At 36.1% G+C, this 288,358-nt stretch overlaps 1 long non-coding RNA gene across 1 annotated transcript; it reads left to right on the top strand.

Annotated features, from left to right (window-relative positions):
• The first annotated feature begins 64,706 nt into the window (after positions 1-64,706).
• Positions 64,707-271,964, top strand: LOC129397248 (uncharacterized). Its single transcript, XR_008624471.1, has 3 exons — positions 64,707-65,245; positions 251,883-252,002; positions 267,767-271,964. It is a non-coding gene; the product is annotated as an uncharacterized LOC129397248 (long non-coding RNA).
• The last annotated feature ends 16,394 nt before the right edge of the window (positions 271,965-288,358 follow it).

Below are 288,358 nucleotides of genomic sequence, written 5' to 3'. Positions count from 1 at the left end.
GCAGTATGGCCATTTCCACAAAACTGATTCTTCTTATCCATGAGTATGTAATATTTTTCCATTTGTTTGTGTCATCTCTGATTTATTTCAGTGTTTGGTAATTTTCATTATAGAGATCTTTCACCTCCCTGGTTAGCTAGATTCCTAGGTACTTTATTCTTTCTGTGGCTATTGTGAATGGGATTGCATTCTGGATTTGGCTCTCATCTTGGATGTTATTGTTGTATAGAAATGCTACCAATTTTTATACAGTCATTTTGTATCCTTATACTTTGCTGAAATTGTTTATCAGATTTAGGAGGTTTTAGGCAGTGACTATGGTGTTTTCTAGGTACAGAATTATATAATCTATATGCAGAGATAGTCTGACTTCATATCTTTCTATTTGGATGCCTTGTATTTCTTTCTATTCCCTGATTGCTCTGGCTGGGACTTCCATTACTATGCTGTATAGGAGTGGTGGGATTGGGCATCCTTGTCTTCTTCTGGTACTCAAGGGGAATGCTTCTAGCTTCTGCATATTCAGTATGATGTTGCCTGTGTGTTGGTCATAGATGGCTGTTATTACTTTGAGGTATGTTCTTTAAAAGCCTGGTTTGTTGAAGGTTTTTAATATGAAGGGATGTTGGATTATATCAAAAGCCTTTTCTGCATTTATTGAGAGGATCATGTAGTTTTTTAAAATTCTTTTTATATGATGAATCATATTTATTCATTTTTGTATGTTGAACCATCCTTGCATCCCAGGGATAAAGCCTACATGACAGTGGTGGATTAGCTTTTTGATGTGGTACTGGATTTGGCTTGCAAGTATTTTGTTTAGGATTTTTGTAACTATGTTCATCAAGAATATTGCCAGAAGTTTTAAGTTTTGCTTTTTTTTGCTGTGTCTCTGCCAGGTTTTGGTATCAGAATGATGCTGGGCTCATAGAATGAGTGAGGGAGAAGTACCTCCTCCTGAATTATTTGGAATAGTTTCAGTAGGAATGATATCAGCTCTTCCTTATACATTTGGAAGAATTTGTCTGTGAATCCATCTGGTCCTGGTCTTTTTTCTGGTTGGCAGGTTTTTTATTACTCATTCACTTTTGGAGCTCATTATTTTTCTCTTCAGGGATTTAATTTCTTCCTGGCTCAATTCTAGGATACTGTATATTTCCAGGAATTTATTCATTTCTTCAAGGTTTTCTAGTTCGTGTGCATACAGTTTTTTCTAATAGTGTCTGAGGGTTTTTCATATTTCTGTGGGATCAGTTCTAAAGTCCCTTTTGTCATTTATTATTGCATGTATGTCTTCTCTTTTTTTTTAGTAGTCTAACTAGAAGTCTATCCATCTCATTTACTCTTTCAAACAACCAATTAATAAGTGTGTTAATCTTTTGTATGGTTTTTCACCTCCCAATTTTATTCTGTCCAACTCTGTTTTGCATTATTTCTTGTTTTCTGCTTGCTTTGGGGTTGGTTTACTCTTATTTCTCTAGTTCCTCTAGTTGTGAAAATGGGTTCTTAGTTTGAGATGTTTAACTTTTTGATGTGAGTGTTTTACACTGTAAACTTTCTTCTTATCAATGTTTTCGCTGTGTCCCAGAGATTCTCATATGTTATATCCTTGTTCTCCTTAGCTTCAAAGGATTTTTTGATTTCTTTCTCTATTTCATTTTTTACCCAATTTATTCAGTAAGAAGGTTGTTTAATTTCCGTGTAATTGTGTGGTTTTAAGTGATTTTTTTTTGGTATTAATTTCTACTTGTATTACACTGTGGTCTATGAGTGTGGTTGATATAATTTCAGTTTTTGTGAATTTGCTGAGGATTATTTTATGGCCGATTGTGTGGTTGATTTTAGAGTATGTGCCATGTGCAGATGAGAAGAGGGACTATTCTCTTGTTCTGGGGTGAAGAGTTCTGTAGATGTCTGTTAGATCCATTTGGTCAAGTGTCAAAGTTCCAGTCCCAAATATTTTTGTTAGTTTTCTGCCTTAATGATCTAATACCATGAGTGGGATGTTGAAGTTTCTCATCGTTATTGTGTGGCTAGCCGCATTTCTTCAATGATCTCTAAGAACTTGGTTTTATGAATATAGGTGCTCTTTTTCTGTGTGAATACATACTTAGGATATTTAGGTTTTCTTGTTGAATTGACCTCTTTACTATTGTATAATGACCTTCTTTGTCTTTTTTTTTCATCTTTATTGTTTTAAAGTCTTTTTTTTTTCCTGAAATTCCAATAGCAATATGTGCTCCTTTTTGTTTTTCACTTTCTTGGTAGATTTTTCTCCATCACTTTATTTGAGTCTATGTGTGTCATTGACTGTGAGATGGATATCTTGAAGACAGCATAGACTTGGGTCCTGTTTCTTTATCCAACTTGCACTCTGTGCCTTTTAAATGTGTGTTTCACCCATTTACATACAAGGCTGATGTTGATATATGTGGATTTTATTCTGTCATAGTGTTGTTAGCTGTTTATTACACATACGTGATTATGTGCTTGCTTTATGATATCAATGGTCCATGTACTTACGTGTGTTTTTTTGTGGCAGCTGCTAATGGTCTTTCTTTTCCATATTTATCACACCCTTCAGGACCTCTTGTAAGGCAAATCTTGTAGGTGTAGTAGATCCTTTTATTCCCTTAGCATTTACTTGTCTGAAAAGGATCTTATATCTCTTTGGCTTATGGGACTTAATTTGGTTGAATATGAGATTCTTGGTTGAAGAGTACTGAATATAGGCTCCCAGTCTCTTCTGGCTTGTACGGTTTCTGCTGAATGATCTGCTGTTTGTTAGCCTGATGGATGGGGTGCTCTTTATAGGTGACCTGCCCCTTCTCTGTCTTTTTCTGTCATTTTGATATTGGAGAATCTGATGACTATTTATCTTAGGAATGGTCATCTTGTACAGCATCTCAAAGAGGTTCCCTTCATTCCCTGAATTTGAATGTTGGCCTCTGTAGCAAGGTAGGGGAAATTTTCATGAATAATTTCCTTAAATATGTTCTTAACATTGCTTGGTTTCTCTCCCTCTCTTTTGGAATGCCAGTGAGTCATAAATTTGATTTATTTACATAATTCCATATCTTTTGGAGGTTTTGTTCATTCTTTTTTTTTTTTAATTTGTTTGATGGAGTTATTTTGAAGAACCAGGCTTTGAGCTCTGAGTTTCTTTCCAGAGTTTGGTTGATTACTCTGTTAATACTTGCCTTTTTATTCTGAAATTCTTGAAGTGATTTTTTTCCTCCATCAGATCAGTTTGGTTCTTTCTCAAAATGACAACTTCATCTTTCAGCTCGTGTATCATTTTAATGTATTCTTTAGATTCCTTGGATTGCATTTCAACTTTCTTCTGAGTCTTGACGATCTTTGTTTCTATCCATATTCTGAATTCTATTTTTGTCATTTCAGCCATTTTAGGCTGGTTGATAACCACATAGTCCTTTAGAGGTAAGAAGACAATCTTTCTTTTTGAGCTGCCAGAGTTCTTGTGTTATTTTTTTTCCTCATCTATGTGCTGATGTTTCTTCAGCCTTTGAAGTTGCTGTCCTTTGGATAGGATTTTTGCTTTGATCTCCTTTGATGCCCTTGTGGGTTTGATTGTGGTATAAGGTGGGTTCAGTTTACTGGCCTTGTTTCTGAAAGATTTCAGGAGGCTGACGCTCAGCTCAGCACTCCTGGTCTATGTGGTTTAACTCTGCGGGGGCTGGTACTCTGCCTTTCAGCTTTGTTCTGTGGCAACTTGAGGTTAGAAACATGCTGTACCAGAGGGGCTGAGGTGTTCCCAGTCTCCTGGCCACAACACTCCAGTGGGTGGTGCTGGCCAAAATGCTTTACAGGGGTGGTGGCAGTGGGATCCATGCTTGCTTATGCATGCCAGGAGTCATGGTAGCATGGCGGAGTGCATATGCATCAGCTGGGGTAGGGTACTGAAAGGAGTGGGCTTTGGCATTCCTGTGTGTGCTCGTGCTGGCAGCAGCAATGATAGAATCCTGGTGGGGGCAGGGCTGCCACTGTCCCTGTGCACATTTACACTGGCAGTGGCAGGTGCACGAGGGGCAGGGAATAGGGGTGAGGTTGCTGGAATCTGAGTGAGTGTTCACATCGGTAATGATGGCACGGCGGGGTGCCTGCACATCATCAGGGGATGGATGGGGCAGTAGTTGTCCTTCCACCTGCAGCAGTGTTTGGTGGGGTCTGTGCATATGTGCAGGCTGGCAGGGTGTGGGGAGTAAGCCCCCTTGTGTGCCAGCAAAGCAGTGTGGAAATGGCTGTGGGCAAGTGTGTACTGGCAAAGTGGTGGGGGAAGGCTGCAGAGGGAGAAGTGTAGCATGCAGGGAGGCTGCAGGGAGGTTGGCACATGTTGGCGGTTGCTGGTCTACTGGAGCTCTCTGATGGTCAGGTGTGGTCTTCTGGTAAAACAACTATAATGAGGGCACAGACAGGCACCCTCGTTGGGCATCGAAAACTGTGCTGCAAGTGGGCACAGCCAGGCTGGGGCCCCAGGAGAGGCAAGTGGACAGGAGAACACTCAGATCAGACTGGCCCTATCTCACAGGCAAGACCAACCTGCTCTGCCTAGGTCCAACGGTCACCTTATGGCTAAAGTCTCCTAAAGGATCATGTCAAGCCTTAGGGGATGGGCATCCTTGGCTGGACTGCACGCCTGACATTTCCCTCATCAAGCTCTCTGGACTACATACAGGCTGGACTCCCACCCCTATAACCTCTTTAAGCAGCTCTCCCTGCCAGCTTATGTGTCTGTGAGGGTCATCAGGTCTCCTGCAGCTAAGATCCTGGAGGTCCATGGTGAGAATGTGCCATTCCTTGCCTTTTCAGCTTACTCCTTCACTAGGAGTTGCTGGAGGCCAGGAAGCAGTCCTGGTGCTCGCTAGCCCCATCCGGGGTTTCCAGCTTTCTCCCTTTGCAGCTCAGCATCCGTGTCCCCACTCCATCCACTCTCAATGCCTTCCCTTAAAAAATCTGCTCAGAGTGTGCCAAACTTCCCAGTGTTTCTCCTTGCTTTGTCTAATCGGCCATCTTGGCTCCCTACCCTTCTCCTTTAAATCTGGACTGACCTGTGACTGCTTAACCAATAAAATGCAGTGGAAGTAATGTTGTGCAACTTCTAGGCAACTCTTGGAAAGGACTGGCAAAATTGGCTTCGTCTCTATTGGAAAGCTGCTTCTTGTGATACTTGCTCTCAGAATTCAGGTGCTATTCCGTGAGAAGCACAAGGCACAGGCAGAGGCCATGAAGACAGCCAAGCTAAGATCATGGTCTGGTCATAGCTACGTGCTCAGTGATTGCCAGCACAAATTGACAGTCATGTGAATGAGTCATTTTGGTTGTCCAGCTCGTCAAGGACTCAGATGACTCCAGCCTTCTCTGGCATGTAATTCCAACTACACGAGGGGCCCTAAGCAAATACTTATTAGTTGATCCTATCCAACTCCAGAGATGTAAAACATAATAGGAAGAGTTAATTTGTAAATTTGGGGAATGATTTAATTTGCAGCAAAACGTAACTAGGATGGGCATCTTTAGAGCTACTTACTTTCATGGGTGTCTTCTCAGGGCTCCAATATTTAATTTTATATTCATAATTTTATATTGTTTCCATGAGAAAGTCCCCTCCAATTGTATAAGCTTCAGGTACCCAGGATTTGCCCACGCTCTACTTCCTCTAATCTCTTTTCTCTCCTACTTCCTAGTTTGCTTTTCCCATTCTCTCTTTACCCAGCCCTCTACCCACCTTTTGAGTAGAACTTGCCAATTTAGAAAATGCCAGTACTGTGCAGTTTTAAAATATGCATGCCAATAAAGTTATATACTTTAACCTTGTGATCTCTTTGTTGCTTACTTACTATGAGTTCCAGTTCGCCATCGTTAGAGACAACAACATGTCCCCATATGGTTGTGGAGCAGGTTATAGAAGAAATACCATGTATATTATTTAACACATTGTCTTGTTTGTAGTTTACAGTATATACCCAGTAAACATTTACTTCTATTTTCTCAGCTCTAGCTTCAATATTGCCTCTATTGATGTCTGCCTTGCAGAGTGGCATTGATGGCTGAAGTTTACCCCGTTCTCCGCCCTAACTTACCTCAACCACATTGGCCCCAGTTAATGAAAAAAAAAAAATCTTCACTTGATTATAGTTCCTGGAGCTCATTAAGCTTAAGCCTTCCAAGCACCAGAATTTGATTACTGCATTAAAAATGAATTCTCTGGTGGTTGTTTTTAGATGTTGCTTCTAAACAATGGCATGTTTAATTAACACAATTTATATCAAGTCACACAGAGATACACATTCTCACACTGTAGCATATTTACCCAAAATAGACAACCTAATTACTTTAAAAAATTGGCTGTATTTGCAGAACTAGAGCATTATACGAAAAATGAACTGCAATTATGAAACAGAGAAGGATGGGAAAATGCCAAATTCTTGCTATTTTTACTTTGTTTTAAAAAATGTTAATTAAGTTACAGAGTTCACAAGTACTGTGGAGTTTAGCACAAGTGAATGAATAAGTATCTTCAACATGGATAAAGGGAGAGATTCATCTTTTCTGGCTTACTTATCTTGACTTCATAAATCCTAAGAAATTGCTGCTGAGTCAGAACACAGTAACAAAGGCAGCACTTTGTCTCATTCACCCAGAGAAGCTGGGTGCTCAATAAAGACAGTAAAGTTGTTGGGAAGTCGTTTAATAAAATTTGGAAGATACATGATTAATTTAATTATTATCAGCACAGATTTCTTAGAATTAAATAAGAGAATGGTGTTAAAGTTAACTTTTCTCTCTGGTGGTCTTTGTGTTTCTCCTTTTCTAAAGCAAGGTCCTTAGGGAAAAAAAGAAGTAAAGGGAAGGAAGAAAAGGCTTTATAAACGTAAAGATAACCGTATTTTCCCATAGAGGTCATCCAATGAAATGATAATTTTAAAATTCTTTTTTTTTTCTTTTACTTGAGGCTTTTGTGCCTGATAGAGATATTTTATTAATTTTAACTAAGTAGTGACCACAGGGCAAGTAAGAACAATATAAGAAGCAAAGATAAAAATCTTTTATATTCCCACAAATATTTATCATTTTCTTTTGCAGTGCACTATACTTGTTATTAAGAAAGTTATAATGAAGAAATGAGAATTAGTTTCTTTTTTTATAGACTTTTTCTGGGGACTAGGACACAGATATATTAACAAATGATATGAATATAGAGTAAATATCACATCAAAATAGACATATGCTCAGAATGCCATAAGAACATAGGAGAAAAACATAAAATCTAATCTCGCAAGGAGGCCATGATGAGTGAATCGACATTTGACTGAATCTGGCCATTTCTATATATGGTGCCCAGCCCCATTATTGAAAAATAATGAGTACTCAGTAAGTTTAGATTAAATCAATAAATGCAATGATAAGAAGTTTTTAAAGAGGAGAATACCATGGAAGGATGATACAATAACACAAAAGTTTGCGTTGTCAGTTCAGACGCATATAAATCAGAGATCACATTCAGTATCAAGTTTTAGTAATAACTTCAAGGACAAAGCTAAGCACACGATATTATGGAGCAGCCACGTTTCTTCCCAAGTATTTCTTCACCATATTAGAATGTGCCCTGAACTAAATTCAACATGCAAGTGGAAAATCACCATGCAATTTAGGTTACAAAAATCCCTAGTTTATAATCTAATAATTGCATAGTTTAAATGATACTTTTTGACTTATAAAACTGTACATTTCAGTTTAATTTATTTGACTTAAGCAATCAGAATGGTCCTGGTACATCATGTAAAAGCATTTCGTAGATAAGCTTACTCATGCTAGTGAAGGCTAACACAGGATATGGAGGCTTCCTTTGTATAGAGGTCTGTTACTAGCATGTTAACGAGGGAATTTGGCAAAGTTATCTTACTTTCCTAGTTAGATTAGGGATGAAATAAACTGCAGGTTGCTATTAACACTCTCTTTTTTAAATGGGAAAATCAAAGAGATAGATTAAGATGGTTTATTAACGACTTTATTACTTGGTTGCCATATTTTATGTTAGGAATTGGCTTTTAAATGAGAGCCACATGAATGCAAATCCTGAATCCCCAAACTTGGATGAGTTATTTAAACTTTCTCAGTAACCATTTTCCAATTTCTAAATTGTGAGAAACAAAAAAACATCAAACTCACAGCATTGCGATGATGAATAAATAAGGTAGCAAAAACTGAGCATGATGCTGAGCATATATTAGATGCTCAATAAATACATTTCTCATTTCACATTTACCCCCAGATTTCTAGTTATCTTATCCAGATGTACTGGATGAACCATGAGGCTGCTCATTCAATAAATCCACTGTTTCATAGTGTGGTCCTTTCAAGGTATGTTTTCTTTCCCACACCTCAGTATTCCACATATCACCCAACTGAGTCATATTTATATTTGATAGTTTTGATTCTCAAACCAGATTAAAAGCTTTATGAATACTAAGCCATGTCCAAGGTATCTTTTATTTCTTCAAATTTCTGTGCATAATACCATAAGCACAAATATTGCCAATTCAACACTGGCTGATTAATTGTTGATGGGGTAAGTTATAACTCAATAATTAAAGTTAATATATAGTTCAACCCAGCTATGGTAAAATGGACATTTATTAATGCTAAAGAAAATTAGTCTTTATTTTCTCTATACCATACATTGTAACCTTTTATATTACATAATTTGAAACTTACTGAGAAGTTGAAAAGATAGTACAAAAACCTTTGAACATTTTGAGGGTAGAGGTACCATCTCTTAAGAACAAGGGGCTTCTCTAACAAAACTACAAGAGCATAATCAAAACCAGGAATTTATCATTGATACAATACTGTTATATAATTCTGGTCCATACTCAATATTTTAAAAATGTCTCAATATTTTCAGTACTATCTCCCATCACCCACCACTGTCATCTTGGCCATAGCTCAATCTGAGGATTTTCTGAAATTAGCATCAAAAGCCACTTTAGTTGAGTGGAGCATACCCTCAGCCCTTCTCTAGCTTGTGTAGCTTTGGCAATTTTGAAAAACATAATCCAAATATTTTATAGAATATCCATTAATCTAGATGTGTCTGATGTTTCCTAATGATTATATTTAGGTTAGAGAGTTTTGGAAGAAATACCATAGAGACATTAAATGTTCCTTAGTGGATCATCAGTAGAAATAGAATGTCAGTCTGTATTTGTCCATTTTCATGCTGCTAATAAAGGCATACCTAAGACTGGGCAATTAACAGAGAGAGGTTTAATGAACTTACAGTTCCACATGGCTGGGGAGACCTCACATTCATGGTGAAAGGCAAGGAGGAGCAAGTCACATCTTACATGGATGACAGCAGGCAAAGAGAGAGAGCTTGTGCAGGAAAACTCCACCTTACAAAACCATCAGATTTGGAGAGACGTATTCACTATCATGAGAACAGCATGGAAAAGACCTGCCCCCATGATTCAATTACCTCCCACTGGGTCCCTTCCACAATACATGGGAATTCAAAATGAGATTTGGATGGGGACACAGCCAAAACATATCATTCCACTCCTGGACCCTCACAAGTCTCATGTCCTCACATTTTAAAACCAATCATTTGTTCCCAACAGTCCCCCAAAGTCTTAACTCGTTTCAGCATTAACTCAAAAGTCCACAGTCTGGTCTTATCTGAGACAAGGCAAGTCCCTCCTGCATATGAGCCTATAAAATCAAAAGCAAGTTAGTTACTTCCTAGATACAATGGAGGTACAGGCATTGGGTAAATACAGCCCTTCCAAATGGGAGAAATTGACCAAAACAAAGGGGCTATAGGACCCATGCAAGTCCAAGATCCAGCAGGGCAGTCAAATCTTAAAGCTCCAAAATGATCTCCTTTGATTCCATGTCTCACATCCTGGTCACAGTGATGCAAGAAGTAGGTTGCCATAGTCTTGAGCAGCTCCACCCCTGTGGCTTTGCAGGTTACAGCCTCCCTCCTGCTGCTTTCCTGGGCTGGCATTGAGTTTCTGCAGCTTTTCCAGGTGCACGGCGCAGGCTGTCAGTGGACCTATCATTCTAGGGTCTTGGGGACAGTGGCCCTCTTCTCACAGCTCCACTAGGCAGCACTCCAGTGGGTACTCTGTGCTAGGGTTTCAACCCCACATTTCCCTTCCACACTGCCCTAGCAGAGGTTCTCCATGAGAGCCCTGTTTCTGCAGCAAACTTCTGCCTGGACATCCAGGTGTTTCCATTCATATTTTGAAATCTAGAAAGAGGTTCCCAAACCCCAATTCTTGACTTCTGTGTACTCATAGACTTGACAACACGTGGAAGCTGCCAAGGCTTGGGGTTTACACCCTCTGAAGCCATGGGCTAAGCTCTACATTGGCCCCGTTCAACCATGGCTGGAGTGACTGGGATGCAGGGCACCGAGTCCCTAGGCTGCATGCAGCAGAGGGACCCTGAGCCGAGCTCATGAAACCACTTTTTCCTACTAGGCCTTTGGGCCTGTGATGGGAGGGGCTGCCATGAAGACCTTTGGTATGCCTTGGAGACATTTTCTTCATTGTCTTGGGGATTAACATTGGGTTCCTCATTTCTTATGCAAATTTCTGCAGCCAGCTTGAATTTCTCCTCAGAGAATGGGATTGTCTTTTCTATCACATTGTCAAGCTGCAAATTTTCTGATCTTCTATGCTCTGCTTCCCTTATATAACTGAATATATAAGCCTATAACCTTTATATAACCTTTAACAGCACCCAAGTCACTTCCTGAATGTTTTACTCCTTAGAAGTTTTTTCTGCCAGTTACACTAAATCATCTCTCTCAAGTTCAAAGTTCCACAAATCTCTAGGGCAGGGGCAAAATGCTGCCAGCCTCTTTGCTAAAACATAACAAGGGTCACATTTGCTGCAATTCCCAACAAGTTCCTCATGTCCATCTGAGACCACCTTAGCCTGGATTTCATTCTCTAGATCATTACCAGCATTTTTGTCAAAGCCATTCCACAAGTCTCTAGGGAGTGCTAAACTTTCCCACATTTTCCTATCTTCTTCTGAGCCCTCCAAACTGTTCCAACCTCTGCCTGTTACCCAGTTCCACAGTCAGTTCCACATTTTCTGGTATCTTTTCAGCAACACCCCACTCTAATGGTACCAATTTACTGTATTAGCTTGTTTTTACACTGCTAATAAATACATACCCGATACTGGGCAATTTATAAAAGGAAAAGGTTTAATGGACTTACAGTTCCACATGGCTAGGGAGGCCTCACATTCATGGTGAAAGGCAAGGAGGAGCAAGTCACATCTTACATGGATGTCAGCAGGAAAAGAGAGAGAGCTTGTGCAGGGAAATTCCCCATTGTAAAACCATCAGATCTCATGAGACTTATTCACTATCATGAGAACAGTATGGGAAAGACCTGCCTCCATGATTCAATTACCTCCTGCTGGGTCCCTCCTACAACACGTGGGAATTCAAGATGAGATTTGGGTAGGGACACAGCCAAACCATATCACAGTCTTTGTCCAATATTGATGTTATTGATATTGATAACTTAGTTAACATAGTGTCTACCAGAATTTCCAACATAAAGTTACTATACTACGTTTTAAAATGAACACATAATGTTGTGAAAACATTCCTGTTCTTCATCTATGTAAAGTTTCTATTATTCATCAAACCCTCATTAGGTTTAGTGTTCATTAATGACTTTATAATTCTATAATTCCTTCTGTATTTAATGACATACTGTAAAGATGAACTTTTCTTTATCATTTTTCCTTTTATCAGCATAGACATGCATTTTTTCTTAAATTTAGTGGGTGATAATACTTCACTATCACTGTTAATTATTATTAATTTTTATTTTTCAGTGGAAATCTATTCATTTTGATTATTGTCTTCCTTTGATAAGTCTCTTTTATTCTCTGAGAACTTCTTTGCTGTCTTGCATATCAAGCTCTTCCAGGGCCATGTTACGTTTTCCCTTTTTTAGCCCTGGAATTAACTATTTCTGCAAAATGGGTGCTAGGTATAATCCATTCCTGCTGGTGTGTCATTTTTTATACCCTGTCAGTACTCAAAGCTAAGAACCTAAATTATCTAATTCCTTTATACTTAAGTACTTATTTACCCAAACTTAGAATATGCAAAGAAATGGTTTCAGAATTACTAACCCATAGTACTATGAAAAGCACACCAATTAACTGAAATTCAATATGTGCTTCATATTTTTGTTTTTCACATGGAGGGAGGTGTAAAATATGCACAGAGCAAACTACACAAAACTTAAGTAAACTTCATCTACAACAATCTCCCTCATTCTGGGGACTGGGTGTGCCTTAGAAATGGCTTGGCTGCAGCCGGCACGGTGGCTGATGCCTGTAATCTCAGCACTTTGGAAGGCCGAGGTGGGCGGATCATGAGGTCAGGAGATTGAGACCATCCTGGCTAATACAGTGAAGCCCCATCTCTACTAAAAATACAATAAATTAGCCGGGCGTGGTGGTGGGCACCTGTAGTCCCAGCTACTCGGGAGGCTGAGCCAGAAGAATGGCATGAACCCAGGAAGCAGAGCTTGCAGTGAGCCAAGATTGTGCCACTGCACTCCAGCCTGGGCGACAGACTGAGACTACACCTCAAAAAAAAAAAAAAAAAAAAAAAGAAAAAGAAAAAGAAAGAAATGGCTTGGCTGCATGGTTTCTCCAACTGCTACTCTCCTCTATTATTCATCTAGGTTTATAGAAACATCTCCTAGTCTTCTTCTAGCACCATGTGGCTAATCCACGGGCCTAACATTTTAGCTATAATAATGGGTTATTAGTCAAGACAGGGAAACTTCGAAATAAACTACATCAAACTTGGCGTTTAAGAAGGCGTGGGCTGATTCCCAGCATGCACCTATCTTACTTGCAAGTATCTTCATATTTCACTGTCCAAGCTTAAGTAATTTCCTTGCATATTTGAGGGTGTATTTTCTCATGTAGTTTACAGTAAATTTTGAGAGAGAACATCAAAGCAAACATACTTTCCCTTGGTCATCATTATTTGTACATCAAGTAGGTAATAATTAGGTACTACAACTTACTGATACTCTTAATTACCAAGATTTGCATTTTATTTAAATTATTTATTTATTGAATTTTAAATCTATATTGCTTATATTTGAGACACTTGTTAATATTAGATATATATCAACATTCACAAACATTTATTTATGTCTTCATGTTACCATAGATAATACTAAGGTAAAAAATTATAGCCATTAACTAAGGTTGCCCTGCTAAATTTAGGAAAAACAGGGTCTGGGAACCAGATTCTCCTGATTTTTAGTGCAGTCAGTTTTCACTAGTTAATACCTTACTCTACTTAGTTACCTAGCCAGGCAGAGGTTTCAGGTGAGGAAGACGGGAGAATGTTGAAAAAGATGCTATTCATCTTATTGCTAGTGACAAATATATCCTCTTTAATTATTGCCATAGACATTAAAGAAAGAATTGTATGATCTCTCATTTTCCCTTTATATAAATATAATACTCTATTGGCAATATAGAAACAAAAATAATGGAAGTTTATAAACCTATTCTTTTCTTTTATGACCAGATTCAGTGGCATCAGAAAAACATACCAGAAAAAAATTATTTTATTTTTCAGTGTTTTAGAGTATCTCGGGGGACAGGAAGATTGTCAGGATTGTTAGTAGTGCCATGATAATTTTTAAATACTAGTTTCTCTTTAATTCAAAAGATGGTTGAGACATAAAATTCAATTATTTTGTTTAGATGCAAATGGTTATAATAAAATGCTCTTTTATCTCTTTGAAGATAATTAACACTTTATCTCAGTTAGATTGCCTTTTGCTGCAGTGATGTTGTCTAATTTATCCTAAATGCTTAAACCTTATAGCACAACCAATTGCCATTAATTTCTAGTGTTGTAAAATATTTTTTAAAATTGAGAGTATAGTCTTTAAAGTATGCTAATTAGTTTCAATATAAATGAATTTAATTTTATTTTTACTTAAATTAATTTAATAATTGAAATTGATATGGTGTTCCAGACTGTTGGGGGAACATTTATGATCTAAATCTTCATGAACAGTCTAGACTTGTCATTATAAAAATAGCAATCAAAAAGTCAATGATCTCATAAAGTATCAGTAAAAATTAAAATACAAAATCTAACAGTCAGAAAATAGTATCATAAAGTAAAAATTGAGATCACTAAGTAAACCCACTATTCAAAAATGATATGAAATATTTATAAAGGAGAGCAAATGTGTATATGGATAAAATTAGAATGAATAAATACCAGAAGAGTAATCAGTTGACAGGAAAATTAACATATATGTGACAAAAATCCAACGAATGGAACAGAATGAGGATCTCCTCAACAAATGATGTTGGAATAATTGGATATTCACTTAGAAAAAAGTTACATTTAGTCTTTCCTTTACACGATCATATAAACCAACTTTGCCTAAAAAAAATTTTTTTTTTTTTTAAGACGGACTCTGGCTCTTTCGCCCAGGCTGGAGTGCAATGGCACAATCTCGGCTTACGGCAAGCTCCCCCTCCCGGGTTCATGCCATTCTCCTGCCTCAGCCTCCCGAGTAGCTGGGACTACAGGTGCCCGCCACCACACCCAGCTAATTTTTTCTCTGTATTTTTTAGTAGAGACGGGGTTTCACCATGTTAGCCAGGATGGTCTTGATCTCCTGACCTCGTGATACCCCTGCCTCAGCCTCCCAAAGTGCTGGGATTACAGGCGTGAGCCACAGCACCTAGCCTCATCTAAAAATTCTTTTTTAAAGAAGATGCAAAATCCACAAACCATAAAATAACTGATTGATATATTTAATTTCATTACAATTGAAAGCAAAAAATATGCATAAGCAAATAACAAAAAGCTATTAACCTGAAACCACCTTGAAGAAAATGAAGAAAATTTATAGTCTGAATGAAAAATCTGTTTATATAATAAATGATTAATATTGGTAATATATTTGTAAACTATTTCTACAACAATAGTTTTAAGTGCCTATATTAAAAATGTCAAAAATATGAATAGACAATTGAGATGAAGACATACATGTATGGCTAATAAACATATACAAAGATATAGGGACCCATTATTAAATAGTACAAGTTAAAATCATAATTAAATCTTGTCTTAGATCATTCAAATTGACAAAGAAATCTGTTAAAGGTGGTATAAGGCCAGTGCGGTGGCTCATGCCTGGAATCCCAGCACTTTAGGAGGCCGAGGCTGGTAGATCACCTGAAGTCAGGTGTTTGAGACCAGCCTGGTTAACATGGTGAAACCTGGTCTCTACTAAAAATACAAAAATTAGCTGGGTTTGGTGGCAGGTGCCTGTAATCCCAGGGGAAGCTGAGGAAGGAGAATTGTTTGAACCTGGGAGGCGAGGTTGCTGTGAGCCGAGATCTCGCCATTGCACTCCAGCCTGGGCGACAAGAGCAAAACTCCGCCTTAAAAAAAAAAAAGAAAGAAAGAAAGAAAGAAAGAAAGAAAGGAAAAAGGAGATATAGTTGAGGGTGTGGTGCATAGGCACTCTTAGACACTGTGATGAGACGATATGTTTAGTAGAAATAATTTGGACAATTTTTATAGATTGCACTGAGACACATGACATAAAGGTATACATTGATACATGAAAATAATGATCAAATTCAGGACAGAATTTTTATCTGGATAGAAAGAAAAAAAATGTATATATACATATATATGATAGGAGAGAAATACACAGGACTACTTTAAACTATACTGGGAATGTTATATTTTTAACCAAGTTGGTAATTTAAGTGTTTGGTTTATCTTTTTAGGCATTTTTAAATATCTTTTGTATATTAAAAATTTTACATACTGATTATTTTCAGAGAAAACAACAGAAGTGGTAAATAGAATGTGGTTTTTGAAAATCTTTTTTCCATGGTAAGGAAATATGAACATTTTCGGACAGCTCAGCAAATCCTGAAGGGGAACTGATGGTGTCCTTAGTTAATTCAGGATACGTAAAATTATATTTGTATGACACTAAATTAATAACTTGATAAAATATGTTTTAGATTCTATTCTCTATGTGACAATCTCTCCACCTCTAAACATACAGACATTTATGAAAAATGTCTGTATGGGAAAATGTCTATTTAGGAAAACTGAAGGGAAAGAAAACACAAAACCAATCACGTAAAGACAACTGATCAATCAGTGTCTAGAAAGAAATCAAAGTAAGCTAAATCAGGAAAAAAACATTAATCAGCTTTGGTTGGGCATTTCTTTTAATTGCTCATAATACATGTCCTTTAACATCAGTTAACTTCTTAAGATCAACTGCAAAATGGCTGAGCAGGTATTTGCAAATTATTTCTCATTCTAACATTGATTTTCATTTCTAACAAAATTTTCCTGATCAAGGTAAAGTCAGATTCTGTTTTCTAGATAGTTACAGTAAGAAAAACATCACATATCTATAACTCCTAGATTCGAATCTACTTTCAACTCTCCTATGGCAGTTACCGTCATCTGATCAAAGCATTGAACTTGGCTTTGCCACTTACTCTGAGAAAGGGATTTAACATTCTGGGCCCAAGGTGACTTCTCTCAAAAATGAGGAAGCTAAAGAGGAAAGTGCAGGTGCAAATTACTGTCCTACTGCCCATCAACTGCGTGATACTAAGCAAATCACTTAGCTTCTCTTTATTCATTTCCTTACTTGTAAGTCAGAATTACTAATTTCTCACTGTCAAGGTCATTTTCAGGATTATATGGCAATGTTTGTGTCAATATATATAATGGCTGACATATGACAGATGACCTCTTCTTCAAAGCACATTCTATCTCTGCATCTGCACAATAGGCTTGTCCTACTTTTGAAGATATTTCTGTCTTTTGAAGGCAGAATTATCCATCAATTATGAATCCATCACTTTTGTGTGAGAAAGCTTTCTGAAACTGAATGTTTGAGGTTGCATCTTGTCTAACAATGGACAAGCTTTTGTAACACGTGTGGAAACAACAAAACAAGAGAAGCCAATTAGAGGAATGGTCATCCTTTCATGTTTTTTTGTTTCTTTAGCATTGGCTTCACAACTAGTAGAAGTTAAAGGAATAAAAATAAACCAGGACTTTAGCAATCTATCAAAAAGTATTACCCAATCTAACTTTAATTCATTGGAATAATTTCATATTTGTATACCAGAGATAAGAAACCTCAACAATTCTAGTTAGATATGAGTATGTATTTCTTACCTTTCAGATAGTGGAATTTAAGATCTCACACAGCCGTTTCAGTATGTCAAGGTAAGCTGATTCAATCTTCTACTATTCAGCTTTTGCTTAATCAAGCACAGTGAGCTAAAACAGAGTGGCTTTGATAGACATCATTCTTTAAAAGGAGGTGAATTTTTTTTCAGTTTATGGTGCATAAGGATTTATACTCCCATTTATGCAGTTGTTTCTGCCCTGTTAAAAAATAAATACTTCCTTACTTGTGCTTCCCATTAACATTTATTGTGCCCTTGGCAGAAATGCCTGCCTCCCTCTTCAGCCAGATGAATCCTACTCACTTGTCAAGATGCTCCTCCTGAAATCCTCCCTAGAGTTTCTCTAAAATAATTGGGCCATTGCTTCCTTTTTCCACTGTCGTGTTTACTTTATGCCTCTATCTTAGATTTTAATAGTTATTATACCCCATACAGTATTACAAACATTTTTGAGCATATGTTTTTCATATAGGTATATATGTTCTTCATGTATATATATATAAAATGCTGGATTAAATATCTTTTAAAAATAGGATAAATTAGACAACTAACAAGTATAAAGAGGGTAGGTGAAGGCATGACTGAAGCTTGTAATAAAATGGAAACTATGGAGTTGCACATATTTGCTAGATTTGAAATGTATAAATTTGACTTCGACCTTCATAGTAATGAAAGCCAGGTGGGAAAGGTAGTCAGTTACATTAGGTTCTGAATAAATATGATGAAAACAAACCAAATTTTTGAAAAGCACAAAATTTCCTGATCCAAATAATTTGTCAGACGGTCCTCAAGGAGAGGATATTATGCAATGTCATGATCTTTCTCAACAGCATCATTTTAGGGCCCATAGCAATGACATACGTGGCATCATTTCTTGAAATAGCCCTCAGTGCAGTTAAGGACATCTCAGCAAAATGTAATTCAGTGAAAGAAGTTCTACTGGATATCTATCTGCTATTGTTTAGCTATTGTTTAGCTATTATCCTCATCTTAGCTTGTGTTAAGGGATCAATTTTAGATTGTTGGGAGAAGGTATGAATGACAGATTTTAGAAAATCCTTCATAAATTTCCTTTCTCATAGCTGAACTTTTATACAGTGGATTGGTGGAATGTTCAAGACAAAGTAAAGCTACAACCTTTCAATTCAGAGCTGTATTTATCAATTGATCCTGCTGAGAATAAGCGTGATATTCTTTTATAACATTAGAAAGTGAGTATATGGTAGGATCTATAAAATAATCATGCCTAGACCAGGTACATAGTTCTCATGACAACCACTACAATAGCAAAAAACAGTAACAATGTTATGAGGTTATAAATAAGGAGTGGAATAGAAGGTAAGGAGCCAACACAGAATAAATATTTTTGTTGTTATTTATTACTAAATTTATTTATAAATTTAATTTTAAAATTAAAATATTTATCAAAATATGGTTATTTCCAGGATGCAGCTTTAGGTTTGCCCTAATGAACAGACAAATGAGTTTCTGGGAATAAGCCTTAAAACATGGCCACTTGTATCTGATTGTAATTAATTACTAGACCACTTACCCATTAAGATCACTGATTATTCATTATAATTAAGTTGAATTATCTATTTGTAGGGACAGACATTTCTTTCCCTTGTTTATATTGAGAATATATATGTATATACACACACACACACATATATATATATTGCATTCAGTTTTTACAAACATGGTATTAGATAATTAACAAACAGATTAAAATTGAATAGGGGGAGCTTTGACATGTAAAGAGCTTTGAAGTTGTCATTCCCATTCTTACTGAGCAGAGATCACACAATAAATCACTACTGGGAAATCTAGAGATATAGGCTATTTCAGACTAATAGTTGAGATCTGCTTACCTGAAGCCATAAACTAGTAAGAACATATAAATCGTAACTGGAATGAATTATTGGAGGCTGTTTTGAGTGTAGACAAGCATAAGAGTGAGAAACTCCTGGGAGCCTCAGTCATGGAGGTGGGGGCAGGTCCCAAATTCATGAATTTTTGCCATTGGGAACTTCATCAGATACCAATGATAGAGTCAAGAAAGGTCTCCTTATGGACTGGCATAGGAAATAGAAAGGTAACCATATAAAATATGCCCAGAGCATTGTCCGTAACAAAGGCCTATTCTCCATTAAAATATTGAATTCATGTATTAGAAAAAAGGAAAGATCTAAAATCAATAATCCAAGTTTCTACCTTAGGAAACTAGGGAGAGAGAACAATTTAAGCCTAAAGCAAGCAGAATAAAGTATATAATTATAATTACAGCAGAAAGCAATGAAATTGAAAAACAGGAAAACAATAGAGACAATCAGCCTGAAGTTTTCTTTTCTTTTTTTTTTTTAATATCTATGCCAAGTTTTGGAATCAGGATGATGCTGGCCTCATAAAATGAGTTAGGGAGGAGTTTCTTCTTTTCAATTGTTTGGAATAGTTTCAGTAAAAATGGTACCAGCTCTTCTTTGTACCTCTGGTAGAATTCAGCAGTAAATTCATCTGGTCCTGGGCTTTTTTTGATTGGTAGGCTATTTATTACTGCCTCAATTTCAGAACTTGTTATTGGTCTATTCAGGGATTCTGTTTCTTCCTGATTCAGTCGTGGGAGGGTGTATGTGTTCGGGAATTTATCTATTTCTTCTAGATTTTCTATTATAGTTTATGTGCATAGAGGTGTTTATAGTATTCTCTCATGGTTGGTTGTATTTCTGTGGGGTCAGTGGTGATAGCTCCCTTATCATTTTTGATTGTGTCTGTTTGATTCTTCTCTCTTTTGATCTTTGTCTAGCTGGTAGTAATCTATTTTATTTATTTTTATTTTTCTCTCAAAAACACAGTTCCTGGATTTGTTGGTTTTCTGAAGGGCTTTTTGTGTCTCCCTTTCCTTTAGTTCTGCTTTGATCTTGGTTATTTCTTGTCTTGTGCAAGCTTTGGGATTTGTTTACTCTTGGTTCTCTAGTTCTTACGGTTTTGATGTTAGGTTGTTGATTTGAGATCTTTCCAGTTTTTTGATGAGGGCATAAATTTCCCTCTTAACATTGCTTTAGCTGCATCCCAGAGATTCAGGTATGTTGTCTCTTTGTTCTCTTTAATTTCAAATAACTTCTTGATTTGTGCCTTAATTTCATTATTTACCCACAAGTCATTCAGGAGCAGGTTGTTTAATTTCCTTGTAGTTGTGTGGTTTTGAGTGAGTTTCTTAACATTGAATTCTAATTTAATTATGCTCTGGTCTGAGAGACTGTTATGATTTCAGCTGTTTTGCATTTGCTGAGAGTGTTTTGCTTCAGATTATGTGATCAATTTTTGAGTAAGTACTGTGTGTCGATGAGAATGTATATTCTGTTGTTTTTGGGTGGAGAGTTCTCCATATATCTATCAAGTCCACTTGATCCCTAGCTGAGTTCAGGTCCTGAATATCTTTGTTAATTTTCTGTCTTAATGTTCTGTCTAACATTGTTAGTGGGGTGTTCAAGTCTCCGTCTCCCATTATTATTGTGTAAGAGTCTAAGTCTCTTTGGAGGTCTCTATGAATCTGGGTGCTCCTGTATTGGGTGCATATATACTTAGGATAGTTAGCGCTTCTTGTTGAATTGAACCCTTTATCATTATGTAATGCCCTTCTTTGTATTTTTGATCTTTGTTGGTTTAAAGTCTATTTCGTCAGAAACTAGGATTGCAACCCCAGCTTTTTTTGTCTTTTCCATTTACTTGGTAAATCTTCCTCCATCCCTTTATTTTGAGCCTGTGTTTCTCTTTGCACATGAGATGGGGCTCTTGAAGACAGCATACCAATGGAGTTTCTATCCAGCTTGCCATGTTGTCTGTGTCTTTTAATTGGGGCATTTAGCCCATTTACATTAAAGGTTAGTATTGTTATGCATGAATTTGATCCTGTCATCATGATGTAGCTAGCTATTTTGCAGAGTTGTTTATGTGGTTGCTTCATGATGTCACTGGTCATGTACTTCAGTGTGTTTTTGTAGTGGCTGGTAATGGTTTTTCCTTTCCATATTTAGTGCTTCCTTCAGGAGTTCTTGCAAGGCAGGCCTGGTGGTGACTTATTCCCTCAGCAGTTGCTTGTCTGAAAAGGATCTTATTTCTTCTTTGCTTATGAAGCTTAGTTTGGCCAGATACAAAATTCTGGGTTGGAAATTCTTTAAGAATGTTGAATATTGGCCCCCAATTGCTTCTGGCTTGTAGGGTTTCTGCTGAGAGGCCCACTGTTAGTCTGATGGGCTTGCCTTTTTAGGTAACCTAGCCTTTCTGTCTGGTCAAAAGATGGTTTATTGAAAGGATTAGTAAAATAAATCCCTAGCCCTGTTAACCCCAAATAAAAGAGGGAAGATATAATGATCAATTTCAAAAATAAATAAATAAATAAACAAACAAATAAATAAATAACACATACAAAAGGACGAAAGGGAGCCCATCACTACTGGCAATATTAAAATGCTAATAAAGGAATACTATAAACAATTCTAGGCCCACAAATTTGTATTTGATATCTTAGATGAAATAGAATGACTGCTTAAAAGATAAAAACTACCAAAACTAAATGTCAAAGACACGTAAGTACACACACACAGATACATATATACTTCCAATGCCTATCTCAGTGCTCATGTAATAATTGGGACTGGTTAAAAATTATTAAAAATGAATAATCCAATTATAGTGGCTACGCTTAAAACCTTTGGACTTTTGCGTTGCATTTCAGAAGACTTAGCAGTCTGAACATCTAAAAAAAAAGAACATACTCTAACTCTTTCACTTGTTCTCCAGTCTCCAAACATGTAGAAAAATGCTCCCACTATTTTTATATATGCAACCTCACTTATGATAACAAATTCTCTTCTAAAAGAAAGAATAGATAAAGTTAATGTCTTCTTTAGATTAAGAAAATGTATGTTACTTTTTACCCGTTTTAAGGGAGTGATAACTTAAGCCAGGAAGTATATTAAGATAAATGATTACTATTTGAGGTGACAGGGGGTAGTAGAGTGAGGTATGAATTATGAACACTATAATTCATTCACTAACTCATCACTTCCCAAAATCTACTAGCAAACAAAACAGAGAAGGAGGAATAATTTGTACTTTTCAAAGGTTACGGTCCATTTAGTTTAGTGATATTCATGGATTTTTTAACTTCTCTTTTTTTTCAGGAAAACATGTTAGTGGTGAAATAATAAGCATGATGATATAAATTCAACACTAATTATGGGTTGCTATGTATGTTAAATGAATTAAAATATGAAAACATTTTTGAGCAAACTCTAAGAATGGCACAGTAATCTCATGTCCTTTTGCTATAAGTGCATAGCCTTTGAAATTAAGAGATTTTTCCCACATTTACTTCAGGTTGTGACATGCCAGTGAAAACGCCATCTGTAAAGGGCATATTGGGTGTGCTAATATATCATGGAATGGTTTCAGTATGCAGGCAGATCCCTAATTTAAAATGCTATGTTCCTATTAGTTCTGTTTTTCCACCAGGATATATTCTATTCACAGTAGACAAAAGTGTGTAACAAATCTTTAAGGTCTATACTTTTCTGATGAAAATATTCTGATCAACTTCATTCACTTATAATTATCATCAGTTTTGAAGTGAACATTTCATCTCCTTTCATTTTTCATTGCTATTCCTGCTGATGAAGATAAAGTGAATGCATGAAGAACTTACACTGAATTGTTGCCATTTGTGCACATCAGTAGTCTGATTTCAGTTAGAAGCTTTATTTATCTAAAATAATATTTAAAGAGACATATATTGGTAGAGTAGTAGAAATCAAAAAAAATTTTTTATGCAGTACATCTTAATGAAAGTTTTGATATAGATGACAGAATGCATGGTGGAGTATGAGAAGGGAGAAGTAGATAGTACAAGCTCAACATGAAATCTGTGAGTGATAATAATTATTATTTTCCCAAAGTGCTTTTAGGTGAAAAATATCAACAGGAGATAGAAACATCCTGCAAATGTTACATATATTATTACGTAAGTGAAGATATGAGGAATCTAAGATCTTTTTGAAGATTAAGTTAATAAACACAATTTATACTCTGTGAGTTTCAGAGAGACCATCTGTGTGGATTCATTTAGTATTTCTTTATACTATGTGTGCCTATAATTCAGCCTAGGGTTGCTTTATAATTAATATTTTTCATTAAAAATTTGTTAATATTAAACTCAAGGAGCTCCTGTATTCACCACTTTTCTCTATTTAAAATAAGCTGACAGGCTTTTTTTTCCCCCAGAGCATTTAAGAAGTAGGATAATAGAACTTATTAATCTAACAGAATTGTTATGATTGTGACAAAAATAACTGGAGTCCTTCAGGTACTGAGAAATGAAAAATTGTAGAATTTAGGTATTATAGAAAGAAGGAACTTAAACATCTAACTTCTGCTACCAGCATCACGTATGGCTGTATGTTCTAAAAGACACTGATCATGTAGAACAATTATACCATGCATATGATAGTCTTTCTGTGAGGCCAGTTATTTTAAATGATATTGATAAATATTGCCAGGGCTGTCCTCCAACGAATATGTTCAGCACACACATTAGGTCATCTGTAAAAAAGGAGATTAGACTGAAAATATTGCTATTGGCATTACTGATTCTTGAGCAACAATGAGGTAAGAAACTCCTACAGCAGAACTGAAATTGTTTAAGAGGGCTGATGCAGTCGCAGATCACTGTCACTCCCTTTGTTACCTCTTAAAAATGGTAAAAGCGGCGAGTTGTGGTGGCTCACGCCTGTAATCTCAGCACTTTGGGAGGCCAAGGCAGGTAGATCACAAGATCAGTAGATTGAGACCATCCTGCTAACATGGTGAAACCCCGTCTCTACTAAAAATACAAAAAACTAGCCGGGCGTGATGACACACACCTGTAGTCCCAGCTACTCAGGAGGCTGAGGCAGGAGAATCACTTGAACCCGGGAGGCGGAGGTTGCAGTGAGTGAGATCACGCCACTACACTCCAGCCTGGGAAACAGAGGGAGACTCCGTCTCGGGGAAAAAAAAAAAAAAAAAAAAAAAAAAAAAAGTAAAAGGAAGTCCTGTAAGCAGGAACCCTATTGAAATTCCCCATTTAAGTCTTAGAAGTTCCACAGTTAAAAGCAAACAATGTTAAAAAATGAAGGCACAATCGAAGGTGAGGAATATACAAAACTGCAAGCCACTTTGATGAATTTACATAAATGATAAAAAACTGATTTAGACTACCCAATGCTAAAAGTGTTAGAATTATTGCATAAATAATATTTTTAAAAACTGCTTGTGAAAGTGTTTAAGAACATAAGGGATCAAATCACAAAAATTGTCATTTTTAAGATATTTTTATAAATGAATACATCAGAAAGATAAGAGAAAATGAAACTAAAAGTAACTAAAATTACTAAAACTAATAAACTTATACATTTAAATAAACTTATCCAAAAATTTAAACAGTAGATTAAACACTGCTCCAGAGAAAGATAACACGCAGGAAAATAAATAAGAATAAAATATATAGAATGAAGTAGAAAGTAAAAGAGACTGAAAAGAGGAAGGGGATATTAAGAGATAAGAAAGATAGAATTAGAAAGTCTAATGTATATAATTGGAGTACAAGAAGGAGTGAACTGAAAAGTGTGATTTTTTTTCATTTTCAAACATTAGAGAAAAGCACACATTCATATATTTTGCTCTTACTTTTTTTGCAGAGGCTCTAATTAAATGTATCTACAATGCTAAAGTATCCCTGGTCTCCACATACAAAATGTCAGGAGTTCTCTTAAGTCACTATAACATCCAAAAACTTTTGGATACATTTCCAAATGTGTTCTATACACAAGATGAGAACATGAGAATTTGACATATCATGATCAGGAATCCATATTTCAGAAGTAGTTATGTGAGCACTTAACATAACTGAAACTTAATATTTGAATTAAGAAATTTAATTTAAATTATTGACATTCATGATATTTAAGAAATATAGTTGTTAGAAATAGTGCATACTGCTTCAGCATAAATAGGGTATGAAATTCCATCAACTTCAGAAGATTCAATTCAGTGCTATAATTCTTTAGTTTTGTATCACCCCATTTCATGTGGCACTCTGTTGCCTAAGAATCCTAGAAGATTGGCTTATTATGCTGTAAAAATATTGTTGTACATACCATAGATGAACATTTCTGTCAACAGGCCTATTGGAATGCCCAAGGACAGAGCATAGAGTGAGGCTTCCCTGAACTTTTAGAACAGATTCTGTAGTTATTTTTGTGCCTGCTTGTCAATAAATATTTGTAAATTTGGAAAAACCTAGTACAAAACTTTTAAAATTATAATATTTACTTGGTAGTAGAGCTGTGTGTGAGGAATTACAAAGGTTCTCTCTATAATGATCAGAGCCTACAGATATTTACTAAAATAACCCAATAATTGCCTAATGAACAAATTGGTTCAGGTCAGTTTACACACACACACACGTAAATATATATATAATCATGCATATATGAAAGGTAGGGTATTAATACTGTAATCTCATGTTTTTACATATGGAAAAGCACTGGGATTGCCACAGAGAAGAATTGGTAGCAAATAGTCATTTTCCAAATAAAAAGTAATGAAATGCCAATGAATATGTCCTGTTACTCTGCATTAGAAAATGTAGGTTTTTATTTTCAAGTTAGAAGAATGACTTTTTAAACATCCATATAGTAGTGTTGCAACAGAATTGCTGCCGTTGACATGACTACTTGATAAAGTTCAATACTTAGTGACTAAACTTTTTGGAAAATCATTTTGCCTTATTATAATACACGTACAAAAGGCTTGAAATGATAGTGCAAAAATCAGTCTTATGTTTTTTATTAAAAAACATTTCTCAAACTCCAACAATGTTATCCATTACTTGCATTTTTGATTACTTGCATTTTTCATTGAAATGCCATCAGATGTGTTTTATATTTATCTTCTCAGGACAGAAATCAGTCATGACCAGAAACTATTAAATCAATATTATCCAGATACCTATCTATACACCCACCTATGTGCACAACCATATGCACATAGTTTCTAAATCCATACATGGAAACACTGTTGGAATAATTAGCTGCTTGAAAAGGTCATACTCTATTGGATATATAAATGGAGAATAAATAGAATTGTATATTTAATAGCACATAGCATATTTTTTGTTTACATAAATACAGTTTTTGCCTTTCTGTTGACTATGCAAGTATAGATCTACCATCTGTTCTTTTTTTTTTTTTGAGATGGAGTCTCACTCTGTCCCCTGGCTGGAGTGCAGTGGCACGACCTTGGCTCACTGCAACCTCTGCCTCCTGGGTTCAAGCAATTCTCCTGCTTCAGCATCCTCAGTAGCTGGAACTACAGGCACGTGCCACCACGCCCAGCTAATTTTTTTGTATTTTTAGCAGAGACAGGGTTTCACCATGTTGGCCAGGATGGTCTCGATCTCCTGACCTGGTGATCTGCCCGCCTTGGCCTCCCAAAGTGCTGGGATTACAGACATGAGACATGCCATCTCTTCTTAAAACACTTGGAACAAGTTATAGTTCAGATTTCAAATTTTCTCAAAGGAAGATACACAATATATGATAAACAGTTCACAGGAGGGTCGGGGCCATTGATATTTCTTCAGCAGAACATGTGAAAACCCACACTGATTGATATACATAAAGATTCTAGGTTGCCTTAGATTAGGTCGTGCTAATCTGCCAAGTGGGTTATGCAAAAAAAAAAAAAATCTCAGATATTGGAATTCAAAATTATAAACAAATAATTGTGAACGTGTGTTCGTTTCTATAAGCTTTCTTTCACTTTACAATGAAGCCTCGTTGTGAAGGTTCACATTCCACCCACATGTAGCTTCAAGGGAAGACTCTGATCCTGAAGAGTTTCTAATGTCACTTTATTTGCTATTTATTTTTATATATTTTCATCTTTGATGACAGTCAATACCACAGGAATACTTTGTAATTTCACTTTTGCCCCTTTGATACAGGAACTAATTCTCTTGCTGTGTGACGTCTTCAACCATGTCTTGTATTCTCAAGCCCATAAGCTTCTTTCTACAAATTGTTACCTCAAATAGAATACAATTGAATTTGTATTTCATAAATAATAGTGAATCTCAATACTCAATAATATTTTCAATGACTTTGAGTTCAAAGATAAGGTCATTGCTATCTAAAGTTGAAAACAGATTTTCTTAACTCTCTTTTTATTTTATAAGAAATACTAAAAAAAAAATCATAATACTTCCTAGAATGGAAATTGCAATACTTCTATAAGGCTACCTTGGGTAATTTTTTTTTGTCTTTCTGTTATAGCCCATTTAAAATTTTTCACAATTTTTCTTTTCTTAACTTGGGATTGATTAGTTCAACCATTAGTTTTAAATTAGCTATTGAGATTGTGTCTAGCCATTTTGTAGGCATGAAATAATTATCGCACATTCAATATCTCTGACTGTGGGGACTCTAAGTTCTTCTTGCATGTAAATCCTTAATTATTGCAATACAAATGAGTGAATGTAGGTAATTTAATTATCATTTGTGGGTCTAGTATCTCTTTGACATTCTGGAACTGTCACCATCAAAATGAAGCGTTGATTCTAGGTTGTCTTCATTTGAAATTATTACTCATTATCTGGTACTAATTGTTTAGTTCACAATGGCTGCTTCAGTGATATAAATTGCTACACACATTATAATTTGTATAGGAATTTCTATTACTAAGTCATGTGCTATCTAGATAAGGCAAGGTTTTGTTTAACACAAATAAAAGTAATTATATAACAAAAAAGTTTCCTTGGCGACCTTAATCTCTATGATTTCTCCCAGGATGATGATTCTGACTTGTGTTGTGACCCTTTGTTATTTCTGGGAAATATTATTTCAGCCAATGTGTGACTGGCAGTGAACATTAAATCCTATTTGAACAAATGAGACCTTGAATTTATTAAACCCTATTTCTTGCACTGCAGTATATTTGTAATCAATTAACCCGATTCTTCCAGTACCCAAATTACCTGAATGACATTGGAAAACCGATACTAAACCAAACAAGACAGAGCTCCAGATATGCAGAATGAATTTAAAAAAGGAAAAATATAAGAGATATAAAAATCATATGAAGTTAAAAAATACTTATAACATGATGGGATAAGTTGGATATTATAAATGAAATGGAGAATAAGACAAAACAGTGTGCAATCACTTTGTATTTTCCAAAACATATGTGGGCAGACTTTAAAATATTATGAAAATATTAATGCAATTATGGGTATAAAAATCTAAATTCACATCACTGAAGTGAGAAATATGAAAGTTGATAAATAAAAATCAAAAGTATATTGGGTGGTGCATCAGTAGATGAGGTTAAAAGAACCCAGCTAAATTCAGTCAGTTAGTGAGCTGCGATATTGGTCAATGAATTCTACAATACATCACACAAGTGTGTGTCAGTATGTGTGTGTATGTGTATAAGACAGAGGAGGGACAGGGAAGGGGAGAGGAAGGCAAGGAGAGAAAATAAAATTTAATACACAAAAGAATACATCAAATTCCATCATCCATCAGTACTTGTTATATATAAAAGTGACAACAGAGTGGGGAGAGTAGGTAGGAAGATAGTTAAAACATATTTTTTAAAAGTTATTTTAAAAGTTCTGAAAAGGAAACACAAGTCCTTAGATTTTTATTGTCTACCTAAAATAAGAAAGCAAATTTAAAATGACCAATACACTGTCATATCAGAAAGAAATTTCAGAACACCAAGGATAACTCCATTGGAAGTTCTATGGGATGGGATGGAAGTAGAGGCTGCTATGAAATGAATAACAGCAGAAAGACTTCTGAATTCTCATTAGTAATAGTAAGCGCAAGACTGAAGGATTATCTGTCTACATGTGAAGTATGACTATTTTACTAGAACTCTTTATTCAACCAAACTAACATTCGACTATGAGTGCAAAATAAAAACACTGAAAGCATGCCTCAACACATAATGTTTCCCAACCGTCCACTCCTGTCTGGAAGAATTACTAGAGGATACATTTTGAGAAAAGGAGCAATAAGTCTGAGAGAGAGATTGTATAAGAAATAGTGAAGAACAATAAAACCAGTATAATTTATGCTTAGGCATAAATAAGGATAGCTTTTGAAGAAAACAATGGGAATTTTTATTTTAGAATTAATTTATTGATTATCTTAATGTAGAGTAGGCTTTTCAATGTGCTGATATAGAAGATGGCAGGAGGTGGGAGGAAGAGCAAAATAATTGCTAAGATTCTTGATTTATATGAGGAAAATATAAAGAAAATGATTAACCAAGGCATTGCATAGAAGTAGCAAAGCTTAAATACACATGTTAAAATTTCAAGGGCAACCATTTGAAAAACATTAATGAGATGTCAATCTTTCAAACCATTAGAGAAAAATAAATATAAGATAAGTGCATGAATTCATCAAAAGACAAGAATAATATTTTTTAAAGTAGAGAAAGAAAACATAAAAGAAGTTGTTAAAAATGATTTAAACATCACAGTAATCACAAATCAAATCAATATCTAAAAACAATTTAAATGCTTAGTTTCAAACTGGGTTTAAAATAGTTCTTTTGTTTAAAAGAGCGTAAAACATTTAATCTTAAAAAATAAAATGACTCATAAATAGATGTAGCAAAGAAATAATATCAGACATATGTCCAAAATACAAGTGTGTTAATATTGATGTTAGGACAAAGAAAATGTTAATTACATACATTTAAGAGGACATCTTAAATATCCTTTTAAAGAAGATATCTTTAGAATCTATCACACTAAGAATATATTTTGTGCCGAGCCTATTTTGGCCTCTACAAAGACGCAGGTAACAGATACAATTTCACAGGATTATAAAATAAAAATCGCAGTTGCCTTAAACTGAGATGGCAAAGATTGTAAGAAGAAGTGGTGGTATTGATGACATGTTAGAGTCTGAGAGCTAAGTTTGGGGTAGGATTGTTTTGAGTTGCATATTAGAAAACCAAGTATACATATCAAGTAGAAAGTTGACTATAAAAGTCTTTGAATCAGTGTTAAATCTAGTTACAAGATATACATTTTAAAATCTCTAGTATAAAAACTTCATTTAAAAATATATGACTGAATGATATTGGGTAAGTGTACACACATCAATTTTTTTAAAACTTAAGCAATCCAAGTACTAAGCTTTTGGGAATTCCAATATTTTTAGAGCAGGAAATGAGAGAACACAGTGAAGCAAATGCAAAGTAAGAGTATAGAAGGAAATCCAGGAGAGCCCTGACAGTCCGGAAAAAGTTAAAAATGGTGTTGTAAAGATGAGAATGGCAAATACTGCAGATAGATGAAGCAAGATGAAGACTAAGAATTGACTATTGTATTCAGTGATTAAGAAGTCACTGCTGACCTTGTATTAGAAGTTCTGTTACAGTGACAAGAGCAATAGGCTTGTTTGGAATGGGCTCAAGGGGTAATATGAAAAGAAGCATTAAAATAAATGAGGGAAGTGAAGTGTTGTAAGGAGTGTTGTTGTAAAGAAAAAAAACAGGTTTTTATATAAAGCAGAGGGAGAGGCAGGATCGGCAGTTTTTTATTTGTTTTAAGATAAGAGAAAAAGCTACATCTTTCACACAGATGTGAAAGATCATGCACATACCTAAAAATAAATAAAACAGAGGCAAAAACTGAAGAAATGATGTACTTCAGGAAAATGGTGATAGTAGAATCTATTGTACAACTGAAGGTGTTGCCTTTGGATAGAAGCATGAATAATTTATTTCTAATGAAACAGGAAAAATGTATACATTGTCATAGAAACTATTACGAGGCTGTAATAGTGGTGGAAGCATCTAGAAGATATTTTGGCGGCTACAATTCTTTTCATAAAGCAAGAGCTGACCTCATCAGATAAGAGTGTAGATTTTGGAGGTTTGTGAAGAAAGGACAGTGCCTGAAATGGTCGTCTTGGAAAATGGCAGATTGAATGGAGAATGGAAACACCTAATACAGTTGTTGAGCAGCAGTAGGAGTATGTAAGAAGCTGGTAAACATGCTTTTCTATGTGAACAATCAGCATGATAGTGTGTTTTACACCACTAAGCTCAAGTAGGTATATATAGGTTCAGGGTATGCAGAGAATGTGAACCAGGGTTATGGTGTTACCAAGGGAGTTGAAGACACAGGCAAGGGATTGATTATAATGTTTTACCATGAAATTTAAGCTGGGTAAAGATATAAAAGAAGATAAGAAATAAGAGAGGAATGATGTAATACAAGAGGGGCAGTAAATCTTAGGTTCTGGTTATCGGTGTTGGGATGTTAGAGCATGTAAGTTAGGGATAGGGTGGAATTAGAGAGCAATGTTCTTGAAATTGACATTATGGAAAGTTTGTGCTTATTAGTAATGGTAAGTTCTAGGGTACAAATATGATTGCTGGGTGAGTTATCCATGTCAATATTTAAAGCTTCAAGAGTTATGAGGGTAGTCATGTTGGACAGACAGCCAGTAAACTGGGAGGTAAAATTCTATGGGATGTGAGACGAAGCCTAAGTGTCTACGATATTTGTTAGAAGCAGGATGACATCAAATTTAAATCTGTTGTTCCTAGGGATGAAGAAGGAACATCACTGAAGCTAGGAGTTTTGAAAGAAAAGGGAAGAAAAGAGATTGGATGTGACATGGAGGGTATCTTTCGCATCTCCATGATATCAGGAGTAAGGAAAAAGTGAAACAGCTACCAGTTGAGACTCTTACAGGAGAAGCAGTATTCTTGAGGGTACAGAGTTTAATAAAAGCAAAATAATAAAATAAATACAATGTTTTAAAAAGTGATTCAGGTGATTTTATCAATTATTTGTTTCTGTTTAACAAACCACTTAAATCTGAGGATTTAAAGTAGCAGCCTTTCTTTTTTTTTTCCTCATAAATCTACACACCAGCCAAGAGGTTCCATTGATTTGGGCCAGAATTACTGATCAGAATTCGGCTTGCTCAGGTGTTTGCCTTCAGTTAGTGAATTGGCCAGGGCTGGCTGGTTACTGTGTTTTGCCTGGAAAGCCTGAGCTCTGCTCCATATGTTTCTCATATCACTCCAGCTGCCATTCCCTCTACCCATGGTAATGGCAGAAGATTTGAATTAACAATTTAGAAAGAAAGCACCAATGGCTAATAAACATATTACAAGAAGGTCATTTCTCATTACTAATCAGTGAACACACATTAAAACAATTAAAAGGTAACATTTTATACATTTTAAGAAAGGTTTATAAAATTCACTGTTGGTGAGGGGGATGGAAAAATATATGCTTTCATTTAGTTTCAGAGAGAGAATAAATTGTTCCTCCATCTTTAGAAGGACTTTCAGCCATGTGTATCAATTTTTAAATTGAAGCTACTTTTTAACCCCAAAACTATTCTTCCAGGTATCAACCATAAAAGAATATTCATTATAAAATACTCACAGTACTTATAGAGAAAGATGTTTAAGGATGTTCAATGTAGCATTGTATAAAATATCAAACATTGTAGGCAGTTATAAATGTGTAAGTAAAGATTAAATATAGCAATTCTTCATGCATCAGTCAAAGACTTAGGTGAAAACAAGTGCCACACTCAAATTAAGTAACTGAACATATTTTAATAAAGGCATTGTTTACGATGATATGGGTACAAGTTTAGGAAAGTCAGAAAGGGAAACACAGTATCCTGGGGTTTATAACAATGGAAAACTCCCAGTATCTCTTGGCCTAATGGGAAACTCGTGACAGCTGTGTGTAGAAGCCCACCTGATAAAAGGTATGACCCTTGGTAGGGGAAGATGGCAAATAGAAAGCAAGTATGCAAGAAGATGGGAAATAAGTGCCTCAACTTTGCTTGTTTTTCTTCTTTCTGTGTCTCCTGCCAGTGGCTTTCACTGCACTGACAGATGCAATCAGAAGCCGTAGAGCAAGGAAGGTACTGGAGATCAAGAGTTCTTCCAGGCAGTCGTTTTAATTCGGTTTCCCAGGACACAGAGCAGGGTGGAGAAGAGTGGAGACTGGATCTGGAGAGACAAATGGAAGTTATCCAGCATAACACACAAGATAGTATTAAACAGCAGAAAAGAGGTCCAGGTAAGTTCATACCTGTTTATATAGAATGATTTCTCCAAAATGGGAAAATGAAAAGAAATTTTAATTTTGCAATCTAATATTTTTAATATAAAATATACAATGTGACCATATACTTCTAAATCTACATATGTAATTATTTCAGTGAAAATAGATACCTTAAATTGTTAACAATAGTCATCATTCCTGTAGATAGTAGTTAGTTGATATGGGTAGAAAGTTAAGAGGGATTTTATTCAACTGGATTTTAAAGTTTACAATGAGCATGCATTTATGTAATAAATTTATTTCACTGAAATTTTAATTTTTTACATCAATAAAATTATTACTAAAATTCTATAGAGCAGTTGGGCAAGGGGCAGGAGCAAAATTTATATTATGATAAACAATTTATCTTCTAATATATACAATACAGAGAATCAGAATGAGGAAATCACAGTGGAAGCCTGCTTATTGAATAATTATTGAATTATGAATTAAATTATGAATTGGATTTAATTATGAATTGAATTATAAATTGAATTCAACTATGAATTAAATTATGAATTATGAGTTATGAATTCAATAACAAGAAACAGGAAATGAGGATGGCTGCCACCAGTCTGATTCTGAGGTTTGAAAAGTTTTACAGTGGAAAACAGGTCCATACATACTTTCAGTAAATAATGGTGTTTAATTGTGTTTCATTTCTCCTTTTTTTTTAAGTGACTGCTAATTTTTTAGGAAATACGTAAGTTATTTGTACCTAAGTCCTCAGTAAACAGGATTTCTTTCTTTCGGCTTAGGGGTACTATGAAAAAATTACTGAGATACTAAGGGCACGGTGAACAGAGAAAGTTTGAAAACCTCAGATCTGAAGTGTTAAAAATTATATTCAGGCAAATTACAAAAGTTCTACGTACATATTTCTAAAGATATAAGCATGTTAACTGTAAACTTCTCCTATCTCTACTGTAGATTATCAAATGGCACTTCACTCTTTTACGGTTTTTTTTTTTTAATTTTTTCAGGCGGGCAATTCATTTACATGGACTCCTTTTTCATGTAATTTGTATCTAGATGAAATATTTTGGGACTTATCATTGAGTGTAAATAGAAAGAACTCATGAGAACTAATGCCTCTCTCCCTTCATCCACTCAGTTTATTTCCCTAACGTTTGCTAATCACTTGTGACTCGTTTGGCAAAGAAAATACACTAATATGCATAGTCTAGCAGAAAGCAGGTGTTAAGCATTGTACTGTGAAATTATACTAGTTGGTACCACGCACAGGAACATGAACAGAAATATAAAAAGGGGAAATTGCATCAGGTTGTAATGTAGTGCTCAAAACTAGGAAACAGAACATAATCTGTGCCCCCATCTAGCTACATTACCATGGGCAATCACTTACTGTTCTGAGCCTCAGTTTTGTTTTCACAAAGAAACGAATCAATCTAACAGTAATTGACCAGTTTCTTGAGAAACTTAAGGATGAGGATAAAATAATACCTAATTGCAATTACTACATAATCTATTAGGTCAAATTAGACATACTGTTACTTTGACATATACATAGCTACTTATTTTAGAAACGCTTGAGGATTCCAGAAAAATTTCAAACTCCTTAATTTGGCGCACTTGGCCTGGCCTAGCATTTTGTGAATTAGCCATGACTTGTTTTTGCAATTCTGACTTCTACCACAAACCATACCAGATTATTACTAATTTCTATTATAATGTTATGTGGTTTCATTTTTCCATGCTTTGACTTTAATAAGTGATTTTAAATATATTAATGAGTGAAGAATATCTACATAAAATCTAATAATGACTAATGGAATATATTAGAAATGTGTGGGAATCAAAATGTGCTATAGGAATTCGGAAAAAGTGGAGATTAATTTCTATGAGAAATTAGTTTTATTTAAAAAATGGTATCTGAACTAAACCACAGAGATGGGTAAAAGCTACAGCAGCAGAGACTATATGAGGGCTTTATAACGAGAGGAATACCCTACGTATGGAATAACTCAGGCATATGCCTGCTTTCAGGAGTCTGTTTTATTAAATTTTTTCTTGCTAACTATGCCTTTTCTAATCTAGCTTGTAATCTATTCAATTCAAAACTATGAACATTTGCTAGACATAAATGAGGTAGTCTTCAGCTCACAGGAATTCTTCTGTTCTGGGAATTTCCCCATAGTAGCCAGGTTTCTCTTCCGTGATATTATTCTCATTATCCTCCCATGACCCTGGCTGATTGTTGCTATTATTACCAACAAGTGTTGGTAGTAACAATTGCAGCTGTGCTGGACACGTTTTATTTACCAGATTCAACCTTTGCCCTTCTCCAGCCTGCTATTTGCCAATAAGATGGTCAAGGGGGAATCGTAGTAGATCAGTCAGAAGAAATGATTGATATTGGAGGGTATTTTTTTTTCCCTGAGATGGACTCTTGTTTTGTAGCCCAGCCTGGTGTGCAGTGGTGTGATGTCGACAACCTCTGCCTCCTGAGTAGCTGGGATTACAGGCACCCGCCACCATGCCCAGCTAATTCTTGTATTTTTAGTAGAGACAGGGTTTCGCTTTGTTGGCCAGGCTGGTCTTTAACTCCTGATCTCAACTTATCCTCCCACCTTGGCCTCCCAATGGCTGGGATTAAAGATGTGAGCCAGCAAGCCCAGCACTGGAGTTTTTATTTACTTAACTTCCTTACTGTGTGGTATCACACAGTAACTTTGCTCTCCTAGAAAAAAACAGCTCTTGTCAAGACTAAATTCACTATATAACTTTCTCTTCTTGGAATCTTTGCTTCCTTTCATCCCTTTAAGTAGATGGGTGGTAATAGCTCTGTTCTTACTACTGTTAAGTCTTTATATTTTTCCTTATGGTACCATTCAATTACTTATGTTAAAAGAAAATTAAATGACTCACAGTTTTAGTTTTCACCTGTGGAGAGGTTAGGAGTTTTTACTCTTATTTTTGCAAGAAGAAAACAGCATTCAAAAAATTGAAAATGTATGACTTTTCTTGGACAAGAGAACTGAGGTTTTAGAGCAATTCAAAATGTGGAGAGACAGGTGAATCCAGAGTGATAGCCAACACCTGCTTACCTGAAACGGGAATCACTGGAGTAGAAAACTGGTAGGACAACTTACATGGTAATGTTGATCAATTGTTGGAGCTGAGCGTGGACTAATGAGAAACTATAGGAGCTGCAGACTTACTGCTCTCCATACTTTTGTGAGCCCCACTATGAGCCCCACTGAGTTCTCATGGTGAGGATCTGAGAAACCTACCGTCTTGCCTCTGGCAGGGGAAAAGGAAGAGCGGTTTTATTTTTTTAATGCCCGGAGCATTTTCCAGAACGAACACCCACCCTCCTGAGAAAAAGACTGTGTCAGAGATTTTCCCAAACAGGGAAAGTCGTTTCCTCCCATGCCAGCCCCCTGCTGCTTTTCTGTCTCACCAAATGAGGGCCAAGGGGGAAGGTGGGGTGTTTTGTTTGTTTTTGTTTTGTTTTGTTTTTTTACAGGGGATGTTAAGGAGGACTATAGCACTGGTGAAGATCACAGTCCTAAAATACGGGCCCACTGAAAGACTAAGATTTAATAATGAGATTATAGAATGCTTCTCCCCCTCACCCATACACATACTACCTTCACATCATTAGAGGTCTAGTGTAGAAATAGTGGATTACAGTTAAATGTGCCGCAAGACATAGACTTGGAAATTTTTCCGCAGTGAGCGGGTCTATGCAAACCTACCCCCAAAGACCTAGGAAGCTAAGGGACAGAATAAAGAGGCTGACAAATCCAGTTTCACAGAAAGAAACATTCATTAATAGTAGGGACTTACAAACAGAAGCCATGTCTTGGGCAGCCAAGGGACAAGATGGTGAATCCCTGCTCCCAGACTCAGGGTTTATATACCATATGGAATTTGCCTAAGGGCAGGATTTATGGTAAGTAAATGTTTACAATAATATCAAAGTTGTTTCGACCTAAGGGCAGAATTTATGGTATGTGAAAGTAGAAATCTTAGATGCATTCCCAGAGCTGGTGTTAATCAGAAGTCAACATGATGGATGTGCATCCAAGATGAAGTTGCTTCAGCCTCCACAAAGGTGAAGTTCTTAGGGAAGCCAAAGTGAGTGGCAAAGATTAAAAAAAAAAAAAAACAGTCAGAAGAGTTTGAGGTTCTGGCAACTAGGGCTACATAAAATATTAAACATTTAAATTTTTAATTAAAAATTAAATTTATGCCAACTCCTAGCCAGATTAGCACAAATAATCATACAAAATGCTTACTTACCTCAGTTCTTATTACTATGTACATTGTGTTTGACTTGCAACAACAAAAAATTACAAAGCATGTTAAACAGTGGAAAAAAAATGTAAAAGCAAAACTAAATGATGCTATGAAGAGATAAAGTTCTCATGAGAATTAAACTCTAATATTATACAAGTTTTCAAATTATCAGGCAGGGAATTTAACTATAATCAATATGTTAAGAGTTCTAATAAAAAAGTAAACAGGTAAAATTATGTGGGTAATATGAGCAGAGAGATAGAAATTACACAAATCAAACTGATAGACAGTTTTTTAAAAACCTAAGATATAAATGAAGTTCTTTTGAGCTCAAAGGTAGACTGGATACACCAGAGACACAAATTAGAAACTTCGTAGATAGTTCAACAGGAACATCTCAAGAGCTGTGGAATTTCAAAAGGTGTAACATACACATAATTAAAACACCAGGGGAGAAGAAAATAAGTAGAAGAAATATTTGAAGTAATAATGGCCAATAACTTTTCAAAGTTAATTACAGACACCAAGCCACAGATCCAGGATGCACAGAAAACAAGCCGTATAAATACTTTAAAAACCACAGAAAAAACTAGACCTCTATATTCAGCGAAGTTATAAGTGAAGGAAAGATAAAGTCATTATCTGACACTTGTGCACATCTGGAGGATTCACCACCAGAACTTCCCTGCAACGAAATATAAAAAGTTCTTTAGGCAGAAGAAAAATGATAGAGGGCAGAAATTGAGATCTACAAAAAGAAAGGAAAAGTGTCAGAGGGAGAATAAAGATTAAATAATTATTTTTTCATTTCCATATTTGACCCAAAAGATAACTATTTAAAGTAGTAATAGTATTGATGTATGTGTTGTGGTAATTACAGCATCTACTTAAGTAAAATGAATGGCAGCAGGTCATAAGAAGGGAGAGATTGGAACTTCTTGTCATAAAGTACCTACATTACATATGAAGCAACATTGTGTCATTTGAAGGTTGATTTAGGTTACTGGAAAATGTATGCTGGGAAATCTAGGGCAACCAATAGAAAACTTTCTAACAAGAAACATAATGGATATGCTAAAGAGATGAAACCATATAAAATGACCAATTATAACACAACAAGACATAAAGTGATGGAGGGAGAGGGGAAGAAGAAACAAACATGTAGCAAATAAATAGGTACTAGGATGGTAGATATTAACCCAATTATATCAATAATTAACCTCAAAACTCAAAGAGAAATAGATAATCTGAAAAGGCCTATACCAAATAATTTGAATCAATAATTTAAAACCTTCCAAAGGAAAAGTTACCACTCCCATATTGTTCCACTGGTAAGTTCTACCAAACATTTAAGGAAGAAATAATGTTAATTCTCTATAGTCTCTTGCAGAATATAGAAACGAGAGAATACTTACTTACTAATTCATTCTATGTGGCCAGGATTACCTAATTATCAAAACTCGATAAAGACATTATATAAAGAAGCCTTTAGCACAATATTTGTCATAAATATAGATGCAAAAATCTTCAACAAAATATTAAATTGAATTCAACAATGTATAAAATATATTATACACCAAAATCATATGGGATTTATTTCAGGTATGCAAGGCTGGTTCAATATTCAAAGATGAAATTCATCACATTAACAGGCTAAAAAGAAAAATGATCTATCAATTGATGCAGAAAATATATTGGGAAACTCCAAACCTCATTTATATTTAAAACAACAAAATCTCAGAACTACAAATCCAGGGCAACTTTCTTAACTTGATAAAGAACGCCTTCAGAAAACCTACAGTTAATGTTACACTTAGTGATTAGAAACTGGACACTTTCTCCTAAGATCTGGAACAAGTAAGGATATTCCCTTTTACAACTTCTATTCACTATTGTCCTAGAAATCCTAGATAATGCATTAAGACATGAAAATGAAACAAAGTTATGCACATTGAGATCCTGTCATTTGCAACAACGTGGATGGAACTGGAGGTCATCATGCTTAGTGAAATGAGCTAGAAACAGAAAAATATCACATGTTCTCACTCACTTGTAGGATTTAAAAATCAAAACAACTGAGCTCATGGAAATAGAGAGAGTAGAAGGATGGTTACCGGGTGCTTGGAATGGTAGTGGGGTGAGGTGGGGATGGTTAATAGGTACAAAAAAATAGAAGGAATAAAACCTAGTATTTGATAATACAACAGGATGACTATATTCAATAACTAATTATACATTTTAAAATAAAAGTATAAGAATTGTTCATAACACAGAAGATAAATGCTTGAGGGGATGCATACCCCATTTTCCATGACGTGATTATTACACATTGCACAACTGTATCAAAACATCTCCTGAAAAAAAATCTCCTGTATCCCATAAGTATATATATACCTACTATGTATCCACAAACATTAAAAATGGTATAAAATTATCTTCATAATTAACATGATTATAGAAATCCTAAAGAATAACAGAAACCCCTTTTGGAACTAATGGATAATATAATTAGGTCACATAAAGTGACAGCAATATCATACAATATAAAGTTAATATAGAAAAATAAATTGCTTGCCTATATAGCAACAATTAACAATTCAATTAAAAAATACCTCAAACCAAAGAATCAAAATAAAATGCAATGCTCAGGTATAAATTAACAAAATGTAATACGTGGAAAAATACAAATGTCTGATGAAAGAAATCAAAGATGATCTAGAGAGAGTTATACTGTAAAAATGTCAATTCTCCCCAAATTGATACACAGCCTTTAGCAAAATTCCTATCAAAAGCTCAGTAAGATTTTTGTATTTCCATAAAAGATTATTCTGAAATGTATATGGAAAGGCAAACTAGAAATAGCTAAAGCATTTTTTTAAAAAGAGTAAAACAGGAGGATCGAGACTTTATTTTACAGCCAAAATAATAAAGACTGTTGAAACAGTGAATGGATAGCCAGATAAGTCATTGGAACAGATAGATATCTTTGCCAATTTTGCCTATCTGGAGAGGTATATCCATACACATCCTTGCAAGACCCACTTGTCACCAATTTTCCAAATATTTGCCTTCAAGAACCTGATCATTTGACCAAATCATTGTCCACAGCCCCTGAATCTGTGTGCATGCACACGTACGGCCTTTTTCCAAGCAAGGTGAACGTCCATGTGTCTTACTCCAGCTGTCCACTGGGCCTATACATTGTGCAGAAACATCAGTAAAGCAGGGCTGACCTTTTCCTCCCTCAACTGATTGTAGGTGTTAACCACGTCTACAATATACCTTCACAGAAACACCTAGATTTAATTAAATAATTGAGTGCTATAGTCTAGCCAATTTGATTCATAAAAGCAATGATTACACCACCTTAAAAAGTACTTAAAGGTATGTGAAGGATTCTATGGAAAAACCAATTGACAAATAGGAGGTATATAATAGGATGGATAACAAAGCTGACAAGTATTTTACCCTATTTTTCACTTTAAGAGTCACTTCTAACCTAGGGCTAGAGGAAAGTTGTCATCATGTCTCACGTAATTAAAACACCTATCTGTTATTGTCTTTGCTATGTGTCAGGTAGTGTTGTAAGTTTATTTAATTTTCACACCGTCATAAAGTATATTATTTTTGTCCCATTTTGGGCACAGAGACATAATTATAGAGGTGGGATGCAAACCCAGTCTTACTCTGTAGTCTGATTTCTTAACCATAAGCAACATTGCCTCTCAGATAAGAAGTTTTATGAATTTTCAGTATATAGGCTTGCAGCCTCCAATTTTAATTGCTTTGCTTTATTTACCTCACACTTTCTAGTTCTACTAGCTCAGTTTTAACTCTCTTGGCTAGTCTACAGTATTGGTGATCACAGCAGAGGAGTGTGTTACAGCATTTCACCTCAGTGATAGTTACATGATCAATTAACAATGCCTTCTGTGAATAAGAGAGGGCAAGATAAAGACTTACGGAATGCCATGCTTTAATTTCTGTTCTAGATCCTTCATTTTAAAAGACCAGTTAACTGCTTAATAAGTGGCTTTCAACCTCAGTTTCATTTCCAAGCTTATGGATACCTTGATTTATTTATCCATACAACCTGGGGATGTTTATATCACAGCCTCCTGAAGATTGCTCTAAAACCTCTGTCCTGTGCTTAGCCTCCGCTCTGGAGAAAGAAAAATAAGTACTTATTGAAGCTGTGCTTCACTCTTAACACTTCTAACTTCCTCTTGTCCAGTAGCTAGTCCTAGCCTTTCACCTAGGAGGGTGCAAACCCCACGAGAAGCAAGTTACATTTGAGTAATAGAGAAACCTTAATAGCAGTTTAGGGGAAGTGTACAATTTTTCCTGCAGGCAACGTAGAAAAATTAAATGCTTCTGTGCAATGAGGTCCTATGTCTTTCTTCTGTTTCTTAATGGAACAGATCATCCAACGTATATCAAAGACCTGACCACTGGAATATTTAGCTACATTTTAATTATATTTTTATTCTGTTATAGATTGAATACAAGCACGTCTCCTAGGTAACCCAATCCATTGCTGATGGAAGCTAAGCAGGAGTGATTTCAGCAGTGGCTATCTGAGAGAAAAATAATTATAGTAAATGCACTATGCATTACAAATGAGATAGAGCTATTGAAATTACTCCAAACATCTTTACAAAGAAAATCTCTGAAGAGGTTTTATTTTCTTTTCTCTATTGCTTTTGTTTTACCCTCTCAAAACTGTTTTTATAATGGCATTATTTTCTGGGCAGGAGAAACAGGAGTGTATATATAGGAGGTAGCGTGTGCTAAAAATTGAAACTTCCAAATGATAAAAAAAGACCAACTTAAACTTCAGAAACAGAATTTTAAAGCTGTGTTTATGGCTTAAACTCCAAAATGAGATGTTATTTTTTATTTTGAACTGACTTAAGGCCAATGAGATTGAATTCTTTAATTTCCCATTTCAGCATCAAATGTGAAATTGTGCATACAATGTAGTCTAATTAAAAGCAGTAACATTTGTTTTACAGAAAAACTTCCCAGAGAATAACTTTATAGGTTACTGTGACTAGCATTTACTTCAAATGTAAAATTAAATTATATAGATTTTATTGTTTTTCTGTTGGAAGAAAAGATAATGACATCAAGTACTTTTATGCAGCTACTGTTAAATTTTCAATAAACACAATAGCTGAAAATGTGAAATTGTTCTACTTTAATATTTATTTTTCTAATTATTCTTGTATTTTTAAGAATTAGTTGCAAGAATATTAAGGCATACCACCCTGTTTCATACAGTCATATACAATAGAAAGCAGAAGTGGAAAAGTTAACCCCATAGAACATCCTTTATGTAGGGCTCATCTTGTTTTTAATTCTGTGAAATTGGAAAAGATACTTACTTTTTTGAGCCTGAGTTTTACCTTACGTGAAATGGGTGGAAAGAGCCTACCTCTAAATTTGTCTCGAGAGCAAAATGCCCATCTTTATGTGATGTGTTTCATACGGAACCCAGAATATAATAGGAATCAATCTTTTTACTTTCCACATAGAATGAAAATCTCTTGGTTCAGTGTTTATCAATAGATTAGGAAAAAATTTGGTGTTGCTAGGACTTAAAAGCATTGTAATAAAATCTGTGCCTTTATTAATGAAGATACTAAAGCATTCCACTGATTATTCCAGTTTCCTAATGTTCAGAGACAGGTTTACATTTTGTTACCCCAAAACCTCAACTCTCCTATCCCTGGGAATTAGGCAGTTAATTAATTCCACCTCCTTTCCAGGAAGATGTGTCAGGGCCAACGTACATCCGCAGATGAATTTCAGGACTACTTTACATACCTTCAAACCCCAGTGCTTCAGCTTTGTATGACAATATTTGAAAAATATTCCCTACGTGAAAAAGCACTGAGGTGCCACCTTGGGATAGAAAGCAATTTCTGCATCAGCCTGTGTTGGGACATAGAATAGGCAGCCAATAACTATTACTATGATTGAATCATTCTGGCTTTAAGCAGTAAGTATTTATCTTCACAGTAGGTGATTGCCACTGTGCTACGGGTGTGAAAAAAGAACTATGAAATCATCTCTGCCCTCAGGAAGCTTATAGCCACATGAGAGAAGTGTTTCACAAACATAAGATAGTTAGAAGAGATCCTACTTGACTTCACATACCTTTTACAAGTACTGTTGCTATTTGGAGAGAGGGTACAATCTCTGCTGGCTGTGATACACAAAAGGTCTTCTTAAAGACACAGAATGGCTAGAACAATGATGGTTAGAGAGGAAAACAAAAATTTATATATATGAGGAACAGCACCTGTATAAACTTTTCCAATGCTTTCCCAGCACTTTTCCATTTATTCAGGATAACTTACTCATGTTCTTTTTGTCACTTCTAACAAGTCTTCATATCTTTTCTTTATTCTGTTATTAATTATTTCACAAAGGGGGGAAATACTATGAAATATTCCTGACTGCTTTATTGAAAACTTATGGCTCATTTCCACAGTAAAGAATCCACAGAGTATGTGGATATCTTTGATCCACTCCAAACATGTTAAATGTTCTTTTTGCACTCTACAATTTTCCTACTTTTTTTTTCAGCAGCTGTGTTTTCAATTAAGCCGTAACACTTTGGCACATATTTCCCCACATCTTGACATATAGTTTCATGTCTTGACACAATATCTCAGAGATCCAGTATGGGGAAATAAAGTCTGCAATTTACAAGGCTCAACTAATTACCAATGTGTATAAATTCCCAAGTTCAACTTGAATTGTATCTCCTTGCAAAATGGAATGTCAAAGAATGCTAAAATATTAAGACATAATTCTGATTTGATATGTGACTTAAAAAAAACTAGGTAAGTAATAAGAAAATATGTAAACAAGGAAGTATAACTCTCATTAAAATTTAAATGTACTCTGGTGGCCCATTTTTAAATTTACTTTTTTGGAAGTGGAAGAACTGAATAAATTGGCAACAATTCAGCAGATGTCTAGACAGTATTTCTGTATGGAAAGGTCCTGAGGCCAGGGGAACTCATAGAGGATGTAACATCCATTTAACCTAATCTCTGGATTTAATAGATGAAGACTATTACAGAAAGTCTAAGATATTTGCCATGTACCTAGAAAGTGGCTGAGGGTGGTTATAGTCCATTTATCTTACAATTTAACCACTTTTATGAGTCATTTAATTATGAAAACATCAAAAGTAAAAGTAATTTACTTTGTTGCTGTAACTTAGGTCATTCAAAAATATGGCTATGTGTGGTACTTGAAATAGATGGAAACTGATTTTATATTAATAACATTGATGTTAAAGAATAAAATCTTTGAACATTAAGTTAACTAAAATATATTGAAGGGCATATTATTTTATATAAGAAATCTTTTTCATTTAGTAATCTGAGACTCAGATGACATTTCCAGAGTTTATCCACAAAACATTTGCTGGAGTCCTAGATGGGTCAGGTAGAGTCAGAATTCTTCACATAAGTGTCGGGAGTGACTTTATTCAGAACATCTGTTGAAATGTCACCTTCAAATATAGACCAGTGAGAGGCATGCATTCATAATATTCTTTCTGATAAATATTTCTTAAGCACTATGTGCCAGATACTATTGAAAGTAGATGAAGTAGGCATAGTCTCCACTCTCATGGAGCTTATACCCTAGTGGGGGAAAGACAGATGTTAAATGGATAACTGGTAATGAGATGATGATGGAGCAAACTGAATGGATGTGAGTGCAGGAGGCAGGACTTGAGGGTGATTTGTATAGGGTGCAGAGGGATCTGTCTACAGGGATGAGGTTCAAAGTGAAAGTTAGAGAAAGAATTATACTGCCATGGAGGAGAATCCGGATGAATAATGTCCCAGGCAGAGAGAGAATGGAAAGCATAGAGGGCTCAAGGTAAGGAAGATGCAGTGTGTTACAGAAACTAAAAGGAGATTAAAAAGGGTGTGAGGTTAGTTAACCTGAGAAGAATGGCTCCAAATGAGAATGATGGATCAAAAGGAGTGAGATTATTCAAGATGAGAAGTTTGGGATTTTGTAAAAGTAAATGAGAATTAGATGACGGGCCTTTAAAAAAAAGCTTTATTGACACATAAATAACGTATTATAAAATTCACACTTTTAAAGTGCAAAGCTCAATGATTTTAGCAGAGTTGTGCAACCGTCAGTATAATCTAATTTTTATTGTAGTAAAATATATATAAAATCTAGTATTTTAACTAATTTAAAGTGTTTCATTTTATGCCATTAACTACAATCACAGTGTCGTTCAACCATCTCCATTATCTAATTTCTGAACTTTTGTTACCCTGAATGGAAATCTCATACTCATTAACCAGTGACTCTTATTATTCTTCTTCCATGCGCCTGTAAACCACAAAACTGCTTTTTCTTGCTACAGATTTTTCTACTCTGGATATTTTGTATAAATGGTGTCCTATAATATGTGGCCTTCTGTGTCTGGCTTCTTTCATTTAGCATAACATACACTAATGTTCACAGAAGCTCTATTTACAATAGCCAAAGGGCGAGAATAACACAAATGTGTATCAAAAAAATGAAATGATAAGCAAAATGTGTCATATCTATACAATGGAATGCTATTTAACCATAAAAGAATAATGTTATGATACATACTAAAGAATGAAACTTAAAACATTAGAATTATAGAACAATTTGTAGGAAGGATTTCTAAACAAGATGGCAAATAATACAATTTACTTCTTAACACATCTCAGAACACCCCATTGATTGCTGTATGAAGACTGGATTGAAGGGAGGAAAAAAAGGAAATACTTGTTGAAAAGCGACTGCAGTTGACCAAGTGAGATACTGCGTTTGTTTAGAGTGGGACATTTGCAACAGAGGCGGGGAAACCGATACATTAGAAATATATTTAGAAATAGAATAATCATGCTTTGCGCTTCATTGAATTCAGGGAATGAAACAGAAATCAGTGCAGACACACAAGTGTGGAATGCAGCTACGTCACTTACTACGATGTAGAAGAAACAGATTTGGGGGAGAAAGGATAAGATGTGATTAAGTTCAGCATTGTGTGTTGCTGAGGATGTGGGCGAACTAGAACTCTCTTCATGGAAGCACATATCTCTATAAATGCTATTTTACATGGAAATAGGTAGAATTTATACCACTACTTTGGAAAACTGTTGAGCATTATCTTCAAAAAACAAATATGCACATGAAATATACTCCAGTAATTTTATAATACATACCCAATAGGAATAAGCACATATATTTACAAAAATGGGTGAGTTTTATTAAAGCAAGATTATTCATAAATTCCAAAACCAGAATCTACCAAAATTCCCACTGAGAGTGGAATGATTGAATAAATTGTGACACTGTCATACAAAAGAACACTGTAAAACAAGAAACAAGCTCCAGCTGCACGCAACAACATAGATAGATCTTGAAAATATGCGGATTAACAGCAGCCTGACACAAATAAGCACACATGGTATGATTGCAACCATTATAAAGTTTTAAAAGAAGCAATTCAGGCTCTAAGAATTCAGGGTAAGGTATCCTGGGATGGAGGGAAGAGGCTTTAACAGGAAGATGGCATGAGGATTTCTGGGGTTCTACCCTCCCTGACTGCTCCTGTCTTAGTGGCTCTACAACTCTTACATATTGTAAACAATTTTTTCATGTGTTTATCTTTGCACAAGTGTGTGTTCTGGGTATGTCTGTATGTCTGTTTCCCCTAGTAGACTTTGAGCTCCTTGTAGTAATAGAGACTGTATTTTATTCAGCTTGGAGCCTGACACATAGTTGAATCACAGTAAATGTTGAATGAATGAATGAATGAATAGCAGGGTGTTAGGAGACAAGCGGATATGGATCATTGTATCAAAGCCGGTACCTAAAAGAAGCATAGGCAATGCTTTGGTATCAGATGTACTACGGCAGCGGGCAAAACTCAAAGGTCCATATGAAAATAAATTTGGCAACTTTCAGTCATATTAGAGTGCATTTGAAATGATGGTTACTCAATTTTTTTGGATGACTTAAAAAAAACCTTATTCTTTGTAATAGGACTTTTTTTTAACTGGGATGCAATGTATCCAGAAAAGGATGGTCTTTTCTAATTTCTATGACTACTAGGAAGGTAAATGAGAAGCAAAATACTATTTGATAGTACTGTTAGAGAATTTCCTGAAGAGAAGTGCAAATATTTGGCATGTCCCCTTCTTATCCTCTTCCCTACCAATGCACACATTTTTAACACATGCCTGGAGTGTGGATGTGATAACTGGAGCCACCATGAATCTGAGGTAGCCTTGAGGACAGAAGATATCTACTAAAGAAAGCAGAGATAAGGACCCAAGTTTTCTATGACTTTTTGGAGTTTTCATACCAACCCTGGACTGTCTCCTCATGCTTACTTTAGAGGCAAGAATAAACCCATTTGTGTTCAGCCATCAAAGTTTAGTTTCTGTTTCTGGCAGCAGTTTATAGTTTCTAACTGACAGAGAAACTGATCTCTGTGCAGGTAAGAAATGTCTCCCACATTACACAGCAAGTAAGTGGTCAAGCTGACTTTAAATCTGTCAGTGTGCCAAAATATTTTATGCACTACGTATCACTGAATGTTCCCTCCCCTTTTAATGCTTTCTGCTGTCTTTTTAACTTACAGGTAGAAAACTGTAGCCATAGGGGCAATCAGAGGACTGTGCCTGAAACCTTCTATGAATCAGGGCAGAGGTTTCAGGATTTCTAGAAAATTAGGAAGATCTAAATGATCCCAGTGCATCCCCATGACTTCCCCATGGCACCTGTGCCTTACAAGGGCAATGAAATTGTTGTTATCAAATGGAAGAATATTTTGCACAGCACAATCTTTCTGATACGCCATAGTGGATGTCAACTGTTAAATCATGCTGAACACTGTGAAAAGAATTAAAAGTACAGGGTCTTAGCATTTATCCCTGTCAGCCAAGCAGTTGAAATAAATACACAACTATCTAGGAAAATTGAAACCAGCGTGCCGCCTCACAGACTTCTACATCCTTCCCAAAACAAAACAAAGCAAACAAAAACTCAGAGCCCTAGAGTTCATTAAGGGTTCTGAAACAGGTGGCATTAAGAAACAAAAAATGGTGCAGTCCACATATTCCATCAGGTCCTCAAGAATCACTCCAAAAGTTTTCTGTGTCCCATGCCATCTTAATGGGGAGCAACAGGCTGTTTATATTGCAGGGGGACTTAATAGTAGATGGTTTATCCATGTTGCCTACAACCAGAGATTTCCCAGAATTTGCTTTTCCCTTTTTCTGGTCTCTCCCAGAAATCCATCCTGTTTTCTGCCAGGAAACTACTTTTTTCACTTAAGTCTGTCTGGCTTTCACTGTACATGCCCTTTCACCCTATTGGGTTTCATGGATGGCAAAATTTTCATAAACCAAAGCAGAGATTGTCATTCTCATTAGATATTTTGCTTAGTAGATGTAGAGAGGATTTATGTCCACGTGGGTTATTCCCACCTGGAACTTCTTTCCATCTTGCCGGAGCCAGGCTTCTAAGATGTCAGCAAGTTTAGCCCATATGTCTTTCCAGTAGTTTTAGGTAGTTAAATAAATGGGGATATCTATCTTTTATTTTTCCCTATAAGTGACTTTCTTGGTATATTTTAATTTACCATTAAATATACCATTTAATATACCATTTGGTATATTTTTATTTACCATTTTACTTTGAGGATAATACGGTGCATTAGTTTCCTAGAGCTGCTGTAACAAATTACTACAAACTGTGTGGCTTAAAGTAATATAAATATATTTGCTCACAATCCTAAAAGCCAGAAGTTTGAAATCAAGATGTCAGCAGGGCTACACTCCCTCCCAAGGCTCCAGAGAGAATCCATTCTATGCTCTTCTTTTGGTGGCTGCTGGTAATCCTTAGGATTCCTTGGCTTGTAGCTCCTTTTGTCTTCACATTGCTGCTTCCTGTGACGTCTGTGCCTTCTTTTTTCTATTAGAAGAACATTTGTCATTAGATTTAGGGCCTGCCTGGGTAATCCAGGGTAATCATATCTCAAGATTTGAATTTTATTACATCTGCAAAAACCCATTTCCCGAATAGGCTAATATTCACAGATGATAGGGATTTGGGCATATCTTTCTAGGTTCTACCTTTCAACTTACTACATATATGGTAAGATCAAAATGGGATATGTGGCACAGACTGTAACACGTGCTTTCCCAAACTAGTTTCTAGTGTTTTTTAGTTCTGGTTGCCTAGTTACTGTCTGTTTTACCTGGGCCAAGACATTATACAATATTTTCCGCTCTTTTCAGCAAAAGTCCAAGTCTATCTATAGCTCAACTCAGTCCTGAACTATACTGGTGTCCTCCAAGACTGGCTTATACAGAAACATGTATAATTAATATTGTCGCTTTTTAAAATATTGTTTAATATTCTTTAGAAATATAAAGAATACTAATGAGATGCAATCTGGTTTCATTGTTCTAGATTTCTCTTCTAGCTATGTTGCCTGATAATCAGCAATATTGGAAGATCAGATTTCTAGCCTCATCTACCTATGTAGGCAATATTATTTATCATCTAATTCAGAAAAGATATTTACTCTTAATCAGATGACAAGGATAGAGAATACATAAAAACTTTTGAGTTCTGACCTCTCCTGCATTGTAACCCTAGATCTTTGGTTATGCCGTTGACTGATAAATATTTATACCTTTCATTTAATTATCTTTTTCCCTATGGAAAGCTTAATGACTTCTAGAAATATTTATTTCCCTTACTGTGGAAAACTTGACGTAATCAGAACAGTATGGTTTATAATTTTAGCCACAATAATAATTATTTATCACAGTTACTTTAATTTCCTTCTCAGAGCAGGTGACTGCCGAGCACAGCCCCATAAAGCTAATTAATTATGGCAATTGTATAATACGGTGCTGGAAAATGGGTGTTTACAGAAATTGCTGGGAGAAATGCTTCTATATGTAGTTTGGCAGGATAAATTTGTACTTTCAATTTGTATTCTTCCATATTCCACCAGATGAATAATTTTCCTTCTGGAGAAAGAAACCAATATAGAATATGACATTCTCCAAAGTCCCGTGGTAGTCCAGCCTAAGCCTGTCATACAAATGGATTAATGGTCCATAATATTCTGTGCATTAAAATATTTGTCACAAAAATGAATGTACACTCTCTCCCCCTTCACACTCTGCCCTCATTATAGACCTTCTCAAAGGAAATGATTATCTATTATTATTTTTTTGGAAAAATGTTCTGTTCTTGGAAGTATAATCTCTGCCATTAGAATGATAAAGAAAAATATAACAATACTTTTAGATATAAGTCTCTGAAAAATAGTTCTCATGACAGAATATAATAGGACACACAATAATACAAAAATAGTCCTTATTACCATGGAACATGTTAGAGTGTATTAGTTTAGGAAAAAAAAGTAAGCCCACTGTTGAAATTACATTGTGTTTTTATTCTTTAGATTTCTGCTTTATTTTTCTTTAAATTCTTTAGATTGAGATAGGCTGCTAAGCCTGTCACACATCATGCCTATTCTGTGAATGCAACTGGGGAGGGCTCAGCTGGAAAATTCTCTGCATCTAGATAGCTCCAGAAAGCACTTTCACTGGCCTGGTTTCTTTGATGGCAAAATATAGAAGGAAGAGCTTTTACCATTTACTTCCTTTGTTTCTTGTGTTCACACAATTTCTAACATTGATTCTGAGAACAGAATTAATCTATTTAATTAAAAGAGAACTAGAATTGGACATAAATTAAGATTTCTTATTCATATGCTAAATTGTAGGTATTTTTGCCTCACGCAGCAGTCCTAGCTTGTGATATTAGCAAAATGATTCTTGTGGCCCCAAATCAAAGTGGAATCCATATTTAGTAACATAAAAAAGAGGTAGAAACTATTTTTATATATTTTATAAATAGTTCTGTATCTTTGTTCTTTTTATACTTTTTTTGTAAAAACTGGCATTAATATTATTTACATATCATTAAAATATCTTTAAATCCCTGTAAGGGCCCTAACAGATCTATCTACATTCTTTACTTACATAACACCAATCTAGCCAGCTAAAATATTAAATGCATATTCTAAGTTTTATTCAACATTTCAACTACATTTTAAGTTCCTTGACAGCAGGAGTTATGCCTTTTCTCATATATTTTCAGCATATTTCTGAGAAGGGTATGATACCAAAAGTCAGATGCCCAGTGAGCATCAGTTGTAGCAGTCTATCCTTGCAGCAGTACTTGGCATTTCTCCACATTCTTAAAAAAAAAAAACAAAAAACAAAAAACAAACAAAAAACACCTCTTCAAAATAAAATGCAATCTGAGATTTACTGTAGATTGTGCACAAAAAAAAATTGAGGCACCACCATCAATTCCAGGAGACAATCAGACTTTCCTTAAAGTCTCCGTTCATTCTTTCTAGCAACTAGGGACCATCCACTCCCCTTACCCTACCCGCTGACATTGCTCAGCTTTTTAGCTTCCTCCCTCTTTTCTTTATTGAGCTAGATGTCTTTCTCTTTCTGCTTTAACATGCTTGCAGAGTTCTGCCCCTCAACAGACTTTTCAAAGCTATTTTCTCTACAAAGTCATTTGCTCTACAAAGAAGCTTTCAGACCAATTGCCTGGAAGATTACATTTGCTTGGAAGAGAGTGCTGCAACTATGTAGTGGGTACTTTAATCAAAGGAGAAACATGACGTTCCAACAGGGGTTCTAAGACTCAAGGCTTCCTTAAGTTCTGGTTTTATCACTTGTATAATGTGTGATAAATTATCCTCTCCAAAACTTAGTTTCCTGGTTTTTAAAACTGTCTAGCCATATGCAGAAGACTGAAACTGGTTCCCTTCCTTACACCTTATACAAAAATTAACTCAAGATGGATTAAAGACTTAAACGTTAAGATGAAATCCATAAAAACCCTAGAAGAAAACCTTGGCAATACCATTCAGGACATAGGCATGGGCAAAGACCTCATGACTAAAACACCAAACGCAATGGCAACAAAAGCCAAAATTGATAAATGGGATCTAATTAAAGAGCTTCTGCACAGCAAAAGAAACTATCATCAGAGTGAACAGGCAACCTACAGAATGGGAGAACATTTTTGCAATCTACCCATCTGACAAAGAGGTAATATCCAGACTCTACGAAGAATTTAAACAAATTACAGGAAAAAAAAAAACCCATTAAAAAGTGAGCAAAGAATATGAACAGACACTTCTCAAAATAAGACATTTATGCAGCCAACAAACATATGAAAAAAAGCTCATCATCACTGGTCATTAGAGAAATGCAAATCAAAACCACAATGAGATACCATCTCATGCCAGTTAGAATGGCGATCATTAAAAAGTCAGGGAACAACAGATGCTAGAGAGGATGTGGAGAAATAGGAATGCTTTTACACTGTTGGTGGGAGAGTAAATTAGTTCAACCATTGTGGAAGACAGTGTGGGCATTCCTCAAGGATCTAGAACCAGATATACCATTTGACCCAGCAATCCCATTACTGGGTATATACTCAAAGGATTATAAATCATTCTGCTATAAAGACACATGCACACATATATTTATTGCATCACTATTCAGAATAGCAAAGACTTGGAGCCAACCCAAATGCCCATCAATGATAGACTGGATAAAGAAAATGTGGCACGTATACACCATGGAATAATACGCAACCACAGAAAAGGATGAATTCGTGTCCTTTGCAGGGACATGGATGAAGCTGGAAAGCATCATTCTCAGAAAACTAACATAGGAACAGAAAACCAAACACCTCATTTTCTCACTCATAAGTGGGAGTTGAACAATGAGAACACATGGACCCGGTGAGGAGAGCATCACACACCAGGGCCTGTCAGGGGGTGGGGAGGATAGGGGAGGGGTAGCATTAGGTGAAATACCTAACGTAGATGATGGTGATGGGTGTAGCAAACTACCATGGCATGTGTATATCTGTGTAACAAACCTGCACATTCCACACATGTATCCCAGAACTTAAAGTATAATTTAAAAAGTGCTAGTATTACACATATCATATTATGCTTGTTGGATTATTTAGCAATATTATTTGGGAAGCATTATTTGGGATGCGTTTTATCTTATGGAAAGTAAGACTACAGACTCAGAATGTTTAAAAAGCCCTTGTCCTTTATTTTAGGAAAAAAGGAGATGAATTAATACTAGCCAGTAGCTGGGTGACTACAACATCTGTGTTTCTTAATATAGCAAAATTATGATTTATACATGAGCAAAACCTAAGACCTTCAAGAAACTGTCTCCTAGTGAGCAAGGAAAGAGAAGTTTTTGGACACTAGGAGGGGAGAGGAGACCATGCTCTACTTAACAACAAAGAGAAAGATGTACCTTGCAGACAAAAGTAGGAAACAACAGCTATTTAATGAGATATTGATACCATGCAGTTGAAAAAAAAACTTACGGTGATAGACTTAGGATCTATGAAGGAGTCTCAGAATTTGTCCAACAGGGTAGAACACTGAAGATACATAATGGGGTCGCGGTATTTGTTCTGCATCACAAAATGTGAAGTTGTGCTTGTTTTTTGAGATTTTAGCCCCCCAATAAGACATAAAGTTCTGTTTATTGCAGAGACTGATTTCTTCTTCATTGGCACAGTGTAGTAAATAGAATAAATGTGCATTCTGTATTGAATTTTAATCTGCATGAAAATTATTGGTTTGCCTAAGTATTTAATAGATTTGACACCTTGTTTTCATGTTATAAAAACCTTTTAGACTATGTTTCAATAGATATCTTTATTAATAAAAGAAAATATAAAGAAGGTTCATTTCAATTCTAGGAATACATCGTCACACCTGTCAAATAAAAATGGGAAAACAAGAAGCTTTTTATTAAAATGAAATTACTGACATCAGATAAACATCTCTGCACATGTTATTCTCATTCTTACACCGCCTGTTGAGAAAAAAGAAACTCAAGAGAGTCCCTCATGGCTTCAGAGAATGGAATTGAGATCAGAGTAATGAGATATTGGTTAAAGGAAACTATGTTAAACAAGCATTTAATTAGCTTTGGATGATGTCAGCTTTCTGACTGTGGTGAATTCGAATGTGTTTTTTGTTTCATTTTCTTGTTTTGTTTTGTTTTGTTTCTCTTAGACCGGTTTTCTTACAGCAAAAAGGGAACAATATCATTGATAATGCCATCCACATTTGACTCTATAAGCTTCCGGGTCGCTGTGTGATGATATGTGTGGCTATCTAAGGTTAAACACATGAGGAGCTCTTTTTCTCATGATATTTCAAAAATTCCCAATCTGAAGAGTCATCATCCAATTAGTAATGGGAAAGGCAAAAAGGTTCAATAGCTGGCATTTGAAATCAGACCTAGCTAAAAATGTAACTTTATATTTTCCTTTACCTCCTGATCAAAACTGCAATTTTAGCTTCTATTGATTGAACATCAATCTATGCCTATGTCACGTTTAAGTGCATATGTGTCTGTGTATAAGGAGACAGCATTATACATTACGTACATAGAGAACATTTGTTATATGTGGGTATTTTATTAATCATTCTATTAAATCAATGATGTATGTGTATATATATTTAATATCTACGTATCATTTTACAGTTACTGAAATTGAGTCTCAAAGATGTTAAATATTTTCAACCTTATATATTAAGGAAACAACATAAATAGTTCTGACTTATTTCAACTATTTCTCAACGCTGTTGAAAAAGGAAGTAGACCCCCCCAAAAAATTTGCCACATATTTGGTGGTTAACTTTTTTTTTAATTAATTTTTTTTAAAGATGGGACTTGCTATGTTGCTCAGGCTTGGCCCAAATTTCTGGGCACAAGTTATACTCCTGCCTCAGCCTCCTCAGTAGTTGTGGCTACAGGTGTGCACCACTGCACCAAACTAGTTAACATTTTAAATATCACTATTAAATAAATCTTACCTCAGTCCCACTTATCTTGATAAATCAGGCTCATGTATTCACATCCATGAACTCTGCATCTTACTTCTTACAGCCCCTTTGGCAAGCTGGCTATCAGTTATTACTTACTGCTATTGTCAATGTTTGCCCTCTTTGTTCTAATTTTGTCTCCAGGACTGGAAACTAAATGGCTATGGTAGAACTGAGAATCAAGTAGTAATGTACAGGGTCTGAGCATGCCTCAATATAAACATTGGCAGAAGCAGTACCAGTCACACTTAAAGTAAAGCCCTTCTAAAGCTATCCACGTTGGATTTATATGTACAAAATATTTACCTCATTAGAAATTTATAACTGCAGGATACTCCAAGCCTTTACTCCTCTTCTCATGATATTTTGATCACATAATTAAAAAGAAACTCAATCTTCTCACTATTGGTTGGTTTACATTTAGGCTTCCTTTTTTATCTGACACTTCTTATCCACTGTGTAATTCATTTTTTTCACTGGGTTCTGCTCTGATCTCACCCATTAATCTCAACAAAGTATCACTTCTGTAAGTCTTGGTAAATCCCTTCGTCACAATCCGGCCTTACTATTTTTTTCTCTAGTCTCGCTAATCAACTCTTTACCCAGTTGAGCTGTAAGTGACTAATAACTCTAATTGAAAGTCTGGTAACTCCTAAGAGTAAAAAGCAGAAGAAGCTCTCCTAACCTCAAAGTCGTTGATTTAGAGGTTTATTTACTAGCATATCTGTATTTATTGAGAGTGGCTGGGTTTATTATAACCTCAGAAGAAAGGGATGCCCTGTTTCTTTTTCCATCAACCTCTAATCTTAGGAAAATACCTTCTTCACAAAGCCCAGTTGCCAACATGCCAATATATGTAATATCTCTGAATTTCAAAAGACAATGGTGATATTTTCCCATCTCAAATAATTCATATTGTCTATGACATGCCTTTTTCATTTATTTAATCATATTCTGAATAAAATTTAATCCTATTCTGAATTTTGTGTAGATATTTATAGTCTAAATTTTCTACCCAATAGATTTTTTGTGTTTTTTTTTCTTTAACACTGTTTTTTAGAGGAGTTTTAGGTTCACAACTACATTGATAGGAAGGTATGACTATTTTTCTACATAATCCCTGAACCCACACAAGCATAGCTTACTCCATTATCAGCATTCTTTACCAAAATGGTACATTAGTTACAATTGAAAAGCCTAAATTTTCATATCATTATAATCCAAAGTCCATGTAATATGAAGTTTTTTTCATCTGCTCATTTTTCATCTATATATCTTCTTCAGTGAGATTCTCATTAATATGTTTAGCCTACTTTTAATTGGTTATTTTCTTGTTTTAAGAGTTCTTTGTATATTTTGGATAACAGTTCCTTAACAAGTATATATTTCGTAAATATTTTCTCTTATTCTGTGGCTCATGTTTTCATTCCCTCTGCAGTCTTTTTGCAGAGTAGAAATTTTTAATTTTAATAAAGTCAAGCTTATCCATTTTTTATTATACTTTAAGTTCTAGGATACATGCGCAGAACATCTAGGTTTGTTACATAGGTATATATGTGCTATGGTGGTTTGCTGCATCCATCAACTTGTCATCTACATTAGGTATTTCTCCTAATGCTATCCCTCCCCTAGCCTCCCCACCCCCTGACAGGCCCCAGTGTGTGATGTTCCCCTCCCTGTGTCCATGTGTTCTCCTTGTTCAACTCCCACCTATGAGTGAGAACATGCAGTGTTTGGTTTTCTGTTGCTGTATTAGTTTGCTGAGAATGATGGTTTCCAGCTTCATCCATGTCATGAACTCATGAATTCATCCTTTTCTACGGCTGCATAGTATTGCATAGTGTATATGTGCCACATTTTCTTTATCCATTCTATCATTGATGGGCTTATATGTTGGTTCCAAGTCTTTGCTATTCTGAAAAGTGCTGCAATAAACATATGTGTGCATGTGTCTTTATAGTAGAGTGATTTATAATACTTTGGGTATATCCCCAGTAACGGGACTGCTGAATCTAATGGTATTGCTGGTTCTAGATCCTTGAGGAATAGCCACACTGTCTTCCACGATGGTTGAATTAATTTACACACCCACCAACAGTGTAAAAGTGTTCCTATTTCTCCACATCCTCTCTAGCATCTATTGTTTCCTGACTTTTTAATGATTGCCATTCTAACCGGCATGAGATTGTATTTCATCGTGGTTTTGATTTGCATTTCTCTAATGACCAGTGATGATGAGCTTTTTTCATAAATGTCTTCTTTTGAGAAGTGTCTGTTTATATCCTTTGCCCACTTTTTGAATGGGTTTTTCTTGTAAATTTGTTTAAGTTCTTGTAGATTCTCGATATTAGCCCTTTGTCAGATGGATAGACAGCAAAAATTTTCTCCCATTCTGTAGGTTGCCTGTTCACTCTGATGGTAGTTTCTTTTGCTGTGCAGAAGCTCTTTAGTTTAATTAGATCCCATTTGTCAATTTTGGCTTTTGTTGCCATTGCTTTTGGTGTTTGTCATGAAGTCTTTGCCATGCCTCTGTCCTGAATGGTACTGCCTAGGTTTTCTTCTAGGGTTTTTATGGTTTTAGGTCTTACACTTAAGTCTTTAATCCATCTTGAGTTAATTTTTGCTTAAGGTTTAAGGGAGGGGTCCAGTTTTAGTTTTCTGCATGTGGCTAGCTAGTTTTCCTAACACCATTTATTAAATAGGGTATCCTTTCCCCATTGCTTATTTTTGTCAGGTTTGTCAAAGATCAGATGGTTGTAGATGTGTGGCATTATTTCTGAGGCCTCTGTTCTGTTCCATTGGTCTACATATGTGTTTTGGTACCAGTACCATGCTGTTTTGGTTACTGTAGACTTGTAGTATAGTTTGAAGTCAGGTAGCGGGATGCCTCCAGCTTTGTTTTTTTTTTTTGCTTAGGATTGTCTTGGCTATATGGTCTCTTTTTTGGTTCCATTTGAAATTTACAGTAGTTTTTTTCTAATTCTGTGAAGAAAGTCAATGGTAGCTTGATGGGGATAGCATTAAGTCTATAAATTACTTTGGGCAGTATGGCCATTTTGATGATATTGATTCTTCCTATCCATGGGCATGGAATGTTTTCCCATTTGTTTCTATCTTATTTCCTTGAGCAGTGGTTTGTAGTTCTCCTTGAAAAAGTCCTTCACACCCCTTCTAAGTTGTATTCCTGGGTATTTTATTCTCTTTGTAGCAATTGTGAATGGGAGTTCACTCATGATTTGGCTCTCTGTTTGTCTATTATTGGTGTATAGGAATGCTTGTGATTTTTACACATTGCTTTTGTATCCTGAGACTTTGGGGAAGTTGCTTACCAGCTTAAGTAGATTTTGGGCTGAGACGATGTGGTTTTCTAACTGTACAATCATGTCATCTGCAAACAGAGACAATTTGACTTCCTCTTTTCCTATTTGAATACCTTTTATTTCTTTCTCTTGCCTGATTGCCCTGGCCAGAACTTCCAATGCTGTGTTGAATAGGAGTGGTGAGAGAGGGAATCCTTGTTTTGTGCCGCTTTTCAAAGGGAATGCTTCCAGCTTTTGCCCATTCAGTGTGATATTGGCTGTGGGTTTGTCATAAATAGCTTTTATTATTTTGAGATAATGTTCCATCAATACCTAGTTTATTAAGAGTTTTTAGCATGAAGACATGTTGAATTTTGTTGAAGGCCTTTTCTGCGCCTATTGAGATAATCATGTGTTTTTTTGTCATTGGTTCTGTTTATGCGATGGATTATATTTATTGATTTGAGTATGATGAGCCAACCTTGCATGCCAGGGACAGAGTCAACTTGATTGTGGTGGATAAGCTTTTTGATGTGCTGCTGGATTCAGTTTGTCAGTATTTTATTGAGGATTTTCACATCGATGTTCACCAGGGATATTGGCCTGAAATTTTCTTTCTTTGTTGCTTCTCTGCCAGGTTTCAGTATCAGGATGATGCTGACCTCATAAAGTGTGTTAGGAAGGAGTCCCTCTTTTTCTATTGTTTGGAATAGTTTCAGAAGCAATGGTACCAGCTCCTCTTTGTACATCTGGTAGAATTCGGCTGTGGATCTGTCTGGTCCTGGGCTTTTTTTGGTTGGTAGGCTATTAATTACTGCCTCAATTTCAGAACTTATTATTGGTCTACTCAGGGATTCTACTTCTTCCTGGTTTAGTCTTGGGAGGGTGTATATGTCCAGGAATTTATCTATTTCTTCTAGATTTTCTAGTTTACTTGCATAGAGGTGTTTACAGTATTTTCTGATGGTAGTTTGTATTTCTGTGGGATTAGTGGTGATATCCACTTTATCATTTTTTGTGTGTCTATTTGATTCTTGTCTCTTTTCTTCTTTATTAGTCTGGCCAGCAGTCTATTTTGTTGATCTTTTCAAAAAACCAGCTCCTGGATTATTAATTTTTTGAAGGTTTTTTTGTGTCTCTATCCCCTTCAGTTCTGCTGTGATCTTAGTTTTTTCTTGTCTTTTGCTAGCTTTTGAATTGTTTTGCTCTTGCTTCTCTAGTTCTTTTAATTGTGATGTTAGAGAGTCAATTTTAGATCCTTTCTGCTTTCTCTTGTGGGTATTTAGTGCTATAAATTTCTCTCTACACATTGCTTTGTCTGTGTCTCAGAGATTGTGGTATGTTGTGTCTTTGTTCTTATTGTTTTCAAGTAACTTACCTATTTCTGCCTTCATTTCATTATTTACCCAGTAGTCGTTCAGGAGCAGGTTGTTCAGTTTCCATGTATTTGGGTGATTTAGAGTGAGTTTCTTAATCCTGAGTTCTAATTTTATTGCACTGTGTTCTGAGAGACTGCTTGTTATGATTTCCATTCTTTTGCATTTGCTGAGGAGTGTTTTACTTCCAATTATGTGGTCAATGTTAGAATAAGTGTTATGTGGTGCTGAGAAGAATGTATATTCTGTTGATTTGGGGTGGAGAGTTCTGTAGATGTCTATTAGGTCTGTTTGGTCCAGAGCTGAGTTCAAGTCTTGAATATCCTTGTTAACCTTCTGTCTCATTTATTGGTCTAATATTGACAGTGGGGTGTTAAAGTCTCCCATTATTATTGTGTGTGAGTCTTGTCTTTATAGGTCTCTAAGAACTTGCTTTATGAATCTGGGTGCTCCTGTATTGGGTGCATATATATTTAGGATAGTTAGCTCTTCTTGTTGTATTGATCCCTTTACCATTATGTAATGCCCTTGTCTTTTTTGATCTTTGTTGGTTTAAAGTCTGTTTTATCAGAGACTAGGATTACAACCCCTGCTTCTTTTTGTTTTCCATTTGCTTGGTAAATATTCTTCTATCCCTTTATTTTGAGCCTATATTTGTCTTTGCATGTGAGATGGGTCTCCTGAATACAGCACACCGATGGGCCTTGACTCTTTATCCAATTTGCCAGTCTGTGTCTTTTAATTGGGGCATTTAGCACATTTACATTTAAGGTTAATATTGTTGTGTGTGAATTTCATCCTGTCATTATGATGCTAGCTGGTTATTTTGCCTGTTAGTTGATGCAGCTTCTTCATAGTGTTGATGGTCTTTACAATTTGGTATGTTTTTGCAGTGGCTGGTACCATTTTTTTCTTTCCATATTTAGTGTTTCTTTTGGGAGCTCTTGTAAGGCAGGCCTGGTGGTTACAAAATCTCTCAGCATTTGCTTGTCTGTAAAGGATTTTATTTCTCCTTGACTTATGAAACTTAATTTGGCTGGATATGAAATTCTGGGTTGAAAATTCTTTTCTTTAAGAAGGTTGAATATTGGCCTTCACTCTCTCCTGGCTTGTAGGGTTTCTGCAGAGAGAGATGCTGTTAGTCTGATGGGCTTCCCTTTATGTGTAACCCGACCTTTCTCTCTGGCTGCCCTTAACATTTTTTCTTTCATTTCAACCTTGGTGAATCTAATGATTATGTGTCTTGAGGTTGCTCTTCTCAACGAGTATCTTTGTGATGTTCTCTGTATTTCCTGAATTTGAATGTTGGCCTATCTTGCTACATTGAGGATGTTCTCCTGGATAATATCTTGAAGAGTGTTTTCCAACTTGGTTCCATTCTCTCTGTCACTTTCAGGTACACCAATCAAATGTAGGTTTGGTCTTTTCACATAGTCCCATATTTCTTAGAGGCTTTTTTTTTTTCATTTGTTTTCATTCTTTTTTCTCTAATATTGTCTTCATGCTTTATTTTATTAAGTCGATCTTCAATCTCTGATATCCTTTCTTCTGCTTGATTGACTTGGCTATTGATACTTGTTTATGCTTCATGAAGTTCTCGTGCTGTATTTTTCAGCTCCATCAAGTCATTTATATTCTTCTGTAAAGTGGTTATTCTAGTTAGCAATTCCTCTAACGTTTTTTCAAGGTTCTTAGCTTCCTTGCATTGGGTTAGAACATGCTCCTTTAACTTGGATGAGTTTGTTATTACCCACCTTCTGAAGCCTACTTTTGTCAATTTGTCAAACTCATTTCCTGTCCAGTTTTGTTCCCTTGCTGGTGAGGAGTTGTGATCCCTTGGAGGAGAAGAGGCATTCTGGTTTTGGGAATTTTCAGCCTTTTTGCACTGGTTCTCCTTGTCTTCATGGATTTATCTACCATAGATCTTTAATGTTGGTGACCTTTCGGTGGGGTTTCTGTGTGGATGTCCTTTTTGTTGATGTTGACACTATTCCTTTCTATTTGTTAGTTTTCCTTCTAACAGTAAGGCCTCTCTGCTGCAGGTCTGCTGGATTTTGCTGGAGGTCTACTCCAGACTCTGTTGCCTGGGTATCATGAGTGGAATATGCAGAACAGCCAAGATTGCACAGTCCCCCAGGGCTTCTCTTGGCTAGGGGAGGGAGTTCCCCAACCCCTTGAGCTTCCCGGCTGAGGCAATGCCCCACCCTGCTTCGACTTGCCTTCTGTGGGCTCCACTCACTAACCAGTCCCAGTGAGATGAGCCAGGTACCTCAGTTGGAAATGCAGAAATCACCCACCTTCTGCATTGATCTTGCTGGGAGCTGCAGACTGGAGCTGTTCCTATTCTGCCATCTTGCCAGCTCCTACCCTATCAATTCTTTCAGGGATTGTGCCTTTGATTTCATGTTTAAAATGTAATCATCAAACACAAGATTACCTACATTTTCTCTTGTGTTATCTTCTAGTAGTTTTATGGTTTTGCATTTTACATTTAGGCCTGTGATCATTTTGAGTTACTTTTTATGCACAGCTTATAGTCTCTGTCTAGATTTATTTTCTGGTATGTGTATATACAGTTGTTCCAGTATTATTTGTTGAAAGTACTACCTTTGTTCCATGGTCTTGGCTCTGCTGATTTATAAAAGATCAGTTGATTATTAGACCTTTGTCAGATGGGTAGATTGCAAAATTTATCTCCCGCTCTGTGGGTTGCCTGTTTCCTCTGATGATAGTTTCTTTTGCTGTCCAGAAGCTCTTTAATTTAATTAGATCCCATTGATCAAATTTTGCTTTTATTGCAATTGATTTTGGTGATTTCATTATAAAATCTGTGCCCATTCCTAAGTCCTGAATGGTATTGTCTAGATTTTCTTCTAGGGATTTATTTTATAGTTTTGCATTTTACATTTAAGTCTTTAATCTATCTTGAGTTAATTTTAAGGAACTTAAACAAATTTACAAGAAAAAAGAAAGCAACTTCATTAAAAAGTGGGCAAAGGACATGAACAGACACTTCTCAAAAGAAGACATTCATAAGGCCAACAAACTTGAAAAACAGCTCAACATCACTGATCATTAGAGAAATGCAAATTAAAACCACAATAAGACACCACCTCATAGCAGTCATAATGGTGATTATTAAAAATTCAAGAAACAACAGATTCTGGTGAGGTTTTACAGTGTTGGTGGGAATGTAAATTAGTTCAGCCATTCTGGAAGACAGTGTGGTGATTCTTCAAAGATCTAGGACGAGAGATACCATTTGACCCAGCAATTCCATTTCACTGCAGCACTATTCACAACAGCAAAGACATAGAATCAATCCAAATGCCCATCACTGATAGACTGGATAAAGAAAACGTGGTACATATAAACATGGAAGACTACGCGCCCATAAAAAGGAAGGAGATTATGTCCCTCATGAGAACATGGATGGAGCTAGAACACATTATCCTCAGCAAACTAATGTAGAAACAGAATACCAAATACTACATGTTCTCACTTATAAGTAAGAGCTGAACAATGAGAACACATGGACGTATGGAGGGGAACAACACACACTGGGGCTTGTCAGTGGTGGGAGGGAGAGCATTAGGAAAAATAGCTAATGCATGCTGGGCTTAATACTGAGGTGATGGGTTGAAAGGTGCAGCAAATCACCATGGCACACGTTTACCTATGTAACAAGACTGCATATCCTGCACATGTACCCTGGAGCTTAAAATTCTTAAATAAAAATAAAAAGATCAGTGGGTTATATTTATATGGTTCTATTTCTTGGCTCTTTATTCTGTTCCATTAATCTGTTTAGCTAATCTTTCACCAGTATCACAATCTCTCAATTACTGCAGTTTCATAGTAAATCTTAAAGTCAAGATTTTCATTCCTTCAATTCTATATTTTCAATATGGATTGAAATACTGGGTTTTTTGCCTCTACAAATAAATTTTGGAATCAGTTTGATATGCACAAAATAACTTGCTAGGATTTTAATTAAAATTGAATTGAATTTATTGCCCAATTTTGGAAAAGCTGACCTTGACAACATTGAATCTTCCTATCCATGAACATGAAATATCTCTTCATTTATTTAGTTATTCTTTGATTTCTTTGATCAGAATTTTATAGTTTTCCTCATATAGATTTTAAACATATTTTATTATATTTATGATTAAGTATTTCATTTTTTAATGTTAATATAAATAGTATTGTTTTCAGTTTTAAATTCCACTTCGTCATTGCTGGTGTATAGGAAAGAAGTTGATTTTCATATTTTAACCTTTCTATAAAGCGTATTAGTTCCAGGAGATTTTTGCTGATTGTTTCAGATTTTTGACATTGTTTAGACCCATCTGCAATCAAAGTTTTATTTCTTTCTTCCCAATCAATGCGCTTTATTTTTTTTTCTCTTATCATACTAGCCAGGACTGCTAGTACAATATTGAAAAGGAGTAATGAGAGGACTCATACTTGTCTTGTGTCTCATTTTAGTGGAAATGCTTCTAGTTTCTCTCCATTTAGTGTGGTGTGAGCTGTGGGTTTTCTGTAGGTATACCTTATCAAGTGGAGGAAGTCCCCCTCCTTCATAGTTCACTGAGAGTTTTTGTTTGTTTGTTTGTTTGTTTTAACACAGATAGTTGTTGGAGTTCGTCAAAGGCTTTTTCTGCATCTATTGATGTGATTATGTTATTTTTCTTTTTTAGTCTATTCTGACGATGGATTCTGCTAATTGATTTTTGAATGCTGAATAAGTCTTGCATTACGTGGGATGCCCCTCTTGGTCGTGGTATGTAATACTTTTTATACATTGTTGGATTCAACTTGCTAAGATTTTGCTGAGGATTTTTGCATCTGTGTTCATGAGAGTTATTGGTTTGTGGTTTTACTTTTTTGTAAGGCTTTTGTCTGATTTTGGTATTAGCATGATGCTGGCCTCATAGAATGAGTTATAAAATATTACCTCTGCCTCTATATTCTAAAATAAATTTTAGAGAACTTGGTATAATCTCTTCCTTAAATCTTTGGTAGAATTTACTAGTGAACAAAACTGGGCTTAGCACTTTCTGTTTGGAAGGTAATTAATTTTTTATTCAATTTTTAATAGATATAAGACAATCCAAATTGTCTATTTCTTCTTGTGTGAATTTTGGCATATTCCCCTCCCCCCTGCCCCCCCACCACACACAAGGAACTGACCCGTTTCATCTAGGTTATCAAATACGTGGGCCTATGGGCATGGTGGCTCACCCCTGTAATCCCAGCACTTTGGGAGGCCGAGGCGGGTGGACTACTTGAAGTCAGGAGTTCAAGATCAGCCTGGCCAGCATGGTGAAACCCCATCTCTACTAAAAATACAAAATAATTAGCTGAGTGTGGTGGCACATGCCTGTAATCCCAGCTACTCAGGAGACTGAGGTGGGAAAATCGCTTGAACCCGGGAGGCAGAGGCTGCAGTGAGCCGAGATCACACCACTGCACTCTAGCCTAGGCAACAGATTGAGCCTCCGTCTCAAAAAACAAACAAAGAAACAAACAAAACCTAAAGTTGTCCATACTATTCTTTTTTATCCTTTCGATGTCCATGAGATATGTAATGATGTTCCATCTTTCATTTCTGACAATAGTAACTTTTGTTTTTTCTCCATTTTACTTAGCCTGGCCAAAAGCTTATCATTTTTTTCAGTCTTCTAAAAGAACAAGCTTGTGATTTTGTGGGTTTTTTCTTCTATGGATTTCCTATTTTCAATTTTATTGGTTACTGTTCTAATTCTTATTGCTTCTCTCTGTTACACATGGATTTAATCCACTTTACTTTTCCTAGTTTCCTAACGTGGAAGCTTAAATGATTGATTTTAGATATTTCTTCTTTTCTAATATATGAATTCAATGCTATAAATTTCCTCTAAGCACTGCTTTTGCTGAATCCTAACATTTTATTGATTTACAATAGTTGCACATATTTTGCTATGTGTGGGGGTATGTGTGATCTTTTGATAAATGTATACAGTGTGTACGAATCCTAATATTTTTATTGATTTACAATAGTTGCACGTATTTTGGGGGTATGTGTGATATTTTTATACATGTATACAATGTGTAATAATCAAATCAGGATAATTTTGATAAATTGTGTTTCCATTTTTATTTAGTCAAAAGCGTTTTTTAATTTTTGTTGACATTTCTTCACCTCATATTTTATTTACAAGTGTATTGTTTAATTTCTATGTGTGTTGAAATTTTTCAGTTATCTTACTATTATTGATTCCTAGTTGAACTCCATGTGGTCTGAAAGAAGACATTTTATGATTTCTATTCTTTTAAATGTGTTCAAGTATGTTTTATGGCCCAGAATGTGGCCTATCTTGATAAATGTTCCTTCCATGTTAGCTTGAGAAGAGTTTATATTCTGCTGCTATTGGATGAAATTGTCTATAGGTGTCAATTTATATTCATTTAATTGATAGTTTCACTGAGTTCACCTGTGTGCTTACTGATGTTCTGTCTGCTGGATCTATTTCTGATATAGGGTTGTTGATGTCTCCAACTATAATATTGGATTTATCCAATTCTCACAGTTTTAATAGTTTTCGCTTCGCATATTCTGACGCTTTATTTAAACACACGTTAAGGATGGCCATTTCTTCTTGGAGAATTCACCCCTTTATCATCATGTAATATGACTTTTTACCTATTTTAACTTTTAGATTTGCTTGGAATTATGCTTGGTCTGAAATTAATATACATATGCTGATTTTCCAAAATTAGTGTTAGCATGATATATCTTTCCTCATCCATTTGTTTTTAATCTCTATGCATCTTTATATTTTAAGTGGGTTTTTTATAGACAATATATCGTTTGGTCTTATTTTTTGTCTATTCTGACAATTTTTGTCTTTTCATTGGAACATCTAGACCATTGACATTCAAAGTGATTACTCATATAGCTGAATTATTTGTTACTGTTTTATTTTTTGCCTTCGTTCTTTGTTTCTATTTTGTCTTCTTTTTTTTAACTTTTGTGATTTTAATTAAGTAGTTTGTATAATTGTATTTTCTCTCATTTCTTAGTATACAAAGTATCCTTTTTTATACATTTTTTGGTAGATTGCTACAGTTTGCAATATACATTCATTACTAATCCAAGCCCCCTTTCACATAACACTATACTGACCAATAGATAGTGTGTACTTTCAAATAACAAAATAATCCTAGTTCCTCCCTCCCATGACTTGTATCATTGTTGTCCTCCATTTTACTTACATATAAGCATATGTAAGCAAACCTATATACTTCATATATATATACACACACATATACATATATACACACACATATACACACAAACACATATATATACACACACACACATAAGAATATTTAATTGAATATATTGTTTTATTTAGCTCTCAGGCTTTCCCACATTAAGCCTCCAGCTATAAATCATTTACGTTTGGATTTTTTTCTTACCCTGACACTAATTTGCCCCCTACTTCCCAAAGAAGATGTAGCTGTTAGTTTTTTCTTCAGTGAGTTATGACTTAATACATTTTGATTTAAGTATTCTACCTACATTCACCAAGACTTAGTTTTCTTATCTGTAACGTTTGGACAATAACAGACTGGGTGTTTTTGTGGGAGTAAATTAAAAATATATGTGGAAAGCTTAAGCTTCATAATGGCTACAGTAAAGCCATATCTCATCTTGGGGTAAATTATAAATTCAGCACTGAGTCAGTAAAACAGCCTTCTTTGATACTTTTATGTTTCTCTATACTTTTAAAATTAATATTTATTTCTTATTCATTTCTGTATTTCTTCTTGATACCAATGACAGAATTACCACCAGGTCATCTAGCCAGGTTTTCAGTTATTAATCAATGAATGGTAAATCTTAGAATCTCCTATATATTTCTTCCTTACGTTTTACCAGTATGAAAGGTTACATCATGTTTCATTACTTCATTTACTTCTTAATTTCAATTCATTTTCTAGCATGAATAAACAGGCATTTATACATACACACATACACACACTCTCCTTGATAATAGAGCAAACAGAAATATATGTATATGTACATATGTGTCAAAAAATATGGATAAAAATGTGTATGACAGTGCTTTTTATAATAGGCCAAAATTGGAAACAAATGAAATAGTCATAAACAATATAATTATGTACATATATTGTGGAATATTCAATTACTAAGATATTTTACAGCCATGATAATAAACTACTCCCACATATAACGTAGAACAATATGGATGCATCTCATACACAATAAAAAAGATAAAATAATACATAATGTGCAATTTCAAACCTGTTATCTGCAAATAAACACATAAAATACAACGTAAATATACTCCCACATATACATTTTGCCCATAAAGGAAATATGAATCCTATGTCAGGATAGGAGTTTTTTGAGGGGGAGAAATAAGTAAAGATTGAGGAGGGTCACCAGGGAAGTTTCTGGGATGGTGATAATTTCCTACTCATTTACAAGTGCATATTGTGGATGGCATGTAGATATGAATGCTTATGGTTTGTATGCTACTCTATATGCTATACATCAGTAAAAATGAGAAGTTATTTTTTGTCTTCTTTAAAGTATAGAAATATGGATTCCTATAAGTTAAATGAACTAATAAGGTATATTTAATAAATGATAGCTTACCTGTTGTTAGAAACACAGCAGGTTCTTAATAGAAGTTAGCTTTTCTTTATTGATAATACTGAATCTACTGTACCTGGTGCTGGGGTGTAATGATGAACCCATTTTACTAGGTAATTGACAGCATGCACCCACACATAAGAGACTCCAGGCTGCTAAAGAAATTTTACAGCATAAACCTAAGGAAGTGTTTCTTTAAAATAAAAATATAATTTTAGCTACAACTATTAGGTAAATAATAAATTGATATTAAAATGCATCTATTAATAAAAACATGCTTAGTGTTAAATTAACTATTAGCAGTAGTTTACAACTTTCATTATAATTCCTTGCATTCATCAATTTATATACATTTTTGTTCACACTTCTGGGTTTAATTGAAAGATCCTTTTTATGTGTTTCTTCCTTTTGCAATTATGTTTTGAGCTTTTATTTGCCACATTCTGTGGTAGATTCAAAGACACAAAAGTAAAAGATACTGGTCCTATCTTTAAAAACCTTTCATTTGGAATATTACAGACAAATTAGGCAATGATTATAACACATTGCAATTTGTTCTGATAGTTATTCTCACGATGCTACGGAAGTAAGAAACAGTGGTTTATGACTCCAAAGGGAGTGGATCAGAACAAGGCAGAGGCTTTCTGACTAGAAGGTGACAAATTGTAGTTGGACAGTGAATGAAGAAGAGCATGCTCAAAGGCACTTTCATCATTCAGTTTATTCTATTAAATATTAATTATTATTTATTTAGTGGCCATCCTTCAGTAAAAGACTTGAAGGGACGGAGTTGGACTCATCTTTAGTCACTAATAGCTGTCATTTTTTGAGAGACAAAATACGACAGATCCTTAAATAATGGGACAATCAAATTTAATGTAGCCATTAAAATAGAGTACTCCTAACAAACAAGGTCTCCACAAAGCCAGCAAATCATTGCTAAAATGGCTTCGAGACAATAACATTATCTAGATATGAGAACAGCTTAACTCCAGCAGAAAAAGACTTGACCTTGTGTTGATCCCAGCGGCCTTTACATTTTTATTGTTAATAGAACCCATGTTCTGTTTGGTGGGGTCTTTAAATAATTTACTAAGAGATCAGGTAACTCAGCCACAAATGAAAGATCAAAAGAGACACGACACTTAAAATATGGAACAGGAGGGCATGAGTAGAGAGAGTTATTATTGTTCTGGAGAACATATTTTCATTTGTTTATGTATTTTTATGACTGTGGGAAATTTTCATGTCCTCAATTACTGTTCTAATCTGCAAAATTAATATTTTTATCTTTGTGACTTCACTGCCATTACCCAAGAAGCCATGGCTTTTACAAATCCTGTGTAGTCACTAAAACTATTCTACATGCATTTGGCTTTAATAATCTCCAAGATAAATTAAAAGCAAAATAAATTTATATTTGCATGTTTTCAGGAAGAATCCTCAATTATATATTATTTATGGAGAAAAAATCTTTTGTTAAGTTTTAAAATTTCTAAAGATAATTGCTTATCCTAAATAAAAGAACCAGTGTAAAACTGACCCAAATGGGAATAGTCAGATATTAGAAAGTGTCTATCCAAAGTGCAGATGGTAACCAGGAGTTAAACAGAAATTAAGAGGCAGGTATATCAAGGAAAATATATAGCAGTGCAAAATAGACTATGAAATGATGTTTGCTTCATTTATTCCACTCACTTAAACCATATTTGTTGTCTACTTTGTATAAGACAATGTTCTAGGTGCTCGAAACACAATGATAATAATTCCGTAAGGATCTCTCCCCTTGAGGAACTCATATTCCACTGGGAGTAGACAATTCCCAATAATACCTAGCTTTCAATCTAAATGCAGCTATAAGTGATAGAGTGACAAAAATAGCTTTATTGCTAATGCACTTTGTTCTTCCATCTGTTATTCATCAGCAAACAATAGTTGGACACCTATTTGAAAAGATCTCCTGCCAAATGCTAAAAAGATACAATGAGACATGGTTTGTCTACAAACTGCTGAATATCCTGGAGGTCAGAGATAGCTACATGTTCAAAGTATTAGGCTTCTCTAGAACTGCTGCCCTCTTGGACAGCTGGTTTTTGAGGACATGCTCTTCATAGTGAAATAAAGCCAAAGTTGTTTCTTTTCTATTGATTAGAAAACATGAATGTGTAATACAACTCTTCCATTATTGGGCAGGTTTAATTATATAATGTCATATATATGAAAATATTTGTATAGAGCCAAATACAGGAATTAGAATTACTGGGTTAAAAGGCACTTTGAATTTATACATCTAAGAGAGTTAGTCAAATTTTCCTTTTTGATAATTTTATAAATTTATATTCCCAATGGCAAATATTGCTACACAACCTTAATAACATGGTGTTACTGGACTTACATATTTTGGTCATGTGGATTGATGAAAAATAAATATCATTATATTACTTTTATTTTCTTAATAAATTGAGACTGAGCATGCTGTAATATTTAAGAGGTATTTACATTTCCATTTATTTGAATTACCTGTTCATACCCTGTGTTCATTTTTCTATTGATGTGTTAATATTTTTCTTAGTTATTTCTGGCAGTTCTTAATCCTTCACAATACACATTGCAAATGTTTTTCTCAGATTTTCATTTGTTCTTGGGCTTAGGTTATGGTATTTCTTCATATATGGGATTTTTTAATGTCGTTGACTTTATTCTTTAAAAAATACCTTTCATAGCCTCTATATTTTGAATCATAGAAAGGCCTCAGCACCTGGGAAGGATACAAAGTAATTCTTCTCTGTTTTTCTCATGTATTTTTATGATTTTTATTTTTTTAATGTTCAAATATGTGATGCATTTGGAATCATTGTGATATTATGTACAAAGAAGAATGGCTCCACCTTCAAATTTTTCAAAGTAACTCCCAGTGTTCCTAAAACCACTGACCTAATGATTCAGTTAATTATCCACAGGACTTGAGACAGCCCTATAAAATATATTCAATCCTTATATACATTTGGGCTTATTTTTGGACTTCTTATTCTGCTTATGAGTCTGTCTAGAAAAAGACAATATTATTTCATGTCAATAACATTTATGTCCATCCTGCATAGTTACTGGGAAATATGTTTTAATATCTATTATGGCTGGGTATTGCTATTCTTTGTTTAACATTTCTTGGGTGTTTGCATCTCTTTGTATGATTTTTTAAGTAAACTAACAAATTATTTTATCCAGCCCTTTTTCTACCTCAAAGAATGTGAGAAAAACTATTGGTGTTATTACTTGTATCATGCTAAATTTAACAACTTCAAGAGAGTTGGCATCATTTCGTTATTTAGCCTTCCTCTCAAGAACATTGTTCAATTCTTCCTTTGAACCCTTTAAAAGGATTTTAAAGTTTTCTTTACATAGATAATGTGTATTTCTAGTTAGGTTTATTCCTAGCTATTTTATCTCTGTAAATCAATGTTATTTTTGCCTTCGTCCCTTTGTAGGCCTGTCTGGATTTGGTCTTTTTTCTGACTTTGAATGCAACTGCAGGCATGTCTCATATCTCTGTTCCTTGCTGTCCCAAGCACATTCTTACTTCATAGGTTAATATCTATGTCCATTGTTAAATTTTTTAAAAAAGCAGTTCTCTGAGCATCAATTAATTTTTAACAGTTTTAACCATCACACCCCCCACCTACCTTGGACACGCCTCAGTCTTAGAATGCTGAAGTGTAGGATGGGTGTGGTCTGTTTTATCCTATTACCTAGTTATCCTCTCCCCAGGAGAAGGAGCGTGTTATGTGCCTGCCTTTATAATCTGGCAATTATTTATTCTGCAGAAAGTGGAAGACGTAATTGTTCTTTCTTTCTCTCCGGAGTTTTTATTTTGTCTTTTGGTTTTGTTTATTTGTTTTCAGAGATTATTCTCATGCTTGTTCTCTTCTTCTCTGGCTAAGCATTTAAGACTCCCCTCCCTCAGCCAGCCCCTAGTCTTCCAGCAGTTATCATCTCTTCCCACCTCACACCTCCATGCTCTCTCAATGTTTGTCTCTTCTTCTTTCCTGGCTATCTTTTTTTTTTTTTTTTGGCAGGGTCTCTATTAGAAAGTCCAGGCTGACTCTCTCCCACTGATAATGCTGATCTTTGGAGTACTACTTCCTTTCCTCACCTTTACTTAAGTGTAGTAGGAAATTCAGTTCAATCTTCTTTCTCTGTAGTGCTATTTAGGTGCAGCTCCAGGATGATTTTCATCTTTAGACAGTTTGTAGTGAGAGGTAAACACTATTAGAACTCTAAAGGGTGAACAGGTGTCCAGTTTTATTGTTGTTGTTTGCTGGCTTGTTTGTTTCGAGTGGGAAAGGCCCTCCTCACTTCCCCCATGGAGAGGATGGCAAGTTAGAGTGCTTGGAAAATGCATAGAATTCCGATTTTGCTATCCAAAGGGACTCTCTCTATGAACTATTCACACCCCACCATTTCACAGATGGGGTGAACGACCCCTAATGCTAGTAGAAGCAGGTTTTATAGCCTCACCTTGCACTACATGTGTTGTCCAGCAGCTTGCTTTAGGATGCAGGGGTTCTAAGTACCCATTCTCTCGACTTTTTGTAGTCTCAGCTGAACTAAGACAGAATGAGTTCCATTTTAACAATCAAATACATTAAAAATACAGCATTGCAGACACTTGAAGATGAAAGTACATGGAGGTCACTATAATAAAGCACCTTTTGATTTAGACTGTGGTCCCCTTTTATTTTAGAATACACTGACATTTCTCAGAGCAATAAGCTATTTGTAAATCTTTATTCACTTAGGTTCACTGGAACTTGAGTGAAAAAAATAAAAATATAGGTGGATCAAATCTAATAAGATAAATTTATATTTTCCCTCTTATGTTCATCTGCATGATAAAGCTCTGCCATTTTTCTTCAGGTCATTTTTCCAGTTTCTTTCACATTTTACCTTTGTTTTTCTCTCTTTGATTTCTAGAGAATGTCACTCTCATTTGGATAGAGCAGTCTCCAGCCTCCTAAGAACATCTCAGAGTTGACATTTCTACATACTTGTTTATTCCTTTCAAGGAGTAAACATATTGTTCAGAACCAAGAAGCTGAAAATATTGTTGTAGAATTATAATGCTAACATAAAATCATTTCCCACATCATCATTTGATTAATACAAAATGGCTGTGGTTTCTCAAAGCCTCTTGCTTTTTCATGTTTTTGTTCATGCTATGATACTACCACTAAATAGACAACTTTCTTCTCACTCTCCTTTGACCATCATCTACTCACCCTTCAGGATTTAGTCAGGCATATGTTGAAAAATATGCTTAAAAACAAAGCTGTCCTGAGAATGTCATTGTCAAGGATATACAAAATAGCAAATATTAAATTTGTTGACTTTCTTTGTCATAGATTAGATGTAGAATATTTTGTTTGAATGCTGTTTAATTCAGATTAATATACATGCATATATATATATGCATCCGTATATATTAATATACATATATGTGCATATATATATATATACACACACACACACACAAACACACATGTATGTACATACATATACTATACCACTATTAGTTTTTAGGATAAAAAAGTCAAAATATGAAATTTTTTTATTTTGATATTTTTTCTTTGTGTGATTGGCACATAAAAGAACTAAGGTTCCTATACTCTATGTATGTCTCAGAAAATAAGTACCATGGAGTCTCAGTGTTTGAAAAACTTTTAAAGCTTATCTAGATGAAACTTCTACTGAATCTGAGAATTTGCTCCACTACGTAACAGTACAATCCATACTATATTGAGAGATTGTCACCAGCTATTTGCTTGAATATTTAGGATGAAGAGCTGTGGACTTTCAAAGACGAGCCCTTTGGGGTAATTTCTGTACCATAGGTGCTTTGTAACTCTAAAGGGTGGAACTAAAACCGGTTTCTGAATGTCACTGGGTAACACATTTCAGTTCATAATTCAAAAGTCATCTTTATTGACTCTTTCTCAATATAGAAAAGACTGCTTCACCTAAAATAAAAGTAGGATATCAAATAAGACTGAATATTTGTTTTGAGAGAATAAAAGGAATTTTTCATGCTGTGTGTAGTCTTCAAAAGGAGGCAGGTAGAGAAGATGAAAGGAAGATGAAATGAGACTAGATTCTAAATTAGCCATACGGTGACTATGGCAATGACAAAATCATGTCAGTCTGTAAAAATACAAAATAAACAATTACTCCCTCTCAAGAAAATACTAATTTGTACATGTGTTCGGAAAAAAAGATTAATATATGAAGAAAATACTTTATAGAGGAGGCCTTTTTTTGAAATAAAATCCATTGTAAAGGGATTTCTTCTTTAGACTACCATGGAGCAACACAGATTAAAAATACCCACCTTTATGAAATAAAACATTGTACAAGATATACAAAACAATGGTTTTCAAGGTAGTGGACATCAAAATGTGAATGACAGTGATCCCTGCAAGGTGGGAAACAAATGAAGTGAGCCTTATGATTACCTAACTTAGCTACCTGAGAAATTCTTAGACCATGACACATGATGAGGAACCCAGGTGGAGGCCGGTGGTCTCCCTAAGAAGATGAGATGAAGCCGAGAGCCCAGGAAGGCCAAGATGAAAAGAGTAAGCAGGGCAGAGTAACAGAGAGGAGAGAGCTACACGTAGAATTCTGGAAAAATGCACAGTGAGTCTTAAGGCAAAGACTTACCAGTGCAGAAGTGAAGAAACTAACTAAGGGAGAGGAAATAACCATCTAAAAGAATTAGAAGCAAAAAATCTACTGCTGACATAAAGTTATGAATAATTCTGTTTTTATTAGCCATAATAAAATATCTCATAATTCAAGAAGCATTGGGTAAAGCAGTGATAAGGATTATGCCTTCGTATTGAGTGAAAAATTAGTTTTAGGCAACATGCTGCTCTGGTTCCACCTAACAAATTTTAGCACCAAGACAAAGAAGATCAAACTGTTACCCAGCAATTAACCATATCATAGAATGGAGCTCAAAATTATGTATAGAAATGCAAAAATGTCCAGAAGCCAGTAAGATAAAGTTCAAAATGCCCGGCATCCGGTCAAAAAGTATGAGTCGAAATGAGAAAAAACCAGAATCATAAAAACAACAACAACAACAACAACAACAACAAATGACTTGGACAAGTCCAGTGTGGCGAGAACATGAGTTTCTTAAGACTTAAATATGAGGCACTCCTAGATGTCAACAGGACAGCTGTAGAGATTTGTGCTGCCTCTTGTCTCTAAGCTACTTTTAAGCTGATTTTTTTGCTCTTTGCCTACTATGTTTAAACAATGAGACTGTTTTTCTCAGCAGGTTCTCAGACACTTTTTGGGATCTGAACAATTCTTGAGTTAAAATCTAAATTACATGAAATTTTAAAAAGTACTGATTGTGATTAACAGCATATTAGATATTACAGAAGAAAAGTTTTGGGAACTTGAATACATAGCAAGAGAAAATATCCAAAATAAAACACAAAAAGGAAAAAGACTGGGAAAAATAGTAAACACAACTTCTGGAGCCAATGAAAAACTTGTAGCTGGTAAATATGTAATTAAAGTCCAAGGAGAAAAAGGGGGCAGAATAATATTTAAGGAAATACAGTCATCCTTTCTTCAAATTTGATGAAGGCTCTAAATCTATAGATCTAAGAATGTCAATTAACCCAAAGCACATGAAATATGAAGATACTTCTCCGTAGTGCATTATAATCTAGAGAAGAGACAAATATTTACAACATGCAGAAAATGCAAATTAAGGACTGAGAAGTAAAGAAGATAGTTTCTTTTTGGACACAATTCAAAAAACAGGAAGAAAACAGTACAGCAATATCTTTAAAGAATTCAAATGTCAACCTAAAATTTTTTAAAGAAAAAATATTTTTTCCAAAAATGAGGGAATAATAAAGATTCTTTGAGACCTAAAAAACTGAAAGAACTCATCAATAGTAGGCCTAGACTACAGTATTTAAAGAAGTCCATGTGGCAGCAGGAAAATTAAGTAGAACAGAAATCTGGATCAACAAAATGGAAAGCAGAGCCCTGGAAATGGTAGCTACAAAGATAAATATAAATGCATGATTTTATCATTTAACATGCTTTAAAGCAAAATGACTTTTAAAGCAAAAATAGAAAAATGTATTGTGAAATTGATGACATAGGTAGAGATTCAATTAAAAAAAGGGATCAAAGCATATGTTGCCTATAAAAAGCCCAGTTAAATATAGATAGGTGAAAAATAAAAACATGAGAAAATACATGTGATCTTAACTCTAACCAAAAGAGTAGCTATAGTAATATTAGATAAGGTAGACTTGAGATTAAAGAGGATTACCAGGGATACAGAGAATCATTTCATAATATAAAGTTAAATGTACATACTTAACAAAAGATATAACTTCTGGTAGTTACCCACAAGACATGAAAGCACATGGTCACAATAAGATATTGGTCTGTATCTTTTCATGCAATTTTTTTTCCTGGCTTTGGTGACAGAGTACTGTTGGCTTCAGAGAATATATTAAGTATTTATTTCTCTTTAATTTTCTGGAAGAATTTGTATAGAATTGTTATCAATTCTTATTTAGGTGTTTAAAGTGATTTACCAGTCAAGCTATTTGAGCCAGGATTTGTTGATTTTTTTGTTTTTAAGAATTTTAAGTGAAAAATTCAATTTGTAAAAGAACAATGTTCAGTAGGAAAGTACAGCTATTTAAATAGACTTGGAACCTTTGAGTTTTACAAAAGTCTACTGATTCTCTTTCCAATTTTTCCTACATGTTCAAGCAGAATGTTGCTGTATTTAAAATGCTGACTTACACATTAAATGACAGTAAAATATCCGGTACTTATATTTCCATTAATCTAGTTGAGATAGGCTATTAAATTAAAATTTTTACAAAAACATAAAAAGGAACTTATAGAAAAAATAAGCTACCTGTAAAAACATTTTCCTAAGTAATGTCTTAGGTTTTAATAATTATTATAGAGATGACAAAGATTAAAACTTCACACCAGACAGATATAAGATGTGAAGAATGCTCTGCTGATGATATTTAATTGTAGGAAGGCTAGGGAATCCAGAAGTTCTCAGATTCTTCCCCGCCAATGACTCATGCTCTGTAGGGGTTTTATGGAACAATATAATCAAGGAACACCAGCAGAGGGGACTCAGAATTTGTTGTCATTAATAGTTGGCCTAGTTTGCAATTTGCTATTGCCAACCTAAAAAAACATTGCCTTGGATCAATGACAGAAGAAGTGAGCCTCTTATTTCCCTATTCTATTTAAATATAACTGAAACCAGTTCAAATGACTATAGACATAGTGCTAACAACAGCCCTGAATCCACTTATTCATCCAATCCACATGGAACAAGGAAAGAGATAAATTACTTGGCTTATGAATGCTCCTTCTTGGCACAGAAAAATATCTACAGCTAAAGGTATTACTGGGGTATTGATTGTTCAAATTGTTCACCTTTTACTAGATTGTGCTATAGTAACAAAAAGCCTCAAAAATCTCAATGATTTACCACAGTAGAGATGTATTTCTCATTCATGATATGTGTTAATTGCTGATCATCTATGGCTCTATTACAGGCTGAAGTAGCATCTATCAATCTTAAATTTGAAACTGAGGGCAATGATCCAAAATCCAGGGCAAATGAAAGAGACTCAGGGTTTGGAATCTCAATGGTTTAGAAGAGGTGCTCAGAGAACAAAGCAAGATAAGGAGAGCATAAAAATGTGTTATAATAGTTGAAAAGATAGGATTGGCACTCAGAATTTACAGGGATCCAGCAGATAGCAGAAATGTGACCACATCCATACCTTAATATCAAAAGAAATAGAAATATTCATGTGAGGAATTAGGGGAAAAAAAGCCTGATTAAAATGAAAATGGACCCAGGAGAGCATCTCAGAAACTTGCATATGAATGTAATTCTAATTCTAACATTTTTGTACATTTAGGGTTGTATTGCTCTCAAGAAACTGTGCCTTTATTACAAGAAGGTTCATGGCATAGTCTAATAAGAACTAGACAGGGAAGAAGGGCTGCTCCCAGAAACAAGATAGGATTCTCTGAATGTAGAAAATTATGATATCATATGAAACTCAAAAATAGAAAATGTTTACATTCCCTCTGAAGAACTGCCAACACAATAGTCTTTTACTTCAACTGAAAGAGGATATAGTGTTATAATAATAAAGATATTTTTATAGAATTCTATATTATATACATAGACAACTAAAGCTCTCATCAACCATTCTGGAGAGCAAATTAAAATGTGCCCATCAACTTCAGCATGTTAGCAAAAAGCAATTAATATATCATAGCCATGGGCCTTTGCCAAAATTAAATTTGTATGTGTTTAGAATTTTATCATCCTGACAGTTTAATAGCACGAACAAGACGGGTAAAATATGGACTTTGTCCACGAACAGTGTTACACATTTTGTTTACATTAAAATATGTGACTTTTTTTCAGCTTAGTGGCAAAATAAGCAGAGAATGTCTTACCCATTTCTTGAATTTGCCCTTTTTTAACCTACTTAAACTAATTTTTAAAGTCACTTCTTTATTGTCTCTGATTCAAAATAGATAGGGTTCCAATGCAACAGGATTTATATTAGAAAAAAATCTAACACAAAGAAAGTCAGGCTGTATGTAACCCCACCTAAAAGGTTTTAGTTACTAATGGATCAAAGAATCTCTCATTGTAAGGTAACGTTTCACATATGGTCCCCCAAAATATCCTGCATGTTAATTGCTTCTGCTTTTTTTATGCCACTACTTTTCCTTGAACTGCGTCTCACAACACCTATCATGATGAAAATTAATTTACCTCTCCTTATCTCTATTAACCTGGGGAGTCTTTCCGTCCATGACTGATATGTTGTTTATTCTTGTATCCCCTGTATGTTGCACATTGCTGGGCACCTCTTAATCATCCGGTTTCATTTTCTGAAACTGAATTGATGGAATAAGAGTGATATCCAAGAATAAACCATTTAAGTGACCTCTATCTAGGTAGAAATGACTGCCCATTGACCCTTTGACTGATTGGGCCTTTTGCATCCATTTCACATTTGAAAGGGTAATGGCAAATCTATAATTACTCTGATCAATATCACACAGTTCCTGAAACCCTGAGAAGTAGCAAGAGATATCCTTATTGACATACTGTTTCTGTGAGCAATTATGCTTCCTTTTCAGTTTTTACTGGCTGCAGTGAGAAGACAGTGAGTAAAAATCACATGGTGCTAGAAAGAGGGTTTGAATACCTGATTGTCTTGTTAATAAATAAGCTGTCTCCTGTAGAATCGTAACATTTTGTTGGCTATTTTATTGTTCATTTAAAGTGAATACATGGGTTACAGGAGAATAATGCTGAAATAGTGAATTGAAATGGAGAAATGTTAGCCTACTTTGTGGATGGGACACCTCAGGTTTGGAATTTATAAAATATTGCAAATAATTGAATTTTGGAAGTCACTTAGTAATTTCTTGATAATTTCTCCCCTTCTCTAACTAAAAAAAAAAAGCTATTAGATAGCTTATCTCTACACTTATTTTGATAAATTTTTCACTTTATTCAACTACAAATGGTCTTCATTTAAAGAAATAGTATATTGATTATGTAGATAGATACTGTTTGTGCTACATAATAGACATTTCCATGAACACTATATGTAATATTAATAACAAATCTGAAAATTAATGTCTCCATTTAGATGTACAAGTGGAGGTACAAATATTCTAAATAAATAACTCAGAATTACATAATTACAAGTCTAAGATACAAAACGAGTTCAGTTGACTTACTTTCCTTTTTCCTCTATACTATATTATCTCTTTGAGAAGGGACTATTAGGGAGATCAGGCAAATATCATATATAAATGTGATTATTTAATTGATAAAGCAATTCATTACCAGCTTAGAACAGGTCCCTCTTTCTTCACACTCAGAAAAAGGGACTGTTACTTATGCTTGTCAGAATTTAATAAGCAAAGACCATACTAAAATCATTTTCTCCAAGAAAATACACTACAGGCCTTGGCAAATCTATAATAGGGTAGATTTATATACGTGTTTTATCTTGCTTTCTAAAATAAGCACAATAAATGGGCCAGATACACATAGCTGTGTTTCTATCTGAATAAAAGTGTGTGGCAAATGGGATAAAAGAGAGTTCCAGGCATTCCTTTAATTTAAATTGAATTAAAAATTATTCAATTTGCCAGACATTGTCAAAAGTCTACATTGAATATGCCACTGAGAAAAAATGATTTTTCCATTTCCCTTTCAACCCAAAATTTGGACATTGTCCTTTGGGGTGGCGTGATAAAACAAAAATAGTCTGTGTAGGATCATTTTTAAAATTCTCTATTTTTCATTGAGGATTCTGATTGCCAGTTGCATTGAAAAGTATTGGGCTTCTTTTTCTACCAAAAAAGGAAACAACATGTGTGTGTGTATATATATGTGTGTGTGTGTGTGTGTGTGTGTAAATGAGCTTACACATTACACATAAAATCATGCAGCATATTATATATAATCTGTTTCTGAATGAGCTAAACAAAACCTCAAATAGTTAGATTATAAACATTTGCTGACTATCCCTTTATCTTCATCTTTTAAAAAGGAAGAATTTTTTGATCATTGAGCAAACTCTCCAGCTTTGTTTGTAATGCAAGGAAGGAAGAAAAGCAGAGGATGAAAGTTAACTGAGTTGTTCCTTGTGAGAATATATATTAGGGGAATAGATGTTGGCTGCTTATGAGTGATTTTGATAAATAACAGAAGAGTGGGGAAGAAGAGAATTTGGGGCACAAGACAGGGAAGATTATATGAGCCATTATATGAAGATGGAAACTTTTAGGAGGAACATTTATATGAAAAATTTTAAGAAAGCATTCAGTATATTTTGTTAATAACTTTTTCATATATACTTTTAATGACTTTGAATAGTTTATATATCTTTTCAAATTTAATTTCTGAGTCTGTGGGTTTTTTTTTTTGTTGTTGTTACTAGGCTGGTCAGTAACCTAAAAGTCACCCACTTATGTTTCCTTTAACTTTGGAGGTCCAACAAATAGGATATTGGATTTGATGTGCATTATCTAGCTGTATGGCACCAAAAATACCCTTTCAACATAACCATGAGATTATTGTGTTTAAGGTGCAAGGGAATTGACATCAACTAAAAGTAATCCATAACATATCTTTTATTCTACCTCAACATGAGTAGAAATGGCACAAACCACTCTAACAATTAAAATTTAGAATGATATAAACAAGCATAAGTAGTTGTATGTGTAGAATGTTGTACTAGATGTACACAGCATTGCGTTAGGCTTTCTGGGTAAAAAATTCTAAAATATTTCTTGGCATTTCAGCATTAGTTCCAGGTTCCATGAAGAGATTATTTATTAAGACATTAAAATCATTCCACGAGGTGAAGAAGGGAAAACTGTGATAGACCTGGTTGGATTCAGACCAGATTGAGTTCAGGGCCATTATAGGGCTTCATCAGATGTAAGCGGCTTTATTGAATATTAACTTCATCAGATGTAAGCGGCTTTGTTGAATATTAAGCTTCTGTGATAGGTAAATGATCCAGCCAGCTCTGCAGCCATAGGTAAAGCCCACCCAAATGTGGAGAAAATAATCCCAGATTTGGAGAAAATCACAGGGTTCTTCCCTCAGTCAGACAAGAAATAAAGGAAGCCTAGTGTAAACCAACCTATGGGAAAACAGAAAAGAAAATGAGACAGAATCTACAGGGGTAGAATGTGAAAAACAGGATAGAGGGAGTGGCAACATTTACTGTCCATTTTTTGACTTGAGAGGCAAGGTGGATTTTGGCACATATACCAAGATAGAAAATACAAGGATTAAAACCAATTTAAGGTAGTGCTACTAGAACTAGGATAAAGGTAACGATAGTGGACTCTGCTTTGTGCATTTAGTATTTGATACGTCTATAAGCTTTTTACAGGGGTTTTCTACTAGGCAGAGTATATTATGTGAATCTGAAATCTTGCAGCTGATGGCATGATTTATAAAGGATAAGGGTAGAAACAATCCACTAAGAAAGATGCAGTGCAGTAAGAAATTGAAGAAGCTAAATGGATTTAAAGAATCTTTTCAGTTTTATATGGAAAAAGACCTTCTTAGCTGAGAAATACCTGAGATACTATCATGAAGTAGAAGGTCTTTAATGTACATCTAAATGTTAGATTCCTAACATTTTAGGAGTCTCAGTATGGAGTATAAGTCTCTCATAGTTACTCATACCTTTTGCTAGGTTCAAATCCTGGGTCAGCAAAGCATCGTGTGACCTTGTATTAGAAACTTAACCTCTGAACTACAATTTCTTCACTGATAAAGGAGGATATAAATATGTGACCTTTAAAATTACAGTATTATGATGATTCTATTATAAAGTCTGTAAAACAACTACAACAGTGCCTGGAACCAATAATGAGTTGCTGTTTCTACTTCTTCAACTTCCCCTCCTCATTATTTTTATGATTGTTTATTTGGTTGCTTTGGACATTACCTCTACGTGTATAGTTAAATGTTATCTACCTACTGATTCTATAAAATTTACTGTACTTCGGTGGAGCCCACTGCAGCTCCCGCTCAATCTAGATGCGGAATCGGGCAGCAGCAGGAGGCGGCCTGGAGAGCTGAGCTTTGAAGAGAGCAGTGACTCTCCCAGCACAGAGTTTGAGATCTGAGAACGGACAGACTGCCTCCTCAAGTGGGTCCCTGACTCCCAAGTAGCCTAACTGGGAGATACCTCCCAGTAGGGGCCGACTGACACCTCATACAGGTGGGTGCCCCTCTGAGACGAAGCTTTCAGAGGAAGGATCAGGCAGCAATATTTGCTGTTCTGCAATATTTGCTGTTCTGCAGCCTCTGCTGGTAATACCCAGACAAACAGGATATGGAGTGGACCTCCAGCAAACTCCAACAGACTTGAAACTCGGGGTCCTGACTGTTAGAAGGAAAACTAACAAACAGAAAGGAATAGCATCAACAACAACAGAGAGGACATCCACATCAAAACCCCATGTGTAGGTCACCATCATCAAAGACCAAAGGTAGATAAAACCACAAAGATGGGGAGAAACCAGAGCAGAAAAGCTGAAAATTCTAAAAACCAGAGTGCCTCTTTTCCTCCAAAGGAATGCAGCTCCTCGCCAGCAATGGAGCAAAGCTGGACAGGGAATGACTTTGACAAGTTGACAGAAGTAGGCTTCAGAAGATCAGTAATAACAGACTTCTCCGAGCTAAAGGAGGATGTTCGAACCCATTGCAAGGAAGCTTTAAAACTTTGAAAAAAGATTAGATGAATGGCTAACTAGAGTAAACAGCATAGAGAAGACCTTAAAGGACCTGATGGAGCTGAAAACCATGGCACGAGAACTATGCGACAGATGCACCAGCTTCAGTAGCCCATTCGATCAACTGGAAGAAAGGGTATCAGTGATTGAAGATCAAATTAATGAAATGAAATGAGAATAAAAGTTTAGAGAAAAAAAGAGTAAAAAGAAACAAACAAAGCCTCCAAGAAATATGGGACTTTGTGAAAAGAACAAATCTACGTCTGATTGGTGTTCCTGAGAGTCACAGGGAGAATGGAACCAAGTTGGAAAACACTCTGCAGGATATTATCCAGGAGAACTTCCCCAACCTAGCAAAGCAGGCCAACATTAAAGTTCCGGAAATACAGAGAACACCACAAAGATACTCATTGAGAAGAGCAACCCCAAAACACGTAACTGTCAGATTCACCAAGGTTGAAATGAAGGAAACAACGTTAAGGGCAGCCAGAGAGAAAGGTCGGGTTACCTACAAAGGGGAAGCCCATCACACTAACAGCAGATCTCTCAGCAGAAACTCTACAAGCCAGAAGAGAGTGGGGGGCCAATATTCAACATTCTTAAAGAAAAGAATTTTCAACCCAGAACTTCATATCCAGCCAAACTAAGCTTCATAAGTGTAGGAGAAATAATATCCTTTACAGAAAAACAAATGCTGAGAGATTTTGTCACCACCAGGCCTGCCTTAGAAGCGCTCCTGAAGGAAGCACTAAACATGGAAAGGGACAAATGGTACCAGCCACTGCAAAAACATGTCAAATTGTAAAGACCATCGATGCTAGGAAGAAACTGCATCAACTAACGAGCAAAATAACCAGCTAACATCATAATGACAGGATCAAATTCACATACAACAATATTAACCTTAAATGTAAATAGGCTAAATGCTCCAATTAAAAGACATAGACTGGCAAGCTGGATAAAGAGTCAAGACCCATCAGAGTACTGTATTCAAGAGACCCATCTCATGTGCACAGACACACATAGGCTCAAAAGAAAGGGATGGAGGAAGATCTGCCAAGCAAATGGAAAACAAAAAAAAAGCAGGGGTTGCAATCCTAGTCTCTGATGAAACAGGCTTTAAACCAACAAAGATCAAAAGAGACAAAGAAGGCCAATACATAATAGTAAAGGGATCAATTCAACAAGAAGAGTTAACTATCCTAAATATATATGCACCCAATACAGGAGCACCCAGATTGATAAAGCAAGTCCTTAGATACCTAGAAAGAGACTTAGACTCCCACACAATAATAACAGGAGACTTTAACACCCCACTGTCAACATTAGACAGATCAACGACACAGAAAGTTAACAAGGATTCCAGGACTTGAACTTAACTCTGCACCAAGCAGACCTAATAGACATCTACAGAACTCTCTACCCCAGATCAACAGAATATACATTCTTCTCAGCACCACATCGCACTTATTCCAAAGTCGACCACCTAGTTGGAAGTAAAGCACACCTCAGCAAATGTAAAAAAAAAAAAAAAACACAGATATCTTAACAAACTGTCTCTCAGACCACAGTGCAATCAAACTAGAACTCAGGATTAAGAAACTCACTCAAAACCGCACAACTACATGGAAACTGAACAACCTGCTCTTGAATGACTACTGGGTAAACAACAAAATGAAGGAAGAAATAAAGATGTTCTTTGAAACCAATGAGAATAAAGACACAACATACCAGAATCTCTGTGACACCTTTAAAGCAGTGTGTAGAGGGAAATTTATAGCACTAAATACCCACAAGAGAAAGCAGGAAAGATCTAAAATCGACACCCTAGCATCACAATTAAAGGAACTAGAGAAGCAAGAGCAAACATATTCAAAAGCTAGCCGAAGGCAAGAAATAACTAAGATCAGAGCAGAATTGAAGGAGATAGAGACACAAAAAACCCTTCAAAAAATCAATGAATCCAGGAGCTGATACTTGAAAAGAGGAACAAAATAGACCACCAGCAAGACTACTAAAGAAGAAAGGAGAGAAGAATCAAATAGACGCAATAAAAAATGATAAAGGGGATATCAACACTGATCCCACAAAAATACAAATTACCTGCAGAGAATACTATAAACACCTCTATGCAAATACTAGAAAATCTAGGAGAAATTAAACTCCTGGACACATACACCCTCCCAAGACTAAACCAGGAAGAAGTTGAATCTCTGAATAGATCAATAACAGGCTCTGAAATTGAGGCAGTAATTAATAGCTTACCAACCAAAAAAAGTCCAGGACCCAGATGGATTCACCACCAAATTCTACCAGAGGTACAAAGAGGAGCTGATACCAATCCTTCTGAAACTATTTCAACCAATAGAAAAAGAGGGAATCCTCCCTAACTCATTTTATGAGGCCAGCATCATCCTGATGCCAAAGCATGGCAGAAACACAACAAAAAAAGAGAATTTTAGACCAATATCCCTGATGAACATCTATGCAAAAATCCTCAGTAAAATACTGGCAAACCGAATCCAGCAGCACAACAAAAAGCTTATCCACCATGACCAAGTTGGCTTCATCCCTGTGATGCAAGGCTGGTTCAACATATGCAAATCAATAAATGTAATCCAGCATATAAACAGAACCAAAGACAAAAACCACATAATTATCTCAAGAGATGCAGAAAAGGCCTTCGACAAAATTCAGCAGCCTTCATGCTAAAAACTCTTAGTAAGCTAGGTATTGATAGGCCATATCTCAAAATAATAAGAGCTATTTATGACAAACCCACAGCCAATATCATACTGAATGACCAAAAACTGGAAGCATTCCCTTTGAAAACTGGCACAAGACAGGGATGCCCTCTCTCACCACTCCTATTCAACATAGTGTTGGAAGTTTTGGCCAGGTTAATCAGGCAGGAGAAAGAAGGAAAGGGTATTCAATTAGGAAAAGAGGAAGTCAAATTGTCTCTGTTTGCAGATGACATGATTGTATATTTAGAAAACCCCATCGTCTCCACCCAAAATCTCCTTGTCTCTACCTAAAATCTCCAAAAACTTCAGCAAAGTCTCAGGATACAAAATCAATGTGCAAAAATCACAAGCATTCCTATGCACCAATAACAGACAAACAGAGAGCCAAATCATGAGTGAACTCCCATTCACAATTGCTTCAAAGAGAATAAAATACCTAGGAATCCAACTTACAAGGGATGTGAAGGACCTCTTCAAGGAGAACTACAAACCACTGCTCTACAAAATAAGAGGACACAAACAAATGGAAGAACATTCCATGCTCATGGATAGGAAGAATCAGTATCGTGAAAAATAGCCATACTGCCCAAGGTAATTTATAGATTCAATGCCATCCCCATCAAGCTACCAATGACTTTCTTCACAATATTGGAAAAAACGAAAGTTCATATTGAACCAAAAAAGAGCCTGCATTGCCAAGAAAATCCTAAGCAAAAAGAACAAAGCTGGAGACATCATGCTACCTGACTTCAAACTATACTACAAGGCTACAGTAACCAAAACAGCATGGTACTCATGGCAAAACAGAGACATAGACCAATGGAACAGAACAGAGGCCTCAGAAAAAATACCAGACATCTACAACCATCTGATCTTTGACAAACCTGACCAAGAAATGGGGAAAGGATACCCTGTTTAATAAATGTTGCTGGGGAAACTGGCTAGCCATATGCAGAAAGCTGAAACTGGATCCCTTCCTTACACCTTGTACAAAAATTAATTCAAGATAGATTAAAGACTTAAATGTTAGACCTAAAACCATAAAACCCTAGAAGAAAACCTAGGCAATACCATTCAGGCCATAGGCATGGGTAAGGACTTCATGACTAAAACACCAAAAGCAATGGCAAAAAAAGCCAAATGAGATCTAATTAAAGAGCTTCTGCACAGCAAAAGAAACTACCATCAGAGTGAACAGGCAACCTACATAATGGGAGAGAATCTTTGCAATCTACCCATCTGACAAAGGGCTAGTATCCAGAATCTACAAAGAACTCAAACAAATTTACAAGAAAAAATCAAACAACCCCATCAAAAAGTGGGCAAAGGATATGAACAGACACTTCTCAAAAGAAGACATTTATGCAGCCAACAGACACATTAAAAAATGCTTATCATCAGTAGCCATCAGAGAAATGTAAATCAAAATCACAATGAGATACCATCTCACAACAGTTAGAATGGCGATCATTGAAAAGTCAGGAAACAGCAGGTGCTGGAGAGGATGTGGAGAAATAGGAACACTTTTACACTGTTGGTGGGAGTGTAAACTAGTTCAACCATTGTTGAAGACAGTGTGGCGATTCCTCAGGGATCTAGAACTAGAAATACCATTTGACCTAGCCATCCCATTAATGGGTATATAGCCAAAGGATTATAAATCATGCTATTATAAAGACACATACACCCGTATGTTTGTTGCAGCACTATTCACAATAGCAAAGACTTGGAACCAACCCAAATGTCCATCAATGATAGACTGCATTAAGAAAATGTGGCACATAGACACCATGGAATGCTATGCAGCCATAGGAAGGGATGAGTTCATGTCCTTTGTAGGGATGGGGTGAAGCTGGAAACCATCATTCTGAGCAAACTATCGCAGGGACAGTGGGCCAAGCACCACATGTTCTCACTCATGGGTGGGAGTAGAACAGGGGGAACACTTGGACACAGGGCAGGGAGCATCACACACCGGGGCCTGTCGTGGGGTCGGGGGAGTGGGGAGGGATAGCATTCAGAGAAATGCCTGGTGTAGGTGACGAGTTGGTAGGTGCAGGACACCAACATGGCACATGTATACATATGTAACAAGCCTGTACATTGTGCACATGTACCCTAGAACTTAAAGTATAATAAAAAATAAATAAAATTTACTATACTTTATCTCCAGTAAATTAAAGTCACCAGTGTGGTTCAGACTAACCTAGGTATGAGTTCTATTTTGGAGCAGCAGCTGTCCCATCTTCAGTAAGTAATTTAATATTTATTAGCTTCAATTTCTGTAACTCAGCCTAGTATTTACTTCAGTGAAACACAGCTGCTAAGATGGAATCATGACTCATGGATTAGTAGGCACTCCCCTTCCTGTAGTTAGGGTTACCTTGGTTTATTTGTAATAACTTTATTTGTGTCAGAAAACACTTGCATATCTGCACCGACCAATGCGTAGTGATATATGACATTGGCTCCACACAACATACTCCATCAGAGCATAGCAAACCCAAACAATCCCTTTAATTAATTTTTTTCTTAATCATATACCAACCAACTTCAGTCAACAGATTATTTTTAATAGGATGTTTGGAGAACAGACTCCAATATTGACATATAGAAAATATTTTTCAATGGTTTGCTAGTTTTTTTATTGTTGTTGTGGCCGTTGATGTTTATTACTCTAAAAGAAGAAACAATATACTACTTGGGTCACATGTTTTAATGGTTTGGAAATAAATAATAAGTTTAGTTATATAAATATAAAGAGATTATCTCTAGGAATTGATAAATTATAAAAAAATTACTAAACATTTGTAATGTTGTGCAACTTTCAGTTTATGGAGAGAGGAGTTATATTCTTGGAAATCATGTTATTGAGAAGTTTATTTGACTGAGACAATGAGGAAATAGTATTTTTTATACCCTAATCTCAGAGAAGCAAGTGTGTACTCTGGATGGGAAGAGCACGATTAGGTTATTTCTAATGTATAAGCCTAGGGTGGGTTCTGGAGAACAGAAAATGATTATGGTATCAGTACAGACAAAACAGTTGGCCATAGACTGGTAGAGCCTATAGACATTGGAATAATAGTATCAGTTATTGAAAACACTGATTTTAACATGGCAAGAATGGAAAGCGAAATGCTAGCCCAGAGCAACAGAGCAGAAAATACAATTCCCTAAGTGATTTCTACAGACATAATGATGTCAGTTCTCTATCCCTCCTCAACTTCCAGTTCCAGCAAGGATAATTCATTGCAACCACCTCCCTCTAACACTGTCTTTTCACGTGCAAAGCCCATCCTGCATCTTCTGTGAATTAAGGACAGTCAAGAATTCACCAGAAGTTCTATGTCAATAAGAATATCTTTTTATAGTTTTTCAGGGATTTTGGAGCAATGTGTTCAACAGTCAGTATAGATTTTTTTTTCTTCTCAATATGAGATAGATTAAAGAAAAAGGAGTATACACATTATGCAGTCAAAAATGTTTAATTTTCTATGGATTAGCTGAAGAATTTCTGCTCTGCCTGTGTGTGCAAGTACACACACACACATCTCAGTCATCTTCTGAGATAGTAAATTAGCCAGATAAGTAACTTCAGGATACAACAGTTGTTACAGAGTTTAATTTTTTGGAGGTTGGAAACCATTTTGTCTAGAGAACATAAAACAGTAGGACTAGTGTTCGTACTGCAGGTTATAAGAAAGACGAACAGGGAAATAGAATTTCCAGGATTCTAATTTGTCAGTATGACCATTCTAGAATCTATAAGGGATGTTTTTGCCCTTGACCAAGTCATTATGCAGTCACACAGTGCTGGAATCCATGGGCTTAAGACCTTGAAAAGATACTTGCTAAGCTAATAACCAGAATTCATGATAAAGTGACCATGGGCATGATAATATTAATAGGGCTCATCTTCTAAAACAGCATATTCTATTTTTAATAAAGGCCTTCCTAGGGTACCATGCCTAACAAATCCAAGTGGCTTAATTTCAGGTCCGAACCAAGAAAATAATTCTTGATAGGCAATCGCTTTTTCTGCCTGAGTTTGGTAATGGCAGAAGCCATACGAAAGCATAAAGTTTCCAAAAGTACCCCGGCATGGAATCAAAGGACAGGGAGGGAGAAACGGGACTGAAACAAACAGCAAGTGAAAGAAACGATTTCCAAAGGTCTGTGCTATATACTTCCAAATGAATATTCTGACTTCATGTGGCTTCATGCCACATCATCCTGCAAATATTCAGAGATTGAAATGTTTTAATTATGTAGTTCCATACCAAAAGCAGTATAAACAAAGTGTTTTAATATGTCGGGATGTTAATGTTATCTTTCTATTGCAGGAGAAAAAAGTCTACATGAATAGATATTGATTTCCTGACTGCGTGTTACTTAGCATTTTACCTGGTGTTAGTAACTGATAAGCCTTTCAAGGGATTTCATTATGGAGATTCTGTTTCTCCCAAGCCTTGCGCAGACTCTGATGCCAGGTCTTTTTATTGATGCATGTAATCTGATGGACTTCAAATTAAAAGCAATGAAAATCACATTAGTCTGTCTACCAGATGAGATGTTATTAAGAGTAATGGGGTAATGCTATCAGAGCTTCATGTCTTAATGTTTGGTTCTTAAAACCCAAAATTTCAGACAAATAAAGCCTGTCATGAGTTATTACTCACTGTCCTACACAAATACTGATATATTTATCACTGTTGGCTAAAGGAGTGGCATCTTTAAGATAATTATTTTCTAGGAGAGTGGTTGTAGAGAAGAAGAAAGATAATAAATAAAATTGGGAGGCCCACACAAAGGGAGCGTGGGAGTGAGTACACTGAAGAAAAGTGTAGTGCCTCAAAGGATGACGATAATGTCATATTAACAATGTGTCTATATAAATATGTTGTATCATATTTGCTGAAATATAGTTGTAATTTATTACACCACTATGTATCCTGTGATAAAACTATAAAACACCATAAAATCAGATATTATAGGTAAGAGTATAAAATTGGAACCATATATTCAAGAGTAGCCTTATATAGAAAGTATTACAAAAAATAAATATGTGTATATAAATAAAGTATTACAATAGAAAATGTAATATGTGAAATTATTATTCCATACTCACATATTAGCAAACCTTGGAGAAGACTTGGGTCTCCTGATTTCTGATTGAGTTTTCTTTCTACCGCAAGATACTGGCTTCTCATGCAATTTCTCCCTGAGAACTCTGAAGTGTCTTTTTATTCATTTAAGTGTACATAGTGTCATTATATCATTTGATTACTTACCTTGTACCTTGTACTTACCTCTGACTGCATATGAATAATTTGCAGCGAGAAGACTGATAAATTCATCTCCATTTACAAATGTCTATCAGTTTCATGTTTATGATCCTAAACTTATTAAGCCATTAGCACAAAAGAAAGTGATGTAAGGGAATATTCCAAACTACCAGAGTCAGATTAAACGTGGATACCTAGCTCAGAATTATTCTGACCATGGATATATAGTCACAATTTTTCTTTCTCTCTTAAAAACCATAATACTTGTCCAGTGTGTTTTGTGAAAGGAGGCACTGTGGGCCATTTGTACATTAATAGGTCTAATTGCTTAAGATTTCTTTGCAGACTAATGAATTGTATTTTGTGGGGGGCATGGCAATAAGAGGACTGAGAGCACAGCAGCATTGTTTAACTTTATTTTAAACTGTGAGGACCCTGTAAAATCATATACTTTTTATGTTGACTTATCTTTTCCAGTGTCTCTTCATTTTGAGAAAGGACAAAACAGAAAAATATTGGGAAAATTTACACACGGTTCTCCATGAAAGAAATAGCACATTCCCAAATTTGGTTACCTTCTTTCCTCTTCATTGAAAATGAGCATCACCAAAATCATTTGCAGCTCTCTGTACTCACCATAGGAAGGGATCTTGTAATGTTGTATTTTGCGCACACTTACTAACATTACCCTTTACAAGGACCTGTGTGCATTTCCCTCTTCTTTATCATTTCTATGAGTTAAAAATAGATAAAATAACTTGCTGAAGCAGCTAACATTGAAGAAGTATATGCAACCTATATAAAAAGTTGAGAAGAATAATCAAATGAGATTTATGAGAGACACATGATTCAAGGCAGGGCATGAATATAGGAAAGTCAGAATAAAAAAGCAAAAGAGTATGATAGTCCTAGCTAAGAAGTCAGTATACACAAGCAGTTCTCAGACTGATGGGTGTGACTCATTAGGTCTAAAATTCGGGGTGAGAATTTCACTCCTGACAAATTCCCAGGCAATGCAGATGCTATCGGTCCATGGACCATACCTTGAACAGCACAGGTATATACGCATTGACCTTGTTAGCCCTGAAGACTGGTATGAAGGTACAAGATGAAATTAACATTGCTAAATGAAAAATTGCAGGGAGGGACAAAGAATGGCTGTAAAGTAATTAAACTGTGCAGCTGTAAGAGCAAAAATGTTATTTCCAAGAACCCTGAACCCGATCATCATTTAAAATTTTTGTGCCATTAGGCAACATTGGCATGAATATGCATCTATAACTAGATATCCTTATTTATCATTTTAGCACAGCACATTTATTCCATGCCTGGGATTGTGCTGTATGGAAATACAGAAGCAAAAGTTCTTGTTCCCTTGTTTTGTGCCTCCCAGAGTTTCAGGTTTATAGATAGAAAAGATATAGATGCATAAATACAAACATAAATGATTATATGCAATTAATATGTTCTATTCCTTTACAATGTGGTTCCAAATCTCACGTTCCATTTCAATCCTGTTGGAAAAATTTTATTTTTTTTATTCTAACTCCCTATATTAAAGGGCCCTAAAGTTTTACTAAATCCAAGATTGTTTAGCAAGAAATGGGATATTTGAATCCGTCCAGCAGAGAGCCGCTTCACGGTGGCACTGGTGTGGGAAAGCCACCACCTTGGGCACATGATGCCACTGCTGACCTAGCAGCTGTTTCTAGAAGTTGAAGGGTAGAGGAGGAGCCTCTTTCAAGTGTTACTGCTTCGCCATGTAGCTGTGAGCTTTAAATGTCATAATACTTTAAATACTTCAGAGACACAGCTCTTTGGTTTAAATACTTTTGAGGCACAGCTCAAAGTTTTCTCAAGGATTCACAAATATGGCAAGTCTGGTGGGTGTAGCCCTTTAATACCTGACTTGTATAGTTTGAAATCATCTGTGGTATTTTTTTTGTATTCTCTCCACAATGTTAACTTTCAAATGAAGCGCTAAACAATTCCGCTCCCACTCTTGAGTCTCATCCCCATCTGCTCTGCTCTTCAGCTTCCTGCACATGGCTTTTGCTGTCTCCCCAAAATAGCACACCTCTGCTTTGCACTTTCTGTTTTCTTCCTGCAGTGTTGTTCGCCCAGATAACCAGCTGCAGGGCCCACACTCTCATGTTACTCAGGCCTTCATTTAAAACTCACTTTCTCTGGGAACATTACCTCATTACCTTATTTAAAGTGAAAACAACTTTTCCAACTCTCTCTGAACTCTGAGTTTTATTTTTCTTCATAGACTTTACTGTCAACTAATTATCTATCAGGTCTCATTTTTTCTACTGGGATGTAATTCTTAGACAACATGAATTATTTAATCTGCTTTGTTAAGTATCTCTAATACCTAGAACTTTGCTTCAATGATGCAGTAAGTGAATGAATAAAAAAATGAAGCATATCTACAAATTTCCAAATAAAAGGTTTTTAAGAGTTTTCTTTAAAACCCACCAAGAAATTTCAGAAATAAATGTGACAATAGCAACATAACATGAAGTCAAACATTGTAGCTGTTTATCTCTTTTGAATATATATATACACACACACATATATACACATATATGTATATTAATCATGACTTTAATATGCACTTATTCCCCTGTTGATATATAATTGTCTTACCTAGAAAAAAATCATGATACGAAACACATTGCTTGATGTAATTGACAAGAAGAGTAATTTGTCTCTTTACAATTCTTCCCATTAGAATGTTAGTGATGTTTGTTTTCATTAGTAAATGTAATTAATATTTTACCCCATTATCCACTGTGAAAACAATTATTTAAAAACTGTAAATTATACACAAATTTTGTAAGAAAACTGCAAAATATGAATGGCAGTACTGTGAAAAGCAACTAGAGATTAGTGTCTCATCAGTTATAAGTCCATATGAGAGAACATGAACAAATATGAAGCAAATAATCTTTATCAATTATTACATTCAAATAAGAAATGAGGTAATAGTATGTTTTGCTGTACAGATGGGAGAATGTTTGATGTCAATTACTTTCCAAAAAAAAAAACACACACACAGAAATAAACCTACTAAGATAGGATTTAGTAATTCATCCCCTTCCCACACACCCAAACACATACATTTCTCCAATTCAAATTTCTATCCTTGATGAAATAGATGCTTTAATAATTACCCCTACTGCTATCTTTTGAATAAATTACCATATTGTTTGTTTTCCCCCAGGTTTTTTTCCCTGTAAAATTATATTTGGGTATACGAAAGATTCTAGTCCCTGTGTTAAAGGGAACCCATTAAAGTCATTTGCCGAGGATATCAAGTGATACAAACTTGACTTACATTTCAGAATAATGACAGGATAACCAACCACTTGAGTTTTAATTTCCTGTTAATAGTGTAGGGTTATGACTATTAAGACAATTTATCAGGCACTTAATAGAAACAGTAAATGTTACTGTTGGAAGAAAACAATGTTAATTTAAATGCTGCATAATTGAAAGGGTAAAGCATGGGGAATGAAGAGATTTAAATGAAGCTCTGGTTTCAGCCCCATTTTAATTGGGTGTCTGTGGAGAAGCCATTTAATGATGGTTAAATCGTTAGCAGAAAGGTATAATAATTTCGGGTCTACCTAACTCCCAGAGGTGTTTATAGGATCAAATCAATTGCTCTGAGTAAACAAGTTTAGGTAAAACACTGAAGAGATAAGGAACCTTCATCTTACATAGATTGAGAGCAAATATATAATTAGTGGCATGTCTGTTGATTCCCAATCTAGAGTGCTTGAGTTGCTTGAGTATGAAAAGCACTGTCATGGTGAAGAGAATCAAGAACATGTCACCAATTATGCATTTATCCTTTCATGATACAAGTATACAAAATAGAAATGTTGGCTTAGTCAGATTACCTAAGAGTGACACCAAGTGTGAGCCCTGGACCAGCAACATCAGCGTACTCTAGGATCTTGTTAGCAATGCAAATTATGGGGCCCCAACCCAAACCTACTGAATCAAAAACTCTGCATATATGGACCAGAAATTTGTGTTTCTAAATTTGTACTTTAATTCCTGCAGATGGTTCTGATGCAACTTAAGGGTTGAGAACTACAGCCACTTTTGATAATGGTTTAACGTCTCTACTGTGGAAAGAGATGGCACAGAGTTCGCTTGGGTAACTTTGCCCATAACAAAAGTTACATAGCCCTGAAGGGTTTAGTCACTTCTTAATTCTCAGCCTCATCTCACCCAGAGCCTCCTTGCTTTCAGAAACTCTCTCACACTGTCTTTCCTTCAGTTCCTTGCATGTCATATAGCCTCAAGGCCCTTCTGGGAATATTTTTCTCCTTGCTCTTAAGCTTTCTTCTTTTTTTCCTAAATATCCTTCAACTCTTTAATTCAAGCATTGTTTCATCATGAAAATATTTTCTAATCTCCAGATTTGGCTATATCTCACTATAACTCTTATGACACTCTATTTTTCCTTTATAGTATGTATCACAGTTTATAAAGATATATTTTTGTTATTATCTGATTAATGTGTTTCTCACCTATAAGAATGCATGCTGCATGTGATCAGAGCCTGTATTAGTCCATTCTCACACTGCTATAAAGAACCACCCAAGATTGGGTAATTTATAAAGGAAAGAGGTTTAGTTGATTCACAGTTCCATGTAGCTCAGGAGGCCTCAGGAAGCTGACATATCCTTCTTCACAAGGCAGCGGGAGAGAGAAGTGCCAAGTGAAGGGGAAAGAGCCCCTTATAAAACCATCAGATCTGGTGAGAACTCACTATTATGAGAACAGCATGGGGGAAACTACCCCTGTGATTCAATTACCTCCACCTGGTCCTGCCCTTGACACATGGGGATTATGGAGATTACAATTCAAGGTGAGATTTTGGTAGGGACATGGAGCCAAACCATATCAGAGTCCATGTCTGCTTTACTTGTCATAAAATCCCAGTAGCAAGCTGAGAACATGAATACCTCATGTTCTCACTTACGTTTGTGAGATTTAGAACAATCAATCAAACTCGAGGAAGTAGACAGTAGAATGGTGGTTACCAGAGGCTGGGCTCAGGGGAGTAGAAGGGATGAGGAGATGATGGTAAAAGAAAACAAAGTCTCAATTAGACAACAAGAATAAGGGTTTTTTTTTTTCTTTTAGATATATTGCACAGCATGGTGAATATAGAAAATAACATATATTTCAAAATTGCTAAGAAAAAAATTTGTTTTTACTACAAAAAAAGTATTTGAGGTGACGGAAATGTTAATTAGCTTGATTAATTATTTCCACATTGTATTCATAAGTTATAACATCACTTTGACCCCATAAAAACATAAAACGATGATTATCAATTTACAAGTTATAAACTTTTTTTAACACTGAAGGCAGACCATGAAGGAGGAATGTATGGCACTCAATAACTCTTAAGGAGTTAGAGGATATGAATGATTCTATCTTTGTGTATATCATGTGTATTTATTTCCCCTGGTATTTATCATCAGTGGTTCAGACCTTGGGGAGAAGCTGAAGTGTGTACAAATTAAGCAGTGCTTCAAGACAGAAGATTCTGAAAAGCAGCCCTTTTTTTTCATGTGTTTACCATCATAATATAAAAACTCTACTGTTCTTTTCCCCCACTGAATAGTAAGTATTGTATTACCAGGAATAATGGACAAATTAAGTATGGACAAAATATATGCTTATTTAGTGTCGTTAAGTGTTGTCTTCACTTTAAAATCTGCATGAAAACTGTAACATAAAGTCAATTGTTTGGATGTCTGGACTAAACTATTGCAGGATACTTATAATCATTTAGATGACTGAACATCTAAATGTTTAGACTATAAATAGCCACATTTACTCTTATAACAACTCTTTATAGAATTTCATTTCTTTGTCAAATAATAATTTCATATATACTTTTCTTTTCTTTTCTTTTCTTTTGAGATGGAGTCTCGCTCCGTCGCCCAGGCTGGAGCGCAGTGGCATGACCTTGGCTCACTGCAACCTCCGACTCCTGAATTCAAGTGATTCTCCTGCCTCAGCCTCCTGAGTAGCTGGGATTACAGGCACATGCCACCAGGCCCGGATGATTTTTTTGTATTTTTAGTAAAGACAGGGTTTCACCACGTTGGCCAGGCTGGTCTCAAACTCCTGACCTCAGGTGATCCATCAGCCTCAGTCTCCCAAAGTGCTTGGATTACAGGTGTAAGCCACTGCACCCGGCCCATATATGCTTTTTAAATTTCTTTTACCCACAGCACTACACAGGTAAAGACCCTGAAGCTGAAAATTGTAAAGCTAATGAGGTTTGTCATGGAGAGTCTAACAAATCATCTACATGTAATATCTGCACTGTTTTACCTTATTCAGTTGCTTATGAGTGGATTTCTTATACCATCATCATCCATGGGGTATTGGTGTCAGCACCTCCCACAGATATGAAAATCCAAGGATGCCTAAGTATCTTATATAAAATGACAAGGTGTTTGCATCCAACCCACACACATCCTCTCGTACAGCTTAAATCATCTCTAGATTACTTATAATACTTAACACAATTGCTGTGTAAAGTTGTTATATTGTATTTTTAAAATTTGTATTATTTTTGTTATATTTTTATTTTGTAGTTTTTTCCAAATATTTTTGATCCATGATTGTTGAACTCATAGATGCAGAGCCCACAGATGTGGAGTGCTGAATGTTCTCCTTAAGTTTAAAATCTGAATTGCACATATACACACACACACATACATATCTACTTGTTGCTTTCTGAGCAGGAACACTTTTTTATTCACTTTTTTAAAAGTTCACAATTGAGGCATAGTGCTGAGTGCTTAATTACTTAATAAGAAGTGTTTTTCTCATGACTTGGTGTATTTATTCAACAAACATTCATCCAAGTCTGAATCTCAACTATGTTTCAATAACTCACAAATACCTGTTTTCACCCAGGCTTCTTCCATGAATGAGTTGAACACTCATATCTACAATTGTACGTTAAACAGCATAATATAAACATTTTACAGAATACTAACTGTAATGTGTTTTAAACCAAACTCATACTTTCCCTCTGAATTTGTCTAGTTCTCCTGTCTTCTCTACTGCAGTAGACAGCTTTCTATGCCATGACCCTATGAGGCCTCTTCACTTTATCACATTTGTTAATTTGGTCATTTTGTTGTTTCTCAATCATATTTCATAGTTTTACTCCAATTATCAAGTTTTAAGTCATTTTCTATCATTTCTCACTTAAATATTCTGAAATTGGTATTTAGTTGCAATTTCTGTTGCCAGTCTTGTACTCTGAGTCCCTCATTGCTGCCTATTACTGGTTGATTAAAGGACACATTTAACCACATTATTCTCTCATAAACTACACCCATTGCCTTTAAGCCTTTTATTCCTGCCTTTCCAGACTCCTCTCCATTCATTCCTCATGTACCCTGAACTGCAGTTATCTTCAATGACTATAGTTCTTGGTATATGCCACATGTTCCCATCCATATGTGCCTTTGCTTAAGCTCTGCCTTCTCCACCCTCCTTTCCCAGCCTTCATATCATTGCATTCGCTGCTTGAATATATTTTTATTTTTCCTTAAGAGTCTTCTCAAATATCATCTTTTCTGTTATCAGTTTCCTGATCTTCCAAGGACATGTTATATCCTTTCCTATGTAGGAACACTCACTGAATACTTATATTTTCTGGATTGACACTTGGTAAGTTAGCATCTGAAGGATTTCCTCTTTTGATGTGTTTCACCATTGCAAGAGAGGAGCCAGGAATTTATTTCCCCGACTCTCCTCCCTGTAATGGCTCTGGCTTTGAGTTATTCCAGTAAGCGACACTCAAGAAATTTAGAAGGTAGAAGAGAAGGAATAGCCATTATTCTCTTAGCACAGGTATAGTTTGATGTCTGGGGCAGACAGAAGATTCAGTGGCTTCCCAGTGAGCTTCTGAGAACCACTCACTTTGCTTCTGCAGAGTTTTGATAGGAGTTTCTCAGAGAGTCCTGAGAATTATAGCAGCTTTGCTGTGAACTTTTGAGAATGACCTGCTTCAGTGCTTCAAGGTGAGGTCTTTAGTGACATTTATACAGTTTCCCTTTGATGACTTGATTCTGTGTCAGCTAATCTGGAACTATGTTTCACAAAATTTTCTCTCTTATTTGCTTCTGGGATGAGATTGACCTCAAGAGAAATTCAGGGAGATTTGTAGGTGAAAGTGAAGCAGCTTCCACAGTAATGGATACTATATCAATGTTGGTTTAGGCACTGTTTAAACTTGCATTGTGATGGATCCTTCTTTCTACTTTGTGGGCATGAAGCAGAACACAGTCTATACCTCCTCCATCTTCTTCAGTATCTCCTTCTTTAGCTTTTCTGACTCTCAAGACAGATGCACGTTTAGGTGACCACCTTTGATTTCAGGTTGGTCATATCACAGAAGGTGAGGTTAGACATCATGAGATGCTCAAATGTGTTTCAGCTCATTCTCATAGGTTACGGTTTGTCCTCATGGATTTTAATTTGTCCTTGCTTTCTTCCACTCTGCATTTACCTTTCCTTCTTGACTGCCTGCCCTTCTGACTTCAGGCTAGCACCTGACAGAGAAACAATAGTTGGACATAAACTTGTTAACCAATTCCCACACTGTGTAAGGCCAAAATCCTATAATAGGGATATTAAATTCCATATCATTTCTAGTGATTCTGCTTCTTTGACCAAACCCTGACTCATGAATTCCCTGATCTTCATTGGAGATGTCTTTCACATCAGTCCTCTCAGCTCTTCCAGCAGTCACACATGCCCAGAATTCCTGGAATCCATGGAATGCCTGTCTTTTGACTTTTGTTTTTCTCTAAGTAGGATTAACATATTAGGTTCATAAATATATGAATTAGTGGATCCTTGAGCCTCGATGAGATTAGAATTTTGGTCACATGCAATTCAAAAGGACTTGACTAATCCAAATACTTTCTGGTTATACTCCCGTGTTGTCAAAATTGGAGCTAAAACTTGTTTACATTTGTATCTTTAGTGTCTAATGTAATGCAGTAAACATGCTTTAAAAATGAAATAATAAACTGCTAGCCTATAAACAACAAAAAACAATTGCTCATAATGAATAGAGAATATTTTTTAAAAAACAAAGCTCTTTCTGCTCACAAATAAATGTTAGAGTCTGAGGAGAACAAGTCCACAGATTGAAGAGGGCACACTAATTGCAATTAGTTAAACATATACAATTAGGTAAAAAATATGTATGACACCTATCAAACCTGCTACAGGGGAGATTACAGAATTAGGTTTGGATAAAAGTAGAAACAATAAACATTACAAATTATATGAAAATAGAATCTTGTTATTCAAATTTGGCAAACCTCCAATGAATAACTAGCTCAACCTATGTCCATGTGGAATTCTAGTGTTCATTTTATTGAATTTTAAAGATGAAGTAAAAATCAATAGAGACAGAATCTGGTAGATTATAAATAAAGAGAAACAACTCTAATGCACTAGTAAGTAATGTAGAGGTTAAGTGAAAAAATATTGGGTTGACACAGGAGAGGTACAAAGAATACACCCAAATCCATCTTAAATGTATATGTCTAATTCATTTTCTATTTGGACTCAAATCCCTCCTCATAAGTCAGTCCCTTCCCCTCTTCCAACCTCTCCACTTCATTGGTTCTACAGCTGTGTTTGTACCTGTGCTGACCACAGTTATTCACAGCTACTCAGGCTATGCATGTCACATCCGGCATTCCAAATACTAGTTATTAGGAAGCAGCAGAGTGAGTAAAAACGGAGCTTACCCCTCAGGGCTTCCCCCAAGCTGGTTATCAAATTAATCATCTCAGCAAAGCAAGTATTTACCTCAAAGCATTACATATATTGCTATTTCTGTTAAACTGCATGAATTATGGAAAAAATAGGACATAATTAGAATATATTCTACTTGGGTCAATAAACTACATCAATTTTAGTCCATTATCAACTCATAATTTTGATCGGATAGATCAAATGGATGAGGAAGATTAACGTTCTTATCTGATCCTCAGCTATATTGCAGCCGGATAATTAAGATATCAGAGAGACCGAGCACCGACCCAGTTGGATTAACATACAAAGAACTTAGCCCCGAACAAAGAGTCAAGCTACTTTTTAAGCATTTTGTGGGGCAGGGGGAGATTTGTGCAGGGGGAAGCGTATTACAGAAGTGAGAAACAAAGACAGTTATTCAATGAAGACATGCATTACATTCTTTCTTACTTTTCCAGGAACAGCATGTTTTATATCTTGAGTTTATCTGTCTAGTGACCTTGCAGCTGCACAGCGAGAGAGAGATGAGGCTCACTAGCCACAGAAAAACAGGCAGTCAATTTTTAAAGGACTTCAGCTCTTTCTCTTCCTCAGGGGAATTGGTTTTTCTTACATACAATTGAGTTTTTGCTTACACATTCTTTAATTTCTTTTAATTCCTGTTCCAATATAATATTTATTTATTTATTTATTTATTTATTTATTTATTTATTTATTTTTGAGACAGAGTCCCACTCTGTCACCCAGGCTGGAGTGCAGTGGCACAATCTCGGCTCACTGCAATCTCCACCTCCCGGCTTCAAGCAATTCTCCTGCCTCAGCCTCAGTACCCATTTTCAAAGATCATAGCACATATACACACAAATCAGACATATGTGACATTTCCTTCTCTTGTTAATATGCATGCTAATTGATATGAAAAGGGGAAACAACTCATCTCATACCCAAAGGTTATTTGTGTATATGTAATTACATAAATGATTCCATTAGAAATCAGTAATATAATCCACTCAATTCCCCAAATTATGAATTTGTTCCAAGAACCCACAATTGTTGATATTTTATATACAACACAAAATAGCTACAACAGAGAAAAAACATTTAAACAAGTGTGCCATTTCCTTAGGAACCATTTAGTTGTAAATATTCCTCTAAAGTTTATAGCCATTTATCTGCTACCACAGCAGCCTGAAAACCAAGTGAGAATTTTCAATATTCTGTCCATATTTTTGCATCCTGAAGGGAATATATGCAAATCTAACTGATGTTTTTCTGATTCCACTGAGATATTTAATGCATAAAAACATATAATTTATGTGTATGTATTTTCTTAGATGTGTACATAAAGTCCCATGAGAAAGTTTCAATAAGTTTAGTTGTAGCAAACATTTATTCCTTAGACTTTAGTCATCACTATTTAAAATACATAAGACTTTACAAGTTAAACTTTAACAATAATCTATATTTCATTCCCTATAACATATTCACTAAACCTCATGTTTAGTAACCCAACTTTTTCTCCCCAATGTACACATAGTCTTGTTGATTTTTAAACCAATTCTCTTGAAAGAGTGTGCTGATTTTAGCTTTTGTCATGAAACTACTTTGTCTTCTAAAGCATTGTGGTTATTGTTCTCAAGCCATTCTCAGCCATGTGACAATGTTATAGTTTATTTTTGTCTTGATACGATAAAATCAGCATCATGTCACTGGACGCTATGCCATTTCAACAGAGTACATTAGCTTGATGGCTTAAATAAGGAACAAAACCTCAATCATTTATTATTTAACATTCTGAAGCTTTAAGCTTGCTAAATTTTAAAGCAAATTTTGTAGAGACTTCTAGCACAAGCTCAATGAATTTGACAGGTGTTAGCTCATGATAGCCAATCAACTTTGTGTTTACAGATGGGAAAATTATATCTAGCTCCATAAATCTATCACAGTCACTCTCCTTAAAGCACTCCTACTATATTTTTTCTTTTCCTTCTCCTAAACCAAACACCTTTCTAATCCTATTTTTTGTGTAGTGACAATAGATTACGTTCTCATAGTCCTATTCAACAGTGTTAATTTCTCCCCCAGGGTTTATGCTTATGCTATTTTTCCCACCACTCTATATTAGAATATATTTTACTCTCCTCTTCTTAAAGTTCACATGTCTTTCAATACTTAGGTTCAAACTCATTTGCCTTAAAAATGTGGCTCTGCTAGAAAGAAACATACAAGTCACATTGCCTTAGAAAAGAGAAAAAAAATGTTCCCATTAGTTAAGCCTATGTATGCATACTTTCTTCCACATTCGGCTACTACGAAGTATATAGGACTATAGTTAATGATAGCAAGCAGCTTGCAATAGGTGTTATTTATATGGTTGCTGGAAACTGAGATTTGTCTTTTTACTCAAGTATATTGATTTCTTCTTGGATTGTCTTTTTATGTACAATATTGTATGGGCGGTGAAACTGGTTTTTAAATTATTTTCACTGGCATTTTATTTAAATGATAACATAATCAATTACCTTGCTTTCCTCCAGGAAACTGAATGCGCCATAATCAAGGGTAGCTAGACCTATAAATATGGAACATGTTGACCTAGCCTGCATCTGTTTAAAGCATATTATACAATTGTTTGTATGCATTTTTCTACATTTTTTAAACGAAGATCAAGAATATAGATTTAGCAACCACATAAAGGATGTTATATTAAATTTATGTATAAATATTAAAATATGCTGTTAAATGTCACTTAAATTTTAAAATGTGAAGTTAAAATTAACTGAAAAGGAAATAAAGATCTTAGGTATTGTGAATGTGGAAACCTCTCTAGTCACTTTTATCAAATTCTTCCTCTTTTTTCTTTTACTGAAAATACCAAGAATAATACCTACCACAAGGTAGCTACTTCTCTACAATAATTTTACATCATTTCCATCTATTGTTGCCTATTTCACCCTTGAAGTCTGAAATGAGTTGCAGCTGTTGGATTAATAGTGATGGGGGTGGGTGGGTTCTGTTCCCTCTTTCCTCTATTGTTTCATCATAGCATGAGCTACCTTTATCAGTATTTATTTACCTAAATATTCTTGTCTTCTGTCTCTACAAATGATCACTATTCTTTGTCTTTTTGTGTTCATGTTGTACAATTTTGTCCTTTCTATGCTTTCATATCTAATCTTAATCAAATGTGACTTTCCCTCTTAATTTATTTCCTTTATTCCTCTTCTTTCCCTTTTGCATAGTACATAGAAAAAAAGTGTCTAGGCTATGAGTCTCATGTTAATAAATGAGTGAAAGATTTGGGATGGTGATTAAAATTAAAGGAGAAATATGGTCATGTGGGGTTCTGTGAGTCATTTCTAGTGAAACACATGTTATAAATAATGTGTATGAGTATATGTTACATATAATGTATTTGTATATGTTATATAAAGCATGTGTGCATGTGTATATATTATATAAAACATATAAACTCTCCTGTGGGGAAAGATATATATATCTGGCATTTTATTAAACAATGTATATATATATATGCATATATATACACATATACATACATATACACATACACATATACATACATATGTGCACATATGTATGTATATGTGTGTGTAGGTAGGTAGGTATATAGGTACGTAGGTAGGTAGGTAGGTAGATAGATCTCCCTACAGAAGACCTTATTTCTTCAAAGTAGCTTGAACAATAGTGTGTGAACAGTGCTTATGTTAAGAAAATCTATAGAGAAATGAAGGGAAAAGTAGTCAACATTTGTTTCTTTTATTTATCAGGTACTTTCCAAGAAACTAGAGGATACAGATATATACAATGTAAGATTCTACAACTCAAAATCTATGCTCACTTTTATTCTGTCACCAATACTTTATCTATACAACATCACTCTAATAACCCTAGGTATTTTCTTTCTCAGCTTCTCTCTCTATATATTGATCTCTCTTTTCAGCTCTCTCTTAATATACACCTTGACTCATGTTATTTATACACACACACACACACACACCATTAATCATACATTCTCTTAAACTCTTGCTACCAAAACTCATTTCGATCCATAATAATCCTCTTTCTCATTTCTCCTCTTCAGTTAAGTAAATAAGCTTGTCGTTCTCTTATCTATAGATGTCTCTATGTGATTTGGCTCCTATACCCTATCATCTTTTTAAAAACTTGGTAATATCAATTATGCTTGCTTTCTTCTTAATATTTACCATTTCTTAAAAAACATATTAAAATTACCATAAAAACATCATGCTCTCTGATATTAAATTTTAAAAAGTCTAAACTTCCCTGGACCTCATATTCCTGTAAAATTCTCTCTCTTTCACAGCCAAGCTATTATAAGGGTTATTAATGCCTGTCATCCCCACTTCCTCATTTGAAAGACTCTCCTCACTCCACTCCTATCTGGCTTCTGCGCTATGTCTCATTCCAAATATCTCCTATTCAGAACTCAATGCCTTCACTGTCCTTGAAGCCAATGATTATTTCTTACCCCCTATAGGACCTCTGCCCTAAATCTCTTCTTTGAGATTCAGAAGCACACTCTCAGAGGCTTACTTGATGTTTTCTTTTAAATATCTAAGACAACTCTTTAATATTATGTCCAAAAAGAAACTCATAATCTTTCTGCTCCAAATCTTCCTGCTCCTAGAAGAGATACAAATGAATAAGCTTGGGTATTCAAGGAGTAGACAGTCCAGTGTTGGAAACCAACAAGAAAATAAATGCCAAATTACTATGTAATATGTGCTATTATAATGATGATCAGGACAGAAATATATACATAATTCAAAAGAGAAAAAAATGCCACAACTATAATAAAACTAAGATGACAATGTCTTTTTATACCTAGAAGATTGACAACAATTCAGCAGTGTGACTGTATCAATCATTAAGTGTTACGAGAATTTAGAGGAAAATACCAAAAGCAGGATACTTAATAAATGATACAGGAATAGTGATTTTAGGACCTCCTGACAAGAAAAGACAGCACTTTAACTAAGTTTTGCTTAATAAAGCAGGTCTAATTGACATGATTAAGAAGGGAGAATAAATATTATTAGGAAAGGCAAAGGGACATAAAAGGGATACATGGAAGTGTTCAGAAAAATTGAAAGTGGAAGAGACTAAAAGAAAAACCACAAAGGCATAAAAAAAATTTAATTTCAGTCCTGCTCAAGAAACTGAAGAGGTATTATTTCATTTAACATTGCATTACATATAATCTGAGTTCGAAAAATAACGCAATTTTATTCAAATTGACTCCCACCACACTTCAAATTCAGTTCATGCTTGTTTGCACATTTTGTTAGATATTCAACACATTCAAGAGATCCAAATGATAGGTAATATTTTTTCTATATTTTTATGTTTATAAGTCCAAAGTTAAATTTATTTAATTTTTCATAATTTGAATTATGGTAGCCCTCTGACCATACTGGTCTGAAAGGAAGGATTTTTACTTTCTGTTTAATTCACAGTTTATGATTTTTTTCTAATTTCTAATTCACACAAACTATTATTTTCTTTCCCTTAAATATCTGAAGTCAGGAAGTGAGAAAAAGAATAAAAATGAGACATGATTGGCTATGGGTTGGTAGCTGTTGAAGTTAGGTGATATATGCATGGAAGTTCATTATCCTATTCTGTCTCCTATTATACATGTTTGAAATTCACCATAATAAAATGTTAAAAAAATAGACAAATCTCAGGCTCGGTAGTCAGACAGATATAGTTGAATTCTAACCCTTTCATCTTAGCTCTTTCAAAGTGTGGCTCTTTGATTTGTGCTTTCCAAGTCTCTAATGCAGACCTATCATTGAAGTTTCACTTCCAAAAGGCAAGTCAGGAATCGCTATTACTGCTTAGTTAAGTCTACCACAAGAAGCTTGTGTTGGCATTGATGACATTGGCAAATTTATCAGAGTTCTGATCCTCAGACTCAAAGGTTTAGAAATCTAATCTTATTTTTCCTTGTAAAAGTGATATGTCTTTCAGGGAAAAAGTTATATTACACAAGCCACATATTCTTCCCTTGTAGGTGGCTTTAAGTTAAAAGCCAAATCATTATTACTGTTATTATTTTCAAACATGTATAGAGTTCTTGCTATGTGTCAATCACTCTTCTAAGCACTTTATAAATATTATCCCATTTGTCCTTGTAACAATATCTTTATAGATGAGGAATAGCTGAAACAGAGATGTCAGATTACTTTCTGAAATTCATATATCTCAGAGTACAAGAGCTTGGATTTTGAATCCAGCCAATCTGGATTTAAATCTGTGCTCTTAACCATGTAACATTTGGTATTCATCAAGAAAGAACTAAATGGGTCAACACAATTACAATAAGAGTTCTCGATCTCTTGTTGAAGATGCCCAGAACAATAACACTCAAAATTTAACAGCAGTAGGTTCTATCCTGTCTGCAAAAGATGAGATGAATGCTTCCGAAAGAAGCCTCTCTGACATTTGTCTGTTTCTCAGAAGCTGCCCAACTCTTACTGTGATCTATGTATTATTAAAAGACACTTCAGTGTCTTCATTCTAAACTTTCTCTGACTCAGGGGCCATTTTACTTTTTGATGACAAATTTTTGTAGCTTTGAATTTGTCTCTTAGTTTGTGTTTTATAGGAAATTTCAAGTTACTATAATTCCTAATTTCAACTAAAAACACTGAGGTCCAAATAGGTTAAATAACTCACTTTATGGCAAAGCTGGTAGAGCTAATGATTCAGTTCCTAATGGAGACCAATTTACATGTTATTGCTAAATTAAACAGAATGTCAATGTCAAATAAGGCGGTATAGGAGAAGTTTTTAGAGATACCACACTTCACCAACTTTTAAACTTATACCAGATATGTTGTATTTTTTTTTCCTGTCAGTATTGAACAGTCATTTCCAATTCCATTTTATTTATGTAAGTCATGACCCTGATTGAATTCAATTGTATTAAATGGAATTTTGAAAGACTGTCCTTTTCTCAATGTGCCTTCTTGAGGTCTTTGTTGAAAATCACTTGGCTGTAAATACATAGATTTATTTCTCAGTTGTCTATTCTGTTACGTTATTCTACATGCTTGTTTTTATGCAAGTAACATCCTGTTTTGGTTGCTATAGCTTTGTAGAATATTTTGGAGTGAGGTAGTGTGATACCTCCAGGTTTGCTATTATTGCACAAGATTTTTTTTAACTATCCATTTTCTTTTTCCTTTCCATATAAACTTTAGAATTTTTTTCTATCTCTGAAAAATGTAATTGGCATTTTGATGGAAATTGCATTGCATCTGTAGATTGTTTTGAGTAATACAGACATTTTCATATTAATTTTTCTAATTTGTGAACAGATTATCTCTTTTCATTTATTTGTGTCCTCTTCAATTTCCTTCATTATTACTTTATAGTTTTCACTGTAGAAACCTGTTATGTTCTTAGTTAAGTTTATTCCTAGGTATACATTTTTTGTAGCTATTATAAATGAAATTGCTTTCTTGATTTCTTTTTTATATAATTCACTATTGGTGTGTAGAAATGCTACTGATTTAACATGTTGGTTTTGTATCCTGCAACTTAACTAAATTTGTTAATTCTAATAGTTTTTTTTTTTTTTTGCTGAAATTTTTAGGGTGTTCTATATGTACAATCGTGTCATAGGCAAACAGGGACAACTTCCTCCTTTACAATTTCTATGCACTCTTTTTCTTTATTTTGCCAGTTTACTCTGGTTAAGGCTTCTAGTACTGCGTTGAATAAAGGTAATGAAAATGGGCATCATTGCCCTGTACTAGAACTCAGATAAAAATTTTTCTCTGAATTTTACCCATTCAGTGAGCTGTGGCTTGTCATATATAGCCTTTATTGTGCTGACATGTTCCTTCTGTACCCACTTTGTTGAGGGTTTTTATCATAAAGAGATATGAAATATTATCAAATGTGTTTCCAGCATCCATTGAAATAATCATTTAATTTTTTACCTTGATTCCGTTAATGTAGTAAATGGCATTGGGAAAACTGGATATCCACATGCAGAAAAATAAAACTAGATCCCTATATCTCATTATATAAAAAATCAACTTTAAATAGACTAACAACTTAAATGTAAGACTAAAAAGTATAAAATGATTTTAAAAATCCGAGGAAATTTTTCACGAATTGGAGTGGGTGAAGAATTTTTGAGTAAGACTCAAAGAACAGACAACCAAAGCAAAAATAGACAAATGAGATTATATCAAACAGAAAAGTTTCTGCACAGCAAAGAAACAATAAAGTGAAGAGACAACCTACAGAATGGGAGAAAGTATTTGCAAATTACACATCTGACAAGTAGCTAATGTCCAGAAGATATAAGGAACTCAACTCAATAGCATACAAACAACAATAACAAAAAAAAATCCAATTTAAAAATGGGCCAAGGACCCAAATTGACTTTTCTCAAAAGAAGACATACAAATAGCCAACAGGTATATGAAAAAATGTTCATCACCACTAATCATCAGAGAAATGCAAATAAAAACTAAAATGAGATATCACCTAACCCTCATTAGAATAGCTATTATCAAAAAGACAAAAATGTGACAAATGCTGATGAGGATGTGGAGAAAAGGGACTTTTATACACTGATGGTGGGAACGTAAATTAGTACAACCATTGTGGAAACCAGTGTAGTTTCTTCAAAAAATTAAAAATAGAACTACCATATGATCCAGCAATCCCATAACTGGGTATCTATCCAAAAGAAAAGCAATAAGTAGCAAAGACATGTGCATGCCCATGTTTATTGCAGAGCTGGTCACAAAAGCCAAGGTACAGAATCAACCTAAATGCCCATCCAATGAAGAATGGGTAAAGAAAATATGGCTATATACATAATGGAATACTATGTAGCCATAAAACAGAATAAAATTCTGTCATTTGCAGCAACATGAATGAACCTGGAGAATGTTATGTTAAGTGAAATAAGCCAGACACAAAAAGAAAAATACCATATGATCTCATTCATACATGAAATCTAAAAAAAGTTGATTTCATGGAAGTAGAGTGTGTAGAATATTGGTTACCAGAGACTGGGGATATGAGGGAGAATAAGGGAAATGGGAGAAGTTGGTCAATGGGTACAAAGTTGCAGATAGTAAGAATACGCTTTAGTGTTCTTTACACACTAGGATGACTGTAGCAAATAACAACGTGTAGTTAAAGATCACTGGAAGAGATTTTGAATGTTGTCACTACAAATAAATAATGCTAAAAGTGATGTATATGATGGTTACCCTGATTTAATCATTACACTGTACATACATTGAGACATTATATTACATATCAGAAATATGTACAATTATTATGTGTCAATTATAAGTAAAAAATAAATTTAAAATGAAATATCAGCAGACCTCTAGGATTTGCTATTTTCTCAATGACAAAATATTTACCTTTGAATTTTCTACCAACATCCAGGCATTGTCTCTATAATGTCTTCTATTATATTTCTATTTTGCTTCAGTCTGTATATTTGTTCAAAATTCAGGAGTCCTTGAACCCAATATTAATAATCTACAGGGATAAAATAAATATTCTGAAGGGCATGAATCTAGTTTCTCTATATTACACAGAGATATTTTGCAACAACATTTTACTGGAGTTTGTTTTAAACAGTATTTTATTTTGCATTTCTAAGAGTTTTGCTATAAATTAAATTCATAGTCAACTCAAATGTTAAGAAAATAATCAATTATGTAACTTCATTAACAAAATCATCAATCTGCTCAAATACAAACAAGTTGTTCTGATACTCAATATTCTCTTACGTTAAAATGTTAAATTGTAGACTCTTCATACAATTTCAGTCACTTCAGTAGATATGTTTGTATTTCAAGTATTAAGGAGTAATATGTAATTTATGAGAGAGAGTGTGTGTATTAACTGACACTCCATCATAAAGTATTCTCTCACTGTTGATTTAGCTCTATTGATAAATAAATTATAAGGAACGGCATTATCTCTTTTTATATTCCATGTTGAAATGCAAATTGGCTTTTTCTTCTAAATAATTATCAATTTTGGTAAATATAAATATACTAAAAACTGAGACAGGACAAAATATTCAGTATTTTAAAATTATTTTGAAGTCATACTATTGCTATAATCAGAAACTATATTTTAGTTTCATTTTTAAATAAAATATAAACTTTTCTGAATTACTTTCAGGAGATGCTAGCAAAATTTTTTTCTGTGTTATAAAAGCTGTTATATTAATATAATCATAATAAATTTTAGCATATATTAATACTAATACTTCTAAGTATGATAATATGAGAATATAATTGAGACAAACACAAAATCTATAATGTAAAAAAGCAAAAATTGTAATTGAATATTAATGATCAATAACAATTACATCCGAAGCAATATTTTTACAAAAGTAGCAGTGATTGATAGAAAAGATTCAGATTGGCACAAATAGAATAAAATATTTTTGAATCAGTAGAAACTTCTTTATTTTATGCAGTTTACTCTGAGAAGTATCTTGTGGAATAATGCAAGAATGCATCTTTCCTTAGAAGTTTGAAAGAAGGACACTCAGTAATTTGAGTGACCTATTCTTGTTATATTTCCCTTCACCATCTGCTGTCTTTCATTTTTATTTATTTATTTACTTATTTATTTTTGAGACGGAGTCTTGCTCTGTCGCCCAGGCTGGAGTGCAGTGGCACTATCTTGGCTCACTGCAAACTCTGCCTCCCTGGTTCAACCCATTCTCTTGCCTCAGCCTCCCGAGTAGCTGGGATCATAGGTGTGCTCCACCATGCTTGACTAATCTTTGTATTTTTAGTAGAGACGGGGTTTTGCCATGTTGGCCATGCTGGTCTTGAACTCCTGACCTCAGGTGATCCTCCCACCTCGGCCTCCCAAAGTGCTAGGATTACAGGCATGAGCCACTGTGCCCGGCCTTGTCTTTTAGTTATAAACTTTAAGGTGAGAATATTTCACAGTAATAAGAGAGAAAGGGAAGATGCAAATTCCCATTATGAATACATATGTGCTTGTAAGCCTGCATCTATCATGTTTCATCCATAAATATCTTTGCAATCCTCAAAAATCATTTGTATTTACTATACATTCTGCCTTGATTTATTACATTTCTACTCTTTGAGTGCCCTCACAAAAATATGGACTCATAGTTTATACCAGTAAAAGATAATTTTAAAATATGCAACACATGTTCATTGTCAAAACTACAGAAAAGTAAGAATATATTTAGTTTCACATTTCACAAATAGTTATTATTATTTTTCCAACTGTATGTATGTGTTTTGCAGGCTGGGGTAAGGTGGTTATGTCTGTGTATGTGAAGAGAAAGTTGAGTTTACTTGAACAGTGCTTAACTGTACTCGCCTCTACGTTTTATTGGGGGAGAGGGATTGACAAATGCTTCAGACAATTATTGAAGAATAAAAGTAGATTTTCTACACTGATATTAGTTTGGCATTGCAGTGGGCAAAAAGTGTTCAGTAAGTCAATCAATGGAAGTGGGAAAAGTAATTCTAACTTGTGAGGAATTCAGATGAAGCTACATGACAGTGAGAATCCAAAAGAATGGAAGGAATGAAGTGAAGGAATAAAAGGCAGTATACAATTATCAAAGCCGTAAATTTTCTAAGCTTAAAAATAGAAACATTAAAATATTTCATCTATCCCTGTCAGACCATCAAGATTCGTTCCTCTAGGCCATATAAGAATTTCTGTTTGGTAGATGTTTTTGGATATTATTGTCCATCTGTTGAAGCATCTGTAATACTGACACCTAAATACCTTTTACCCCAAAACTTCTTTAAATTAAATCTGTGATTTCAGTGTTTTCTGAGTGCCATTACTAAGACAGCCTAGAATTCTTATATGTGTGTATATATATGTTATGTGTGTATATATGTACACATATATGTTATATGTATACATACAGACACATTTTAGCTATAAAAATATAGAAATAATACTTATATAAATGCTAGCTTTGGTAAACTTGTGGTATCTTTTGTTTTATATTCTATTGCCTAAGATGGAACTCTCCCAAGCCTCTTTATGCCAAGAATTTTACCTGCAATATCTTATCTATGTCCAAACATAATCCTGTCAATTACATGTTGTTATTCTCATTTTGCAGATCAGAGAGGTTAGGTAATTGTCTGAATCCACACAGTGAACAAGTAGCAGAAATAGGATTAAAAAAACTATTTCTGTCTTCTTTTAGAATGTTGGGCTTAATACTCAGACATGTCTCTATTGAGAATTTCAAACTCCAGAGTATTCATTAGTGTTTATAATTTGAATCCTATGTGTCCTAAGCTTGACCGAATCATTCCCATCACATAAGTAATGAAAAACTTCTCTTTCTGCATTTGGTTGGAGATGTATGACAAGCACTGCAGAACTGTGCTTGAAACAAAAATAAATATACATTTTTATATTTCACAAAATCACTCTGTTCTCCTTATTCACTATTTTTTTGTTCATTTGTTTCCATACACAAATAGAACAACCTAATACATTACTGCAGCACTGAAATGTAGAATATAAATTGCAGAGATTTTTACATTTTTGTCTGTCTTTCTTGTTACTCTATCAGAATCAGAGAGGGCTATGCTGAATTTCAAACTTGTTAGACCCAAGGTAAAAAAAAAAGTGCCTTTCCTCCCCAAAAAATGTGTTTCTGAAAAAATAATTATAACTATTTCTATAATCAGAAACTATATTTTCTGATTATCCAGTACAATTAGTACAAATACAAATCTATAAGCAACACGTGAAATGCCCAATAGAAATTTTTTATATAAAGAAGGAAGTGGCATATAAGGGGCAAATTATTCTATAAAGATTTACCAATCATTTTTAAGCTTGGATTTATGTTTGAAGAGACTTTCATTAAAATATTGCAAACTGGTTTTGGCCAATTGTAATGTGAGCATCCTTTGGAAGGAGTGATAACGATTTTGGGGCTAGAAAGCTAAATGAACACATGAGCCTTCCTTCCTTTTCCCAATATTACACATTTTGCCCCTGAGGCATGACATTTTTGCCCTTCTTCATACAAATTAAATGTGTTACTTTGCAAATAAGGTATTGTGGCTCATTTTCACAAAAATAAAATGACCTATGCTATATCTGTTCAACGTATTCTATCTACAATACCCTCCAGTGGTCTCTCATTTGTATTGTGATAAAATCCACTGGAGGATTTTATCATCTAGTGATATGACCAGATGCTTATTTTGTCAAATATAGCACCTTATTATTTAAATAGTAACATTTTAATATTCAGATTTCAAGTTACGTATTGTTGTCCCAATGAAAATTTCCCTTAACTCTTAGTCATGAGACCATTATATACACTCACATAATACTATTTATTTTTCCCTTATGACACATTACATTATTTATAATTATAAATATATTTTTAGATTGTTTGATTAATGCCTTGATTAACTTAGTTTCACAAAGACAGAGACCTTGTCTAATTGTTTTCTCCATTGAATTTCTAAAGGTCTGCCATGGAATATATTAAGTAGTTAATAAACTATGTATTTAAAAAGCACACTGACAGGTGTGTGAATATAGAAAGATTCACCACAAAGTTAACATTAGACATCCTATGTAGTGTGAGTATAAATTATTTGATTTAGTCTTAATTTTACATTTTCTAACATATATTAATTTTATAATGACAGTATTTTAAAAGGAAAGCAGTATAAATCTTTATATCAATTAGCACCACATAGACAAAATTCCAATTGCAATTCCTTGTTTACGATATCACTTCTGCTTTCTTGTTTTTAAGATACAATTTCATTCCCTTGGAATGTGCTCCATCCATAAATTGATGTTTTTTAATCAAAATTTGTTTCTTGTCTTAAAAGCAAGACATTCATAATTTGTCTTCTTTATTGATGACTTGATTGTAGTTATTTCACAAAAGCTGCATCAATCCATTTATATTGGTTTATTTAAGACCTATAATGTTATTCAACTGGGTTCTAGAGCCATAAAGGTGATAAAGACTTATTTCTTGCCGTAGATAAGTGTTTAGAAAAGAAGTAATTGTAAAAGTCACATTGAAGTAACTGCTTATAGAGCCTAATATTTGGTGTGATTTGAAGCCTGAGGCAAAAGTTGTGAGCTATTCTAATGAGTATGTAAGGTATGGGATTAGTCTAATCAGCTTCCAGAAAGATTTAAAATTGAGCAGAGCCCTGGAGGAAGAGTAACCACTCATCAAGAATGAAGTGAGAGAAGAATGGATTCCTGGCAAAGGAAACAGCACAGGCAGTGAAGTGGGGACGTGAAAGTGAATGCTGTCTTCCGGGAATAGTAACAAGGAGGGCATGGCCAGTCTATATGGCATTCAGGGGAAGTGTTAGGAGACAAAACTATGAAGAGTATTAGGAGCTAGATAATGAAGCAAATCTTAGGCCTTGCTAAGAAACTTAGCTGGCTAAGAAACAAGACATTTTACTGTGTTAGAAAGCAGAATGGATTCCAAATATTGAAACCATGAACTTCTCTAGGTGGTTACGTCAATAATATAATGGTATTATAAAGATACAGAATAAAGTCGTCATCTTTAGGGCCCGTTATTCTCTCTGAGTCATTAATTTTGATGTAAAAACAAAAATTCAGTAGTAAAAACTGCTTTAGTAGCAATGATAATATGAATAGACATTTTCCATATCATTCCTTGTGGAAAAATAGATGGCTTTTAATTTCCCCTTTTTAAAAATATGTTCGTATTAATGCATGTTAGCCTATGTTGTCTCTCAGAAAATAAATTTGGATGTTTATTCAATGAACTTTCTAATAAAAAGCTTCAGATTTGGTGGGTGATATTTTACTATTTATTTTCTGTTTCTTATTTGTGAGCATTTATTATTAGAGAACCTTGGAATCAGATAAACAATGATTTGAATTCCAGCTCTGGAGCCCATATTTTGTACTGTCTGTGTAATGTCCATTACTCTGAATTCCTCTCAGTCTCTATTCCCACCTGAGTAAAATGGCAATAATAATATTTGCATGGCAACATGGAATATTGCTTCAGTAAATGTATTTCATGAGTCATCAGTCTTGTTCTCTTGATCAACCTTTATGCATACCTTGGCCTACAAAGAGTTGAGATGTAGACTATGTCTCTGGAGTGAGCAGGCTCTGGGTTACTCAGAAACTGAACCATACCTTTGAAGCACCATGTACTCTATCAGTGTTTATTTGATTTGCATAAGTTCAGAACACTTTTAAGGGAAATAAAACAAATATTGCCTTGAATTATTTTTATATTACTTGAACATACAAATGTAAACTTCTCATTATAACCTTTATACAACTAAAAATACAAGTAAAATTCTTAAATTTTAAATCACAAAGGATAATTCAATATAACTGATGGTACTGAAATTTCTGCCTAAAAGGAGCTCCATAAAATATTTTATAAATACATACAAGAACATCAAATTGACTGCTGATATTCAGATTTTGTTGTGTTTGGCATTCCTGAACAGTCATTGGCCACCAAGTTACGGTTCAATTTTCCCCCTATTTTTCTCCCTACGATCCTATAGTTAAATATTTTTATAGTGCGCCTACATGTTGTTCTGCATTAAACCAACTTAAGTATATTATATCTACGTTAAATCTGTCTCTATTTATTTTTATTAGTCAGTGATGAAGTAATACTTTATGCATCAATATAACCTGAAATATAAGTGTAAATACCAATATTGGAAATTGCCTAGAAGTGCTTATCAATATAGGTGATAGCGTAATAATTGCATTATGCTTTTATTCATATTCCATTTTAGTATAACAGTATACAATTAAACATATGGATTATCCATGGACACTAAAAATATTTCAGATAGTCATGAAGGTTGCAGAGAAATCCAGCGTAAGAAAGAGTGGTCTAAAATAACTAAGGTAGTATGACATTTAGGAATGAAAGGATTTTTAAGCAATATTTGATAGCTTCAAATAGTATTTTGCTCTTAACAGCATCTTCATATTTTTAAATTTTTTATTTCAATTTTTATTATGCATTATTTTTTAGATAGAGTCTCGTTCTTTCACCCAGACTGGAGTGCAATTTTTAAAATTTTAACTGATACATAACAGATGCACATATTTTGAGGGTAATTTGATACATTCACATAATGTGTAATGATCAAATTAGCTTAATCAGGATATTCATCACCTTAAATATTTCTGTTTATGCTAGGAACACTTAAATTAGTCTCTTCTAGCTATTTTGAAAAATACAGTAGATTAATGCTAACTATAGTCGCCCTACTGAACTATTGAACACTGGGTCTTATATCTTCTAACTGTATATTTGCACCCATTAATCAAACGCCCTTCATCTTTGCCTACCTCTTTTGGCCTCTGGTAACTACAAATCTGCTACCTTCATGGGCTCCACCATTTTACCTCCCACTTACGAATGAGGACACACAATATTTTTCTTTGCTTGGCTTATTTTACCTAATTTCAGTTCTATTCATGTTGCTGTAAATGACAGGATTTTATTATTTTTATGTTGAATTATATATAATTGTGTAGTATATATCAATTTTCTTCATCCGTTTAACCATTGATGGGCACTTAAGTTGATTCCATAGTTTGTCTTATTAATAGTTCTGCAAAACACAGGGGAGTGTAGACAGCTCTTTGATATATTAATTTCCTTTTTTGGATATATGCCCAGCAGTAGAATTGCTAGATCATTTGAAAGTTACAATAAAAAACCCTCAATAAACTGTGTATAGAAGGAACATACCTCAAAAAAATAAAGTCACTTCAGTAATGTTTCCTATAGTGCCTGTACTAATTTTCACTCCCACCAAGAGAGTACAAGAGTTCCTTTCCTCCACATCCTCACCAGCATTTATTATTCCCTGTCTTTTCAATAAAAGCCATATTCACTAGGGTGAGATAATATCTCATTGTGGTTTTGATTTGGATTCATCTGATGATTAATGATGTTGAGCATTTTTTCATATACCTATTGGCCATTTGTATGTCTTATTCTGAGAAATGTCTTTTTAGACTTTAGCTCATGTTTAAATAAAATTATTTGGTGTTTTTTGCTATTGAGTTGTTTGAGCTCCTTTTATATTCTGGTTATTAATCCCTTGATGGAGAGTTTGCAAATAGGTTATTTTATTCTGTAGGTTGTCTCTTTACTTTATATATTTTGCTGTGCAGAAACTTTTTCTTTTGATGTAATCTGATTTGTCTATTTTTTTCTTTTGTTGCCTTTAGCTTTCTTGTATTAATTTCATAATTTCAGGCCTTAGATTTAAATGTTTAATCTGTTTTGATTTTATTTTTGTATATGGTGAGAAGAGGGATATAGTTTCATTCTTCTGCATATGGTTATCAAGTTTCCCCACCAGTATTTATTTAAAAGGCTGTTGTTCCCCATTGTATGTTCTTGGTGCCTTTGTCAAAACTGAATTGGCTGTAACTGTGTGGATTTACATCTGGGTTCTCTGTTACGTTCCAGTGCTCTATGCTTCTGTTTTTACCCCAGTAGCATGCTGATTTTGTTACTGTAGCCTTGTGAGATATTTTGAAATCAGGTATTGTAACACTTCTGCTTTTGTCCCTTATGTTCAGGATTGCTTTGGCTATTTGAAGTCTTTTGTGGATCCACATAAGTGTTAGGCATTTTTTTTTCCTATTTCCCCGAAGAATGTCATTGGTATTTTGATAGGGATGTCATTGAATATGTAAATTACTTTGAATAATATTTTCATTTTAACAGTATTAATTTTTCCAATAATTAGCATAAACCACCATTTTTTGTTGCCTCTTCAATTTATTTCATTATTGTTTTATAGTATTAGTTTTGTATAGTATAATTCTTTCACATTTTTTTTTTTTTTTTGAGATGGAATCTCTCTCTGTAGCCCAGGCTGGAGTGCAGTGGCGCAATGTTGGCTCACTGCAACCTCCGCCTCCCAGGTCCTGGTTCAAGTGATTCTCCTGCCTCAGCCTCCCGAGTAGCTGGGATTACAAGCACGCACCACCATGCCCAGCCAATTTTTGTATTTTTAGTAGAGACGGGGTTTCACCATGTTGGCCAGACTGCTCTTGAACTCCTGACCTCATGATCTGCCTGCCTCGGCCTCCCAAAGTGCTGGGATTACCAGTGTGAGCAACCACGCCCAGCCCACATCTTTGGTTAAATTGAATCCTAGGTATTTTATATTATTTGTAGCTATTGTAATCAGGAATGCTTTCTCGATTTCTTTTCAGACTGTTTGCTCTTGGAGTATATAAATGCTATTGATATTTGTATCCTGTAATTTTATTGAAATGAGCAGTTCCAACAGTTTTTTGGTGGACTCTTTAGGTTCTTATAAGATTATATCAGACAAAAATCTTAATTTGACTTCTTCCATTCCAATTTCAATGTTCTTTATTTCTGTTGTATGATTGCTCTGGTGAGGAATTCCAGTATTATGTTGAATAAAAGTGGTGAAAGTAAATTTTTCTTGTTCCAGATCTTAGAGAAAAGGCTTTCAGTTTTTCCCTGTTCAGCAGGACACTGGCTGTGGCTTTGTCACATATGGCTTTTATTATTTTGAGATACTTTCCTTCTATACCCAGTTTGTTGAGTGTTTTTTTTTAATCATAAAATGATATTGGATTTTATAAAATTATTTTTGGCATATATTTGAAATGATCGTATTGTTTTGTTCTTGGTTCTGTTAAAATGTTTTATCATGTTTATTGCATTGCAATCAATAATAGTGCAATTATTGATTTATTGAACCATCCTTGCATCCCTAGGATGAATCCCACTTAATCATGGTGAATAATCTTTCTAATGTGTTGTTAAATTGAGTTTCCTTGTATTTTTTTGTTGAGGATTTTTATATCTATGTTAATCAGTGATATTGGCCTGTAGTTTATTTATTTATTTTTATTTGTTGTTGTTGTGTCCTAGTTTGGTATTAGTCATCAAAATGGTGCTGGCTTTGTAGAATGAATTTGGAAGTAGTATATCCCTGTCATTTTTTTTTTTTTTAAGAGTTTGAGTAGAATTGGTATTCTTATTAAATGTTTGGTAGAATTCAGCATTGAAGCCATCAGGTCCCGGGCTTCTCTTTGATGGGGGACATTTTATTATAGCTTCAATTTTGTTGCTCTTTATTGGTTTATAGAAGTTTTTTTATTTCTTCATAGTTCAATCTTGGTAGGTTGTATGTGTCCAAGAATTTATGAATTTCTTCTAAGTTTTCCAATTTGTTGGCATAAAGTTGTTCCCAATAGTCTCTAATTTTTTTTTATTTTATTTCTGTAGTCTCAGTTTTATGTCATCTTTATCACTTCTGATTCTATTTGGGTCTCCTCTGTTTTCCTAGTTAAGTTTTGCTGATTTTACTTATCTTTTCAAGAAAAAGCCTTTTCATTTTTATGGTTTTCTGTATTTTTTTCATCTCAATTTCATTTATTTATGATCGGATCTTAATTTTTTCTTTCTTTCCACTAATTTTGGATTTGGTTTGTTCCTGATTTTCTATTTCCTTGAGGTGTATCATTAGGTTGTTTATTTAAAGTCTTTCTATTTTTTTATGCAAATATTTATTGCTATAAACCTCATGCCTAGTACTACTTTTGCTGTATCTCAGATTTTGTTTGTTGTCTTTTAAGAAATTTTCAAATTTGCCTTCTTCATTTATTCATTGACCCATTGGTCATTCAGGAGCATGTTGTTTAATTTTGATGTGTTTGTGTAGTTTTTTAGTTTTCTCTTATGTATTTCTACTTGTATTACAGTGTTCGGAAGAAATACTTAATATAATTTCTATTTTTTTGAATTTATTGACACTTGTTTTGTGGCCTAAGATATAGCCCGTTGTGAAAATTTTCCATGTGTTGATAAAAAGAATGTGTATTCTGTTGCCATTGGGTGAAATGTCCTGTAAATTTCAGTTATTCCTATTTGATTTAGTGTGTAGTTTAACTCTGTTTCCTTGTTGATTTTCTGTTTTAGTGATCTGTCCATTACTGTAAATGGGGTGTTGAAGTTTTCAATGATTATTAAATTGCAGTCTGTATCTTCCTTCAGATTAATTCGTGTTTGTTTTATATACTTGTGTGTTTCAGTGTTGTTTGCATTAGTATTTATACTGGATATATCTTCTTGCTGAATTGAAATATTTATCATTATGTAGTGACATTTTTCTTTTACAGTCTTTGACTTCTAGTCTGTTTTATCTAAGCATAGCTACCCCTATTTTTTTAGTATCCACTAGAATGGAATATCTTTTTCTTTCCATCCCTTCACTTGCAGTCTATGTGTGTCTTTACAGGTGAAATGGATTTCTAGTAGACAGCGTAGTTGGTTCTTGTTTCTTTATTCAATCAGCCACTCTTTTTTCTATAACTGGAAAGTTAAGTTCATTTACATTCAATGATGTTAGTGGTAATAAACAAGGACTTACTGCCATTTTTTGGTTGTTTTATACTTCATTTGAAATTCCTTTTTTTCCCTGTTTTCATTTTTTATTGTCTCTATCGTTAAGTGATTTTCTCTTGTAGTATGTTTTAATTCATTGCTTTTTATTTTTAACATACCTATTACAGGTTTCTGCATTTTGGCTACCATGAGGTTTACAAAAACCTATTATAGATGTAATAAATCATTTTAAAGAGATGACAACTTATATCATAAAAAAAGGAAAAAAATGTTTAAAACTATCTACATTTTGACTCCATTCCCCCCCCCAACATTTTGACTTTCTGTTGTCTCAATTTACATATTTTAATAATGTCTATCTCTGAACAGGTTTCTCTATTTTTGTTTTTGATATATTTGTCTTTTAGGCTTCATACTAGAGATGGTAGTGGATTGCATCTCACAAAATACAGCATCAGAGTATTATAAGGTGGTCTATTTAGTTAATTTTTTCTGTGGGTTTTATACCTCTAAATGTTATCTTTTTGCACATTAGTGTTTTTTTTTTTTTTTTTTTTTGTCTTTCGGATTGAAGCACACTCTTTAGTATTTCTTGGAAGGTGGGTCTGCTGGTGATACATTCTCTCAACTATTTGTCTGTGAAAGATTTTCTCCCTCCTTTATATTTGAAGACTGGCTTTGCTCGATACAGTATTTTTGAATGGTAGTGTTTTGTTTTGTTTTCTCTCTCAGTACTTTGAAAATGTTATCCCATTCTCTGTATGGTTTCCACTGAGATGTCTGTTGCCACATGAATTGGAGCTCTTTTATAGGTTATTTGCTTCTTTTATCTTGCTACCTTTGAGATCCTTTCTTTGTCCTTGACTTTGAAGAGTTTGATTATTAGTCCAAGAGATCTGCCTTGGAGTAGTCTTATGTAGGATGAATCTGTTTAGTGTTCTCTGATCTTCTTGTATCTGGATATTTATATCATCCTCAAGTTTTGGAAAGGTTTTGTTATTATTTATTTGAATAAGCTTTCTTTTCCTTCCTCTTGCTAAATTCCCTCTTGAGTATCAGTTAACCTTAGTTCTGGCCTTTTTGAGGTATTTTTCTATATTCTATAGGCAATCTTTCTACTGTTCCCCTTTTTATTCTTTTGTCATTGTTTTCCTCTTTGTGCTTTCAGATATCCTAATTTTGAGCTCACTGATTCTTTCTTCTTCTTAATTCATTTTGATATTGCAGGCTTTTAATATATTTGTCAGTTTAGCAATTGTATTCTTCTAAGAGTTCTAAGAATTCTGCTTGATATTTTAAAATTATTTTAATATCCTTGCTGAATTTCTCTGATAAATGCATGAATTGCTTTTCTGTGGTATCTTGGAGATCACTGAGTTTCCTTAAAATTGCTACTTTGAATATTTGATCATAGCGCTCACATATCACAATCTTATTAGGGTCAGTCACTGGCTCCTTGCTTTGTTAACTTGAGGAGGTCTTTTTGTCTGGTTTATTTTGGTTTTTACTTGGATATGTTTGCTTAGAGAGTCTTTGCAATTTACCAGTTGAGTTTCTTTCTTTTACTTCCTGCTGGGTCTTTGTCTCCTTTTTGACACTAGATGTATGTTTCACCCAGGTTTGCCTTGGCTCTAGTAATGGATCAGAGTACTGCCTGTTTCAAATGGTGGAAGTCCCTAGGGAGATATCCCAGTAGTGTGGGAAGGCTGGCTAATTGTTCATGCCCAGGGGAACAAAGGAATGTACCTTCTGTAGCACAGTGCTGCTGAAAAGCCTATCTGATTTGGTGTGTCCTTTTACCTATTTATAGAGCAAAGTTTCTAGGGCTGGGGATAGTAATCACATTCTCTGCCTGGCAGAAAAAGATTTCCTGCCAGGGAACTAAGATGGTTGGAAAGCTGGTTGTCACAAGAGTTTTACTTTTTGCAGTGTAGAAATTGTGAGTCAGGGGAAAACACTTGCACACTTGATGCCAGGCAGATTAGAGGCTCGATACCACAAATATGAAAATCCAATTATTTTACCATCTCTTTGGAGACTTCACCTCACTGTGGCTGTGGCAACTGTCTCATCCTCATATTTCAGATTTGGTATATTACTGGTGATAATATTAGTGCTGTGTATTTGTTTTTGATGATCTGTGGTGGGGAATAAAGCCAATTTGCATATATGCTGCTACTTTGGAACTTGTAAGTTCCAGTATCTTCATAAAATAAGATAATATAAATGTTTTAAGAAAATTCTCAGGTTACCTTTTAGATAACATTCAGAAGATATTTGGGATTTTAAGAAATAAATCAGTTGTATTTTTTGTACTGTAGAAAATCATTCTCATTTTTTTCTATAGGCTCTGAGAAACATTTCATAAGAACAGTTAGTTTTGTTTTGAACAATGAGTTCATGAAACATGTTTTGTCATTTCAGCGGCTAAAACTTTATAGAACATTCCAATTGATGTCTTACAAAGAACATTTTATCTTATTTAACTCTTATAATGTGAGTTAAAGATTATAATTCTTGTTTTGATTATGTAGCAACTAAGGCTAAGAACAGTGGAAGTAATTCACTAAAGTCCCACAGTGAGTAAAAGATATAATCAGGAGCCAAACCCAGTCTAATGTAACTCCCTAACCCCTTATTCTCCAATCTAGCAATAGGTGTGTCCAATTTCTCAGGACTATTTTTAATAGGATGCTTATCGCTAATATGTTAGGTCTGGTGTGTTAATTATACAATTTTTCTACATAATTTAATAAAATATATATGTACATCTATATATAAAAAGTGAAAAACTGTGAATTCAATTCTAGTTTCAAAACTTCTAACAGCATTTTTGCATCCAGATAGGTAACTATTTTATATGCTAATCTAAAAGGAATATGAAACTCTAAATATTTGACTGAAAAGTCATGGTCACAAATATAAGAAGGCAATTTTGGTGCTTACCATGAATTCCCAAATCTCCTAGAGTTTTGAAAGCATCTTCAAGACATCTCACAAACCTCCCGTTATCTGTTAAAGATGAAATCCAAAATTTGTATCTTTTGGTTATTTTTACAGTGACATTTTCTAAGCATATAAGCAGATGTGCAGGGACCTTAGGGGGAAATAAGCTCCACTCATAATTACCTCTCCTCTGCTAAGCCAGAGTACACCTGTGAAATCTTTGCAGAACCACGTTTATAAGCAGGAAATGTTCAAATTTAGAATGAATTCATTTATATTATTTTTATATGCATGTTTTCTTTTTGTGAATATCAGGTGACAAATTAAGCACTAAAATATTAAATATTTCTATATTAGTATAAATGTTGCTGAAATCGTATATGTAAATAAGATATTAGCCAGTGCCAGCCCTCATTTCCCTACAGAGACACCAGCATAAAAATAACATATGAATCAAAATACCTTTTGAGAACACTGAAACCCAATTAATAACTTGCAGTACCCAAAATTTAGTGCAAAGCTACAAACGGCCACATTGAAATAGGTAAAAAGAGACATTTTGGTTTACCTGCAGTTACCCCACCCCCAAACTGGCATGGCTGAATTTCATCAGGAGAGAAGCCCAGCATACAGCTTCTTCACAGGGGAGGGAGAAGAAAATTGTAAGGTGTATTCTGGCTTTTTGGAGGGCTGACCTCGTATCAGTTCTGCCTTACCTGACTCAGAAAATTGATGGAGTCTTGAGAGTTTGGGTGGCTGGGAACACTGAAAACAAGGGAGAGTGGGGGTGGCATAGTGCAGCACCAAAGAAATTGCAGGGCGTTCGAGACCATCCTGGCTAACACGGTGAAACCCTGTCTCTACTAAAAATACAAAAAATGAGCCAGGCATGGTGGCGGGTGCCTGTAGTCCCAGCTACTCGGGAGGCTGAGGCAGGAGAATGGTGTGAACCTGGGAGGCGGAGCTTGCAGTGAGCCGAGATCGCGCCACTGCACTCCAGCCTGGGCAACAGAGTAAGACTTCATCTCAAAAAGAAAAAAAAAAGAAAGAAATTGCAGTGCTTTTATAAACAGGCTAGTATAACTCAGCACAATTGAGAGGGTGTGCCCAATTTGGGATTTCTCCCTCAGGAGGGAGAGAAAATAATCAAATATGTGTCTGGCCTTCTGATTTTCCAAAAGGCTGTCTAAAGAACTGGTTTCTGACTTGCCTGACGTAGAGAACTGACAAGGAGCCAGGATACTTTGGATGCCCTGGACCACTGAGAATAAAAGAATACAGGAAGACTTGTTGCTGCAGCACCACAGAACCTGCAGTACTGCGGGCAAACACCAGAAATAACCAGAGATTACCAGCTCCTGAAAAGAAAACCAGAAACTCCCTGTAATTGGGGTTACATGCACAGGCTTGGAGAAGTTACAACCCCCACGAAAAGGTTTTATGGTCCCCAGAATCTCTAGCCAGATTGTCTGTTGAAGATATTACCAAGTATGAAGCCAGTCCATAAGAACTTGCAGAAGAATATATTTTTCTAATGCATAAGTCTAAGTGACCAAAAGTACAAGGCAAATGAGACAAAACAACAACAATCAAACTAGAGAAACACAGCTTAGCAAAAAAACAGCAACAGCCTAAGTCTCTGAGAACTAAACCCCGAAAAATGGAGATCTCTGAATTACCTGACAAATAATTCAAAATATTTATCATTTAAAAAAATCCATAATCTATAAGAGAATACAGATGAGCAATTAAAATCAGGAAAATAATTTAAAAACAAAATAAGATCATTGACAAAGAAATAGAATATATGCAAAAGAAACAAACAAATTCTGAAGTTGAAGAATACAATAAGTGAATTGAAAACTTTACTAGAAGGATTCAAAAGCAGATTGGCAGAAATCAGTGAACTTGAAGATAATTCATCTAAAATTATTAAGTCAGAGAATAAAAAGAATAAAGAAAAGTAAAGAAAGCGTAAAGAATTTTTGACTGTCAAGCCAACCAATATATCCATTATGAAAATTTCAGAAGAAAAGTGAAAAGAACAGAATGGTTATTTGAAGAAATAATGATCAGAAAATTCAGAAAGAAATGTGCATTCAAATTCAAAATTCTTAAAGGATTATAAATAGAATAAATAGAGATTCATACCTAGAAACAGTATAATCAAATTCTCAAAAGTCAAAAGACAGACAGATTTGAAAGTAGCAAGAGAAAAGTGACTCATAACATAAAAGAGAGCTTCTATATAAGTATCAGCAGGTATCTCAGCAGAATAATTTCAGGCTAGAGGAAATGAAATATTCAAAATGCTGAAAGAAAAAATAAATTTTCTACTGAAAATAGTATATCCAGCAAAACTGTTATTCAGAAAAAAGGGGAAAATGAATACTTTCTTAGGTAAACAAAACCTGAGGGAGTTCATCACCACGGCACTTTTATTATAAAAAATGCTAATGGCAGTCTTTACAATTTGAAGCAAAGGGGAACTAGATAGCAACATAAAATCTCATGAAAATATAAAGCTCACTACAGGTAAACATGTAGACAAATACAGAATATTGTATTATTGCCATAGTGGTACATAAAACATCTTTAATTTTTATATAGAATTTGAAAGACAAAGGCATAAAAACAACTTACTCTAAATACGTTATTAGAAGTACTACATATACAGGTATAATTTATGGTATCAATAAAATAAAATGGGAATGAAGATACATGAAAAGGAATATTTTTTGTGTATGATTGAAGATTTTTTTCTGCTCAAAATAGTTATATCTTTAAGATGTTTTATGTAATCTCCATGGTAGACCCAAAGACAATATCTATAGATGATACACAAAAGGAAATGATAAATCAAAACATGACAACACAAAAAATCAATATAGCACAAAGAAAGGCAGCTGGAGAACCAAATAAGAGCAAAAGGAAAAAAAGTCAGAAAAATGCAGTAGTAAGTTATTTCTTAAAATTAGTAATTACTTGGAATGTATATCAATTAAACTCTTCCATCAAAAGAAACAGAGTGGCTGAATGAATTTTAAAAGAAGATGCATTCTTTCTGTAAGAGACTCATCTTAAACATAATAACACATGGAGACTGAAAGTGAAAGAATGGGGGAAAAGTTCCTGCAAATCATAACCAAAAGAGAGCAGGAATGGTTATGCTTATAATATAAAAATAAACTTTAGTTAAAAAACAATCACAAGGGACAAAGAGTGACCTTTTATAATCAGAAAAGAATAAATACACCAGAAAATATAACAGTTATAAATGTATCTACACCTACAATCCAAGCAACTGAAATATAAGAAGCATATATTGACAGAATGTAGAAATGGAAGAGATAGTAACATAGTAATAGTAGGATAATTCAGTATCTCACTTTCAATAATGGCTAGAACAACCAGATAGAAGACCAATAAAGAAATGGAAGATGAGAACAATATAGACAAAATGGAACCAATAGACATATACAAAACCCTCCACCCAACAGTATCAGAATATACATTCTTCTCAAGTATACATGAAACATTCTCAGAGATGGACCATGTCAGACCACCAAACACATCTGTTATTAACAAATTTAAGAATTTTGAGTAAGTATCTAATCTGACCCCAGTGCAACCAAACTAGAATTCAATTGCAGTAGGAAAACTAGAAATTTACAGGTATTTGAAAGTTAAACAATGCCCTCTTAAATAACCAATGAATCAAAGAAAAAAAACAACACAAGTAAATTAGAAAATATCTTCAGAGAAATAAAAACAAAAACACAATAAACCAAAACTTATGAGTTTAAGAAATAAGTAGTACTAAGAAGGGAAGTGTGTTATAGTAAATGGTTACATTTCAAAAGAACGATTTCAAATCCAGAACCTACTTCACACCTCAATAAACTATAAAACATCAATCTATACCCATAGTTAGAAGAAGAAGGGAAACAAATATGAGAGCAGACATAAATGAAAGAATGGAAAAAAATGAAAGTTTTTTAAATTCAATTTTTATTTTAGATTCTGGGGTACATGTGCAGGTTTGTTACATGGGTGTATTATGCAATGCTGAGGTGTGGGAAATGAATGATTCTGCCACCCAGACAGTGAGCATAGTAACTAACAGTTATACCAGCCTTGTCCCCCTTCCTCCATCCTGACTTTAGTGGTTCCCAATGTCTGTTGTTGCCATCTTTATGTTTATGAGTGCCCAATCTTTAGCTCCCACTTATAAGTGAGAACATGTGGTATTTGGTTTTCTGTTGCTTAATTCATTCGTTTAGAATAATGGCCTCCGGTTGCATCTATATTGCTGTAAGCAACATAATTTTGTTCTTTTTAATGGTTTCCCAGTATTTCATGGTGTATATGTACCACATTTTCTTTATTCAATCCACCGTTGATGGGCAGCTAGGTTGATTCCATGTCTTTGCTATTGTGAATAGTGCTGTGATAAACATGCGAGTGCAGTGCAGTGTCTCTTTGGTAGAATGAATTATTTTCTTTTGGATATATATCTAGTAATTGGAATGCTGGGTCAAATGGTAGTTCAATTTTAAGTTGTTTGAGAAATTCCCAAACTAGTTTCTATAATGGCTGAACTATTTATATTGTAACCAGCAGTGCATAAGCATTCCCTTTTATCTGCAATTCCATCAACATCTGTTTTCTTTTTTGTTTTTTTATTTGTTTGTTTGTTTAGTTTTTAATAATAGCCATTCTGACTGATGTGAGGTGGTATCTCATTGTGGTTTGGCATTGCCTTTCTCTGATGATTTGTGATGTAGAGGATACTTTCATGTTTGTCAGCCACTTGTATGTCTTCTTTTGAGAAGTATCTGTTATGCCTTTTGTCTATTTTTTATTGGGGTTATTGGTTTTAATTTTTGCTTGTTGATTTGAATTTCTTATAGATTATAGATATAGACCTTTGTTGGATTCTTAGTTTGCAAATATTTTCTCCCATTCTCTAGGAGGCCTGTTTACTCTGTTGGTAGTTTCTTTGGCTGCACAGAAGCTCTTTAGTTTAATTAGATCCCCCTTGTCAATTTTTGTTTTTGTTGCAATAGTTTTTGAAGACTTAGTTATTAATTCTTTTTCAAGACTTATGTCCACAGTGGTGTCTCCTACATTTTCTTCTAGGATTCTTATAGTTTGAGGTCTTACATTTAAATATTTAATCCATCTTTATTTAATTTTTGTATATGGGTGAAAGGTAGACATCCAGTGTCATACTTTTGCATATATCTAGCCTGCTATCCCAGAGCAATGTATTGGATAGGCAGTCTTTTCTCCATTGCTTTTTGTTGTTGTTGTTGAGTTTGGCTCAAAGGCTAAAACTCAGATGGCTGTAGATGTGCACCTTTTTTTCTGGGTTCTTTATTCTGTTCTGTTAGTTTATGTGTCTGTTTTTATACCAGTACTATACTGTTTCGATTACCATAGACTTACAGTGTAGTTTGAAGTTGGGTAATGTGATGCCTCTGGCTTTCTTCTCTTTGCTTAGGATTCCTTTTGTCATTTGGGCTTTTTATAGTCCCATATTTAGAATTTTTTTTTGTAATTCTATTAAAAAATAAAATTGATAGTTTGATAGAAACAGTGCTGAATTTGTAGATTGCTTTGGGCAGTGTGGCAATTTTCAAGATATTAGTTTTTCCAATTGATGAACGTGGAAAATTTTTCCATTTGTTTCTGTAATCTATGATGTCTTTTAGCAGTGTTTTAGAGTTCTCCTTGCAGAGATCTTTCACCTCCTTGGTTAGGTGTATTTCTAGGTATTTTGCTTTTTTACGGATTTTGTATATGGGATTGCATTCTTGATTTTGTGTCCAGAGTTGGTTCCTGCCAGTGGGTTTGTGGTCTCGCTGACTTCAAGAATGAAGCTGCAGACCTTCGTGGTGAGTGTTACAGCTCTTAAAGATGGCACGGACCCAATGAGTGAGCGGTAGCAAGGTTTATTGTGAAGAGCAAAAGGACAAAGCTTCCACAGCGTGGAAGGGGACCCAAGCAGGTTGTCGCTGCTGGCTGGGGTGGCCAGCTTTTATTCCCTTACTGTCCCCTCTTATGTTCTGTTTCTGTCATATCAGAGTGCCCTTTTTTCAATCCTCCCTGTGATTGCCTACTTTTAGAATCCTGCTGATTGGTGCATTTTACAGAGCACTGATTGGTGTATTTTACAGAGTGCTGATTGGTGTGTTTTACAGAGCGCTGATTGGTGTGTTTTACAGTCCTCTTGTAAGACAGGAAAGTTCCCCATGTCCCCACTCGACCCAGGAAGTCCAGCTGGCCTCACCTCTCAATCCACCCCCTAAACAGGACACCCCAATTGCTGTTGGGAACTGGGCGATGACCGCTGTAGCTACTTCCTATTGTGGGATCTGGCCAGCAGCCTGCAATGCAACGGGCCTCTCTCTTTGCTCCTAGGCAGATTGGCAGGTTGAGAAATAATAGACGCACACAAGATAGTGAAAGCTGGGTCCAGGGGGGTCACTGCCTTCTGGTCCCACGGTGCCAACAATGCACTGGATATACCAGTATTTATTATTAAGTTTAGTGAGGGCAGGGGTAGGTTAGTGAGGGATTTAGGGTCATTTGATTATGAGGTGAGATGGTCACATGGGGCTGAAGTAATTCTTTAACATAACATTTGTATGTAGAAGTACAGTACATTTGTATGTAGAAGTACAGTATACAGAGATAAAAATTTACAATATAGTGTGTGCATCAGTAATTTCTAACAGAGCCTTAGAACAGAAACACAGTCTTTCCATAACCTATGATTAGCAAGATATTAATCAGCAGTAACAATTGCAACAAAAGCTGGTTACAAACAATCCATGGCAACAGGACGTGAAGCTAGACAACTGGTTAGACCAGAAATTCTCGGAAGGGAGTATGCTTTAACCCTAAAGAGGCCTAGAAGAGCCATGGCAAGATGAGAGCGTTTATAGCCCTATCTTATCCATGTGGCCAGGTGCCCCCCATGCATCCATTTATAGGCTTTCCACAAGGGTCGCATTCCATTCCCAGAGCTATGAACATCTGCTTTTCTGGGATAGGAATCTTGGTGATGTGAAACATCCCTGACTGCATGTCCATTCATAGGCTCTCTGCAGGGGGAAGCACATCACGTGCTGTTGGCTCATTCTGGCAGTCCAACCTGGCATTGTCTTTACACAATCCTGCATGCAATTTTGTATTTACAATAATCAGGAGCATTTCATCTTTTATTCCATAGCAATAGTTTCAGGGGGTCTCCCTACAACTTCCTGCTGGACAGGGGTGAAGAAGTGGCCCTGCAGTTGTAGTGTTCTCCAGTGGGGAACTCTTTAGGCCAAAGGGCCAGTGGGTCAGTCCAGGGTTCCTAGGCAGAAGTTGTGAGTTGAGCTCATTTGGGGTTCCATTTGTAAGACCATCTGTAGCTTAATGGCCTCAATCCTGGAGGAAACAATTTTAAGAAGGAGTTTAAAAATACAGGGCCCGAAGGTGAGTAGTAGCAAGATGGCTGTCATGGGACCTAGAAAGGGGAGAAGCCATGTCACCCAACTCCAGAGGTTGGTATAAGAGTTTGAAAGGCATTGCCTGAGTTCAGAAGCCTTTTCCTGTAAACACCAGGTGACATCTTGTGCTACCCCTGACTGGTTAGTGTAAAAACAACACTGTTCCCCTAAGAAGGTGCAAAGTCCTCCTCTCTCAGCAGTGAGGAGGTCTAGGCTTCAGCGGGTTTGGAAAGTCACTGCTGCCAAAAAGTCTATTTGGGATTGTAGAGTAGATGGATTTTGTTATTTCTTGTAAACTGAGAAACTCTTTGAGAGTGTGTGGTGGTAGGATAATGGAGTAGATAAACTGACTATTCTGTTTCCTGTAGCAGTGGCCATTCCTAACCCTATAAGTAGGGGTATTAGTTGTAAGGCCCTGTGCTGACGGACTTGAGCTTTGAGGGGGCACTGATAGGGTCTGATTTCCTGGGGAAATGTCAATGTTGGGACTTAGGAAGACTAAGGTGCAGGTGTCTGTCCAGTTGGTGGAGAGACAGATATAGGTTGAAGGTCCACATAAGAAGAATATGCCTTTGCTGGGTAAGCAGAACTTGTCATGTATGTTAAAAAAGTGTGTGAGTTTGCTGTTTTCATTTTCCCATGCTCCTAGAGTACTTGCCAAGGTAGCTCTAGTGAGTGGCTGGAAAGGGGTGTTGGGAGCAAACTGAGTGGCTCCCTGTATTCTATTTTCCCATTGGAGAAAGAAACCATTAATCAGTGTCTGATAGAGAGATACAAAACCAACAGTCGTTTGCCAGGGAAGGATTGGACTGGTTTAACAGAGAGTGGGTTAAGTTGAGAGTCTTGTAGAGCTAATAAGGAGCTAGTGGAAGGGGAGGAACGACTATGTGGGGTATCCAAGGAAGCAGGAGGGATAGATAGGCAAAGAGTCAGTAGGAAGTTAAAGAGGATGCCCTGGAACATGAGATCATTTTATCCAGTCTGAGTTAAAGGTAGGAGTAACTTGCTGTCAGAAAGAAGGATGATAGAAAAAAGGTTGATGTGATTAGGATTTTTGTCCCAGCAGGAGCTACAGTATATAGTCCTACTGCAAAAAGTATGGTTAGTATACTGCTTAATAACATGATGAAACAGTAAAATGATCCCATTAAAGGGGCAAGGAGAGGTGTTAAATATTATGTAGGTTTTCACTTATCTTTTTTAGGTAGGAAGGGTTTTTTCCTCAGGATCAGCTGTAGGAGCCTTTTTAGTCTGGGATGTTTCCTTCCAAAATAGGAGACACAAGTCCTCCAATGGTTTACAGTTGTATCGAGGCTGGTCTGGCTGATCTTGGGACTCCTGAGCTGGTGGTCCTGCAGGTTCTTCAGGGGGTGTCCAAAGCTTAACTTAGGTGTGGTAAATCCAAGATTCCACTCCTGCCATCTTAACTGCAGTTGGGGTAAAGAGGATTACCATGTATGGTCCTTCCCACAAGGAATCCATAGATGAGGAGGTAGAGGAGAGGGACTTGACCAACACTAGATCTCCAGGTTGGAACAACTCTGTTCCCTTATCTCTGTGACATCCTTTGGGTAGGTTTTTAAGGTTTTGTTGATATTTTGCCAAGGAAGTTATATCCTTGACCAAGTTGGCCGTTTCCTGATCAAGTAGGAGGTCATTTGTGAGAAAAGGTCATCCATATAGCATTTCATATGGACTGAACCCCATTTTGTGAGGAGAATTTTGGATTCTCAACAAGGCCATGGACAAGAGAGTAGGCCATGGGAGACGAATTCCTTGTGTTAGTTTCCTTTAGTACCTCTTGAGTGTTTCATTTGCCTTCTCAACCTTCCCTGATTGTGGCCTCCAGGCTCAGTGAAGGTGACATTGTTTCCCTAACACCTTGGAAATTCCCTGAGTTACCTTGGCTTTAAAAGTCAGACCATTGTCATTTTGTAAGCTTTGGGGAAGCCCACATCTAGGAATTATTTCATGAATTAGGACTTTAGCCACTTCCTGAGACTTCTCTGTCTTGCAGGGGAAGGCTTCTATCCACTTTGTAAAGGTATCAACACAGACCAACAGGTATTGAAATTCCCTTGACTTTGGCTTATGGATGAAGTCTAACTGCCAGTCCTCTCCAGGATAGTGCCCTATTCTTTGTTCCTCCAGAAGGGCTTTATGATGGACCAAGGGATTATTCCTTTGGCACACCTCACAGGCTTTGACTACTTGTCAGATGTCCGGAGGAGATTTGGCCCTGTAAATAGGGATTTGGCCATTTGATGAGTGCTCTCAATACCCATATGAAAAGTTTGATGGAGGGTCTTAAGTATTTTTCACTGACTGGCTTCCGGTATGAGTACCCTTCCCTCTTCTGTTGTTAACTACCCTGAGGGGAGAAAACTATGCCTCCATGAAAGTCCCCATTCTGTTTCAGTCGGGGAATACTGGGGCTTAATCTCTCTGAGAGGGTTGTTCCATACCAAGGATCCTTCTATAGGTATTTCTAATGGGAGATTCCATCTGGCAGCAATTTTGGCCTCAGCATCTGCCCGACGGTTTCCTAGTGCCTTTTCTCCTTCACCTTTTTGATGGCTTTGGCAGTGTAAGACTGTCACCTCCTTGGGTTTTTGTACTGTGTGCAATAACTCCATGATTTCCTTGTGGTATTTAATGGGGGTTCCTCAAGAAGTTAGGAATTCCCTTTCTTTCCATATTGCAGCATGGGCATGCAGGATTAAATAAGCATACCTACTGTCTCTATCCACATTTATTCTTTTTTCCTTTCTCAGTTCTAAGACTTGGGTAAGTGCCACTAGTTCTGCTAATTGGGCACTGGTCCCCAGGGGAAGAGGCTTACTTTCAAGTACTGTTACATCACTAACTATGGCATAACCTGCCCTTTGTATCCCATTCTCCACAAATGAACTTTCTTAAGGTCATGATTAGCTAAGGGGACTTCTGAGAGATCCTCTCAGGTGGCATAAGTCTGGGCTACCATTTGTTGGCAATCATGCTTGATTGGTTTCCCATCCCCCTGGGAGAAAAGTAGCAGGGTTGAGGGCTGCACACGTGCACATTTGAAGCACTGGTCCCTCAAGGGGTAGCATGTGGTATCTAAGCAAGCAGTTGTCTGACAGCCATAAATTTCCTTTGGCACCTAGTATGCCATTTACATCATGACTAGTCCAGAAGGTGAGATCCTTTCCTTGTATTATTTTGATAGCCTCTGATACCAAGATGGGCACCGCCACAACTACCAGTAAACAGTGAGGCCAGGCTTTTGCTACTACATCAATTTCCTTACTTAGGTATGCCACTGGTTGTGGGGTTGTCCCACAAGTTGGAATAAGGACTCCAAGAGCTATTCCTATTCTCTCTGTGATGTGTAAAGAGAAATTTTTTCCTGTGGGAAGGCTTAAAGCTGGAGCTTGTACTAGGGCCTGCTTTAAGATTTTGAAGGCTATTTCCCTTCAAAATCTGGTTCCCATTCTACTAGATGAGTATTTGCCCTCTGGGTCTCCTTGATTAGAGTATAGAGTGGCCTGGCCATCTCGCTGGATCAGGTGATCCATCATTGGCAAAAGCCAGTGATCCCAAGGAAGCCCCACAACTGTTTTAATGTCTTAGGGTGAGGACAGGCCAATATACGTTGTATTCATTCTTTGCTGAGGGTTCTGGTTCCTCTGGCTAAGATTAGGCCTAGATATTTGACTTGTTGTAGGCCAATCTGGGCCTTCGATTTAGATGCCTTGTACCCTTGATTAGCTAGGAAGTTCAAGAGATCTAGAGTAGCCTGCTGGTATGAGGCTTCTGAACTGGTAGCCAAAAGCAAATCATCCACATTTTGAAGGACCAGAGTGCCTGGACTTGAGAAGTGGCCTAGATCTTGGGCCAGTGCCCGACCAAACAGATGAGGGCTATCCCTAAATCTTTGAGGCAAGACTGTCCATGTAAGTTGGGACATGTAGTGTGTGGGATCCTCAAAGGTAAAGAGAAACTGGGAGTCAGAGTGCAGGGAAGTGCAGAAGAAGGCATCCTTGAGGTCCAGAACAGTGAACCACTCTGCTTCCTCTGGTATTTCAGAGAGTAGGGTATACAAGTTGGGTACAGCTATATATAGAGGTATTATTCCCTCATTGATGAGTCTAAGATCTTGCACTAGTCTCCACTGACCATTTGGTTTTTGTACTCCTAAAACTGGGGTATTGCAGGGACTGCTGCATTTTCTTACTAAGCCTTGAACTTTTAAATGTCTAACAGTATCATGTAATCCTTTATGAGCTTCAGGCCTTAAGGGATATTGCCTTTGAAAAAGAAAAGTGGTGGGGTCTTTTTAGCCTGATTTGGACTGGGTGGGCATTTTTTGCCCTTCCAATTATCCTTCCAATGCCCAGACTTCAGGGATGATTCCCTCCTCAAGTAGAGGACAACAAATAGGTAACTTGTTCCCCATATTCATGTAGATGATAGCTCCAGCTTTGGCTAATAGATCCCTCCCCAATAAGTGTGTGGGACTTTCAGGCATAACAAGAAATGCATGTGAAAAGAGCAAAGTCTCCCAATTACAACTGAGGAGATGGGAGAAATACCTGGTTGCAGGTTGTCCCAGGATTCCTCAGATGGTAACAGACTTTGAAGACAGCCACCTAGGGCAGGAAATTAACATTGAGAATGCCACACCAGTGTCCAGAAAAAAGTCAATTTCCTGGCCCTCAATGGTTAAACTTACCTGGGCCTCAGTGAGGGTGATGACATGAGCTGATGCTTGCCCTGGGCATCCTCAGTCCTGTTGTTGGGTCACCTGGTTGGGGGCTTCTGGCCCAGAGAACCTTTGTCCTCTGGGGCAGTGGGCCTTCCAGTGATTGCCTTGGCATAATGGACATGAGCAAGGGGGCGGCTTGTTTCTCGTTGGACAATCTTTTTTAAGATGTCCTTGCAAACCACACTGATAACAAGCCCTACTGGGTGATTGGCCTGCTCCATTTTCTGTCCTCTCCAAACCACCAAGGTTTGTTTGTCTGAGGGCCATGACTAAGGCTGTGGCCTTTCTCTTTTCTCGCTTTTCCTTTTCGGCCTGTTCCTCTTGGTAGGCTCATCTAACAATAGCATAACATCTCTCCAAGTGAGGTTGAAGGTTTGCCCTAGACCCTGTAGAACATCTATATACCTATTAGGATCATCTGAAAACTTTCCCAGGTCTACCTTGATCTGCTTTAAATTAGAGAGAGAGAAGAGGACATGTACCCAGATTGGACAAAATTCCCCTCCCCCCACAGCTTGAGGGGGACATAACTGATGGCCCGGGGGGTTTTTTGGTCCCTTGGAGATTTCTTTGCTCATTTCTTTCATATCAGAGTGCCCTTTTTTCAATCCTCCCCATGACTGGCTACTTTAGAATCCTGCTGATTGGTGTGTTTTACAGAGCGCTGATTGGTACGTTTTACAATCTTATTCCAAGACAGGAAAGTTCCCCAGGTCCCCACTCAACCCAGGAAGTCCAGCTGGCCTCACCTCTAAATTTGACTCACAGTTTCAACATTATTAGTGTATAGAAATGCTGCTGAATCTAGTACATTCATTTTGTACCCTGATTCTTTACTGAAATCTTCAAATTGCAGGAGTCATTTGATGGAGTGTTTAGGATTTACTAGGGAATCATATCATCTGTGAAGAGAGATATTTTGATTTCTTCTTTTTCTATTTGGATGCCTTTTATTTTCTTCACTGATTGTTCTGGCAAAGACTTCCTGTAGTATGTTTTATAGGAGTGATGAGAGTGGGCATCCTTGTCTTTCCCAGTTCTCAAGGGGAATGTTTCCAGCTTTTGTCCATTTAGTATGATGTTGGATGTGGATTCATCGTACATAGCTCTTATTTTTTGGAGGTATGTTTCTTCAGTGTCTATTTTATTGGTCATTTTTATCATGTAAGGACGTTGGGTTTTATCAAAGGCTTTTTCCGCCTCTGCTGAAATGATCCTATGGTTTTAATTTTTAATTCTTTTTATAGGATGAATCACATTTATTGATTAGTATATGTTGAACCAATTTTGTATTCCAGGAATGAGCCTACTTGATCCTGGCGAATTAACTTTTTGATGTGCTACTAGATTCAGTAGGCTGGTATTTTGTTTAGGAATTTTGTGTACATGTTCATCAGGGACATTGGCTTGGCCTATAGTTTTCTCTTTTCATTGGATTTTTGTCATCTGTGTTGATGTTGGCTTCACAGAATGAGTTAAGGAGGCATCCCTCCCTCTTGAATTTTTCAAATAGTTTCAGTTTAATTGGTACCAGCTCTCCAGCTGAATTAAAAGAATTTGGCTAGGAATCCATCTAGTCTGGGTCTTTTTTGTGTTTGTTAGTAGGTTTTTTATTACTGATTCAATTTCAGGACTCAATATTGATTTGCTCATGGTTCCAATTTCTTCCTACTTCAATATTGGCAGTTTATGTGTTGCTAGAATTTTTCTATTTCCTCTACATTTTCTAGTTTGTGTGCATAGAAGTATTCATATTTAGCTCTGAAATTTTTTTTGTATTTCTGTGGTATTAGTTGTAATACCAGTTTTTTCATTCCTGATCTTGCTTATTTGGATCTTATCTTTCTTTTTTCTTTGTTAATCAAGCTATGGGTTTATTGATCTTGTCTTTTCTGTGGAAGAAACAACTTTTGGTTCTATCAATTTCTTTTTTGAATTTTTTGGTCTCGATTTTGTTTAATTCCACTAAAATTTTAGTTATTTATCCTGCTAGCTTTGGAGTTGATTTGTTCTTGTTTTTCTAGTTCATCTAGGTGTGATGGTAGATCATTAATTTAAGATCTTTCTAGCTTGTAGAGTTAGTTGTGTAGACTATAAACTTTTAACATTGATTTTGCTGCATCCCAGAGATTTGGGTATGTTGTATCTCTATTTTCATTTATTTGAATGATTTTTTTTATATCTTCCTTCATTTTGTTGCTTACCCAAAAGTCATTCAGAAGGAGGTTGTTTAATATCCATGTAATTTTGTGGTTGTGGGAGATCTTCCTGGTATTGATTTCTGTTTTTCTGCCACTGTGGTCTGAGAGTATGGTTGCTATTATATATTTTTAAAAAGATTTATTGAGACTTGTTTAATTGCTGAGCATGTTATTAGTCTTGAAGTATGTACCATGTTCAGAAGAATATATATTATGTGATTGATGCTCAGAGTGTTCTGTAGATGTCTATTACATCCAATTAGTCAAGTGACAAATTTAAATTCAGAATTTCCTTGTTAGTTTTGCACCTTGAGATCTGTCTAACATTGTCAGTGTTTTTTTTTTTTAAACTCCCCACTGTTATTTTCTGGTTGTTTTCTTGTACATTTAAAAGTAGTTAATTTTGTGAATCTGGGTGCTCCAATGTTGCTGCATATACATTTAGAATAGTTAAGTCTTTTGTTGAATTGAACCCATTATCATTATGTAATGTCCTTTGTTCATTTTTACACTTGTTGGTTTAAAGTCTGTTTTATCTGATATAAGAATAGTGACCTCTGCTTTTTTGTTGTTGTTTATTTTCCATTTGTGTGGTGATATTTTTCCAACCCTTTACTTGGAGCCTATGGGTGTGTCATTACATATGAGATGGGTCTCTCAAAGGCAACAGATTGACATGTCTTTAAATTTTTTTTTCCACTTGCAATACTGTGCCTTTTAAATGGGGGGCGCTTAAGCTAGTTACAGTCAAGGTTTGTTTATATGTGAGGTTTTGATAGTATAATAAACCTATTAGCTCTTTGCTTTGTAGTTTCTATTGTCTGGTTCCTTCATAATGTCTGTGGGCTATGTACTTAAGTTTGTTTCTGTAGTAGCAGGTATCTTTCTTTTGTTTCCATGTTTAGAACTCCCAAGTATCTCTTGTAAGGCTGGTCTAGTGGTAACAATTTACCTTACTGCTTTCTCTTTGGAAAAGTCTTTGTTTCTCCATTTCTGAAGCTAATTTGGTATGCTACGAAATTCATGGTTGGAATTTCTTTTCTTTATTAATGCTGAAAATAGGCCCCTAATCTCTCCTACCTTGTAAGGTTGCTACTGAAAAGTTTGCTGCTAGCCAGATCATGTTCCCTTTGTACATAATCTTTTTTCTCTAGCTATCTTTAAGATTTTTTCTTCTTCATTGACCTTAGACAGTCTGGTGACTAAAGGCTTGGTGATATTCATTTTGTGCAGTATTGCACAGGTGTTATTTTATCTGGTTCATTGTATCTGGATGTCTAATTTTCTAGAAAGACTAGAAAAATTTTCTTGAATTATTCCCTCAAATATGTTTTCCAGGTTGTATATTCTTTCTCCTTCTCTCTCAGGAATGCCAGTGCGTCGTAGGTTTAGTCACTTTACATAATCCCATATTTTTCCAAAGATTATCTTCATTTTTAAATTCCTTTCTCTTTAGTTTTGACTGCCTAGGTTAATTTGAACAACTGGTCTTAAAGATCAGAATTTTTTTCCTTTGCTTGGTCCAGTCTCTTTATAAAGCTTTCAATTGCATTTTGAAATTCCTTATGTGTTTTTCAATTCCAGAAGCTGTGATTGATTTATTTTTAAGATGCCTCTATCTTTCTTCATTTCCTGGATTCATTTAGAAGTTTTTTTGTGTTTTGATTTTCAAACGTGTCTTGAAGCTCATTAATTTTCCTTATAATCCATGCTTTGAATTGTTTATCTGTCATTTTTGCCTTTCCATTTTGGTTAGGGACTATTGCTGGAGAGCTCATGTGATCCCTTGGTGGTGTCACTACATTCAGAATTTTTATGGTGCCAGAATTCTTGTGCTGGTTCCTTCTCATCTAGAGTGCCAACACTTTTAATTCTTGTAATTATTTTCATCAGGGTAGGATTTGTTTTTCTTTCTGTCTTTATGATATTATCTTTTTTCTTTTCATTTCCCTTTTTCCTCTCCATAGGGACTGTGATTATAGACAGTGTTTGGTAGGGTCTTTTGTCTTTGCTTCCAAATACTTAAGTACTTCATTCAGCAAGTTTCATATAGAGATGTACAGTTTGACCTAAAAGCCAGTAGATGGTGGGCTGCAGCCAATGTGGCTAGACAAAGTTCTTTTCCCAACCTAGGTTGCTTGGATCCCCAGTAGAAAGGTGAGTCACAGAGGGAGGCTCTCTGCCTCTCTCATGTACTAGAGCTTCGTTCATTTATTTCAGCCAGATGCTGTAACAGAGGCTCTTTGCCAGCATTCTCCTCCCCGGGATCTAGGGTGCCCTTCATGATTCTGGTGGATTCTCATTTTTCTTCTTGGATTAAAGCTTAGATAATTAATCTTTTCACACTATTTTGCTATTTCCAAGTGGCTGAGGTACACTAAAAACCTCTATTTTCTCATCTTGGAAAATAAAAATAACAACAGCAAAGAGTTGTTTTATTTGAAAGTTCAATAAAAATTGCAAATACTTAGCTAGACAAAGAAAAGAGATGACCCAGATAGTTAAAATCAGAAGTGAAAGAGGAGACATTACAACTGATGCCACAGATATAAAAATTATTTTGAGACTACTACAAATGATATATCCCAACAAATTGGATAATTTAGAAAAAAATAAATTCCTAGAAACATACAGTCTACTGAGTAAATCATAAAGAAATGGAAAAACTGAACATACCAATAACAAGTTAGGAGATTAAATCAATTATCAAACCATCCAACAAAAGAAACATCAGGACCAAATAGCTTTGCTGGAGAATTTTGCCAAACATTTAAATAAGAATCAGCACAAATCCTCCTGAAATCTTTTCAAATAAATGAATAGAAAGGAACACTTTTAAATCAAATGTATGAGTCCAACATTACCCTGATACTTAAGCCAGACAAAGATACTATTTAAAAATCGACTAATAACCCTGATGAATATTGATGCAAAAGCTTCAAAAGAATAAGCTCAAACCAAATCTAATAGCACATTAAAAACATTATACACTATGTCCAAATGGGATTTACCATTGGGATGCCAGGATGTTTCAGTATATGAAAATCAGCAAATGCAATTTACCCTATTAACAGAACAAAGAACACAAACGACAATTAATACAGAAAACATATTTTTTCAAAATTCAACACTTTTATAAGAAAACACTCAGAAAACTGGAAATGGAAGAAAATTACTTCAAAATAATAAAAGTTATATATGAAAAGCTCATAGCCAACGTTATACCCAATGGTAAAAATAATAAAAGCTTTTTAAGACTAAGAACAAGAAAAAAATGCACCCTCTTGCCACTTGTATTTATCATTGTACTAGCGCTCCTAGTCAAAACCATTAGGTAGTAAAAATAAAGAGTAGGCTTAGCCAAATTGTAAAGGAAGAAGTAAAATTATCTATTCTTATAGATGACATGATTTTGTATGTGGAACATCCAAAGCATTTCATGCAAAAATACAGTTAGAAATAATAAATTTTGTAAAGTGGCATCATATAAAATTAACATCCAAAAATACATTTACATACACCAGCAAAGAGCAATCTGAAAATAATTTTAAAAACTGATTTAGAATAGCATCAAAAATAATAAAATACTGATGAATAAAATTGAGCAGGTGAGAGATTTGTGTACAGAAAACTATAAACAATGCTGAAAGAAATCAAAGAATGCAAAAAAGAATAAAAAGATATCCTGTGTTTATGGATTAAGATAAATAATATTGTTAAAATGTCCATATTACCTAAAGCAATCTACAGATTCAGTGCAATCCATATCAAAATCCCAATGGCAGTTTTGGCAGAAATAGGACAAACATCCAAAAATTTATATGGAATCCTTGGGAACTTTACATAGCAGTAAGAATCTTGAGAAAGAGCAAAGCTTCAGGCCCCACACTGCCAGGTTTAAAACATATTGCAAAGTAATAGCCATCATAACAGTATGATGCTGGTATAAAGACCATCCATCAATGGAATGGGTTAGAGAGCCCAAAACTTAACCTTCACTCATATAGTCAAATGATTTTTGACAAAGGTGCTACAATGATGCAATGAGGAAAGGATAGTCTCTTCAACAAATGGTGTTAAGAAAACTTGATATACACAATGGAAAAGAATGAAGATGTACCTTTATCTTACTCTGTTTATACAAATTAAAAATAAATTAAAGGCCTAACTGTAAGACCTGAACTATAAAACTCCTAAAAGAAAACAAAGGGAAAATTATTTATGACATTAGAATGGGTGATTTTTTTGGATATGATACAAAAAGCACAAACAACAAAAGCAAAAATAGACAAATGTGATTGTATCAAATTTTAAAACTTCTGCACAGCAAGAGAAACAAGAGAGTTAAAAGGACAATCATGAAACAGAAGAAAATATTTGCAAACCATATATCAGATAAAGAGTTAATATCTATTATATATAAGAAACACCCACAAATCAATAACAAAAAAACTCAAAAATTACTAGACATTTAAAGAAGATAAACAGTCAACAGGCACATAAAAAGATGTGCAAAATCACTAATCATTATAAAAATGCAAATCAAAACCACCAGGAGATACTAACTCACATTATTAGGATGCCCCCTATCATAAAAAGGGAAAAAAATGAATGTGGCAAGGATATGGAGATATTGGACCGCTTGTTCACTGTTGATGTGATTGTAAAATGGTGTAGCCACAATGCAAAAAGAGTATGGAGATTCCTTAGGAGATTACCATATTAAGAGAACTACCATATTATTCAGCCATCCTATTTCTGGGTATACCTCCAAAATAATCAAATACAGAATCTCTAGGAAATATTTGCATGGCCACATTCATTGCAGTGTTATTCATAATAGCCAAGGTTTAGAAACAAACCAAATGTCCATCTAAGAATAAATAAATGAAGAAAATGTGGCGTATACATTCAATGGAATATTACTTAGCCTTAAAAAAATGAAATGGTGATAAATGATACAATATAGAAGAAACCTGACCAATGACAAAATGACAAATATTGCAGGATTCTACTTGTATGAGATATCTGAGGTAATTAAGCTAAAAGAAACAGAAAATAGAAGGTTGATTGCCAGGAGTGCATTAGGAGGGGGAAATGGGGAGTTGTACAATGAATATAGAATTTCAGTCATGCAAGATGTAAGAGTTCTAGAGATCTGTTTCCAACAATGAATACATAGTTAACAATACTACACTGTACACTTAACATTTTCTAAGAGAGAAAGTTTATGTTATATATATTTACCACAATAAGATAAAATGTATACGTTATGTATACATACCACAATAAAATAGTATGTATGTTTGTGCATACACACACACACACATATATATGAATACATTTATGTGTGTATAATATATAATGAACTTCTATATGAATATATATGCTATATCAGGTATATAAATATATGATATATCATAGATATACATATATTTATGTATATTCATATGTATGACATATAAATATGTGACATATATATGATGTAACAATATATCATGATGTATTATATATATCATATGTAATATATATGTCACATATATGAATGTATAATAACTATAATTATGAAGTTCTAGTCTGTGAACATTGGATACTTCCTCACAATTTCAATCCTGGGCTTTGGTTTCATTCCATAATGGAGGAAAATAACCTGCTCTGAAAAATTTCCTCTTACCCAAGCTCAAACCAGCTTTGCATTTTTGTCACAACTGAACATTTAGTAAAATCAGAAATAGAACTATTTACTTTTTTTATTCATACTATACTTATATATGCATTCTCCTGTTTTTTGTTACTTATTTAAAACTTTTAAATGATTTTATTTTTTATTGTCTAATGAACTAACATCTCATTTAAACTTTGGTTAATTTATCTTTTCTTCTTTCCTTAGTTTTCAAGCAGTAAATTAATACTGCACTTTTCTATTTAATAATTTACAACTCTGAATTTTACAGATAGCACAACTCTATTATTTGACATGTAATTCTGAAATTGTTCATGTGTTCTAAGAAGGATATAATCAGAGTTTTGACCCAAATGATGGAGGGTAACACATCGATTATCTGTTAAATTGATAATTTAACAATTATCAATTATCAATAATATTTGACATGATATATAAGGTTGTATTATTTAGATTGTATTCTGCCTTTTGACCTTCGCTAAAAATTTATTTATGCCCCCATCATGCCAGCAGGCAGAAAAGGAGAACCAATAAATATTTTCAGTTGTGCATATCCCAAGAACTCCATCCACATATTTCTGTAGAAATTTTGTCAAGAATGATTGTTTTCTCTCTCACATTTATTTATTTGCTTATTTGTTTATCTTAAGTAGTAAATTTGATGAGATGAGAGTGATCCAGTAGCTAGGAAGGGTTGATGTACTGCAGAAACGAACAAGGTCACTAGGAGGTATGAAGAAAAGTAAGAGTTCAAAAAGTGGATTAACTTGGGCAGAGGCTAAGGCATGTCTCATTGTGTAAAATGAAATAGTACATTATGGTGTTGAAAACAGATATTTGTTGTTGTTGTTGTTGTTGTTGTTATTGGCAGGGAGTTGATAGCATTTCTGTATAATGGCTGCTGGTTTCACAGAAAGTACAACTTAATCTCTGGAATTAAAATATTTAGCTAGGGAAGGTTTCCACTGGATACATTAAATCAAAATTTCTTATGGTATTTTTCACAAGTCTATAATTTTTACTCATTCTTTCTTTCCAGCTCTAATTAATTATTTAATGATATACATTTTCTGGTCCAGTTACAAAGCACACTTTTTAAGGTGGGGCTTATAATGTGGTTACATCTTCATACTTTAGAATGTCCTCTTTCTTCTGCTGGAAACACTTTATCATATCTTCAGAAGGTTAACTCCTGTTCACACCTCAAGACACAACTCAGTTTCCCCCTGTTACAGAAACCCTTTTATAACATTCCCAAGCAAAATTTTATTTTGTCCTATTATTATGCTTTCATAACACACTGTATTTGACTCTACTGTGACATTTTTGGGTTTCTTTTTCTTCTTTTTTTACTCTTCTGTGTTTTCTATTAAATACAAATTCTTTGAAGTCATAGTCCTTGAAGAATTTTAATCTCTAGTGCCAAGTATGTAGTCAACATCCAATGAATATTTGTCGAATAAATAAATGAGTAGATTAATTAATCTGTACCTAAGGCTGAATTAGTATGTAGTTAACACACCTGCATAAAGGCATATATGAACAAAAAAAGCTAAGAGAATAAATCAAAGTGATTACAGAACATATATGCTCATAGACTAAAAATGTTATTTTAGAGTAATAAATATAAAAATTTAAATAGGATCAGTATGAAGTCTCATCTCATAAAATAGATAAAGTGAATGTGAGCCTAAACTTGTTCATTAAGTCTCAGCACACAATAATAGCAACCTAGTCTCTGCTTCCACCAATCCCTATCAACACCCATACATGTACACTTCAGAAGCATGAAGGAGACACTTTTTGGAACAGATAAAATTGTCAATTAGTTTATGGAACTAATTAACCCTACAGTTTCATAAAGAAGATATACAGGTAGTTTAAATAAGGGTTGTAAAGAGTAATGACTGCTCCCTGGAACTATGAGCAATATTGTAACAGTGATTGTTAACAGTAATTTATAACCACAATAATGATAATAGAGTGAATTATAAGACTAATCATAAAGATAACTACTTTAATAATTAAGTACACAGCAAAAGGAAGTTCACGAAATGAAAGTTCATAGAGTCAGTGTCTGGAAACCTGAATCTCATATGTATGAAGATATGACTGTGGGAATCTCACTATTTCCTCCAGGTCTCAATAATTGTAAAATTAACCAACTTATTCTTCCAAGATCAAATGGTCTTTGCCTTAGACTACTAATGATATAATAAATTATACAAATGACTTTCTCTAAGCAAATTACTCTGAGTAAATTTCTTACATTATGGTTAGGATCATTAGTAAACAAAACTCTTGCAGGAATGCCATCAAAATATTTATGAAAATAGAATCAGCCTACCAATTTATTATCACCAGAGCTGGCCACTCTGAAATACAGTATCTAGGATCAAATCTATAGATAAAGGATATTGGACAATTTTGTTCACTGCTGTATCTCTGCCCTATTAAGGATAACTGGCTCATATGAGGCACATTTTGTTTGATACAGGGTCTCTCTCTGTCACCCAGGCTGGGTGCAATGGCACAATCACAGCTCACTACAGCCTCGACCTCCAAGGCTCAGGAGATCCTTCCACTTAAGCCTCCCAAGTAATTGGGACTACAGGCCCACACTACCACACCCAACAGTTTTTTTTTTTTTTTTTTGGTAGAGACAGGGACCTGCTATGTTGCCCAGGCTGGCCTTGAATTCCTGGGCTCAAGTGATCCTCCTGTCTTGGCCTCCCAAAGTGCTGAGATTACACATGTGAGCCACTGTGCCTGGCCTTCATATCAAGCACTTGATATGAAGTGCGATTATGATGTGAAAGTCAGAATTAACATATGAATATTAAATTTTGTGTGAGAATAATGCTATGTTGAGGCTGAGAGCTTTATGGTAAGAAATAGTTACATAGTTACATATACAGAAAAAAAGTATTCTAATCAGAGAAATTATGCGCACAAATACCTTGAGGGAAGAAAGTGCTTGGAAAGTTCATGTAATTAAATAAAAACATGTATAGCTGGATTAGAGACACCAAGAACACATAGGGCTGAAGAGGTATCCTGGAGTCTTATCCTGGAGGGTCTTTTGAATCGTAATAATAATTTCGTGTTTCACTCTGAGAGTTTGGGAAATTTTCAAATCATTTTAATCAAGAAATGGCATTATGTTCAAATCAGGAAGTGCTCAAGGGTACAATTTTTGAAATTCAATTATATTACAAAGTTTAAAAATATGTTTAGATGCCAAATATTATACTAACTAAAACACTAATATAACTCAACGTGTAATTTTAGTTAATGTAAAATATATTGAAGACATCAAACCATAAACACAGACTTCTGGAATGTGAATTATCTGATGACTTTAAGTCAGAGTTGAAATTTAAATTTGAAGTGTCTCCTCTAGAAGTTTATTTACTGCAAAGTCCACCAAAGTAAGTGATAACTTCTATTACAGTTTATAGTATAAATGAATACTATATCAAAAACAAAAAATCAAATATAAATTAAATAGTAGCTATTCCACCCCTTTGTGGGTTAAGTCCTAGCAATGTAAGAGTTATTTTTCCCCATATTCCATCTACTTGTATAATTACTGCTTATTTTTGAGAGGCATTTTTGTTGACTTTTAAAAAACAAGCAAATTACCTATTTTTAAACATAATCACATCAATATTAAAGAAAATGTATTGCCATAATTCTAGCGTTTAGCAAAACATTATAAGCATTTAATAAAATTTTCCTACTATAAAACACAGTCAAATTTGCTCAGAAAAAATGTTGAACAATGTGTCTAATTTTGATCTTGCATTGAAGGGTCTCAAATGGCAGTCTCCACACTTTTAAATTAAATCACATCATTTCATTACAGACTTCTTTATGAAGCAGAGCACCCAAGGTCAGAAGCTTCAACATTTAAGCTGACTGGGATTTAAATTTTGATATGATCATTGAATACCCGTGTAGCCTCAAAGATATTACTTAATCTCTGAGTCTCAGTTTTTTCATCTGTAAAATAGAGTCAACAATATTTTAATCACAGGCTATTTGTGTCTCAGTAATTGTTATATGGTTTTAATATATAATTTACCTATTATATAAAAGTGCTTAATAAATAGTCACTGTTAGAAAAGATATTTGACTTCTTAATTTTTTTAACATTTCTTGAAAAATTCAATAACTTATAGAAAATAATACTCAAATTCTATTCATACTAATTGTGTTCTTTTCATATTTTTTTCAGTTCATTTATGTACTTCTTTGTGTATAATTTCCATGTGTACACACCTTGCTTTCCTACTGAAATAACGAACTTGTCAAACGAAAGATTTCTTTTACTTAACAATAAGAACAGGGAAATTGTGTTAAAAAAAGAAAAAAGCTTCCTAATATTAGGAATCATGGTTAACAGCACGCAGCATGTCTATAAATATACCATTTACAAGAAAAAAAATACAAAGTATAAAGCTGTTATTAAAATATGTTTTTGTCTTGTTTTTCAACCTTAAACTGTAGTTGTAATTATAATTATTTTTCAGTATTATTTTAAACTAGTTGATTAAGTTTTCTAATAATTTCAAATATGTTATACAATTATCCGATTATCAAAACCAATATTTGAAGTAAAGGAGCAGGCATGGTCAACTATTTTATAAAGACAGAATGAGTCAGTTTAAATATTTATAACTGGCCTATGTTCAAATAGCTGGTAATGTGTCATAGTCATATTTTTTAATCTACAAGTCAAATGTGCTATAAAAATGCCATATAATCTTACATATCAAATTAATATACTAATAAGTTAATATAAATAAAATAGAAAATGTAAACTAGATATGAAAGCTAAAAAGGAGGTTCCATTGAAATACTTGTGAGAAGAAGTTTAAATCACTCATATAGCAAATGACGTATTTCATCACTGATCCAAGTTAAAAGTGAGGAAGTGTCTATTACTTTTTTTCTATCTCCAAAGCATTTTGAGAAGTTTGTTTTTTTCTATTCATTTTTCTACCTCCAAAGCATTTTGTAGTCTAGTGGAAGCTCTTACTGTTTTCTCAACCAGAATGAGACAGGATTGAGGGCCACAGACCTGAGATTATTTAAAAAATAATTCGTAGAGGAAGAAAGGAATACAGTAAGCATCTGATGATATGTAGCAGCAAGTTTTGGACAAGGAGGGATTTCAGGTGATGGGAACTGAAGAAACCAGGATAGAAGAGTGGACATTGAGATTTGACTCAAATATAGAGAGAAGATTTCCATAGAACATGAGAAGACAAATTTATATCTCAATTTAGAATGTTAATCTCATATTTACTGTATGAAAATGTTTGTTGCTTGTGGTAAATAGAATAACAGTCCCCCCAAAATGCCCATGTCTTAATCTATAGAATCTGTGAATTAATATTTAATTATTTAATAATTAATAATATTTAATAATCATTACATGGTAAAAGGTAGGCCGAACTTAATCAGATGATTAAGCAGAGAACCTTTCCAGGCCAGGTCTAAGAGGGAGGCATGACTACATGGAAGAAGGGTCAGAGAGATGCAATATTGCTAGTTTTAAAGATGGAGGAAGAGGCCACCGGCCAAAAAATGTGAATGGCCTTTAATTGTAAGAAGGAAAGAGATGGCCACCTGGAGCCTCTAGAATGCTCTGCAGCCCATGAACATCATCATTTTAGCACAGTGAGAACTATGTTAGTCTTCTAACTTGCAGAACTATAAGATATTAAATTTGTGTTGTTTAAGCCAATAAGGTTTGTTAATTTTTATGACACCAATAGGAAACTAATACAAGCCAGTCTCTCTTCATTCGGATTGCATTGTAGTCTCTCATTATTACCATTGGAGGGTTTTGACAATGAGTGGTCCCCCTCTTGGCATTTTGAACAAAGAATTGGGCAAAACACATAGAAAAGCAATGAAAGAATGAAACAACAAAAACACAGACTTATGAAAATGAAAGTACACTCCACAGAGTGAGAGTGGGCTCGAACAAATGGCTCAAGACGACTGGTTTCGGCCGGGCGCAGTGGCTTATGCCTGTATTCCCAGCACTTTGGGAGGCCGAGGTGGGCGAATCACGAGGTCAGGAGATAGAGACCATCCTGGCTAACGCGGTGAAACCCCATCTCTACCAAAAATACAAAAAATAAGCCGGGCGTAGTGGCCGGTGTCTGTAGTCCCAGCTACTCGGGAGGCTGAGGCAGGAGAATGGCGTGAACCCGGGAGGCGGAGCTTGCAGTGAGCCGAGATCGCGCCACTGCACTCCAGCCTGGGCGACAGAGAGACTCAAAAAAAGAAAACACTGGTTTCAGAATACTTTCTAGAGGTTTTCCATTGGTTACTTGGTACTCCTTATCTAAATGAGGGAGTGGCCAACTGTTGTACCCAGGTGAGTTAAGAAAATGCCACACTTTGAGACGAATTAAGAGTCCTTTATTAAGCCGGCGGCCAAAGAGACAGCTAATGCTCAAAATTCTGTCGGCCACGAGGAAGGGACTCGATTAATTTTTATACCTAGGTTTAGGAAAGGGAGGGGGACTCAAACGTAATAATTCTACAGAAGTAAAAACATGCAAGAATCAAAAGAAGCAAAATGGTTACAGAGTGATAACTTAAAAGACAAATGGTTACAAGAACAGCAACGGTACCAGGTGCAAGGTTCTAAATCTTTCATTATAATTAGATATAGGGTCTATGCCAGACATGAACTCAAGGTTTTATGTTGTTATCTCTTGAAGAAAAATCCTGGGAACTTCATACATTGTTGGTGTTAGTACCTTATCAGTTAATTGGGCTCCTTTGAAATGCTCAGGATCTGTTTACCCAGGCCGAGTCCTTAGGAAGAGGGGTTGGGTGAGAAGCCCTCAGTGTCTTGTAAATTAAGGGGTCAATTGGAGTTTGTCCCGCCTTCCTAGCTAGAGAGAGTCTCATTTACATGAGAAGCAAAGCTAGGTGATTAAAGAGACAAGCAGGACGAAATTCAAAGTAACAAGTTAAAGTAAAAACAAGGTTAGGCATTTCTCAACAACCAGTCTGGTTGCCGAAGGCTACCAATCAGGGGCTGAAGTGAAGTTACAAATTTACACGTGAAGACTTGGCCCATGATCAGTCTGATTGGTTGTGGGAGGGGACCAATCAGAGATACTTTCATTTTTCATCTGCAACACAGTGCAAAGGGAGTTACTTCTGATCCTTTTGTTACTTGTTTGTGGAGAGGTGGGGATTTCCTTTTGATTCAGTTCCAGAAAGTCAGCATATGGGCCTTAGGTTCCCTTCCTCCAGACCCTATTCTCCTACCTCATTATCACCCATAGCAGTGGTTCTTAACCACTTTCAGGTTACTCTCCCCTTGGATAATGTGAAGAAAGTGCCAGACTCAAAATGGTATGTATCCACTACTTTAAGGAGAATACAGATGCCAGTACAAGAATCCTGTCCTATCATGAAAGACAGTCTGGACAAGCAGTGTTGGAAGATACTCAAATGAAGGTCAGAGAAGAGAGATATAATGCCAATTAAAAGAATATACAAAATACAAATGGACAAAATGTTCATCAATTAGGACTGGGGCAAATTGTCAAAAGGACCATATGAATAAATTGTGTAAGCCTTAAAAAGAGAAACACAAGTTTTCTGAAAAGGTAAGGTATTTTCAGCAATTGAATCTACTCATCAAATGAAGACATCTTTATAATGAATTTTAAAAGCAAATTACTGTAGACCATTAATGTAAGAGTCAGCTTCTAAAATACACATGATTATTCACAAATATATTGTAATCTGTATGCCACAATGAGTTGTGATGTTGTGATATTTATGGTTCTACACTGTCATTAAGAACTTTGATAATGTAGAACCATAAAGACCCTAAATCATAAGTACATGTGTTTTACTTCTCTTAAAGTCCAGAATAGATGGATTTTAGTTGTTATTAGGTCTAATCGCTTTAAACAGGAATAATGGAAAATTGTTTCTATCAATAGAGAGACAAACTGTACTGACATTTCAAATGTCATTAGTGCTTAATTTATCAGAAGTCATTCTTTACACTTCTTACAATGATTTATGAATTTGTACTTACATTTGTACTGTTTTTACATAGAACAAAAAAGAAATTTAAATCACATTTTTCCATTTTTTACATGTAAATAGATAATTTCTATAGAATTTCTGTTATGTGCTGAGATATATCTCTTCTATAAATTAGTAGCTGAAAGTTTATACTTTGAAATCATTTCCCATTTTATTTTCTACAAACGAAAGTATACTCTTTGCTAAATCATTTATTTTCATTTTCTAACATTAATATAAATCTTTTCAAGAGGTATGTTGAAGAAACAAGTGCCTTCTCCTGAGAATTCTGAAGTCAGCAAAGCAATAGTGTATTTTAAACTTTGAATAAATCAATTTGCAATTAATATATTTGAATATTATTTCAGATAATGGTACCTCATATTTTATTTCACATTACAAAGTAGACCTTGAGTATACATAAAGGATATTAGAAAGTAAAAATCACTCATGCAAGTAACATTTAGCTTAAGTTTAATATAAAAGTCACTGAACTTAGAATAGTAGAAAAACTGGCAGTGAGATATCTTTGATGTGATAATATAATGTTGGGACAAAAACATTTGCCTGCTTAGATTTTCAAAGATTAGAAAGTGAAGAAAGATTTAAATTTCACATACTAATTGGTTTAGAAAACCTGGAGGAAGCAATGTCTTTCATGTTTAAATTCTAATTTTAAATTACCAAAATGTTTCATGTGAAGATGAAGATAATTGGAGAATTCTGCCTGTGCTCTTGAAAATCAGACAGTATTTCTATTGCCATATGATGGTTTTTTTTTTAACATTTTCATTGGTATATAGGTATATTTTTACCAGAATTTGTGAGTTTTGTAGTAATTTTTCAAGAGATTTGATGTTGGAAGTAAGAAGATTAATGTTCTACAGGAAAATGAATAAAAATAACCGGCAATTTTTGTACTATTTTGTTGAAGACAACTATTACTTAAATTTAGAGAATTTTTTTGACTGCTTTTTTTTCTTTCTAATTTCAATCAGCAAGGATGTGTTTAACAGAGATTTATGAGAACAGGAGTCTTTTAAGTGGTTTAAGTATTTTTTCACCCCCAATAAAGATTGTGCATCAGCTTTAGTGAGTGATTCCTAAGTAAATAAGTATTTACTAACAGATATACACAAAGACAGTATAATGAAATTCATGTTTTTCTCTTTGGGTGGTACAGCCAATGCAATTTAATGATAGAACAGAAACATTTAATGTTAGGAAAAACTCATGGACTTCTCTTTAAAGGAATAGTCAGCTTCTCCATTTATATCACTAGTTTACTTACGGACTGTGACTACCACGGAGATGGTCTACAGTAGAAAGATTTTTCTACTTCAACAGCCATTTATCCTCAGATACGTGCCTGAATTCACTCAACAAATACCAAATGCTGGCCACTAAAGTCAATGAAGGGAAAGTATTCAAAAGAGAATGTATTTGGTTGACTTGAGGTTGTTCATTTATTCAACCAACAGCCCTAGCAGGCTGAACCTATCAGTGTTCAGAACCATGAAAGTAGACAAGACAGTGTTACGTAAGTCACTAGGTTTTTGGTCTTAAAACTATTTAGCTATGCAGTAATAAAGGAAATATACATTTTAATGTATGTTGTGACCCTTCTATCAGCAAATATTTAAAGTGTTAATGAAATTATTTTACTTTGTGAATTTTCTGGTAACTATGTAGTCTCTACTTGAATAGATAGGTATTCAGCATTCTTATCTGTGACAAACTGAACTCTAAACAATGAACTCTGTGCAAATAAACAATGATGGCTTTGTCCCTTTCCTTCAGGTATGTTGGAAACATTAGAATGAAGCAGCTTTGATGTCCGTACTCCTAGCTACCTTCTAAGACACGATCTAATGTCTTATGAGTGAAGAATAGATGAGACTGGTTAAGACCAGCTTTTGCAGAGTGAGGAGATAGGTCCTACTACAACCCCAAGAGAAGGCACCATAGGGAATCCTGAATGCCTGAGATTAACCAGAGGTAATTAACTTCCAGAAAATTATGCTGAGTGAGTAAAAAACCATCCCCAAATGATTGCAATCTGTATAATTCCATTTACACAACATTTTCAGAAAATGACAAGATTATAGAACTGAAGAACAATTGCCTGGGATTACTACATAGGGGTGTATGTGAGATCAAAGTGGATGTGGCTATAAAAGGGCCACATGAGGGACACCTGTGGTGATGCCCTTAACAACCAGAGAAAGAAAAAGAAAAGGAAAGTAAGTATACTTCAGTGTTTCAAATAGGACAATGTTATCAATAAATCCAGAGACAAAAGACAAAAACTATTACTGTTCATGACTGAAGTATGTTTTCAAACTGAAGTCAGTTGCAGTTTATCTGAGTGTATAATAGTTTAGACCCTTAATATTTGGTATGTGTTATTATATGATCTAAGAGTTACTTTTAAATTATATTATTGGCTTTGATTTATATACTGCTGTTAGCTGAAAATGCAGTAAGATCCTATGTAACATTAACCAATTTTTTAAGTGGCAACAGCTTGCAAGACTATAGTACAAGAACATAATTATATGCAGAATATTTCCATCACCACAAGGGTTCCTCCTGTGGCCCTTTGATAGCCACAGCAACTTCAATTTCACCTATAACTCAAATGCAGTAACCCCAGGCAATTGTTCTTCATATCGGTAATTTCATCATTTCAAAAGTGTTGTTGTGTAAATGGGAGTATATATACACAATCTTTTGGAATTGGCCTTTTATTCGCTCAGCATAATTCTCTGGAGATTTATCCTAGTTGTTGCCTTTATCAATGATTAATTTCTTTTTTTGCTAGTAGTATTGCATGGTGTGGATATGCCCATAGTTTGTTTAGCAATTTACCTGTTGAAGGACATCTGGAATGTTTCTATTTTTTGGCTATTACAAATAAAGCTGTTATAAACATGTATATACAAGTTTTGTGTAAACACAAATTCTCACTACTCTGCGATGAATGCCTCAGAATACAATTGGTAGTAGATATCATAATCCAAGGTTTACACTTTTAAGAAACTGTCAAAGTGTTTTACGGAGTGGCTATATCATTTTGCATGACCATGAACAATGTATGTGTGATCCAGTTGCCCACATGCTCACCAGAATTGGTGTAGTCACAATTTTTTACTTTAGCCATTCTGATAAATGTGTAGTGATACGGCCTTATAGTTTTAATTTGTGTTTCACTAATGGCTAGTGACGTTGAACACCTTTTCATGTGCTTATTTGCCACATGTATAGCCTCTTTGTGAAAATATCACTATACTCTTTGCTCATTTTGTAATCTGATTATTTCTTTATTAGAATTTTTCATTCTTTCTATGTTCTAGCCACTAGTTCTTTGTCAGATATGTTATTTGCCATTATTTCACTGTAATCTGTACCTTGTATTTTATTCTCTTAACAGTGTCCTGGTCAGAGAAAAAGTTTTAATTTAATGAAATCAAATTTAACAAGTTTTCTTTCTAAGGATTATACTTTTGATTATGAAATCTAAGAACTCTTTGCCTAGCATTAGTTGCTTGAGATTTTCTCCTTTTTTCCAAAAGTTTTATGGTTCTTTATTTTTCCTTCACTTGTTGAAAAAGCTACCTTTCCTACATTGATTTTTTTTTTTTTTTTTTTTTTTTTTTTGCCATTGTAAGAAATCTGTTAGATGTATTTGTGTGGGCATTTTTCTGGGTCAATTTTATTGAACTTTCCAAAGAAATAATTTTATTTCATTATTTTTTAGTCTGTCATTTTCCTATTTTTCAATTCCATTCATTTCTGCTCTTTGATATTTCCTTCTTCATGCTTGCTTTGGGTTTATTTTGTACTTATTTTTCAAGTTTCTTAGGGGGGTTGCTGAAATTATTGATATGAGAGTTTTAATCTTATCTAATATATGCAGATAGTGCCATAAATATGTCTCTTAACACTGCCTTAATTGCTTTCCACAAATTTTATATATTGTATTTTTTATGTTCATTCATTTCTATATATATGTTTATTTGCTTTGTGTTTTTCTCTTTGACCAAAGATTATTTAGGAGTGTTGTTTAATTTTAAGTATTTTGAGATTTCCCTGCTGTTGCTTTTTAGTTTGATTTCTTTGTAGTCAGGGAATGCACTCTATATAATTTGAAATCCTTTAAATGTATTGAGATGTGTTTTATGGCCCAGGGTATAGATTTGTTTGTTTGTTTTGGTATATGTTTGAAAATGATGGACTTCTTGCCATTTTTGGTGAATATTCTGTAGATGTTCATTAGGTTCTCTTGGTTGATGTTGTTTCTGACTCCTTTTATGTCCTGCCTGAATTTCTGTCTAGTTAATCTATCAATTGCTGAAAGAAGGGTATTGAAATCTCCAGCTACTATTGTCAATTTGTCTAATTTCTTTCAAGTTCTATTTTTGTGTCACATATTTTGCAACTCTGTTGTTTGTTGCATACATGTATAGGGTTATGTATATGCTCTTGATAGGTTGATGATATTGTTATGATATATCCCTCTCTGATAATTTTGTTTGTTCTGTGCTCTTCTTTATCTGGTGTTAATATAGCCTCTCTGGCTTTCTTGTGGTTAATGTTTTCATGGCATGTCTTTTCTATCCTTTAACTTCCAACCTGCTTCCTTCTTCATGTTTGAAGTCAGATTGTTTTAGGCAACATAATATTAAGTGCAGTTTTATTTTTTAGTTCATTCTCCCTATTCATGTCTTTTAGTTGGTTTATTTAGGCTGTTAACATTTAAAGTAATGATGTATTCGGGCTAGGTCTACCATTCTGTTCTGGCATGTGTTTGCTTACTCTGGTTTTTGTTTCTCTATTTAGTTTGTTGGCTTGCCTTCCTGTATGTTACCTAAATCAAGCTTCACAATTCCATTTTGACATATCTATAGTGTTTTGGAATATTTTTTATGCTGGCTACTTTAAAATATTTCTAACATCTCTGTTACCTCAGTTTTGACATGTTTTGATTATCTTTTTACACTCATCTTGACATCTTCTTGCTTCTTGGTGTAGCAAATACTTTTCCATTGACACCTGAATATTTTGAGTGCTATGAGACTCAGATCACATGCAAACCTTCTGTCTTACCTGACTTTTTTCCGTTGTCATCTGACAAAGGAAAAAAGTGTGCTACTTTCTTACTGCCAAATGAGGGTAGAAGTCCAGGTTTCCTGCTTGATCCCTATTATTATTGAGGTCCGTAGTTCCTCTTCTCCTCTAGGTGGATGTAGGAGTGCTGGTTCCCACTAGGTCTCACTGATACTGCCCTGGCTGGGAGGGTAGGAGGCATGCCTTCTTGCTAACTCCCATGTTGTCTTCACTAACACCACAGGGGAATGAGAGTGTATTATTCTGTTTTCACACTGCTGATAAAGACATACCCAAGACTGGGCATTTCCAAAAGAAAGAGGTTTATTGGACTTAACAGTTCCACATGGCTGGGGAGGCCTCACAATTATGGCTGAAGGCAAGGAGGAGCAAGTCACATCTTACATGGATGGCAGCAGGCAAAGAGAGAGCTTGTGGAGAGAAACTCCTGCCTTCAAAACCATCATATCTCATGATATTCTTTCACTGTCATGAGAACAGCATAGGAAAGACACTCCTCTATGGTTCTGTCACCTCCCACCAGGTCAATCCCACAACATGTGGGAATTATGGGAACTACAAGATGAGATTCGGGTGGGGACACAGAGCCAAACTATATAAGTTAGAGACCTCATCACTGTTAAACTGAGGTGAAAGTCTGACCTTTCAATTTGGTCTCTTCTTACGTCACTGCCACAGGAAGAGAGAGGCACCTATGTTACTGCCTGGTGGGAGTGGAAACGCAGGTTCCTCATGTGGTCTCTGATGACATAGCAGGGTGGGGCCTCATTACTGCTCAGCAGGAATGAAAGTCCATGCTCCCCACACAGTTTTCACTGATACACCATGACAACAGGTTTTTGGGGTGCCTTTTTGCAATCTCGTGATATCACAGGATCTGGCCAGCAGGCCACAATGCAATGGGGCTCTTTCTTTGTTCTCAGGCAGATTGCCAGGTTGAGAAATAAAAGACACACACAAGATAGTGAAAGCTGGGTCCAAGGGGGTCACTGCCTTCTGGTCCTGCAATGCCGCCAATGCACTGGATATACCAGTATTTATTATTAAGTTTAGTGAGGGTGGGGGTAGGTTAGTGAGGGATTTAGGGTCGTTTGATTATGAGGTGAGATGGTCACATGGAAATGAAGTAATTCTTTAACATAACATCGGTATGCAGAAGTGCAGTATACAGAGATAAGAATTTACAATACAGTGTGTGTGTCAGCAATTTCTAACAGCCTTAAAACAGAAACACAGTCTATAACCTATGATTAGCAAGATATTAATCAGCAGTAACAGTTGCAGCAAAAGCTGGTTGCAAACAATCAATAGAAACAGGACGTGAAGCTAGACAACTGGTTAGACCAAAAATTCTCAGAAGGGAGTATGCCTTAACCCTAAAGAGACCTAGAAAAGCTGTGGCAAGATAAGGGCGTTTATAGCCCTATCTTATCCACATGAACAGGCACCCCTCATGCGTCCGTTTATAGGCTCTCCACAAGTGTCACATTCCATTCCCAGAGCTATGAACATCTGCTTTTCTGGGATAGGAATTTTGGTGATGTGAAACATCCCTGACTGCATGTCCATTCATAGGCTCTCTGCAGGGGGAAGCATATTACATGCTGTTGGCTCATTATGGTAGCCCATCCTGGCATTATCTTTACACAATCCTGCATGCAATTTTGTATTTACAATAATCAGGAGCATTTCATCTTTTATTCCATAGCAATAGTTTCAGGGGGTCTCCCTAGAATGAGAGTGGAAATTTAGTCTCTCTGATCAGCATTTGCTGTTGGGGTAGCAGTGGGACCACTGTTTTTTGTTTTTTTTTGTTTGTTTGTTTGTTTTTTCTGCAGTGTTTAGCTGGCTTAGGGCCATTATTTCTAAGTGCTTTATGCCCTCCTAGGCTACTCCCTTCCTGGTCTTTTGGCTAGAGAGAACAGGGGTTGTGTATTTGTTCGTGTGCATGTGTACATGTGCACACATGTGCCCAAAGGTGTTTTCAGGTTATTTGCTTATGTGGCACCAAATCTGGGTCATGTGGGAGGCAAAGAGAAAACGCAGCAAACTCACCACTGTTGTTCCTTGGGTTCTGAGATCCCTAGGCAGTCTTTATCTTTCCTCTCCATCTCAGAATTGTTATATATTGGTTTTATATACAATGTCCAGGATTTCTAGTTGTAGTTACCTAGAAGTATGGAAAAACTATGTCTGCTTCATCTTTCTATAAGCAAAAGTGTATGTAATTTAAGTGTTCTAACATAGACATTGAAATACTCTGGGTTTTTTTTTTAAGCTAGATTAAACAATATGCTCAGGACAGTTAGTTGTTCTAATCAGTAATTTGTACTCCAAAGGTAGTATTTTAATAAAAAGATCGCACTCTAAGGGCAGCTACAATAAGTAGTTCAGCCATCATTATCTCTGGCAAAGAAAGCATCTCAATTTATTCATGAGCATGCTGCCCAAGGTTGTGGGAGCCCACCTCTTGCATTAATGTGATCTGGGTGTGAGAAACGGAGTCAAAGGAGATCATTTTGAAACTTTAAGGTTTAATGACTGCCATATTGGATTAAGAAGTTGCATGGGGCTTGTAGCATCTTTGTTTTAGCCAATTTCTCCCATTTGGAATGAGTGCATTTATCTAATGCTTGTACCCCCATTATATCTTGGAAGTAACTAACTTGCATTTGATTTTACAGGCTTATAGGGAGAAGGGACTTACCTTGTTTCAGGTGAAAATATGGACTTGGACTTTTGGATTAGTCCTCAAAGGAGTTAAGACTTTGGGAAACTGTAGGGAAGGCATAATTGTGTTTTGGAATGTGAGAAAGATGGGATTTGGGAGGGCCCCCAGGTGGAATGATATGGCTGGCTCTGTGTCCCCACCCAAATCTCATCTTGAATTGTAATCTGAATTGTCATCACCATGTATAGGGGGAGGAACCTCGTGGGAGGTGATTAGGTCATGGTGGCCATTCTCCATGCTGTTCTCATGATAGTTCTCATGAGATCTGATGGTTTCATAAGGGGTTTTCCCCACTTCTTTCTGTACTTCTCTCCTCTGCTGCTTTGTGAAGATGGGGCCTTGCTTCCCTTTCACTTTCTGCCATGATGTAAGTTTCCTGAGGCCTTCCCAACCATGCTGAACTGTGAGTCAATTAAACCTCTTTCCTTTATAAATTACCCAGTCTCAGGTATATTTTTTATGGCAATGTGAGAACAGACTAATGCATTAATTTGGCACCAAGCTAGTGGGTCATTGCTATAAGATACCTGAGAATGTGAAATGACTTTGGAACTGGGTAATGGGCAGAGGTTGGAACAGTTTCAAGGACTCAGAAGAAGACAGGAAGATGTGGAAAAGATTAGAACTTCCTAGAGACTTCTTGAATGGCTTCAACAAAAATGCTGATAGTGATATGGATGTGAGAGTCATGGAGTCAAATGAAGTCCAGGCTGAGGTGGTCTTAGATGCAGGTGATAAACTTGTTGGGAACTGGAATAAAGCTATTTCTTGCTATGCTTTAGCAAAAAGACTGGCAACATTTTGCTTCTACCCTAGAGGTCTGTGGAATGTTGAACTTGAGAGAGGTGATTTAGGGTATCTGGCAGAAGAAATTCCTAAGCAGCAAAACATCCAAGAGGTGACAGAGCATAAAAGTTTGAAAAACTTCCAGCCTGATAATGCAGTAGAAAAGAAAAACCCATTTTCTGGGGAGAAGTTCAAGCCAGCTTCAGAAATTTGCATAAATAAAAAAGCATCAAATATTAATCACCAAGACAATGGGGAAAATATCTCCAAGGCATGTCAAAGAGCTTTGTGGCAGCCCCTCAGATCATAGGCCCAGAGGACTAGGGGGGAAAAAATGTTTCATGGGCCGGGTCCAGGACCTCCCTGCTGTGTGCAGCCTGGGACTTCATGTCATATGTCCCACTTCAGTTATCACTAAGAGGGGCCAAGATACAGCTCAGGCCATGGCTTCAGAGGGTGCAAGCCTTGGCAGCTTCCTCATGGTGTCAGTCCTGTGGGTGTACAGAAGACAAGGATTGAGGTTTGGAAACCTGGGCCTAGATTTCAGATGATATATGGAAATGCCTGGAAGTCCAGGCAGAAGTCTGCTGCAGGGGTGGAGCCCTCAAGGAGAACCTCTGCTAGAATAGTGTGGAAGGGAAGGAACCCCAGCACAGAGTCCCTGCTGGTGCACTGTCTAGTGCAGTTGTGAGAAGAGGGCCACCATCCTCCAGACTGCAAAATAGTACATCCACCGAGAGCTTGCACTGTGAACATGGAAAAGCTGCAGGCATTCAATGCCAGCCCATGAAAGCAGCCAGGAGGGGGGGCTATATCATGCAAAGCCACAGAGACAGAGCTGCCCAAGGCCATGGGAACCCACCTCTTACATCAGCATGACCTGGTTCTGAGACATGGCGTCAAAGGAGATCATTTTGGAATTTTAAGGTTTAATGACTTCCCTATTGGATTATGAACTTGCATGGGCCTGTAGCCTCTTTGTTTTGGCCAATTTATCCTATTTGAGATTGGTACATTTATCCAATTCCTGCACCCCCATTATATCTTGGAAGTAACTAACTTGCTTTTAATGGGCTCATAGGTGGAAGGGTCTTGCCTTGTCTCAGATAATACTATGGACTTGGACTTTTTGTTAATGTTGAAATGAATTAAATTTGGGGAACTGTTGGGAAGGTACGATTGTGTTTTGAAATGTGAGAAAGATTAGATTTGAAAGAAACCAGGGGCACAATGATATGGTCTGGATCTGTGTCCCCACCAAATCTCATCTTTGTTATCTGAATTGTAATCCCCATGTGTTGGGGGAGGGACCTCCTGGGAGGGGAGTAGATCATGGTGGGAGTTCCCCATGCTGTTCTCATGATAGTGAGTGAGTTTTCATTAGATCTGATGGTTTTATAAGGGATTTTTTTTCCTCTTCACTCTGCATTTCTCTCTCTTGCCATCTTTTGAAAAAAGTGCCTTGCTCCCCTTCAACTTCTGCCATGATGGTAAGTTTCCTGAGGACTTCTCAGCCATGCTGAACTGTGAGTCAATTAAACTTCTTTCCTTTAAGTTTCCAATCTCTGGTATTTCTTCATTGCACCATGAAAACAGACTGGTACACATACATTAAATTTTTATTACAATATTACTTGGAAAGTGAAAGGCTTCTACTAGACTATGTAAAAGACTCATTCTGATTAGGAGATCTTTATAGGAAATGTAATAAATAGTATAAAGAGGAAAACAAAAGCCTGATTACAGTCACTAGAGTTCACTAACAGCCAGCTGGGGGTGCGTATAAACTTTTTTTTCCCCATTATTCTCAGAACAAATCTTATTCCCAATAAAATTCGTCAATAAATTACTTAAGCATTTCATCAGGAATGCCAATTTGTTTTCAGAATAAAGTTGTCAGTCCTAGCCTAGAACAGGTTTCAGACCATGTTTTGGACACCTTTCTAATATTCTTATATCAATACCAGAAGGCTTTCTAATTAACATAGTAAAGATTAGATAATCGTTTTAATTGGAGAAGGAAAGGCCTTATGAAATAGGTTAAAATTGTTAGAATTTGGGTCCCAATTGGTGCAATTTTTTTGCATACAAGATATAGTGATTAGCTCAAAAGAATTCCTGGATACTCCCTTTGAATGAACAAATGTGAGTCCTGTAGCCTCTTTAACATTGACTGCTTAGCTTGATTGATCAACAGGCCTGTGCTGAGCCACTCATTTGAAGGATTTCTTAGTTGCCTCAGTCTGACTAATGGTGAGCTCAGTCCTGCCATTAAAAAACTGTCACATTTGCCTCAGGTCAATTGTCTATGCAGAGTGACTTGTGCCGAGACCAGCTTGGTTGGGAAGACCCTAACCCAGTGGCACTAGAGGAATTAAAGACACACACACAGAAATATAGAGGTGTGAAGTGGGAAATCAGGGGTCTCACAGCCTTCAGAGCTGAGAGCCTCAAACAGAGATTTACCCACGTATTTATTAACAGCAAGCCAGTGATTAGCATTGTTTCTATACCTATTAGATTAACTAAAAGTATCCCTTATGGGAAACGAAAGGATGGGCCAAAATAAAGGGGTGGGTCTGGCTAGTTATCTGCAGCAGATAACTTAAGGCACAGATAGCTCACTCTATTGTTTGTGGTTTAAGAACACCTTTAAGTGGTTTTCCACCCTGGGTGGGCCAGGTGTTCCTTGCCCTCATTCCGGTAAACCCACAAACTCCCAGTGTCAGCGTTATGGCCATCATGAACATGTCATAGTGCTGCAGAGATTTTGTTTATGGCCAGTTTTGGGGCCAGTTTATGGCCAGATTTTGGGGGGGCCTGTTCCCAACATGTCCCCCTTCTTTGATTTGCAAATCGATAAAAGCAAAGGCAGCTTTGTCACAGTGAGCTACTTCTCACAGGAGTCAGGATCCACATCTGCAGACTATACAAAGACAACACAGATTAAAAGCACAATCACCATTGAAATCACAGAGCTTTCAAGTGTTTTTATCCATTTTAATGGATTACTAGCTGCTAATCTGTCTGCTGCTCCTTTAAGCACTCCAGTTCCTGGCATTAAGGTCAAGTGTGCCTGGGATGCTTTAAATATTTGTTCTTTTAATTTTGCAATATCCAAAGACAAGTTTGTAGATTGTCCTTCCAGATGCTTTTTTATTCTTCCAAAATTTTTATCTTATTAAGAGCTTGTAATAGTTTCCACAAATCCTTAATGTTTAGCTCCTACAGCAGGCTATATCATTTGAGGTTGAGTTACCACTATACCGCCATGGTTCCAGATAATAGGAACTCTTGCTGTACTTCTTATCATTTCTACCATCTGACTATTTTGTTCACATCAGCTGAACATAGTGTGGCCGTGGCATGCAGACTGAGAGGTACAATTCAAGCTAAACATCCCCTTAGGGGACCAATTAATAATGATTCCATAGGAATCATTGTGCAGCACCTCTACCTGTTCTGCAATGCAATCTTCCTAAATAAGTACATTCATATTTTCCGGCCAGGTTTAATTTTGTTTACAAATAGGTTTTTGAGGGTGGTATGCCTCAATTATAGGAGCAGATTTATTATGGTAAATACTGAGATCAGAAACCATATGTAACTGCATCATAGAGTGATTACATCTAGGCATTATTGCCAGCCAAGATTGAAAATATGCCTAATAAGTATAATTGTTCCTTGTGTCAGCCCTTATTGAAGGAATACTCATGGCAATGGCGATCACTGCTATCATAGCTACCATTAAATTATTCATTGTGACTGGCTGTCTCGCTTTCCTCAGGTTTTCTTCCACCATCTGTGATAGCTTCTTGATCTATCCCCAGGTGGGTGGCTGTGTTTGATGGGTGTTGCTTGTGACAGTTGGGGGTCCTCCTCAGTGTCAGCCTTGACATGGCTGCAACCAGTGGGTCCTCAGGATCCTCCTGGAATCTCTTCCTCAGCATCTGGCTCATAATAAGGCTTCAGGTGTCTTGATGGTATCCAAATCAGCTGTTGATTTTGGCCTGGAGAAACACAAGCATAACTTCTACCCCAAGTTATTATTTTACCTATTTCCCAACTTTTTGTTATCGGATCTCTCCACCAAATCAATTGTTCTGCTTCTGTCTTTGCAGCTGGTTTCTGTAGATGCTGTTCAGCTGCTGATAACATCTGGCCTTTTGGCAGCCTCAAAAAATTTAAAGTTAATAATGCTAGATTTAATTGTGTATGGGCTGTCCCATAATCCCTGTTTCTCCCCCCTTTTTCGTTTTTGTCATCAGTTGTTTTTCTATATGAAATCATAACTGAGCATTTTCAATTAACTGTATGGAATGAACCACATATGAAGAATCAGAAATCACATTAATAGGCATATAAAAAGCAGTCAATACCTCAGTTACAGCTACAAGCTCCGCTTTTTGAGCTGAAGTATAGGGTGTCTGGAAAACTTTACCTTTTGATCCAGAATAAGAAGCTTTACCATTACTAGAACCATCTGTAAAACAATGAAAATACTTAGCAGGCTGAAGGTTGTTTACTGCAGGAATTGTAAATGCAAACCCTTTACAGTCTTGCTTAGCTAAAGGGTTAGTAAAGAAAGTCTTCTAAATCTATGACTATTAAAGGCTAATTTTTTGGAATTATAGCAGGAGAAGGCAATCCTGGCTGTAATGCTTCCATAGGTTGTATAACTGAATTGATGGCTCTTAAGTCAGTTAACATTCTCCATTTACCTGATTTTTTCTTAATTACGAAAACTGGAGAATACCAAGGGGAAAATGTTGGAGCTATGTGCCCATTTTCTAATTGTTCAGTAACTAATTCCTCTAACACCTCCAGTTTCTCTTTACTTAGCGGCCACTGTTCTATACAAATTGGCTTATCTGTTAACCATTTTAAAGGTATAGGTTCTGGAGGCTTAACAATGGCCACCATCAAAAATGATATCCTAATCTTTGGCGGGAACTTTGTCTTTCCACTTGAAGTGGTTCTTTCAAACCTTGCAAATTTTTTTCTAGTCCCATACCAGGGACATACGCCATTTCATGCAGTATGTGTTCACTTTGAGGGCTATATAATTGTTCTGGAATTAGAACTTGTGCTCCCCATTGTTGTAATAAATCTCTTCCCCATAAATTTATAGGTACAGAAGTTATAATTGATTGAATAGTCCCAGGTTGTCCATCGGGCCCCTCAAAATGCAAAATATAACTACTTTGATATACTTCAGGGGCTTTACCAACTCCAACTATGTTAAATTGAGCAGGTTGAATTGGCCATGTGGACAGCCAGTGCTGTAGAGAAATGATTGAAATGTCCGCTCCTGTATCTACCAAATCTTTAAATTTCTTTCCCTGAATAGTTATTTCACAGGTAGGATGTTTATCAATAATTTGATGTATCCAATAAGCTGCTATGCCATGTTTATTTGTGCTTCCAAATCCTCCTGTTCATTTAATTTCACTTTTTCCTATTCCCACATATGGCACAATCAGGAGCTGTGCTATGCACTCTCCTGGCTCTGCTTTCCAGGGAACAGAAGTAGATATAACAATTTGAATTGCCCCATTGCAATCTGAATCAATGACTCCTGTATGTATTTGTACCCCTTTTAAACTTAAACTAGAGCTTCCTAAAATTAATCCTATTGTCCCCGCTGGCAAGGGTCCACAGACTCCTGTTGGGACCTTTTGCAGGGGTTCCCCAGGCAGAAGACTCAGAGCTTTTGTGCAGCATAAATCTACTGTGGCACTACTGGCTATGGCGGGGACAGATATTGTACAGGGGTGAGGGAATGAGCTGAGCTGGAAATGCCCTGGTTTAGAATGGGGCCCGGGATGGGCCCCTCATGGCATTTCCCGAAATTGGGTTCCCATCTTTATCAAACTTAGAGTGACACTGATTAGCCCAATGTCTTCCTTTTTTACATTTTGGAGATATTGCAGGCTCAGCAGTTTTCTTTTTTCCCCTGTCTGGTGGCCTGACTTGTTGATTATTTCTACATTCTTTTTTAGTATGAATAGCTTGTTTAAATTCTTTGAGTAATTTAAAGGAAAAGGCTCAAATGTAGATGTAATATTTTTCTGTTGATCTGGGGGGGTGTATTCTAACAGGGAACTGCCAAGCCTCTAAATCACCCTCTTATCTAGCTTGCTGAATTCCTGCCTGAATAGAAATGAGGGTGGTCGCTCAAGGCACTGCTCGAACAGTCAATGGGGCAACTATTTTTCACCCAGTGTCCTCTGGAAAAGAAAGATCTGGCGGGTCTTTTTCTTCAAAATAATAATGAGGGGGTGCAGAAGGGTAGGGATGAACCTCGTCCTCCTTTCCACTTTAGCTTTAGCTGACAAATAAATCTGCTCTGTAACCTCTTCTGTTACTTCATTATGCATTCCTTTCTCCTCATCATCAGTGTGAAAAAGTTCCAAGGTGGAAGAACCACACCCCACACTTGTCCCACTGTTACCCTGATGCTTCTGAGCTCCCCTTCTTACTCACCACGGGGATTACTATAAGAGTACTCGGGTGTCCTCCAGCTAGTTCCACCCTCTCCAACTGTTGATCCGGCAACCCTTTGAGCTGGATTCGAGCCCCCACATATGGGCGCCACTTGCCAAGATCAGCTCAGTTGGGGAGACCCTAACCCAGTGGCACTAGAGGAATTAAAGACACACACACAGAAATATAGAGGTGTGAAGTGGGAAATCAGGGGTCTCACAGCCTTCAGAGCTGAAAGCCTCAAACAGAGATTTACCCACGTATTTATTAACAGGAAGCCAGTGATTAGCATTGTTTCTATACCTATTAGATTAACTAAAAGTTTCCCTTATGGGAAACAAAGGAATGGGCCAAAATAAAGGGGTGGGTCTGGCTAGTTATCTGCAGCAGGAGCATGTCCTTAAGGCACAGATCACTCACACTATTGTTTGTGGTTTAAGAACGCCTTTAAGTGGTTTTCCACCCTGGGTGGTCCAGGTGTTCCTTGCCGTCATTCTGGTAAACCCACAAACTGCCAGCATGGGCATTGTGGCCATCATGAACATGTCACAGTGCTGCAGAGATTTTGTTTATGGCCAGTTTTGGGGCCAGTTTATGGCCAGATTTTGGGGGTGCCTGTTCCCAACAGACTTGGATGAGCCTGAATGTTGCTAAACTTATAAAAGGGATGGCTACAGTGGTTTTTGCTGGTTTTAAGTATCTGCATGCTTAGTAGAGTTTGGTCTGACAGTTGCTTTGAATATAATCTATAAAGGAGCTTACGGGAGACAAATGAATGCTCACACACCTCCACATATTAGTTTTCACCTATATTTAACAAAACATACACAATGTTTGTGAATTCCAGTTTGTCTCTTTCATTTTGCAACTGAATATGTGTCAAAGCATATCTCTGTTTAATTAAAGACCGTAATATAATTATGCTCAGGAATCTTATCTGAAATATCATATTTTCTAAGACTTTTGAGACCTGGGGTACTATATCACCTAGCAATATTTGTGATTCTAATTAACTGGGAGGAATCTTATTAAGAAATGTATTTTATACCATATCAGTTTAATGGATTTTAGTGTTTCAGATTTTTAAGAAAGGTATGCTTTCTTTAAGAAACAACTTACAGTGTCAACTTTCTTACCTACTCTGACATTTTACACTTTATAATTACTGATAGAATTCTCAGTTGTGATCTTCTGAAATATTTGTAGATATATACTCCAAACACCACAAATTTGCCATTAGATGGTATGCAGGATTGGACACCTACCCTCTATATATGTCCAAATAAAAGGAACAGTATTAAAACTGCTAAACTTTTGAAACTTATCTTTCCAAGCATGAGCTTGAAGATTTAAAAACCTCAAATTATTTCCCAATATGTGCCGTAAATTATTCCCTTTGTAACCTGTTACATTTGATTAATGTTGATTGCATAATGGGTCAATTTTATTTATTTTAATGCATGCCTTCGTAGAACATTATAAGTAAATGCCTTTCAAAGTTCAACTTAAACCTAGTAGCACTGGGCATTTCTAAGGGACTTTCAGCAGTAATTTTGGATGTGCTTTCCTAATAACTGTTTTCAGAATCCATTAAGATCCAAAGAGAGTTATACATAGATGCAAACTTTCACCACATTACATAGTGAACACTCATCAGAAACAAAAGCCAAACCCTGTTGCTGGGTTTCTCCCTCTGGGCAATAAACTGTTTAATGAAACTATAAAGAAATTTATCTCACATAATCCTTAAAATTTCTGACCAAACTACAGACTTATGGAAGAGTAACCCTGTTTAAACTTCATTTGAAAATATAATCCATTTTTATATAACCAACATTATTGCTAATCACTGCTAAATCCTAATTTGATATTGAGAAGTAATATCAAGAAATATGAATTATAACTAGGACTGAAGACACTGAGAAGTAGCAACAGAATGCAAATTTCAGAAGTTCCAGATGGTATCTATTTCAAATATTTTTCACGATGCCTAAAGTAGTGATGAGCATCGATGATTTTAGTTGTAACCTAACTAAGCAATAGGACATAACTAATTCACTCCTATAAAGTCCAGGAATAAAACAGCTCTGGAATTGTTTAATTGGTAAAATGAGGTAATCAAAAACTTAGCTTTGCCACGGTTTTGTTCTGCCATACTTCATATGTTGGATTTCTTCATGAGAAATCACAGTTGTATTTATAGGCATTATTTGCAAATTTGAAAATATTAAGTGAAAAAAATCTGTTTTCGCCAAGGTATCCCTTCTTTAAAAGTGAGTAATCTTTTCTTAGAAACCCTCTAAAACCCCCCTTTTTCTATCACATTTCATAAGCCAAAACTACGTCATATACCCACCATTCAGCATTAACAAAGGATACCCACCTGTGATTTAAATTTCTCTAAGAGAAAAATATCTCAGCACAATTAGGGTTTGGGTAATGAGAAATAGGGGAAAGGTTTTACATAGGCAACAATGGGTACCTTCTACAAAGTTAGTAGATATTTATTGTCTAATGTAAATATTCAGTCAGTCACTCAGCATGTACCAGGAATCGTCAATAAACTAGGAAATACGCAAGGGTTTATATAAGATTTTAAATAAAAAAGGAAAAAATAATAATTCCTATACTACTAATAATAGAATGTAAGCTAGGTATGTTTGTGCAGGTAGGTTTTAGAACCATCATAGAGAAAGGCTAATGTGCTATAATGCTTTTACATTCTACATTCTCTGTTCTCCCCTTGAGTGTCTTTGTCATACAAATGTCTTATTGAGAGAATCAGCTTCTATTTAAAAAAAAAAAAAAAAAAACTCTACAAGTTAGATGTAAAACTTGGCAGACATGAATCCCTTTCAATTATCACTGGCTCCTGTAGTCCTAACAAATCTATTATATGTGTTAATTGTTGAATATTTCTAGCTTGTGAATGGGGTTTCATGTATATGTCTAGCTGGAGAACAATAAACGCTATTAATATTTTTTATTTTTTAGTATTCAGAGAGGAATTGGTAGAAGAATATAATTTTCTGGGTTGGGTAGTTGCTATTGTTTTCCGCTCACATTTTCTGTATTATCCTATCAATTTTTTATTTTCAGTATAATTGTTTAATTCTATATTAGGGGAAATTGAATAAGGATAGAAAAATGGGTGGAAGGTAATGACAAGGAGGAGATTAAAGCCCAATATTTTGAAGTAAACAGAGGGGTTTAGATTAGCAAATCTTTCAGTTCAATCATTCCTCATGGTGTGGGACTCCCAGTGTGGTGTGTGGCCCTTAGTACTGACCCTCGAAGTTTCAAGAGTCAACAAGGAGACAAGGACAGCAATGGATAGTGACCCTTGAAAAGCACATTCAGCAACATTCAAATGAGGCTCCTTGTTATAGGCCCGCTCAGGTGCGGTTGAACTTATGTGCTGAACGATATGGAATGTGAACAGCATGTGTAGGCCAGTGATTAACTGGAAACTTAAAAGATTAAGAACAAAAACTTGTCTTCCACCACAAAGAGCTTGAGAAGCATTCTTGTGTGAAAGTTGAAAGACAAAGGCTCCCTTTAGTCTTTAATAGACGATCCATAAAAATGTGTTCATGAGTGAATAAGTTATATAATGGTTGTAAGTGTAAAACGTAAGACAGCACAGAGCATTTATAATTAATGAGTATGGTCACACAAATATCAAAGCAGTTATGAATCATAATATTTTCAAAAGTTATGTGACTAAGTTCTACCCCTAAAGCCTTTGTTTCAGTAGTTTAGAAAGTAGGTTCTACGTGTGGTATTGAAAAACAGTCAACAAAAACAAAAACAAACACTTCTCTGCTTGTTTTTCTGGAGACCAAAGCTTGAGACTCTGTGAACTAAGCCCTAAAGAGTCAAGTTTAGCCAAGGTTGATGTAAGTAAAACCCTAGAGGTTCACTATGAGCAGCAGCCAGAATTGAGTTCCTGAGGTCAGTCCAAGCTAATCTCAATATGCCAGGAAGAACCACAAAGTTTGAGTGCACAGGTTTCTATGTAACTGAGATGGGTTGACTTGTGAAGAAAGGAAGTTCAGTTATAGAGAATAAAAAAAGAAGAAGCAAAGATAAAAATTTATTTCTTTAATGAAGCTGGCAGTCTTGCAATAGTGGAAGAAATAAATCCTTCACAGGAAATATATTTTCATATTAATAAACATTAAAGATACATATTCTATAATTATTTCAGTGTTATCAACTGTCATATTGTTTATCTTTTTTCTGCTGTTTTTTTTTCTTGTTTTAAAAATTAAATATATGCAAACACCAAGCATATTTAGAAATATATGAAACCAGGATAACAAACAAAAAGGCATATAAAGTAGTACACGGGCAGAAAATTTGTGAAAATTTCCAGTGTTTTTAGGGTACAAGAAATTCAAACTTTCATATATTTTAAATGGAAATTGTGAACTCTTAAAATTTGGAGAATAATATGGTAACATTCATGGAAGTACACATTTTTACTCATCCTGATTATTTGGAAGTCTCTGTTATTTTAATTAAAGAAGTACTAGGTCTACGTGTGTGTGTGTATATATGTATATACACATACATATATAATTTAAATTATATGTACACACATATAAACACAACAATATTTATCGCAGCATTGTGGGAGTGGAAAATGGTTAGCAAATTTCAAACAGCTAAAGAAATGCTTGGATAATGAGTGGATCACATACTCTGAGATATTAAGCAACTAGTGAGGCAAAGAAGCTATTTTTGTATGTATTAAGCAAGACAGACATTTTTTATCTATTGATTCACATTAAAGAGTAACGTGCAAACAATTATTTGTGGCAACAAAAATACGTATGCATTCATAAGAATATCTATGCATATATTTGGATGAGCATATCATAAGATGTGGAAGGATGTAACTTTTCTGCTTATATTTACTATCTCAGGAGAAGAATAGAGGAAGGTGATTAGAGAGAATTTAAAAATGTTCTTTTTATACATTTTTGGAGAATTTCATTTGTTACAAAAAAAATCACATTGCTATTGCAATTTGAGAGCTTTGGTTAATTTTTGTTTATTTTGAGAAAATTTTAAATGTAAATTTGCAAGAATGGCATGAATAGCGTCTATGTAACATGGTTCAACAATTAATATTTTGACACAATGCATGCTTCCTCTCTCTCTACACCCTCCCTACACAAATTATTTTCTAAGAACATGCTTTTTATATAACTACAGTTATCAAAATAAAATTTCATATTGATAATGCTATTATCAGTCCATCTTCAAGATTCACCGGATTTCCCAGTATTGTCTTTCATAATCTTTTTCTATATAGGACATAATTGAGAACCTGAGAGCTACACTGTCATTTCTCTATAGCCTCTTTTAATATGAAACAGTTACAGCCTCTCTTTGTCTTTCAAGACACTGGTATTTTTAAGTAGATCAGTTCTGTAGAATGTTCCCAACTTTGGATTTATCTGATGTTTCCTCATGACTAGATTCAAGTTAAGCATTTTTTGTCAAGAACATCATAAAAGTCACATTATTCATGGTGTTAACTTTGATCACTTGGTTAAAAAGGTTATCTGCCAGGTTTCTTCACTATACGGTTACTATTTTTCCTTTTATTAATAGGTAATTTGTGGGGAGATAGTTTGATGTTACAGGAATATCTTATTCCTCATTCAGTGTCCACTTGTTAATTTTAACATCCACTGGTGATTCTTGCCTAAATTATTATAATAATTATAAAATATTGATGTTTTAACTTTATCAGTTCCTCTACAGGTATTAATTGGTGTCCTACTATAATTTAAAATTTTCTAAAAATGGTTAATAGAGAAAATAACAAGTGACATTCCATATGCTCAAAGTTGTTGAGGTCTGACCAGGCATAAAGCCAGACAAGGGCCATGGTCGGCAAGTCCCAAGCGTTGAAGTCAAGTCCTAGCTCTAACGAGGATACCTGAAATACATCTCTTAATCTTCCTATGCCTTTGTTCCATCCCTGACAAAATGAAATAACTGCTCAAGCACTTTTCAGAATTATGATTCTACAAGATCTGCTAGAATTGATTCATTTCCAGGAATTTTTGCACTGAAAAACGTAGCTCAAATTTAAGAATTTTGGATGAACAAAGACGAAAGTAATTTGCTTCCTGACTATGCTTCAGTGGCCACGACTCCTCACATGACACAGTGCACAAAGGAGTGGGATTCTGAGTAACTACAGTACAGTATAATTTTTCTGACAATCGATCAAAGTATACATTTTGAAGTAGGCTAAAACAGTAATTTGAAGAGACAGGGGCAATCTGAACATTTTAAACATTTGTTTTAAAATATTACAGTGATTGTTCCCCCCAGTTTCTCCGTGCTTCTAAAAGATTGAATTGCATATAAAGGAAGCATTTACTGTGAAAAATAAACCTCCTCTCTATGGAAAGGATTATAATAAAATGAAAGTGAAATCACACCTCAAAGGAACATGCCTTTTTCACAATAAAGTTTAAATTTTCCTTGTAGAAAAGAGAAAGCTGATGCTCCACATAATTATATAACTAGTAGGAATCTCAGACACCATGGGGTCCAGTGATGCTTGGGGTCCAAGTAAATACCATGGGGTCTTCACTTCACAGAGGGTTAATTGAGGCCAGTGAGATAAACTGTTGAAAGTCATGGATGTGAACGCAGGTCCTGGATTGTCTTGTCCACGTCAGTTCTCATGTTGTGTTTTTCCTTTCCCAACTAAAGCTGAGTCATGACAGTGTTCCAGAGATAATATTTCAGGATAAATAATTTCCTGGGCAGTGTGACATAAAAATGTAGGAACAAAACTCTATTTCCAAAGTATCCCCCACCCAGATGACACGTTTTATTTTTCTGAAATTCTCACATTATAGTTTTGTTTTTTGAAAATTCGTTTTACAGCAGCCCCCACCTTTTCCATGATCTCTTTCTGTACAGTTTCAGTTACCTGTATCAACTGCAGCCTGAAAATATCAAATGGGAGATGACAAAGATGAATCGTTTATGAGGGTTTTTTGTTTTATTATTTTTAAAAAATGTTTTTTAAACAATTTGTAAGTTGTAAATTATGTGCTATTCTGAAGAGTGTGATAAAATCTCAGGTCAGCCTGCTCCATCCCACCCAGGAGGTGAATGATCCCCTGGACCAGCATCTCCACCATGTATCTGCTCCCTTCCCATTGGTCAGTAGTCTTCTGGGTGATCAACTGTCACAGTATCTTGGTGCAGATATTAAATAAAATAAGGGTTCTTTATTTTACTTAATAATGGCCTCAAAGCGCAAGAGTAGTGATGCTGAAAATTCAGATATAACAAAGAAAAGCCAAAAGTGCTTTCTTCAAGTGAAAAGGCACAAGTTCTTGACTCAACAAGGAAGGACAAAAATCATATGCTGAGGTTGCCAAGATCTCTGGTAAGAATGAATCTTTTATCAGTGCAGTAGTGAAGAAAGTGAAAGAACTTTATGCACCGTCCATATAGGGTTTAGTGCTCTTGTGCCATATTCCATCTTGCTTACCCATGATGTCCAGCCACACTGCCCCTCTCAGATGTTCCTAGAACACATCCAACCTGCTTGCATCTCAGAGTATTTGAGCTTGTCCCCCTCTGCTTGAATCATTCTTATTCCAGAGACACAAAAGACTTGTTTTCTCACTTCCTTCAGTTTTTAACTTATGCATCCTCTGGTAAAGTAGGCTTTTTCTCAACAACTTGTATCAGGCCTGCTCTATTCTCCTCACCCTGCTTTACTTTTCTTTGTAGGACTAATAATCATTTGATATATATTTTCTCATATATGTACCTTGTTCTCCCATTAGAATGTAAATTCCTTGAGAGCAATAGGTTTTGTGCAATGATATATCCTCAAGTATTCTTTATTTACTGCTACAGGTATTAGTTCCTATTGTCGTTGTAACATATTACCACAAACATAGTAGCTTAAAAGAACAGCAATAAATTATCTTACAGCAGTGAGGGGCCAAAGTCCAATATCATTTTCACTCACCTAAAATCCAGGTGTTTGCAGGCCTCCATTCCTTCTAGAGATTCCAGGGGATAATCCATTTCTTTGCCTTTTTAAGTTCCTAGAGGCTGCCCACATCTCCTGGTCCATGGGGCTTCCTCCATCTTCAAAGTTGATAATAGCCAGTCAAGTCCTTCTCTCGCTTCCTTATCCTAACACTTCTTGTATAATCAAATCTCCTACTACTCTGCCTCCTTCCCTAGTATAAAGATCTTTGTGATTATATTGAACTCACGCATATAATCCAGGATTGTCTCCCTATTTAAAATCTTTAACTTCGCCTATAATCCCAGCACTTTAGGAGGCCGATGGATCACTTGAGGGCTGGAGTTTGAGACCAGCCTGGCCAACATGGTGAAACCCCATCTCTACTAAAAATTTAGAAAACTAGCTGGGCATGGTGATGGGAACCTGTAATCCCAGCTACTTTGGAGGCTGAGGCAGAAGAATCGTCTGAACCCTGGAGGCGGAGCTGGCAGTGAGCCAAGATCGCGCCATTGCACTCCAGCCTGGGCAACAAGAGTGAAACTCCATCTAAAAAAAGAAAAAAAAAAAAAAATCTTTATTGCATCTGCAAATTCCGCATGAAGTAACGTATTCAAAGATTCCAGAGACTAGAATGTGGACATCTTTGAGTGGGGAAATTATTAATCTCTCAACACTATATAATAATTTATGCAAAAACTTAGCAGCTTAAAACAAAACTATTCGCTATCACATATATTTTCTGATGGTCAGGAATCTAGACGAAGCTTAGCTGGGTCGATCTGGCACAGTATCTCATGAGGGTGCAGTCTAGCTGTCAGCCAAGGTTGCCTTCATCTATAACTTTACTAATCCACTTCCATACTCACACACAGTTGTTGGCAGACATCTGTTTCTCACCATAGGCAGGACATAGCTCTGCGTACAACATGACAGCTGGCTTCCCCTCAAGTGATTGATTGAAGAGAAAGGATGACTTTGCAGAAGATTTAACAGAGCAGTTCTAAGACTGCAATCCTTAGAAAGGCCTGCCTGGAAGTTTTGGTCCATGGCTGGCATTTGGAAATGTGACTGCTAATCAGTTCTCTATACTACGATGACTTTTTACATAAATGATAAGTACTAGACCAGATCGGGTGCGTTCAGGGTGGTATGGCCGTAGCTGGCCAACCTTGGTCATGTGCTCTAGAGCCAGGGGATAGGATCAGCACCTCTAGAACCAAATGAAGTGAGAAACTTAGAAGAGTGTTTCCCAAAAGGAAAATAAAGAGAAAATGATAAGTACCAGTAGCTTATTGTGCCTAAAACTGTTTGTGTAAACAGTATGGTTTATGCCGAACACCTGCTTTCCTTCTGGATATCTGGAATTTAGGTGTTAGTTAGAGACTGCCTGTGTCCCCAACCTACAATGAAAACCTTACATACTGAATCTTTCCTCGTAGGGAACACTCATGTGTTGTCACAGTTCATTGCAGAAAGAAGTAAGTATGTCCTGTGTGACTCTACTAGGAGACAACTCTTGAAAATTTGCACCTGGTTTCTTTAACCTTCATCCCATGGCCTTTTTTTCTTTACTAATTTTGCTGCGTGTTATTTTGCTTTGATAAATCTTAGCCATAAGTACAACTGTATACTGAGTCCTGTGAGTTCTTCTACTGAATAAGCAAATCTGGGGCCGATTTTAGAGACCTCTGACATAGTAACAATGATGGAAGCAGCAGTATCTTATATAACCTAATCCTGGAAGTGACACACCAAGACTTCTGCCATATACTGTTGGTTGCACAGATCGATTCTGATGCTTTGAGGGACAGGAGTGTGAATACCAGGAGCTAGGGATCACTGGGAACCATCTTGGAGGCTGCTATGGGAAATGCAGGCTTTCGTTTAGCAAATTTTAAATAAAGCATTAGTGAAGTTACTATACATACTAGTTTGCTGCAGTAGTTCTGGCTTACAAACATTTTCTTCCATTCATGGTAGTGTCCTATAAAACCTCCATTAAAAAACTATGAAGTCCAATTTATCTATTTTTAAAAATTTTATTGCTTGTGCTTTTTTGGGGTCATATGTAAGAATCCATTTCCAGTTCTGAAGTAATGAACTTTTTTGTTTTCTTCTAATAATTTTATAGTTCATACTTTTAGGTAATTTTATAGTTTGTACTTTTAAAATTTCATTTCCCTATGTTTTCTAATGGCAATACAGTAATAGAATAAATTTGGGGGTACTGATTTAGTATGCCACAAACTTGCTAGAAGTATAAATTATAAGTATAGCTTATACTTTTGTTTTCTTCCAATAATTTTATAGCTTATACATTTAGGTCTTTGATCCACTTGGAGTAAATTTTTAGACATGGTGTAAAGTAAGAGCCTGACTTTTGTCTTCAGCATATGGCTATCTAGTTGTCCCAGGCCCATTAATTGGAAAGGCTCTTTTTTCCCATTAAATTGTCTTAGTTGATCATCAAAATATGGGCTTATTTCTGGACTCTTAATTCTATTTCATTGATCTGTATGTCTATCCTTGTGCTTGTACCACACCCTATTGATTATTGTTGCCTGGTAGTACTTTTAAAATGGGTACCTACATGCCCCCAACTTGGTTTTTTAGTTTTCATGGTATGCACTTACACTTCCTTTGTTAAATTTATTTTTCAAAAGTGTTTTATTCTCTCTGATATTATTGAGAATGGATTTTAAAGGCTGGGTGTGGTGGCACATGCCTGTAATCCCAGCACTCTGGGAGGCCGAGGCGGGCAGATCACAAGGTCAGGAGATCAAGACCATCCTGGCTAACATGGTGAAACCCCGTCTCTACAAAAACTACAAAAAAAAAAAATTAGCCAGGCATGGTGGCGCATGCCTGTAGTCCCAGCTACTTGGGAGGCTGAGGCAGGAGAATCACATGAACCCAGGGGGCAGAAATTGTAGTGAGCTGAGATCGCGCCACTGCACTTCACCCTAGGAGACAGACAGAGTAAGACTCCGTCTCAAAAGAAGAAAAGAAAAAAAATGGATTTTAAAAGTTTTATTTTGTATTGTTCATTGCAATTATATGAAAACATAATTGATTTTTGTATATTAATATTGTATCCATCAAACTTGATAGCCATGTCTCACTTTGTGCTCATTTGCTGTCCTCGCTGTGCATTCACCTGCATTAAGGCATGTTCATGGTAAAAAAAAACAAAAAAACATTCAGCAACCACTTTATTAAATATATGAGTAGGTATTTATTTTTTTCTTTAATGTTATAAATGTTGGCTATAACATTATAATGTTGTAATGTTTTAAAATTTCATTTCCCTATGTTTTCTAATGGGAATACAGTAATAGAATAAATTTGGGGGTACTGATTTAGTATGCCACAAACTTACTAAACTTTCTTATTGGTTCTATTAATTACTTTGTACATTATTCTGGATTTTCTACTTACCCAATCATGGTATCTGTGAGAAAACATTTTTATTTTCTCCATTACAATTTTCTCTATTGAACTCACTTCCAGTAAAATATTAAATAGAAGTAGTAGAAACAAATATATTTATCTTATTTCCAACTTCAAAGACAAAGCATTACAGTTTACAACACATCATGTGATGTTAGCTATGGATGTTTTTGCAATTATTCCTTATAAGGATATTTTCTATTTCAGTTTGCTGAGAGTTTTGTCATGAGTAGGTTATAAATTTTGTCAAATCCATTTCTCTACAACTTCTAAGATAATCATATAAATTTTCTTCTAAAATCTGCTAATGTGATGATGTTGATTTTTTAAAGTTAAACCAACCACTTTGTCATGCTGAAGAATCATTTTAATACAGATTTCCACTGTCATTCATTTGATAATACTTTTGTTAAACATTTTTACATATATGTTAATGGGATTTTTTCATTGTTTTTCTTATACTTAACTGGTTTTGGTTTAATGTTACACTGGCCTCAAAAAACAAGTCAAGATGTGTTACATCTTTTCTTGTTTATGGAAAGTATGACTTTCTGTATTTCCTAATATATTCTCATACATTTTTATATATACACACACACATACATTTTCACCTCATCCCATCTATCCAAACCTTTTCCCTGAACGTTCTTGAATATATCATCTCACAATAGAAAATGTCCTTAAATTTAACTTGGAAACTTCTCCTCCCCTTCTTGTACATAAAAACTGTTTCTATCATGAGGATAGTTTTTACTGAAGGCTTCTCCAACACTGATTATGTTTATAACCACATCCCTCACATCAATGTTGCTTAAGGAAGTATAATTGTTTCTTATTTCTAATTTCAGCATCATCCTTCCATAGCTCCTCCCCAGTAAAGAAAAAAAAAAAGATCCAGGAACATGACACATTTCTGGGAGCAGCATTAAAGCCCAGGTTGTCAGATTATTACACCTGCTTCACTTGTTGTAATCTTCATCATAAGATAAAACACATAAATATAACAAAATTCATTATGTCAGAACTTTCCTCATAACCTTTGCATGGATGCCACTTGCCTGCAGAACATTCTACATAATTTGCAATCATAGATTTCACCTTCCTCATAATTTGGCCCCAGCCTAACTTGTTAATGGTATCTCAATAGTAACTTAGAGCAGATTTATTTTATTGCTCTAAACACATGTAACAGTAATATATCCTTATGCCATTTACCAGTGTTCCAGATAGAGCATGTTAGCCAATTAAACTTATGAACAAGTTTTAAAGAGAAATTAAGCAATTTTATGTTAAGCTCTAAGCATGTTACGTGAACCAAAAAAAAATAAAAATACATATGTATACATATAAGTGTATGTATGTAAATAAGTGTGTGTGTGTGTGTGTGTGTGTATACACACACAGGGTGGGGTAAGGGAAACAGATGAAATTTTACAATTTGGGTCCAATATATGGATACCTGTTTGTTTATAGGCTTATAATTAATTGACTTATCTAAACAGAGAAGAATATCCACATTGTCTTATATAGCAAGGAAGAAAATTAATAGCAAAAAGACTGTGAAAAAAATCTTTCACTCAGCTACATTATTTCAATACAAAGTTCATGTTTATAAAACTTTGACTTAAGTTCATTAGTCCCCACTTATTGGCAGTTTTGCTTTCTATGGTTTCAGATATCAGCAGTTAACCATAGTCCAAAAATATTACATGAAAAATTCCAGAAATTATAAATTTTAAACTGCACACCACTCTATTATATTTGTTTTATTTTATTATTGTTAATCTCTTTCCCTAATTTATAAGTTAAGTTCTATCATAGGTATGTATGTATAGGACAATACATTGTATATATAGAGTTCGGTACTTTCCATGGTTTTTGGCATCATTTGGAGGTCTTGGATTGTAGCCCAAATGAGTAACAGTGGGCTATTGTATGTGTATAACTAAAGAAGTTATTTGAAAACTGAAAAGCATGTCAAAAATATAAATGCAGTTATTTTTATCTGATAATTTTGTGCATATGTATTAAACTTCTACAAATCATATTTTCATTGAATTGAAAAGATAGTATGCTTTAAAGAAATAGTGATTCATTTGAACAGAGAATATTAGAATTTGTGACTATTTTATAAGCTTTTTATTTAACTATGTCACCCAATAAATCTGGGAACACATTTTTAAACACCTAATTTATCAAATTTGCTTCTTTTCCTTTAAAATTGTTTACATTGCATACTATTGAAGTCTATACCATAAATATCAGAGTTGTTAGATATTTACATTGAATACTATTGAAGTCTATACCATATAAAAATATCAGAGTTGTTAGATTTTTATCAATTTATGTAGAAAATGCCAAGAATATATTAAAATTTACCCATGCCAGTAACATATGTTTTCCAATTTTTTTTTTACTTCTTCAGTGATGCTTATCTTTTCTTTTGAAATTATTATTTTGTTTTATTCACCTCAATAGATAAATATTTGTGGTATTTTGACGCTGGATATTCTGTAGTGGGTAAAAATCCTGTTTTATATCAGTATTAGTTTTTTCCAACTATTCAGTTTTGCACATGATACTTATTTTCGCTAGGCTTCCATCTCCTCATCTGCAAATTGAAGCTAGCACACAAAGTAGACATGATTGTTCTAAAAATTAAGTGAGATAATATATACATAGACCTACTACAATGTTGGTTGGCACAAAGAAGGCCCCATCTCATAGAAAAATCTTATTCTTATCACCATTATTTTGATTCCTTTTTATAGTTTACCAGTAAAATTGTTCCTATCGCACTTGACCAATTATTGCACACTTGAATTTATTCTGCATATTGCCTCAAATCAAATGTATAATGACATATGGAATAAGATAAACTGGTTCAAATAAGTCACCAACAGTACACATGTATTTTCATATCTATTACTACAAAAACCCTATAGTAATCAACAAACTTCAAATTAAAATCTAGCTTTTTTAAAAGAATAAAACTATATATTTGGCTCATTAACTTCTTGCAAAAAGAAAGGCTGAGTAAATGGCATTGTTTAACATTATAAACTCTGCTGTTTTTCCTCTTATATACCTTTGTATGAATCCTTGGTGGCTAAATGCAGAATACGCACAGGCAGAGCGGTTAGAAATTTGTTTTATTCCAGTTATTTGCATCACCATTTCCTCCCCGGACAGATAATGGAAGTTGACCATTTTATGACATTTATCTGATTCTATTCTCACCTAATACTTTCAAATCTAACTGAATATCATTTTGTTGGCAGCAATAATATCTGATAGGGCATCCTTTTCTATCGATTCTGTGTCTCAATTTTTCATATTTTATATCATGGCAAAGCTGAATTGTGTCATCTTTTCTGCATTCCAATAACTTGAAAATTATTATTAATGATCTTGATATTCACAATATTTTTACCTACTGCATCGTAGGGGACAGAGATGGATATGTTTATATTGTCATCAATTTCTGAAGGAGGTTCCCATCTGAATGCAGTAATTCAGGCAATATTATAAAACTGTTTGTGCTTTTTCAAGTTACATAGAATTCAAGCTTGTTCTTTTCCAATGCACAACTACTTGTATGGCATTTGAGAAGATTCCACTTGCTGCAATATATTTCTTGCTCCTTAGAACAATATTTGCTTGCCGAAATGTTTATCCTACATGCTAAAATTACAGTTTTTATTCATTGAGTTTTTCCTTTTCCATGTTCAGCTCTGCACTTTGAATCTTGGGCCCTATATATCCTTGACTTCCAAATGGTAGAGTGATCATAAAATTTGCTCTGGAATAAAATATGGCAATACTATACACTTTTATGTTTCAGAGTTACTTTCTAATGGAATAAAACTAGTTGTTAATTTGCTTTCCATCATCTGTTCCTTTAGTAAGCTAACCTACACCATTCCCTCCTCCTTAAACCTTTTTTTTTTTTTTTTAAATATCCTGGGAAATGTCACAAAGTAGCCATCTGGGGTGCTAAGGATATTCTCTTTTTTTATTATACTTTAAGTTCTGGGGTATATGTGCAGAAAGTGCAGGGTTGTTACAAAGGTATACATGTACCATTGTGGTTTGCTGCACCCATCAACCTGTCATCTGTATTAGGTATTTCTCCTAATGGTACCCTCCCCTACCCCCCCCATCCCCCCGGACGGGCCTTGGTTTGTGATGTTCCTCTCCCTGCGCTCATGTGTTCCCATTGTTCAACTCTCACTTATGAGTGAGAACATGTAGCGTTTGGTTTTCTGTTCTTGTGTTAGTTTGCTGAGAATGTTGGTTTCCAGCTTCATCCATGTCCCTGCAAAGGACATGAACTCATCCTTTTTTATGGTTGCATAGTATTCCATGGTGTATATATGCCACAGTTTCTTCATCCAGTTTATCATTGATGGGCATTTGGGTTGGTTCCAAGTCTTAGCTATTGTGAATAGTGCTGCAATAAACATACGTGTGCATGTGTCTTTAGAGCAGAGTGATTTATAATCCTTTGGGTATATACCCAGTAATGAGATTCCTGGGTCAAATGGTATTTCTGGTTCTAGATCCTTGAGGAATCGCCACACTGTCTTCCACAATGGTTGAACTAATTTACACTCCCACCAACAGTGTAAAAGTGTTCCTATTCCTCCACATCCTCTCCAGCATCTGTTGTTTTCCTGACTTTTTAATGATCACCATTCTAACTGGCATGAAGTAGTATCTCATTGTGGTTTTGATTTGCATTTCTCTAATGACCAGTGATAAGCTTTTTTTCATAGGTTTATTGGCTGCATAAATGTCTTCTTTTGCGAAGTGTCTGTTCATATCCTTCACTCACTTTTTGATTTTTTTTTCTTGTAAATTTGTTTAAGTTCTTTGTAGATGCTGGATATTGGCCCTTTGTCAGATGGATAGATTTCAAAAATTTTCTCCCATTCTGTAGGTTGCCTATTCACTCTGATGATAGTTTCTTTTGCTATGCAGAAGCTCTTTAGTTTAGTTAGATCTCATTTGTCTATTTTGGCTTTTCTTCCCATTGCTTTTGGTGTTATAAGCATGGGCAAAGACTTCATGACTAAATCCTGAATGTTATTGCCTAGGTTTTCTTCTAGGGTTTGTATGGTTTTAGGTCTTACATTTAAGTCTTTAATCCATTGTGATTTAATTTTTGTATAAGGTGTGAGGAAGGGGTCCAGTTTCAGTTTTCTGCATATGGGTAGCCAGTTTTCCCAACACCATTTATTAAATAGAGAATCCTTTCCCCATTGCTTGTTTTTGTCAGGTTTGTCAAAGATCAGATGGTTGTAGATGTGTGGTGTTATTTCTGAGGACTCTGTTCTGTTCCATTGGTCTATATCTCTGTTTTGGTACCAGTACCATGCTGTTTTGGTTGCTGTAGCCTTGTTGTACAGTTTGAAGTCAGGTAGTGTGATGCTCCAGGTTTGTTCTTTTGGCTTAGGGTTGTCTTGGCTATGCAGGCTCTTTTTTAGTTCCATATGAAATTTAAAGTAGTTTTTTCTAATTCTGTGAAGAAAGTCAATGGTAGCTTGATGGGGATAGCATTGAATCTATAAATTACTTTGGGCAGTATGGACATTTTCACGATATTGATTCTTCCTACCCATGAGCATGGAATGTTTTTCCATTTGTTTGTGTCCTCTCTTATTTCCTTAAGCAGTGGTTTGTAGTTCTCCTTGAAGAGGTCCTTCACATCCCTTGTAAGTTATATTCCTAGGTATTTAATTCTCTTTGTAGCAATTGTGAATGGGAGTTAACTCATGATTTGGCTTTCTGTTTGTCTATTATTGGTGTATAAGAATGCTTGTGATTTTTGCACATTGATTTTGTATCCTGAGACTTTGCTGAAGTTACTTATCAGCTTAAGGAGATTTTGGGCTGAGATGATGTGGTTTTTCAAATATACAATCACGTCTTCTGCAAACAGAGACAATTTGACTTCCTCTTTTCTTATTTGAGTACCCTTTCTTTCTCTTGCCTGATTGCCCTGGCCAGAACTTCCAATACTATGTTGAATAGGAGTGGTGAGAGAGGGCATACTTGTCTTATACTGGTTTTCAACAGGAATGCTTCCAGTTTTTGCCCATTCAGTACGATATTGGCTGAGGGTTTGTCATAAATAGCTCTTAATATTTTGAGATACCTTTCATCAATACCTAGTTTATTCAGTTTTTTAGCATGAAGAGCTGTTGAATTTTGTCAAAGGCCTTTTCTGCATCTATTGAGATAATCATATGTTTTTTGTCATTGGTTCAATTTATGTGATGGAGTACATTTATTGATTTGCATTTGCTGAACCAGCCTTGCATCCCAGGGATGAAGCCAACTTGATCATGGTGGATAAGCTTTTTGTTGTGCTGCTGGATTTGTTTTGCCAATATTTTATTGAGGATTTCGCATCGATCTTCAGGGATATTGGCCTGAAATTTTCTTTTTTTGTCGTGTCTCTGCTAGGCTTTTGTATCAGGATGATGCTGGCCTCATAAAATGAGTTAGGGAGGGTTCCTTCTTTTTCTATTGTGAATAGTGCTGCAATAAACATACGCGTGCATGTGTCTTTATAGTAGAGTTATTTATAATACTCTACTATTGTTAGGAATGGTACCAGCTCCTCTTTGTACCTCTGGTAGAATTTGTCTGTGAATCCTTCTGGTCCTGGACTTTTTTTGGTTGGTAGGCTATTAATTATTGCCTCAATTTCAGAACTTATTATTGGTCTATTCAGGGTTTCAACTTCTTCCGGTTTAGACTTGGGAGGGTGTATGTGTCCAGGAATTTGTCTATTTCTTCTACTTTATTTGCATTGAAGTGTTTATAGTATTCTCTGATGGTAGTTTATATTTCTGTAAACTTTTTCTTAAAGCTGCTCTTTTTGCTTAAGTCTTGAATGCAGTAATACCTCAAATATATTACAGGTTCAGTTCCAGACCCCTGCAATAAAGCAAGTTACACACATTTTTGATTTCCTAGTGCATATAAATATTACCTTTACACTATAATATAGTCTTTACACTATAATATAGTCCATTAAGTGTGCAACAGTATTGTGTTTTTAATAAAACAATGTATATACCTGAATTAAAAATACCTTGTTGCTAAAAATGCTAATAATAATCTGAGCCTTCGGTGAGCTATAACCTTTTTGCTGGTGGAGGGTCTTGCATCGATACTGGTGGTTGCTGACTGTGTTGATCATGGTGATAGTTTCTGAAGATTCAGATAGCTGTGGCAATTTCTTAAAATAAGAAAAAATGGAATTTTGCCACATCAACTGACCGTTTCATGAGAGATTTCTCTATAGCATGCAATTCTGTTTGATAGCATTTACCCACAGTAGAACTTCTATCAAAATTGGATTCAATTATCTCCAACCCTACAACTGCTTGATCAACTGAGTTTATGTAACATTCAGAATAATTTGTTGTCTTTTTAACTGTGCTCTTCTGACCTCCCATGGAACATGAATGATCTTAATGGCACCTACAATGGTGAATTCTTTCCAGAAGGTTTTCAATTTCCTTTTTCTAGATCCATTAAATAAATCACCATCTATGGCAGCTAAAGGCTTATGAAATGCATTTCTTAAATAAGAAGACTTGAAAATTGAAATTACTTTTTGCTCCAGAGTGGATGTTTTGTTAATTGGCATGAAATCAACATTAATCTCTTTGCATACCTCCCTGAGAGTTCTTGGGTAACCAGATAAATTATTTGAAAGGAATCTTATTTTTTGAGCAGTAGGTCTCAATAATGTGCTTAAAACAATCAAACCATGCTATAGACAGATTCCCTGTCATTCAGGCTTTGTCGTTCCATTTCAAGAGCATAGCAGAATAGATTTAGCATAACTATTAAAGGGCTTAGGAATTTCAGAATAGCAAATGAACACTGGCTTCAACTTCTAGTCACTCACTGCATTAATCCCTAACTACAGAGTCAGACTGTCCTTTGAAGCTTTGAAGCCAAGCATTGAATTCTTCACTTCTAGTTAGTCCTAGGTGATATCATTTTTAAATATAAGGCTTTTTTGTCTGCATTGAAAATCTGTTGCTTAGTATAGCTACCTTTATCGATGATCTTAGCTAGATCTTCTGTGTAACTTGCTGAAGCCTCTACATTAGCACTTGCTTCTTCATCTTGTACTTTAATGTTATAGAGATGACTTCTTTCCTTACACCTCATGAACCAACCTCTGCTAGCTTCTAAGTTTCTTCTTCAGCTTTCTCACCTCTGAACTTTTATAGAAGTCAAGAGAGTTAGGGCCTCGTTCTGAATTAGGCTTTGGTTTAAGGGAATGCTGTGGCTGGTTTGACCTTTATATCCAGTTCCCTAAGACTTTCTCCATATCAGCAATGAGGAATCGCCACACTGTCTTCCACAATGGTTGAACTAATTTTACACTCCCACTAACAGTGTAAAAACATTTCTGTTTCTCCATAGCCTTGCCAGAATCTGGTATTTTTTGAATTTTTAATAATATCTATTCTGACTGGTATGAGATGGCATCTCATTTTTATTTTGATTTACATTTCTGTAATGAGTGATGTGGAATGTTTTCTCACATGCTAGCTGGCTGCATGTATGTAATAAAAGATGTATGTCATCTTTGAGAGGTGTATGTTCGTGACCTTTTGCCCATTTTTTAATGGGGTTGTTTGGTTTTGCTTGTTAATTTGTTTGTTTCTAATAGATTCTGGATATCAGACTTTTGTTTGATGTATAGTTTGTGAATTTTTTCTTCCCATTCTGTAGATTGTCTGTTTACTCTGATGATGTATATCACTGTGCAGAAGCTCTTTAATTAGGTCCCATTTATCAATTTTTGTTTTTATTGCAATTGCTTTTGGAGTCTTCATCATGAAATCTTTGTCAGGGACCTATGTGCACAATAGTATTTTCTAAGCTTTCCTCTAGGGTTTTCATAGTTTTCAGTTTTGCATTTAAGTCTTTAACCTATCATAAGTTGATTTTTGTATATGGTGAAAGAAAGGGGTCCAGTTTGAATTTCCTGTATATATTTGGCTAGCCAGTAATCCCAGCACCATGTATTGAATATGAAGTCATTTTCCCATTGCTTGACTTTGTTGACTTTGTCAAATATCAGAGGGTTGTAAGTGTGTACCTTTATTTCTGGGTTCCCTAACCTGTTCCATTGGTCTATGTGTCTGTTTTTGTACCAGTACCATGCTGTTTGGGTTATGGTAGCCTTGTAGTATAGTTTGAAGTTGAGTAGCTTGATGATTCTGGCTTTGTCCTCTTTGCTTAGTATTACTTTGGCTGTTTTGGTTTCACGTGATTTATTTCTATATTTCATTTTTTTGAGATGGTGTCTTGCACTGTCACACAGACCACAGGCTTTAGTCTAGTGGCAAAATCAGGTTCATGCAATCCTCCCACTTCAGACTCCCAAGTAGATGGGACTACAGGTGCAAGCTACCACACTCAACTATTTTTTTTAATTTTGTAAATATTGAGTTTCACCATGCTGCCAAGGCTAGTCTCAAACTCCTGAGCTGAAGCTATCCTCCTACCTTGGCTTTCCAAAGTGCTGGGATTACAGGTGTGAACCACCACACCTAGCACTATATGAATTTCAGAATCTTTTTTTCTAATTCTATGAAAAATGCCATTGGTCATTTGATAGGAATAGCATTAAATCTGTAAATTGTTTTTGGCACTATGGCCAAATTCCAGTAGAATGTAGCTGTGAATCTGTCTGGTCCAGGGTTTTTTCTTGTTGATAGGCTTTTTTTTTTTTTTTTTTTTTTTTTTTGACTGATTCAATTTTGGAACTCATTATTGGCCCATTCAGGGATTCAATTTCTTCCTGGTTACCTCTTGGGAGGGTGTATGTTTCCAGGAATACATCCATTTCTTCAAGGTTTTCCAGTTTGTGTGCACAGAATTGTTCATAATAGCATCTGAGGGTTTTTATATTTATGTAGAGTTGGTGGTAATGTCCGCTTTGTCGTTTATGATTGTGTTTCTTTGGATGTTTTTTTCTTTATTAGTCACACTAGCAGTCTATCATCAATCTTCTTTATTTTTAAGAACCAACTTGGCCAGGCGCAATGGGTCATGCCTGTAATCCCAGTACTTTGGGAGGCCGAGGCGGGTGGATCACCTGAGGTCAGGATTCTGCGACCAGCCTGGCCAACATGGTGACACCCTGTCTCTACTAAAAATACAAAACAATTAGCCAGGCGTGGTTGCGGGTGCCTGTAATCCCAGCTACTCAGGAGGCTGAGGCAGGAGAATCGCTTGAACCTGGGAGAAGGAGGTTGCAATGAGCCAAGATTGCACCAGTGTTCTCCAGTCTGGGCAACAAGAGCGAAACTGTCTCAAAAAAAGAACCAACTGTTGGTTTCATTGATCTTTGTGTGATTTTTTTCATTGCTTAATTTTGTTGAGTTCAGCCCTGATTTTGGCTATTTATTTTCTCCTGCCAGCTTTGGGATTGGTTTGCTCTTTTCCCCCCCAGGTTTTCTAGATATAATGTTAGATTGTTAATTTGAGATCTTTCTAACTTTTTGATGTGGACTTTTAGTGCCATAAACTTTACTGTTAACACTGCTTTAGCTGTGTTCCAGAGATTGTGCTATGTTGCATCTTTGTTTTCATTAGTTTAAATGTTTTTCTTTTAATTTCTGTCTTAATTTCATTATTTACCCTAAAGTCATTCAGGACAAGCAAACTTAATTTCTATGTAGTTGTATGGTTCTGAGAGATCTTCTTGGTATTCATTTGTTTTTACTGTTCTGTGATCTGAGAGTGTGGTCGGTATGATTTCAGTTCTTTTGAATTTGTTGAGAATTGCCTTATGGCCGAGCATGTTGTTGACTTTAGAGTCTGGGCCATGTATAGATGAGAATACCAACTTGTGGTTGATGGGTGGAGTGCTCTGTAGATGTCTGTTAGGATCACTTGGTCAAATGTTGAGTTTAGGTTTCAGATTTTCCTCTTTGTCTTCCTCAGTGATCTGTCAAATAACGTCCATTGGGTGTTGAGGTCTCCCACTATTATTGTGTGGTTATCTAAGCCTGTTCACAGGTTTCTGAGAACTTGTTTTATGAATCTATGTGTTAGGTACATATATATTTAGGATAGCTAAGGCTTCTTATTGAATAAAACCTGTCATCATTAGGTAATGTCCTTCTTTGTCGTTTCTGATCATTGTTGTTTTAAAATTGGTTTGTATGAAATACGAAGAGCAGCTTCTGATCTTTTTTGTTTTCTACTGGCTTGATAGAGAAAATAACTCTTTCACTGTAAAAACGGTGCATGCTCATAACAAGATCTTTATAATATGCAGGAGCAAAAAGAAGAAGCAAATCAACCTGCATTTCATTACCAACTACACATAGCTACAAATTCAATGTGTAATTTTTTCTGTGCAGATAGAATATGAAATTAACTTTCATTTGAATTTCCCTTGAGTTAAACAAAATTCTCAAATATCAAACCTGGGCTACTACAATGTTCATCAAAGTGGTCTTCAACATTCTGCAGTTCCCACACAGCCACAATAGTAACAGTTTTCAAAAGGAAATTAGGTATTTTTATCTTATATAAAATATGTCTGAGGTTTCTCATCACTATTATAAACTTCAAAACATTCCTTGGTCCATAAGACCCTATAAATCTGGCGCCCTCTATCTCTTTGATTTTTCCCTTTTCATTTTCTCATATCCTACTATAACCTAGAGTCACTAAAACTCCCTTTTGTCTCTTTTTTAAATTTATTTTTATGGATGCATAATACATGTACATAGTTTTTGGATACATGTAATAATTTATTTGTATAATTTGAAAGATCATATTCGTAAAAGATCATCACCTTAAACATTTATCTTTATGCTGGAAAGATTCAAATTATTCCTCTTTGGCTATTTTGAAATCTGCAATAGATAACTGTAGTCACTCAATTTATCTAACAATAGGTCTTATTTCTTCTGCCAAACCATATATTTGTACCTTTAATCAACTTCTATTCAACATTTTCCCTCCCCACTACCCTTTCTGGCTTCTGGTAACTACCCATCTACTCTCTATCTTCATGTTCTATTCAACGCTCTCCCTCCCCACTACCCTTTCTGGCTTCTGGTAACCACCCATCTACTCTCTATCTTCATGTGATCCACATTTTTAGCTCCCACATATGAGCGAAAACATGTGATATTTGTCTTTCTGTGCTTAATGGCCTTGATACATTTCTTTTTCTGGGTGTCTTAGGGTCTTTGCAGTTTGCATTCCCTAAGCCTCCCATACTATTGCTCTGCATATCTACCTGTTTCCGTAGGTCTCAGAGTAAATATTTCCCCAAAATAGCCCTTTTACCACCTTACCAAAAGAACTGTGTCTAAAATAACCCTTTTATTACATTCCTCTTTTTTTCAATAATGTATTCATTTTGTTTTTGTCTTCTCCTGCTCCAATACAATCTAAGCTTTATAAAAGAAGAGACAACTGTTGCTCTTACTACTATATCTATAGTCCCCAGCACAGTTCCTGGCATATCGTAATTATTTTAATGTGTTGAATAAACAAATGACTAAAAATATATCTGACATCTGGGGAAGATAAAAGTAGCCAAGTAGAAGAAAAAGCGCTATAATCCGATCTTATAATTGGGTGAATGTTGCCTAAAAACATGTGTGGTTACATAGATCAGTAGATAAACACACAGTGCTAAAACTGTTTTGACCCTTGTTGAGATTTAACCTCTCTAGTAATGTTTAACTGGTTGCTGGTAGCTTGGACTACAGGCGTGCACCACCACGTTTTAAAAAATTGTTAATTGATGTTCTATTTATATTTTACTATAATAGTCAGTGTAACTTACCTGTAACTTACCTGTAACTTACCTCAAATCCTCTGTGAACTAAACAGGGAAAAAAGAGGTAAGGAGATGACTGACAACCTGGAAGGAATGGAAACTATCAATAAATGGCTTTGCAATCATCCATTATTGTTATGTTTAGAAAAAAAAGTTATCAGTTTAAAATACGCTGTTATAACGTTAAGAAGTTTTATGCAATTGTAATTGTGACCAAAAAGAAAATATATATAGAATAAACACAAAGAGAAGTGATAAAGGAATCAAAACACATCATTACAAAAAAAATCAACAAAATATAAAAGAAGGCAGTGAGAAAGGAGGCACAAAAAAGCGACAAAACATAAAGAAAACAATTAACAAAATGACAACAGTCCTTGACTATCAGTAATTACTATAAATATTCAAATTTGGTTAAAAATCCTATTAAAATACATTGCTAAAAGAAACCAAAAATACACATAAGTAGAAAGCCATTCTGTGTTTATAGATTAGAAGACTTTATATTGTTAAAATGTCTGTACTACCTAGTTATCTACAGATGCAATTGCTATCAAAATCTCAATGGCAATTTTTTTTTTTCTTTTTTTGATGGAGACCCGCTCTGTCACCAGGCTGGAGTGCAGTGGCGTGATCTCGCTTCACTACAACCTTCACCTCCCAGGTTCAAGCGATTCTCTTGCCTCAGCCTCCTGAGTAGCTGGGACTACAGGCACACAGCACCATGCCCAGCTAATTTTTATATTTTTAGTAGAGACGAGATTTCACCATGTTGGGCAGGATGGTCTCGACCTCATGATCTGCCTGCCTCAGCTTCCCAAAGGGCTGGGATTACGGGCTTGAACCACCATGCGCAGCTGGCAATTTTTTTTAAGAAATAGAAAGTAGCACCAAAACTTACAGGAAATTTCAATTTCAAGAGATCCCACATAGCCAAAATAGTACTAAAAAATACGGACTTCTTACATTTCCTAATTTCAAAACATACTATAAGCAATGGATCTCAAGATAGTGTGTCACTGGCATATAGACCAATATAGAGGTCAATGGAACAAAACAGAGCACCTAGAAATAAACCCTTACATATTTAGCCAAAGGATCTTTGACAAGGGACCAAGACCACATAGTGGGGAACTGCCAGTCTTTCTGTGAAAAAAATGGTTTTGAGAAAATTGGATCTCCATATGAAAAAGAATAAATTTAGACCCTTGCCTAACACCATATACAAAAATTAACTGAAAATGAATTAAAAACCTAACCTTAAGACCAAAAACTATCAAACTCCTAGGAGAAAACATAGGGGAAAACATCAGACGGTTGGATTTGGCAATGATTTCTTGGGTAGGGTACGAAAAGCACAGGCAGCCAAAACAAAAGTAGACAAATAAGACTACATCAAACTTAAAAATTCTATCACACGAAGTAGTAAATAAAGTGAAAAGGCAATCTATGGAATGGGAGAAAATATTTGCAAATCCTGTGTATGATAAAGGATCAATATTCGGAGTATGTGAGTAGCTTCTACAACTCAACAGCAGCAACAACAACAAAAATAACCCAATTAAAAATGATGAAAAGACTTCAATACACAGTTGCCCAATGAAGATATACATATGACCAACAAGCATATGAAAAAATGTTCAACATCACTCATCATAAAGTAAAAGCAAATAAAAACCACAATGAGATTTCATAGCCTCAGCTCCATTAGGATGGCCACTATCAAAACAACAGAAAATAAAAAGTATTGGTGTGGAAAACTGTAATTTTTGTGCACTGTTGGTGGAAATGCAAAATGGTGCAGCCATTTTAGAAAACAACAATGAGATTCCTTAAAAAATTAAATATAGAATTACCATATTATCTAGCAATCCCACTTCTTGGTATATACACAAATTAAAAGCATGATCTAGAAAAAATATTTTCATACTCATGTTTGCTGCAACATTATTCACAAGAACTAAGAGGTAAAAGCAACCCAAATGTTGATCAACAAATAAGTGGATAAAGACAATGTGTTATGTACATGTGATAGAATATTATGGAGCCTTAAAAAAGGAAGGAAACCCTGTCACATACTACAATGTGAATGAACCTCAAGGATGTTATGCTAAGTGAAATAAGCCATTTACAAAAGGACAGGTAAGGTAATAACAAAAGGGTAGTAGTAATTTCTGGCCTATGAGTTAACTTTATTCAGTGTGTTTTGTAGCTTTATTTGTTCCTCCTTTCTTCTCGTTGCCTGTGTTGACTTTCGTAGTGACATTTTTTTGTTTTGTTTTGTTTTTTGAGATGGAGTTTCACTCCTGTTGCCCAGGCTGGAGTGCAATGGTGCAATCGCGGCTTACCGCAATCTCCACCTCCCGGGTTCAAGCAATTCTCCTGTCTCAGTCTCCCAAGTAGCTGGGATTACAGGCATGCACCACCGTGCCCGACTAATTTTTTGTATTTTTAGTAGAGACGGGTTTTCTCCATGTTGGTCAGGCTGGTCTTGAACTCCCGACCTCAAGTGATCCACCAGCCTCAGCCTCCCAAAGTGCTGGGATTACAGGCATGAGCCACCGCGCCCAGCCCAACTTTTCATAGTAACATGTTTTGATTCCCTTCTTGTTTATCTTTGTGTTTATTCTACAGATATTTTCTTATGGTCACCATTGCAACTGCATAAAACATCTTAAAGTCATAACAGTGTATTTTAAACTGATAACTTACCTTCAATCACAAATGACAATTTTTTTTTGAAAAGATGGTCATGAATGTCTGAGAAAGCCATTTATTGATAATAGCTTCCATTTCTTCTAGGTTGTCAATCATAATCTTAATATTTTATTCTTCTGCCTTCATTCACAAAAGATTTCAAGTGGCTTACATGTAATTCATGGAATATTATAGTAAAATATGAATAGAATGTCAATTAACATTTTTAAGGCAGCACTAAAGAAATTAAATCTCAAAGTTCAAAATAATCTCACCAGGGTGCATTTATCTACTGATTTATAGAGTCACATTTTCAGGTAACATTCACACAATCATATAGTTGGGTTATAGCTCTTTTTCCCTATTTGGACATGTTAATCTTTCTCAGGTTATAAGCTATGTTTTAGGCCTGGAGCTTCGACCCCTGGGGGTCAGCCTGAAACCAGGATTCCACAGGAGCTGACCTGGCACTGGAGTGGGCCTGGCACCTGGGTCCCCTGGAATGGGACTTGAAGCATTATTCTGCTGGAGCGGTCCTGGATCTGGGTCATCTGGAGCTTGGGCTACGGGGACAGGCCTGGGGCCTAGGGCCATCCAGGTGCTGGGGCCGGCATAAAGCCTGGGTCCACAGTCTGGAGCTTAGGCTCTCAAGGGCTGGCTATGAGTCATAGAGACCGACCTGATTTATCCTGGGTCTGCTAGAGCCTGGGTTACTGGAGCCAGCTGAAGGGTGAAGCCATGATCCATGGGAATTGGATCAACACTGGGCAAGCCTGAAGCTTGTGTTCAGGGATGTCTACATGGTATTTTATACCAGGGATGCTAATCTGGTACTAGGATGATGTGGAGCCTGAGGCCACAGGGGCTGTCCTTGGTGAGTTTAGATCCTGAATTCAAAGAGATGAGAGAAAAAGATGAGTCTGAAGTTGCCACCTTGATGACTAGGTATGAGGTTGCCAACTTAATGCTAGGATGGCCCTGAAGTCTGGGGCTGAGGTGCTATTCCCAGTTCTTATGGCAGTCTGAACCCTGGGGCCACTGGAGTCAGCCTGGCACTGGTAAAGACCTGGAGACCAAGTCTACTTGGCAGGCCTGGAGCCTGAGCTGTGGGATTCTGCTTGGAGCTGAGACATGCGTGGCAACTCAGTATGCAGGTACCATACTGGAGTCTGGGGTCCCAGGGGTTGTCCTGGTCTGGAGAGGTCTGGAGGCGGAGTCCATGTGTCCTAACCTGATGACTACATTTACTGTGGGGCTCTACCTAATGCTGAGCTAGGCTTGAAGCCTATGGCTGCAGGGCCAGCCTATTCTGGGGCAGTCTGGAGCCTAGGGCCACTGGGATTGACCTGCCAGTGGGGTGGCTACACAAGCCTGGAGGTTGAGGCTGTGGAATCCTTGGTGCTTTGTTGGGCTTGGACACTTAGTTTACAGGCTGGGGCCATGGGTGACTATCCACTACTGTCTTTTACTGGGGTGGGTCCAGTTTCAGGGTCTGAGGCAAAATCTGGTGCTCATTTTCCTCTCGTTCTCAACTCAGAGGGTATCTCTCTTCACACTGTGCTGCCTGGGGCTGGAAGAGGGATGATGTGAGTACAGTAAAACAGTAGTTCCTATCCTCTTCAATGCATCTGTTCTCAGTTCCATGTTACAGCAGGTGCTGTAGTCTCCCATCTGAATTCCATAGCTCTTGTGAAGGTATTTGCATGCATAGTAGTTGTTCAAATTGATGTTTCTGCAAGGGCATGACTTGTGGGGAGTCCTATTCAACCATGTTGCTGATGACCGACCTACATTTAAGTTTCTGAAGAATCTCCAAGCTATTTTCCACAGCACCTGAAGCATTTTATACCTTCACTAGAAAGGTACAAGGGCTCCGATCGCCCTATATCCTCACTAACGCTTGTTAATTTCCTTTTTTAAAAAATTACCATTCTAGTGCATATAAAATGGTACTTCATTGTGTTTTGATTTGCATCACTAATAACTAATGATGTTGAGTATCTTTGCTTATGTGTTTGTCCATTTGTATATCTTCTTTGGAGACATAGCTGTTCAATCCCTTTTCCCACTTTTAATAGAATTTTTTGTCTTTCTTTGTATTATTTAGTTATAGGAGTTCTTTATATGTCCTAGATATTAGACCCTTATCAGATGTAAGATTTGAAAATATTTCTATTTTGTAAGTTATCTTTTTACTTTCGTGATAATGTTCTTTGATGCACATTAAAAAAAAATTTGGAGGAAGTATAATTTATTTTCCTTTTGTTGCCCAGGCTTTTGGTTTCACATATAAGAATCATTGCCAAATCCAAGGTCATGAAGTGACCCCTGTGTTTCATCTAAGACTTTAATAGTTTTACTTTGAGATATTATATCTAGGTGATTAATCCATGTTGCGTAACTTTTACATATGGTGTGATGTAGTCCGACATCATTACATCATTATTTTACATGTTGGATACCCAGTTGTCACAATACCATTTTCTGAAAAGACCATTCTGTCTCTCAGTGAACAGTCTTGGCAACTTTGCCAAATATTAAATGACCATAAATATGATTTTTTTTTCTGGACACTCAATTTGATTCCATGTTTATGTCCATCTTTATGCCAGTACCACAATCTTTTGATTACAGTAGCTTTTTGGTAAGTTTTGAAAAAAATAATGTAAGTTCTTCAAATTTGTTCTTTTTTCAAGACATGTTTTTAGCTATTTGGGAGACTTTGAGACTTCATATGAATGTGAACATTAACTTCCCATTTTGGGAGGAAAAAGGCCATTGTGATTTTCATAGGGCCTGCATAAATTGGTAGATCCCTGGGAAGTATAGCTATTTTAACAATATTAACTATTTCAATTTATGAACATAGAATGTATTTTTCATGTATTTATTTATTTCAGGAATGTTTTCTAGTCTTCAGTGTATAAACCTTTCCTCTCAATGGTAAAATTTATATCTAGTTATTCTTTTGGATAATAGTTTGAATAGAAATTTCCTTAATAATTTCATCCTTTGGATTGTTCATTGCTTATGTATAGAATCACAATTGATTTTTATGTGTTGGCTTTGTATCTTCCAGGTTTTCTAAATTAATTTATTAGCTTTAGTAGTTTGTGAATTTATGTGCGTGTATTGTGTATATGTGTATATTTTTTGACATTCTCTACATTTATTTAGGATATTGTCATCTGCAAGTAGAGGTAGTTCTTTCCTTCCAATCTGATTGCCTTTTAATTCCTTTTCTTGCCTAAATGCCCTGGCTAGAACATCCTGTATGATGTCAAACAGAAGTCATGAAACTCGGCATCCTTGTCTTCTTTCTGATTTTAGTACTAAAAACTTCTGGTCTTCTCCCACTATGATGTTAGCTGTTGGCTTTTCATATATACTCTTTGTCATATGGAAGAATTCGCTTTCAATTTTTGTATATATTTTTTTTATCATGAATGGATGTTAGATTTTTGTCATGCTTTTTCTAGATCAAAGGCAATAATCCTGTAATCATTTTTTCTATTAATGTGTTATATTAAATTATCATATACAGACCTACCCTTGAATTCCTGGGATAAATGACATTTGGTCATCATGTATAATACTTTCAATATGCTCTGATTTGACTTGCTATTATGTGTGATGGAATTTGCGCATATATATATATATATATATATTTATTTTCTTGCTTGTGATGTTTATTCCTCCCTCCCATCCCCTGGCTTTAGTAGCAGGCTAATGCTGGCATCATAGGACGTATTCCCTTTTCTTCTATTTTTTGAAAAATTTTGGGAATTGGTTTTAACAAATGTTTGGTAGAATTTCACCAACAAATCCATCAATCTGATAATTTTTGTTGTTGTGAGCATTTTTAAATACTGGTTCAATCTGCTGACTGTAGTTCTGTTCAGATTTTCTATATTTTCTTGAATTAGTTTTGTAATTTATGTGTTTCTACGTGTTTTCATCTAATTTGTCAGCCTACCGTTGTTCACAGTATCCCATTATAATCTCTTTGTATCTGTAAGGTCAGCAGTTATGTCCCTCTGTTAAGCTCTGATTTTATTTAAGATAAAAGTTTGTCATTTTATTCATCTTTTTTAAAGAAAGAAACAACTTTTGTGTTCATTGATTCTATTGTTTTTTCTCATCTTTATTTCATTTGTCTCTACTCTGATCTGTTTCCTTCCTTCAGCTACCTCTGGGTCTAGTTTGTGCTTCTTCTTTATTAACGTAGGTGTTTACAGCTATAGATCCCCTCTCAGCACCTGTTTTCTGCACCTAATCACTTTTGGTGTACTGTGCTTTTGTTTGCATGGTCTCTACATATTTTCTAATTTCCTTTTTGATTTCTATGTCAATACATGTTCAAAAGTGTGTTTTTAAAGTTCCCTGCGTTTGTGAATTTTCCAAGTTTTCCTTATCACTAAGTTTTAGCTTTATTCCATTCTGGTTAGAAAATAAATATATTTTGTATAATTTCCATATTTTAAAATTTGAGACTTGTTTTGTGGCCCAATATATGATCTATTCCAGAGAACATCTCATGGGCCTTAAGAAGAATTAAAATTATGCTTTTGTTGGTGGGTTATTCAATATATGTCTGTTAGGTCTTGCTGATATGTTGTGGTGTTCAAATTCTCAATTTTCTATCTTCTGTTTAGATGGTCTATCCACTATCTTTTTTGTTTATTATTTTCTCCATTAAACACATTTTGTATGTGTTTGATTTTTTTTCTTTTTTTTGTATTGTACCCTTTTTATTCATTTCTCTTTTGTCTTCCTTCTTAGTGGTTACCATGTGGATTACAATCAACATCCAAATTTATAACAATCTAGTTTGATTTGATACCAATTTATCATCTCTAACATATCAAAACTTTACCCCTATTTAGCCTCATCCTGTCTTTAAGTTACTATTTCATGAAATTTTATCTTCATACACTATGTGTGAATTAACATGGATTTATATATTTCATGCATTATTTTTTATATCATGCAGAAAATAAGAGGAGTTACAAAAAATACAATACTGGCATTTATATTTACTACTACAGTTACCTTTATAACATTCTTTCCTTTTCCATATGTCTTTGCATACTGTAGTGCTTGAATTTATCTTGAAGGATTGACTGTAGCATTTTTGTAGGGAAGGTCTACCAGAAAGTCATTTCCTCAACTTTTGTGTATTTGGCATGTATTTGAAGAATGGTTTTACTGAACATAGAACTTTTGGTTGACTTTATTGTTTTTCTTTCAATACTTTAAATATTTTATTCTAAAGTTACTGAAATTAGCTGTTAGTCCTATTGAGGATCCCTTGTATGTAAAACTTGCTACTTGCTTGTTTTCAATATTTTATATCTTTTCAAAACTTTGATTATGGTTTATGTCTGTGATCTTTATGAGTTGGTCCTATTTGGAGTATTTTTTAAGCTCTTGAATGTGTAGCTCATACCCTCCATCAAACTTTTGAAGTTTTCAGTCACTATTTCTTCAGTCTGTTCTTCTGACATGACTTGATAATTCTAATTGCTATTTCCAAATTTGCTAGTTATTTCTACTGCCTTCGGAAAGCTGCTGAATTCTTTTACTATGAATTATTTTTTTAATTTAAACTATTTTACTTTTTGACACTATAATTTCTCTCTGGATCCTTTTTTATTATTTCTTATTAATATTTTACTTCTTTAGACATTATTTATTTTCCCAGTTTTCTTTATTTCTTTAGCCATGACTTCTTTTAGCCTATTAAGCATTTTTAAGATGATTGATAGTTAATTTAAAGGTTTTATCTGCTAATTCTAGTGTCTGTGCTTCCTCACAACCAGCTGTCTTTTTTTTTTCCCATGTGAATGGGCCATACTTCCTTTTTCTTTTTATGCCTTGTGATTTTTAAAAAAACACAACTGTGCAGTTTGAATATTTAAAGGTGGTAACTCTGGAAATTAGATTCTCCTCATTCCCCTGGGTTTGCTGGTGTTAATTTTTTAGGGCTCTACTTGTCTATTTGGTGACTTTTCCAAACTATTCTTACAAAGATTGTATTCCTTATGCTGTATAGTTCTTGAAGCCTATGTTTCCTATGTTTCATTATCTCAGCAGTAAGCAAGTGATCCGACAGATTTTTTTTAATACATCTGGAGTTAAAAGGTAATCCTTTTCTCCTAATTTGTGCAGATTACCTCTGAGTTGTATTACTTCAATACCAAGCCAGACTACCCAGGACTGTGCCCTAACCTTAATAAATATTTAGTTTTTGTAGAGCTCACAGTTATCCCAAAGGTGCATGCCTAGGGTTCACTCAGGTCTATTATGAGCCTGCTTTTAGTCCTGGTCATACATATTGCACACCCTGTAAACAGAATGAGCTGTCTATGTTTTTATGTCTTCAAGGAATTTCCTCCTGAGCTTTGTCTTTCCCAGGCTTTAGAGTTGTCTGATGCTTGCCTTATCCACTGTTTCTTTCTTCAGGCAGGTACAGTCAGTGTATGTCTTTAAATATTTTGAAAGATGCAGTCACTACCAAGAAAACCACTCCAGCTTGATTGCTGGGGAGGGAGAAATAAATGTCAGCCTCTACACTGTTTATTTAGAGAACAACCCAATAGGTCAAAACACACAACTACAATATTTTAAAAACAATGTTTCCATCACCACTAACACCAGCAAACTTGATCAGGAACGTGGTTTGCCATTCCCATGGATGGCATCTCTGCCATGCTGGGGAATTAGAGATAGATAGTTATCAGATGAGTGAAAATACCTAATGCTTTTTCGCCAAATTTCAGCTGCCCTTTCCTTCATTAAGTGGTCCTCTGGTTATACATTTTAAATTACAGTAGGTTCTAGGGTTCCAAAAACAGAGCTGATTCTGTCAGTGTTTTCCAGGTGATGGTAGTTTCAATGAGTGGACCTAGTATTCAAACAAACACCTTACTCTGCCATTCCCAAGACATCACTATCTGTCTGATTATCTCAAGGCCTAAGGCCTGCCGCTTATCTCTCTTGAAGCGTGATACCCTGCTTGTGGGAGACAGTGTACGTAATTAGTATAATTTATCATCAAAATAGATACAATAATTTGAGATAATGGCTAATTCATAGATCAGCAGTGGCATTTCCACATATAGTAGGATAAGTTAAAGTATGACCTAAAAATACTAGTCACATTCATGCCCAGAACAATTTCTTTGTATTACTCTAGTAAGTTTCATTTGTCAATTGTAGAGATGCCTGGAAATGTGTTTTTGAGAACTGGTATAATTATTATATCATTATTATGCTTTAATTTCTATTTTATAGAAATCTTGATATCCATTATGTTTTTGAGAGCCACAGAATGGTTAGAAATAAGTAAATATATATAGTGTGTGTGTGTATATAGGAAATCTTGGTATCCATTATGTATTTCGTTTTTGAGGGTTAGAAAGAAGTACATATATATACTACCATATTTGGAAATAACTTCCATATATATATATATATATTTGGAAGTTATATATATTTACTAAGGCCCCTTGTTTCTAGATCTATTTTAGCCATAATTTTTCTTTTTGTAGCATATAGCATATTGCTTCTCGAAGACAGAGTAAAATAAATAAATTGAAAGAAGCCATACGGAAGTGAAGGATCTCTTATAAGGCAAATTAATTAGAAGCAAATACCAAGGTCAATTTTATCCTTCTTTAGTAATATACATGATTTGCACTAAATAGCCCTATATAGGATTACATATCCACCTCACCATAGGTATAGAAAACAGACTCCAGAAAATGAAAATTGTTATGTATATCCACCCTGAAAATGTTGAGGCAATGTGTATCCCCAAAGTAAGAGAGTACTGGCAACTTTCATCTCTCCATTAGAAACATCTGACTCTTATCCAAGTGTGAATAGTTATTTGAAATAATATAAATGTTTAAATGTGGCATATATACAAAATAATTTGTATACCATGTACATTTAAACAAAGAATAAAAGTCTTAAAAATTAAGACTAAAAATAAAAATGACACAAAGAGAAACTAAAAATGTTTTTATGGTCAATTGACGTTTTTCCAGATATCTCAAAACCTCATTTATATTCATGACTTCTGCAACATTGCAGTAGTTATATTATAGCCTGGGCTAGAATGCATGTCATCAGAATCATCTGGCCTCCTCTTATGCAAATAGGCACCTCAAAGCCATTAGCCACTATTAAGGTAAAGTTGCATGTTCTCACATTGGTAATCTAGACACCTAAGCTTAGTTCAGTATTTGTAAAGAGGTGAGGGTTTTCTTAATGTTTAAGCTTTGTAAAGCAAGACAGTTCAAATGAGAATTCTAAAACTTCCAAGGCGACACTTTCACGATTAGGGTCTTCACTTCTTAAAAACCTTTTCCGGAAGCATTCTATAAAACTACTTACCAGATTGCCAAAGAAAAGAAGTCCCAAAGCATTGGAAAGACTTTAAATAAAGACATGTGTCCCACAAAAATTTTCACACTGGTTGGTGGCCTGGAAAAGGAAGGAGAAAAGACTGGAAAGTGAATCATTTTTCAAATGACGCTCTGTGTTCCCACTGATATATTCCCATGTATGTTCTATACCTCTATCTATCTATCTAAGTTTTACGTATTTTCTAATCTAGCTAACTCTCAAATTGCTCATCAAGGTACTGCAGCTTTACTACTCCCCTTCCATGGTAGCCACATCCTTTAAAAAACATTACTGTTAATATCATTATTATTTTTTGAGACAGGGTCTCACTCTGTCACCCAGGCTAGAGTGCAGTGGCACAAACATGGCTCACTGCAGCCTTGACATCCTGGAGCCAAGCAATTCTCCCGCCTCAGCATCCTATGTAGCTGAGACTACAGGTGTGTATCACCACACCTGGCTAATTTTTAAAAAATGTATGTAGAGACAGGATCTTGCCATGTTTCCCAGGCTGGTCTTGAACTCCATCTCAAGCTATCCTTCTGCCTTGGCCTCCCAAAGTGCTAGGATTACAGATCTGTGAGTCCCCAGGCCTGACCTTCAAATCTATATATTATTACTCTTTACATGCACGCTGATGCCATAAGGGAAAATTACATCTCTTACGTGTCCATTTTAGAAACTACTCAAAGAGTCAACATTTTAAAGGCAGCTAAGGAATGTTGCTTGATTCTTTTTTTATTAGATCATAACTTTAAGTGGAAATGAATGCTGCTGCTTCTTGCCACAGATGGAGCTCCTGCACTACTTAAAAAATATTCTCTACAAACATTAGCAGGAAATCAAGCTCCTCATATTATTGCTTTTTACACAGATGCATTGGCATTAGAGATTCTTCCAACAACCCTGAAAGTTTTGTCAACAACCATAAAAGTCATCAGCTTTATAATCTTAAAAATATTTTTTTCAGGCCAGTTGCAGTGGCTCACACCTGTAATCCCAGCACTTTGGGAGGCTGAGGTCAGTGGATCACCTGAGGTCAGGAGTTCGAGACCAACCTGGCCAACATGGCGAAACTCCCTCTTTACTAAAAATACAAAGAACTAGCTGGGCGTGGTGGCATGCACCTGTAATCCCAGCCACTAGACAGGAGAATCGCTGGAACCCGGGAGGTGGAGGTTGCAGTGAGCCAAGATTGTGCCATTGCACTACAGCCTGAGCAAGAAAGACAGTGAAACTCTATCTATCTTAAAAAAAAAAAAAAAAAAAATTCAAAAATGCGAGTAGAGTACATAGTGCTTCACTATCACACCCATAACTTTTTGATGTTCAAGAAGACAAGTCTCACTTAGACTAAAGTTCTAGTGAAAATCTTATTTGGACCAGTCACGTGTGCCATTTTTAAGGAGAAAAAAAAATCACTGAATAAATATTAGCTCTATATGAGATGTTTAGTTTCTGTGAAATCCAGGTATAAGGTTCAATAAGGTCATAAGAGTGGAGCCCTAATTGGATAGGACTGGTGTCCTTCAAAGAAGGAAGAGGCATCAAAACTCTCACTCTGTGTGTGTGTGTGTGTTCTGAGAAAGCCCATGTAAACGCCCAGCAACAAGGTAGCCACGTGCAAGGAAGAGAGGCCTTGCCAGAAGTCAAGCCTAACAGCACCTTGATCTGGACTTCCCACCTCCAGAACTGTGAGAAAATACATTTCTGTCATTTAAGCCACCCAGTCCATGGTATTTTGTTATGGCATATCCACCTGACTAGCACAACTTCTAAGGCAAGGCAAAGCAAGGTGGGTGACCCTCCTCAATTAAAAACTATTACCATAAACGATTGAGAGAACAATACATTAGCTATATTGAAAGAGATACGTAGGTGGTTAGATGCCTCCCAAAACACCATGAATGTAAATCAATTTTGATACGGCATTTCATTCTGTCACCCAGTCTGGAGTGCGGTGGCACAATCTCGTCTCACTGCACCTCTGCCTCCTGGGTTCAAGCGATTCTCCCCCCTCAGCCTCCCGAGTAGCTGGGATTACAGGCACGTGCCACCATGCCTGGCTAATTTTTGTATTTTTAATAGACAGAGGGTTTTTACCATGTTAGCCAGGCTGGTCTCAAAGTCGTGACCTCAGGCGATCTGCCCACCTGGGTCTCCCAAAGTGCTGGGATTACAGGCATGAGCCATTGCGCCCAGCCCCAGCCAGTGACATAAATTTTAAAAGCATAAAGACTTTTTCTTCTTTCTGAGACAGAGTCTTGTTCTGTTGCCCAGGATGGAGTGCAGTAACATGATCAGGGCTCAGGCAATCCTCCTGCCTCAGCCTTCCCAATAGTTGGGACTACAAGCATGCGCCACCACAACTGGCTAATTAATTCTTGTATTTTTTTTGTAGAGATGGGACTCTCACCATGTTGCCCAGGCTCGTCTTGAACTCCTGTGCTCGATCAATCCTGCCACCATGCCCAGGCAATTTAAAGCCTTTTATATGAACATAAGAGATAGGGAATAGAAAGTCTCCAATACAAAGTTAAAGATTATGTTGAGGATATTCTCTATATTGTAACATTATTTTCATATAATAAAATACTATACTCAAGATCTTTTCAATACACGCAGCTGAGAGAGGATTAGTATTCAGGGAACCTAACAAAACTGCAAACCATTAGAAAAATACTAAAAACACATATTACTGGTGGGATGGGTCTCTGAGCAGGGTTAGCAACATCAGCCACAAGAAAGTACATGGAAAATGCTTTGTTACTTAGGTTGAGGTCTGAGGTTACTCACCTGCCTTTTTCAGCACATTCGATATTTGGTTCCAACTAAAAGAAAGATGGCATATTTGGGTATTTAAAATACAAAAATCATCAATACAGAAAATTGGCAAGAATATCAACAAATATTGTACAATATAGTCATGTTCTTAGCAAGAATATCAAGCTGTTGATGAATATATAAATTGGAAAATCTAATGGGGAGAATAATTTGGCAACATATCAGAAATTTCACTAAGGCATATTCTAGTAACTAGGCTGTGCACAATTACAAGAATAGTTAGTTATTGTTGTACTGTCCAAAAAAAATGGAAACAGTTTATATAACACGGATTCAGTGATATGATATAAGGTGAATCAACCAGGCTACATCTGTTAACATGGATAAATTTCAAAATATAATGTAAAACACAAAATCAGCAGCACAGTGCATTGTTATCTCTTATTAAATATATCATTTTAATTTTATATGTATAATAAAAAAATGCATAAGTATGCACATGTCATGGAAAATATGCATGTGGTACACAACACAAATAATCAGTGATTCCCTCTGAGGAGGAAGGGATGCATCAAAACTATACATAGCATCTGAAAAAATTATACCTATTAGTATATTCACCAAGCAGGTGAAGTAGATCTTAACATCCATTATTTCACTACATTTTTTGTCTCATTTTTGAGTTTTTTTACATCATCTACTTCATAGACTAAATTTTGTGAACATAAGATATCACCTGTCATCAAAAACAAAGACTTACCTTTTCTAGATCACATTTTTAAAGTCTGAAAAAGCTAGGAAGTTAGATTTTAAATGCTTATACAGTTGACCCTTAAACAATCAAAGGGTTAGAGGCTCACGCCCTGCACAGTTGAAAATCTACATGTAACTAACTATTGACTCTCCAGCAACCAGAAATCTTGCCAATAACATAAACAGTGAATAAACACATTTTGTATGTTATATATTGTATACTATAGTTATAGTAAAGTAAGCTAGAGAAAATATATTTATCATTAAATGGAAGTTGATTATCATAAAGGTCTTCATCCTTGCCATATTCACACTGAAAAGGCAGAGGAGGAAGTGTTGGTCTTGCTGTTTCACGGGTGGCAGATACAGAATAAAATATGCAGGTAGTGGACCCACACAGTTCAAACCTGTGTTGTGTAAGAGTCAACTAGATTAATACATTCATAGATTAATTTTCATTTTATGTGCATTCATATTCATTCTTATATGTATCAACATATTTACTAATTATCTATCTCATAGAGCCCTGCCCTAACAAGGTGACTTGCACTAAAAATGATGGAAGAAAAGTGTTGTTTACCTATCAGAATTTTCCAATAACTTTTAACTATAACAATAGAAACGCATTCAGAACACTGCATTTGATGTAATTAGGATGTAATTAGTTGTTGAAAATGAAATCTTCAGTTCTATTCCTGGCAGCAATTCATTCATCTGAATTGATTCTTAAAACCACATCCTTGTCTTTGCCTTTTTTTAAGCTATGTGGATTGATTCCACTGGGTTTCCTTCCCAGTCAGGAGCCTCTATACTCACTCATCTGGCTGTGGGTGTTATGTGCGTGAGAATGAGATCAAGCCATGTATTCATGATATTCTGGAGAAAATAATGAAGGCATCCTCTGGGTGGTATCAGAAAAGTTGGAGGCAGCCCTGGCTCCTATGCATTGTGAGACCCTCGCCTCTATTTTGAGTTTCCTAAATTAATAAATAGCCTCTGTTTTAGTGAAAGAAAGATTGGTCCTCAACACACTTGACAAATCTCTTCATAGTCAGTATGAACATTTTGACTTGTAATAAAAATTGAAAAAGAAACATACCTTTGGGAGAATATTCAGCAGCTGTTGACCAAAAAAAAAAAAATTACTATCTTTCTCTTGCAGTGTAAATGACAACTTTTTTTTTTTTACTGTGTGTATGTGTGTGTTTTGAAAACATTTCTGTATTGTGAGTTTGTGCAGTTATGGATTATTTATTTTATGATTTTGCTTTCTGTGGTATCACAGCACTTTTATCATAACAGCATTTCACACCAATCACACTTTGAGGACTCTAATTCCAACTTGTCAAGGACGAAGAGATGAAATGTGAAAACTGCCTGACAAGAGGCAGATATCTGTGCACCAAGAAATGATATTCACTACTCACTTTGTGAATCAGATGTATAAAATTACGGCTTCCATGGCAGTGGTGGGCATTTGAGGCAATTTGTCTACAAAAGAATCTCAGATAAGCATCTTTAATAAAACTCATGTCTCCCCTGTTGGTCTGTACCTCATTATACTGTAATCCTAAGATTCAATTTTATACAAATGCATATATATCTAAACTCAAGTTTTATAATGGCATCCTATTTCTATGTACTACACTATTACCATATGCATAGCCTTACAACTATAATTTAAATATCAAGGCAGTGTGTCTACTATAAAATCTTCTCCATATGACTGCACAGAGTTAAAGACTTGAAAGGGTCTGACTAGAACTACGTGCTTTACCAACTTAATGTACTTCATTTGTGACACAGCATCAGATGACATCAGATGAGGATCCTTTAAATGCAAAGTGTGTCTTAAATGAATAGCACGTAATTATTTTATTCTTCTTCAGGGTCTGTATGATGGTTAATACTATGTGTCAACTTGACTGGACCACCAGCTGTTTCGATATTTTGCCAAATGTCACCAACATTTATCGGTTATAACTTTTATTATAGATAATTTTTAAAACTTATCATCATATAATCCTTATTCTTAATCCTCCATCACTGTGAGCTGAGACTTTCTGCTAGTGTTTAGGGTAGATTTACAACATAAATATATGGCTAAAATTTGAGAAGCATTTTTCTTGATGATTCAATATTTTTCCTCACACACAGTTGTGTTAATCCAAGAAATCTCAAAAAACTACTAACTAACTTAGAGAAGCCACTAAAAGACAATTCATTCTAATTTTCACGTAAATCAAAGACTTATCTGACTAATGCTGAATAAGTTGGGGAGAGATTTCATCATCTTTAAAAATTCGGATTAAAAATAATTGTAAAACCACAGGAAACTAAGTAATATTCAGTCACACATACCCCCAGAACAGCAGAATATACATTCTTCAAGAAAACAGTGAACATGTAACATGATAGATTGCTTTCTGAGCCATAAAACATGTCTCAGTATTTTAAACTTACTTATATAATACAACGTTTATTATCTGCCTTCAGTGGGATTCAATTAGAAATTATAATCTTCAACTAAAGCAGTGCTTTGAGAAACAAATTATAGATTTGAACACTTTTAAAGAAATAGAGCTCATGTTATTTAGAAAACTATTAAATTACAATTAAACCATAGAAAATAAATAACAAACATTAAGTGCAGAAAACAATGAAATAAAAAACAGAAGGAAGAATGGGAAGATCGGTAAAGATGATAAGCCTCAAGCCAAGCTGATTAAAAAATGTGAGGAAAAACCACAAATTACAAATATCAGGAGAAAGGAACATGGCATCGCTGCAGTTCTTATTAGCGTTAACAGTTCAAAGATGTCTGTCAATAAATTCCAAATTTTAGATGAAATGACAAATAAATGACAGAAAATACCAACTCACTTAAAAGGTAATATATAACCTAAATAGCTGTTTATCAAAGTAAACAGTGACATGTGATGGAAGAAATTGGAATTTTAGGTAAAACATTCATACAAAGAAAACTCCAGTTTCAGATGATATCCCTGGTAAATTCCACCAAACATTGAAGGAAGAAACATTTCCAATTTTACAACTTTTTCAGAAAACAGAGTTGCAGAAAACATTTTCAAACTCATTATATGAGGCCAACATTATCCTGATACTTAAACCAAAGATAGATATAAGAAAAGTACACAGCAAGTTTCATAAAAATAAATACAAAAAATAAATACAAAAATTTGTTAACAGTTTAAATCCAATGATAGATAATGCATCATAATTAAGTGCAAGAATGCAAGGATATTTAAATAATCATACCATTAAATTAATGAAGAAAAATGCATAACAGTAGTCTCAAGCATTTAACAGAACTGAATCTTCATTTATGGTAAAACTCTCAGCAAACTAACAAAATTTCTCAACCTGATAAAGGGCATATATGATAAAACATTTAATGATTAAAACTGAATGCTTTTCCTCTAAGATCAGAAATGCAGAAAGGATGTCTATTCTTACCTCATCTATTAAACATTACATTGGCGAATTTAGTTATGCAATAAAGTAGGAAAAAACTAATCACAAATTAGAAAGCAAAGATTAAATCTGTATTTAGAAGTAGCATGATTGTCTATGCAGGAAATCTTAGGAATCTACAAAAAAAAATTGTAACTAGTACAATTGTAATTAGTACCTGTGTCTAGCAAGTTTGGAATATAGAGTATTTGTATATACTAGCAACAAATAATTAGAAATTGTAATAATAGCATTAAAAGACATAATATTTAGCAATAAATTGAACAAAAGATGTAAAAGGCCCCTAAACTGATAAAAACAAGAGTGTTAAGATTTCTAAGAATATAGAACTATACCAAGCTGATTGACAAATCAAAAAAAGTGGCACTATGTTACTTGTCCCCAAAATATCTACAGATTCAATGCAATTTTAATTAGTATTTCATCAGACTTTTGTATAGAAATTGTCAAGATGATTATAAAATTTACATGGAATTTCAAAAGGCAGAGTCTGGGAAAAACTACCTTGAAAAATAAAAAATTTGGAGGGTTTATTCTTGTTTTACCTAATTGAATTATTAATTGAATTATTGATACATGCAGCAAGTTGGATGAATCTCAAAATAGCTATGCTATGTGAAGCCAGATCCAAAAGTATATGCACTGTAAACACCATTTACATAACCTTCTAGGAAATGAAAACTAAACTACATGAAGTGAAGCAGATCGGGGACTGCCTGAGGGAGGATGGGCCAGGCACATTGGCTCACGCCTGTAATCCCAGTACATTGGGAGGCTGAGGCGGGCAGATCATGAGGTCATCAGAAGTTCGAGAGCAGCCTGGCTAACAAGGTGAAACCCCGTCTCTACTGAAAATACAAAAAAAAATTAGCCGGGTATGGTGGTGCATACCTGTAATCCCAGCTACTCGGGAGGCTGAGGCAGGAGAATTGCTTGAACTCAGGATGCAGAGGTTGCAGTGAGCCAAGATCGCACCATTGCACTCCAGCCTGGGAGACAGAGCGAAACTCTGTCTCAAAAAAAAAAAGAGGATTGACACAGGCATATGAGAAAACTTTGAGGGATGCTCAAATATGTTCATTATTTTGATTGTGCAGAAGTTCTCATCAGTGCAGGCAGTCCTTGCTTGGCGTGGTAGGAAAACTTCTGCATATCAGGACTGAATCCTTGCATGTCAAGGTTCCATGGTAACAAAGCACAACATTTTCACTTTGCACAGTGACAAAGGAAGGAAGCTGTTCCAATATGTACTACTCTCCACTATCACCATATCCTACAAAGAGAGGTGGCCTCAAATATATATAGTTTTAGTTTATTATATGTGACTTATACTAAAATACAACTACAGACATTGTTTTTCTTACCTTCTGATGAATAAGTATCAAATTAGCTATACCTTTGAAGACAAATTTCTTTCACATAAATTTATACCTCTTATGATGTGCCATTATTTTTCAAATACTAGTAGCTTCTTAAACCTGCATACCCCTACATATCATCCAGAAACCATCCAGATCAACAAACAGCACAAATAAAACCACTCATAACTGTTGCCCAGCATTAGTAAGATAAAAATAATATTACAGCTCTGAATGACATATGTGTAATGAAACGAACATCTCAAACCAACAGAGACAGGTGCATGGGCAACGCAGAAGTAAGGTTTCATGAAGATTTCTGAGGAGGAGGAAAGCCTGAGGCCAGGGTGATTGGATGGGCCACAGGAAAATGGAAAGGAAGGGGTTTAACTTCCGCAGGAGGAGGAGGTAGTTTGGAAGGAACAGGCTTCCCTAGGAGCCTTGGTGGTGATGAGAAAGAAAGAAGTGACTGATCAAAATTAAGTTTTCTATATAAACAGGAGAGTATTACTACAGAATGAATCCTCTCTACCACTAAGACAACAATAAGTTAAAGAAGAAGCATTCTAAGAGAAGATACTTTAACACAAAATCTGGTCAAATCTTTAGCCCTTTCTTATGTTGAAACAGCTGCCACTGCAGTCTAAAAAAGAAAAACAAAAAAACATTTAAAACTAAGTAATGGCAGGGAATATATAAGTAAAATTACTGCATAGAAAAATTAGAAAAGGAAACATTTCAAATGAAACAGTCACCTCTAAAACAAGAAAGCAAAAAAAGTAACATATAAAACAAATAGGAATTTAGTACCATAAAAGTAGCATTTTATAGATAAGATAATAAAACAGAATTCAAAATCTCAGTATCTCCTGAAAAGAACAAGAAGATACAAGACAAACTTTAATTAAAGTGACAAACAAAATAAGAAAAAGATTTTCTTTTTTGTAATGAAAGTTTTCTGCAGTCAGGTTTCGTAGATAATTGCTATGTAAAACCCGTTTACTAAATACACTAAAAATAGCCACAATGCAGTCCACGGGCATGACTAAGATATGCCATTTTTCAGTTTTATATGAATTATAATTTCCTCTGTGATGCATATTTGCGTTTGTATTCACATTCAAGGAAAGATATTAGTCACCTGTATGCCATACACTCTTCCTTACTTAAATACGTTACCTTAATTAATTTCATCAATTCCTTGGCTAAGTGTTTTACTTTCTACTTTGTAGGTGAAATTTTGAGAAACGGCAAAGTTAAGAGATGTGCTCAAGGTCACAGAGATGATAAATGTCAAAAACAGATTTAAATCCACTTCTCTCTGCCTCTGTGTCCAGTGTTCTTTCCATTTTTCTCCTGAGAAACTCAGTCTATTATACTCTGTAAACTGTAGGTTTCATTGGTATTCATGTGTAAATAACTACTTTTTAAAAATTTAACTGAGTTTTGCACGCATCAAATGCCAGAAAATGTCATAAACAAATCAAGAAAAAGTTAGATTAAAGAAGGAGGTTATCATGACAACCTCTGAAATTGAATTCTAGGTTAAGTAGATGTGGACACAGCTAAAAATAAAAATAAAATAGAATTTTAGCTTGTGCTTAGGGTGGAGAAAGTTGTAAGAAAACGTAAATTATATCCTAAAAAGAGCAGCATAGGAAACTGACAAATTATAGTCTTTTTTTTTTTTTTTGGTCTGTTTGTGTTTTAATGTCCATCAAAGAGCTGAGGTGGCAAGAAAAGATAATGAAATAAAATCCATAAAATGACAAATTTTTCTCAGGAGATGATATGAGATCTATGGCTGATTTCCTCCTCAGCAGAAGATAGGAAGATGAAGAACCAGCCAGAGATAGGTAGGTAAAAAGAAATCCAATAAATTGTAAATACCCTTTTAAGTCTAACTTAGGTGTTGGCACAATGGCTTAGAATTCCCAGGAGCCCCAAACAAAAGGAGTCAGTATTCCCTGCCAGCTCTTTTTCTTGGACCTACACTGTGTGCTTATGAGACAGACTGTGGGCAGCGTAGAGAAGCTGAGAGAGATTTCTTCTGCATAGGCACAGCAAGCCAGCTGAAAGTAGGAAAGAACTGAAGAGAACTCAAATACTTAAATCTTATACTGATTTTGACTGTTTTGCCATCTGCAGCTAGGATGAAGGACTGGGAAAACACTGCCTCTTTTAAGTACAGACATACAGAGCCCACTGAAGTCTAAAGTCATGGTGAAAAAACTTAGAGAAACTCTACAGGTATACACTGGGCCTTATTCTGAACACAATGAAGCAGCCAACTTTATTACGGTAGTCAGAAGACCTGAAAGAGTTGCACCAATTGAGGCTCAAGAGTATGGAGTTTGTAGGTGGCTGAGAATCAGGCAAAGAACTGAGACAAATGTACTGGGCAATATTATTTTCCATAGTTTACCTATACATAAAATACATAAAAATAAGAGTAGCAAAAAATTTGCATTACAAACTAGAAATCATTGCTGAAAAATAATAACAGAGATGACCCAATATTAAGATGTCGATCTTCCCCAAGTTGCTTTATAAATTCATTGTTATTATAATAAAAATACTTTAAGGTATTTTTATAATAATATACAAATATATTATAAAATTTGTACAAAACTGCAAATAATATAGGTTATCCAAAATATATTGAAAAGAAAGAATACATGTTGAAGACGTATTACCAGATTGTAGAGCTACAGTAACTGAGAGAGCATAGTATTGGCTAAACGACACATAAAGAGTTCTGTGGAAAGAGAATCAAGAGTCTCACCCATATTGAATGAATGAAGAATGCCAAAGCCATGCAATGAGTAAAGGAATGTCATATTAGAAATGATTCGAAAACAACTTACTCTCTACATAAAAATTTACCTTAAAATAATACTGCAGACACAAAACTCAAAATTCAAACAAATTTATGGAAGAAAATCCTACAAAAGATTGGGATGCTAACGTGAAGCAAAAATGTTTAGAAGGGGCTCAGATTACTAATAAAAATAATAAATTAGACTTTATTGTCATTAAAGCCCTTTACTCATCCAAAGTGATTACCTAGTAAATGAATACATTAGCCAAAGTTTGTGAAAATATATGTGTAAATACACATCTAAGAACTCATAAATGGAATATATAAACAACTCATGAAATTCAATAATAGACTAGCAATAGAAACAAACAGAAAAATGACTTCAAATATGCTTTACAAAAGAATATGAAGAAATAGTTAAAGTACTCAACATCATTAGTCATCACTGCAACAAAAATTAAACCTCAATGACATAGTCCAACACCTTCAGCAGAATGGTTAAAATACAAAAAGCTGGGCAGAGGACCCAAGATGGCTGACATCTTCCACTGAGAGAGGAACATCTCCCACCAAGAGACTGGGACACTGAGAAGACTGGCACACTTTGAGCACACCTTTAGAGGACAGAAATTGAGAGTGGATAGAGGAAGGATGCAGATGCTGAGCTGAAAAGAGAGGTAGCAGGGAACCCTGCATGGGACTACTGAGCACAAGAACTTCTTCCTGGTCTCTAGAGACTCATGGGGAAGCCTCTAGAATCCTGGCATCAGCAGATCCCATGAACACCACAGAAACTTGAGCTGGTAGGGAGAGCTACTCAGAGAGGCAGTAGGGGCAGTACTCCAGTCTGTGCAGAGCTCAGAAGGTTTGGGGCAGAACTGTCTGCAGTAGAGCATGGCCGGCCAGAGATGCCCATCTCCCAAGGCTTACCATGCTCCTCTAAGAGACTTTAGCCTTGGGATGAGTATCAGACCTAGACAGAATAGGGTGGTCTTGTCTATGAGATGGGGTCAGTCCAATCTGAGTACCACCCTGTCTGCTGGCCTCTCCAAGGGCCCCAGCATGGCCATGGCCATGTAGCACAGCCTCAGATGCCCAAGCAGGGTACTTTCTGCGGGCCCTCATCAGAGGTCCCTCACTAGCAGACGGCAATGGATTATCAGAGAACTCCAGCTAACTGGACCCACCAATATGCACCAGTTCACCTGCACCCTCCCCCTAATACAGCACCTGCCCCGCTTTGTCTGCATGCACTCACCTGTGGCCACACCTCCGCTGATTTGCTAGGGTGCGTAGATGTGGACCTCGCCCCCCCTTCCCTACTGGCATGCATGTGTGTGCACAGCCCTCTGCACAACTGCACAAGCACACCCCACTGTCCCCATGCCCTCCTGCTGATGGACAGGCACCTAGCTGCACTGCCATTGCTAGTGCCACCATGCGCATGAATGCTGGAAGCCCTTCCCTGTCCAGTGCCCCACCCCTGCCAAGCTGCAGTTGCCACTGGAGCAAGAACACACAGGAACATCGCAGCCCCACTGCCATTAGTGTCCCACCCCAGCCAATGCACATGCAACCTGCTATGCTTCGGTAACTGCTGGCATGTGTGAGCAAGTACAGATCCCATTGCCCCAGTGAAACTCTTTGCCTGGCAACACCCATTGGAATCTCATGGCAAGCAGACCAGGAACACCTCAGCCCCTCCAGTGCAGCAGGTTCCTAACCTCTAGGAGCCAGAAAACAAAGCCAGGGTTCTGGTGTCAGCTACTCAGAATTGGAGCACACAGCCCAGAATTGCTAAGCTCAGCCTTGGCCCCCTAAAATCTTCCAGAAACAAAGCCAGTTGACTGAACCCATATTATATACACCACAATCAAACCCCCCAGAGCATCAAAGAAGATAAAAACTAAAAACAATATTCATAGGAGAGCAATAGCAAAAATTGAAGGAACATCGTCCTACACATGAGAGAAACAGTACAAAAACCTTGTCAACTCAAAAAGCCAGACTGTCTTCTTACCTCCAAGCAACCAGACTACTTCCCTAGCAGTGGTTCTTAACCAGGCTAAAATGACAGATGTATAATTCAGAATATGGATGTGAACAAAGATCATCGAGATTTAGCAGAGAGTTGTAACTCAATCTATGGAATACAGTAAAACAATTCAGGAGCTGAAAGCCAAAATGTCCGTTTTAAGAAAACACCTAACTCTACTAATAGAGCTGAAAAGCTTACTTCAAGAATTCCATAATACAATTACAAGTATTAAACAGCAGAATCAACTGGGCTGAGGAAAGAATCTCAGAGCTCAAAAACTGGTTCTCAAAAATAACTCAGAAAATTTTTTTAAACAATGAATAAATAGAACTTATGAGGAATATGAGATTATGTAAAAAGATTAAAAATATGACTCACTGGCATCCCTGAAAAAGGGAGAGAAAGCAAGCAACTTAGAACACATATTTGAGGATATTATCCATGAAAACTACCCCAACCTCACTAGAGATGTAAACATTCAAATTCAGGAAATGTAGAGAACCTCTGTGAGATGCTATGCAAGATGATCATCTCTAAGACGAGACACATGGTCATCAGATTCTCTCAGATTGAAATGAAAGAGAAATGTTAAAGGCAAATAGAAGGTGCAGGTCACCTAGAAAGGGAACCCCACTGGGCTAATAGCAGACCTGTCACCAGAAACCCTGCAAGCCAGAGGAGATTGGGGGCCTATGATTGATATTCTTAAAGAAAAGAAATGCCAATGATGAATTTTATATCCAGCCAAACTAAGCTTCATTAGCAAAGGAAAAATGAGATCATTTTCAGACAAGCAAATGCTAAGGGAATTCATTACCGCCAGATGTGTCTTACAAGAGGTCCTTAAGGGAGTGCTAAATATGGAAAGGAAAGACCATTTCTAGACACCATCAAAAACACACTTAAGTACATAGACCATTGACACTATAAAGCAACTAACTACACAATCGAGTCTGTATAATAACCAGCTAACATTTCCATGGCAAGATCAAATTCACACATATCAATATTAACTTTGAATTTAAATGAGCTAAATGCTCCAATTAAGAGGCACAGAGTGGCAAGCCTGATAAAGAAGCAAGATGTACTGTGTGCTGTCTTCAATAGACACATCTCAAAGGCAAGGACATCCATTGGTTCAATGTAAAGTGATGAAAAAAAATAGCAAATCAAATGGAAAACTGAAAAAAGCAGCTATTGCTATTCTAATTTCATACTAATCTGACTTTAAATGAACAATGGTTTAAGAAAAACACACACAAAAAGAAGAACATTACATAATGATAAACACTTTGATTCAACGAGAAGACCTAACTATTTTAATTAAAAATGCACCCAACACACGGGCACCAATATTTATAAAACAAGTCCTTAGCATCCTAAAAGAGACTTAGCTAACCATATAATGGTGGAATTCAACACTCACTGGTATTAGACATATTATCAAGGCAGAAAAGTAACACAGATATTTGAGACCTAAACTCAACACTTGATCAAATGGTCCAAACAGACATCTACAGAAGTTGCCACAGAAAAACAAGAGAATATACATTCTTCTCATTTACACATGCACGTTCTCTAAAATTGACCACACAATCAGCCATAAAACAATTCTCAGCAAATTACCAAAAAAAAAAAAAAAAAAAAAAACTGTACCAATCACACTCTCGGACCATAGCACAATAAAAATAGAAATCAGTACCAAGAAAAGTGCTCAAAACCATAAATTACATGGAAATTAAGCTGTTCCTGAATGACATTTGTATAAACAAAAAAAATTAATTAAGGCAGAAATCAAGAAATTCTTTGAAACTAATGAGAACAAAGATACAACATACCAGAATCTCTGGGACACAGATAAAACAATATTAAGAGGAAAGATTCTAGCACTAAATGCCTATATCTAAAAGTAAGAGAGATATCAAATTACTAATCTAATATCACATCTAGAAGAACTAGAGATACAAGAGCAAACCAACCCCAGTGCCAGTAGAAGAAAAGAAATAACCAAAATCAGAGCTTACCTGAAGGAGATGTGAAAAACAATAAGAAAGGTCATCAAATTCTATGACTGCTTTTTTTTTTTGAAACAATAAATACTAGTAGACTACTCACTTAAAAAGCTTTGTAAAAACTCTGTTTTCACTCCACATGTAAAGAGCTTGTAAGTTGTCATTCTACCCAAACAACAAATAAAAGGCTGAAGAGACTAAAATTAACCACTCTTTTAGATCCACAGGAGAGTGAGGTCACAGGGCAAGCTGCCTCCCCCAGTTGTACAGACAGACAGGCAAATACAGGAAGTCCTGGCTTAACTGGAGCAGGCTCAGTAGTGGAAAGGATTGCAGGAACAAGTATTGGGGTAGAAAAACCCGAACTAATATTCAAAAATTTCTGGACACTCAGTGTGGACAAGTCTGGGAGTTAAACATTTCAGTCATGGGAGTCCTGTATTTTGTGAGTTTTACCTTGAAAATTACAAATAGGTTCTCAGTAAATATCACAGGGAAATTGTCCTGTTATTCTGATGAGGCTGAAGAGGAACCATTTGAAATATGCCATAGCATTCTGTTCTTCTTCAGAAGCTCTGCTCTCAAAAAACAACAACAAACCCTATTTTTAAAATGTATTAACTGCTGGTGTTTTATCAGAGCCTAGCTGAACTGGGGAAAAAAAAATACACAATTCCAGCCCACTATAGCCAAACTTTTCCACCTAAAATGGAGAAATAAGAGCAGAATACACATTCTTCTAAAGCTCACATGGAACTTATACAAAGAGGGACCACATTCTGGGTGAAAAAATACACCTTGCCAAATTTAAGAATAGAAATCATGTAATATCTGTTATCAGATTACAATGGAATTGAACAAAAAAATGGAAAATCCCAATATATGTGAATATTAAAAAAAAAACAGAGTTCTAAATAATACATGGTCAAAGAAAATCTCAAAAGTATTTAAAAATAATTTTAACTACATGAAAATGAAAACAACTTATAAAAATGTGTGGGATGCAGTAAACGTAGTACTTGAAGAAAATTGTACAACATATTTAAATGCATATATTATACAAATCAGAATGATCTAAAATTAATTACCTAAGCTGCCACCTTAGAAAAAAGAAGGGAAAATTAAAGTACGATGAAGAAAAGCAATAAGAGTTAGAACAAAAATTAATAAAATTAAATAAGAAATAGAGAGTAGTTAATGAAATCTAAAGCTGTTTATTTGAAAAGACCAAAAAATTAATAAGCCTACAATAATGCTTACTAAGGTGAAAAAAGAGCAGATAGAAATAAATCATATCAGAAATAAAAGGTTATATTATTACAGATTCTATGAATATTAAAAGGATATTAAAGAAATATTATGAACAATCCTATGCCCACAAATTTGATAACCTAGATAAAACAGACCAATTCTTTGAAAGCCATAATCTTCTGAAACTCAGTCAACAAAAAATAGATGCTTTGAACAGACCTATATCTATTAAATAAATTAAATTAATTATAAATAATGTCCTAAAGCAGAAAGCACCAGGCCCATATAGGTTCATTGGTGAATTTTACCAAACATTTAGGAAGACATTAAACCAATTATCTACAAGCTCTTTCCAAACATAAAAATAGGGAGAATAACTTAACTCAGTCTATGAAGCCATCATTGTCTTAATACCTAAACCAAAGACAGTACAAAAAAAAGAAAACTACATATCAATATCTCTTATGAACATAGATGCAAACATTTTCAATGAAATATTAGCAAATTCAATGTAACAATGTACAAAAATAATTATATACCACAACCAAGTATGATTTTACTCAGGTATGCAAAGCTGATTCAATATTTGAAAATCAATTAATATGATCCACAACAGGCTGAAATAGAAAAATTACATGATCTCATAAGTAGATATACAAAAAACCATTTAACAAAATCAAAAATCTGCTTATAACAAAAATTTTTAGTAAACTTGGAATAGAGAAGAAAATTCTACAACTTCATCAAAAATAACTACAAAGAACTTACAGCTAACATCACACTTCATGGTGACAAACTAGAAGTTTGTCTACTAAGGACAAGTCAGGAATATTTCCTCTCATCACTAATTTTTGACATTTTCCTGGAAATCTTAGGAAATGCAAGGAGACAATAAAAGAAAATGTAAAATATATGGATTAGAAACAAAGAAATTTTTTAAAATGCTGTTTTTTTTTGCAGAAGACTTGCTCATCTATATATAAAATTCAAAATTATCAAAATATTCTGGATCTGTTATATGATTATAGCAAGGTTTCAGAATACTAAAGTAATATCAAAAGGTTAATTGCTTTCATATATACTAGCAATGAACAAATGGAATTTGAAACTAAAAACACAAAACATAATAGCATTTACATTAGCACCTCACAAAATGAAATATGTAGGAATTTACCTGAAAAGATATGTATGTCTAAAAGGAAAACCATAACATTGAATGAAAGAAATCAAATAAGGAATAAACAGATGGAGAACTATTCCATGTTAACGGATAGGAAAAATCAATACTGTCAAGTTGCCAGTTCTTCCCAATTTGACCTATAGATTCAATGCAATCCCAGGCAAAATCACAGAAAGTTATTTTGTCAGTATTGACAAACATCGTATAGAAGGGAAGAAGACCCGCAATTGCCAACAAAACACTAAAGAACAAAATTGGAGTACTGATACTACCTGGTTTTAAACCTTCCTATAAAGCTATAATAACAAAGACAGGGTGTTATCGATGAAAGATTAGACAAATAGATCAATGGGGCAGAATAAAGAGCCCCAAAACAGATCTACATAAATATAGTCAACTGATCTTTTCAAAGGAGAAAAGGCAATACAATAGAAAAATGATAATCTACTCAAAATACTGTGTGGGGAAAATTAGACATCACATGTAAATATGTGTGCGTGTGTGTGTGTGTGTGTACACACATTTGCATGTGATGTCTAGTATACAACACACACACAAATTTTATGTACATATATTTATAGACCTTATACCCTTCCAAAAATTAACTCAAATAAATCATAGATATAAGTGTAAAATGCAAAATGATATAACTCCTGGAAGCTAATGTAAGAGGAAATGTAGATGATACTGGGTACAGTGCTGACTTTGTATATACAACATCAAAGGTACAATCAATGAAAGAAATAATTAATAAACTGAACTTCATTAGAATTAAAAACTGCTGTTGCTCTATGAAAGATAACGTCAGGAATACAGGAAGGAAAGCCACAAACTGTGAGGAAAATATTTGCCAACACACAAAATAAGAATTCTTAAACCTGATTAAAAATTGAGCCAAAGACTAACAGACTCGTTACCAAAGAGATATGCAGAAGAAAAACACGCATAAGAAAAGAGGCTCAGCTGGGCACAGTTTGGGAGGCTGGGAGGCTGAGGTGAGCAGATCACCTGAGGTCGGGAGCTCGAGACCAGCCTGACCAACTAGGAGAAACCCCGTCTTTACTAAAAATACAAAATTAGCCAGGTGTGGTGTCTCACGCCTGTAATCCCAACTACTCAGGAGGCTGAGGCAGGAGAATCACTTGAACCTGGGAGGCGAAGGTTGCGGTGAGCCGCAATTGTGCCATTGCACTCCAGCCTGGGCAACAAAAGCAAAACTCCATCTCAAAAAAAAAAGAAAAGAGGCTCCACATCATACATCATCATGAAAATGCAAATTAAAACAGTAAGATACCACAGAATGTTTACTAGAATGGCCAAAATCCATCACACAAAAACTATATCTGCATATTTACAGCACCTTTATTCATAATTGCCAAATCTTGGAGGCAACCATGTTGTCCTTCAGTAAGTGAAAAATAAACTCTGGTACATCCAGAAAAAGTAAAATTTTTGTTGTTAAAAACAATTGAGTTATCAAGCCATGAAAAGACATGGAAGAAACTTTAATGCATATTACTAAGTGAAAAAAGCCACTCTGAAAAGACTACATAGTCTATGATTCCAACTGTATGACCTTCTGGCCAAGGCAAAACTATGGAGGTAATCAAAAAGATCAGTGGTTTTCAGAGGCTAGGGGAAAGATGGGATGAATAGGAGAAATGCCAATTTTTAGGGTAGTAAAACTACACTGCACGTTACTATAATGGTGAATATATGTCACCATACTTTCTTCCAAACCCATAGAATGTGAACTCCAATGTAAACTATGGACTTTGAGTGATAATGGTGTACCAATGTAGGTTCACCAGTTGTAACAAATGTATCACTCTGGTGACACATGTTGATAAGGGTAGAGACTATGCACTATAATGTCCTTTCAATTTTGCTGTGAATTTAAAACTGATGTAAAAAAGTCATGAAAAGACTTCTATAATAGTTTAATAACACATTTATCCATAAAACCCCCAAAAGATACACTCTAATACACATGCACTTAAGAAGGAACAAACAGAAGAAAGAGATGGAGCAAGATGGTGGAAGAAAAAGCTCCGCCAATTATACCCCTTTCAAGGACACCAAGTTAACAACTACCTACACAGAAGAAAACACCTTCATGAGAACCAAAACTCAGGCAAGTACTTACAGTACCTGGTTTTAACTTTGTATTGCTGAAAGACGCAGTGAGGAGAAAAAACAGTCCTGAATTACTGAAGCCACCCCTCCCCATCCCCAGTGGCAGCCACAGGGTGGGTGTGGAGAGCCTCTCTGGACACTGGGGAAGAAAAATACAGGAATTGTGAGGCATCAAACTCAGTGCTGTCCTTTCAGAGAAAAAATAATCAGACCAAACTCAGCTGACACCAACACACAGAAGGAGCATTCCCCTATCCAGAGGGAAATCACTGGTCTCAGAGGTCTGAACTCCAGTGCCCACAAACCTTGACACCAAGGGCCAAAGTGTTCTCAGTCTCTGTGTAAACCTGAAAGGCAGTCTAGGCCATAAAGACCACAACTCTTATGCAATTCCTTGGGCTGAACTAGGCCCAGAGACAGCGGAATGGGAGGGGGGCAGGCAACACACTGAGACACCAGCCGAAGCAGCCAAGGGAGTGCTGGCATCACCCCTCTTCTAGCCCCCAGCCCCAAAAGAGATCCCATCCTTCCACCTGAGGAGGAGAGAGAGAAGAGTAGGGAAAACTGTCTTACCTCTTGGTTACCAGCTCAGCCACAGCAGGATAGGAAACCTGTCAAAGTCATGAGGCCCCTTTTCTAGGCCCTAGCTCCCAGGGGACATTTTTAGAAACATCCTGGGCCAGGAGGAAACCCACTGCCTTAAAGAAATTGACCCAGTCCTGCCAGCATTTATTACCTGCTAACTGAAAAGCCCCTGGGTTCTGGATAACCAGCGGTGATACCCAGGTATTATATCAAGGGCCCCTGTGAGCCTCTGATGACTTGCTGGCTCCAGGTATCAACACTGCCACAGTGGGGAAGGGTACCAAGCAGGTTCTTGGGGTCCCCAATTCCAGGAATTGACTCTTAGAATTTCTGGACATTGCTTGGGCCAGAAGGAAGCCCACTGCCCTGAAGGGTGAGTCCTAGGGCACGCAGCATTCACCATAAACTGACTCAAGAACCTTGGGCCTTAAGGGAACATTGGCAGTGGTCTGGCAGTACTTCTTGTGCCAGGGTGGTGGTGACTACGGGGTGTGGCTCCTCTGCTTTTGGCAAGGGGAAGGAAGAGTGGGAAGGACTGCATCTTGTGGTGTTGATTGTCAGCTCCGCTACAATACAATAGAATACCAGGTAGATTGCTAAGGTTTTTGACACTAGTCCCTCACTCCCAGATGGCACTTCTAGATCCACGTGGGGCCTGGGGGACTTCACCACCCTGAGGCAAAGGACATAGGGCTGGTCTGGCTGGCTTTGCCATCTGGTGATTGTAGACCCTTGGGTCCTTGAGCGAACATGGGCAGTAGCCAGGGAGTGGTTACAGCAGGCTGTGGGTGAGACCCAATGCTGTGCGGGCTTCAGGTCTGACCAGTGTAGTCACAGTGGTGGTAGCCACAGGGGTGCTTGTGTCACTCCATGCTATGGTTAGGCTTTGTGTTCCCACTAACATCTCTTCTTGAATTGTAATCCCCAGGTGCTAAGGGAGAGGCCTGGTCGGAGGTGATTGGATCATGGGGGCCGCTTCCCCCATGCTATTCTAATGATAGAGAGTGAGTTCTCACAAGATCTGATGGTTTTATAAGGGAATCTGCCCCCCTTTGCTTTTGACACATGGTTCTCTGACCTGGCATCATGTAAGATGTGCCTTTGCTTCTCCTTCACCTTCTGCCACGATTGTAAGTTTCTTAAGGCCTTCCCAGCCCTCGGAACTGTGAGTCGATTAAACCTCCTTCCTTTATAAATTACCCAGTCTTGGATATTTCCTTATAGCAGTGTGAAAACAAATTAATACAGTAAATTGTTACCAAGGTAGTGGGACACTGCTACAAAGATACTTAAAAATGTGGAAGTGACTTTGGAACTGGGCAACAGGCAGAGGTTGGAACAGTTTGGAGGGCTCAGAAGAACACAGGAAGATGTGGGAAAGTCTGGAACTTTCCAAAGACTTGTTTAATGGTTTTGACCAAAATGCTGACATAGTGACGTTGAAAATGAAGTCTAGGTTGAGGTGGTCTCAGATGGAGGTGAGAAACTCATTCAGAACTGAAGCAAAGATCACTCTTGCTATGCTTCAGCAAAGAGACTGGTGGCATTTTGCCCCTGTGCTAGAGAACTGTGGAACTGGAACTTGAGAGAGATGATCTGAAATTGGAACTTATGTTTAAAAAGGAAGCAGAGCATCAAAGTTTGGAAAATTTGCAGCTTGATGATGCAGTAGAAAGGAAAAACCCATTTTCCTGGGAGAAATTCAAACCCACTGCAGAAATTTCCCTAAGAAATGAGGAGTCAAATGTTAATTACTAAAATGATATGGAAAATGTCTCCAGGGCATGTCAGAGGTTTTCACAGCAGCCCCTCCTAACACAGGGCCAAAGCCTCAGAGGATAAAATTGTTTCCTGGGCCAACTGCTTTGTGCAGTGTAGGTACTTGGTGCCTTAAGTCCTAGCCATGGCTAAAAGGGGCCAATGTGCAGCTCAGGCCATTGCTTCACAGGGTGCAAGCCCCAAGGCACTTGGCAGCTTCCATGTGGTGTTGCGGCTGCAGATGCACCGAAGTCAAGAATTGAGCTTTGGAAACCTCTGCCTAGACTTCAGAGGATGTATGGAAACAGATGGTTGTTCAGGTAGAACTCTGCTGCAGGGGCGAAGCTCTCATGGAGAATCTGCTAGGGTAATGCAAAGAAGAAATGTGGGGTTGGAGCCCCCCCACAGAGTCCCGACTAGGACGCTGCCTAGTGGAGCTGTAAGAAGAGGACCACCATCCTCCAGACCCCAGAATGGTATCCACTGACAGCTTGAACCCTGCATCAGGAAAAGTCACAGACAATGCGAGCCATGAAAGCAGCTGGGTGAGGGGGCTATACCCTGCAAAGCCATGGTGGCAGAGCTGCCCAAGGCTGTGAGGGCCCACCTCTTCCATCAGTGTGACCTGGATGTGAGACACAGAGTCAAAGGATATCATTTTGGAGCTTTAAGATTTAATGACTGCCCTGTTGGATTTTGGACTTGCATGGAGCCTGTATAGCCCCTTTGTTTTGGCCTATTTATCCCATTTGGCATGAGAGCATTTATCCAATTCCTATATTCCATTGTGTCTTGGAGGTAACTAACTTGCTTTTGATTTTATGGGCTCCTAGGCAGAAGGAAGTTGACTTGTCACAGATGGGATTTTGGACTTGGACTTTTGAGTTAATGCTAAAATGAGTTAAGAATTTTGTGAACTGTTGGGAAGGCATGATTGTGTTTTGAAATGTGAGAATAGGAGATTTTGGGAGGGACTACAGGCAGAGAAATATGGTTAGGCTCTGTGTCCCCACTCAGATGTCATCTTGAATTGTAATCCCAAGGTGTTGAAGGAGAGACCTTGAGGGAGGTGATTGGATCATGGGGGCAATTTCCCCCATGCTTTTCTTGTGACAGTGAGTGAGTTCTCACAAGATCTGATGGTTTTATAAGGGGCTCCTACCCCTTTGCTTTTCACACATGCTTTTCTTGCCTTCCACCATGTAAGATGTGCCTTTGCTTCTCTTTCACCTTCCACCATGATACTAAGTTTTATAAGGCCTCCCAAGGAACTGTGAATCCATTAAACCTCCTTCCTTTATAAATTACACAGTCCCGGGTATTTCTTTATAGCAGGGTGAAAATGGACTAATACACACCACCTCCAGCTTTAGCTGGCTCAGAACAGAGACAGAGACTCTGTATGTTTGGGACAAGGTAAGGGAAGGGAACAAGAGTCTATGCCTGGTAAATGAGAGAATTCTCCCAGAACATGTCCAACATAATCAAGACAGTCCATCTATGAGTCTGCAAGAACCACAGAATTACTTGGCTAGGGTGCCTCCCAAAGTAGAAACAGTTTAGATCACAACACTCAAGTCCTTTCAAATATCTGGAAAGACTATCCCAAAAGGAAAACTACAAGTAAGCCCAGACAGTGAAGATTACAATAAATACCTAATTATTCAATGCTCAGACACAAAAGAACATCTACTAGCATCAACATCAGCCAGGAAAACATGAACTTACCAAATGAACTAAATAAGGCACCAAGGAGCAATCCTGGTGAATCAGAGATATGTGATCCTTCAGACAGAGAATTCGCAATAGTTGTTTTAAGGAAACAAATAAATTCAAAATAACACAGAGAAGGAACTCAGAAATAGAAAAATTTAACAAAGAGATGGAAATAATTAAAAATAAGCAGAAATACTGGAGCTGAATAGTGCAAATGGTATACTGAAGAATACATCAGAGTCCTTTAATAGCAGAATGGATCAAGGAGAAGACATAATTAATGATCTTAAAGGCAAGCTATTTTAAAATACATAATCAGAGGAGGCAAAAAAATAAAAAAGAAACAGGCTTAGAGGATGTAGAAAATATCCTCAAATGGGCAAATCTAAGAGTTATTGGTCTTAACGAGGAGGTAGAGTGATATGGATAGAAAGCTTTTTCAAAGGTATAATAACAGAGAACTTCCCAATCCTAGAGAAAGATATCAATATCCAAGTACAAGAAGGTTATAGAACACCAAGCAGATTGAACCCAAAGAAAATTGCCTCAAGGAATTTAATAATCAGACTCCTAAAGGTCAAGGATAAAGAAAGGATTCTAAAAGCAGGAAGAGAAAACAAGCAAATAACATAAAATGGAGCTACAATATGTCTTTCAGAACACTTTTTAGTGGAAACCTTACAGGCCAAGAGAGAATGGCATGACATATTTAAAGTGCTGAAGGAAAATAACTTTTGCCCTAGAATAGTATATCTGGCAAAAATGTCATTCAAGCATGAAGGAGAAATAAGCAAAAGCTGGGGAATTTTATCAGTACCAGACCTTTCCTACAAGAAATGCTACAACCTTTTCTACATGGAAATGCCAGACCTTTAGTACTTCAGTCAGAAGGAAAAGAATATTAATAAGCAATAAATAATCACCTGAAGGTATAAAACTTACTGGTAATAGTAAGCACACAGGAAAACACAGAATACTATAACAATGTAACTATGGTGTGTAAACTACTCTTATCCTGAGTAGAAAGACTAAACAATGAACCAATAAGAAATAATAACTACAAAAACTTTGTAGGACATAGTACAAAAATATATAAATGGAAACAATAAAAAGTTTAAAAGTTTGAGGACAAAGTTAAGGTGAATTTTTATTAGTTTTTGTTTTGCTTGCTTGTTTATACAGAGAATATTGTTATTAGGTTAAAATAATAAGTACAGTATTTGCAAGCCTCATGGTGACCTCAAGCTAGAAAACATACAATGGATACAGAAAAAATAAAAAGAAAGAAACTAAATCATATCACCAGAGCAAATCTTCTTCACTAGAGAAAGACAAGAATGAAAGAAAGAGAAGGCCACAAAACAACCAGAAAACAAGTAACAAAATGTCAGGAGTAAGTCCTTACTTATTCGTAATATGTTGAATGTAAATGGATGAAACTCTCCAATCAAAAGATGTAGAATGGCTGAATGAATGAAAAAACAAGACTCATTTATCTGTTTCTTACAAGAAACACACTTCGCCTATAAAGACACACATAGACTAAAAATGAAGGGATAGAAAAAGAATTTCATGCCAATGGAAACCAAAAACAAGCAGAAGTCACTATATACATATCAGACAAAAGAGATTTCAAGAGAAAAACTATAAGAGACAAAGAAGGTTGTTATAAAATGATAAAGGGGTCAGTTCAGCAAAAGGATAATAATTTTAAATATATATGCAGCAAACACAGGAACACCCAGATATAGAAAGAAAATATTATTAGAGTTAAAAAGAGAGGCCCCAATGTAATAAGAGCTGGAGACTTCAACACCCAAATAAAAGAAGTAATAAAGACCAGAGCATAAATAAATGAAATTGAATTTTAAAGACACTAAAAAGATCAATGAAACAAAAAATGAGTTTTGTGAAAAGTTAAACAAAATTGACAAACCTTTAGCCAGACTGTCAGGCCTCTGAGCCAAAGCTAAGCCATCATATCCCCTGTGACCTGCACGTACACATCCAGATGGCCTGCTCCTGCCTTAACTGATGACATTCCACCACAAAAGAAGTGAAAATGGCCTGTTCCTGCCTTAACTGATAACATTACCTTGTGAAATTCCTTTTCCTGGCTCATCCTGGCTCAAAAGCTCCCCAACTGAGCACCTTGTGACCCCCACCCCTGCCAGCCAGAGAACAACCCCCTTTGACTGTAATTTTCATTTACCTACCAAATCCTATAAAATGGCCCCACCCCATCTCCCTTCCCTGACTCTCTTTTCAGACTCAGCCCACCTGCACCCAGGAGATTAAAAAGCTTTATTGCTCACACAAAGCCTGTTTGGTGGTCTCTTCACACAGACACGAGTGAAACAGACTAAGAAGAAAAGATCAAAAACAGAAAGATAAAATAGAAAGACAAAAAAATTAAAGTTTTATTGATTTTCTGAGAAAATCAGAAATGAAAAAGGAGATATTACATCAGATACTGTAGAAATTCAAAAGATCATTAGTGACTGGGTATGAGCAACTACATGCCAATAAATTGGAAAATCTAGAAGAAATGGACAAATTTCTAGATACATACAATCTACCAAGATTAAAACAGGAAGAAATCCAAAACCTGAACAGACCAATAACAAGTAACGAGATCAAAGCCATAATAAAAAGTATTCCAGTAAAGAACGTCCCAGGACTTGATGGCTTTACTGCTGAATTATACCAATCCTACTCAAGAACTAATACCAATCCTACTGAAATTATTCTGAAAAATAGAGGAGGAGGAAATACTTCCAAATTCACTCTTTAAGGCCAGAATTACCCTGATACCAAAACCAGACAAAGACATATCAAAAATTGAAAACTACAGGTCAATATCTCTGATCAATGTTGGTGCAAAAATTCTCAACAAGATATTAGCAATCCAAATTCAACAATACATTTGAAAGGTCACACATATGACCAAGTGGAATTTATTACTAGGATGCAAGGATGATTCAACATATGCAAATCAATCACTATGATACATCATAACAGAATGAAAGATAAAAACCATATGGTCATTTCAATTGATGCTGAAAACGCATTTGATAAAATTCAACATCCCTTTAGAATAAAAAAAAAAATCTCCAACAAACTGGGTATAGAAGGAACATAACTCTACATAATAAAAGCTGTATAAGACAGACCCATAGCTAGTATCGTCAGGCCCCTGAGCCCAAGCTAAGCCATCATATCCCCTGTGACCTGCACATACACATCCAGATGGCCAGTTCCTGCCTTAACTGATGACATTCCACCACAAAAGAAGTGAAAATGGCCTGTTTCTGCCTTAACTGATGACATTATCTTGTGAAATTCCTTCTCCTGGCTCATTCTGGCTCAAAAGCTCCCCTACTGAGCACCTTGTGACCCCTACTCCTGCCCACCAGAGAACAACCCCCCTTTGAGTGTAATTTTCCTTTACCTACCCAAATCTTATAAAATGGCCCTACTCCCATCTCCCTTTGCTGACTCTCTTTTTGGACTCAGCCCACCTGCACCCAGGTGAAATAAACAGCCTTGTTGCTCACGCAAAGCCTGTTTGGTGGTCTCTTCAAAAGGACATGCATGAAATTTGGTGCCATGACTCAGATCAGGGGACCTCCCTTGGGAGATCAATCCCCTGTCCTCCTGCTCTTTGCTCCGTGAGAAAGATCCACCTACGACCTCAGATCCTCAGACCAACCAGCCCAAGGAACGTCTCACCAAGTTCAAATCCAGTAAGCGGCCTCTTTTTACTCTCTTCTCCAACCTCCCTCACTATCCCTCAACCTCTTTCTCCTTTCAATCTTGGTGCCACACTTCAATCTCTCCCTTCTCTTAATTTCAATTCCTTTCATTTTCTGGTAGAGACAAAGGAGACACATTTTATCTGTGGACCCAAAACTCTGGTGCCAGTCACGGACTTGGGGAGGCAGCCTTCTCTTGGTGTTTAATCATTGCAGGGACGCCTCTCTGATTATTCAGCCATGTTCCATTTGTGTCTGATCTCCACGGGGACACCTGCCTTGATCATTCACCCATGTACCCTTGGTGGCAAGTCAACTGCAGGGACGCCTGCTTTGACTGCTCACCCACATTGCAGCCCAGGGCTGCTCACCACCTCCTTCTCCGTGTCTCTACCCTTCTCTTTAAAGTTGCCTCCTTCACTATAGGCAAGCATCCACCCTCCATTCCTCCTTCTTCTCCCTTAGACTGTGTTCTCAAGAAGATAAAACCCCTACAACTCACACCTGACCTAAAACCTAAACACCTTATTTTCTTCTACAATGCCGCTTGACCCCAATACAAACTCAACAGTGGTTCCAAATAGCCAGAAAATGGCACTTTCAATTTTTCCATCCTACAAGATCTAAATAATTCTTGTCGTAAAATAGGCAAACAGTCTGAGATGCCTGATGTCCAGGCATTCTTTTACACATCGGTCCCTCCCTAGTCTGTTCCCAATGCAACTCATCCCAAATCTTCCTTCCCTCCCACCTGTCCCCTCAGTCCCAACCCCAAGCATTGCTGAGTCTTTCTAATCTTCCTTTTATATAGACCTATCTGACCTCTCCCCTCCTCTCCAGGCTGAGCTAGGTCCCAATTCTTCCTCAGCCTCTGTTCCTCCACCCTATAATCCTTTTATCCCTTCCCCTCCTCACACCCTGTCCAGCTTACAGTTTCGTTCCGTGACTGGCCCTCCCCCACCTGCCCAGCAATTTCCTCTTAAAAAGGTGGCTGGAGCTAAAGACATACTCAAAGTTAATGCTCCTTTTTCTTTATCCCAAATCAGATAGCGTTTAGGCTCTTTTTCATCAAATATAAAAACCCAGCCCAGTTCACGGCTTGATTGGCAGCAACTCTGAGACTCTCTACAGCCCTAGACCCTAAAAGGTCAAAAGGCCGTTTTATTCTCAATATACATTTTATTATCCAATCCACTCCTGACTTTAAATAAAGCTCCAAAAATTAAATTCCGGTCCTCAAACACTACAACGGGACTTAATCTCGCCTTCAAGATGTACGATAATAGAAAAAAGTTGCAATTCCTTGCTTCCACTGTGAGAGAAACCCCAACCACATCTCCAGCACACAAGAACTTCCAAACGCCTGAACCACAGTGGCCAGGGATTCCTCCAGAACCTCCTCCCCCAGGAGCTTGCTACAAGTGCCGGAAATCTGGCCACCAGGCCAAGGAATGCCCGCAGCCTGGGATTCCTCCTAAGCCGCATCCCATCTGTGTGGGACCCCACTGAAAACCAGACTGTTCAACTCACCTGGCAGCCACTCCCAGAGCCCCTGGAACTCTGGCCCAAGGCTCTCCGACTGACTCCTTCCCAGATCTTCTTGGCTTAGCAGCTGAAGACTGACACTGCCCGATCACCTCGGAAGCCCCCTAAACCATCACGGATGCCAAGCATCAGGTAACTCTCACAGTAGAATGTAAGTCCGTCCCCTTCTTAATCAATATGGAGGCTACCCACTCCACATTACCTTCTTTTCAAGGGCCTGTTTCCCTTGCCTCCATAACTGTTGTAGGTATTGACAGCCAGGCTACTAAACCTCTTAAAACTCCCCAAATCTGGTGCCAACTTAGACAATACTTTTTTAAGCACTCTTTTAGTTATCCCCACCTGCCCAGTTCCCTTATTAGGCCAAGACACTTTAACTAAATTATCTGCTTCCCTGACTATTCCTGGACTACAGCCACATCTCATTGCTGCCCTTGTTCCCAATCCAAAGCCTCCTTTGCGTCCTCTTCTTGTATCCCCCCACCTTAACCCACAAGTATAAGATACCCTACTCCCTCCTTGGTAACCCATCATGCACTCCTTACCATCTTGTTAAAGCCTAATCACCCTTACCCCGCTCAAAGCCAATATCCCATCCCGCAGGGTGCTTTAAAAAGATTAAAGCCTCTTCTCACTCACCTGCTACAGCATGGCCTTTTAAAGCCTATAGACTCTCCTTACAATTCCCCCATTTTACCTGTCCTAAAACCAGACAAGCCTTACAAGTTAGTTCAGGATCTGTGCCTTATCAACCAAATTGTTTTGCCTATCCACCCTGTGGTGCCAAACCCATATACTCTCCTATCCTCAATACCTCCCTCCACAAACCATTATTCTGTTCTGTATCTCAAACATGCTTTCTTTACAATTCCTTTGCACCCTTCATCCCAGCCTCTCTTCGCTTTCACTTAGACTGACCCCGACACCCATCAGGCTCAGCAAATTACCTATGCTGTACTGCCACAAGGCTTCACAGATAGCCCCCATTACTTCAGTCAAGCCCAAATTTCATCCTCATCTGTTACCTATTTCGGCATAATTCTCATAAAAACACACGTGCTCTCCCTGCTGATCGTGTTCGACTAATCTCCCAAACCTCAATCCCTTCTACAAAACAACAACTCCTTTCCTTCCTAGGCATGGTTAGTGTGGTCAGAATTCTTACACAAGAGCCAGGACCGCACCCTGTAACCTTCCTGTCCAAACAACTTGACCTTACTGTTTTAGCCTAGCCCTCATGCCTGCGTGTGGCAGCTGCCACTGCCTTAATACTTCTAGAGGCCCTAAAAATCACAAACTGCTCAACTCACTCTCTGCAGTTCTCATAACTTCCAAAATCTATTTTCTTCCTCATACCTGATGCATATACTTTCTGCTTCCAGGCTCCTTCAGCTATACTCACTCTTTGTTGAGTCTCCCACAATTACCATTGTTCCTGGCACGGACTTCAATCCGGCCTCCCACATTATTCTGGATACCACATCTGACCCCCATGACTGTATCTCTCTGATCCACCTGACATTAACCCTATTTCCCCATATTTCCTTCTTTTCTGTTCCTCACCCTGATCACATTTAGTTTATTGATGGCAGTTCCACCAGGCCTAATCGCCACTCACCAGCAAAGGCAGGCTATGCTATAGCATCTTCCACATCTATCATTGAGGCTACTGCTCTGCCCACCTCCACTACCTCTCAGCAAGCCGAACTACTTGCCTTAACTCACGCCCTCACTCTTGCAAAAGGACTACTCATCAGTATTTATACTGACTCTAAATATGCCTTTCATATTCTGCACCACCATGCTGTTATAGAGGCTGAAAGAAGTTTCCTGAGTACGCAAAGATCCTCCATCATTAATGCCTCTTTAATAACTCTGCTCAAGGTTGCTTTACTTCCAAAAGAAGCTGGAGTCATTCACTGCGAAGGCCATCAAAAGGCGTCAGATCCCATTGCTCTAGGCAACACTTATGCTGATAAGGTGGCTAGACAAGCAGCTAGCTTTCCAACTTCTGTCCCTCATGGCCAGTTTTCTCCTTCACATCGGTCACTGCCACCTATCAATCTCTTCCCACACAAGGCAAATAGTTCTTAGACCAAGGAAAATATCTCCTTCCAGCCCCACAGGCCCATTCTATTGTGTCGTCATTTCATAACCTCTTCCATGTAGATTATAAGCCGCTAGCCCGTCTCTTAGAACCTCTCATTTCCTTTCCATCCTGGAAATCTATCCTCAAAGAAATCACTTCTCAGTGTTCCATCTGCTATTCTACTAACCCTCAAGGATTGTTCAGGCCTCCTCCCTTTCCTACACATCAAGCTCGAGGATTTGCCCCTGCCCAGAACTGGCAAATTGACTTTACTCATGTGCCCCGAGTCAGAAAAGTAAAATACCTCTTAATCTAGGTAGACACTTTCACTGGATAAGTAGAGGCCTTTCCTACAGGGTCTGAGAAGGCCACCACGGTCATTTCTTCCCTTCTGTCAGACATCATTCCTCAGTTTGGCCTTCCCACCTCTATGTAGTCCGATAGCAGACCGGCCTTTATTAGCCAAATCAGCCAAGCATTTTTTCAGGCTCTTAGTATTCAGTGAAATCTTTATATCCCTTACATCCTCAGTCTTCAGGAAAAGTAGAACACACTAATAGTCTTTTAAAAACACACCTCACCAAGCTCAGCCACCAACTTAAACGGGACTAGACAATACTTTTACCACTTTCCTTTCTCAGAATTCAGGCCTGTCCTTGGAATGCTACAAGGTACAGCCCATTTGAGCTCCTGTATGGACACTCCTTTTAATTAGGCCCCAAGTCTCATTCCAGACACCAGACCAACTTAAACTGTGCCCCAAAAAACTTGTCATCCCTACTATCTTCTGTGTAGTCGTACTCCTATTCACCGTTCTCAACTACTCATACATTCCCTGCTCTTGTTTACACTGCCAGGTTACACCGTTTCTCCAACCCATGACAGCTGATATCTCCTGGTGCTATCCCCAACTGCCACTCTTAACTCTTAGAGTAAATGAATAATCTTTGCTGGCAGGACTATGCTGAATCTCCTTAGGCACTCTCTAATTAAATGTCCTAGGTCCTCCCAATTCTTAGACATTTAATACCTGTTTTTCTCCTTCTCTTATTCCGTTTAGTTTTTCAATTCATACAAAACCATATCCAGGCCATCACCAATAATTCTAAGTGACAAATGTTTCTTCTAACAACCCCACAATATCACCCCTTACCACAAAATCTTCCTTCAGCTTAATCTCTCCCACTCTAGGTTTCCATGCCACCCCTAATCCTGCTCGAAGCAGCCCTGAGAAACATTGCCCATTATCTCTCCATACCACCCCCCAAAATTTTCGCCGTCCCAACGTTTTACCACTATTTCATTTTATTTTTCTTATTAATATAAGAAGACAGGAATGTCAGGCCCCTGAGCCCAAGCTAAGCTACCATATCCCCTACGACCTGCACGTACACATCCAGATGGCCAGTTCCTGCCTTAACTGATGACATTCCACCACAAAAGAAGTGAAAATGGCCTGTTCCTACTTTAACTGATGACATTGTCTTGTGAAATTCCTTCTCCTGGCTCATCCTGGCTCAAAAGCTCCCCTACTGAGCACCTTGTGACCCCCACCCCTGCCCGCCAGAGAACAACCACCCTTTGACTGTAATTATCCTTTACCTACCCAAATCTTATACAACGGCCCCACGCCTATCTCCCTTTGCTGACTCTCTTTTTGGAATCAGCCCACCTGCACCCAGGTGAAATAAACAGCCTTGCTGCTCACACAAAGCCTGTTTAGTGGTCTCTTCACACGGACTTGTATGAAAAGTGTCATATGGAATGGGGAACACCTGAAAGCCTTTCCTCTTAAGATCTGGTACACCACAAGAATGGCACTGTCACCACTGTTACTCAACACAGTACTGAAAGTCCTAGCTAGAGCAGTCAGACAAGAGAAAGATATTAAGGGCATACAAATTGGAATGGAACAAGTCAAAATATCCTGTTTTGCAGATTATATAATCTTATATTTGGAAAAACCTAAAGAATCCACAAGAAAACTATTAGAACTGATTAAAAAAATAAAGTGGGAAAATACAAAATCAACATACAAAAATCTGTAGCATTTCTCTATGTCAATAGTGAACATTCTGAAAAAAAAAGGAATAAAAAAATCTAACTTAGAATCGCCACACATAAAATTAAATACTTAGAAATTAAAGAAGTGAAAGATCTCTGTAATGAAAACTTTAAAACACTGATGAAAAAAATTGAAGAGGACATCAAAAAATGAAAAAAAAAATTATGTTCATTAATTGGGAGACTCAATATTGTTAAAATGTTCATAATACCCAAAGCATAATCTATAGATTCAATGCAATCCTTATCAAAATACCAATGATGGTCTTCACAGAAATGGAAAAAGCATTCCTAAAATTTGTATGGAACTACAGAAAAACCAAGAATAGTCAAAGCTAAAAAAAAAAAAAAAAACTAGATAAATTACATTACCAGACTTCTTCTTATACTACAGAGCTGTAGTAACCAAAATAGCATTGTAGTGGCATAAAAACAGACACATAGAATGATAAAACAGAATAGAGAACCCAGAAACAAATCCACACACTTACAGTGAGCTCATTTGGACAAAGGTGCCATAACATACCCTGGGGAAAAAATGAGTCTCTTCAATAAATGGTGCTTGGAAAACTGGATGTCCATAAGCAGAAGAGACTTGACCCTTATCTCTCAGCAAATAAAAATTCTATCAAAATGAATATAAAAATTCTATCAAAATGAATTAAAGGCTTAAATCCAAGACATCAAACCATGAATCTACTACAAGAAAACATTGGGGAAAATGTCCACAACATTGGTGTGGGCAAAGATTTCTTGATCAATACTCCACAAACAAACACAGGCAACCAAAGCAAACATGGACAAACGGGATCACACCAAGTTAAAAAGTTTCTAAACAGTAAAGTATACAATCAAAAAGTGAACAGACAACCCACACAATGGGAGAAAATATTTGCAAACTATCACTCTGATAAGGGAGGAATCACCAGTATATGTAAGGAGCACAAACAACTCTATAGGAAAAAAAAATCTAATAATCCAATAAAGTAAGCAAATATTTGAACAGATATTTTTCAAAAGAAGACATACAAATGGCAAGTGGGCATATGAAAAGGTGCTCAACGTCATTGATCATCAGATAAATGCACATCAAAACTATAATTAGATATCATCTCACCCCAGTTAAAATGGCTTATATCCAAAAGACAGGTAATACGAAGTGCTGGCAAGGATGCGGAGAAAAGGGAACCCTTGTAAACTGTTGGTGGGAATTTAATTAGTACAACCACTATAGAAAGCAGTTTGGAGGTTCCTCAAAAAACTAAAAATAGAGCTACCATATGATCCAGCAATCTCACTGCTGGGTAATGTACCCAAAAGAAAGGAACTCAATATATCAAAGAGATATCTGTACTCCTACATTTGTTGCAGCACTGTTTACAATAGCTAAGATCTGGAAGAAACCTAAGTGTCCATCAACAGATGAATGGATAAAGAAAATGTGATACATATACACAGTGGAATACCATGCAGCCATAAAAAAGAATGAGATTCAGTCATCTGCAATAACATGGATGGAACTGGAGATCACTATATTAAGTGAAATAAGCCAGAGACAGAAACAAAAACATTGCATACTCTCACTTATTTGTGGAATCTAAAAATAAAAATCAGTTGAACTCATGGACATAAAAAGTAGAAGCACGGTTACCAGAGGCTAGGAAGGGTAGTGAGGGTTGGGGGTAGAAGGTAGGGATGATTAATGGGTAAAAAAGAAAAAACAGAAAGAATGAATAACACCTACTATTTGAGAGCACCTTATGGTGACTGAAGTCAAAAATAATTGTATATTTTAAAATAACTAAAGAATGTAATTGGATTGTTTATAACTTAAAAGACAAATGCTTGAGGGCAAGGATATCCCATTCTTTAAGATGTGGTTATTTAACATTGTATGCCTGTATCAAAACATCTCAGGTACCCCATAAATATATATACCTACTATGTATCCACAAAAATTTTAAAATCTAATTTTTTTAAAGAATGGATAAATATAACCATATAATGAAATACTATGTATATGCATACTACTGATTTGCATAATGACATGGATGAACCTCAAAACATGTTAAGTGAAAGAAGCAAGATACTAAATAATACACTGTATTATTCCATTTATATGAAGTTTTAGAAGAACAAAATTCATCAATGATGAAATAGTGATTTCAAAGTGTATGGGTTGAGTGAGCATAACACACAACTTTGTGGGATGATAGAAATGTTTTATGATGTGAGTTACATGGATGCATGCATTTTTTTCAAATATGTTTGGACTGTACAGTTAAGACATATATTTTACTGCCTATAAATTAAACCAAATAGATATATAAATGTAATATAACAGAAATTATAAATATGTGTACATTTAAGTAATCTTTCAATAACAATGTATTTCAAAGATATTTCACAGCTCAAAAAAAATACCATTTTGTCAAACTGGGAAAACAGAACATTTTTGCTAAATGATATTTTTTATTGGGGTAAGATATAAATAACAAAAAAACTTACTTTTTGATTTTTTAAGTATACAATTCAGTGGCATCAAATACATCCACAATGTTTTACAACTATTCACTAGTCATTTCCAGAACATTTTATTACAGCAAACAGAAACTCTCTACCTATTAAGCAATTAATTCCTCATTCCCACTATACCAAGCCTAGGGTAACATTGGTTCTATTTTCTGTCTCTAAAAGTTTGGCTATTGTGAGTACCTCATATAAGCATAATAATACAATATTTATCCTTTGCGTGCGGTTTATCTAACTTAGCCTAATGCCTTTAACTTTACTCATGTCGTAGCACGTATCAGAATTTTATTCTTTTTAAGGCTAAATGTTCCATTGTATATATACCACATTTTGTTTATCTAACTTTTGAAGGATATTTGCGTTGTTTCCATCTTTTGGCTGCTGTGAATAATATTGCCATGAATGTTAGTGCACAAATATATACACCTAGAAATGAAATGACTGGATCATAGATAATTCTATGTTTAACTTTTTGAGAAACATGTAAATTATTTTCTATAGCAATTGCATCATTTTATGTTCCCAAGAACAAAACACAAAAGTTCTAATTTCTCCACGTCTTCACCAACACCTGTTGTTTTCTCTTGTTAATAATAGCCAACCTATTTTGTGTGGGGAGGCATCTCATTGAAGTTTAGATTGGCATTTCCCAAATGACTAGTGAGGTCGAGCATCTTTTCATGTGCTTATTAGCCATCTGCATATCTTCTTTGGAGCAATGAACTATTCAAGTCCTTTTTTTTTTGTATTGGCTTGTTTGGTTTTTGTTGTTGAGTTGTAGGACTTCGTTGTATATTCTGGAAATTAACCTCCTGTTAGATAAGTAATTTGCCAATTTTTTTTCCTATTTAGCAGGTTGTCTTTTCATTCACTTAATAGTGCTATTCAATGCATAGAAATTTTTAACGGTGATGAAGCCAAAATTGTATTTTGTTTTGTTGCCAGTGCTTTTTTTTTCTTCATTTTTAACAACCGAACAGCTTTGGTTTCATTACCTTTTCTCAGTTATTTTTCTTTTCAATTTTATTAATTTCTGGTATTTATTACTTTCTTTCTCTTGCTACATTTGAGTTTTATTTGTTCTCCCTTTACTAGTTTCTTGAGGGTGGAAGCTTAGAACACTGTTTTGAGAATATTTTTATTTTCTCAATATAAGTATGTAATGCTATGAATTTCTCTGTGAGCATTGCTTTTCACTGCATTCACAAATTTTGACATGGTTCATTTTCATTCCACTTAAGTTCCATTTGGACTTAATTTTTAATTCATATGTTATTTTTTTTTTTTTGGTTTTATTATGGTCTAAGAATTCTTGACAAAATATGTGTTCTAATACTTTGGGGTGAAGTGTTTAACAAATTTTAAATTAGGTCAAATTGAGTGGCAATTTGGGTCATATATTCAATATCCTTACTATTTTTCTGCCTACTTTTTCTATCAATTACTGCAAAGGAGTGTTGAAGTCTGCATTTATGATTGTGGATTTCTCCATTTCTTCTTTTAGTCTATGTATTTTGATACTCAATTATTAAGTGCATGTGCATTTAGAATTTTTGTCTTAGAAAAATAGCCCTTTTATAATTAAATGATGTTTCTTTTTATTCTTATTTGTTTTTGGAAACTTACTTTTCTGATACTAATTGTCAGGCCTCTGAGCCCAAACTAAGCCGTCGCATCCCCTGTGACCTGCACGTATATGCCCAAATGGCCTGAAGTAACTGAAGAATCACAAAAGAAGTGAAAATGGCCTGTTCCTGCCTTAGGTGATGACATTCCACCACAAAAGAAGTGAAAATGGGCAGTCCTTGCCTTAAATGATGACATTACCTTTCCTTTTCCTGGCTCATCCTGGCTCAAAAAAGCTGTGAAATTCCTTTTCCTGGCTCATCGTGGCTCAAAAAAGCTCCCCCACTGAGCACCTTGTGACCCCCCCACTCCTGCCCACCAGAGAACAACCCCCCTTTGACTGTAATATTCCTTTACCTACCCCAATCTTATAAAACGGCCCCAACCCTATATCTCCCTTCTCTGACTCTCTCTTCGGACTCAGCCTGCCTGCACCCAGGTGATTAAAAAGCTTTATTGCTCACACAAAGCCTGTTTGGTGGTCTCTTCACACGGACACCAGTGAAACTAATATTGCTGCTTTCGCTTTATTTATTTTGGTTATTGTTTTAATAATATTTTACAGCTGTTTATCTTTAGCTTGCCTGTGTCCTTATGTTTAAAGTGAGATTTTGTAGGGATAACATATTGGATCTCGATTTGTAATGCAATTTTACAATCTCTGTCTTATCAGTAATTTTTATGCCATTCATACTTAGAGTGCTTATTAATTCATTGAATTAAAATCTACCATTGTCTCCTTCTATTTTTCTACCTATTATTTATTCTTCATCCTCTGTTTTCCTGTCTTTCATGGCTAATTAAGGAAATTTTTAGGATTTTAAAAATCTACTTTATTGGTTTATTAAGTCTATCTTTTAAAATATTTATAGTGATTGCTAAAATATTTAAATTATGCCTCCTTAATAAATGTTTAAATTATGCCTCCAAATAATACCATGCTGCTTCATGAATAGTAGAGCAACATAACAGTGCATTTGTGCATTCCCAAATCTATTCATCTTTTGCATTACTGTGTCATGTACTATATATTGCTAATATTTTTGTCTTAGTTTATCTTTAAAAAAAATTCTTCATATAGATCCAAGTTACAGTGTTATATTCCTTTTGCCTGAAGAATTTCTAAAATTTCTTGCAGGTTTAAACATTTATTGTTAGTCTTCTGACAAGAAATTCTCCCAGGTTTAATTTGTCTAGGAAAAGTATTAATTTTTATTCTTTGAAAAATATTTTTGCTTTTATAGAATGATAGGTTGGCAGTTAGGTTTTCAAATGTTTTAGTACTTTAAAAATGATATTTTATTTTTACAGCTGGCATGATTTCTGAAGAGAAATTCTTTTATAATTGTCATCTATATTCTTCTGTTAGAACTTTTTCCCTTTTTCTGCTTTCAAATATTTTGGTGCTGGTGTTTGGTTTGTCATTTTTATTTTATCCTGCTTGGTGTCCTCTGAGATTCTTAGAACATTGTTTTTGCATTTGTTTTTAATTTTGAAAAATTCTTAGCTATCATTTAGATATTTCTTCCTCCTCATTCTAGCTTCTCCTTCACGGATTCTATCACATATTTGTTACTGTTTAACAATGGCCTAGAAAATTGTGGTGTTGTGTTTTTCTTTTGATAACTTTTTTATACTTTTGAAGTTTGACTTTCAATAATTTCTATAAACCTATCTTCAAATTCACATATTTATTTCCTTTCTACATCAAGTCTACTGATGAGTACAACTAAGGCATTTTTCCTGTTATTTCCCCCTAGTTGATTCTTTCTGTTTCCTCTTTTTTTTCTAGAATTCCACCTAATTTTTAATGTTGTCCATCTTCCCATTAGAACCTTTAACTTAATAATCATGATTATTTTGATCCCATTTCACATAGTTCAACATCTTTGTCATATCTGCATCTGTTTCTTTGTCATATCTGCATCTGTTTCTGATTCTTGCTCTATACTTCAGGAGAGTCTGCCTTTTGCAGTTAGTTGTTTGATTTACTGCTTGTAAGCCTGGACATGGGCAGGGTAAAAAGGAGACAGTTATGTGATGCCCTGATTATGCTTCAAATATAGGAAGGCACCATTTCTCAGGATATTAGGGGTATAGTTTTGTCAGTACTCCTGCCCCTGCCCTAACTATAGTTCTTTGACCAACATATATTTCTACCCTTTTTTTTTGTAGTAGAGGGGATTTTTCAGTTTACTCCTCTAGCTGCAATGGGCTTTCTCCAGTATGCTAATGGCCTTCTTCTCAAAGATTCTGGCTTTTATTCTGTAAGAGAGATGGGGGGAAGAATTTCACTGGAATTTTGCCTTTCCTGCAATGGCAGTTCTTTTTCGTTGTGATTTTTGCATCCCAAGGAAAATTATCTCAAGACTCTCCCAAGATTGTCACTGAGTACCCAGTGAGCTTTACTGAACAAAAGGTAACAACAGTACATAGGCTCCCCCTATATTTTTGGACCCCAGCAGTTTCACTCCCTTTCCACCAATTCACCAGTCTCCCAAACTCAAATGTTCTAAACCGTGTCCTGCTGCCTTTACTTTTCTAGTTAAAACAGTGCTCCTGTCTGCCACTGATCTCCCTGGTGGCTGTTAGTGTCTACTTAGCTTTGGTGCCAGTTGTTGTCTAGTGACCTTGTCACTAACGCGTGTTGGAAAAAAAGTCACGGACTTGTTATTTGTCCAAATTTTGCTTTCATTGTAATTTTGAAAACAGTGTAATTTCTATTTCTATAATTTCCTGAGTGGATTCCAGAAGCATAAAGTATTATTTTAACATGCCAAATTTGTCATCTTTTGTTCACAGCATTTATGTGTAGTAATGTCAGGATATGGAATAATATGGATCTGTCAAAATTGTGGAATAATACTGGAGCTTTCAAAATAGTGATTTGGACAAAAGAACAAAGACCAAATATACATTTTTTTCTGCTTCCAAGGGATCCAAACTTATGCTTTATATATGACCTGCTTTCAGTTCAGAAAGATTTGTGTCTTAAGATAGAAATCATAAACTGAGGATGTCTGTCTATTTGCTTGTTGCCCCTGGAGGCTCTAGCAATTTTCACCTGTGGTTCACAAAGAAGACAAAAAACAAACCAAAAACCACGTGTTTTGTTGTTTTCTTTGCAATGACTACACTTTTTATAGATATCTGTATTAAAAAACCAACCAACAATACAACAAGTAAACCTCTCTTTTGTAACTCTCTAGTTAAGTTTTTAAGAAGTCCCTGCCCTGCTGATTCATTTTCAATGATCATATTCTCCATTCGAATTAGTTTGGAATTGGCACTCCATAAATGATCCAAAATGGGCAATTTTTCTTTTTTCCCATGGGAACAGATGTTCTGATATACGTAAAAGAATAATCCAAAAAATTAAAATCCTGGCCAGATTGTGTCATGATATCTGAGGAAAGATAAGATTTACACACATGCGTGCACACACACACACACACACACAAATTGTCAGTTGCCATTCTCACAAACACAATATTTGGTAAAACTTAAAAATCTTATTAGCAAGATGAAACAAAGCAAGATAAAACAAACAACCAAAAAACACATTTGGATTTGCTTATAGACTTAAAACCAAACTTGCACCAAGACTTTGCTAGATAAAATACAGGACAACCAGTTAAATTTGAATTTCAGATAAACAACAATTGATTTTTTTATTTACATAAGTATGTTCCAAAGATTATATGGGACATATCACAGTAATATATGTCTATTTATAGATTTTAAATTATATACCTATAATTTAAGGATGAAATAATACTTTGAATATTCTTGTACAAAATTTATAGTTATTTATCTGAAATTTCAACTTAATGAGGTAACCTATATATTTCTTAAATATAGAAACCTTAATTTAAAAAACAACTAAAAGTCTTGTATCAAATTACCTCAATGAAATGTTAAACCCCCAAAATGTATCAGCAAGGTTTCTGAAGTTTTGAGAAGACACAGCCTAGAAGTAATAGATTAAATATTACCCCAGAGTATTTAACAAAATAAGTTTTATACTCTAGTAAAGACTCTCTCACATCATAAAAAAACAAAAATTCTCTCCGAGCAGAAGTATATTTTTGTGAATATAACTTCTACATTAATTACCAGGTTTTGACTTAGGTAACTGGTAATACATAGCAATAGACTCTCCTTTTCACAGTAAAAATAGACTACAAAGTACCGAGAAATAGATAAGTTATTTGCATTTTAGTTTTTATTTTAATAAAGAATGTTAACCTAGCAGGAATATGGAGTACAACCTCAAATTTAAATATAAATAACAATAAACAACTGAGTTTTGCAAATAAAGAATTTCCACTCCCTCATATACACACAAACACAAAGCTAGAAGTATTATAAATTTTTGTAAGAACTGTCTGTTTGGAAAGCTGAACTCCAAATTATGTATACATTGATTCATATATAATACAGAGTTTAAAATGTGATAAATTTGAAGATGTTAATTGAATGTTGTTTGATTTGTAGCCAAAAATAATGACACTACATTTCTGTATATAAAAGAAAAATACACATGAATTAAATTATGTTCAAAAAATGTTTTTCTAATAGATTTTAAGTTAAATTTTAAAAATAACATTTGATTTGACAGAAAGAAGCTACAGGTCAAAGAAATAATAAGAGATTTAGGCCTGAGTCTAGGTTCTTAGAAAAACAAAGTGGCAGCTCTCTGATTCTGAAATAATGAGGGGTTGAGTTTAGAACCTCTGTCCCCATTAATAAAAACAAGTTCTTAACCACTTTTTTCCTAAACATTAATTCTAATTTGGAGTTATCTTCTTTTGAGTGCAGGTGGGAAACAGAGTCTCACTGTTGCCCAGGCTGGACTGCAGTGTCATGATATCAGCTCACTGCTACCTCTGCCTAGCGGGTTCAAGTAAAACTCCTGCCTCAGCCTCCTGAGTAGCTGGGATTACAGGCGTGCACCATCATACCCAGCTAATTTTTGTATTTTTAGTTGAGTTGGGGTTTCACCACGTTGGCCAGACTGGTTATGAACTCCTGGCATCAAATGATCCACCCACATCAGCCTCCCAATGTGCTGGGATTACAGGTGTGAGCCACTACGCCCGGCCTGGAGTTATCTTAATCAATGTCCTTCATATTTAAATAATGGTTTAACTAAATAATTCTATGATAATAGACATTTTATCACTTTACCTTATGCCAATATTCTGTTTGTTTTTGATCTGTAGTTATGAGTTTATTGCAAAATGTGAAATATTGAATTCCATATACAAATTTTATTTTCTTCACTAATACTAAATTTCTAAAGCTACATGTAAATGTGATGAAAAACACAGAATTGCAATTTCAATATGTTATAACTGCAAACACGGGCATCATGTGGAAAATGGTTTTACAGGGCATAATCCAAAAATCACATGACTCTACAAGAGTTTCCACCTTTTTTTCTGGTTTGGTTTAGTATTTCTCTGTTAATATATTTCAAAATTAGTCGAACCTAATTTATGTTATGGTTGTATTTTACAACGGTTTTTATTTGCTTGAATCATTTTTAAACCCATGAATTAATAAGGTTATAGATGTCTATACTTAGTAAATGATGTCTGAGAAACTCAATTTTTACAGCAGACTTGCCCATAATTTATGTGGAAATACCAATAATAAGGATGAAAAACTGAATTTTGACCCATGAGAGAAAAAAATTAGTTCAGGCAAAATTTAAAGAGCCTTCATTAATATGCTCTTTATTAATAATATGGAATTCTAAGATACTGGATACCAGCTTGATTCCCTGCAGAAAGGTAAAGCTATAACTGGTATTAGGTCAAGAATGTTATTGAAATTAATTAGATTTGTATATTATAATCTTTGTTATAATAACAGACGGGATAATTTTTTAAACTGAAAAAGGATTGTTGTATATAATAAAGAATTTTAGCTCACAAAAGAACAATACATATTTTAAGGCTGTAATATTAAGATATGATCTGTTAGAGATAAAATTATTAAATAGCAAAAATATTTATATTACTAAAAATAATAGGAAGCAGAATATATTAATTCATTCATAAATCTCTCTCTCACACTCTTTCTCTTGCACACACATATATATGTACAAAGAAAGAGACAGAGATCTCATTGAAGATTGTTAGATGTGGGAAAATGAGAGTTATCCAAGTCTTACAGTGGACAGGTAGAGTGAACCTTCTTCTCTAACCCAGGGGCTATCTCCACTAAGAAAAAATGAGGGACTGAGAGACTCTAGTTTCTAGGAACAGAGCTGTGGAAGGTCAATGCCTCAGAAGAGAAATAACTGGAATCAAGTGAAAGTAAACCAAACTATCCACCAGACACTTATCTAGCCTCTAATATAGAATAAAATAATTTGAATAAACATCCTATGTGTTAAACACTATTTAAAAACAAGGAAGTACACAGAAAGGGATAAATTCTATTCTGTAGTTATATTTTGGTATAAATGCCTTGTTTTGAAACTAATGTTGGCATTTTAATTGAAGAAGAAATATAATTATACAGTTTGTTAGCAACCACTGCTTTCAGAATAAAAAATGGAAAGAGAAACAATTATATTATCTAACATTTAAATAGAAAAAATTATTTTGTTGATACTAAATAGAAATGATCAATATGACTTTACAAGAGTCAAAATAATAACACGTTTCCTCTAGCTTTTTTTTCCACTGAAATGTATCAAATACTGTTATTCCACAGTATTCCCCAGAGCCTAGATGCCATTTTTTTCTCAAATATTTTACCAAGAATCTCCAGAGTTCTTCAGATAATATTTATTCTCCTTATTTCATATTTGAGGCAGAAGAACATGAAGGAGAGCTTGGTACAACCTGTTGCTCCAGAAACCAAGAAACTTTCAAAGACTATTCAAGTCATGGCAAAAGGACATAAGAAGAAATCTAAAGCAAACTTCCACTGACCAAAACTGAGATGATTTGAACATAAAATATACAGCAATGTCTATAGCTAATTAACATGTATGCAATCTGAAAATCCATGAACCCATAATTAACACATGTATTTTTAACAGGATAAATCATCCTACATAAAGTAATGAAAAATTCCATGGGGTCTTAAGGCCTTTAAGGTATATTTTTAATACTTATCAAATTTATAGTTTTTCCACATAAAAAAGAAGGAAAATATTATATACCTTGAGTTCCTCAGCTGAATGAGAATTGGAGACTTCCTAATGATAAACTGAACCATCTAAGGACCAAATGTTAGCCCAGAAAAGTAAAACCAAGATCTCTGTGCTAATCGCAATTTTTAACTTTTAGAATAAATGAAAGGAAAAGTGTGTGTGTGTGTGTGTGTGTGTGTGTGTGTTAAGGATTGATTTTCTCATTATTTATATTCACTCTGAAGGCAAACACCACACACCCACATGCACACACACACACACGAGACACACGTATATATCTCCCACGTATTCATAACACATTATAAACATTTCTTCTCAAGGGTTTCTGTTCTTCGCTCTCAACATCATAGACCCTTGTGGAGAGTTAGAAAAGGCAAACTTTTCTACATGTAGCAAATTCCTATAAGCAAGAATAAAACTATCATGAGCTCCAAAGACACTGTTATTCTCATGTTTTTTTCAATATGGCATTTGAACTGTATCACTCACTTCCCAATGCAGTCCTATATGGTACTTCTCTGAATTGGTGGTTTACATTATCAGAGAGCACATAAATGTGACTCTGCTGGTTAAAGAAAAATAGACACCAAATATTTGGTGAGTTTAGTGCAGACATTTAGGGCCACAAAAGGTCAGATAAGAAGTGTAGATCTTGGAGTTACTGGATTATGAAAAATATGTTCAAAGCAGAGTTGGAACATGAGGAAGAGCTTGATGGGTGGATAGAATTGGGCTAAGCAGAAAGGACTGGAGGCACTTGACATTGTAGGAAGAGAGTAAATAAGGAGTCCGAGCCTGTGGTGCAAGCTTCTCAATCTGCGGCATGGTAAAGAGACCAACCTGGCCAAAAGGAAGAATATACGGTGTGAGGAAATAAAGTCCACCTAAGTGGGAACACACAGAAGCCAGTTATTCAGGCTAGTTATAACACTTGTGTTTGGCAGAATTTAAATGCTATCAAGGAAAATGGAAGTGTTATAATTTAAAAAGGGTAGGTTTCAGGTAACATCTGATGGGAGATTGTCAGCATATGGAAACTGGAGGTGGACTAGAGATAAACAGAACACCTTATGTTTATTTGGGGAGCATACTTGTTTTTTTTCTGGTTAGTCCTTAGTTGCACTGTGGGATAAAAACTGGGAAGGTGATGGTTCTTGACTGCTGCAGAGGCTATGATTTGACTTGCTGAGTTTCTTATGTGAGTCAGAGTTCTAGTGCCATGAATGGCCTGGCCAGTGTTTACATGTGTATTCAGTCTCTCTGTTGTGAATTATTGAAAAATTAGTTTGAATAGAAATAAGGTATCTTGAGAGTCAAGGGATCTAACTCTGATAAAGAAAATATGTTACATATACACCATGGAATACTATGCAGCCATAAAAAAGAATGAGATCTTATCCTCTGCAGGGACATGGATGGATCTGGAGGCCATTATCCTAAGCAAACTAATACAGGAATAAAAAACCAAATACCAAATGTTCTCACTGACAAGTAGGAGCTAAAGGATGAGAACACATGGACACACAGAGGGGAACAACACACACTGGGGCTTATTGGAGGGTGGAGGTTGGGAGGAGGGAGAGGATCAAGAAAAATAACCAGTGAGTTCTGGGCTTAATACCTGGGTCATGAAATAATCCGTACTACAAACCCTCATGATATAAGTTTCCCTATGTAATAAACCTGGACTTGTACCCCTGAACTTAAAATAAATAAATAAAATAGTTGTTTTATTTGATCCCTTAAAACAAAATGAATTGTTAACTCTCATGCTTCCCTGCTGGCCATACTGTTATTATGTAAGCAAAGGTATTTTGCTTTTTAGAACAGCAAAATAATCAGATGGTTCTTTGGATTGTGAGAACAGGGCGGGAAAAGAGTAACATAACTTCATAATAAAAATAATTCAAGCAGAATTCTCCCATAACATTTGTTTAGCCTAAAGGCATAGGGGTCTTCTATCTATTCCCCGTCATTCTAACTATACTGTCTAATATGTAGTCAACTTGAATAGTTGCTATCTGATCACAGTTTTTTACTCTTTGACCAGCAATTTTGTTGTCATTTGAACACTGTCAGATTCTCTATTTTTCCAATTCTTACTAAAGGTTTGAGTCATCACAAAGTACAGTTGATCAGTGTTACATTGGAATTTGTTTTACCTTTGGATGATTAAATGCAGTCCTTGTTCTCCTTTTGTTTTCTCGAGAAAACAGACTTTTGAGAATTTCTACTTCTATGTCTCAAGACGTAAAAGGAAAATAAAAAGCGTTAGTGGAATGTTTCATGAGGAATGAAATTTCAACTACTGGGAGAAGCCAATGTCTAGATTCTCTGAAAATTTTATTTTTCAAAGAATAATATTTCTCACCAATACAGATAATCATTCCTTTCCTACATCAAAAAGAAACTTTTCAAAAAGGCTGATACAAGATAGGTAGTATATAATATCCATGTATGTATTTTTCCTGCCATATTAGACATGATCTTAAAATTTTTCATTATCCTAACTTGTTCCTTGAAAGAGATAAAATCCTAAGAAAAATGCTTTTAAAGAACTCAGAGGATTTTTTTTTTAATTTCATTTATGTTTTTTCTTAGAGACACGGTCCTCTCTTTGTTGCCTAGGCTGGAGTACAGTGGTGTGATCACAGCTCACTATACCCCTGAACTGCTGGAATCAAGTGATCCTACTGCCTCAGCCTCCCAGAAGATGGTCAGGTGTGTGTCACCACATTTAGCTAATCTTTCTATTTTCTTCTGTAGAGACAAGCCCTCCCTATGTTGCTCAGGCTGATATCAAACTCCTGGCCTCAAGCGATCCTCCCCCAACTCAGCCTCCCAAAGTTCTAGGATTACAGTTGTGAGCCCCTGTGCTAGGTAGGCCAGGTTACAGTTTTCAAATCTAGATATGACTGAGTTACTTTTCTTGATAGCTTTATGTATGGCATAAAGAGAATATTTATCTTATGTTTATGTCTTAATTAGAAATATCTGCATCTCATTTATTACTGAGGAGGACTAGACATGAGGTTGGCTGCAAGTAGAGTCTGGAAAACTGAAGCAACTTCAGAAAGTCAAAAACGGGAAAGAAAACCACGATATGTAGAACTCATTTTTAAAAGTAAGGTGCATTTAGTTGTGGTTCCGTTCAACAGGAGGTAATGGTGGTGGGAGATAACATATTAATCTTTTAGACAAAGCATAGCAGTTTATGACATCCTGGAATTGAACATATTCTAAATTAAACAGGACAAACATCAAGCTTCCAGATAACCTGGTCAAGTATATCAAAGTGTTAGCTCTTGTTAACGTGGATAAACGTAGAGCTCAAGAAAGAAAGGCAGATATAACCTACAGAATTTTTTGTTTTGCTTTGCTTTTAGTTTAGTTTTAGAAACAAACAAAAAACTGATATAAAAAAGCTTTTGCTAAATACTAACTGGGAATCAAATTGAAACCACTCAGGACCCTTCCGCCCCTGCACAGCAAGCTAGGATTAGGGATGGATCTTCAAGCCTAGTAGTAAACTTGAGTACTAGATGGAGAATCCAAATCTAAAATCCAGTTCTTCAAATGTGGTTTCCATTGTACAAATAGTACATGCTGGGTTTAGAGTGTCTCCAGTGCATACCAAGAGGACGACTGGGGAGATATCTGCTCTGGGTACAGACAACAGAAAGGTATATAATTTCATAAATTATTTTATTAAATAAAAAGAATAACAAAACTGAAATTCAATCTGATTTTATGATCACCATACATTAGCAATATCAGTTAATACTCCTCCTTGGGTGGGCTGACAGCTCCTATTGCCAACTCCCCCTACTCACCACCTTTGTACACTGCATGGTCCCTGGGTACCTAGAAGGCATACCATAGTAGACAGTAGATCCTGGACCTATAGGCAGAAACATTTAAAATCCCAAACGTTTTGGAAAATCAGGACTAAAACTCTTTGTATTTTCTAATTTGTCATGCTTTGCTTCAGGTATAGGAAGACTACAGCTTTCAGTGCCTCTAGCTATAAGAAGTTAAAGACAGAATGACCATGACATTCCTTTAAAGGTTAAAGGGAAACCAGGAAAACCTAACTCCCAGGGACTTTTTTTAAGTGAGTGAGAAATAAACATTTCTTACATCAAGCCACTGAGATTTGAAAACTGTTACAGAAGCTAATAATATCAACCTTGATCAATACATTCCTGCATGTGGTGTACGGAAGTCCCTTTGCCAAAAACAGATACTCTTTTCCTCTACCTTGTGTGTCAGTGTATGTATGTGCATGTACATGAGAATTAATGAGGTATACATAGGGAAAATGTGAGACACATTACCAAACTCTAGCAACAATAACCTAAATGTGCCCAGAAGTTCCTTCTCTCTCCATTTATTCTTTGCAGGGTACAGGGAGGGGAAGATGGACTCAGTTTCTAAGACACCACATAGCATAGCTGCTGAGAGTATGCATTTTGAAAACAGTCTACCTATAGTTGAATCCTGGCTGAGACCATGCAAGCTCAGTATTCTCTAAACTCAAGACTCACCCTCTTTCTACAATGCTTCTCCTTTCATATATAAAATTCTTGTCAGTAGACTTACAGGAATACTTGAAGGTAAAGTAAATACTCATTTCTTCAGCAGAGGGACAATGTGAGAAACCAATTATAAATAGCAATGTCTCCTGAAAAAACTAGACTTTTTAATGTTGCTCAGGCTCAGTGGGTATTACAAATAAAATCAGCTGAAATATGATGCTACTTAGCTGTAGGACTGCTATAAACACTTTAGGCTTCACAATTTACTGTTAAAATTCATCACATTTTCATCTCAAAGCTGTTGCAAATGCATAGCTGAATCAATCAGTCAGTTGTTGATTCTCACTGTGGAATTCAATAGTACATTTGCAATTATATCAGTGCAAATTTTTCTGAAACATAATGTTTTTCCTTTGGAAAGTACAGACTATTTTGGTGGTTTCTAAATATTTACATGAACATGTACATCTATATATGCACTGATATGTCCACTGAAAATTTCAATCAAACTTTATGTTATATCTTTAAAAATTGTCATTTTGTATTAATGAAAATTTAGCATCTTTTTTTCCGTTCGGTTGTAAATTATCTGACAGCAAGCATCTGAAGTATGGAAAGATCAATATATTTCATATTTTTCTGGTATATTTTATATTTTTCTATGATATCCAAAGATTATCAATACCAATGAATTAATGAGGAAAGAGCTAACAGATCTTTAAGCTATATATTTTGGGCCAACAAATCTAATAATGTTAACTTCTATAATTCCTTTGTATCATAATTTCAATAACACATTGGGATTGTTCGTAGTATTATAACACCAAATCAACCAGTGGCATTTGAATGCTTGATAGGATATTTATTATAAAAAACAGATTAAAATATTTTTACTAAGACATAACTCCTTTACCCCTTCATAAAGAATGTGGCCGGGCGCAGTGGCTCACGCCTGTAATCCCAGCACTTTGGGAGGCCAAGACACGCAGATCACCTGAGGTTGGGAGTTTGAGACCAGACTGACCAACATGGTGAAACCACGTCTCTACATAAAATACAAAATTAGCCAGGCATTGTGGCACATGCCTGTAATCCCAGCTACTCGGGAGGCTGAGGCAGGAGAATCGCTTGAACCTAGGAGACGGAGGTTGCAGTGAGCCGAAATTGCACCTTTGCATTCCAGCCTGGGCAACAAGAGCAAAACTCCATCTCAAAAAAAAAAAAAAATAGTGTCTGTTAATTTTCAACCAAAGTGTTAATGGAGAGGCATGTTTTGCTAGACTGTTTGCCTATTACTTACTACCACAGAAGTAGTATTTATTTCCATCCACTCACTGACTTTATGACCTCAAAAATCTTTAAATAGTTATTACTTAAAAGGAGTAACCAATAAACAAGGATGAATTGCTGCTTTGTGTTATTCAAAATTCAGTGCTGAACCAACTCTTCAGGCAGGTGGATGAAAAGTGGTGAAGGAAACCAAAAATTTTTTTGCAAAATAGATTTCCTTCACATAGTTTAAGATGGCTACTTAGAATAGCTTGTTATGTAAGAATAGCTAAAAAGCCGGGGGGTTTTCTTGGAGGGGGGGATGTTTGCATCTCTAGAGAATCTACATTGATGCAGCCAGACTTTCTCAAGGCATTTCCTTGTCCAACCTAGGAAAGATTAACTGAGAGTTTGACACCTCTTCTATTATTTCTGTTTACATGCTGTTGAGCAAGACAGATATACCCGAGACTGGGAGGAAAAAGAGGATTAGTTGGACTTATACATGGCTGTGGAGGCCTCAGAATCATGGCGGGAGGTGAAAGGCACTTCCTACATGGTGGCAGCAAGAGAAAATGGGGAAGAAGCAAAAGCAGAAACCCCTGATAAACCCATCAGATCTTGTGAGACATATTCACTATGATGAGACTAGCACAGGAAGGACCAGCCCCCATGATTCAATTACCTCCCCCTGGGTCCCTCCCACAACATGAAGGAAATCTGGGAGATATGAGTCAAGTTGAGATTTGGGTGGGGACACAGCCAAACTATATAATTCTGCCTCTGGCCCCTCCAAATCTCATGTCCTCACCTTTCAAAACCAATCATGCCTTCCCAAGAATACTCCAAAGTCTTAACTCATTTCAGCATTAATCCAAAAGTCCACAGTCCAAAGTTTCATCTAAGACAAAGCAAATCCCCTCCACCTATAAGCCTGTCAAATCAAAAGCAAGCTAGTTACTTCCTAGATACATGGAGGTACAGGTATTGGGTAAATATAGCCATTCCAAAGGGAAGAGATTAGCCAAAACAAAGGGGTTGCAGGGCCCATACAAGTCTGAAATCCAGCAGTGCAGTCACATTTTGAAGCTCCAAAATGTTGGGAGGCTGAGGCAGGCAGATCTCAAGGTCAGGAGATCGAGAACATCTTGGCCAACGTGGTGAAACACAGTCTCTATTAAAAATACAAAAATTAGCCAGGCATAGTGGCATGCACCTGTATTCCCAGCTACTCTGGAGGCTGAGGCAGGAGAATCTCTTGAACCCGTGAGGCGGAGGTTGCAATGAGCCGAGATCATGCCACTGCACTCCAGCCTGGGCAACAAGAGCGAAACTCCATCTCAAAAAAAAAAGCTCCAAAATTATCTCCTTTGACTCCAAGTCTCACATGCAGGTCACACTGATGAAAGAGGTGGGTTCCCATGGTCTTGGACAGCTCTGCTCCTGTGGCTTTGCAGGGTACAGCCTCCCAACAGCTTTCATGGGCTGGTGTTGAGTGTCTGCAGCTTTTCCAGGCACAGGGTGGAAGCTGTTGGTGCATCTACCATTCTGGTGTCTGGAGGATGGCAGGCCTCTTCTCATAGCTCCACTAGGCAGTGCCCCAGTAGGGGCTCTGTGTGGGGGCTCTGACCCCACATTTCCCTTCCGCACTGCCCTAGAAGAGGTTCTCCATGAGCGCCTCCCCGCTGCCACAATCTTTTGCCTGGGCATCCAGGTATTTCCATACATCTTCTGAAATCTAGACAGAGGTTCCCAACCCTCAGTTCTTGAATTCTGTGTACCCACAGGCTCAACACCACATGGAAGCTGCCAAGGCCTGGGGCTTCCACCCTCTGAAGCCACAGCCCAAGCTCTACATTGGCCCCTTTTGGCCATGGCTGGAGTGGCTGGGACACAAGGGATGAAGTCCCTAGGCTACACACAGCACAGGCACCCTGGGCCTGGCCCATGAGACCAGTTTTTCCCCAGGGCCTCTGGACCTGCGATGGAAGGGGCTGCTGTGAATGTCTCTGACATGGCCTGGAGACATTTTCCTCATGGTTTTGGGGATTAACATTAGGCTCCTTGCTACTTATGCAAATTTCTGCAGCTGGCATGAATTTTTCCCCAGAAATTGAGTTTTTCTTTTCTATTACATAGTCAGGCTGCAAATTTTCCAAACTTTTATGCTCTGTTTCCTTTATAAAACTGAGTGCCTTTAATGGAACCCAAGTCACCTCTTGAATGCTTTGCTGCTTAGAAATCTCTTCCTCCAGATACCCTAAATCATCGCTCTCAAGTTCAAAGTTCCACAACTCTCTAGGGCCGGGGCAAAATACCCCCAGTCGCTTTGCTAAAACATAACAAAAATCACCTTTGCTCCAGTTCGCAACAAGTTCCTCATCTCCATCTGAGACCACCTTAGCCTGGATTTTATTGTCCATATTGCTATCAGCCTTTTGGGCAAAGCCATTAAACAAGTCTCTAGGAAGGTCCAAACTAGCCCACATTTTTCTGTCTTCTTCCGAGCCCTCCAAACTGTTCCAACCTCTGCCTGTTACCCAGTTCCAAAGATGCTTCCACATTTTCAGATATCTTTTCAGCAACACCCCACTTCTGGTACCAGTTTACTGTATTATTCTGTTTACATGCTGTTGATACACAGATACCCAAGACTGAGAAAAAAAGAGGTTTAATTGGACTTACAGTTCCACATGGTTGGGGAGGCCTTAGAATCATAGCAGGAGGTGAAAGGCACTTCTCACATGGTGGTGGCAAGAGAAAATGAGGAAGGAGCAAAAGCAGAAACCCCTGATAAACCCTTCAGATCTCATGAGACTTATTCACTATCACAAGAATAGCAAGGGAAAGACTGGGCCCCATGATTCAATTACCTCCCATTATGTCCCTCCCACAACACAGGGGTATTCTGGGAGATACAATTTGAGATTTGGGTGGGGACACAGCTAAACTATATTATCTCTAAAGATCTGAAAGACACATTCACCATCTACTTTCTCTGAGGGCTGCTACCTGTGAGGTTTCATCTATGTAACAAGACCACCTTTGCTAGCCAGGCCTCCTCTACTCCCTAGCCCATAACCTGCTTTGCTACTATCATCTGTTTTGACAGGATCCAAGCCCGCATTCTCTCTGTAACCTCAAGATGATATGTAAGCTTCTGTATCTTACTGGGGTCTGGGGTAATTGCTCTGGTTTTTTGGGGTAATTGCTCTGGGTAATTACTGGTTCTGAGACAGGAATAATACAAGGAGGTCACATTAGAATAGAAAATTTCAGACAGCAGTTTTACACAACTAGCAAAAAAGAAGGTGTTGAAATAGCTGCATAAGCTAGCAGCTGTTAAGACCCAGAAAACCAGGGTTTGGGCAGAACTGGCTAAGACCCACTGGATCCAAAATAAATTTGGATTTGACTTATGTTTCCCCTAGGACATCATTATTTGCTCATTAACATGCTAAATTGCACACCCACCAGTGCCATGACACTTCTGGGAACATCCATATTTGGTGAAGAAATTAGTAGCGCCACAGTTCCACAGATACCTTTTTCTAGGAATCTTCACAAATATTTTACTCTTTGGCTAAAGAAATCCACAAACCAAATACTAATGCAGGAACAGAAAACCAAATATTTACTAACATGCTACGTGGTTACATAATTTCAATAACCCCACTGTTCAAACCCCTGGAATTCTATCACAGGATACCTATCAAGTGTGACATGGTAGGCAGAAGATAGGTAGAAGCCCCCAAACCCCTTTGTGCATGACTCCTTCAATAGAGAAAGCCCGCACTTTCCATTTTTAAGTGTGTACTTTTGCTTTGCAATAAATGTCCATACTTTCAAGATATTCCCACTCATCCTTGAATTGCTTCCTGCTACAGTGTCAAGAGCCTTGACACCAGTCAGCTGTAATTGAGGTCTCATCACATTTTGGGATCTCCCTAGCCCACTGGTATCTCTCTATCATGATCCAGCCAGGAGCATTATCACCCCCATTTTAGAACCACTGGCAGTTGGTAAGTCTCACTCCAATCTGAGTCAGAGTATTCTCACTCTCTAGAGTTACTCCTACTTTCTTCCTTGTTCCTAGAAACAAACTACAGCATGACTCCCCTCAGCCATAGCACCTCTGCTCCTTCCAGCTGGAAAACCCAGTTTACACTTACAGGCAACAAGCAAAAGTGGGAAGGTTTCTGAAATGCCAGAGTCCTCCCTGAGGGAAGGCTAATGAGGATGGTAGGGTAAAGTCCCATACCGTGCAGTGGCTAGACAGCTTTCAAGGAGCACTATCACTTTCTCCTGGGAAACGTCTTTCATTTTCCTAAGGGACCAACTCTGCCAAGACACTGATCCTGGTTGGGAACTGTTGTATCTTTCCTATCTCTCTTTAAACCCTGCTTTTGTGATTTTCTCTTCTCATGCTTCTTTCTCATATTTCACACAAAAGCTTAGTAAACTCTTTGAACCCAGCAAGATAGGCCACTTAGATATTGTCCTCTGGAATGCCAAACTTAGTCTATGGTTCTAAAGGAGTCTCTTCAAGGTCCTTGTTTATTGGCCATGCTGAATCATCTCTAATCTCAAGTTTTACTTGATGATAAACATTCAGACACATATCGGCATGCTTGCCCCTTTCAAAATAGGCTCACGATTCATCCCACTCAACCCTGAAGGCCTATTTTCAAAGCCCCAGAGGCCATGGATACCTGGGCAACACTGGGGATCCAGGAAATGCCTGGATGCCAAGACAATCAGCCAAAGAAACAGGGACACATGTCTCTCTGGTCTGGCCATGGAGTGGGCCAATTGTAAGGGCCATGCTCATGCACCTGGACAAAAAAATGCCAGGACCAGTGCCTCCATGAGAGAAGCATCCTGTTATTTCCCCCTTATTTTTCAGGTTGACCCAAAGACAAGTCAAGGTCATGGGCAACTCTCTGGGGTTTAATGGCCAATGAACAGGGCCCTAAAATTTAATACAGTCTTACAATTAGAACTTTTTTGTATACATCAGAAAAAAATGGAGTGAAATACCATGTGTACAGGCCTTCATGGCATTTTTTCAGAATTCTGATCTTCCTGGGAATTGCTGCCTTTGTTATGCTCATACCCCTTTAGGGAAACCAAGAAACAGTTATCCTAGAGTATCCCCTCTTGGGAAATGTACCTCTCCAGAGCCTTCTCCCACCTCTTAACCCAGACTTAATTCCAGCACCCTCAGCTCCTCTCTCTTACTCACCTTCACTTCAAGTCCCCATTCTTTTGCTAGTTCCACCATCTCCAGTGCCGAGAGTCCTGCTAGTCCACTTCCGTGCCAACCTATATACCCTTGCCTACCAAGGGAACAGAGCCCTGCTGGGGTCACCTGCAGCAGCATTTTCTACCTTCCTGGTCATTTTAAGTTATGCCTATTTAGGGAGGTGGCCAGTGGGGATGCTAGGACCATTTTAGCACATAGGCCTTTTTCAGAGTCTGACTCAGCACAATGTAGACAGAGGTTGGGCCAATTTTCAGATGACCCAACTAAATGGAGAAATTTCAGGCACTCTTATTCTCATTTGAGTTAACTTGGGGAGATATGCATATTATCTTGTACAAGTATTGCAACTGTGAAGCAAAGCAGGGTATTTTGGTGTAGGCACAGGCTTCTGCTGACATTTGTCAGCCGGGGACCCTGAACGATAGGCTGTGTGGGGCCACATCTGTGCCTAACAATGACCCTAATTGGAACTATCAACAGGGCCAAGCTGATCTAAGAACAAGAAATCATACAGACTCATTTCGTGTAGGGATGAAAAAAATGCTCCACTGAGCATGTGAACTTTGATAAGATAAGGTAAATAACTCAAGGAAAGGATGAAAACCCAGCTTTATTCCATGAGTGCCTTGTGGAGGCCCTAAGAGATTATACTAATATTGACCCCGGTATTGATGTTGGCCAAATTTTACTAAGCACACACTTTATTAGCCAGTCAGTGCCTGAAAATCAGAAGAAAATTACAGAAATTGGCTTTGTGATTCCAAACGCATATTTATAAAATGCTTGATGTAGTTTTCAGAGTATTCAATAATAGAGATGGGGCTGAAAAGGCTGCAGGAACCTCACATGCCAAACAGTGGGATAAAGAGCCGGCCCAAATGACAACAGTCACTATAAGCAGTGGCCTGCAATCTCAGGGTCACCAAGGGGGACGTCTCACCCACAGACCAAACAGGCGTAACAGCAAACCTGCAGGTAATAATTGCTGCTTCAAATGTGGAAAGCCAGGACATTGAAGCAAGAACTTTCCCCGCCAGGGGAGCTCACCCACTGTCCTCACTGCAAGCAAGGGGACCATTAGAAAAGGTATTGCCCTCAGTCCCAAAGGGGGAAGAGGACACTTCAAGCCACAATGGCCATAACTGAGGACTGATGAAGTCTAAGGTTCCTGGTGGCTCCCACTAAAGACATAGTCATCACAACTGAGGAGCCCTGGGTGACTCCTGACGTGGCAGGTAAGAATATTAATTTCTTAAATCTATACAAGAGCTAGTTACTGTGTCCTAAAGGACACTCTGGGCCCTTATTCTCCAAAAGCTGTACTGTCATTGGTATTAATGGCACCCCAAAACCAAAAACTTCATTTTGCCTCTGTGCTGAAGGCTAGAAAACTATGTGGTAACTCATGAGCTTCTAGTTTTACTGGGTGTCCCGCTCCCTTTTACAACAGGACCTCCTAGCCACCCTTCGATATTTATCAGGCCCTGGGGAAACCTCTTTATTGGCAATCCTTGTTTTATTCTAACCCAGCCCCGGAAAAACAAGAGAGCCTCCCAAAATAAGGTGTCAAGCAGACCCACAAGTGTGGGATCAAGAAATCCCTGGCAAAGCAATACATGCTAAGCCAGTGGTCATCTCTTTAAAAGACAAAAATACTTTCCCACACAAGCATCAATATTCCCTCAAACCAGAAGCCAGGTGAGAACTCCAACCTCTAATTGAAAAGTTTTTAAAACATGGATTTCTGATTCTGTGTCAGTCTCTTGGTAATACTCCTGTCCCCCCTATCCAAAAATCAAATGGAGAATATAAACTATTAAGTTGGTACAAAAGTAATTGTAGTTTCTGCTATAAAAGTCATGGTAAAAACTGCAATTACTTTTGCACTAGCCTAATAGTTTAAGACTTATGAGCTATTAATGAGGCCGTAATGACTTTACATCCTATAGTGCCAAATCCTTATGCAATACTTAACCCAAATACGGTGAGACACCAATTGGTTTAAGGTGTTAGATGTTAATGATGCTTTTTTGTGTCCTTTTGTACCCTGACTCTTAGTATTTGTTTGCTTTTAGTGGACTAATCGTGGAACTAATATTACCCAGCAGTACACCTGGACAGTACTGACTCTGGGCTTTAGGGATAGCCCTCGATTGTACAGAGAAACATTGTCATGAGAATTAAGGGAGCTAGAGCTAGAAAGGGGAGTCATAGTCCAATACATGGATGACATCCTTCTATGCAGTTCCTCTAAAGGGGACTCAGATAAGAATTCCATTCAACTCCTAAACTTTCTGAGAGAAAGAGTATATCAAGTCTCTCCATCCAAGGACCAGATTTCTAAACCAGAAGTAAGATATCTAGGCTTGGCCTGGTGGCTCACACCTGTAATCCCAGCACTTTGGGAGGCCGAGGCAGCCAGATCATGAGATCAGGAGATCGAGGCCATCCTGGACAACATGGTGAAACCCTATCTCTACTAAAAATACAAAAATTAGCTGGGTGTGATGGCACATGCCTGTAATCCCGGCTACTCGGGAGATGAGGCCGGAGAATCACTGCGGAGATGACAGACCAAGACTCAATCTCAAACAAAAAAAAAAAAAAAAAAAAAAAAAAAGGAGTACATGCTAAGCCCAGGAAACCAGCCTTCCTCCATTGAATGAAAGGTGGCTACCTCCACAAAGCAACTCAGAACTTTCCTGGATTTTGCAGGATTTGGGTCTCAGTATTTGGCTGAGCCATTGTATGATGCCCTAACAGAACCAGAGAATGAAATGCTTGAATGGTCAGGGAAACAACATGAGTCTTTATTGTCTAGCTGAACATGGAGGGGTTTGCACAGTAATAAACAACAGCTGTTCTTATATTAACAATTCAGTATTAGTTGAACTGGAAGTTCAAAGGATTTATCAGCAAGATACCTGGCTACATAATTTCAATAACACCACTGTTCAAACCATCTGGGATTCTATCAAAGGATACTTCCCAGGTCATACTTAGTAGGTATCCTTTGAAAGAATCCCAGATGGTTTGATCTACCTTTCCTGGGACATTTAATGGCTACCTTATTACTCCTAATCTTTAGTCTTGGCTTGTTTAACCTCCACGTAAAGTTTTTATCTTTGAGGTTTCAATGGTTCCATGTCAAAATGATGGCAATGCAAGGATTCCAACCAATCCTTGCCTTGGGTTCAGATTCTTCCAATGACCCACCCTTTTGACCCTTAGAACAGGCAGCCAGAGATTTCTATGCTCTTGCTAGGCAGGGCCATCACTCCTAATCAGCAGAAAATAGATACAGAAGACTGACCTCCTCCCTCATCAACCAACCCTTAAGAATAAGAAATGGAAACCTTTGTGGGGTGGTAAGGGACGAGACAGGAATACTACAGGAATAATTACCCTGTGACAGGGTGGTCACAGGAGAATAGAAAATTCAAGACAGCAAATTTTCATGACTAGCAAAAAGGAAATTATTGAAGTAACTGCATAAGCTAGGGGCCACTAAGGTCCTGAAAACCAGGGTCTGGGCCAAGCTGGCTAAGACCAACTGGACCCAACATGATGAGAGATCCTAGATTTGATCCAGATTTCGCCTAGGACCTCATTATATGCTCCTTAAAATATTATACACCCTTCAGCACCATGACAGTTCAAGAATACCCACATTTGGTGTAAAAGCGAGACACACCACAGTTCTGAGATATCTCCATCTTTTTCCAGGAATCTTCGTGAATATTCCACCCCTTGGTTAAATAAACCCATAAAGGTAGATGCCCCAGAGCCCTTGAGGCTCCTTCTCTTGAGTATGCCTGCTCTCCCCTTTTTTGAGTGTGTACTTTCGCTTTGGAATAAATCTCAATAGTTTCACTATTTTCCAACTCATCCTTAAATTTCTTCTTGTGACAGTGTCAACATACTGGACACTGGCTGGGGTCGAGGTCCCACTGGCATTCCGGGACCTCCCCTAGCCTACCAGTATCAGTTCTCTCCTGTGCACATTAATAAATGTACATGGCATTTCTCCTATTAATCTGCCTTTTATCAATTGTTTTTTCTGTGAACCTTTAGAAGGTAAAAGGAAAGTTTTCCCTTGGCCCCTGCAGTGGCAATAAGGAAGTTCAAAACAAAAGTTGTTAATTCTGACCTGGGCTGGTATATTATGTACTATAGGCATAGTGACTAGAGCCTACGATAATTATATGGGGCCCACAGAAATGACTTAATTTTAATTTAAGATCAGAAAGGAAAATGAATAGTATAATACTAATGAAGATATAATAATAATTAGAGCCCAGATTATTTTCATTTCTTTACCAGTACAATTGCAAAATATTAGTTTATAATGTTTTAAGAAAAAGGGGACTACCTGGGCAATAGTGCCTAGGTCTCATGACAGCCACAGTGCAACACTTCTACTAGCAAAAATTAACAAATGAGACCTAATTAAGCTAAAAAGCTTCTGCACAAAGAAACCATAAAGAAATTATATTGACAACCTATAGAATGTGAGAAAGTATTTGCAAACTATGCATTTGACAAAGGTCTAAAATCTAGCATCTATAAGAAACAAATTTTCAAGTAAAAACAACCTCATTAAAGATGGGAAAATTACATGAACAGACATTTTTCAAAAGAAGACATACACATAGCCAACAAGCATATGAAAAAATGCTCAACATCGCTATCATTAGAGAAATGCAAACCAAAACCACAATGAGATGCCACCTCATACCAGTCAGAATGGCCACTATTAAAAAGTCAAAAAAATTACAGATGCTGCAAGGTTGTGGAGAGAAGGAAATGCCTATGCACTGCTGGTGGAAATGTAAACTAGTTCAACCACTGTGGAAAGCAATTTGGAAATTTCTGCAAGAACTTAAAATAGAATTACCATTTGACCCAGCAATCCCATTATTGGGTATATACCCAAAGGAATATAAATTATTCTACCACTTATGGTAGAAACATGCACACATATGTTCACTGCAGCACTATTCACAATAGCAAAGACATGGAATTCACTTAAATGCACATCAATGGTAGACTGAATAAAGAAAATGAGATACATATATACCATGGAATATTATGCAGCCATAAAAAAGAATGAGACTGTGTCCCTTGCAGCAATGTGGATGGAGCTGGAAACCGTGATCCTAAGCAAACTAATGCAGGAACAGAAAACCAAGTAGTGCATGTTCTCACTTACAATAGAAGCTAAACATTGAATACATAGGGACACAAAAAGGGAACAACAGACACTGGGATCTACTTGAGGTTGGAGGGTGGAAGATGGTTAAGACTGGAAAAACTACCTGTTAGGTCTTATGCTTATTACCTAGGTAATGAACCCCAAACCCCTTTAACACCCAATTTACCTGTATAGGAAACCTGCATATGTACCCCTGAATCTAAAATAAAAGTTTAAAAAGTAATAAATAAAAGAATTAATCAAGTTAAATACATTTGTGCTGTCTATATAAAGAAGTAGTTGCCATTTCTGAGCTATAAAAATTTAACTATCTCCAGATCTCCTTTACACTAGTCAGCTTTATATAAATTAGTCTTCATAAGTGTACTAAAGAAAAACCAATTCACTTAAAATGGTATGAAAAAGTTCTGATCTGCACTATGTCCGTCTTGAAATACAGTTCTTAGGCAGTATATTTTGTCATCACAAAAGGCAACAGCAAATAAGCTTAAATACTGCTAAACACAGCATTGTATTTTTTAAAAAAATTATGCCCTCCCCCAAACTGATGTTTGTGCAAATAAATTTATTAGAACATAATGTTCAAATGTTTTAGTCTATCTCAAAAAACTTTTCAGTACAATATCAACAAATAAATATTAAATTGCATGCATGGATTAACTACAATACATGGTCATACACAAAAGTGTGGTAGAAGTAGGCAAGAAATAATTCAGGGACATTTAGACAGCCATCTTTATATATATATATATATATATTTAGTGTAGCCCACAGCAAAGCTTTAGGAGCCAAATATTCATTCAACTATCATTTATTAAATAGTGTATATTGGTTAGCTACAATTCCAACTAAAGAAAGAATAAAAATAATGCTCTAGTAAGAAATGCCTTATTTCTCTTGGAAGAGGCTGTTATATATAATCAAGTCTTCACATTTTCCAGTAAACTTGGAAAAGTTATTTTCAAATTGTCAAATTTTAGTTTATCAGTTCTACAAATCCCAATATTTTAAATAAGTATTGACAATAAGAAAATTGCCAAATTAGATAACTAAAATTTCTTTTATTATAAATTATCAAATTTACCATCTAGAATATAACATTAGACCTACGTGTACAATGATTTTATTGTGTTTAATAAATGAGATGATTTAGTTTTAGCTTCTGGGAACATATGTCATTGTATTATAAGTCCATTCAAGCTCAAAAATGTAATTTTATAAGTAATGGCAATTTACTAACAATTCAATTACTTTGTATGCTTGGCTATTTTATTTCCACCAATATATTTGAAGATTTAAACATGAGGTAAGAAAAACTTAGTGCAAATAAATGCAATTCAAATAAACTACCTGAATTCTTACCACGTACTGGTGTTTCACACAGAGGCTTGACATAAGCTTAAGCTATTGTCATGTATATATTTCAAAAAGAGTATTGTAGAGTAATGGTGTGTGGCAAATAAAGACTGAAGTCTTGGAGAGTGTATTGGCCATAGTAATGGAGAATGAAGTAAATATGATAGAGATTTTTGAGGCTTTGTTAAAAAATTCATTGAATAAATTGACTGGATTTGGGGAGGTACGAAAGGAGGAGTAGTCAAGGTAGGCTAGTAAATTTTGGACTTGTCTAAAGTTGGTCATGCTCCTAATATAGTAATTACAGAAGTAGATACATTTTAGATGGGAGAGTAAGACATGATAAGACATTTTGAGTTCAGGGTTCATATTTTGAATGTGATATACATGCAGTTATAGTTACCTATACCAGTCTAGAACAAACTCAAAGAAAGAAATAACAGAGCAAAAAGAATACATAAATAGTTCTTACAAACAGATGTGAATAAAACTACACATATGGAGATGAAAATTAAGGGGATCATCAACATCTGGGAGAAACAGAGTAAGTGGCACCAATAAATGACATCATCAATGTGCTGCTGAGGAGCCGTGTGCAAAAAAAGGAGATTGTGATGCCTTTAGAAAATGAATTTTCCGAAGGATAAAATTGTCAGAAGTTGGAAAAATAAAAGGTACCCATAGAATTTTATAAGAAAATGAACATGGATAATATTTGCCCCAGCAGTTTTGTCAGGTGTTAGAGCACAAACCAGATTACAGAGATTGAAAATATTTATGGGGAAAGAGAAAGTAGAAACACAAATGTCAAAAAGGTCTTAACAAATCTTGTCTCCTTTAGAGCCTTTGAAATGGAAGAAAACTCACCATATGACCAAAGGCTTACGTTTGAAGAGAGGATTATGAGAGATCAAAATATGTTGAAATACTGATGGGGAAGAGCGATTGCAAAGGCAAGATTGGAAACAAAATGAAAAATCAATTAATTTACGTGAAGAGATAGAAGTGTGTCCAGAATACAAAAGAGATCATCTTAGACAAACGTTTTATTCTACATTTCCTTTTGTGAGTAGGAAAAGACAGGAAACGTGATGTTAGATGGAGACAGAGTGATAAAACGTTGAGGTGGTTTCACCTGCTGATGAGTACAATAATAAAAATATTGAATATTTATATGACACTTATGTACCTTCCATGTTTCTGAATAATTTTATATATATTTTATATATTTACAATGTATAAATATATGATATATATTTTATATATTAACTCTATATATGTACACACACAACACTAATTTTCTGTATAAAAATTATCTCTTCAGAATTACATTGTTTACATGTAAAGGTGTAATAGGGTGGAGGTACATTATGGGATAGGGAGTAGAAAGACAAGAGACAATTTGAAATAATTACTACAGAAAATTACCAGAAAGTATTAAGTGCACAAATGGAAGTGGGCAACAGGAATATGTAAGGGCATGAACTTCACTGATTAGAAGATTTTATTTGGCCTTCCCCTGGAGCTCCTGTGTGAAAAAGAAAAAAAGACTGAATGTGAGCACCATCTCATGTTGGAGTTTTCCAGGCAGATATGACAGAAGAATTAGAAGGCAAAAGGAAATAAAGCCAGAAGTGTTATGAAAGACATCCACATTATAAAGGAAGATGTTAAATTGTCCCTGGTTGCTGATGACATGATTTTATGTATAGAAAACCTTAAAGACTCCACCAAAAATTCTTAGAACTGATAAGAAAATGCAATAAAGTTGAATGATATAAAATCAATATACAAAAATCAGTAGCATTTCTATATACTAACAAGGAATTAACCAAAAAAGATATTAGAAAAAAAAATTGTTAGAACAGCCAGAAAAAAATCTAGATATAAATTTAACTAAAAGGTGCAAGATCTGTACATTGAAAACTCTCAAACAATAGTAAAATAAATGAAAGAAAACACAAGTAAATAGAAAGATATTCCATGTTCATGGATTGAGTTAATATTGTTAAAATATCCATATTACTCAAAGTGATCTACAGATTCAATATAATCCCTGCCAAAATTCCAATGACATTTTTCACAGATATATAAAAACAATCCTACCATTTCTACAGAGCCACAAAAGATCCAGAATAGCCAAAGCAATCTTGAAAGAACAAAGCTGGAAACACCACACTACCTGACTTCAAAATATACCACAAAGCTATAGCAATCAAAACAGCATGGTACTGGTATACAAACAAACACATAGACCAAGGAAACGGAATAAAGAGCCAGAAAGAAACCAACACATTTACAGTCAATTGATTTTTAACAAAGGTGTCAAGAACACAAAATGGAGAAAGGGCAGTCTCTTCAATAAATGATGGTGGGACAACTCAATATCCATAGGAAGAATAATGAAACTGGACCCTTATCTCATGTCATGTACAGAAATAACTCAAAATGGATTAAGGACCTAAACGCTGGGGCTGAAACTGTAAACTTACTGGAAGAAAACACAAAGGAAAATCTCCATTATACTGGTCTGGGCAATATTCTTTTTTGGATATAAACCCAAATGCACAGGCAATGAAAGCAAAAATGAAAAATGGGATTAAGTCAGGCTTAAAGCTTCTGCACATCCAAGAAAACAATACCGACTAAAGAAACAACCTACAGAATGGGAGAAAATATTTGCAAACCAGATATCTTATAAGGGGTTTATATCCAAGATACATGCGGAACTAAAAGTAAACAAATAAACTGATTAATAAATGGGCAAAGGAATGAAATAGTTCTCAAAAGAAGACATCAAAATGGTCAACAGTTCTATTTAAAAATGCACACCATCATTAATGATCAAAGAAATTCAAATTAAACCACAATACGATATCACTTCATGTACTTTAAAATGGCTATTATCAAAAAGACAAAAGATGACAAGTGCTAAAGAGGATGTGGAGAAAAGAGAATCTTTGCACACTGTTGGGACGAATGTAAATTTATACAGTCATTTTGTAAAGCAGTATGGAGTTTCTTCAAAAAATTAAAAAGAACTAACATACGATCTAGCAATACCACTACTGGGTATATTCATATATTCAAAGGAAATTACATAAATATGTCAAAGAGATGTCTGTTTGCTTCCATGTTCATTGCAGGATTTTTCATAATTGCTGAGATATGGATACAACCTAAGTGTTCATTATCAGATGAGTGAATAAAGAAAATGTGGTACATAAACACGGTGGAATACTATTCAGCCTAAAAAGAAAAGAAAAGAAAAAATCCTGTCATTTGTGACATGAATGAACCTAAAGAAAATTATATTAAGTGGAATGATCAAGGCACAGAAGGATAAATACAGATTGATCTCACTTATATGCAGTGTGTACAAAAGGCTGAACTAATAGAAGAAGAGAGTTGAATAGTGGTTAGTTACCAGAGGCTGAGGCAAAAAGAGTGACGGCCATATGATACAAAATTAAAAAAAGACTCCAAGGAATAAGTTCAAGAGATCTATTGTATAACATGGTGACTATAGTTAACAACAATGCATTGTATTCATGAAAATTGTGAAGAGAGTAGATTTTGAGTGTTATCACAGAGAAAAGTAGGTAGGTGAGTTAATAATGTATATGCTAATTAGCTTGATTCAGTCATTCCACAATGCGTACCTATTTAAAAGTAACGTGTTTTACTAAATAAATATATACAATGTTGTCAATTACAAATTTAATTTTCAAAACAGTGACTTTGCAGAATGGAAGAAAGGACGGTTCTCACTGAGGTCAAGGACAAGGTAAACTGGTAAAAGCGAAGGAAAACTGGGAGAATATGAGACATCTCAACTCAGATATTTAACGTAAGATTTCAGTTTGGGGGAAGTTCATGATGACAAGAACAAAGATGTGACAATGATGGTTAATATGAGATGTCAACCTGACTGGATTGAGGGATGTTGAGATGGCTGGTGAAGTATTGTTTCTGGGTGTGTCTGTGAGGGTGTTTCCAGAAGAGATTTACACGTGAGTCAGCGAAATGGGAGAGGAAGATCTGCCTGCAATGTGGGCAGACACCATCCAGTCAGCTGATGGTGTCACTAGAAAAAAACTAGATGGAAAAAAGAGGCATTCAGTTTGCTTGCTCCCTTCTCTCTCTCTCTCTCTCTCCCTTTCCTGGAGCAGTACACCGTTTCCTCCTCCTGCTTTTGGACATCAGACATCAGACACCAGGTTCTGTGGCCATTGGACTGGGACTTTCACCAAAGGAACACCATCACCACCCCGCCCCCACATACACATATCCCGGGAGTTCTCAGGCCTTTGGCCTCAGACTGGAGCCACACTATCAGCTTCCCTGGTTTTGAGGCTTTCAGACTTGGACTGAGTCATGCCACCACCCTACCTGGGAGCCATATTAACAGTATTCTCTAGCTTGCCGGCAGCCTCTCGAGGGGCTTCACCTTGGTAATCATGTGAGCCAATTCTCTCTAATGAACTCCCTTTAATATTCGTAAATATCCATGGATGTACCTCCTATTAGTTCCATCCCTCTAGAGAAACCTAAGACAAATGCTAAAGTGGAGCTCAAATGTTAAAATGTAGGTAATTGGAGCTAAGGAGGTCAGAAAGGTAAACTAAAACATACTCTAAAATTTGAAATCACCCCAGATTGTAACACCTTGGAGTCAAGAGAAAGGCTACTAGTAAGATTCTGTAAAGGGGTTTATGAAGTATGGGAGCAGATAGAGCAGAAGCTTTACTGCTACCATGAACAGAATTAAGTCATGGCTCAAGTTAGTCAAATTAATCTACCAATTTTTGAGTTCAGAATCAAACAGAAACACCTTTTTTATTCTGTTCCTCACAGAAAAAGCTGTTTATCTATTACTTCTTTTGTTTAGCACTAATTTATACCGACAAAAAGTCTTTGTTGTGCTGTCTTCTCCTTCCAGCAAGAGTCCGAAATGAATGGAATAATAATGTAATAATAAAAGAAAAAAAGATGTATCTACTTTCAGCACATTCAAAGAGTTTTACATGTACTCATCCAATTATATTTCACTATACCTGATGAAGTAGATTAGATCTACTAATTTGCTAATGAAAAATGGAGAAGTTATGTAACTTGCCTGAAGTTGCACAGTTAAAAGTAGTAGATCTCTCATCTGAACAGGCATGCAAACTCCATTTAGCATCAGCATGGGTTTTCATCACATGTATCTAATAAGAGGTGATGAAGAAGCCTCTTCTTCATCAGTCAGAATTAGTCTTGCACTCTGGGGTAATCACCAAAAACTATCCCTTCCTCTGTCATGAGATACCAATTATAAAAAGTTTGCCTCAGTTTCCTAGTGTATCACTTCTACCTTTTGGGCAAGATTAACCTGTGCACGCCCTAAATGACACTACATTTTGCCTGCATAGTTTATGCCAGTATTCTATCCCCAGAGTTTACCTTTATTCTACATTCAGTTGAAATTCTGAGTATGGTTGTGCCTAAGCACAACCTTTAGGATCTTTAGGATCATTAGGAAGAACGACAATATTCACTGCCTGAAATCTCCACTGCCTCAATCTGACTAGTGGATTGAAAAACTGTGATAATGACAGACCACATTATAGACTGCTGGCCACACCTTTGACAGGGATAGGGCACCACGGACCAAAAACTCTCAAATCATACTGGTTTTAATTATTTTAATTAAATAGCATATTTTAAACGAGTGTCTCATTTGCACCAGTTTTGTTAGAATTCTTTTTTTTTTAACTTTCTTATCTTTACATTGAAGTCATCCTTCAATCTAAGTACCTCAAAATCAGCCTATTTGTCCACCACAAACTGCAAAGCAAGCAAGAAGGCAAGTCACATTAAGAGTGACAGTCCTATTGTTAGATAAGCAATAGAATACATTTTACATAAGAAAGAACAGTATCAAAGGGAACAGTAAGTGGCAGATTGCAAAATGAAATTAAAGACCTAACAGAATAGATGTTTTTCTTTCCCTTTGGTGAGGCACCAGCCTTCTCATATTAAATGTTAAAGGTTATATAAACAATGAAACAGAAAGCAAATGGAAGATAGTATCACTTAGTGCTTTTTAACAAACATCAATGAACTGGGTTATATTAACATTAAAATATTTCTTAATAAAAATATACCTCACCCATGGGAAATTAGAAAAGACATCATAGTGATTCTATGCTTTGTGATATTTGTTGTGATGAAAAAGTTAAGCCGACAATTTAGAATGAAAAAAGATAATCAACTGTCTAGGTCAAATAAGACATTCACTTAACACACTGCTTTATTTATTGATTTTCTCAAAGATAAGCAAGAAAGTGTTCATCAGACTTTAATTTTTACAGGATTAGTATGTTTGTTCCTCAGCTCATCAGCTTCCAGGAATGGATGAACTTGATATTTTCCCTGCTACCTTATCTGCTGAGTATATAAAATACCATAAACCTTTTCTGACACCTTCAGATAATTTGCAGAAAGATAAATGACCACAAATCAGATATGGTTAGCCATAGGACCAAGTCTCAAAGGGCATCTCTCCTTTGCTGAAAAAGATTTTGGATAGGTAAACATAAATTTTTATTAAAGTTTACCATAGTATTCTGTCACACTCCCATTTGGGGATAGGAATAAGCCTCTTTACTATTCACGTAAGAAAAGAGTTTTATAGTTTATAAGGAAAACATTAATGTCACCTGACCATTCCAATAGATCCCTAAGATATTTTTTTCTGTGTTAGAAAGGCTTAGAAAAAAAATCTTAGAATGATGTGATACCCCAAATATGAACCATAACTTGTTCTTTAAATATCTACTGTTATTAAGACTAATTGAGCTCATGAGTTAGCATCTTCTAATTCTACAACAAATGTGGACACCAAAAATGATATAATAATGACACATTCTACTGTAACTGTGCAACAAAATCAAAGGGTTGTTCAAGATATAGCAATTCAATCATGTAGTATTACAAAGGAATTAATGACACATATAAGGAATTGATCGACTAAGGTAGAGTTGAGGACAGTTAACTTCATATGATCATTAATCCCTTGGAATTGTTTTTTTATTGCCTCTAAATATTGAAATGGAGAAATAATGCAGTGATATGAGTTCTTTTACAGCAAAATTGATAGTTTTAACAGTAATTATCGCCGGGAGTGGTGGCTCACACCTGTAATCCCAGCACTTCGGGAAGCCGAGGTGGGTGGATCACGAGGTCAGGAGATCGAGACCATCCTGGCTAACATGGTGAAACCCTGTCTCTACTAAAAATACAAAAAATTAGCCGATCGTGGTGGCGGGTGCCTGTAGTCCCAGCTACTCGGGAGGCTGAGGCAGGAGAATGGCATGAAGCTGGGAGGCGGAGCTTGCAGTGAGCCGAGATCGTGCCCCTACACTCCAGCCTGGGCGACAGAGCGAGACTCTGTCTCAAAAAAAAAAACAAAAAAAAAAACACAGTAATTATCAAATTCCTGTTGGAGGGTTTCTCATGTTAACTTTCTTAAGTGGGTTAACTAACAAGCCTTTCTCATGTTAGTCATATAAAATATACAAAATATGTATGGTTGTGCAACAGAAATAAATAGGGGGTTCACTGCACATTTCATAAACTGTAGAGTAACCCAAGATTATACGCAAACTTTGACAACTCTCAGTTGTTTGACCTCAGAAACATTACACTTTGAATTTAGTTCCTCAACCGTGTAATGAGTAAATCCCCAAAATAACAGAGGAATCTTGTACAGATTAACCAGGACAACATGTATGCAGTCCTTAATATAGTACACTGTCCATATTCAGGACTCAGTAAATGTTATCTCTGTCTCTTTAGTACCCAAATTAACCTTGAACTTAATTGTGTACTTGATTTACATCAAGTGAAATGATAGTTAATATGTTCAATGTACTCAAAAAGTCCTTAATATTTACCAAATATGCTCCATAGAAAAATAATGTCTTCAAGTGTTCTGCCAAAGGAAAAAAAAACACATTAAAAAGCATTATGTGGCCAAGGAGGTTTATGAATTAGATGGCAGTAGATAGACAAATCTAGATGTAGATTTATCAGGCCCCCATCTTATATATTCATAATGTTCAGGGGCATATTAAAGAATCTGATAAATCTTGTGATAAAAACAAGTCTGTTGAACTTATGGAGTGGGTTTTTGACCCCTGTAAAACACTTAATATTACTTGGAGGAATTTTCAAGTAGCAGATATTGAGGAGTACAAGCTCACCAACTTGCTGAAGAGTAGACTGTATATATTCTATTAATAAAATTCACCTTGAATTGTACGAGGTGTAAAGCCTGCTTGTGCACAATATTACATTCAATCGACACTGACATATTAAAGGATGATTTAGGATTGAATTGTAACAGCAATGGAAAGTCTAAGCTGCTAGAGAAGGGTTTACGAAGGAGACAGAATTGGAGCTAGGTCTGGAAGTCCACATAGGATTTTACAAAGTTATCAAGCAACATCTCTTGAGACAATAAAAAGGCAAAGTTGCAGGTCACAGTAAGGTGGTTAAATCTTTAGAAAAGGTATATTGGAACCAGAATCTGCTAGACATCCCTTCACTCCGGCTTGCATGGGAGGGCTGCACCTTACTTTAGGATATCTTAAATATGACATGTTCTCAGCTCTGTTGGGCAAAAGAAAACTCGTTTTGACATATAGCTATATATACTGTGTCTTTTCCAGACCAAACATTATTCAGAAAAAAAAAATAGGTGATTTTGAGGAGAGTCCAACATCCTTTGCTCTGAGAGGACTACATTTCATTGAGAATGCTACTCACACAATATGGCTGCTAACCTGGTAAAACTTATAAACACTTCACAGTAGATATTTAGGACTTCAAATATCAAAAACTTCCACTATGATTCTTTCCTTCTTACATTTATCAACACTTCTCTACCCCCGCCCTTACATACCTACACTAGAAAATCCTTGGGTTGTTGTAAGTTATTGAGAGTAAGTTGATAGAATATCTTATGGCCCAGTCCCCACTATACTTCAAAAAAAAATAAGGAATTAAATTTTTTAATAGTCACAGGTACTACTCTTTATTATTTGTCTTATGAGATATATATGATGGCACAAGGGTCTTGGTGAAGAAAAAAAATTATCTAAAGGCCATTGGGATAATTCCTTGCAGAATTTTTGGCAAGCTCTTCGGAAGACTCTGAAAAACATAAAAACGGCCAAGCAACGGAGCCATCTGCCTCATCTGGGCTGAGATTCAGTTAACAGTTTATAATATCACTTTTGAGATTTTGCATAGAACCTAGGTTCATGCAAGACAATCCTCACATATAGTTTCAGAAATAAATGGATAACATATGGTTGCCTATGGAGAAATAGTAGCTTATTCATTTCCTTTTACTCAACCAGGACATTTACTTAAAAGGCTGTTTTTGTACGGGCCCAGTGTGTTTCCAGTGTGTTCCTCAGCCTCCCCTGTGGCTGGGATTACAGGTGCCTGTCACCATGCCTGGCTAATTTTTGTATTTTTAGTAGAGTCGAGGTTTTGCCATGTTGGCCAAGCTGGTCTCAAACTCCTGACATCGTGATCTGCCCACCTCGGCCACCCAAAGTGCTGGGATTACAGGTGTGAGCCACCGCGCCCATCCAGTAACTAATTTTCTATCCAACAAAGATTTAATATAACCAATAGGCACTATTCTGGGTGCTAGGTAAAGGTGATCAACTTGTGTCTTCAAGTTGCTTACAGTTTAGGGAGGGAGACGGGGTAGTGTATTATTATTATAATTTACTGTGGTAAGTGCTATGATGGAAGAAGGCTTGAAGGGCCATGAAGCATCAACAAGAGACATACTAAAAGAAGTACGCCTTACATAATTGCTGTGATAGCTGGTTTTTTGTTTTTGTTTTTGTTTTGAGTTGGAGTCTTGTTCTTGTTGCCCAGCCTGCAGTGCAACGGCACAATCTCAGCTCACTGCAACCTCCACCTCCCGGGTTCAAGTGATTCTCTTGCCTCAGCCTCCTGAGGAGCTGGGATTACAGGTGCCCACCACCACGCCTGGCTAATCTTTGTATTTTTAGTAGAGATGGAGTTTTGCCATGTTGGCCAGGCTGGTATCTAACTCCTGACTTTGTGATCCGCCCACCTCAGCCTCCCAAAGGGTTGGGATTACAGGCATGAGCCACCGTGCCCGGCTGGTAACTAGTTTCCTATCCAACAAAGATTTAATACAACCAAGCAAGTTCAACTTTGCTACCTCAAGAGAAGGAAAAAAAAAAATTCAGTGTCTATAATTTAGCTAGCTCTGTCACTTTTCTAGAAAATTCTAAAGCAAATTACTAGACTGTAAGGCCAGAAATATTATAAGAAGAAAAAATGAGCTGGTTCCTTTGTGATGGAAATACAGAGTAGCTTTACTATGATGTCCATTTTTTAAATGTCATGTTCATTTCTAAACTAAATCTTGTGTAAATGACGACTTAATAGGTGCAGCACACCAACATGGCACATGTATACATATGTAACAAACCTGCACATCGTGCACATGTGCCTTAAAACTTAAAGTATAAAAAACAAACAAACAAACAAAAAACCAAAAAAACCTAAATCTTGTACATAACTATGGAAAATACTTGTTCAAATTGTTTAATGTATCTTGGTAGATTCTGGCATCTCCAGAAACTTTAAATATCCTCCTTGATTAATAGATAAAATGCCAAATTACTCCAGTGAAAGTCCAGAGGCTCTAGGCACAATGCATGGACAGTCTGGCTCCCTATAATTGTTAGTGTCATTTCCTGGGTGTCCTCTGTTACTCTGGGCATATATTTCCAAGAGTCCATGATCTAGCAGAAATATTCTGAACACTAAATTCCTCTCTTTCCACAGGATATAATTACATAAAACATGCAACTAGATGAGAACCATGGCTTCTGATAAAGATGAGGACCTTAATGTTCCACTTGGAAAAATGAGTATTCCATGTCCAGTATCTTACCACCTGTGGTCCTCCATGCCCACACCAAGTAGAATCTTCAACTCAGTTGATACAATACATAGAACAATTACATACATTTTTTTTTTATAATGCCCAGTTTTGAGGTAACACTCTAAGGAGGCCTCAGATTCTGGGGCCTCCAAGAAACTTCCTTGATTTGCAGGATGTAAATTGACCCTGGGTTGAGAACTGCAAGAACTGTCAGCTCATAATAACTTCATCTAAAACTCTGCTCTAAGAGAATTGACTAAACTTTAGCAGGGCTTCTATCACCGTAAGATCATTCGTTGTGTCTCTGTAACCACCCAGCTTTCTTTTAAATTCCTGCCTCGAAAAGCTCAGGGCTGTCAAAAGAATTTACTGTTTGTTTTAGGGAACCCTGGATGAATAGGCACCTGACCTGCTTATTTAGATCCTTTGCTAAACATAGCTTAACACTGTGAATACGTCTCTGTCCTTTTGAGATGTATATGCCTCTCCCACAACTCAGAAGTGTCTTTCCCAAGGACCTGAAAGCCATTACTTTAAAATGTAATAATGATTACATTTCCAAGGAAGGATAGGGTCTCTACCTCCCAGTCCCTGTGGGAGGATAGAATCTTAACTGTGATCATTGCCAGCTAACAGACACAGCTAGACTAATTACATTTACACTGACCAACCTTTGTAATTTTTCACTTCCCTGACACTGCTTGAGTGCCTGCTTGCTCCCCCTCCGCTCCCTCATTCTCTCATGAAAATGCACCATCACTTCTACGCAAATCGGAATGCAACTCTGCTCTTTCCCTCTCAGTAGTTATGAATAACGTCTGTTTTCACCATTGTAACTAACATCTGGTTTTGTTTATCTTCAACAGGCACACCACAGTGTGGACAATTTCATTAAAACGTATATTCTACTCTTGTGCCATGAACTGTCCATGGAAATCAGAATGCTTAGCATTCTGATTGACAATCCTAGAATTAAGGCCTGTGATATTTCATTACTTTTTTAAAAGGACTTGTTTTGGTGGCAGCAAAGACCCTCTTCAAATCCGGGTTTTTAATGTAGCAAGAAGGACCTCAGGATGGTACTGAAAACACCATTGTTGTTTAACTTATTGGACTTACCAATACTCCCTGGGCTGTTTACAAGGTCTCAAGGTAACACTTGTATATTTTCAACAATCCATGTTTCCTCTGGGTACCTGGTTTAGTCAATTAGAGAATGAGCCACTAGTTTCTGAGAACAACGTATGATTCAATGACAAAGTGAAACTAGCTTTCCATCTGCATTCAACTTACACAAGTCCATCAGTACATTCATTCAAAACATGCCTTTTCCTGGCCTTTTACCCCCCATGCCAATACCCATCATCATTCTTGTCAGGCCTCTGAGCCCAAGCTAAGCCATCATATCCCCTGTGACCTGCACATATACGCCCAGATGGCCCAAAGCAAGTGAAGAATCACAAAAGAAGTGAAAATGACTGGCTCCTGCCTTAACTGATGACATTCCACCACAAAAGAAGTGAAAATGGCCGGTCCCTGCCTTAACTGATGACATTACCTTGTGAAATTCCTTCTGCTGGCTCATCCTGGCTCAAAAGCTCCCCAACTGAGCACCTTGTGACCCCCACCCCTGCCCGCCAGAGAACCCCCCTTTGACTGTAATTTTCCTTTACCTACCCAAATCTTATACAACGGCCCCACCCTTATCTCCCTTTGCTGACTCTCTTTTTGGACTCAGCCCGCCTGCACCCAGGTGAAATTCACAGCCTTGCTGCTCACACAAAGCCTGTTTGGTGGTCTCTTCACACAGACTCGAGTGACAATTCTCATAATTCATAACTGACTTTCAAATTCTATACCACAAGGCTGAACTCACGTCACTCACACACTGGCCAAGCTCCAGGATCTCAAATTAATGATATTCCAAAGAAGGTCTCCTGCTTTAAAAGAACTTCCTATGACTTTATCTGTCACTTTAATCAAACACTTCTTTAAGAAACTGCATAGTATTTACATGGGGTCTATTCACTATTATCTATAAAAGTGATCTTATAACTTAAAGAAATATTCATTTATGAAATAAATAAATCTAGGAAAAAAAGTATTCACTGCCTCAAAAGTTTGTATATACCTTGAAATTATTATCTCATTTAATAGGAGAGTAGGGGAAAAAAGATGAATTATTGTTGAAATGGAAAAGAACACTGCTTCGCAAACCAATTATACAATTCACTCAACTAATGTCAAAAGGAGTTAGTCACAAAAAATATTTAATGGGTAAACTGCCATCTGGTGTAGATTAAATCTTAGAGCCAACCTCAGAGAATTCCTACAGTGCTTGTTCCATTTGACTTCTTGATTGCCACAACCTCTATTTTTCTTTAATATTCCCATTCGCAGATACTGCAACCCAGGTATATTCTGATCAACAGATTTCATATTTAGCCCTACACTCAGTCTCTTCATTTTGCCCCACTTTCAGCATAATGCCTATAAACCTTCCTCTTTTTTTTTTCAGATTCCACATTCTGCTGTTATATTTTTACCACTGTTTTTTGCTATTTGTTTTGAAAATTTAAAGTCCAGTCTTGTCTCCATCTTCTCATTCTGACCAAAGCATATCAGTCAGAAAATGACATGACTCAGAGAGTAAGGACTTGAGGACATCTACAATTATGAGAAAACATGACAATCAGGTAAATGATTTCTGGTCATTATATACTTTAGTAGATATACGTAATTGAAACAGTTACTTCAAATAGAAGAACATTTGACTTATATTAATTGGCACAGCATGTAGACTTGGTCTCATACCCCGTGGAAGGGAAGAGTAAATTTTTTAAATATCTAGACAGGGCTTTTTTTTTTTTTTTTTTTTCGATGGAGTCTCACTCTGTCTCACCCAGGCTGGAGTACAGTGGCACGATCTCAGCTCACTGCAACCTCTACCTCCCGGGTGGAAGTGATTCTCCTGCCTCAGCCTCCCGAGTAGCTGGGATTACAGGTGCCCGCCACCACACCAGGCTAATTTTTTGTACTTTTTTTTTTAATAAGAAATAGTTTAAAAATTTTTTAAATTATACTTTAAGTTCTAGGGTACACGTGCACAACATGCAGGTTACATATGTATACATGTGCCATGTTGGTGGGCTGTACCCATTAACTCGTCATTTACATTAGGTATATCTCCTAATGCTTTCCCTCCCCCCTCCCCCCAGTTTTTTGTATTTTTTAGTAGAGATGGGGTTTCGCCATGTTGGCCAGGCTGGTCTTGAATTCCTACCTTCAGGTGACCCACTCACTTCGGCCTCCCAAAGTACTGGGATTATAAGCGTGAGCCACCGCGCCTGGCCTAGATGGGGTTCTTTGAGCATAATTATGTCTGTTACTAAATTAATGTCCCTCACCTTCAATCCCACCATTCTAGTGTGCTTTGTGGTGCTAGCGCTGAGACACCACAAACTGTATTTATCCTTTGTCCACTGATTTCCTGTTGGAGTCTGCAAAGAGGAGGTATGAGAGAGTGACGGGAAAGCTTTCTCATGCTCTTCCTCTTCCTTGTTTTGGAAGTGTCAAGTGTTCCTGTCAAGTGTTTCTCAAAGACCCAAGCAGGTTGGGTTTTCAAGTAGCAGCAGCTGATTCTAATACGCAGTCTTTGCAGCACCTTTAGACCCAGCAACACTGTGCCCTCTGGGAGACGCTAGCACCATCAGCGGACGCTCCCTCCTCAGAGCCTGGGCCCTCGGCCCCATGAGGGCTCCTCTTCAAGCCCAGCAACTCCAGCCGCAACTGAACACCATCTCGTTCTTGGTTTTTTTGTCTTTTCACTTTCTGAATACCTAGTAAACATTCTTTTATTAAAGTCTATCCTGGCCGAGTACTGTGGCTACACCTGTAATCCCAGCACTTTAGGAGGCCGAGGAGGGAGGATCACCTGGCCAACGTGGTGAAACCCCATCTCTACTAAAAATACAAAAATTAGGCTGGGCGCAGTGGCTCACGCCTGTAATCCCAACCCTTTGGGAGGCTGAGGCGGGCAAATCACGAGGTCAGGAGCTCGAGACCAGCCTGGCCAACATGGTGAAACCCTGTCTCTACTAAAAATACAAAAAATTAGCTGGGCGTGGTGGTGGGCACCTGTAATCCCAGCTATTTGGGAGGCTGAGGCAGGAGAATCACTTGAACCCGGGAGGGAGAGGTTGCAGTGAGCCGAGATCGCGCCAGTGCACTCCCGCCTAGGCGACAAGAGTGAAACTCAGTCTCAAAAAATGATACTAAGAAAGTCTGTCCTGATTGGACACAGACAGATAGAATGATTCATGGAAAAATATCTTTTATATTGCTATCCAGTATAATATGCATGCACTCATATAAAAAGTTAAAACCAATGTTTTCTGAAATAATATTCACCATAATTTTGTGGAATATACTCTATTTTCTATTATTTTTCTTTTTTGATTTTTTGGAAAATTCTGGTAGTAATCTAGTATATTTATTTTATAACATCCTATTATTTATTAACCTGAAAATACTGATGTAGGTGAAACATAAATATGTAGTCTAGCACTATAATCCCTTTGCCCACATAATGGTTTAAATCAGATATTTGATTTGTATATATAGAATCTTCTGAAAATTTTCTAAATATACTCAGAATATCGGGAATAAAAGTTAGCAAGAAACATATTTAAAAAGATAATAAAAAGTAAAATGCAAAATACAACTAAATATAAAAACCCAAATTGTACAAGGAAATTCTATTGGGGTGGTCTGGATCCACAGTCGAAATCTTGCAATGGACCTGCTGGAAAATACTGAGAACCAAAAGATGATTCAGACACACCTACACATATGCAAATTACAGTACTAATGATTTTTCTGATTTCATTAAGTCCTTTTGTATTTATACTGAAAGAGAATCTGTTCCCACAAATTTATATAAATGGAGAGAGAGAGAATGTGTGTGTGTGAGAGAGAAAGAGATAGTGCAGGAGAAAGTGTGTGTGTGTGTGTGAGAGAGAGAGAGATAGTGCAGGAGAAAGTGTGTGTGTGTGTGAGAGAGAGACAGAGAGAGAAGGTCTTCAATGTCTCACTATGTTGACTAGGCTGGTCATAAACTGGCCTCGAGTGATCCCCCCCTGCCTCGGCCTACCAAAGCCCTGGGAGTACAGGCATAAACCATGGTACCCAGCTGAGAATCTGTTCTTAGTCACAGAGAAAATATAATAAATAAATCAGTCAGTCAAGAGAAGTGAAAAGATTTTCATACAATACAATAAAATCCCATTATTTGTCTATGCTAAAACCTAAATTAATGATAGTTCATATGCTTAGTAAAACGGGAAAAATTTCATTTTCAAAGTCTACTGTGTTTTCCCATCTATAGAAGGTGTGATATGGACTACTTATAGAGTCGAAAAGATGCCCAACTGATTTGTTGGCAGTTTCAGACCTGGAGACCACTAAAAATAGTAGCGTTTGTTTAAGACATCAACAGGTTGGCCCACCATTTAACTCAGACCATTTTTTCTTACAACTAAATTGGACAAATCATGTTTAAATAAATTTATAGCACAGATAAACTGCATAGAAAGAGTTTAAAATGCCTTAAGAAAAATGATGATATATGGCAGATGAAATGAATTAAAAGTAAGAGAACCTAGTTTTCCAATAAACTCATCATCCCTTACTGGGCCTCACTTGCTCTGTTTGAAAATAAGAGTCTCGAGATTAAGTAACCTCTAAGCCTCTATCAAGTTATGCTACTTCTTTGTATTACAGTAAGAATAAATGAAGTTCCTAAGTGCCAACACACATGAAGGTCACTGGGAACTGCCTCAGAGGCGAGCAAATCAATAAACCAGGGCATCAGCACTTCTCTCCATCCTCACAATGTGAGGACAGCCCCCACTGCTGCCTGCTGTCACTCTTCTGCTACCATTGGGATCATCTGTCACACTCCAGGATGTTTATCTTCTCTCACTCATCTCTTATTCATCATTAAGCAAAGAGTGTGTTAAAATATAGTCTATTCTCGGCCAGGCGCAGTGGCTCACACTTGAAATCCTAGTACCTTGGGAGGCCAAGGTGGGTGGATCACCTGAGGTCAGGAGCTCGAAACCAGGCTGGCCATGTTGATGGTGAAACCGCATCTCTACTAAAAATACAAAATTAGCCAGGTGTGGTGCCTGGTGCCTGTAATCCCAGCTACTCAAGAGACTGAGACAGGAGAATCGCTTGAACCTGAGAGGCGGAGGCTGCAGTGAGCTGATATCGTGCCACTGCACTCCAGCCTGGGTGAGCCAGAGCAAGATTCTGTCTTAAAAAAAAAAAATAATAATATATGTATATATATGTGTATATAAATATATACACATATATACACATATATGAACATATATATACATGCGTATATACATATATACACATGTATACACATATATGAACATATAAATATATACATGCATATACACATATATACACATATATGAACATATAAATACATATATGCATATACACATATATACATATATGAACATAAATATATACATACATATACACATATATACACATACATGAACATATAAATACATACATGCATATACACATATATACATATATACACATATATGAACATATAAATATATACATGCATATACACATATATACACATAAATGAACATATAAATACATATATGCATATACACATATACACATATGAACATAAATATATACACACATATACACATATGAACATATAAATACATACATGCATATACACATATATACACATATATGAACATATAAATATATACATGCATATACACATATATACACATATACATATATATGCATTTATTAATAAATATATACATATATATGTATATATATACTGAAACATACCTAAAATGAGGTCATACATTGATTGGTTAAGAAAGTATCATGGTCAGAGGCTCATGAAACCCTAACCCAGTATCTCCTCTAGGAGCAATGGTTCTAGATAAACATATATACACATGTATACATGTAAACATATATATACATGTATACGTGTAAACATATATATATCTATATATGTTTATGTATGTATATATGTGTATATATGTATATATGTGTGTGTATATATATACATATATATAGAGAGAGAGAGACTGTCAGTTCTCACTTTTCACTGTAGTTATGCTTTATAAAGTCACAATGAACACTGAAATAGCAAATCCAGAAGCATTGCTCTGGATACTGGGTTAGGGTTTCATGAGCCTCTGACCGTGATACTTTCTTAACCAATCAATATATGACCTTATTCTGGGTATGTTTCAGTGTGAAGATACCTCATTTAATACGTATTGTTGAGTCATGAATATTGAACTCACAGCCAACAGTACTGTAACTTATACCTGAATAAAGTTCATCTAACGTACACGTTTTCCCCATAAAGCACATTACAGACTTCTTGTGCATGGAAACGCCAGATGGAACTTTAGCACTATGCTTGGGGGCCATTTCAGACAGCAAATCAATACGAGGAAACACAAAAATGTGAAAAATGTAGCCGTAAAAAACCTGCGAAAAAGGACACGTGTCTATAGTATGAGAGCTGAAATAAGAAGACTCAGGGTTGCTTTGTTCTACCTCAGCTGGAAGGTGAGTTTCACTTACCTCAGATTTTTGCCATTTTGCAAATGTCAATAAATGATCATGATTGAACCAAGAGTATTGATTTGGGGGTTCTAAATACATTTTGGCAAGAATGTGAATTCACAAATACAAAAATCATAGTAGGAAGGATCAGTTCTATGTTGCCCTACTTCTCATAGAGAATGGTTTATAATCAATTTTGGATGAATAAATACAATCTTGACAATAGCTACCTAGGAGTTTATGAGGCTGCCCCCTACACTAAAAATAAACAGTCCATTTTATGTCAAGTAGCACTTCAAAATAAGCCAACTGATGAAAAAATTAAAGTTCTTTCTTCAGAATGGAAAAAATAATGATATTTTAATTTCTTACCTATATCTCACTCCTAAAAAAATTCTAGGAAAAATCTTAATGGAACTAGTTTTATTCTTGAATCTGTTTTAAAGCTATGCATTAAATTTACTTTTAAATATGGTTATAATTTAAGATCTACATTACTCAAGATGAATCTTCAACCAATCCTATAATGACCACAAATTACTGGGACTTTCTATGACTTATAATAGCAGTTATTGCTAATGTATTTTCTGGCTTAAATTATATTAAATTTTAAAAGGAACACCCATGTAAATGTAGTTTCATAAAGCAATTTGCTGTCCTTAGCACTGAAAATAAAACATTAGAATAAAAACTACTTTAAGCAAATGGCTACTGAAAGCCAATGTTACCTTTTCTACTTAAAATACATCATGCTTCCCTCCTCATTTTCTATAAATTTTAAACTCTTTAGATCAATATGACCCGATCTCCACATATTTCTCTACTCCAACTCCAACTACACTCTGCCTTATAGCAAATTGCCAGCCACACTCTGCTTCCTCGCTCCCTCTGCCCACACACATGCACAGGATACATGCAGGGGCAGAATAGTGTAGTGATTTTGAATTCATATTCTGAGTCAGACTGTGTGGATTTAAATAAGTTCAAACCCAACTACTGAGTGCTTATTTCTTGGTCGTATTACTTTATCTCTTGAAGTTCAGTTCTCTTTCAATGCATAGGACTACTAAGGCACCTACTTTCAGCAGATGATTGGATTTAAAAAATGTGTTATGCATATACAATGGAATACTACTTATCCATAAAAAGAATGAAATTATGCATTTTGCAGCAATATAAATGGAACTGGACGGGTTTTTGTCATTTATTTGTTTGAGATGGAGTCTCACTCTGTCACCCAGGCTGTAGTGCAGTAGCAAGATCTTGGCTCGCTGCAACCTCCACCTCCCAGGTTCAAAGGATTCTCAAGCCTCAGCTTCCTGAGTTGCTGGGACTACAGGTGTGAGCCACCATGCCTGGCTAGTTTTTGTATTTTTAGTAGAGATGGGGTTTCACCATATCACCCAGGGTTGTCTCCAACTCCTGGCCTCAAGTGATCCTTCTGCCTCGGCCTCCCAAAGTGCTGAGATTATAGGTGTGAGCCACCATGCCTGACAGAACTGAAAGTTTTATCTTAAGTAAAATTACTCAAAACAGAACATGAAATACCACATTCTCACTTATAGGTGGGAGGTAAATAATGTGTATACATGGACATAAAGTGTGGAATAACAGACACTGGAGACTCGGGAAGGATGAGAGGGTGGGAGGATGAGAGGGTGGGAGGGTGGGAGGGTGGGATGAGGTGTGGGATGAAAATTACAAAATTACAACGTTCGCAAATTCAGGTGATGGTTACTCCAAAAGCCCAGACTTAACCACTACTATATCCATGTAACAAAACTATAATTGTACCCTCTAAATCTATTTTAAAAATTAAAAACAAAATTAAATAAAATGATGCTTATAAAACATTTGCCAAGTCCTAAATACTATTATTAAATACTATTATGAGTATTAGCATTATTATTTCTATGATGGTGACTTTGATGATGATAAGGAGGAGGAGGTAGAATGTCTGTTTGTGGCATTGCCTCTGCCTCTGGCATTACTTCTGCCTCCAGTGCCCATCCACCTTCATTCATATTTGTCCTTCAGATTCAGCTCAGATATCATCTTTTTTAGAAAACATTTTCCAATGCTCTGGGTTGAGTGAAATAAACTATTCCCATAGGACATATAATTTTATGCGCATACATCATAGATTTTCTCGGACTTGCCTATTTTGGTTTCTTGACTTCTTCGCTATGCTGTGACTCCCTCAAGGACAGAGAGCCTACCATACTCATCAGAATGTTACCATTGTCTAGCTCATTACCTTCCTCATCACATGTGTTCAATATTTTCACCGTAGCACTGAGTCCCTGAAGACAAATAATCAACAATTTTACTTGTCAGTGTTGCTATTGCCATGCCTTCAGAATAGAACTCAAAGAGCGAAATAAATTGAACTAAATCTATCTACCACACCTACTTTCTTTCCTTTATCTTTTTCCCTAAAATATCCCAAGCATGTGGCCCTTAGGAAAACTGACTCAACACCCTTGTCCCTCGGGCCCTGGCCCTCTGGCCCGGTGTTCCCGTCTCACACACCGAGTGTTCTCCCTCGCCGTGGTGTGCGGTGAGCAGCCGGCATTGTGATGACACACCACTGACTGCTTCCAATGTGCCTCCTGACAGCTATCTTCACAAATAAAATGTAAATTGAAACTGTTCCAAAAAACATCCATGACCTCAAGAAGATTTATCAGCTCTCCTGGTGTATGCAGTAAATGAAACGTTATTATTCTCTCTCCACACAAATTCTGTCTGACAGATGGTGTTTTGTTATTTTAGGAAAGTAGCAGTCTATCGAGTCTTTAA

This window comes from Pan paniscus, chromosome 13, assembly GCF_029289425.2.
Source record: "Pan paniscus chromosome 13, NHGRI_mPanPan1-v2.0_pri, whole genome shotgun sequence".
NCBI lineage: Eukaryota > Metazoa > Chordata > Mammalia > Primates > Hominidae > Pan > Pan paniscus.
This window is presented reverse-complemented; position numbering and strand designations above follow the sequence as displayed.